The sequence below is a fragment of the Vipera berus genome, assembly GCF_964194415.1.
Source record: "Vipera berus genome assembly, chromosome: Z".
Taxonomy (NCBI): Eukaryota; Metazoa; Chordata; class Lepidosauria; order Squamata; family Viperidae; genus Vipera; species Vipera berus.
The window spans coordinates 2927752-3180680 of NC_138205.1; the positions used below are offsets into that span (position 1 = coordinate 2927752).

Genomic DNA, 252929 nt, shown 5'->3' on the forward strand with positions numbered 1-252929 from the left:
AGCGACCGTTCAAAAGTTTACAACGGCACTGGGGAGTGTGTGAAAGCGACTTTACGCTTTTCACACTTAAGGACCCTTGCAGCATCTCCGGCGGAGGAGGAGGGGGGGGTGTCACGCGATCAAAATTCCGACGCTTGGCAACTGACTCGTATTTACGACGGTCGCCGCATCCCGGGCGAGTCAGGTGGTCCCCTTTTTGCGACCGTCTGACCTACAAAGTCATGGGGGAACGCCGGATTCGCTGAACAACCCTATGACTGGGGAAAAAAAAAGATGATTAAAAACGGGCCAGGCACAGGAACAACCCATTTTATGACCTAACGACTTGTTATTTTGGTCGTATGTCGAGGACTCCCTATAAAATGTCCCTTTTTTCTCCCCCCCCCCCCTTTTTCTTCGGCAGTTTACTTCAGCACCTAGTGAAACTTCACCGAGACGTTTCCCCATCCAGGAACAGCGGCCGGGAGAGGCGCAAGGGGCCAAGTCTTCCAGCGCCAGCTTCCCCTCCATATACCCCCCTCGCCCCTCCCTCCCCTCCCCCGTGTGTGTGTGTGTGAGTGTGCGTTGCGTGTGGGTGTCTTGTAAATAGCCCGATTTGTTATTTATACCTATACATATATACATATATATATACATATATATATATACATAAGATATATATATATTATATTATATTATATTTTGTCTGTTTGTAGATTTCTATCTAGACTTTCTATGTGTCGCAGAATCTCACCCCTCCGGGTTTCGCCCCCCCCCCCGCCGCCCCTTTCTCCGTGTTTTTTCAGCGTCTTTGATTTTTAATGATGAACCTTTGAGGACCAAGACTCGCCTGCCGGATTCTGCCGTCCGTATTCCCCCTTCCCCAATTCGGTGGGCTCCTGACCCCCTTCCCTTTTCCCCCCCCCCCTTCCCAGGAAACTGCCACACCGAGCGTGCCCGACCTTGGATCGTCTCTCCCCATCCCCTTTCCCTCCTCCAGATAATCGGGAATCTGAAAGATCCTTAGTAAGAAGCCGGGTGTAGTTGCGGGTACAAACCCTCCATGGTCCGGGAGAAGTTCTCCCTCTTCGGAGTCGCTTCCCCCCGTTTATTCTCTTCGGCCAGGCTGCTAGTCCTCAGTGTCTTTGCCATCTCTCCTCCCATCTTAACTTTTCTCACACACACACACACACACACACACACACACCACCCGGGCCTGCCTGGCAATCTCTCCTCTTCACCTTTTATTTATTAACTTATTCGACTTATCGTACTGCCATTTTTTTTTGGCGGGTGTGTGCGTGTGTGTGTGTGTCCCGTAAGTGTCTGAGCTCGCCTGGCGTTGGGGAGTTAGCGCCGCCTTTCCCGGGGACGGTCCCGAGTGCGAATCCTCCCGCTCTCTTGCCTCCTCCGAACCACGGTGGATTTTTTACTGCCATTCACATTCTTGTTGTAGAAAAATGCTTCTCTCTCTCTCTCTCTCTCTCTCTCTCTCTCTCTCTCTCTCTCTCTCTCTTTCTCTCGTGTTGTTTTGATTTTGGAACAACCGGCGACACAACGAGCTTGTGATTAACAATTACATTCCATCTCAAAGGAGACGAGAAGACAAGTTCCCGCCCCCCTCCCTTCTTAGGACCTGCGTTTCTTGTGATCACTGCCTCAAAACCTGTAAGGAGTTGCGTGCCTGTGTGTGTGTGTGTGTGTGTGTATGTGTACGTGTGAGTACAATAAGAGCAAACGGAGGAGGAGGAGGAGGAGTTGGTGTGTGTGTGTGTGTGTGTATGTGTGCTCCTGCCTATCTCCTTGCAGAAGAGCTTTTGCTGAACTGAAGAACAACAAAAACAAAAAATCAGCGGATTTGGCCACCGGCGGCGGAGTCGTTCTCACTTATTCTCAGAATTAATTTATATCGCTCGACGCCGACGCCGCCGTTCTCTTTTCTCAACGGGGGTCCTGCTAACCCAAGAGGCAGAAGGCGGTTTAAAGCAGGAGACTGGTGCGAATGGCTGTGGATAAGAGACACTCGACACCCCCCCTTCCTCCTCCTCCTCCTCCTCCTCTTTGTGCACCCCCCCTCCCCACGTTGGCCCTGTCCAAGCCTGGCCACTTTTTCAGCTTTGCAAAAACGTCGTCGTAGTTGTGAATACTTGTGACGAGTGAGCTCCTCCTTGATTACCCCCCCCCCGTGTTGTTTTTTTTTCAGCACAAACTGCCATGTTTCCTGAGCCTGTTTATAACATCGGCTACCTGTGAGGTTGTCTTGTTTTTTTAAAAGTGGGGTTTCCCCCCCCCTTTGGGTACCCCCCTTCCCTCGCCTTCCCTCTCCTCTTCTCCCCCCCCTCTCTTTCCTCCCCAAACAGGAGGAAACAGCTGTTATCTTGCCTGTACGCAAATTGCTCCATTTTGGGGGGTCCAAGGAAACCCCCTTTTTTTTAAGAGGAAGAAGGAAGAGAACCACAGCAGACGTCTGCAAAAACATTGGGGACACGGGGGGGCGGTCCTCGGCAGGAAAAAAATGGATTTTGGGGGAGCGTGGGAAGGGAGGGGGGAGGCTGGGGAAAAAAGGGTCGAAGCGAAAGGTTTGGGACGGTCTCCTGGCTCCAAGTTTGGAGGGACGACGGAGTGAGGAGAACTTGCAACAGTTGAGCGTGGTCTTCGCTTCCATCCTCTCCTTCTCAAGCTGGGGAAGAGGGGGGGGGGGCTGGGGAGAGAAGAGTGTGTGTGTGGGGGGGGAACCCCTCGAGAAATGGAGCCCCAGGGACAGAAAGGACGCATAAGTCTTCCATATATAGTCTAGGAGAAGAGCCGTCGTCGATGGTAGAAGGGACACTGGAGCATCTTCTCAAAGCTCACCTTATTAAAAGGCGAGATTTTGGGGGGTGGGTGGGGGCCAAGCTTTGTTTGTTTGGAGGGGCTCCAATTTGGGGGGGGTGTTGGAAGAGGAAGGGAAGGCGGGTGGAGGGGGGCATAAGTCCCCCCCCCCATTGTGAGTCGATGAACAGTTGGGCAGACTTTTGCAAGGGGTTCCACACAACACACTTGGCGCTGTCCGTTGTGCTGAAATATTTTTAAAAAATGCCTTTTAATCAAAGCGACTTGGCGTGAAAAGGGGCTCCCGAAATCCTCGTAAAAATCGGTGGCTTTCTGCGCACCCCCCCCCCCAAAAAAAAAATTAAGCTGCTTTCAAGACGGGTGGACTTCCAACTTCCAGCCTACAGGTTGACACATCCAGATGGCTGGTGAATACTGGGAATTGGAAGTCCGTCCGTCTTTTTTTAAGTGGCCGAGGTTGAGAAAGAATTGGAATAGAGAAAGGTGTAAGAGATTATTATTATTATTTTATTGTTATTATTATTATTATTGGGGGGGAGGAAAAAAAAGGGGCTGCCCCTCTCCAGCTGGCCAGCAGGTGTCGCTGTGGATGCATGACTTGCCCAAGGAGATGGGAAGAAAAAAAAGAGAATTAAAAGGGAATAAAAACGGATCCCAGCCAAAGCAGACTACGGATGGGAAGGTGGTTTCCTTGAGTAACTGCCCAAGCCAGCCCTGCTCCTCAAAAGAGCAGGGAAAAGGGGAGTCAAATCCAATCTGGGATACGAGCAGGGGTTTGACTATGCTGTGAAAACAAGAAACAAAACCAAGAAATAACTCGTTGGTATTTGGAGAGGGAAAAAAAACATAAAAACCTACAATAAATAAATGTCCTGTGGAGAATGACCCAAGACTTGTCTATTTTTTTTTTCCCCCCTCTTAGGTGGATTTCTTTCGGTGCAAAGAGGGAGGGGGTGTGTGTCTCCCTGGAAATTATAGTATTTCTTTTATCCAATGCTTAATGGCGAGAGCGGTGTGAGTGACCGATCAGGCTGAAAAATGGATTTCTGTGCTTTTTATTTTTTATTTTATTTTTTTGTCTTCTGGAAATACATGATTTTAGGGGAGTTAGGCAATAAAGTTCCTTCCTTTTGCCCCTCTTCTCTTTCTTTCCTTCCTTCCGTCCCTCTTCCCTTCTTTTCCCCCCTCCCTCTCTCCTCTACCTTGATTTTTTTCCCTTCCTTCCTTCCTTCATCCCTTCCCTTCCTCTCCCTTGACCAGTCAAAGAGTTAATTCGATGCAAGAGTTTGTTCTTAAATCGCACAGTGGCTCCCTGCTTGAATTTCCAGAGTGCCACATGGACCCTGTAGTACCCCTCTGTGGGGCGGGGGAGGGGCACCCTGTCACTCTTTTGGGCCTGCAGCATGCTCCCTTTCAGACGAGGCTGCAGCGTCTGTTTTTTATTGCTTCGCCAAAAGCAATCTCAGAAGTGTTCGTGGCACCCCCGCCTCCTGGTTGCAAAACCCCAATTTTAACTTTTTTTCTTTTAATTTTTTTTTTGGGGGGGGGCGTATTTATGGAGAAAAGAAAGACCCGGACCTGCATGAAGGCAGAGGGAACATTTAGCGGGGGAGAGAGAGAGAGAAAAAGGGAGAGAAAGAGAAAAAAGGAGAGGAGAGAAAAAAAAGGGAGAAAAAAGGAGAGGAGGGAGAGAAAGAAAGATGGAGAAAAGGAAAAAGGAGGAGGGGGCAGAAAGAAGAGAAAGAAAAAGAAGAGAGAGAGAGAGCGAAGCGGGGGAAAAAATCCTGAATTTTACGCCTGTCTCTGGATGCTCTTTACTTCCTCTCCAAGGATAAGAATATTTTTATAGAGAGCAATTCGGACTCTTCCCTTACGATCTGTCGGACTGGCTGCCTCAAGGAATTCTGGGAGTTGAAGTCCAGAGGGCCTGTAAAGGGGCCAGAGTTACCCACCCTGGCTGCCTCAAGGAATTCTGGGAGTTGAAGTCCAGAGGGCCTGTAAAGGGGCCAGAGTTACCCACCCTGGCTGCCTCAAGGAATTCTGGGAGTTGAAGTCCAGAGGGCCTGTAAAGGGGCCAGAGTTACCCACCCTGGCTGCCTCAAGGAATTCTGGGAGTTGAAGTCCAGAGGTCCTGTAAAGCAGCCAGAGTTACCCACCCTGGCTGCCTCAAGGAATTCTGGGAGTTGAAGTCCAGAGGTCCTGTAAAGGGGCCAGAGTTACCCACCCTGGCTGCCTCAAGGAATTCTGGGAGTTGAAGTCCAGAGGTCCTGTAAAGGGGCCAGAGTTACCCACCCCGTTAGAGAAAGAATATAAAGATATAATGCAGGGATGATACAAGGGTATCTTCTGCCTGCAGCAGGGGTGGTGGTGGTGGGACTAGACGACCTCTAAGGTCCCTTCCAACCCTGTGATCCTGTGTTAGACCCTTCCCCACCCACCCAGCTCTTTGTGCAAGACCCTCCACCACACACACACACACACACACACGAGGCTCAAAACTCAGCCCAGGTCACGGAGGCCGGGCACCAACTGCAGGAAGCCAAGAGCTGTTTTTCCAGTCGGCTGCAAGGAGAAAGAAGAGCCGGGCCCTGGGGTGGCTTTTTGCTATTAATAAATGCGACTCCTCTAACGACGAGGGGAACAGAGTGTCCTCACCTCCTGACCCAGCTTTTGCTGCAGAGGATTCGGCCCTCGGCTGGCATCTCGGGAGGCGAGGTTGCCGAGTGGCAGGCCTGGAGGGGCCGGCAACCCTCCACCGGGGATGGGCGAGGCCGGGTGGCACTCAAGGTGCCCAGGAAGGAGCTTCAGAAAGGATGGAGACAAACAGACAGGGCGACAGAGAAGAGGACGGAGGGATGGAGGAAGGAATAATAAAGGCTCTGGAGCGCGATTGAATCCCTAAATCAAGGGTTTCTCGAGCTGAGCCGGGTGAATGCAAACCCCACTCTTTCCTAGCGCTGATGGTGCTCCCTAGTTGGGTCATGAAATGTCTGCTGGAATATATCCAAGCTCAGAGAGCACCAAGGACCACACAGTCATTGTTCTCCTCCTCCTCCTCCTCCTCCTCCTCTCCTATTCTGCAAACCTCCATCTCTTCTAGCACTGATGGTGTTCCCTAGTTGGGTCACGAAACGTCTGCAAGAAAACGACCAAGCTCAGAGAACTCCAAGGACCCCACAATCATCATCTTCTTCTTCTTCTTCTTCTTCTTCTTCTTCTTCTTTTTCCTCCTCCTCCTCCTCCTCCTTGCAAACCCCCCTCCCTTCTAGCACTGACGATGTTCCCAAGTTGGGTCATGAAACATCTGCAAGAAAACAAGCTCAGACAGCACCAAGGACCCCACAGTCGTCGTCCTCCTCCTCCAAACCTCCATCTCTTCTAGCACTGATGGTGTTCCCTAGTTGGGTCATGAAACATCTGCAAGAAAATGACCAAGCTCAGAGAACGCCAAGGACCCCACAATCTTCCTCCTCCTCCTCCTTCTCCTCCCTCTTCCCTCTATTCTGCAAAGCCCCCTCTCTTCTAGCACTGATGATGTTACCTAGTTGGGTCATGAAACGTCTTCAAGAAAACCACCCAGCTCAGAGAGCGCCAAGGACCCATCAGTTCTCCTCCTCCTCCTCCTCCTCCTCCTCCTCCTCCTCCTCCTCCTCCTCCTCCTCCTCCTCCCTATCTCCTTTTCCTCCATTCTGCCATCCTCACTCTCTACCAGCCCTGACAACGTTACCTAGTCTGTTAATGAAACGTCTACAAGCAAAGCACCAAGCTTAGAGACACACACACACACACACACCCAGCAACCCCACAATATATCTTTTCTTTCCCCCTGCAGCAATTAGAGGAGTGGATTAAAGATAATAATACCTTGCTTTCGGTTTGACAACATCTGTTCTTGGAATTGATTTCAGTCACGATGAATTGAGAAATTCTTGCGGCTGTAAAAAAAACCAAACACCTAGAAAATGCCAGGGGGGGGGGGAACAGATCAAAATGTGGGGGTTTTTTTTCCTCCCACATATCTTGGGAACATGTATAATCATACATAAGGAGTCCAGCCCTGCTTAGTACATTTCCTGCTCTGCTAAAAAAAATAAATCACAGTTTTCCTAAGTCAGGCTGAGTCCCTGGTGACACATCCATCTTCATGCTATTTTTAACAGCGGTTTTGTTTTGACCTGCTTTGGGGATGTATTCCAGGACTCCCGTTAGAACCGGTAGATTTCCTGGTGGTCTCTTTTCCAGCATCACCCCACCCAGCTTTCAAGACACGATACAAGGTTGCAGCCAGCCCTTCACCCATGACCGCAACTGAGCCCCCAGAAATTCCGTCGCTAAGCGAGGCAGTTCTAAGTGCCCCCGTTTTGCCACCCTTCTCGCCACTGTTGCTAAGTGAATCGCCGCAGTTGATAAGCCGGGAACACGACTGTTAAGTGAATCTGTCTTCCCCCTCAACTTTGCTCGTCTGAAGGTCCCCTAAGGGGATCAGGTGACACACACACACACACACACACACACACACACACGGCCACTGCAAAACCGTCATAAATAGTAGTCAGTTTCCAAGTCTCCAAAGTTTGATCGTAGTGTGCTGCCAAAGGGTCGTTAAGTGTGAAAAACGGCAAGTTACTTTTTTTCAGTGCCCTCGTCACTCTGAAAGGATGCGAAACGAAAGTTTGCAAACCGGACGTCAATGCCACGAACCTCAAATGTTTTTGCTTTTGACAACCAATGGAGATGCGACCATTTTCCTTCATATGTTTTACTCTTTGAGTTAGAGTTAGATGACGCTGGTGGGGAGGAACGTCCACAAGAGTTTAGCTAGACATAGCAACGCTGAACCTAGTGTGAGAACCAAGGTTATTGAAAAAAAGAGATGATAAGAATTGGCGGGCTGGAGAGCTGAGGAGAAGCCCGCCTTTCAAACTAATTGGGGAATGTGATTTAGGACTGTTAATTGGAGGAGGGAATTGTGCTTTGAGACTATGTGCTCAGCGGAGGGGAACTCAGGTTTTGGCGTCGACTGTGTTAGCGCCGATGCTGTGCTCCTCAAATAAAGATTCTTTAAGGTGGTAAACAATGCCTCGAAGTTCTTTTGAAGAGTTTCATCTGTCAGAACTGTGACACCGAGAAAGATCTGTACGGTTCCCTTTCCTTTCTGATCAATAGAACTTGTGGTGGCTAGAGGACGATGGGGGCTGTAGTCCAACCATCTGGTGAGCCGCAAGTGTGGAAAAGAGGAGGAGGGATTTGGAAGTTTTACAGGAGGGTCTCAAGGACCCACCACACACACACACACACACACACACATAAGCATCGGTCCCATCGGTCCTATGCTTTAACCTTCCCTTTTTTTTTTTTTGAGGAAGGGCTGATAGTAACCCCTTTACGGCTAATACTTGACTTACAACAGTTTGTTTAGAGACTGCTGGAAATTACAACAGCCTTGAAAAAAAGTGGCTCGCACCATTTCAGCATCCCTGCGGTCATGTGGTCAAAATTTGGATGCTTGGCAACTGTTTCGTACTTATGACGGGTTCCGCGTCCCTGGGGTCATGTGATTATTGAAGTCAAGGGGAAAGCCAGACTCACTTAACAACCATGTTACCAACAGAACAGTGACTCACTTGTGACTCAGAGCCGTGGCAAGAAAGAATACGATAGGACAGGATGGGAATGGATAGAATGAAATAGAATAGAATAATGAAGAAAGAGATTAGAATAGAGTAAATATAATAGTGAAGAATAGAATGTGGAATGTGGAATATAAAATATAGAATATCAAATACTGAATAGAATATATTGAATAGAGAATACAGAATATAGAATAGAATGTAGAATAGAGTACAGAATAAAATATATCAAATAGAATATAGAATATATAGAGAATACAGAATATAGAATAGAATGTAGAAAAGAGATTACAGAATATAATATATAGAATAGAATAGAGAATAGAATATATAGAATATAATATATAGAGAATATAGAAATAGAATAGAGACTACAGAATATAATATAGAGAATAGAATATAAAATATAATATAGAGAATATAATATAGAGAATAGAGAATATAGAAATAGAATAAAGACTACAGAATATAATATAGACAATAGAATATAGAATATAATATAGAGAATAGAATATAGAGAATAGAGAAATAGAATAGAGAATATAGAATAGAATATATAGAATAGAATATAGAATAGAATATATAGAATAGAATATATAGAATAGAATATAGAATAGACTACAGAATATCATATATAGAATGGGGAATATAATACATAGAACAGAATAGAAAATAGAATATAGAATAGAAACTACAGAATAGAATATATAGAATAGAAACTACAGAATAGAATATATAGAATAGAATACAGAATATAGAATAGAATATTGACTGCAGAATAGAAAATATAGAATACAATAAAATATAGAATAGAATATAGAATATAGAAATGGAACAGAACAGAATTCTTTACTGGCTAAGTGTGACTGGACAGACAAGGACGTTGTCTCCAGTGCAGAAACTGTCAGTGTACATACACACAACAAAGCGATAGGTCGTAGATCATAGATCATAAAAAGGTCATAAGGGGGCCAAACTCACTTAGCAGCTGTTTTGCTTAAGCAACAGAAATTTTGGGCTCCCAAGTGGCCGTACATCAAGGACTCCCCTGTATCCTTATTATTGCACTTAAGGCTTTGCTCGTAAACCGCTTCCTAATGCATTTATTCCTTTTTGCAAACTTTTATTCTGCTGCCATCCATCTCTCTTCTGGGCGGCATCCACAACCATCATTCCTGTGTGGGTCTGCGTGTTTTCGTTCCTGCCTTGCGTGTTTGTACATACAGTAGTAGGCAAAATTGTGGAAACATTTTGGGAAAAGTGTATTTTTGAGGTTTTTTGGAGCCCTACCATAAAATATATATATCAATGGAAAGATAATTTAATCAAGAACGTAACGTGACAAAGTTTGTTCAACGATCTGTACTGTATTCTATGAAAGGTTATAGCCAAATAACCAGAAAAAGGGAGCACAACTTGCTTAGGTTGATCTCAGGTAGCTTTCTTTCATCCGATTGTAGCCAATGAGCGTGAGTGTTTAGAGAGCCAATCGGGTGTCATCTTGGCAATGAGCCAATCAGATCACAGCAGGATCCAGTGATTGATGTCAGGTATTGAAGCTGAGAGGAGGACATTTGTCAGTGTGTTATGTGATCGTTTATCAAGTTGGCTGGGGTTTTTTTTGGTGTTCTTTCATTTAGTGAACTTGTTAAACGTAATAAAATTAAAGTAACAGTGAAAAGAAGGGACGTGGTGGCTCATTGGGTTAGGACGCTGAGCTTGTCGATCAGAAGGTCGGCAGTTTGGCGGGTCGAATCCCGAGTGCCGTGTAGCAGAGCGAGCGCGTTACTCGTCCCAGCTTCTGCCAACCTAGCAGTTCGAAAGCACGTAAAAATGCAAGTAGGAAAATAGGGACCACTCCGGTGGGAAGGTAACAGCGTTCCGTGCGCCTTTGGCGTCGAGTCATGCCGGCCACATGACCACGGAGACGTCCTCGGACAAGCGCTGGCTCTTCGGGTTTGAAACGGAGATGAGCACCGGCCCCTAGAGTCGGAAACGACTAGCACGCATGTGCGGGGGAACCTTTACCTTAACAGTGCAAAAGAGTGGACCGGTCACCCAGAAAGCCATGTAAAATAGTATTATTAAGTGAACGAGGCTACGGTTGTAAAGAAATGAGAAGAAAAATGGGTGAAAACTTAAACCAAAGGCGGCATTTCCACTCCCCACTTTTGCCAGAAAGGGTTTCCGCCATTTTGGCCACTACTGCAGGCAGAATATTAAGCAGGAATTAAAAACGCCGTCCGTTAAAATCCATCCCAAGAGCTCCGATCGCTTCAAAGGCAATATGGGAATTCTTTGCCAATTAGACCGGGACAAGGGGGTTACCAGCTTGTGTCTTCTCAGCAGGAGGAACCTGCCTTCCTGCTCTGGTTTGATGGGAGTTACAAGCTCGTTGCGTCGCTCGTAAACCGGGTTGTCGAGAGGCAGGCATGCGGCTTGAGCCGATGAAGCCCCGAAACCCACCGACGTGGCCAGGCATTAAGGCCTAGGAGCTCAGGGCAACTTCGGAGGGCCTTCGTCTGGGTCGTCAGCGAACCCAGATAGTCCTCGGTTTACAGCGGTTTATTTAGTGAGCGTTCGAAGTTACAGCAGCTCGGGGGTGGGGGAAGGGAGGCTTACGACCGTTCTTTTCGCATTTACGGCCGTTGCAGCCTCTCCCAGGGTGACGTGATCACAACTAAGAGGCTCGGCGACTGATGCGTATTTATGACGGTCGCAGTGTCCCCCGGGGGTCAGGTGATCCCGTTTTTGCGTCCTCCTGACAAACCAAGTCAATGGGGGGGGGAGGGGGGGAAAAAGCCAGATTCATTTAACGGCGGCGTGACTGTCTTAACAACTGCAGCGATTCATTGAACAGGTGTGAGAAGTAAAATCCCTTCTCTTCTTCCTCCTCCTCTCTGTTTCCTTCCGTCTTCCCTTTCCTTCTTCCCTCTTTCCTTTCTTCCTCCCTCTCCCTCTCCCTTCTTCCCTCCCTCCCTTCTGTCTTTCCTTGCTTTCCCTGCTTCCTCCCTCTTTCCTTCCTCCCTCCCTCCACCTTTACCTCTCCTTCCTTCCTTCCTTCCTTCCTTCGTCCCTTGCTCTCCCTTCTTCCTCCCTCCCTCCACCTTTACCTGTCCTTCCTTCCATCTTCCCTTGCTTTCAGTTCTTCCTCTTTCCTTGCTTCCTCCCTATCCGGGCCTTTCCATCTTTCCTTCCTTGCATCTTCCCTCGCTTTCCCTTCTTCCTCCCTCATTTTCCTTCTTTCCCCCTCTACCTCTCCTTCCTTCCTTCTTCCCTCGCTTTCCTTTCTTCCTGTTTTCCTTCCTTCCTCCAACTTTACCTCTCCTTCCTTCCCTTTTTTCTTTCCTTCCTTCCTTCCCCTTCTTCCTCCATTTTCCACCCTCCTTCCCTCCACCTTTACCTTTCCTTTCTTCCTTCCTTCTCCCGCTGTCCTTTCTTCCTTCGTTTTCCTTTCTTCCTTCCCTTTATCCTTTTCCTTCCTCCCTCCCTCCTCCACCCCCAATTGTCCTCCTTCCCTCCTTCCTTCCTTCCCTTTATCCTTTTCCTTCCTTCCTCCCTCCTCCACCCAATTGTCCTCCTTCCTTCTTTCCTTTCTTCCCTTTATCCTTTTCCTTGCTTCCTCCCTCCTCCACCCCCCAATTGTCCTCCTTCCCTCCTTCCCTTTATCCTTTTCCTTCCTTCCTCCCTCCTCCACCCCCCAATTGTCCTCCTTCCTTCTTTCCTTCCCTTTATCCTTTTCCTTCCTTCCTCCCTCCTCCACCCCCCAATTGTCCTCCTTCCTTCCTTCCCTTTATCCTTTTCCTTCCTTCCTCCCTCCTCCACCCCCCAATTGTCCTCCTTCCTTCCTTCCCTCCTTCCTTCCCTTTATCATTTTCCTTCCTTCCTCCCTCCTCCACCCCCAATTGTCCTCCTTCCCTCCTTCCTTCCTTCCCTTTATCCTTTTCCTCCCTCCCTCCCTCCTCCACCCCAATTGTCCTCCTTCCTTCCCTCCTTCCCTTTATCCTTTTCCTCCCTCCCTTCCTCCTCCACCCCAATTGTCCTCCTTCCTTCCTTCCCTCCTTCCTTCCCTTTATCCTTTTCCTCCCTCCCTCCCTCCTCCACCCCAATTGTCCTCCTTCCTTCCCTCCTTCCTTCCCTTTATCCTTTTCCTTCCTTCCTCCCTCCTCCACCCCAATTGTCCTCCTTCCTTCCTTCCCTCCTTCCTTCCCTTTATCCTTTTCCTCCCTCCCTCCTCCACCCCAATTGTCCTCCTTCCTTCCTTCCCTCCTTCCTTCCCTTTATCCTTTTCCTCCCTCCCTCCCTCCTCCACCCCAATTGTCCTCCTTCCTTCCCTCCTTCCTTCCCTTTATCCTTTTCCTCCCTCCCTCCCTCCTCCACACCAATTGTCCTCCTTCCTTCCCTCCTTCCTTCCCTTTATCCTTTTCCTCCCTCCCTCCCTCCTCCACCCCAATTGTCCTCCTTCCTTCCTTCCCTCCTTCCTTCCCTTTATCCTTTTCCTCCCTCCCTCCCTCCTCCACCCCAATTGTCCTCCTTCCTTCCTTCCCTCCTTCCTTCCCTTTATCCTTTTCCTCCCTCCCTCCCTCCTCCACCCCAATTGTCCTCCTTCCTTCCTTCCCTCCTTCCTTCCCTTTATCCTTTTCCTCCCTCCCTCCCTCCTCCACCCCAATTGTCCTCCTTCCTTCCTTCCCTCCTTCCTTCCCTTTATCCTTTTCCTCCCTCCCTCCCTCCTCCACCCCAATTGTCCTCCTTCCTTCCTTCCCTCCTTCCTTCCCTTTATCCTTTTCCTCCCTCCCTCCCTCCTCCACCCCAATTGTCCTCCTTCCTTCCTTCCCTCCTTCCTTCCCTTTATCCTTTTCCTCCCTCCCTCCCTCCTCCACCCCCAATTGTCCTCCTTCTCTCCTTCCTTCCTTCTCCGAAATATATCCCAAACAGCAGACTTTTTGTTTACAATGCAGGAATGTTTCTCAAAGGCACGTGAAGGTTGTAAGGCACACGCGCAGAACCCTGGACAACAAACACACACACACGCGCACACCCCCCTTTAGGAATACCACCTTCTCAGAGCGAGGCTTCGGCTGTCCCTTTTAACCTTTAATTTTATTTCTAGCAGATCCAAAGGGATCCGGGGGTGGGGAGGGGGGCGCCTCCCCATTGGTTGCACGTCGGAAAAGCGCTTTGAATTGTCTGGTTTCTCCAAAACACACAAACACACACACACACACACACAAAAACCCACCCAGCCCCCGCCGGAAAGCATCTGCCGCGTGACTCTCCCCGCACGTGTCCTGCCTCGCTGGGCGGCTGGCTGTCGGCGAGCCAATAGAAAGCCCGCCTGTGCGGGGCCGGCCAATGGGCGCGGGCGGGAGGCGTGGCCGAGGCACGCGGACTCCTGCATGCAGGCGGCGGAGCGGACCCAATAGGAGGAGGAGGAGGAGGAGGAGGAGGAGGAGGAGCGAAAAAAAAAGAGGCGGGGCGCCCCCCTCCGCTCGGCCGACTTCGCCCGCTGCGGCGCCGGCCGGCGAATGAGGCGGCGGCGCTCGGCGCCTATTTATAGCAGGGGGCGGAACGTGGGCGGAGACAGAAGGGGGAACGGAGGGCCGCCATTGGACGGCCGCGTCGGGGGCGTGTCTGTGTCTGTGTCTGTGTCTGTCGCGGCGCCGCACGCGGACCGCTGCATGGACGGGCTGCGGCGCCAGGCTGAAGCGGATCGCGCCGAGGACCGAGCGGAGGGATCGATCGGCCGGGGAGGTGAGCGGGGAGCGGGGAGCGGACAGGGCTGGAGGCAGGGTCTCTGAGCCGGGGGTCCTGTTTTTTTTTTGGGGGGGGGGTTTGGGGGTTCGGAAGCCGACCCTGGTGAGGACAGGGCTGCAAGGGGAAGGGTCGCCGGAAAGGGGCAGGGGCGCCCTTGGAGGGGGAAAGGGGGGGCTTTCGATCGGAGTCACACAGGGGGGAGGGCTGCTATGGGGTGGGGGGCTTGATTGGTAGGGGGGGCAACCTGCAATCAGCCTTGCTGGATCGGGCTGGGGTCTCAACCAGAGCCCACAGCTATCCCCGGGGGTCTCGGGATGGGGGTCTTGGCTGGTGGGGTACCTGCAGTCAGCCTTGCTGGATCGGGCTGGGGTCTCAACCAGAGCCCACAGCTATCCTCGGAGGACTCAGGATGGGGGTCTTGGTTGGTGGGGTACCTGCAATCAGCCTTGCTGGATCGGGCCGAGAGGGTCTCAACCGGGGACCCCCAGCTATCCCCAGGGGACTTGGGATGGGGGCTTAGTTGGTGGGGGTGGCACCTGCAATCAGCCTTGCTGGATCGGGCCGGGGTCTCAACCAGAGCCCACAGCTATCCCCGGGGGTCTCAGGATGGGGGTTTTGGTTGGTGGGGGCGGCACCTGCAATCAGCCTTGCTGGATCGGGCGGAAAGGGTCTCAACCGGGGACCCCCAGCTATCCCCGGGGGGTCTCGGGATGGGGGTCTTGGTTGGTGGGCTACCTGCAATCAGCCTTGCTGGATCGGGCTGGGGTCTCAACCAGAGCCCACAGCTATCCCCGGGGGTCTCGGGATGGGGGTCTTGGTTGGTGGGGTACCTGCAATCAGCCTTGCTGGATCGGGCCGAGAGGGCCTCAACCGGGGACCCCCAGCTATCCCCGGGGGTCTCGGGATGGGGGTCTTGGCTGGTGGGGTACCTGCAATCAGCCTTGCTGGATCGGGCCGAGAGGGTCTCAACCAGGGACCCCCAGCTATCCCCGGGGGACTCGGGATGGGGTCTTAGTTGGTGGGGGTGGCACCTGCAATCAGCCTTGCTGGATCGGGCCGAGAGGGTCTCAACCGGGGACCCCCAGCTATCCCCGGGGGTCTCGGGATGGGGGTCTTGGCTGGTGGGGTACCTGCAATCAGCCTTGCTGGATTGGGCCGAGAGGGTCTCAACCGGGGACCCCCAGCTATCCCTGGGGGTCTCAGGATGGGGGTCTTGGCTGGTGGGGTACCTGCAATCAGCCTTGCTGGATTGGGCCGAGAGGGTCTCAACCGGGGACCCCCAGCTATCCCCGGGGGTCTTGGGATGGGGGTCTTGGCTGGTGGGGTACCTGCAATCAGCCTTGCTGGATCAGGCCGAGAGGGTCTCAACCAGGGACCCCCAGGGGGGGTCTGTGGATGAGGGTGGGGGCTGGTGATGACAGAAGGAGACACTCCCCATGGAAAAAACCTAATGAAAACTGGAAGTGGGGTGGCACAGAGGGAGGGAGAATAGGGTGGAGGGGGAGAGGATGTGGGGAAGGGGCGTTGCTATAGATCCCCTTGTCCGAATTTGAAAAGGATCCTGGAAAATGCCAAAAATGCAAAGCGCTTCTAGGGTGCAATGCATCAAAAAAAAAACAACCTCTAAATTCTGGATCTGGGACAGTTCCTGGTGGATGACCTCTAGGATTCCCAGCAGGTTGGCAAGAGTTGACAACATGGTCCTTAGGGAGCTGCTAGTGGCACCAGTCACCCGTGACGTGGTCTGAAGGGCTGTCAGTTGAAGCTGATGAAGCCAGCTTCCCAGAAGTAATTGTTTGTGTGTGTGTGTGTATGTATGTATGTCAGGGGTCTTCAAACTTGGCCCTTGTATGACTTGTGGACTTCGAGTCCCAGAATTCCTCAGCCAGCGTGAGGGAATTATGACCATTTTATGACTTGTGGACTTCGAGTCCTAGAATTCCTCAGCCAGCGTGAGGGAACCTCAGCCAGCGTGAGGGAATTAGGACCATTTTATGACTTGTGGACTTCAACTCCCAGAATTCCTCAGCCAGCGTGAGGGAATTAGGACCATTTTATGACTTGTGGACTTCAACTCCCAGAATTCCTCAGCCAGCGTGCCTCCCTCAGGAATTCTGGGAGTTGAAATCCACAAGTCATCAGAGGGCCAGGTTTGAAGACCCTTGATAATATATGCTGGTGATAGCAGGTGTTATGGTATATATGATCTACATATTTCTACGATATGAATAGAATAGATCATTTTAAACCCTACCTTTCCATTGGTGGGTTTCATCCCACCAATGGCAACAATTATATCTGCCCTCATTTACATAAATTTCCGTAATTCACCTATTTATTGGTAAAGACATTTGCGTCCTTTATGGCTGACTCTGTGTCTACTTTCTACACAACCTGTGCGGTGCCTGAGTTCCCCTACTTCCTTACTATCTGTTTGATTAGTGCACGTGGTGTGGCACTCACTAGTAAAAGCTTGATTGTGCTTGACAGCAAGCTGGATATTCTTAATTGCACCAACATCTGTCTTGCATGCGCTGATAATCCTATTAGTTTTCGATAGCGGGAGGCAGAAATGTTCTCTATCAATTAACTCAGTGTCCCCGTTGTTTAGTTTAAGTATGATATGGTAGCTGAAACGGGATGGGGGGGGAGGCGGCTCCTGCATGAGCAAGGGGTTGAGCTAGAAGACCTCTAAGGTCCCTTTCCAACTCTGTTCTGATTGATTGATTTCAGCTTGAATGCTTTAATCTGAAAGGTTTTTTTTTGTCTAGCAGAGCTTTTAAATGGCAGCAGGGCTGGACAGCTCTGTTTTCCAACCCCCTGGAATGACCCATGGGCTCAGCAAACTGGGTTAATTCGCTCAGCAAACTGGGTTAATTCGCAGGCAGGAGCCGCGCGTTGCTCAGAGGCCCAAGAGAGAGAGAGTCTGAGAATCATTGCACTGAACAGAGTCAAGGAAATCAGTTAAGGAGATTAAACGGCGACACCTAAATAGGAATCTTCCTATAGGAACATTGTGTCTCCTTTGGTAGCATAGTAATTATAAAGATTAGAGTAATTCTTGAGCTGTCTGTGAAATCTGGAATTGTTTGGGTTGTTGTTGTTGTTGTTAGTTGCGAAGTCGTGTCCGACCCATCGCGACCCTATGGACAACGTTCTTCCAGGCCTTCCTGTCCTCTACCATCTTCTGGAGTCCATCTAAGCTCACGCCTACTGCTTCAGTGACTCCATCCAGCCACCTCCTTCTCTGTCGTCCCCTTCTTCTCTTGCCCTCAACCTTTCCCAGCATTAGGCTCTTCTCCAGTGAGTCCTTCCTTCTCATTAGGTGGCCAAAGTATTTGAGTTTTAGCTTCAGGATCTGGCCTTCTAAAGAGCAGTCAGGGTTGATCTCCTCTAGGACTGACCGGTTTGATCGCCTTGCAGTCCAAGGAACTCGCAGGAGTCTTCTCCAGCACCAGAGTTCAAAGGCTTCAATTCTTTGGCGCTCAGCCTTTCTTATGGTCCAGCTTTCACTGCCATACATTGCAACTGGGAAGACCATAGCCTTGACTATACGCACTTTTGTTGACAGGGTGATGTCTCTGCTTTTTAGTGTGCTGTCTAGATTTGCCATGGCTTTCCTCCCAAGGAGCAAGCGTCTTTTAATTTCTTGGCTACAGTCCCCATCTGCAGTGATCTTGGAGCCCAGGAAAATAAAATCTGTCACTACCTCCATTTCTTCCCCATCTATTTGCCAGGAATTGAGAGGGCCAGATGCCATGATCTTGGTTTTCTTAATGTTTAGTTTCAACCCAAGTTTTGCACTCTCCTTCTTCACTTGCAACAAGAGGCTCTTTAGTTCTTCTTCACTTTCTGCCATTAGAGTGGTATCATCTGCATATCTTAGGTTGTTGATGTTTCTTCCGGCAATCTTAATTCCAACTTTTGATTCATCTAGCCTTGCCTTTCTCATGATGTGCTCTGCATATAAGTTAAATAGGCAAGGCGACAGTATACAGCCTTGCCGGACTCCTTTCCCAATTTGGAACCAATCAGTGGTTCCGTGTCCAGTTCTCACTGTTGCTTCTTGGCCCGCATATAGATTTCTCAAGAGACAAATAAGATGGTCTGGTATGCCCATCTCTTTAAGGACTTGCCAGAGTTTGTTATGATCCACACAATCAAAGGCTTTAGCATAGTCAATGAAGCAGAAGTACGGTAGATGTTTTTCTGGAACTCTCTAGCTTTCTTCATGATCCAGCGTATGTTGGCAATTTGATCTCTGGTTCCTCTGCCTCTTCGAAATCCTGCCTGTACATCTGGTAGTTCTCGATCCACATACTGCTGGAGTCTAGCTTGTAGGATTTTAAGCATAACTTTACTAGCATGAGAAATGAGTGCAATGGTGCGATAGTTTGAACATTCTTTGGCACTGCCTTTCTTTGGAATTGGAATGTAAACTGATCTTTTCCAATCCTGTGGCCACTGTTGAGTTTTCCAAATTTGCTGGCAAATTGAGTGTAGCACTTTTACTGCATCGTCTTTTAAGATTTTGAATAGCTCAGCTGGGATACTGTCACCTCCACTAGCTTTGTTGTTGCTCAGCTTTTCTAAGGCCCACTTCACTTCACATTCTAGGATGTCTGGCTCGAGGTCAGTGACCACCTCATTGTGATTATCAGGGACGTTAAGCTCATTCTTGTATAGTTCTTCTGTGTAATTTTGCCACCTCTTCTTAATCTCTTCTGCCTCTGTTAGGTCCCTGCCATTTTTGTCCTTTATCATGCCCATTTTTGCATGAAACGTTCCTTTCATCTCTCCAATTTTCTTGAAAAGATCTCTGGTCCTCCCTATTCTATTGTTTTCTTCTATTTCTTTGCATTGTTCATTTAAGAAGGCATTCTTATCTCTTCTAGCTATTCTTTGGAATTCTGCATTTAATTGGGAATATCTTTCTTTTTCTCCCTTGCCTTTCGCTTCCCTCCTTTCCTCAGCTATTTGCAAAGCTTCCTCAGACAGCCATTTTGCTTTCTTGCATTTCTTTTTCTTTGGGATGGTTTTGGTTGCTACCTGTTGTACAATGTTGCGAACCTCTGTCCATAGTTCTTCAGGCACTCTGTCTATCAGATCTAATTCCTTAAATCTATTTGTCACCTCTACTGTATATTCAACAGGGATATGATTTAATTCATACCTGACTGGCCTAGCGCTTTTCCCTACTTTCTTTAATTTAAGCCTAAACTTTGCAACAAGAAGCTCATGGTCTGAGCCACAGTCAGCTCCTGGTCTTGTTTTTACTGACTGTATAGAGCTTCTCCATCTTTGGCTGCAGAGCATATAGTCAATCTGATTTCTGTGTTGACCGTCTGGTGATGTCCATGTGTAGAGCCGTCTCTTGGGTTGTTGGAAAAGAGTGTTTGCTATGACCATCGTATTCTCTTGACAAAATTCCATCAGCCTGTGCCCTGCTTCATTTTGTACTCCAAGGCCAAACTTGCCTGTTATTCCGGTTATCTTTTGGCTTCCTACTTTAGCATTCCAATCCCCCATGATGATAAGGACATCATTTTTGGGTGTTAGTTCTATAAGGTGCTGTAGGGCTTCATAGAACCGGTCAATTTCATCCTCTTCAGCACCGGTGGTTGGGGCATAGACTTGGACTACTGTGATATTGAATGGTTTGCCTTGGATTCGAACTGAGATCATTCTGTCATTTTGAGGATTGTATCCCAGTATTGCTTTTCCTATTTTTTATTGACTATGAAGGCTACTCCATTTCTTCTGAGGGATTCTTGCCCGCAGTAGTATACCTGATGGTCATCTGAATTAAATTCACCCATTCCTGTCCATTTTAGTTCGCTGATACCTAAGATGTCAATGTTTAGTCTTGTCATCTCTTGTTTGACCACGTCCAGCTTTCCTTGATTCATGGATCTTACATTCCAGGTTCCTATGGAGAAAAAATCTTTACAGCATCGGACTTTCCTTTCACCACCAGACACATCCACAGCTGAGCGTCCTTTCGGCTTTGGCCCAGTCGCTTCATTCTTTCTGGCGCTACTAGTACTAGCCCTCTGCTCTTCCCCAGTAGCATATTGGACGCCTTCCGACCTGAGGGGCTCATCTTCCAGCGTCATATCGTTTTGCCTTTTGGTACTGTCCATAGGGTTTTCATGGCAAAGATACTGGAGTGGGTTGCCATTTCCTTCTCCAGTGGATCACGTTTTGTCAGAACTCTCTGCTATGACCTTTCCGTCTTGGGTGGCCCTGCACGGCATAGCTCATAGCTTCATTGAATTACGCAAGCCCCTTCTATTCTATTCTATTCTATTCTATTCTATTCTATTCTATTCTATTCTATTCTATTCTATTCTATTCTATTCTATTCTATTCTATTCTATTCTATTCTTTCCATTTCCATTCTATATTTTCTATTCTATTCTATTCTATTCTATTCTATTCTATTCTATTCTATTCTATTCTATTCTATTCTATTCTATTCTATTCTATTCTATTCTATTCTATTCTATTCTACAATCTGTCTATTCTATTCTACAATCTGTCTATTCTATTCTACAATCTGTCTATTCTATATTTACTATATTCTTTTGTATTTTGTTCTATATTTACTATATTCTTTTCTATTCTATTCTATATTTTTCTTTTCTTTTCTTTTCTGTTCTATTCTATTCTGTTCTATTCTATTTCCTTATTTCTATTCTATTTTATTTATTTTATTTTGGGGGGCTATTTTTAATTTTTATTTTAACTTGTATATATTGTATTGTTTTAATCTGCCCTGTAAAACGCCCTGAGTCCCTCGGGAAAAGGGCGGTATATAAATCGAAATCAATCAATCAATCAATATTCTATTCTATTCCACTGAATATTTTATTTTTCTATTCTGTTCTATAATTTATTCTATTCTATTCTCTTTTCCTTTCCTTTCCATTTCTATTCTTTTCCATTTCTGTTTCTATTATTCCTATTTCTATTATTTCTATTAATTCTATTTCTGTTTCTATATTTCTATTTTTATTTCTATTAGATAGGGTTAGATAGGTAGATACAGTAGATAAATAGATAGAGTATAAATTTGACACAAGCAGTCCCCGACTTACGTCAGTTCATTTAGTGACCATTTAAAGTAACTTACGACCGTTTTTCACATTGGCAGCATCCCCCACGGTCGCGTGATTCAAATTCAGATGTTTGGCAACCGATTCACATTTATGACAGTTGCACCGTCCTAGGGGCGTGTGTGTGTGTGTGTCACATGATTTCCACCCCCACACACCCCTTTTGCGACCTTCCGACAGGCAAAGCCAACGGGGGCTGGGGGAGGGGGAAAGCCGAGTTCACTTAACGACCGTGCCACTAACTTGCAGCGATTTACTTAACCGCCATAGCGAGCGAGGTGGTCAAATGGGGGCAGAACTCTGCCCACGTCTCGCTTAGCCCCCGAAATATGGAGCTGAATTGTGGTCGTATTGCGGGAGTGATGGGTGGGGAGGTGGGACTGTCTGTAAATAAAAAATAAATAAATTGGCCAGGGTTCCTATCCTAGACGAAGAGACGGGAAGAGCCATTTTGTCTGAAATGGCATAGGGCAGCGCTTTTATGACTCGTGGACTTCAACTCCCAGAATTCCTGACGCAGCCAGGCTGAGGGGAAAGGGAGAAGTTTCCAAGCTGAGCCATGCTGGCTCAGGAATTCTGGGAGTTGAAGTCCACGAGTCATGAAGGGGCCATAGTTCCCCCATGCTGGCTCAGGAATTCTGGGAGTTGAAGTCCACGAGTCATAAAAGAGCCAAGGTTGCCTACCCCTGGCCTAGGCCCCTTCATGACTTGTGGACTTCAACTCCCAGAATTCCTGAGCCAGCCATCCTGAGGGGAAAGGGAGAGGTTTCCAAGCTGAGCCATGCTGGCTCAGGAATTCTGGGAGTTAAAGTCCATGAGTCGTGAAGGGGCCATAGTTTCCCCCATGCTGGCTCAGGAATTCTGGGAGTTGAAGTCCAGGAGTCATAAAAGAGCCAAGGCTACCTACCCTTGGCCTAGGCCTAGGCCGCTTTACGACTGCTGGACTTCATCTCCCAGAATTCCTGAGCCAGCCATGCTGAGGGGAAAGGGAGAAGTTTCCAAGCTGAGCCATGCTGCCTCAGGAATTCTGGGAGTTGAAGTCCATGAGTCATGAAGGGGCCATAGTTCCCCCATGCTGGCTCAGGAATTCTGGGAGTTGAAGTCCACGAGTCATAAAAGAGCCAAGGTTGCCTACCCCTGGTATACCTTTTCCTGCCTGAGCAGGGAGTTGGACTAGATGACCTCCAAGGTCCCTTCCAGCTTTTTTATTATTATTATTGATCATCGCACAGTCAGCCAGATGTTCAGACTGGATTTGGCATTTTTGTCTACCTGTTGAGTCCTTGCCAAGGACCTGGGAGAGGCTGATGTGGATGTTCGATGGCGTTGCAGATCTCGTCGCAGGATGGAAGCCGTTCCTAGTAAGGCCGCCTTTTGCAATTGACTAATGGCGAATTTGTCAATGCCGATGATGGTGTCCAAGTGGTGCTCCAGTTGTTTTGGGATGGCACCCAAGGGGCCTATGACTATTGGTGCCACCCTTGCTTGCCTTTGCCACAGTCTTTCTATTTCTATTTGTAGGTCTTTGTATTTTGTTATCTTCTCTAGTTCTTGTTGTTGTTGTTGTTGTTATTATTATTATTATCTGCCTCGGAGCCGAGTTGCTTCTTGTCTTTTGCTGGAAAAAAAACCCAGCAGCCCTGGAAATTAGCTTTGGATTCTGCTGCTCTCGGTTGAAAACCGTGATTAGGTAACACCGGGGTGACTCTCCGGCGGTTCTCCGTTTGGCAATTACGTAATAAATGAAATGCAGCTGTTCCACTGCGTGGAGCATTGTGTTCCCGAAATGCTGCGGGCCGGGAGGATTTGAGTCATTGTGTCATCCAACTTTGGTGGGTCTGTCTGTGGCCCGGGGTTTGTGTTTGCCTAAGATTATGGGTTGTGGGGAAAAAAGACTGCACGGAGGGCGGGGAAGTGAGGATGATGGGTTTGTCACATGTACAAAATGAAAGAGAAGCTGGTTTGTTGTTTAGAATTCCTGGTTATTTACTGAACAGATTCTATCTATCTATCATCTATCTATCTATCTATCTATCTATCTATCTATCTATCTATCTATCTATCTATCTATCTATCTATCTATCATCTATTGAATAGAATAAAATAGAAATAGGAAAAGAATCGAGAATAGAATAGAATATAGATGGGAATAGGAATAGAATATAGAATAGAATAGAAATAAAATAGAGAGTAGAATAGAATAGAATAGAATAAGAAATAGAAGAGAATAAGAAATAGAAGAGAAGAGAAAATAGAAAAGAACAGAACAGATCTTGGAGATCTAGTCGATCCCCCTGCTCCAGTCTCTTTTTAAAACTTTCCAGTGTTGGAGCACCCACAACATCTGGAGACAAGCTCTTCCACCGGTTAATTGTTCTCACTGTCAGGAAGTTTCTCCTTAGTTCCAGGTTGCTTTGGAGAATAGCTTGACTCCCTCTTCTTTGGGGCAGCCCCTCAAACACATGTCACCCCTAGTCCTTATTTTTACTAGACTAGACATACCCAATTCCTGCAACCGTTCTCATATGTTTTTATTTTTTTAAATATACATTTTATGTGTATTTTGCAGTCTGTCTGTCTATGTATATCTATCACCTATCTACTTTCTCTCTCTCTCTCTCTCTCTCTCTCTCTCTCTCTCTCTCTCTCTCTCTCCTATCATCCCTTCCTCCCTCCCTCCCTCCCTCCCTCCAAGACTAATAGAGGTGTCTAGAGGGCAACTGAAGCAGGAGGAGGGGGATCACAGACCCTGTGGGAGGGGGATCACAGACCCTGTTGCTGTGATCCACCAACAAAATAGAGCCACAGATTAAGTACTTTAAAACCTACTCAGGCTAATCACATCATTTAGCTAAACCTATTTGCTATCCTCCACCAATCTGCAGTGTAAGCTTTGTTCAGTTTGCCTGGTACTTAACCCTGGTACCGATAGACGAGGTTATAGTTCGGGGTTGAACTAAGGAGTCCTGGGTGGTCTCTGAGCTTTGGGGTTTATTTTCTTGCAGACCTTTCGTGACCCAACTAGGGAACGTTATCAGTGTCAGAAGGCCGTGGGGTTTGCGGAGAGGAGGAGGAGGGAAAGACAGGAGGAGGAAGAGGAGGGCTGTGGGGTCCTTGGTGCCCTCTGAGCTGGCTTGTTTTCTTGCAGACGTTTCATGACCCAACTAGGGAACATCATCAGCACTAAGAAGGGAGTGGGGTTTTTGGAGAGAGGAGGAAGAGGAGGAGGAGGAGAACTGATGGGTCCTTGGTGCTCTCTGAGCTTGCTTCTTTTCTTGAAGACGTTTCATGACCCAACTAGGTAGCGTCATCAGTGCTAGAAGGGAGGAGGAGGAGGAGGAGGAGAACTGTGGGGTCCTTGGTGCCCTTTGAGCTGGCTTGTTTTCTTGAAGACGTTTCATGACCCAACTAGGCAACATCATCAGTGCTAGAAGGGGGTGGGTGGGTTTGCAGAATGGAGAGAGGAAGGAGGAGAGGAGGGGGGAAGAAGAAGGAGGAGGAGGAGAAGAACAAGAAGAGGAGGAGGAGGAGAAGAGGAAGAGGAGAAGAAGAAGAAGGAGAAGAACAAGAAGAAGAGGAGGAGGAGGAGGAGAAGGAGGAGAAGAAGAAGAGAAGGAGAAGAAGAGGAGAAGGAGAAGAAGAGGAGGAGAAGAAGGAGAAGAACAACAAGAAGAGGAGGATTGTGGGGTCCTTGGTGCTCTCTGAGCTTGACTGGTTTTCTTGAAGACGTTTCATGACCCAAGTAGGCAATATCATCAGTGCTGGAAGGGTGTGTGGGAGGAGGAGGAGGAGGAAGAAGATTGTGGGGTCGACATGCATCACTGTGTAGCCACTCTCCTTTGTGACTCTGTTGTTTCCTGGTGTGCTTTTCTGTCTGTCTGTCTATCTGTCTGTCTTTGTGTGTGTGTGTGTGTGTGTGTGTGTGTGTGTGTGTTAGTGTTTCCTTTTCTTCTTTCTGTTTTGGCTCTTGAGTCACATGTTGGTGTGCATGCCAATAGTTTGTTTTGGGGGTTTGGGGTTTTTTTTTGTGTGTGTGTGTGTGTGATCCAAGCAAGAAAGTAAGCGCGGTAACGCATCTCCGAACGGGCTTTTTTGAAAGGAAGAATAGAAAGTATTCCTCGGCTTACGAGCGCAAGCGGGCCCAAGATTTCCGATTGCCGTTGTTAAGCGAGACAGTTCTAGTCCCGCTTTAGGTAGGCAATCCGGCTGGGGGACTCTGGACCCATCCCTATGAGGTGGTGAGTTCTAGTCCCACCCTTAGGCAGGAAAGCCAACGGGGGGGGGCGTCACTCTCAGCCCAACCCGCCTCGCAGGGCTGTTGTTGCAGGGAACACAGGAGGAGGGCGACGTGTCGCACATGTTCGACGCCTCGAGTTCTCTATAAAAACAATAACGGTGGGCTATAAATACATCCATAAATTACATTTCATCACTATTTGGTACCCCAGAGAGCAAGCTGGACACAGCGGAGAGGTTAACAGTGGCCAGTTTTTAATTGCCAGACTCCAACAGAGAGATAAAGCAACAAAGGGGGGGGGAGAGAACCCCCCCCCACAAAATAACCCAAGAGAAGCTTAATTCTTCACGGCCGAGCTCAGCGGGTTGCAAAGTCCATCAGCCCAAGGTGTCTTCTTCAGGAACATTTATAATTAGCCGCGTTAACCGGGCCGGGATTAAGCCTCATTGGCTGCCTTTCAGATGATGGGATGACTAACATGACTAACATGCAAAAAAAATAATAAAAAAATTGAGACTACGGTCTTTTAAATGACATGACTCAGCTGTAAGTAGGCTGCCCGCTTTATTTTTACATCCAGGCAGAGCTGAAGTTGAGGAATAATCGGAACTGAAGGCCGGAGAGGAAGCGGAAACTGCATAATAACAGCATTTTCGGCTGGTGTTTCTCAAACTTTTAAGGCGAGGGGACTTCGACTCCCAGAATTCCCCCCGCCGGCATGGCTGCCGCCGGAATTCTGGGAGTTGAAGTCCCCACATTTTAAGCAGGCTTATTGGGGAATTCTGAAAGTTGAACTCCGCAGGTCTTAAACAGGACTCTTCAAACTTGGCCCTTTGATGACTTGGGGACTTCAACTCCCAGAATTCCTCAGCCAGCCAGCCTGGCTGAGGAATTCTGGGAGTTGAAGTCCACCCATCCTAAAGCATGTTGGCTGGGGAATTGCTCACATTTTAAAGCAGACTAGCTGGGGATTCTGGGAGTTGAAGTCCACATATCTTATAGCAGGCTGCTAGGGAATTCTGGCAGTTGAAGACCACATATCTTAAAGCACACTGGCTGGGGAATTCTGGGAGTTGAAGTCCACCCATCTCAAAGCCTGCCATCTGAGGGATCCCACATATCTTAAAATTCCCGAGGTGTTCTAAAGACATGGATGGGCCTGGGCCTGGATGCAGAGAATAAAATTGTGATTTTAGGTTAAGACACCAAAAATATTGAGCTGAAAAGTCTCTTCAAACCTGGCTGTTGGGATTCCTCCGCAAAGCCACAACTTTTGCTCCAGGCTCATAGGTAGGGACGCCTGCGCTAGAAGTCCCAGCGGTGCCAACGCGGAAGCTGTTTCACCGGATCAGATGTACGGCAACGCCCCCAAAATGCCAGCGGGTACAGTAGGGCAAAAGTGATGTGAATCGTTCTGGGTGTGAACTATTTGGGCCGGGGACAGGACTCCACCGGGCAGCGCCAAATTTCCCAGCATCGTTGCGCTACGTGTCCCCCTCCTGCTCCCAGGCGCTGCCCCAGTTGCACAATGTTCTGTATGAATGTGAATTTGGGCGAGGCGTGCCTGCAAGGACTTGCAGCCTCTTTGTGTGTGTGTGTGTGGGGGTGTGTGTTTGTGTGCAAGGCTTGGGCCAGGTCGGTGTTTCCAGCAGGGGGCAGCACCATTCACAACCCCTCCAAAACAAAATCAAAGAAAAAAAAACCCAAAGCACAACTTTGCTGGAATAAGACAGGGACCTGTTGGTGATGCCTGGTGGTGGTGGACTTTATTTATTTCCAAGGTGCATCTGCTGGGCACGCCTTAAATGGCTCCAAATGCTAAAATGTGGGGGACAGAAGTGAAGGGGACGGAGAGGTGGCTGCTTGTCTCCTGCTCCGTGGACCACGACGCCCATAATCCACAGGGAGCATGGCCAAAGGCTGCTTAAGGATGACGGGAGCAGACCTGAAGATTTCCTAGTTCAGAAATTAGTGTGGTGTTTCTTCATCTGGGTCTCTTTCAGAGATGAGGACTTTAGAATGGAATGGAATAGAGTAGAAAATAGAGAAGAGAATAGAATAACACAAGTTGGAAGGGACCTTGGAGGTCTTCTAGTCCAACCCCCTGCTCAGGAAGGAGACCCTATACCATTTCAGGCAAATGACCTTTAAAGCCCTACATGGCATGGGTCCGGAGTACCTTAGGGAGCACCTGCGGCCGGCATCAACCTCCCTCCGCCCTGTGCGCTCCCACAGAGAGGGCCTCCTCAGGGTGCCACCGGTCAGAGAGTGCCGTCTGGCGGCCCCCAGGGGGAGGTCCTTCTCTGTGGGCGCGCCGGACTTGTGGAACCGTTTACCGGTTGAGCTCCGGATGGCGCCCGACCTTCGCTCCTTCCGACGGGATCTTAAGACCTACTTGTTTGAACAAGCCGGCCTGGCCTGATGGGTTTTGGGTTTTATTACTGCTTTTAATGTATTTTAACTTATTGTTTTAAGGCATTGGGCACTTTGTTTAATCTTTTCTTAATTTTTGTATTTTTGTATTAGTATTTATTGCCCTGTTCACCGCCCTGAGTCCTTCGGGAGAAGGGCGGTATACAAATAAAATAATAATAATAATAATAATAATAATAATAATTATTATTATTATTATTATTATTATTATTATTGTTTTACTTATTTCATTTCATTTCATTATTTCATTAATTTTATTATTTTTTATTATTTTACATTTTATTTTATATTTTATTTTATTTTACATTTTATTTATTTTATTGTATTGTATTTTCATTTCATTTTATTGTATTGTATTGTTTATATTTTATTTTATTAATTTTATTATTTTATTTTATTTTATTTTATTATATTATATCATATTATTATTTTATTTTATTATTTATTATTTTATTTTATTATTTTATTTTATTTTATTTTATTATTATTTTATTTTATTTTATTTTATTTTATTTTATTTTATTTTATTTTATTTTATTTTATTTTAATTTTATTATTTTATTATTTTATTATTTTATTATTTTATTATTTTATTTTATTTTTGCCAGGAATCAAAGCCTCTCTTCTTTTCTGCTAACCTAAGGAAGCCGGCTTGCCTGCCTCCTCTGAGTCAGCCTAAAGTGCTTTTCCACCCTGCTCTCCCCTCCCTTGGGGTGTGGAGGGAGGGCCTGGCAGCCTCTCGAACCCGGCGCCGGCTGAGCCAAATAGGACAAAATGTTCCCCGTCTGACTTTGACGGCCGCCCTGTTCCTCCAGTTGGGAGGCTGCAAGCCGCTCTGCAGGCCGGCAGAGGAGGGAGGCGGAGCTCCCGCCCCCTGGCTCCGCCCCCTGGCTGGTGACAGCTGGCCTTTCCAGCTGCTGCCACTCGGAAGTCTTCTATTATATAAGAGCCCGGGCTGGGCGCCAGTGACCTGGTTACAGGGAGGAATTTGGCCAGCTTGTTGCGGTTACAGTTGGACAAGGGCCAGGTGGCAAAGGGCTGCGAGCGTCGCCTTGCAGACGCTTGCTCTTGGGCATGGAGGCTCAAGGATCGGAGGGTGTGTGTGTGTGTGTGTGCGTGTGTGTGTGTGTGTCTGGGCTGTTTTTAATATTAGCTGGGGGAAGGCCATTCTGGAAGGGAGAGGGTCTTCAGAGGGTCACGGTCGTGGTCAGGAAGGGGATCTGAGAGCCAGTTTAGTCTCCGGAGAAGGCATCAGCTTAGAAACTGGGAGATGTTGGATTAGTTACAGTGGTCCTCAACCTTGGTAACTTTAAGGCTTGTGGACTTCAACTCCCAGAGTTCCTCAGCCAGCGTGAGGGAACGGTGACCCTTTGATGAGTTGTGGACTTCAACGCCCAGAATTCCTCAGCCAGCGTGAGGGAACGGTGACCCTTTGATGAGTTGTGGACTTCAACTCCCAGAATTCCTCAGCCAGCGTGAGGGAACGGTGACCCTTTGATGACTTGTGGACTTCAACCCCCCAGAATTCCTCAGCCAGCGTGAGGGAACGGTGACCCTTTGATGACTTGTGGACTTCAACCCCCAGAATTCTTCAGCTAGCAGCTGAGGAATTCTGGGAGTTGAAGTCCACAAGTCTTAAAGTTGGCAAGGTTGAGGACCTCTGATTAGTAGATCTCTCGTTTTTCAGTCTTCCCCATCACAAGAAGTCCAAGTGACCAGTTACACACACACAAACACACATACACAAATTGCACATACTCTTCCACCCCTAGGTTGAAAAGAACTTCAGATATAACAACAACAACAACAAGGGACCTTGGAGGTCTTTCTAATTTCAAGATTCCTTCCTCAGTTTCCAAATTTCAGAATTTCAGATTGGAAGAGGCAAGAATTTGTTTCCTTTGCAGCAGGAATCTGCCTCTCTTTTTTAAAAATAATAATAATAATAATCAGGCAACCAGGGAAGAATGTTGGAAAATTGGCAGTTAAAAGGAAAACAACCGAGTCATATTTTGCCTGTTCTGTTTATCTCTGGATTCTTGGGAAGCTCTGCCAGTGTTCCTGCCTGATGGGTGGATGAGGGAGCAGCCGGTTTTAGAAATATTTGGGGATATTTTTTTTTTTAAAAAAAACACCTTTTATTCCCCCCTTCTCCCCCCCCCCCCCCGGTCTCTTCTGGCTGTGTTGTAAAGTCATGAAAATTCTCGTTGATGTGGCGAACGAGTGGCTGTGTGCATCCGATCATTTGGGCTCTGCGTTTGGGAACAGATTTGTTAGAACCTAGAGCACAGAATGAAAGGGGCACCTGGAGGTCTTCCAGTCCAACCCCCTGCTCAAGCAGGAGAGGATATAATATAATACAGGTAGCCCTCGGCTCACCAGAGCTGATTCAGTGACTGTTTGAAGTTAACTGCGGCGTGGGAAAAAGCGACCTATGACCGTTTTCCACACTTACGACCGTTGCAGCATCCCCGCGGTCAGGCGATCAAAATTCAGATGCTTGCCAACTGGCATGTATTTACGACGGTCGCAGCGTCCCCCCGGGTCCCTTGATCCCCTTTTGCGACCGCCTTCAAAGCAAAGCCAGTGGAGAAGCTGGACTCGCTGAACAACGGTGTGACTTATTTAACAAGTGCGGTGATTTGCTTAATGGCGGTGTCAAGAAAGGTCGTAAAACGGGACAAAACTCACTTAACGAGTATCTCACTTAGCCACAGAACGTTTGGGCTCAATTGTGGTCGTAAGCCAAGAACTACCTTTTTTGGAAGATGGAACATTGAATAATAGGGTTAGAAGGGACCTTGGAGGTCATCTAGTCCAGGGCTTCTCAACCGGTGGTACAGGTACCACCTGTGGTACGTTGGCACCTGGCAGGTGGTACACGACCATCCTAGAAAAGTGGTAGCGAGGGAGGGGAATGAGCTGAACCGGTGGCAGCACCGCACAAGCCTGAGCGAGAGACAGCTGGAGCTGCAGGGCTGTCGGGGCTCAGCGGAAGCGCCGGGATCAGCGCCAGGATCCAGCTGGAGTTCAGCACCAATCCTGGCACTTCTGAGCCCAGAAGAAGAGCTGATCAGCTGGATGTTGCAGCATCTCCAGGGCCTTGTGATTTACATTCAGATGCTTGGCAACTGATTCATATCTATGACGGTCACAGTGTCCCAGGGTCATGTGAAGTGACCAAAACCTGCTGTAACCACCCAACAGAGGGGGGAAAATAAAAACCAAATGCCCCCCCCACCCCACCCCCGCTGCCAATCCTCAACAGAAATGCTCACAACAATGAACACCTCGGACAGGAGGAAGAGCACCGCTGGGTGGGCAGGCAGGCGTCTTGCTCGGCTGTGGCTTGGGGGGCACTTTTTCCAGTGCCATTGTGACTTCGAACAGTCACTACGTGAACTGTTGTAAGTCGAGGACTACCTGTACTTCATCACTTTTTTCCTTTTTTTTTTTGGTGATCAAGTTTTTGACACCTTGCTAGGCGACTGGTGGTACTCGGCTGTTGCCATGTCCTAAAAGTGGCACAATGGGTGCAAAGGTTGAAAAGCCCTGACTAGTCCAACCCCTACTCAAGCAGAAGACGATATAATAATATAGTATAGCATAGCACAGTATAGTATAATACAATATAATATATAGTATAATCTATACTATACTATATATTATAGTATAGTACATATACTATATATTCTATTATATACTATATAATATATATAGTAATATAATGTAATATAGAATATAATATACGATATACGACAATAGAATATACAATAATGTATGATAATATACTTTAATATACAGTAATATAATATATGATAATATACAATAATATAATATATAATAATATATTATTATTTAGTATAATATACCATAACATATTGTACCATAATATACCATATAATATATAATAATATAATAAATATAATAATATAATAATAATATAATATAATATAATATAATATAATATAATATAATATAATATAATATAATATAATATAATATAATATAATATAATATAATATAATATAATAATATAATATAATAATATAATAAATATAATATAATATAATAAATATAATATAATATAATATAATAATATAATATAATATAATATAATGTATAATATAATATACAATATAATATAATATAATATAATATAATATAATATAATATAATATAATATAATATAATATAATATAATATAATATAATATAATATAATATAATTAATATACAATAATATAATATAATATAATATAATGTAATATAATATAACACAATAATAAAATACAATTAATAAAATACAATTACTATAATTTAATATATATATATTATTGATGAGATGCTCAACATATAAAATTTAATGAAGAAAATGAAATCAGAATAAAGAAGCCAACACATTGTCTGCCGGTTGTCTTATAAGGCACAAGGCTTGGGGGGGGGGGAATACAGAGCAGGCTAAATATTTTCTTCTGCAACTTTGCTTTTTATTTTATTTTTTTTAGAAACGTCCTTTCCAGCCCAACTAGGCAGTTAACTGAGCAGTCCTTCCATCTGGTGATAAGATAAATCACTCTAAGCACTTGCCATAACAACGATGATGCTCCATTTTCCGTCCTTAATTAGCGTCGTTTTCATCTGAAATATAAGGACCACCTGTTGGCCTTCTCTCACAATTAAATTGAAGTTCCTAGAGCCAAGCCGGCTGGGGAATTCTGGCAGTTGAAGTCCGACCATCTTCAAGCTGTCAAGGGGACAAACACTGCTATTGTGCATCCAATGTTGTGGAATAAAAGGATAATGGTCGAACCTTGGAGAATGCCCACAAAACAAAACAAAAAAAATTGGAATTTTGCTCTCAACTGCCCTGTGAACGCCTTATAGCTCAGGGGTCCTCAACCTTGGCAACTGTAAGACTTGTGGACTTCATTTCCCAGAATTCCTCAGCCAGCTATGGTGTGGTGTCACAACAGAGTTGTGAGTCCAAAACTGGGGGGGGGGGACTTTTAATTCCACCCACAGTGTGGATGCTGTTGAGGACAATCTAGCTATCTCCCAGGTTGGTTTCAGGCCCAAAATGAAGGATTTCTTCTCGTTTTGAGGTCAACTCTTGATGGTGGCCACGTCCTCGGATCAGGACCAAGGCGTGGGGTTTGGGGCTGATGGCTTCCTCCGTCTTAACTGATACTCGTGGCCTCTAAATATGCTGGGCTCTAGTCCCATCATCCTCAGCCAGCTTAGACTCTGCTAGGAATGGTTCATCTTGATTCCCCACTCCATGTTTCTGGGCCCAGAAGATCTTCTAGTCTCCGATTTTGGTGACTTTACGACTTGTGGACTTCAACTCCCAGGATTCCTCAGCCAGCTGAGGAATTCTGGGAGTTGAAGTCCACAAGTCGTAAAGTCACCAAGATTGGAGAACCCTGGTATAGCTTGCAAGCTGGCATCAACTCCATTCGCTGAAGCGTTCTGCGACATCTAGAAACTGGTGTTGTGGACCGATCCAGCTTCTCCTTCCCTTGGTTCCTTGGATGCTGGCTCTGATCATCCAGGTTGAAATATATTTCCATCCACGTGCTCAGAGGCTAATCTCTTCTCTTCCCCCCCTTCCCCCCTCCCCCATGCCTGTAACCCATAAGGCTTTTCCGGGTGAACTGGAAATGCTGAATTTTGCTGTCCAGGCTAAAGAAAGATGCCCACTTAGTTCTCTGCCGCCACCCTCCCCCATCGGCTTGCGAAGTGTTTAGGATGGTCCTCGTCTCATATTATTGTCTTTGTAGTCTTCCCATCGGTCGGCACCGATGGTCTCGGAATGAATGGGATGGACAGAGGAATGAATGAATGGACAGGAAGTTGGTGAAATACACGCCGGAGAGGGGCCCCCCACACACAAATATGGGTGGTGCACAAAGGGACCCAAGGCAAGGATTGCGATTGTCGTTGGCTTCAATGGAAGGAAGGACAGGATGGGAGAATTGCTAGGATCCCCCATTGTTCGGATGGATAAAAGAGGTTTCAGGGAAGAAAATGGGGGAAAAAAAGGCGCTTTTGTTAAAAGCCGTGGCTCTGGCCGCCCGCCTTTTGTCTCCTGAGGCTAATTGGCCTGTCTGAATGGCAGCCCGGGGGGGGGGGGATGTGTGTCTACGCAAGGCAATCCCCCAGCCTTTCGGGGTGGACAAAGGAGGCAGGAAAATGACATTGTGCCAAGCCTTTTATCTCCTGTGTGGCAGCTGGAGACCTGCACTGGGTTGCCTTCACATGTCCATGGACAAGACTTTGGATCAAAATGTCAGCTCATATTTCAGAGCGTAAATTTGGAGATGCAGGAGGCCCTAAAAAGGATGAACGGATGAATGGAGGGTGTGTGTGTGTGTGTGTGTGTGTGTGTGTGTGTGTGTGTGTGTGCTGATGTCACGTCCACCGAGTACGTAATAACGGAGTTGGGAGGGACCTGTGAGGTCTTCTAGTCCAACCTTCTCAAGCAAGAGATCCTCTACAGGGAATGGAATGGAATATGGAATAGAATATAGAACATATATTAAGGACAATATGAAATGATGACTGTTAAATGATAAGAAATTAAATATAGATAGATATCAAATACGATTTAAAAGAGCCTTGGTGGAGCAGTGGGCTAATGCCTCCTTAAGTAACACCAGCTGCCTGCAATTAGTGCAGGTTCGCGTCCCACCAGGCTCAAGGTTGACTCAGCCTTCCATCCTTCCGAGGTAGGTAAAATGAGGACCCAGATTGTTGGGGGCAATTAAGCTGACTTTGTAATAATGCCGCTTGGGGTGTGTGTGAAAGCCCTAATAAGCAGGCATATACATAGAATGAAGGCTACTGCTAAGCTTGTAAGCCGCCCTGAGTCTTCGGAGAAGGGCGGGATATAAATGGAATTAAAAAAAAAAGATTTAAAATTATGAAATAGAAATTGCTAATGATGATTAATGAAGAAATGCAGATAGGGGGGACACGAGGAAGTCACCCGAAAATGATTAGTAAGATTAGGAATAACGGAAGCTAAGTATTCTTGTTGTATTTTTGTTGATTGTATTGTTTGTTATGTCTTGTTTTTTTTCTTTTCTTTTATATGTATATATATTTTTTTTGTTTAAATATATGTTTATATAAAAGCAATAAAAATTTATTAAAAAAATAGAATATAGAACAGAACAGAACAGAACATGAATAGAATAGAATAGAATAGAATAGAACAGAACAGAATAAAATACAGAACAGAACAGAATAGAATTAATAAAATACAGAATAGTATTAATAAAATATAGAATAGAATAGAATAATGATAAGAACAGAACAGAATAGAATAATGAATAGAATAGAATATAGAATAGAATAGAATAAATAGAATAGAATATAGAAATAGAGCAGAATGGAATGGAATAGAATGGAATAGAATAGAATAAATAAAATACAGAATAGAATAGAATAATGATAAGAACAGAACAGAATAGAATAATGAATAGAATAGAATAGAATAACAGAGTTGAGAGGGACGTTAGAGATCTTCTAGTCCAACCTTCTCAAGCAGGAGACCCTCTACTACAGCAAGGGGTCTTCAAACCTGGTCCTTTGATGACTTGTGGACTTCAACTCTCAGAATTCCTCAGCGAGGCACGCTGGCTGAGGAATTCTGGGACTTGAAGTCCACAAGTCATCAAAGGGCCGAGTTTGAAGACCCCTGCTCTACAGGTAGTAGAATAGAATAGAATAGAGTAACAGAGTTGGAAGGGACGTTAGAGATCTTCTAGTCCAGCCCCCCCCTGCTCTGGCATGAAACCTTATACCATTTGATTTAATAACTGAGCCCGGAATTTGTGTCCCATAGAGTGGGACACTTGTTAAGTGGGTTTTGCCCCGGTTGGCATGGTTCAGGCAATTGGGCTGGGCCAGACCTGTGCCTTCGGCGGTGCACCACAGGTCGCCTGGTTTCCTGAATTCAGGAGGGGCTGGGCCTCCGATGCACCCTCGGATCCCTCAACAGAGTTCCCCACGGAGGAAAAAAGCCTTTCCAGCTTCCTGGCCACAGTGGCTTTGGAACTGAGCCGCGCCAGTGGGTCCCCTTTTTAAAATAAAATAAAATAAAAATTATTAAATCGATTTTTGCTGCATCCCTCCTTCCTGCAAAATGAATCCGGCTCATCCTGCAATTCCGCCCCCCCCCCCTTTTGTGGTCCTTTTCTTTTTTTCCACCAGTTTAGCTGGCTCTGTTTCCTGTTCTCGGATTGCAGCCCTTTAGTCTGACACTGCAGGGCAATTAAATGACACTAACTAATCAGCCAGTTACGTAATAAGGCCTGTTTCCTGGCTACACTGCCTCTCTCTCTCTCTCTCTCTCTCTCTCTCAGTGTGTGTGTGAGAGTGTGCGACCGAGGCGCCAGTCTGCAAGGCGGTAAAGCAGGTGGGGACACCTTTGGTGTGGCTGGTGTGGAAAGAGTGGTTTTTTTAAATAAACCTTTGTTTTTATATAGCTAGACGGGTGGACGTGAGAAAAAGGCAGGTGAAAACTAAAAACTGGGTCATGCTGACAAAGTGGACCTTTCCCTTACATTTAGTGCCCAGACACGTCCAGAAAAATAAATAAATAAAAATCCTTCAGATCTGGGGAAAAAAAACCCTTGCAGTGTTTGTGGTGCGTTTAATACATATATATGTATGTGTGTATATATATATATATACACACACACACACACACATATATATATATACACGCACACATACATACACACACACACACACACACACACACACACACACATATACATAAAGGTTCCCCCGCACATGTGTGCTAGTCGTTTCCGACTCTAGGGGCCGGTGCTCATCTCCGTTTCATAGCCGAAGAGCCAGCGCTTGTCCGAGGACATCTCCGTGGTCATGTGGCCGGCATGACTAGATGCCAAAGGCACACGGAACGCTGTTACCTTCCCACCGCAGTGGTCCCTATTTTTCTAGTTGCATTTTTACGTGCTTTCGAACTGCTAGGTTGGCAGAAGCTGGGACGAGTAACAGGTGCTCACTCTGTTACGCGGCACTCGGGATTCGACCCGCCAAACTGCCGACCTTCTGATCGACAAGCTCAGCGTCCTAACCCACTGAGCCACCGCGTCCCTTCATACATACATACATACATACATATATATATATATTATATACATATATATATATATATATAGTCTTCTAGTTGGTCACTGAAGGAACAAAATGTAAAGGACTCCTCCACTTTTTAAAAATTTGTTATATATATATATATATATATATATATATATATATATATATATATATATATATATATATATATATATATATATATATATATATATATATATATATATATATATATATATATATATATATATATATATATATTAAGGCCCACTTTTATTACTTTGGAAGTAACCCGAGGTGGTGAGCATACTTAATATTCCTTCCTCCTCCTATTTTACCCACAGCAACAACCCTGTGAGGTAGTTTGGGATGTTAGAGGCCGGCTTCCACACCAAAAGCAGAACTAGAACTCACCGTCTCCTGGTGCCGGGCACAAAGTCACCCATTGGGCTTTCATGCCTAAGGCGGGACTAGAACTCACCGTCTCCTGGTGGTTGGCCCAAAGTCACCCAGCCAGCTTTCATTCTTAAAATGGGACTAGAACTCACTGTCTCCTTGTGCCGGGCAGAAAGTCACCTAGTGGGCTTTCATGCCTAAGGTAGAACCGTCTCCTGGTTCTCTAGGCCAGAATCACTACGAGACCAAAATGGCTCTCCACATCTCTTATAATATTTCTGGTCTATGTTGCTTTCCTATCGGTGATCTTCTCTGCGGGTTTGAAAATCCTGCTCAGTTTGCAAAATTGGAAGGCCTTGAGGGCAAAGCGTTGGAAAGTGGTGTCCCACAGGGATTTCGCCAAATAAACTTTACTGAGCCCTATTTTCCATCTGCCGGCGACAAAAGACACCTAGATTTCTTCCTCCTGCGGATGGGAAACGTACATCCCCCTTGACGCCGGCCTCGTATGCCACCCGAAAGCCTAATTGAATGGCTATTAATTCCCCAACATTCTCAAGTCTCAATATCGTCTAGGCGAGCCGAGGGAATTGCCGTGATGCAACGAAGCACTAAAACAACATCCATCATTAACGAAAACCTGTTTTCAAACAAAGAGCGTAACGTACGAGGACAAAATCCAGAAAGTCCGGGGTGCGGCGAAATGGAAGGTCCTGTCCCATTTCTAAATTTAGAAGGCGGTTTCGCCACTTTTTCGGAAGAAACTGTTCTGTTACGATTGCTTCTCATTTCTGTTTGGATTGCTCTTGGTCCTGATTTTTTTAACCTGCCCTACTTGGCTCAGTTGCCGAGGGAGAAAAACAAGGGCCTTCCCAGATCACAATTGCTGTCCTTGTGTGTGTGTGTGTGGGGGGGGAGGGCGGAATGCGAGAAGAATTGCAAGGAAGAGAAAAAGATTTGGGAAATGCTTTTACCTGAAGCGTTAGTCCTGATTTATAGTGCCTTGGTAAGGCCACACTTGGAATACGGCATCCAGTTTTGGTCACCACGATGTAAAAAAGATGTTGAGACTCTAGAAAGGGTACAGAGAAGAGCAACGAAGAGGATCAGGGGACTGGAGGCCAAAACATAGAAGGAACATTTGCTGGAATTGGGAATGTCTGGCTTAATGAAGAGAAGGACGAGGGGGGGGGGACATGATAGCAGGGTTCCAGTATCTCAGGGGCTGCCCCAAAGAAGAGGCAGTCAAGCTATCCTCCAAAGAAGGCAGGACAAGAAGCAACGGATGGAAACTAATCAAGGAGAGAAGCAACCTGGAATTAAGGAGAAATTTCCTGACAGTGAGAACAATTAATGAGTGGAACAACCTGCCTCCAGAAGCTGGGAATGCTTCAACACTGGGAGTTTTTAAGAAGAGGCTGGGCAGCCATTTGTCTGAAATGGTGTCGGGTTTCTTGCCTGAGCAGGGGGGGGTTAGACTAGATGGCCTCCATGGTCCCTTCCAACTGTGTGATTCTGTTCATTCTGGTAAAGCCAGGATGATCACAGTTAAGCAGCCCCCTTGAGCTAAGCAAGGACTCTCTGGCCAGGGTTGCAACTCCCAAAATGCCCAGCCAAGTGAGAATTATGGGAGTTGTAGTCCTTGCACATCTGAAAGGAGAAAGAAACAAGCCCATGTGCTACTTTGGTGTTGATCTAGGCCAGGTTGACTTACAACAACTGTGTAACTAATTTCACCACTGGAGAGATTCACTTAACAACTATGGCCAAAAGGTTGTACAAGGGGGGGGGCAAAACTCACTTAACAACTGCCTCAACTAGCAAACGGTAATGTTGGGCTCAATTGTGGCCGTAAGTTGAGGACCACCTGTAATCAGCGGAACAGATTGTTCCCAGAAGTTGTGGGTGCTGCATGACTGGAAGCTTTCAAGAAGCGATTGGACAGCCATTTCTCCGGAATAGTAATAATAATAATATAAAGTTGGAAGGGACCTTGGAGGTCATCTAGTCCAACCCCCTGCTCAGGCAGGAAACCCTATACCATTTCAGACAAATGGCTGTCCAGTCTCTTTTTAAAACTTTCCAGTGTTGGAGCATTCACAGCTTCTGGAGGCAGGTTGTTCCACTGGTTAATTGTTCTAACTGTCAGGAAGTTTCTCCTTAGTTCTAGGTTGCTTCTCTCCTTGACTAGTTTCCATCCGTTGCTTCTTGTCCTGCTTTCAGGTGCTTTGGAGAATATCTTGACTCCCTCTTCTTTGGGGCAGCCCCTGAGATACTGGAACGCTGCTGTCATGTCACCCCTCACTCTTCTCTTCATTAAACTAGACATACCCAATTCCAGCAACCGTTCCCTATATGTTTTAGCCTCCAGCCCCCTAATCATTGTTGTTGCTCTTCTCTGTACCCTTTCTAGAGTCTCGACATCTTTTTTACATCGTGGTGACCAAAACTGGATGCAGTATTCCAGGTGTGGCCTTACCAAGGCCTTGTAAAGTGGTATTAGTACTTCACGTGATCTTGACTCTATCCCTCTGTTAATGCAGCCTAGCACTGTGTTGGCTTTTTTGGCAGCTGCAGCACACGGCTGGCTCATATTGAAGTGATTGTCTACTAAGACTCCGAGTATGTGATTCCCCGCTTGAGCAGGGGGGGTTGGACTAGAAGACCTCCAGGATCCCTTCCAACTCTGTGATTCTGTCAATTAAACAGCGGGAAGGCTTGCCTCCAGGAGTTGTGGATGCTCCATTGCTGGAGGAGCTCTTGAGAAGGAATCGGAAGACCTTTTTTTGCCTCAAGTGGTGTAGGATCTCCAACTTGAGCAGGGGGGGGGTTGGACTAGAAGACCTCCAGGGTCCCTTCCAACTCTGTGATTCTGTCAATTAAAGAGCGGGAAGGCTTGCCTCCAGGAGTTGTGGATGCTCCATTGCTGGAGGAGCTCTTGAGAAGGAATCGGAAGACCTTTTTTTGCCTCAAGTGGTGTAGGATCTCCAACTTGAGCAGGGGGGGGTTGGACTAGAAGACCTCCAGGGTCCCTTCCAACTCTGTGATTCTGTCAATTAAAGAGCGGGAAGGCTTGCCTCCAGGAGTTGTGGATGCTCCATTGCTGGAGGAGCTCTTGAGAAGGAATCGGAAGACCTTTTTTTGCCTCAAGTGGTGTAGGATCTCCAACTTGAGCAGGGGGGGGTTGGACTAGAAGACCTCCAGGGTCCCTTCCAACGCCATCTAAAGACATTCTTATTTGAACAAGCCGGCCTGGCCTGATGGGGGATTGGTGGGGTTTTATTGTTATTTTAATATTTGTATTTATTGTTTTTAGTGGGCATATATTTAATTTTTTTTTAACTTTTGTAACTTTGTATTTTTTATTCTTGCCCTGTTCACCGCCCTGAGTCCTTCGGGAGAAGGGCGGTATATAAATAAAAATATTATTATTATTATTATTATTATTATTATTTATCATTCCCGCTCTGGGACGGAGGGCGCCGGTTGGCGTTCCCCCCTCCCTCGGCAGGCTTACAGTTGAGTCCGCCCCCGCCCCGCGCCATTCTGCAGTCGGAACGCCGCCTCCCGATTGGCCCGCGCGGCCAGCCAATGAGCGCGCCGCGGCCCCTCCCGGCGGCAGCGCCGGGCTACACGTGCGCGCGGGGCGTGTGAGCGGGGCCGAGTGACCTGCCCGCCGCTCCGCCTCGCTTCGGGTGATACAATGCACCGCCCGGCCGGAGCCAGAGCCAGTTGAGCCGGCAAGGCGAACGCGCGCTGGTCCTCCTCCGCTCCGCTCGAGAAATCTAGCCGCCCCGCAAGCCAGCCAGCCTGCCCGCCCGCCAGTCCGCCCGCCGCTCTCGACCGCCGGGAAGAATGCCCGTGGTCAGCGAGGGAGCCACCGCCAACTGGTCGCGAGGAGCCAGCGAGCAGTTCGCCCCGGCCCAGGCCTGCGTCGGCTAAGCCTCCAGCCCCCTCCGGCCCAGCCCCGTGAGTAAACCCCCCCCCCCCGCTTTCCGACTGGGCGTGCAATGGAGCCTTCGGGGAGGGGGTGCAAGAAAGCGGGCGTGCAGTGGAGCGCTCGGGGAGGGGGCTTCTGGGGGTTCGAGAAGGGGAGGGGCCGTGCAATGGAGCCTTCGGGGAGGGGGCTTCTTGGGCTTCGAGAAGGGGAGGGGCCGTGCAATGGAGCCTTCGGGGAGGGGGCTTCTTGGGGTTCGAGAAGGGGAGGGGCCGTGCAATGGAGCCTTCGGGGGGGGTGCAAGAAAGCGGGCGTGCAGTGGAGCGCTCGGGGAGGGGGCTTCTTGGGGTTCGAGAAGGGGAGGGGCCGTGCAATGGAGCCTTCGGGGAGGGGGCTTCTTGGGGTTCGAGAAGGGGAGGGGCCGTGCAATGGAGCCTTCGGGGGGGGTGCAAGAAAGCGGGCGTGCAGTGGAGCGTTCGGGGAGGGGGCTTCTGGGGGTTCGAGAAGGGGAGGGGCCGTGCAATGGAGCCTTTGGGGAGGGGGCTTCTTGGGCTTCGAGAAGGGGAGGGGCCGTGCAATGGAGCCTTCGGGGAGGGGGCTTCTTGGGGTTCGAGAAGGGGAGGGGCCGTGCAATGGAGCCTTCGGGGAGGGGGCTTCTTGGGGTTCGAGAAGGGGAGGGGCCGTGCAATGGAGCCTTCGGGGGGGTGTGCAAGAAAGCGGGCGTGCAGTGGAGCGTTCGGGGAGGGGGCTTCTTGGGGTTCGAGAAGGGCAGGGGCCGTGCAATGGAGCGTTCGGGGAGGGGGCTTCTTGGGCTTCGAGAAGGGGAGGGGCCGTGCAATGGAGCCTTCGGGGAGGGGGATTCCGGGTGTGTGTGTGTGCAAGAAAGTGGGCGTGCAGTGGAGCGTTCGGGGAGGGGGCTTCTTGGGGTTCGAGAAGGGCAGGGGCCGTGCAATCGAGCCTTTGGGGAGGGGGATTCCGGGGGTGTGTGTGTGCAAGAAAGTGGGCGTGCAGTGGAGCGTTCGGGGAGGGGGCTTCTTGGGGGTTCGAGGAGGGGCCGTGCAATTAAGCCTTTGGGGCTTGGGGGGGTGTGCAAGAAAGCGGGCGTGCAGTGGAGCGCTCGGGGAGGGGGCTTCTCGGGGTTCGGGAAGTGGAGGGGCCGTGCAATGGAGCCTTTGGGGAGGGGGCTTCGGGGGGGGGGTGCGCAAGGAAGCGGGCGTGCAAGAAGCGGAGGGGGCGTGCAATGGAGCATTCGGGGAAGGGGTTTCCGGGTGTGTCTGTGTGCGTGTGTGTGCAAGGAAGCGGGCGTGCAAGAAGTGGAGGGGGCGTGCAACGGAGCCTTTGGGAAGGGGGCTTCGGGAGGGGGAGAATGCAAGGAAGCGGGCGTGCAACGGAGCCTTTGGGGAAGGGGGGGGCTTCTGGGTGGGTGGGTGTGCAAGGAAGCGGGGGGCGCAGGGAAGTGCGCGTGAAAAGAAGCCGAGGGGCCGTGCAATGGAGCCTTTGGGGAGGGGGCTTCGGGGGGGGAGATGCAAGGAAGCGGGTGTGCAAGAGGCGGAGGGGGCGTGCAATGGAGCATTCGGGGAAGGGGTTTGTGTGTGTGTGTGTGTGCAAGAAAGCGGGCGTGCAGTGGAGCGCTCGGGGAGGGGGCTTCTTGGGGTTCAAGAAATGGAGGGGCCGTGCAACGGAGCCTTTGGGGAGGGGTCTTCGGGGGTGTGTGCAAGGAAGCGGGCGTGCAAGAAGTGGAGGGGGCGTGCAATGGAGCCCTTGGGGACGGGGCGTCCGGGCCTGGCAGGCTTGCAGAGCTCGGGCCCCGCCTAGGAGGCTCCAGAGCGGCGGCGGCGGCCGTGGCTGGCAGCCGGGCTCCGGCAATCACGTGGGCCGGGCTGGGAACAGAATGTTCTCTCGGGCGAGCGCTTTCGTAATCCGGCTGGCTCCGCCGGGCGGGCGGGCAGGGAGGGAGGCAGGCCGGCGCTGCGGAGCACCCGGCTCGGCCATGTGCTGCGGGCGGGGCGGCAGGAGGAGGAGGAGGAGGAGGAAAGGGGGGGGGTCTCTTCTCCCTGTTGCAAGGCGGAGAAAGGGGGCAGCCTGGCTGGAATTCGTGGGGGGGGGCGCTCCTTCCTCGGGGACCGTCTGCTTGGCCTCGAGGAGACCCCCGCCGAGCCCGGAGAAAGGAGGTGCAGGCCGGTCCGCTTGCTTTCCTTTGTCTTTCTTTTAATGGGGGGCGCGGGGGGAGGGGGAGTTGGAAAGGAAAGAGGGTGCGGGGAAAACCCCCCCACCCCCGAGGTGCTGCTTTAAGACAGGCCCTTTGTCCCGGATGGGATGACGAGGGGTGGACTAGAAGGCCTCGCGGGACCCTTTTTTTTTGGCCCCTAGGATGCTATGGAAGGGCAAGCCTGGCGTGGGAAGGGGTGGGGTGGAATGTTTTTTTGGGGGGGTGTCTCTCGATGAGTTCCACCCACCCACCCAGCCATCTAAGGCAGCTTGCCTACCTCTTAAGGTCCTGGTTTTGGGGTTTGGGTTTTTTTTCAACCTGGGCCACTTTGAAGAGAGGGAGGAGGGATTCAACTCCCAGGATTCCCCCCCCCCTGTCAGCTCTGTTTGCCAGGGGGATTCTGGGAGTTGAAGTCCACCCCTCTGAAAAGTTGGCTGGTGCTGAGAAACGGGGTCTCGGGCACTTTCTCTCTCTCTCTCTCTCTCTCTCTCTCTCTCTCTCTCTCTCTTTTCTTTCTTTCTTTCTTTCTTTCTTTCTTTCTTTCTTTCTTTCTTTCTTTCTTTCTTTCTTTCTTTCTTTCTTTCTTTCTTTCTTTCTTTCTCTCTCTCTCTCTCTCTCTCCCCCCCCCCAATAGAGGGGTGGGATTCGCTGTTTGGCACTCCCCCTCTTTGTCAGCGGGGGAAACCCCAAGGTGGTCCGTCTGAACCCCCAAAACCCTCCTTTTGGATCCAGCTCTGTGGCCGAAGATTTTATTTATTTTAACCAACCGCGCACTATGGGGGGGGGGGAACGGCAGTGCCAGCTTGAAAAATCAAACCGTTTACTGTGTTCGGATCCCCCCTCTCTCTCTTTGGGGTGCAAAGTGGAGATTTGATAAGGAGGACATCTTTTATTTGTATTTTTATGCAAGTTGCCGGAGTTGTTGTTGCTGTTAAAACACAAAATGGTTTCTGTACCCAGCTGCGACCTACAGTAAAAAACAAAAAAAAACAAAAGGAAAAGCCATTCTTATTTCCTTTTATAGAATTTCCTGTTCGGGGGTGGGGGGGGGGAGAAAGTACACACTGTGCTAATAAAAGGCTTGTTGTGACATCTTAGCAGCTTGGCTGTGAGTTAACAACGGTCCTCGGAGGCACCACCACCTACACGTATCGCTATGCAGAGAGTACTTTTTTTTTTCCTCTTCCCCCCCCCCTCCTCGAGTCCCCAACGGGGTGGGGTTACGACAGGGCCCATGCTTCCCGGCCGCAAGGCCTTGTGGCGTTTGCTGGGGAGGATGGTGTTCTGGGCGCCCCTGCTGGCAGCTTTGCCGAGGTTTACCGACCGCTTGGCAGCTGTGGGTGGTGTTTCTTTGTGAGTTGGCAGTGTGGTGTTTCGGTTGTGTTATTACACACACACACACACACACACACACACCCCGCTTGTTGTTTGCGGTGCTAATGATTGGTTGGAGGTGCGTCTGTTTCAAACACCGGCTTTTGTTCATCAATGTTCGAAGTCCTTCCAAATTAGAGAGAAGTTTTGAGTCTCTAAACGCACCATTGGGAAATTTAAGACATGTGGACTTCAGCTCCCAGAATTCAGCTGGCTGGGGACTTCTGGGAGTTGAAGTCCACATGTGTCTTAAAATTGGCATTGCTGACAAGTCCCAAAGAAGAAACAACGGTTATATAAACCAGGGATCTTCAAACCTGGCCCTTTTACGACTTTACGGCCATGTGATTCACCTTAATGACCGTGTGATTTACGGCCATGTGATTCACTTAACGTCCATGTGATTTGCTTAAGGGCCACTGTAAACATGATCCTAAAATGATGGGTCCCTTAGCGACCAAAATTTCCATCTCAGTTGTGGTTGTAAGTTGAGAGGACTGCCTAGCAAAATAAACTGAGGAAGTCAGATTCGCTTAAGGACCGTGTGGTTCACTTAAGGACCATGTGGTTCTCTTAAGGACCGTGTGGTTCGCTTAACGACCATGCCGTTTGCTTAACAACCATGTGATCTGCTCAAAAGACCGTGTGCTTCGCTAAATGACCATGTGAAGATTTCGCTTGAGGACCACTGTAAAAACGGTCGTAAAATGGGAGTCCAATCGATCGTACGACGGGGTCACTTAGCGACCAAAATCTCCATCCCAATCATGGTTGTAAGTCGAGGAGCCGGGAAGTCAGATTTTCTTTAACCACCGCACGATGCGCCTAACCAATGTGGTAAAAAATAGTCATAAAACTGGAGTGCGGTCTCGGGATCGCTCAGCCTCACTCAGTGGCTATAATGACTGTCCCAGCCCTGTCATAAGTGGAGTACTTATCCGCCTTAGGCTCGTTTCAAGTTGAGGGCGGAAAAACTGGGTTCGATCAAAACCGGAGCTGTTCCCAACCCACGTCGGCCTGTAAATTTAACTCTGGGAATTACAGCGTGTGTGCCTGGAGGCCGGATCCAGTATCAGCCGGCGCCTGAATCATCGTTTGCTAAAAATCCCTCCCAAGAAGCTAGTTTTACTTTGCTTTAGTTAAGAACTGGAAATTGAAAAATGAAGTCATCGAATGCGCCGGCAACGGAATGAGGGAGGCTCCCTCTCATAAATTCTTTTATAAAAACACAATTTCATCTCAAGAAATCGTTACATTTTCTCAGGCGAGTCAAAATCTTTCTCGCACACCTTGGCGGGCTTTTCTGAATAGGGTGGTTATAAAGATAAATGGTATGGGGTTTCCTGCCTGAGCAGGGGGTTGGACTAGATGACCTCCGAGATCCCTTCCATCATCATCAATAATAATAATAATTAATTATTATATCTATATATATATTTTTTTATAAAAGGGACGCGGTGGCTCAGTGGGTTAGGACGCTGAGCTTGTCGATCAGAAGGTCGGCAGTTTGGCGGGTCGAATCCCGAGTGCCGCGTAACAGAGTGAGCGCCTGTTACTCATCCCAGCTTCTGCCAACCTAGCAGTTCGAAAGCACGTAAAAATGCGAGTAGAAAAATAGGGACCACTCCGGTGGGAAGGTAACAGCGTTCCGTGCGCCTTTGGCGTCTAGTCATGCCGGCCACATGACCACGGAGACGTCCTCGGACAAGCGCTGGCTCTTCGGCTTTGAAACGGAGATGAGCACCGGCCCCTAGAGTTGGAAACGACTAGCATGCGTGTGCGGGGGAACCTTTACCTTTACCTTTATATTTTTTATATTTATATGTATTTATATTTGCTTACTTATCTGTAGTAGGCGACGATTAGTTGAGGATTATGCTCAGGAGCTCCTTTACCTTTTTACTAACTTAGCTGTTTTAAACTTACCTTGACTTACAAGCAGTCCTTGTCGACGATCAAAGATTTCCGTGGCTAAGCGAGGCGGTCGTTAAGCGAGTTTGGCCCCACTTCTACGACCTTTTTTCCCCACCGTTCTTTTGAGTCGTTAAGGGAGTCATACGGCCGTTAAGTTGAACCCTGCTTCCCCCCCCCCCCCCGTTGACTTCGCTTGTCAGGAGGTCGCAAAAGGGGAATGATGTGATTCCGGGAAACTGGCGTCGTCATTAACGTGAGTTGTCTGAATTTAGACCAGGCGGATGCGGCAACGGTCGTAGGAAAAACGATGCTAAGTCTTTTTTTTCTTTTCTTTTTTTCCTCTCCCCCAGTGCTGTCGTAACTTTGGATGGTCATTAAGCGAACGGTAAGCCGAGGACTTCCTGAATTTATATCCAATTGATCAATCAAATTTATTTGCCGCCCATCTTGCGATGGGCTTGTTTCAAACCCCCCCCCCCAGGAGTTGAAGTCCGCCCGTCTTAAAAGTTCCCAAGGTTTTAGCAGCATTGCAAATCAGAGAGGTTCCGACGGGCTCACCTTTGACCTTAGCAACGCGAGGAACCCCATTGGCCGGGGAATTGTGTTGGAGGAAAGGGCACCAAGTGGTGATCTTTCCGCAAAAAGTATTTCCTGGATTCTCGTTCTGTCGTTTCTTCTAACTCTGGATTTTGTTTTGTTTTGTTTTTTGGGTAGGTCTTCGCGGGTGAAATGTTTGCCCCCGAGTAAGACCCATTCGGCCTCCCTACGAAGAAGGAGGTTCACGTTCTGCCGGCGAGCTCTTCTCCGCCTCCTCCCCCCACCCCCTCTGGGATTTATAGCGTTTAGCGCCTGTTGCTTCTCCGAGGCCAGGCCCATGTTCCGCAAGCAGGCATGAGCGCCGGTTGCGAATCCAGCCCGAACAGCGGGGGCGAGAGCAGCAGTGGCAGCTCCGGTGCCCTCCGCAGGACCCGTGCGCCCCGTGCGAGCGACGCCCAGGGCCAGGCCACCGACGACATGGACGTCAACAGCAACGGCTCCAGCGGCAACGAATCGCACGGCGATTCTCACAGCAGCTCACACAGCAGCGGCAACGGGAAGGACTCAGCTCTTTTGGAGACCACCGAGAGCAATAAGAGGTAACGGAGGGAAGCAAGTCCTCGGCTTACGGCCGGATTTTCCGTTGCTACGCGAGACGGTTCTTAAGTGAATCGTCTCGTCCGATTTTGACAGCCTTGGGTTGGTTTTCTTTTTCTGGTTTGCTTTGGTTTTTTTTTGTGTGTGTGTTTTTTGCCATGATGGTTAAGCCAATCCGGGAAGGTTGTTAAGCAAATCGTGCGGTCGTTAAGGGAATCCGGGTTGCCCCGTTGACTTTGCTCAACGGAAGCTGGTTGGGACCACAGGACATCTCGCCACCGTTGTAAATGGTCACCAAGTGCCTGAATTTTGATCACGTGGCTCTGGGGGGATGCTGCCACGGTCATATGTGCGAGGACCGGGCGTTAAGTCCCTTCTGTCAGTGCTGTTGTAAGTTTGAACAGTCACTAAAGGAGGAGTGGTAAGCTGAGGACTCCTGGTAAAGCCTTGATCATTAGAAGGTCACCGGGCTACATCCCCAAATTGGATGCGGCAGGTAGTCCTCTACTTACGACCATTTGTTTAGCAGCTGCTTCAACGTATGACGGCACTGGCAAAGTTGACCTGTCGACAGGCAGTTCTTGCACGTGGCCCGGGGCGAGGGGATCGCCACGGGCGACCTTCCCTTCCTGCATCTGGCAAGCAGTGTCGGTGAAGGACATCTGGATTCACTTAACGACTGTGCGACTCGCTTAGCGACCGTGGCAAAAAAAATCGTGAACTCAGGCACAGTCGTGGGATGACTCATTTAGCCTTACTTAGCAAGGAAAGTTCTGCTCCCAATTGTCATTAAGTCGAGGACCACCTTGGCAGGGGGTCGGGGGTCGGCAATGAATGTCAGGATATCCGCATACAGGATTGCTTTTTTCCCAAGACCTAAACGAGCCCCCCCTCCCCCTTCCCCATCTCTCTCCAGCTCCAACTCGCAGAGCCCGTCTCCTCCCAGCAGCTCCATCGCCTACAGCCTCCTGAGCGGCAGCTCGGAGCAAGACAACCCCTCCACCAGTGGCTGCAGGTAAGCTGGGACGGACAGGTGAGGCCTCCCCATCCCCAGGGGTGCAGGACAGACCTGCGGGAGCACAACACATTTCTTGAGGATGGGCGGCGGGAACGTTTAGCAGGGAGAGAGAGAGAATTCTATTCTGTTCCTGTTCCCATTCCATATTCTATTCTATATTCTGTTCCTATTCTATTTCTCTATTTCTATTTCTATTTCTTATTCTATTCTATCCTGTCCCGTCCCATTCCTGTTCCATATTCTATTCTATTCCATTCCTTATCATTCCATTCCATTCCAATTCCAATTCTTATCCTATATTCTGTTCTGTTCTATATTCTGTGTTCTGTTCTGTTCTATTCTATATTCTGTTCCTATTCTATTCTATATTCTATTTCTATTCTATATTCTATTCTGTTCCTATTCTATTCTATTTCTATTCTATATTCTATATTTTATATTCTATTTCTATTCTATTTTTTTTCTATTCTATATTCTATTCTGTTCTGTATTCTATATTCTATTCTATATCCTGTTCCTATTCTATTCTATTTCTATTCTATATTCCATTCCATTCTATATTTTACATTCTATTTCTATTCTATTCTTCTATTCTATAGTCTGTTCTAGTCTGTTCTATATTCTATTTCTATTCTATATTCTGTTCCTATTCTATTCAATTTTATTTCTATTCTATATTCTATTCTATATTCTATTCTATATTCTATTCCTACTCCTATTTTATATTCTATTCTATTCCATATTTATATTCTATTTATATTCTATTCTGTTCTATATTCTATTTCTATTCTATATTCTATTCAATCCTATTTTATATTCTGTTCTATTCTTACTCTTTTCCTGTGTGTGTGAATCTGCCGGAGGAAAGTGGTGGTGGTGGGGTTTTCAACCATCCCGGGCGAGCCCTTTGCAAAAAAAAAAGGGCTCCGCCACTTTGACCGGCCCCTCGCTCTTCTCCCCCTGCAGCAGTGAGCAGTCGGCCCGGGTGAAGACCCAGAAGGCGCTTATGAAGGCGCTGAAAGAGATGAAGATCCGGCTTCCATTGGAGAAGCACAGCAAGGGGAAGTCGGGCACCCTGGCCACCCTGCAGTACGCCCTCTCCTGCGTCAAACAGGTCCAAGGTGGGTCCTTGGCACGTCGGCCAGGGGGCAGAGGCGCCTTCACCGGCGGCATTTAGACCGAATTGGCCCAGCCTGAACGGTCTTTATTTTTATTTTTCTCCTTGCACGGGGCAGAATGTTCAAATCTCAAGGGATTTTTCAACCTGGGCTGCTTTTAAGACGTCGGGTAGACTTCAGTTCCCAGAATTCCCCAGCCATAGTTCTGGGCGTTGAAGTCCAGTTTAAAGCAATGCAGGCTGGGGAATCCTGGGAGTTGAAGCCCACCCGAAGCACACTGGCTGGAGGATTTGGGGAGCTTCCGACAGTTCCCAAGGATACCGCCAGCAGGCTTTTATAATCAGAAGTCTGCCCAGTTTTAAAGCATCCTGCCCGGGGGATGCTGGGAGTTGAAGTCCACGCAGCTTAAAGCAGGCTGGCTGGGGAATTCTGGGAGTTGAAGTCCACACAGCTTAAAGCAGGCTGGCTGGGGAATTCTGGGAGTTGAAGTCCACGCAGCTTAAAGCAGGCTGGCTGGGGAATTCTGGGAGTTGAAGTCCACGCAGCTTAAAGCAGGCTGGCTGGGGAATTCTGGGAGTTGAAGTCCACGCAGCTTAAAGCAGGCTGGCTGGGGAATTCTGGGAGTTGAAGTCCGCGCAGCTTAAAGCAGGCTGGCTGGGAAATTCTGGGAGTTGAAGTCCGCGCAGCTTAAAGCAGGCTGGCTGGGAAATTCTGGGCGTTGAAGTCCAGCCATCTTCAAGTTGCCCAGGTTGAGACACACTGCTCCGAGTAGCCGCCTCAGCCTTTCCTGAGGGAGCCACAACCTCACATCATGAGGGCCTTGTGTCATGCTGCTGTGTGGGGCTGTGGTGGATGGGTTATTTTCTCCTTGGAAAACGGGAGTTTCAGGCTGGCTGACGGCAGACGCCCTTGGCCCAGCACAAGGCGACGGTCGATGGCGGGACAGGCAGCCCTATAAATAAATAATAATAATAAACCAACATTGTCAGGCTGATCTACTCTTCCTGTTCTTTCCCCGCCGTTTAGCAAGCCAGGATTACTATCAGCAGTGGAGCATTGATGACAGCCAGGCCTGCAGCCTGGATATGTCCACATACACCATTGAGGAGCTGGAGAACATCACGTCCGAATACACCCTCAAAAACCCCGTGAGTGACGCTGCCTTGAGCTTCGTCCTCAGGCACAGGTAGTCCTCGACTTACAACAGCTCACTTAGTGACCACTGGAAAGAGTTTTTCACACTTGACGACCGTCGCGGCACCCCCATGGTCACGCAATCAAAATTCGGACGCTGGGCAACTTGACTCATATTTATGACAGTTGCAGCGTTCCCCCCCCCCCTTTTGCAGCCTTCTGACCAGCAAAGTCAATGGGGGGGGGAGTCGCTTAACAACATGATAATTCGCTTAACGACCGCAGGGGAAAAAATTGCAAAATCAGGAGCCGTTCTTTTAGGGACGCATCCCTTACTGGCGGAGGTTTTGGTCCTAATTCTGCCCATAAGTCGAGGACTCCCTGAGGTAAAACATTGCCTGAAAGGCTTCAGCTGTCCATTCCACCATCTTTGAGGAGAGCTGGTGTGCTGTCACAATAAAGTTGTGAGTCCAAAACTGGGGGGGGGACTTTTAATTCCACCCACAGTGTGGATGCTGTTGAGGACAATCTAGCTATCTCCCAAGTTTGTTGCAGGCCCAAAATGAAGGATTTCTTCTCGTTTTGAGGTCAACTCTTGATGGTGGCCACGTCCTCGGATCAGGACCGAGGCGTGGGGTTTGGGGCTGATGGCTTCCTCCGTCTTAACTGATACTCGTGGCCTCTAAATATGCTGGGCTCCAGTCCCATCATCCTCAGCCAGCTTAGACTCTGCTAGGAACGGTTCATCTTGATTCCCCACTCCATGTTTCTGGGCCCAGAAGAACTTCTAGTCTCCGATCTTGGGGACATTACGACTTGCGGACTTCAACTCCCAGAATTCCTCAGCCAGCTATGCTATGCTGGCTGAGGAATTCTGGGAGTTTGAAGTCCGCAAGTCGTAAAGTCCCCAAGATTGGAGAACCCTTGTTCTAGGGGCGTGTCTCCCATAGCTCAAACCAGGCTGAGGAGTTCTGGGAGTTGTAGTCCACAAGTCGTCAAATGGCCAAACTCAACCCTTCCTGTTGTCTTCTGTTTTGCAAAAAAAACCAACAACCACAGGACACCTTCACGGTTGCCGTGTCCTTCACTACGGGCAAAATCCTCTACATCTCGGACCAGGCGGTCTTCATCCTCCGTTGCAAGAAAGAAGTCTTCAAGGGGGCCAAGTTTGCTGAGTTCCTGGCCCCCCAAGACGTCAGCATCTTCTACGGGTCTACGGCTCCCTACCACCTGCCCTCCTGGAGCGCCTGCTCCTCTGCCAGTAAGTGGGGGGGGGAGGATGGCTGGGGAGCTTGGCGTGGGTGGGTGGGTGGGTTCGGCCTTGGAACCGCTGCTATTGAGAGACAGGCAGGAGGGGCCGGAGACATGATGGACTCGTGAGTCCTCCTTTTTATGGTGTTTAGATCCAAGAGAGTTGGTTCAGTGGTTAAGGTGTCAGGTTTGTGAGGGAAGAAACTGGGAATTCTAGTTCTGCCCTAGCCACCAAATCCGGCTGGGTGACTTTGGGCCCATCACCCAGAGACTCTGTTCTAGTCCTAGGCTTGAATGCCATCTGGGTGAGCTTGCGCCAGTCACCAGGAGATGGTGAGTTCTAGTCCCACCCTAGGCACAAAAGCCACCTGGGTGACTTTGGGCCAATCAAAAGGAGACGGTGAGTTCTAGTCCCGCCTTAGGCATAAATGCCAGCTGGGTGACTTTGGGCCAATCATCAGGAGACGGTGAGTTCTGGTCCCGCCTTAGGCGTAAATGCCAGCTGGGTGACTTTGGGCCAGTCACCAGGAGACGGTGAGTTCTAGTCCCGCCTTAGACATGAAAGCCAGCTGGGTGACTTTGGGCCAATCACCAGGAGACGGTGAGTTCTAGTCCCGCCTTAGGCATAAATGCCAGCTGGGTGACTTTGGGCCCATCACCAGGAGACGGTGAGTTCTAGTCTTGCCTTAGGCATAAATGCCAGCTGGGTGACTTTGGGCCAATCACCAGGAGACAGTGAGTTCTAGTCCTGCCTTAGGTGTGAACGCCAGCTAGCTGAGCTTGGGCGAATCATTCTCTTTCAGCCCAACCCACCTCACAGGGCTGTTGTTGTGCGGAAAACAGGAGGAGGAAGGCATATCCAGTGCTTCCAGTGCCTTGAAGTTCTTCCTAAAAATAACCAAAGCAATATTTTTAAAAGTGTTTTTTTTTTTAAAAAATAAAAATCTAAACCCTTTTGGACTGGACGCTCTTTGCCTTAAAAGCTGCTAGTTGGACGAGACTCGAGGCCCGAGTGAGAGATTCTCAGGGGGGGGGGAAAGTCCATTTTTTTTTTACATTTTGTCAGGCCAAGGCTGTTGACCGCCGGCTGACAATTTTCTTTCTCCCTTTTCTTAAAACTGCAGCTGCCATGGACTACACCCAAGAGAAGTCCCTTTTTTGCCGCATCAGGTGAGTCGGGTCTCCCTTAGGCCCGCGCCCCCCCCGGCAGGATTCGAACTCAGCCCTAGGGCTGAAAAATGCCCCCTCTCCTCCTCCCCGCCCCCCAATCATCTTTCGGATCCAAAGTCCCGGCCTTAAAAAGAGCCTCATTTTACAGTCTGGCTAACAGGACGAGGAGAATAAAAAAAAAGAGTCGGGAAGGGATTCCCAGAATCCCCTGGGGAGGGAGGAAGATGGCGGAAGGGGCTGGACCCTGCCCTCTCTCCCTCTGCCGGTCGTCGTCCTCCTGGTCTCCTTTGGCCTTTGGTCTTATTGCAGGCGTTTGTTTCTCAGCGGAGGCCACGCCGGAGCCTGCGAGATGCGTTACTACCCCTTCCGGCTGACCCCTTACCTGACCAAGGTGCGAGATTCGGACAGCGACCAGGGACAGCCTTGCTGCCTGCTGATCGCAGAGCGCATCCACTCGGGCTACGAAGGTGAGGGCCTAAAGGGATCCCAGGGTGGGGGGGGAGGCAGCAAGTTGGGGTGGGGGGGCAAAGCAGCCGTGCCCACCGCTTGGGCTTCCTGGCAGGGGTGGCGTTAAAGAGGTCCTGTCCCCCCAGGGATGGCGTGGCTGGCTTCTCTCTCGCCTTTCCCGGGGAATCCCGTTTTACTAGTTGGAAGCCCCCCTCCCAAGCCCCCCCTCCTTTCCTGCATGTACCCCAGCAGTCGGGTGGATCTGGGTGGGTCTCGGAGGCCTTGCCCAGTTTTGGAACTCTTTTTTTTTTAATTATTTTTTTTGAAAGTTGGCCGGTTTTCAGATTTTTAATTTGGCTCGTTTTAAACTTTTACGAACGGCTTTCCTGTTGATGTTTCTTTCTTTTTTTTGCCATCTGCCAGCCGCCCAGGGTGGCATAGGAAGGGAAGGAAGGAAGGAAGGAAGGAAGGAAGGAAGGAAGGAAGGATGGAAAAGATAGGAAGGAAGGAAGGAAGGAAGGAAGGAAGGAAGGACGGGCAAAGAGGGATGATGAGAGGGAGGGAGAAGGGAGGGAGGAAAAACAGGATGATAATGAGGGAGGGAGGGAAAGAAGGCAGGTGAAGGGGAGAATGGGGGGAGCGAAGGAAGAGAAGGAAGGTGAAGGAGAATGGGAGGGAGGAAAAGGGAGTGAGCCAAGGAAGGAGGGATGGAAGGAAGGAAGGTGAAAGAGAATGGGAGGGAAGAAAAGATGAAGGAAGGAAAGGGAGTGAGTGAAGGAAGGAGAGGGAGGGGAGGAAGAGAAGGGAGGTGAAGGGGAGAATGGGGGGGGAGGAAAAGAGGAAGGAAGGAAAAGAGTGAGCAAAGGAAGGAGGGATGGAAGGAAGGAAGGAGAAAGAAGGTGGGAGGAAAAGAGGAAGGAAAGGGAGTGAGTGAGTGAAGGAAGGAGAGGGAGGGGAGGAAGGAAGGAAGATGAAGGAGAATGGAAGTGAGGAAAAGGTGGGAAGGAGAAAAGGGGGTGAGCGAGGGAAGGAAAGAGGGCTCTGCCTCGGTGCAGGCAGAGCGTAGAAGAAAGCAAAGCAAAAGGCTCCAGATTTAAAGGAAAGACACGTATTAATCTGTCCTTGCATGCAGAAAACCAGCAGGTCTGGGAGAAAAGGCATAAACCCTCTCCCTGACACGCTGCCTTTTTAACATGCAGGGAGGGAATCTTTTTTTTTTCCTTTAAAAAAAAAGCCATTTCCACATTGCGTAGGATAGACCAAATGCACAATTTTTTTTCCGGGAGCAAAAACTCCCAAAGAGCAAGTGGGGGGGGGGGAGCCTCAAAGGGGAAAAGCTGGTGGGTTTCGCACAGGGGGCTCCTGGAGCGAGTTGCCTTCATTGTGCCTTCAATTTCTCACCTCCAGCCCCCAGGATCCCCCCCGATAAACGGATCTTCACCACCAGGCACACCCCCAGCTGCTTGTTTCAGGACGTGGATGAGCGGTAAGGGGGGGGGCTAGCAGGGGTGGTTGGGGGTCCTTGGGAGGGGCTGCCTGATAGAAAAGGAAGGGGGTGGGTTGGTCAATTACCTTGGGGTGGGTGGGTCCCCCTTTGCTAGTTTTATAGGCGATAGATAATCCTCAGCTTATGACTCATCGCGTACTAGTTTGGTTTAGTGGTTAAGGTAGCAGTTTGGAAACTGGGAGACGGTGAGTTCTAGCCCCGCCTAAGGCATGAAAGCCGACTGGGTGACTTTGGGCCAATCCCCAGGAGACGGTGAGTTCTAGTCCCGCCTTAGGACTGAAAGAGAGCTAGGTGACTTGGGGCCAATCAATAGGAGACGGTGAGTTCTAGTACCGCCGTAGGCACGAAAGCCACCTGGATGACTTTAGGGCAGTCACCAGGAGACGGTGAGTTCTAGTCCCGCCCTAGGCATGAATGCCAGCTGGGTGACTTGGGGCCAATCACAAGGCGATGGTGAGTTCTAGTCCTGCCTTAGGCATGAAAGCCAGCTGGGTGACTTTGGGCCAATCACCAGGAGACAGTGAATTCTAGTCCTGCCTTAGGCGTGAAAGCCAGCTGGGTGACTTTGGGCCAATCACAAGGCGACGGTGAGTTCTAGTCCTGCCTTAGGCATGAAAGCCAGCTGGGTGACTTTGGGCCAATCACCAGGAGACGGTGAATTCTAGTCCTGCCTTAGGCGTGAAAGGCAGCTGGGTGACTTTGGGCCAATCACCAGGAGACGCTGAGTTCTAGTCCTAGCCACCAAATCCGGCTGGGTGACTTTGGGCCCATCACCCAGAGACTCTGTTCTAGTCCTAGGCTTGAATGCCATCTGGGTGAGCTTGCGCCAGTCACCAGGAGATGGTGAGTTCTAGTCCCACCCTAGGCACAAAAGCCACCTGGGTGACTTTGGGCCAATCAAAAGGAGACGGTGAGTTCTAGTCCCGCCTTAGGCATAAATGCCAGCTGGGTGACTTTGGGCCAATCATCAGGAGACAGTGAATTCTAGTCCTGCCTTAGGCGTGAAAGCCAGCTGGGTGACTTTGGGCCAATCACAAGGAGATGGTGAGTTCTAGTCCCGCCTTAGGCGTGAAAGCCGGCTGGGTGACTTTGGGCCAATCACCAGGAGATGGAGTTCTAGTCCCGCCTTAGGCATAAATGCCAGCTGGGTGACTTTGGGCCAATCACCAGGAGACGGTGAGTTCTAGTCCCGCCTTCGGCATGCGAGTCAGCTGGGTGGCTTTGGGCCAATCACAGCAGTCTTGAGGTCTCTGTTCAGCTGCCTCCTGCCTCCATTCAAAGAAGCCTCTTTGGGTCCTCGGATACTGACCAGCCCTCTTGACGGCTGCCTCTTTTCTCATTCTCAGAGCTGCCCCCCTACTTGGCTACCTCCCCCAAGACTTGGTTGGCACCCCTGTCCTTTTCTACCTGCACCCTGAGGACCGGCCCCTTATGCTGGCCATACACAAGAAAAGTAAGTATAGAACAAACAAGCACAGCATGCGAGGTTGTTGAGCATCGCAGCTGGGTTGTTGGTTTTTTTAAAAAAAATCAATTACAAGTTAGTCCTTGACTTAACGACCATTCCTTTAGCAACCGTTCAAAGTTAGAACCACGCTGGGGGAGGAAAATGAATCACAACTGGTCCTCGCATTTATGACTGGTGCTTGCAGTTACAACTGTTGCCGCATCCCCACGTTCCTGGGAGCACTTGGCAACCAGCGTCGATTTAACAACGGTTGCGGCATCCCAGGAGTCATTTTGTCACTTTCATTTGTCATCTGTTCTGCCTGAGCAGGGGGCTGGACTAGAAGACCTTCAAGGTCCCTTCCAGCTCCTATCCTATGCTATGCTATCCTATCCTTTCAATTTCTATTTCTATTTTTTATTCTATTCTATGTTTTATTCTATTCTATTCCTATTCTATTTTTTAATTCCAATTCTATCCTATATTCTATTCCATTCTACTGTATTCTATTATTTTTTATTCTATGTTTTATTCTATTCTATTTCCATTCTCTCCTATTTTCTATTCTATTTCTATTCTATTCTATTCTGTTCCTTATTTCTAATTCTGTTCTGTTCTGTTGTTATTTTTTATTCTAGTCTGTTTTATTCTATTTTTATTCTTATTCTATTCTATTCTATTCTATTTTATTCTATTCTATTCTATTCTATTCTATTCTATTCTATTCTATTCTATTCTATTCTATTCTATTCCTTATTTTATTCTGGTCTGTTCTGTCATTATTTTTTATTTTATTCTATTTTTATTCTAATTCTAATTCTAATTCTATTCTATCCTATTTTCTATTCTACCCTACTCTACCTTCCCAGCATGCTTTGGACAAGCAAAGTCTGCCGGATTCATTTAACGGCCAGGCGATTCGCTTAACCACCGCAGCGCTTTACTTAATAACCCCGGCCAAAAACGCTTTTAAAAACCGGGCGCGAGTCTCTTAAAAACCGCCTCGCTTAGCAATTGGAAAGCCTGGATTCCCGTCGTCGTAAGTCGAGGACTCCCTGCGCCCGCTTGAACTACGGGAAGTTCGGCCTAGCGGTTGCTGCTGCTGCGGTTTGCCCTGACCCCCTTCCCTCTCTCCCCCTCCCCTTTTTCCCCCCAGTCCTGCAACACGCCGGTCAGCCCTTCGACCACTCGCCCATCCGCTTCTGCGCCCGCAACGGCGAGTACGTGACCATCGACACCAGTTGGTCCAGCTTCGTCAACCCCTGGAGTCGCAAAGTCTCTTTCATCATGGGCCGGCACAAAGTCCGGACGTGAGTGCGAAACCTCCGTGAGAGAGCTCCGGACCGGGGTGGGTGGGTGTATCTATCTCGCTCTTTTGTCAGGCTGAACGAAGCCCCCGGCGGAGAGGGAGGACGGGGATCCGCCTCCAGGAGAGGGGGGAGGAGCCTAGCCAGGGCGGGGGATGATTCCCCAACCCCCATCGTCCCGTCCCTGGCTAAGCTCCTCCCACTTTCTTCCTGGTAGGGAGGAGAGGTTAGCTGACTTTCAAGATGGGGCCAGAGAAGGTCCGTTGGCTGACCAGATAACCTTGTTCTGGTGGAAGACGGGGGGGACTACATCTCCCAGGATTCCCCAGCCAGCAACGCTGGCTGGGGAATCCTGGGAGATGTAGTCCCCCTGTCTTCCACCAGCCAAGGTTGAGACACATTGCAACAAGAGGCAGCTGTGGAACTACAGCGAATAGGATTTCAGCCAGGATCCGCTTTGGCTGTGCTGGCTGGGGATTCTGGGAGTTGCAGTCCCAGCCTTTCTGGAAGACGAGGGGAAGGGGGCAAAGGGGAGGGGAGGGTGAGATGGAGAGGAAGGAGGAGAGCGGCTGGCCATAGGCGTCTTCCTCCCGGGAATTGGGTGGGGGGAGTGGGGGGAGTGTAGAAGGAGGGGGAGGATGAGAGGGTCTCCTGACCTCCTCCGCCTTTGCCGACCTCAGGAGCCCCCTGAACGAGGACGTCTTCACGGCGCCCAAAGTGTTGAAGTCCAGGGCTCTGGAGGTGGACATCCAGGAGCTCTCCGAGCAGATCCATCGTCTCCTGTTGCAGGTGAGGCCTTCCCTCCCCTCCGTTTGTCTTCCTCTCCCCTCCCTTCTTTCCATTCCGCCTTCCTCCCTCCTTTCCTTTCCTTTCCTTCCCCTCCCTCCCTCCCTCCCTTCCTTCTCTCCTTCCTCCCTCTCCTTTTCATTCCATCTCCTTTCCCCTCCCTCCCTCCTTCCTTTCCTTTCTTCCTTCTCTCCTTCCTCTCTCACTCCCTGCCTGCCTCCCCTTCCTTCCTTCCTTCCTTCCTTCCTTCCTTCCTTCCTTCCTTCCCATTCCAACTCTTTCCTCCCTCCCTTTCATTTCACCCCTTCCTTCCTTACCTCTTTTCTTTCTTTCCTTCCTTCCTTCCTTCCTTCCTTCCTTCCTTCCTTCCTTCCTTCCTTCCTTCCTTCCTTCCCATTCCATCTCCTCCCTCCCTCCCTTTCCTTTCACCCCTTCCTTCCTTCCTTCCTTCCTTCCAATTCCTCCCTCCCTCCCTTTCCTTTCACTTCTTCCTTCTTTCCTTCCTCCCTCCTTCCTTCCTTCCTTTCTGCCTGCCTCCCCCTCCTTCCTTTTCATTCCATCTCCTTCCCTCCTGCTCCCCTTCCTTCCTCCTCCCTCTCCCCTCCCTCTCCCTTTTTTTCCTTCCTCTCTTTTCCCTCCCTTTTCCCCTCCTTTCCCTCCATCGGCTCTAACCCGGCTCCTGTCTCCCTGCCAGCCTGTGCACAGCAGCGACGCCCTCAGCCTTTGCAGCAACTCGGCCTCCCGCGAGCAGTTGCTCAGCATTGCCTCCTCCAGCGACAGCAACCCCCCAGAGGAGGCCCAGGCTCTCCGGCCGGTAAGTGCGCGCGCGGGGGTGGGGGTGTTCCAGGGCCTCTCGGGGTGGGGGGGTGGTGGTGCTGGGGTTTTCGTCCCGAGCAGCTTGGTCTCGTGGGCTCCAGGTGGCATCGTCCTAACCCCCTCCTCCTCCCCCCCCAGCTGGAGCCCAACGAAAGAGCCCACTTTGGGGATTGAGGGAGGCCTCCTGCCAAAAACTTTGGAGCGATGGAGGGCCACGAGTGGAGGGGAGGCTCTGGGGGAAGGGGCTGTCCTCACTCTGCCTGCCTCTGGATCCCAGATGACCTTCCAGGAGATCTGCAAGGATGTCCACATGGTGAAGAACCAGGGCCAGCAAGTCTTCATTGAGTCTCGGGTCAAGCTGATGCCTGTCAGAGCCTCTCGGCCAGGTAAGAAAAGTGCCCCCCGCCATCCTCTTCCTCCTCCTTGCTCTCCTTTAATTTCTTCTCTTCCTCCTGAATCCCTTCCCCTCCTCCTCCTCCTCCACTTCCAGCCGTTTTCCTCCTCCCCCTCGTTGCACACGCGCAAGCCCGTGAGCCACTGCAGTGCCTTTATGCGGGTTAACTTTTGCCAAACCTCCCAGGGGGTTTTCCTCCTGCGTTTCCTCCACCTGCCTCGCGGTCTGGTCTTCCCCAAGTCAAGGTTGTTCTTCCTCTTCTCCGCCTTGCCTTCCCAGCTCTGGATCCGCCCATCAGTCACGCCGGGCAATCCAATGAGATTTTGAGGGTGAAGGAGAAGAGGGCGGGCAAGCTGGCCACCTCCGAGGACTCTGTGCAGAAGGAGCCTTCCAACTACTCCTATCAGCAGATCAACTGCCTGGACGGCATTATCCGGTAAGGCTTCGGCCAAATGGACAGTGCTCCTAGTTGGGGCGAGAGGATTTGCTGTCGGTCTTTGGAGATCTCCCTGAGATATCGCTTCTTCTGTGCTGGCTCCTTTCTGTCCCCGGCCTAGCTGAGCGCTCGATTTCTGCTCGGCTGCTCATCCTTTGAGAAAAGGGCAGAGGCTTTCGGCAATAAAGCAGTTCAGCTAGAAGATTCCTGCACAGAGGCTTTCGGCAATAAAGCAGTTCTGTTAGAAGATTCCTGCACAGAGGCTTTTGGCAATAAAGCAGTTTAGTTAAAAGATTCCTGTGCATGGGCTTTTAGCGATAAAGCAGTTTAGAAGATTCCTGCGCAGAGGCTTTTGGCAATAAAGCAGTTCTGTTAGAAGATTCCTGCACAGAGGCTTTTGGCAATAAAGCAGTTTAGTGAGAAGATTCCTGTGCATAGGCTTTTAGCAATAAAGCAGGTTAGGTAGAAGATTCCTGTGCACAGGCTTTTAGCGATAAAGCAGTTTAGAAGATTCCTGCGCAGAGGCTTTTGGCAATAAAGCAGTTCAGTTAGAAGATTCCTGCACAGAGACTTTCGGCAATAAAGCAGTTCTGTTAGAAGATTCCTGCACAGAGGCTTTCGACAATAAAGCAGTTCAGTTAGAAGATTCCTGCACAGAGGCTTTCGGCAATAAAGCAGTTCAGTTAGAAGATTCCTGCACAGAGACTTTCAGCACTAAAGCAGTTCAATTAGAAGATTCCTGCGCACAGGCTTGCAGCAATGAAGCAGTTTAATTGGTCCGTCACGTGGGCACCCGTGCCTGATCCTTGGCTGTCCTTTCACATCTCCCCCCTCCTTCCCTCCCTACAGATATTTGAAAAGCTGTAACATCCCCATCCGGGTAAAACGCAAGTGTGGTTCCTCCTCCTACACCACCTCCTCCAATTCGGACGACGACAAGCAGAAAGTGTGCGAACAGGTGGCTGCACAGAGCAAAGGTGGGTTTCCTCCCCTCCTCCCCCCCAAAAAAACCCCCTCCGCTGCTCCCTGTTTCCCCTTCCTCCAGGTGCCGCTTCTGGGCTTCTTCCTGGTCCGTCTCGGGAACCCCGAAACCTCCAGCTCTTCCCTGTTTCTCTCCCCTTCCTTTGTGCCTGGCACGGAGACAGGGTCCCCAGAGCTGCTGCTGCCGCCCTCCTCAGAGGGGGGGTGTCTCCCCATGGTGCTGGAGAGGGGGGGGGAATCCACCCAGATGGGGCTCTTTCCGGCCGTTCCCCGGGCCTGCCTCGCAGGGGTAAACCCGACCAAGATTTTGGCATCTCGGCGGTGTCTCTGCCCTGCGGATCGGCGTGCTCTGGGACCCACCTTGCCCCGAGTTCTAATCTAGCCCATGTCTCTTTGCACGGCGCGTCTCAGAAGCCCTTGGACACCCCCACCCTCCCTTGCCCCGAGTTCTAATCTAGCCCTTGTCTCTTTGCTCGACGCGCCTCAAGAAGCCCTGGGACACCCCACCCTCCCTTGCCTCGAGGTCTAATCTAGCCCATGTCTCTTTGCTTGGCGCGTCTCAGAAGCCCTTGGACACCCCCACCCTCCCTTGCCCCGAGTTCTAATCTAGCCCGTGTCTCTTTGCTCGGCGCATTTCAGAAGCCCTGGGACACCCCCACCACCCTTTGCCCCGAGTTCTAATCCAGCCCGTCTCTTTGCTCGACGCGCCTCAAGAAGCCCTGGGACACCCCCACCCCCTTGCCCCGAGTTCTAATCCAGCCCTTGTCTCTTCGGTTGGTGCGTTTCAGAAAAACTCTGGGACAGCACACACACACACCCTTGGCCCCAAGTTCTAATCCAGCCCCTGTCTCTTTGGACAGATGTGCCCGAGGAGAGGCTGCCGGCCGCAGCCAGACGGCCAGAGAGGGAAGAGCCCGGGACGGCGGCAGCTGCCACCGTGGTGGGTGGCCCTCTGACGCCGCTGGCCTTGCCTAGCAAAGCCGAGAGCGTGGTGTCCGTCACCAGTCAGTGCAGCTTCAGCAGTACCATCGTCCATGTGGGAGACAAGAAGCCCCCGGAGTCGGGTAGGGGACGCACCCACCCAGCTTTTATGGGAACGTCCAGGCCGGGGCAGGTGGGGGGGGGGCGGCACCGAAGGGGGGGGAGGAGGGGGATTCTTGAAGGAAGGAAGACGAGCTGGGAAGGGTCGAGGTGGGAGGCAGGTTGCTGGAGGAAAGGGGGGGTGTCTTCAGTTGGAGAGTTGGGTATTTTGGGGGGCAAAACAGGGCAAAACTCACTTGACTAATGTCTCGCTTAGCGACATCAATTTTGGGCTCCGTTGTGGTCCTACGTCAAGGACTAGCTTTAAGGGTAGTCAACCTTGGCTCTTTGATGGCTGGTGGACATCAACTCCCAGAATTCCTCAGCCAGCATGGGGGAACTATGACCCTTTTATGACTTGTCGACTTCAACTCCCAGAATTCCTCAGCCAGCATGGGGGAACCCTTTTATGACTTGTCGACTTCAACTCCCAGAATTCCTCAGCCAGCATCATGGCAACTGTAAGCTGCCTGGGGAATGCTAACTGGCTGGCTGGGGAACTCTGGGAGTTGAAGTCCACCCATCCTACGGTTGCTACGGCGGAGAGACCGCAACCTAGGTGCAGAGAGCGGAGACCTCCCAGGGAACAAATCCTAGGAACTATGGCCCCCTTGATGACTCGTGGACTTCAACTCCCAGAATTCCTCAGCCAGCCACGGCTCAGCTTGGAAACCTCTCCCTTTCCCCTCAGCCTGGCTGGCTGAGGAATTCTGGGAGTTGAAGTCCACGAGTCATAAAAGAGCCAAGGTTGCCTTACCCCTGGACTAGCTTGATTCCTACCAGGAGCAGCTAATCAAAAACCATACAATTGAGTAAAAAAAAAGAAAGGAAAAAAAGAAAATCAAAAACAAGTAAAATGAATGCTGGAGAGAATTTAAATTCAGCCAGTCATTTGGCCCATCACCATGGTCCCAGTTCTTCATGGGGGTCCTTAACCTGCAAACCCTCCCCCCCCCGCACTCCACCCCTATCATGGGGGTCTCTATTTGGCTTTGGGGACTCATTGCAACTGGATGACTTGTCGGCTGTTTATTTTTATTATTTTGGTGGGCTGTTGGTGAACATCCAGTCGTGGGAGGGGGATGTGGGTTTTGGAAGATCACAATAATTAATAATAATAATAATAATAATAATAATAATAATAATAATAATAATAATAATAATAATAGTAATAATAGTAATAGTAATAATAGTAATAGTAATAATAGTAATAGTAATAATAGTAATAGTAATAATAATAATATCATCACGATGCTGATGCTGATGATGAAGAGAGAGGAGGAGGAGGAGAAATAGTAGTTGGAAGGGACCTAGGAGGTTATCTAGACCAACCCCCTTCTCAGGCGGGAAAAGACACTCGGGCGCTGTCGTAAGTAACTTTGCTTTGAGGGAGGGGGTGTCTGTCATAACTTCAAACGATTGCTAAGTTGTGGCAGACCACCACCCCCCCCCCTCAAAAATCCCTGGTGAGAAAGGTTGCAAAATGGGTCAAAACTCGCGTAAGAACTGTTGCAACAGGAGATTTGGGGCTCACGTTTTTAAGAAGAGACTGGACAGCCATTTGTCTGAAATGGTATATAGGGTTTCCTGCCTGAGCAGGGGGGTTAGACTAGATGACCTCCAAGGTCCCTTCCAACTTCTCCTTTTTTTCCTCCTCCTCCTCTTCTTCATCTTCCTCCTCATCCTCTTTCTATTCCTCTTCCTCCTCCTCCTCTTCCTCTCCTCCTCCTCCTCTTCCTCTCCTCCTCCTCCTTCCTTCTTCTCTTTCTCCTCCTCTTCTCTTCCTCCTTCTCCTCGTTATTGTTATTATTATGGTGTCGTCGTCAATCAAGGACCTGGCTGATTTAAAAGGAAGACCAGCTGTGTAAACACGGAGGATGGAAAGCCGTGGAGAGGCTGACCTCTTTGTTTCCTGTTTGGCTGTTTCCTCCTCCTCCCCTTCCCCCTCTGCAGATATCGTCATGATGGAGGAGACGGCGCCCAGCGTGGCCCCCGACCGCGAGCAGCAGTACCGCAGGGTGGGCCTGACCAAGGAGGTCCTGTCCGTCCACACGCAGAAGGAGGAGCAGGACTTCCTCACCCGCTTCAAGAACCTCAGCCAGCTGCGCGTCTTCAGCTCCCCCGCCAGGCCCAGCTGGCAGGAGCTGCACCGGCCCCGGGTCCAGGAGGAGCGAGGTGACCCTGGAGGAGGGGAGGGCAGACACGGGATGGGAGGAGGGTGGAGCCCCCTCTTCCTCTTTCCGCTCTTCCCCTCCCTGGCTTCCTCCTCCTCCTCCTCCTCCTCCTCCCCTCACAATCCCTTCTAGCACTGGTGATGTTACCTAGTTGGGTCACGAAACATCTGCAAGAAACCCCCCAAGCTCAGAGAGCACCAAGGACCCCACAGTCCTCCTCCTCCTCCTCTTCCTCCTCCTCTTCCCCCTTATTCTTTCCTTCCTCTTCTTCCTCTTCTTCCCTCTGTCCTCTTCTTACTTCCTACTTCCCTCCTCCTTCGTCCTCTTCATCCAACCCCTTATCCCTCCTTCTCTTTTTCCTCTTCCTTCTCCCTCCTGCTTCCTCCTTCCTGCTCTTCCTCCTCCTCCTCATCTTCTTCGTCCCTTTCGCTCCTCCAGGATCCAGAGGCCTGCGCCAGGGACCTCGCGGGCCGAGCGGCCGGGTCCGCGGCCGGAAGTCCAAGGCCAAGCGCATCAGGCAGAACAAATCCTCGGACAACAGCAGCTCTGCCCAGAACTCAGCTGGGTCGCCCCCCCAGCTGCCCTCCCCCCCAGCTGCCCCCTCTTGGCCCCCCTCGGGCCCTTCTCCGCCCACCCTCCCGAACATGTCCTACCCGGCCGTTATGCCCACCTACCCGATCCCTGTCTTTCCCCCTCGCCCCACGGTGCCCCCAGCCGCCGAGCCTTCGCAGACCCCCTTGCCAGCCCCTCAGTTCCCCGCCTCCCTCGTCACCCCCATGGTGGCCCTCGTCCTGCCCAACTACGTCTTCCCCCAGATCAACAGCCCCCTCCCCCAGACGTACTTTCCCGGCGGACCCGTTTTCCCCTTCGCAGCGCCGCAGCCGGGCAGCACCACGCTGGCTCCCGGGCCCAAAGCCGGCCTGCAAGTGCCCTCCCCCTCTTCCACCCCACACTCCATGAGCCAGCCCGAGCGGGCCGAATCCCCGCTCTTCGAGTCGCGCTGCAGCTCCCCGTTGCAGCTGAACCTGCTCCAGATGGAAGAACTCCCCAAGCCGAGTGACCGGCAAGAAGCTAGCATGAGCGGTCAAGCGGGACCAGCCGGCACCTCCGCAGACTGGGCTGGAGTGGCCGGCGGGCAGGGCTTGGTGAATAAGCTCGGCCCTCGGAAAGAAACCTGCATGGTGAGCGGCGCCAGGGCTAAAGTATTCTCGGTCTTTCCGAGCATGTCCCTTTCCTGGGAACAAGTCAGATCTTTGATCCCGGGTGAGGGCGGTCCTCGCTGGCCGCGGGGATGGCCTGTCCTTCCTTCGGCCACCGAGGTGCCTCCAATCCTAGCAGCGAGTCGGTTGCAGGTTCATTCTGTACGATCCAAATCCGGGACGTCACCGTTCTGTTTTTATGATTTTAATTGGCTTGTAGCGTAAAATAGGAAGATACAAAAGCGAATAATAGGGAACAAAAGGGAAAAAGAGAAGTGTGGGAATGGGGGGGGGGAAGGGAAAGAAGAAAAAAGGCGTTGGCTTCTGACTCCCTCTGTTGCAGTAAAATAAGGCTATTACGTTGAACATTGATCTTCAACTTTTTACATTTCTATAGTAGTATGAACTAGCCGTGTCTAATCAATCTAATCAGCAAAAGCCAAAATCAAAAGATCCCTTTTTTTCCCACCTCAAGCCCCAAATCCCTAAGCGGTAGAAACGAAAGTACTTAATATTCTTTTATCTCGTCAAAACAGTCGATTTAGCCGTCTCTGCTCATTCAGTCAGTCTTTGTAGCCATCCGTTTACGGGGGGAATCGCAAACATCCTTCCATTTTCCGTAGAGCAGTCTTGCTGCCTTTAACGATATAAAATCAAAAAGTTCCCCCAAAATTTTTTTCCTCCCTCAAAAGTCTTTTTCCATTAGACCCAGAAAGAAAGTTTCTGGTTTAATCTTCACATTCACGTTAAGGATTTTCTGCATTAAAATATGAACCCTACTCCGATGTTTCTGCGCTTTTATCACATGTCCACCCGAAACGATTAAAGAAAAAGTCATTTCTCCCAATCCGGGACTTACTTAATCTTGTGAGATTCTTAACGGGAAAAGTTTTAGTTTTTGCTCCAATGTGAGCTGGACGAGGAGATCGAGATTGCGAGGAGGGTGGCAAGGAGGGAACAGCGGCCGTGGGAACGGGTGATTCCGGGGTTTGCCGGAAAGGAGCCTGGTCTTGGAGGAGGATGCTTGTTCCTGCTCCTAACCTGGGCCATCTTCCCCTTCCAGGTGGAAGCTCACGATTCTTCCAACAACGACGCTTTGTCCAGCTCCAGTGACCTGCTGGATCTCCTCCTGCAAGAAGATTCTCGTTCGGGCACTGGATCGGCCGCCTCGGGCTCCATGGGCTTGGGATCCAACGGGGAGAGCACCTCTGCCAGCGGGACCAGTAAGTCCTGGAACCGGGTTGCCTGGGAGGATCCGGGCGAGCCTCCGACACTTTGCCGCCAGCCGGGCTCCGTTTTGGAACCAGAAGCCCTGCTCTCAGGAGATTTTCACCAGCAGTTGCTTGCCGGGTGCCTTTTTTTTTCTTCCCACTACGGGGGAGAATTTTTCCTGTATCCAAACCGCTTCGTTTCCCCTCTCTGCAGCAAGCAGCAAGAGTAGCAACACCAGCAAATACTTTGGCAGCGTCGACTCGTCTGAGAACGATTTACGGGCCAAGCAGCGATCCGAGGCGGAGGACAACGAGCACTTCATCAAATACGTCCTCCAGGATCCCATCTGGTTGCTGATGGCGAACACCGACGACAAGGTCATGATGACCTATCAGCTCCCAGCCAGGTGAGCCGTTTCACACGGGTGCTTCTCGGGTTTCTCTCGATCCTCTCGGGATCCAGATTTAGCATTCGCCAAGAGGGAAGAAAACGGGAGCTTCTTTTCTGGGTATTGTTAAGGGGGGAACGTTGGAATTAGAGAGGGGGATTTTTGCTTGCTTTAGTTTGGGTTGAAGTCTGGGGGACCGGGGCCAGGGAGGGGGTCACTTCTGGCTCCTAGGCAAGGAAGTTCTGTGGCATTTCTGACCGTCTTGTCTCCTCCGCAGGGACATGGAGACGGTCCTCCGGGAGGATCGGGAGAAGCTAAAACAGCTGCAGAAGCAACAGCCGAGATTCACGGAAGAGCAGAAGAAGGAGCTGGCGGAAGTGCACAGCTGGGTCCAGAAAGGGCTCTTGCCCAAAGCCATCAACGTCACGGTGAGGCGATGGGCAGCGCCCGGGTGAGGGAGGGGCGGCGGGAGCAACGAGGGGGCACTGGAATAACAGAGTCAAAAGGGACTTTGGAGGTCTTCTAGTCTGGCCCCCTCTGCTCGAGTAGGAGACCTTATACCATTCCACACAAACGGCTGTCCAGTCTCTTCCTGAAAACCTCCAGCGATGCAGCACCCACAGCTTCTGGTGGTAAGAAGTTCCACTGGCTAATGGTGCTCGCTGTTAGGAAGTTTCTCCTTAATTCCAGGTTGCTTCTCTCCTTCATTGGTTTCCATCTGTCGCTTCTTGTCCTGCCTTCAGGCGCTTTGGAGGATAGGTGGAACACCCCCACTTCTTTGGGGCAGCCCCCTCAAAATATTGGAAGATGTTATGTCTCCCCCCCGCCCCTCCAAGTCCTTATTAAATTAGACATATCCAATATCTACAGGGAGACACGGTGGCTCAGTGGGTTAGAATGCTGAGCTTGTCGATCAGAAGGTCGGCAGTTTGGCGGGTCGAATCCTGAGTGCCGCATAACAGAGTGAGCGCCTGTTACTCGTCCCAGCTTCTGCCAACCTAGCAGTTCGAAAGCACGTAAAAATGCAAGTAGAAAAATAGGGACCACTACAGTGGGAAGGTAGCAGCGTTCCGTGCGCCTTTGGCGTCTAGTCATGCCGGCCACATGACCACGGAGACGTCCTCGGACAAGCGCCGGCTCTTCGGCTTTGAAATGGAGATGAGCACTGGCCCCTAGAGTTTGAAACAACTAGGACGCATGTGCGGGGGAACCTTTACCTTAATATCTACAGCCGTTCTTCGTATCTTTTAGCCTCTCTAGGTTATTAAATCAGCTTTGTTGCTCTTCTCTGCACTCTTTCCAGAGTCTCGACGTCTTTTTTATATTGTGGAGAATCACCCCTATTGGGTCGTTTAGCGCACAAGTGTTAATTTACCCTTGTTTACGGTTGTTGTTGACCCTCAGTGGATTTATTGACTTAAAGCAAGGGAACCGCGGTTCTCCCGCTATCTGTCATCGGCTCTCTAGGCACATACAGGGAAACCTCGGCTTACGACCATTGTTAAGGGAGTCCGTAACCACATTTGTTAAGTGCATCCGGCTTCCCCCCTTTAACTTTGCTTGTCAGAAGGTTGCAAAAGGAGATCATGTGATGCTGGGATGCTGCGACCGTCACAAGTACAGGCCAGTTGCCGAGCCTCTGAATTTTGATCACGTGACCGCGGGGATTGTGCAACGGTTGTAAGTGTGAAAGATGACCAGCTATCACTTTTTTCAGTGCCACTAAGTGAATGGTCGCAATTTGAGGACCACCTGTAGAATATCGGCTACCTAACCCCAACCTTAACCCTAAGCCTTAAGCTTAAACCTAACCTTAGCCTTAAACCTAACCTTAAATCTTAAACCTAACCTTAAATCTAACCTTAACCTTAAACCTAACCTTAACCTTAAACCTAACCTTAACCTGAAACCTTAAACCTAACCTTAGGCTTCCGGTTCCGGATCCCGGCATGGCCAGACACACGAGGGGAACGTTCCTCGTGTCGCCTGGATTTCTTCGCTGAGGGACCCCTGTAAAGGGGTCGAAAGTCGCCCTGGAGGGGCGATGAGCGGAGGAGAGGATTCTGAGCGGCGGTAGAAGGGCGGCGGCCCTCCCGTCGGCTTGGAGCAACTCTCCGAACCGACGAAGAAAGGATCGGCCACTCCCATGGCCCATCGTTTCAGCCGTTTCCTTCCGAAGCCAACATTACAACAAAGCACTTAACTGGGTGAGATTTGCCTTCTTCTTTTCCTGACTGTCTACCTTTTCCTGGTAAAAGCTTCCTGAATTTGCTTCCCCTTGCGAGGAGAGAGGGAAGGGATTTTTTTTCCCCCACCCTCCCTAATGGTGGCTTCTGTATACATCGGGAGAGGAAAAAAAGCCTTGAACTAAATAATACTAATTAATTGGACTTACTACCTTTCTATTTTTGGCCCAAAATTCCTATACTCACAGAAATGGACTTATTCTACCTATTTGACTAAAAAAAGGGGACAAAAAAGAAATAAGTAAAAAGACTCAAAATTGATAAAATCTACTCTCTGAAAAGGATTTTAAGTACTCTGGGGACCTCTAGTGGTCATGCCTGATACAGCAAGTTAATATTATTGAGAAACTGACCTTGGCATTAAGATAAAAACATGAAACAGCTGGAGATGAATTTAGCTTAGACCTGTGGAGGTGGACGCTTAACTGACTTTTGTTTGAAAATTTGCCTCCACTAAGGACTATCTATAATTACTACAAAATGGAGACTAATCAGCCACAAACCTCTCTTGATTATAAGCTTATACTTGATACAGTCTATAAAGTCACTGAGATGTCTATCTCCAGGCTGAAAAATTTAGGTGCCAACTCCAGTTCACAAACTGAAACCCAGACTTCAACTAAAGAATTTACAATTCAAAATACAACAAAATTGGAAGAAACCACTTTTGAGGCAGAGGAATTATAAGCAACAACAACAAGGCACTGAAAAAAAATAATATCCAAAATTTGATTCCACTCAAAGAACCTACAATTTTAAAAAAAGTACGAGAAACTATTACTAAGACAGACAACCCAAAAGACCAAGAACAAATTGTGGAAAAACTTAATACTCAACTTTTGACCTTTTCTAAGCCTACAATTCCAGAGGTATACTATGCGCAAGATAGTGATGCCAACATGGAGGACGCCGAAGACCAACAAAGACAGCCTGTGGAAAGCCTACTAGACAGTCAACTAGATATTAGAGCAAATAGAGTGGAATCAACAGGGCAACAATACAATGACTAGAAATGGTTTAAACTTTGTGCATTATTGATGGTTGGACGGCCGCCTCTGGTACAAATAATATGCACGGAGATCTATTTGGCAATCTAAAAGGCTTTTTGGTCTGGAAACCCGATTGGCAAAATAAGAAACCCAGAGTTAGATTTAAAAAAATTGAGTTTCTAGAGAATCATTACAGGCCATTTTGTTAGTAATCAGTGACCTATTAGGATCTGAAATAGAAAATGTTTATGAGATAGAATTAGAATGTGTTTAAGTACTGATTAGGCTTATTTCAAGCATTATAATTTATTTTTATACATTTTATACATTGACATAATGGAAATTTGACTGTTAAAATTTTGGTTATAAGTAGAAGTAGATTGATAAATAAGTTGTCCTATTGGTAACTTGTGATGTATTAAAATGTGAAATAGAGAATGTTGATTAGGTAGAGTCTTAACTATGGTGTGTGTATGTTAGATGTTACAATTTTTGGTGTAATAAAAATAAGGGAAATTTGGGTTGCGAATACCATTTGGGATGTTATTAAAGGTTAAATTTGAATACGATAAGATCAAAATTAGATAAAATTTAATAACAGGACATGGATATATTTTATTGAAATTGGACTGATAAATGTTGTTTTAATTCACCATGCTATTCTTAGAAATTCGTTAGTTTAAACACGCTGCATTGAATGTTAAGGGAAATAGAGAAGGATGCTATGACAATGTAGCCCGAACTATGTATTGAAAACTCTGTTATTCAATTGACGATTACCCAGGTACCATGGTGCTTTCTAAATATATAGCTTTTAAATTGGAAAACCAATAAAACCCTAACCTTAAACCTGTGGTGGCGAACCTACGGCACGGGTGGCACGCAGAGCCTTTTCTTGTGGGCACGCGCGCCGTTGCCTCAGTCCTAGGCCTTCAGCTGGGTTTTATAAAACCTTTTCGCTTTAGGCCGCCGTGTGCAAAAAAAAAAAAAGGTTCGTTCAATCAATCAATGTCAACTTCTCACGGAGAAAAAAAAATCTCGCAAAGTTGGAATTGATTGATTGAACTTTTGAGTCCCACCCAGTCTGCCGTTACCACCACAGCCACGCCCACCCAACGGGCCACGCCCACCCGGTACCCGACGATACATAAGTGGGTTTTAGGTTGCAGTTTGGGCAGTCGGTCTCTAAAAGGTTTGCCATCACTGCCCTAAACCTTAAAACTAAAACCTTCAACCTAACCCTAGCTTTAACCCTAGCCCTAACCCTCAACATTAAACTTAACCCTAAGTCTTGAACCTTAAATCTAAGCCTAGCCATGACCCTAACCTTAGCCCTAGCCCTAGCCCAGGGGTAGGAAACCTCGGCTCTTTTATGACTCGTGGACTTCAACTCCCAGAATTCCTGAGCCAGCCATGCTGGCTCAGGAATTCTGGGAGTTGAAGTCCACGAGTCATAAAAGAGCCGAGGTTGCCTAGCTCTAAATCTTAACCCCCCTAAATCTAACCCTACATCTTAAACGTAACCCTAGTCATAGCCCTGAAGCAGAGGTCCCCAACCTTTCAGGCACCAGGGACCAGTTCCGTGGAGAGAGGTTTTTCCCGTGTGGGTTTGTGTGCTGCCTGCATCCCCCGGATGGGGCTTAGTTTGTGTGGCCCGGTACCGGTCCATGGACCGAGGGTTGGGGACCCCTGCCCTAAACCTTAAAATCTAACCCTGATGTCTAACCCTAGCCCTGACCCACCTAGTCCACCATAAGCTAACCCGCCTCTCGTCTTCCTCCCCCTCCGGGGTGGGGTTTTGTTTCTCTTCCCCTTCAGGCTTGCGTCGAGTGCGAGAGCAATGCTGCCTGCCAGGCCGCCCCCCTCTATGACGTCGAGATCCAGGACATGGACCTGAACGGCATGCTGGAGCCGATGGAAGAGGGCCCCGGGGCCCAGCTCCCTCTGCCTTCCTTGCCGCTGGAAATGGCCATGGAGGAGGAGGAGGCCGGAGAGAGCCGGGACCAGCCGCACCCGTCAGACGCAGAAGCGCAAGGGACCAGCTAAGCCCTGGCAAAGGACTACTACACACCTTTTGAGGTTGCTCGCACGAGGAGGAGAGACGCTGCTGAGCGGCAGGTGTCGGACCCCGAGGCAGCTGGCGGGGCTCTCCACACAGAGGACCCCGTTGTTGCCTTGTTTAACCAGAACCTCCGGACTGGCGGGGTCTCCAGGGATAGCCCCCCTTGCCCTTCGCTGGCACCCTCCTCTGCTTCAACTGGACCAGCCGCTTTGATCCTCGCGGCATTCAGGAGGGTGCGGACCCAGAGGGCCCAGGAAATTGGGAAAGGGGTAGTTTGAGTTTTTATGTATTTATTTTTGACAATTGGTCATTGGTTGTTTACTGGTGTTTTTTTTTTACGGATAACCGCAGCCGAGTCCCAGCAAGGGGCCTGGCTGGCAGCGCTGAACATAGTAATAAATGGTGATGATGACGACGATAATAATAAAAGAGGTGATTTGCAGAGCGAGATGTCGACACGTCCCCTTTTGTCCCCTTTGCCACAACTTTTCTTAGCTCGAGGTCCGAGAAGCTGCCCAGAGATTCCCCGGAAGAGATTTTCTCGGTGGGGTCCTTGGGGGGGGGGTTTCTTGGTTTCCTTGCAGGTGTTTCGTGACCCAACTAGGGGGCGTCATCAGTGCTAGAAGAGAGTGGAGATTTGCTTTCTGTTTATGTGTCAGGGCCAGTGGGACTGTTGTTGTTCTTGGTGGTTCCTTGAGTGGGTGTTCTGTACCAGCCTGCTACCGGCCCTGCAACAAAAGCAGGGACGACCCCTTTACAAACGGCAAGAGGCTGGGATAACGTCTGCCACATTTATTACTACAAAAACAAACAAGACACGAACCAAGATAAAGGAGCTTTGAAACACTATCCGAGCGGTTGCTTTCAGCAAACCAGCCCTCCCCACACATTCCCTTTATAAAGAGTTCAGGGCGTGGCTTCTCTCTCCCTCCTTCCGAGAAGCCCCAATGCCTTCCTCTGTTTACTCCTACTTGACTGCCTCCTGCATCGGGCGTCCTTGAACAGGGCCAGCTGTGGGTCATCTTCATCCACACTGTCAGGCTCACACAGCTGGGTCTCCATGGTGACCAAGTGGGAGGGGCCTGGCTGAGGGCTCTCATCAGCAAGATCTTCAACCCCCTCAGCAAGGTCTTCAACACCCCCCTCCTCCTCTGATTCATCCGACCCAACTGCCGAACCCACAGGCTGACCCTGAATCACAACAGTGGGCTTTTGTGTACTGTGTGATTGCCTGTCTGAATTGGTGGTGACAAACGTATATAAACAGAGAACAACCCCCCCCCAACTTTTCTTCTAGCTCTGATGCTGCTGCCTAGTTGGGTTGTGAAACATCTGCAAGGAAACCACCAAGATCAGAGCACCAAGGACCCCACAGTTCTCCTCCTTCCTCCTAGCACTGATGATGTTCCCTAGTTGGGTCATGAAACGTCTGCAAGGAAACAAACCAGCTCAGAGAGCACGAAGGACCCCTCACTTCAACCTTGAGCTACAAAATATTCTCTGTTGGAGCTTATCTTCACCCAACTAATCAACTTCTCTAATTTATTATTATTTCCCCCCCCCCCTTGAACTCTGCTCCATCTATGACTGCCGTTGACGTGCATCACCCGTTTGCTTCCTGTTGCCAATACTTTTCCTGACTTTTGCCGGCTCTGGCCCCTTTGAGGAAGAGGGATCCATCTTTCTCTTAAAAAACACGTTCCGACCTGGGGACCCAACGGGCCAAAGAGGAATCTTTTTCCTAGGGGAAAGATTCTTCGATTCGTTCCTTGGGATCTGGAGGGAGAGACTTTGGGCCGTGTTTTTTCCCTGCCGTTTTCCTTCTTGCAAATTCCCCTTGCGCTGTTTGGAATCGCACGAGTGGCAAAAGCAGCTTGGGATGAGGCAGGCGTTGATTTTTCGGCGCCTGGTTCTCTTTCGATGGCGCCTGGGATTTCTTCACGGAGAAGCGTTTGGGAAGATGGTTTGGGAGTCGATAAGGGACTGAGAAGGGCAAGCAGATCTTCCTCGGGGTGGTGGTGAAGAAGAAGGGCACCATCGTCGCCCACTTACCCGGAAGAGAAATTATTTTTTTCAAAAGGACAACAACGGAGAGCAAATACTTTTTTTCCCCCTGGCTTTTTCTAAGCAAAAAAAAACGCCCTCCCCCCAAACAAAACGACAAATCTTTTTGTTCCTTTTAAAACAGTGAAGGACAATTAACCAGTGGAACTCCTTGCCTCCAGAAATAGTGGGCGCTCCATCACTGGAGATTTTTAAGAAGAAGCTAGCTAGACAGTCACGCGTCTGGGATGGGATAGGTTCTGCTTAAGCGGGGGGCTGGACTAGAAGACCTCCAAGGTCCCTTCCAGCTTCTATTCTATTCCTATTCTATTTTATTCTATTTTTATGTTATTCTATTTTTATGTTATTCTATTCTCATTCTATTTATTCCATTCCATTCTATTTTTATGTTTATTCTATTCTAATTCTACTCTATTCCATTCCATTCCATTCTATTTTTATGTTATTCTATTCTATTCTAATTCTATTTATTCCATTCTATTTTTATGTTTATTTTATTCTTATTCTTATTTATTCTATTCTTATTCTACTCTATTCTATTCCATTCCATTCTATTTTTGCTATTCTATTCTATTCTATTCTATTCTATTCATGTTATTCTATTCTATTCTATTCATGTTATTCTATTCTATTCTATTCTATTCTATTCATGTTATTCTATTCTATTCTATTCTTATTCTATTCCATATATTCTATTCTATTATTTTTCCAGCTCTATTCTATTCCAACTATTCAAAGCAGTTGGGCAAACTGAGGACTAGCCTCCAAAGTGAAAAAAGGCTTTCATGGAGATCGGTGGGACCCTCCCTTCTGCTTTGGCTGATCAGTGCCAGCAGCTGTGTAGCCCCAGTCAGGTCCTTCCAATGGTCTGGAGGACTTTGTAAGTGACCCACCTCTTCCTCCCCCTTGCAGGCATTCTTGTGTGGTTGTGTTAAAAACTCAGTGGATTCAGACATCATCACCTCTGGCTGTCATTGGGCCAAAATACTGCGCAGCCTGTTGTATGTTGTGATTGTCTTGAGAAGTTTTGTTTGTGTGTTGATTCCAGGAAGAGACCGCTAGAAGTCCAGAAGAAAGAATGGATCTCTGGATCATTTACAGAAGGGTTTCTGGCTGTGTTTGAAAAGATTTTTTCTTCCTTCTGTTTTTTTTTTTTTGTGGTGGAGGGAAGTCATCGACATGTAGGCTTTGCTTAACGGCCATTTCCTTAACGACCGTTTGCAGTGAGGATGGAGGGGCTCAGAAAGGGAGCTTGGCCACAATTTATGATGTTCTTGGCTGTTTTCCAGTAAAAAAACGCCTGTCAGATATGCTGGCGTTGCTTGGCGGCCACGGGACCTGCTTAACGGCCGCGATGACTCACAGCAACCGTTGCAAAACCAAGTCAGTTTACTTGGGGACCTGCTTCATGCCCCCTCCTGCCCGACTTAACGACGGAAATTGTGCGGTCGTAAATGGAGGACGATCTGTAATTTAAGTTTGTCCTGTAATATCCGGGGCAGACCGAGTCTCCAGGAATGATCATAAGATTTCACCTCGAGTTGGTGCATTTTGTCCTTGAAAGCCGGACTCCTCCTGATTTTTGATCGGTTCATTTCATTTTGACTTCTCTCTTGGAGAGCGAGAGAGAAGTGCTTAGAAGTTTTTGTGAAAAGGATTTAGCTAAATCCTTCGGCTAAAAAGGATTTGGACCCTCGCTCTCTTTATCTCTCATAAGCCTCCGTGCCTTTTTTTTTCCGTCCTAATTCTCATTTAGGAAGAGTAAGCAATTTACCCATCAGTTTTGGATTAACATGGGAAATAAATGTAGCTAGTTCTGGTTTTACGGCCACAACAGACCCCAAATTTTCTGTTGTTAAGTGAGACATTTGTTCCGGGAGTTTATGACCTTTCTTGCCGGAGTTAGGTGACTCGCTGCAATTGTTAAGTTACTCACATGGTTGTTAAGTGAATCTGGCATTCCCCATCGACTTTGTGCGTCCGAAGGTCACAAATGGGGATTGATCACGTCACACACACACACACACACACAGAGACCAGAACACTGTGACCGTCATAAATATGAACCTGTTGTAAACGTCTGAATTTTGATCACATGACCATGGGGGATGCTGCAAAGGTGGTAACTGAGAAATATGTTGGAAGTCACATTTTTCAATGCCGTCGTAGCTTTGAACGGTCAATGAACTTTTGTAAGTCAAGGGCTATCTGTAGCAGCCACAGATCTTAATTTTGCATCCGTTGAAAATGTCTCTCTTTTTTTCCCCCGGTCTAGTTGAAGGGGATAAAAAATCTCAATCAGCCATGTTTTGCACAGAGTTGTCACATGGGCAAACGCCACCTCCTATGTTCCTACCTACATTTTCCATTTGTTAAAAATTCCTCCTAGTGTAGATCAGCTTGGATAGGTAAAGGTAAAGGTTCCCCCGCACATGCGTGCTAGTCGTTTCCGACTCTAGGGGCCAGTGCTCATCTCCGTTTCATAGCCGAAGAGCCAGCGCTTGTCCGAGGACGTCTCCGTGGTCATGTGGCCGGCATGACTAGACGCCAAAGGCGCACGGAACGCTGTTACCTTCCCACCGTAGTGGTCCCTATTTTTCTACTTGCATTTTTACGTGCTTTCGAACTGCTAGGTTGGCAGAAGCTGGGACGAATAACAGGCGCTCACTCTGTTACGCGGCACTCGGGATTCGACCCGCCAAACTGCCGACCTTCCGATCGACAAGTTCAGCATCCTAACCCACTGAGCCACCGCGTCAGCTTGGATAGCAGGGTACAAAAGGGTGAGGAGGCAAAACCATGTTTTGCTACGTATCCTGTGTCGGTCAAATTCTTTATTTTTGTATAAAACCTACACGTTCATTCTCTTTCTTTCTCTGCTGCGGAGACCCTGTGTGTGTGTGTGTGTCTGCGAACGTGCAGGGACAGATCCAATTTGTGGTGCAATTTCTGTGAATCTGATTCTGCCACTAAATAAAGGAATTTTTGATTTTTTCTCTCTCTCTCACGGTGTCCCTGGTGTGTTTTTTGGGGGGAAAAGAGGCCGCTGGTTGTTTATTTTATTTATTATTTATTTATTAATTTAATTTATATACCGCCCTTCTCCCGGAGGACTCAGGGCGGTGAACAGGGCAATACATAAAAACTAAATACAAAAATTAAAAACTGTTAAAACGTGATTAAACAATGCCCATAATAAATTAATACAGATTAAAAATTGAAGTTCATTTATAAAAATGAAGGCAGTCAGGGCGCCTAGCAGTTGGATCCAAGAATATTCAATTCTCTGCCAATTCAAGACATCCTAGTCTGCTTCAGGCATCTCCAGAATAACAGAATTGGAAGGGACCTTGGAGGTCTTCTAGTCCAACCCCCCTACTCAATTCCTTGACTTACTATAAGTGAGCAGATGTCAGTTGCTGAGCAAGACAGTTCTTAAGTGAATCTTGCCCCATTTTATCACCTTTTTTTTGCCACGATTGTTAAGTGAATCGGAGGATGAAAACCCAGAAAACTAGAATGGTGCTCAATACCTAATCTCAGTTAAAAACAACCAAGTTAATCTGTGGGAATGCTAGAGAAGTGATGGTTAGGGGGCCCTGAGCACATCCCATTTTGCATCCTATTGCAGGAGTCTGAATAATTTGCCGCCGGTATTATGCCGACTGATGCCACGAATCTGAAGACCCGCCTTTCAAAACCGTGTTTAGCAGGCAAAAATGGAGGGAAGGACGGGGGGTGCAAACTACCTTAAAATGGTGGGGAAAAAATTGAGCAGGAAAGATGAATCCCTTTAGGGATTAGAAGAAGGGATAATGAGGGAGAAATCCTAAGGCAAATGACTTTAGGAAGTTAATAAACACATGTATCCCTCAATTTACGGGCCACAAATTTCTACCGCAAAGCCAGACATTTGAATTTCGCCTTGTTTTACGATCCTTTTGTCACAGTTGTTGAGCCATTCAGTTAGTAACACAATTGGGAAGTAAATCTGGCTTCCCATTTACGCCGTTGTCAGGAGGTCGCAAAAGGGATCAGATGACCCCGGGTGATTGCAGCCGTCATAAGTATGAGTCAGTTGCCAAGTCGTCTGAATTTTGATCGTATGACCGTGGGGATGCTGCAACGGTCGTAAGTGTGAAAAAAGAGACGTAACTTGCTTTTTTCAATGCCATCATAACTTTGAACAGTCACTAAACAAATCGTAAGTCTAGAACGACCTGCTTTGGGCGATCTGTTGCAAGAAATGCAGAGCGAACGAAGGGACCTCAGCTGTGTATAAAAGTCTGCTTGGATGGAGTAGATGTGATCTTCAAAATGGAAAAGGGAGGACTTTAAAGAAAAAAAGCAATGCATAAAAGCTCTCCTGGCTGTGGCAGTAAGATCTAGTGAGTAGAGCAAAGGGTTTCTTTTGAAATTATATGTCTTTCATAATTTCCTTTTTTTCCTTTGCCCTCTACATGACACTTTTTTAGTCCAGGAGGATGTCACCCAAGCTTTGAAGTAACTTTAGGTGTGTTGATTATTACACAGATATAATTGAGGTTTTGTATCTAGGTTACCCAGTTCCAGAAAAAAAAAGTATAAAGCAAATTGCTTAAAAAAACCAAACCACCTCCCCTATTTTTTTCCCCACTCTTCACTGGTCCCGGCCCTATTTAATTACAACCCAATTCCCCAACTTTTTTTTTTTGCGGGTTTGTCCTTTGCAAGCCCCCACATAAAATGCAGACTGTTCGATGTGTTACTTGGCCGGATTAAAGAAGCCATCGCGGTGCAAATCATCAGCCGAGATCCTTGCCTGGCGGGCGGGTCGAGTTACAGACCCTCCCGGGTGCCGTTTCCAAGGTCTTACACGAGGGTTTCCGAAGAGAGCCCTTCGGCATCTCCAAAGAAAGGCGCAAGTTGACACGTGTCAAGGCAGAAGAAGCCGGGAGATGCTATGCTCCCCGCTTTCTCCCCGCAATTTCTATGCTGCTCCAGCCAAGGGAAGCCGGGACCCCGAAAGGAGACATCCAGCCCGCTCGATCCCCCCGGGAAAGGAAGGGATCGGCCGGAGGGATTTTTATTAATTGACTGTTTTATGCACTTTCAGAAACACAAAATCGCCACCATCAGGAGCGGAGTCGGACCCAACAAAGCGCCGGGCTGGCAACGGACCAATCAGCGCTCAGCTCCTCGCCTATAAATACCAGCGCACCGCCGCACCGCCGGGCATTTGAAAGGTCCTCGTCGGAAGAAGCGGAAGCCTCGCTCGAGAGTATGGCAGAAGTCGCGCCAGCTGCGCCCGTGGCGGCGGTTCCGGCTTCGAAGGCGGCGGCGAAGAGAGCGGCAGGCGCCGCGAAGGTGCAGCAGCGGAAGCCGGGCGGCCCCAGCGTGACGGAGCTGCTGATGCAGGCGGTGGCGGCGTCCAAGGAGCGCGGCGGCATCTCGTTGGCCGCGCTGAAGAAGTCGCTGGCGGCCTCGGGCTACGACGTGGAGAAGAACAACAGCCGCATCAAGCTGGGCCTGAAGAACTTGGTCACCAAGGGGACGCTGCTGCAGACCAAGGGCACCGGCGCCTCGGGCTCCTTCAAGCTCAACAAGAAGCAGGCCGACCCCAAGGAGAAGGCGGCGGCGGCGGCGGCCCGCAAGAAGAAACAGCAGCCGCCGGCCAGGAAGCCCGCCAAGAAGGCGAGGAAGGCACCGGGAGCCGCCGGGCCGAAGAAAGCCGCTAAGAAGCCGGTCAAGAAAGCGCCCAAGGGCGTCAAGAAGCCCAAAGCGGCGGCGGCAGCTAAAGCGAAAAAGGCGGCCAAAAGCCCCGCCAAAGCCAGGGCGGCGAAGCCCAAAGCGAAACCCAAGACCCCCAAAGCGAAAGTGGCCAAGCCCAAGAAAGCCGCGGCGAAGAAGTGAGCTGGCTCCGCTGCGAGTCTCTCCTTGCTCGCAAAAGCAAAAACAACAACAACCCCAAAGGCTCTTTTAAGAGCCACCCACAAAAATGTTTAAAAGGTGCTGCTTTACACTAAAACAAAAAGCAATTAAGGTGACTCCCTCGCAGGGCTGTTGTTTGGAAGGGGGGGGGAGGAGGAAAGGGGCGCGCCGCCGTTTTAATCTGTCAAAAGGTGATCCTAACAGGAGCGGCTTGTAATTTTCGGGCAAAGCAAAAAAAAAATATGTATTTTTTTTGCAAAAATGTTTTGCTAAATTTTAAGGGTGGGAAACCAGGAAATGAGTTATTAAAAAAATAAAGGGATTTAAGAGGGAGGGAGGGTCAAGCATTTTATAGCACTAAAACGATTCGTCAAAGTGAATCAAATGGCAGTTGAAAAAAAAATGTTTTATTGATTTAAGAACAGTCCAGAAGTGGCCAATTTGGGCCACATTCCTCCTTCCAGCTGGGTTTTATCTTAGAACTTGCAAGTGAGTGAGGCCTATCCGGTTCCTTAGTTGCTGAAAAGGCAACTTTTTCGTGTGTTTTTTTAAATTTGGGTAAAAGGAAAACGTGGCTTCATTTTCAGAAAAGAGGCAGGGATGCCATGCTAACAGCGAAGTCTAAAAAAAATCCCAGTAATAACACACCTAATGCTCAACCCAGTGGGCAAAAAGATTTTTAATAGATTTGGGGAAAACATCCTATTTTTAAATTTATATTTTATTGGTAGCTAGGCTGGCTGATGAATTCTGGGAGCTGGAAGTCCACAAGTCCTTAAAAGTTGTCAAGGTTGCAGACCCCTGCCATATTTTAATTATATGGGATTTTAATTATGTTTTTAATTTTTTAAGTCTTAATTTTTAATTTATTTTAATTTTCATTTATTGTACAGAGGCCTTTAATTTTATCTTAACTTCTGTATTTATTGTACTTTATTGTTAGCCGCCCCGAGTCCTTCGGGAGATAGGGCGGCATGAGTCCCAATAATAAATATTACAGACCACCAAAATCTTATTTTAGTTCAACCAAGGTCAAATTATAGCTTCCATTCCTAATCTTAAAGGGGATAAAGGCAGCAGATGCCAATGCTAAATGAATAATTTAAATTACTGGCAATCTGCCCCCAATTCAGTCTCTCCGAGGTTTTCCAGGTCTAAATCGGAAATAAAGCCAGCGTGATCAGCGCTTTCCGTAGAGTAATTTGGTGGCTCTTAAAAGAGCCTTTGGGTTTCTGAAAGCGGAGCGGCGTTCCACGTGGCGCGCTTTTTTTACGCCCGCTCCCCGCGGATGCGGCGGGCCAGCTGGATGTCCTTGGGCATGATGGTGACGCGCTTGGCGTGGATGGCGCACAGGTTGGTGTCCTCGAAGAGCCCCACCAGGTAGGCCTCGCTCGCCTCCTGCAGCGCCATCACGGCCGAGCTCTGGAAGCGCAGGTCGGTCTTGAAGTCCTGCGCGATCTCGCGCACCAGACGCTGGAAAGGCAGCTTGCGGATCAGCAGCTCCGTCGACTTCTGGTAGCGGCGGATCTCCCGCAGGGCCACGGTGCCGGGACGGTAGCGGTGAGGCTTCTTCACGCCGCCGGTGGCCGGAGCGCTCTTCCGCGCCGCCTTGGTGGCCAGCTGCTTGCGGGGCGCCTTCCCGCCGGTGGACTTGCGAGCGGTCTGCTTGGTTCGAGCCATCTCGATGAGCTGCAGCGGGAATTGCAAACTGCGCTGCCGCTGGTCAGGGTATTTATAGGCGCTTGACAGAGCCTGATTGGCTGAAGCCTAGGAAACAACCGTTTGTGACGTTTGAATTTCGAGGGCTGAGCTGCAATTGGCTGAGTGAGCGGTCAGGTTAGATGCAGTCATTTCAAACGAGCTCCGTTTGATTGGGCAATAGCGACCTGCCCTGGGCCTGACTAACTCAACTGCGCGCTAAAGTAGCGAAGTTTTCTTTCTGGTCGGACATCCTTCTTTATAAGCTATCTCTCGCGAAGCCTCGAAGTCATTGTTTTGCTGGTTTTTGAAGATGTCTGGTCGCGGTAAAGGCGGAAAAGGCTTGGGCAAGGGGGGAGCGAAAAGGCACCGGAAGGTGCTCCGTGATAACATCCAAGGCATTACGAAGCCGGCTATCCGCCGCTTGGCTCGCCGTGGAGGCGTAAAGCGAATTTCTGGCTTGATCTACGAAGAGACCCGTGGAGTATTAAAGGTCTTCCTGGAAAACGTGATCCGAGATGCTGTGACTTACACAGAGCACGCCAAAAGGAAGACCGTGACGGCCATGGACGTGGTGTACGCGCTGAAGCGCCAAGGTCGCACCTTGTACGGCTTTGGGGGCTAATTCCAGACAAAAAGAAAAATAACGGCCCTTTTAAGGGCCACCCACAATTCCAGAAAAAGAGTTGTAGCATATATAAATAGCTGAGATAATTCTACAATGAAAATAAGCGGAGATGTGTATCTGTAAATACTACTCGGTGTAATGGCTATCTATGTAAGTAAGCTAAAACCTTTTTCCTCCCTCGGATCCTTTTTCTAAACTTAAGAGACTTGCCTGGAATTGTTAGGCTTTAGTTATTAAGATTTTATAGGGAAATATAGAGATTCTTGTAGGAAAAAAAAGGCCAGTTGCAGTTTGGAAAAGCACCTTCGGAATTTTGAACCTGGCAATCAGCCTCTTTAGGGTTTTTTACTTAGATGATTACCATCTTGGCCATTTACAATTAAAAACCTTAAAAGACATTGCATTTTGCAGTTAAATTAAAATTAACCAAGAGGCGAGTCACGTGATAGCAACAGGATATTTAGTAGATGCTTGTGCATTTATTAAGATATTTAATAAATGCTTGTGCATTAAGACATTACATTTTCAATTAAAAAAAATAAAATTAACCAAGAGTTTGAGTCACTTGATAGCGATAGGATATTTATTTATTAAATGCTTGTGCATATTTATTCCTAGTGTGTACTCTGTGAAAGTCCTTGGAATACACTTCCAGGTTTTAAAACCAGCCCAGTCAGCATAAAAAGAGTAATATGATTCAATAAATGTATGGAATGTTACCTAGAAACAAAAGTGTTTCCTATTATTTGAGCCTCACACGTGATCGTAGAATCCCCTAATTGGAAGGGACTTTGGAGGTCTTCTATCTGGTCCAACCCCTTAATACTTCTTGGGCGTGGAAGCCCCTTTGCCCAAGATGAAAATGTCTCAATATTCAGGAACCAATTTATCAGCCCTCTGCCAAAAGTGGGGGTATTTTTGAGTGTCAGCAGTGCTGACTTTTCAGCATCTTGTTAAACCGAAATCGGGAGTCTTCCAACTTAATCGTTTGATGACTTGTGCGACTTCCAAGTCCCAGAATTCTGGAGCGACTTTTACAAAAGTCGTCAAAGGGCCAAGCTGGAAAACCCCTGGCCTAAAATGAACTGCTTTGGCGATTAGATCGCTAAGGGACTAAGACTTGGGGGTGGGGGGGGGGAAGAGAAATCAGCTTTTTTTACGAGTCTGTGGGTGGCTCTTAAAAGAGCCTTTGCTTTTTTATCTGTAACGTGGAATTACTTCGCCTTGGCTTTGTGGCTCTCGGTCTTCTTGGGCAGCAGGACGGCCTGGATGTTGGGCAAGACGCCGCCCTGGGCGATGGTGACCCGGCCCAGCAACTTGTTCAGCTCCTCGTCGTTGCGGATGGCCAGCTGCAAGTGGCGCGGGATGATGCGCGTCTTCTTGTTGTCCCGCGCAGCGTTGCCCGCCAGCTCCAGGATCTCGGCCGTCAGGTACTCCAGCACGGCGGCCAGGTAGACCGGAGCTCCGGCGCCCACCCGCTCGGCGTAGTTGCCCTTCCGAAGCAGCCGATGCACGCGGCCCACCGGGAACTGAAGCCCGGCTCGGGAGGAGCGAGTCTTAGCCTTCGCTCTGGCTTTGCCGCCCTGCTTGCCGCGTCCGGACATAGTTAATCAGCTCGTCTCGCTGGAAACCACCGAATGAAACGCTGCGCCGCAACCCGCCTATTTATTTACCCCTCGGGTTTCTAGCGGCGTCCTTGGATTGGGTGGCTCTCGCGCTCTAGGTTGGGTTGTCCAATAAGAACATCGTCCTTTCAGCCAATTGGAACACGGCTTTCGCGGACTCTGGCGCGCGGTATGTTTTCACGTCCTCCAATCGTAAGCCTCCTTTGAGCGCCCCCCCCCGTCCCCCTCCCCCGGGTCTTGTCTGCTGATTTTTTGAGGCTAATTTTGGTGTTTTTTTCTGGTCCAGATCAATAACGATCGTCTTAAACTTAAAAGTAATCTTTTTTTTATTAAAGAGTTTTACAAAAACAAAATTTTACAATATATCCCCAAATCCCCCCCACCCCAAACTCGCCCACTTCCCCCCCCCCACTTCCCAGAGCTAAATACAGGATTATAGTTATAATATTATTCTAAATAAAAATTATGCATAATATACAATTAACCAAATTCATAATGTGCTTTAACTCCCCTTTAACATAACTACATACAAAGTACCAATAACAATATCCCTCTAAAATCTACTCATAAGCTAAATGGAACTTTTTAGTCCCATATTTGTTCTGAATATAATCTATCCATCTCCTCCAAACTGAAATATATCTTTCTTGTGAATGATCCTTCAAATAAGCAGAAATCTTAGACATTTCTGCAAGATTCGAAACTTTAAGCACCCATTCTTCTATAGTAGGCAAACTATCCTTCTTCCAATATTGTCCCACCAGTAACCGTGCTGCTGTTATCATATTCAACATCAAATTAGTTTCTTTAACATCACAATCTACAACAATACCCAATAAAAACAATTGCGGAGAAAACTTTATCTTTCTCTTAAAAATCTTTTGAATGTTCCACCAAATTTTAATCCAAAAAGCTTTTATAACTTAAAAGTAATCTCTTGAAGTTCAGCCAGTTGAGCAAATAGGTTTCCTGGCTGGTGCTGCAAGGCGTGAGGATGCTTCATTTGATAACGGGGCTTCGCTTCATGTAGTTTTAATTTTAATTGGTGGTTTTAGTTTAACGGTATTTCATTGAAGGTCAAATTAGCCTGAGTTTAAATTGTTCTGAAAGTACTTTTAAATGGAGTTACGCCAGTGGGCAGACAGGAAAGCGTTGCCTATACATTATGGGCTGTTCCATAAAAACTCATCCTTGCAAGCTGTAACAATATCCCGTGAATATCTTTTTCGGTCAGGGTGTGGGAAGAATCCAGAGAAAGAAATATTTTGGGAAATATTAAAAAGGCAGAATATTATATTTCCTCAAAGAATCTTAAAGGCAGAAACCAACTAACCACCCCCCACCCCTCAGTCTCTCTGCCCCAAACAAACCTGGTCTGCAGAAATGCAGATGTGATCATCTTGTCAGAAAGATTGGAGCCAGGAAGCTGATGGGATTAGAAAGATAAAGATCCCTAGAATAAACAATCCCTCACAACAAAAATAATCCAACACTCAGCCACAGCCCCAGGGAAGCAGGATATGACCTTTGGCACATAATAGGATTAACCCACCACCATCAGAAAACCAGAAAGGCACACTCAGACTCTCAAAGTCCATGCCACAGGTACAACTTCAAACAAAAGCCCAAGGAGGTATAAAAACCCACCACTCCCTGCTACATGTGGTCACTTTTTCCCCCAGAGCCACCTTGCTTGAGCAGGGGGCTGGACTAGAAGACCTCCAAGGTCCCTTCCAGCTCAATTCTATTCTGAATTCTGTCTGGCACTCCTCTTCAATAAACTGCAACCTTCTTTCTAAAGCAGTCTCCATTTTGTTTATTCCCAGCTTGGACTGGACCCTGATGAAGATTTTTCCTTCAAGAAATGGCTGTCACAGTAGAAGCTGTTTGCGATTTTTCATTGCCGTGGGGTTGTTAGTAAAGCCTTATTTTTCAGCCTCAGCAACTTCAAGGACATGTGGACTTCAGCTCCCAGACTTCCCCAGCCATCAATTTTGGGGAGTAACTCATAAATTTGCCACTTGTGGAACGTTATCTAGTTTGGGAAGAAAAACCAGGTCCATTTCCAAGCTGGAAATAAAATGGAGGCTGCTTTTGAAAGAAGGTTCCTGTTTATTGACGAGCAGAACCAGGAACAGCATCTGCTTCTGGACAGCTGACCAACTGCTGAACATGGATTTTTAAATACCGTTTTCACAGCATTTCACAATCTAGAGGCTTGCTTGGTGCGTTTTGTTATTTGATTGGTTTTACTTGTTTTGCAAAAGCTCTGTGATGGGTCTTAATTATCGCCTTCCTTGTCAAACAAATGTAATTAATTTTATCCCCTTATCTTTAGTCTGACTATTACTTCCACTGAACTCTCTTTGTGAATCCACAGGGCTGGTTCAATGTTTCTGCTTTTTGCAATAGCCAGGGTTTTCCTGAGTGAAACGTGGCTTCTGTAATTTCTTTTTCTGAGCTTTATTCTTCTGATTTTGGGGTGGGGGGGCATAGTAAAAAGCATTTTTGGTGTGTGTGCGTTCTTACCGCACTAGGATCAATGTTTTCTCTTGTTCTATTCTCACATGTAATCATCTTTTATTACATGATCACTTGCTCTCTGATATACAGTATAGTTAACAGAATAACAGAGCTGGAAGGGTCCTTGGAGGTCTTCTAGTCCAACCCCTCCCCCCCGCCGCTCAAGTCCTTGACTTAAAACCATAATTCAGCTCGTTTCTGTCGCTAAATGAGACAGTTCTTAAGCGAACCTTGCCCCATTTTACGACCTTTTTGCCACAGTTGTTAAGTGAATCACTGCAGTTGTAAGTTAGTAACATGATTGTTTAAGCGGATCTGGCTTCCCCACCTATCAACATGTTTTCTGCTTTGATGGGATGGGATCAAGAGCAGTACCATAGGATCAACACTAATGTCAACTGGGAACAGCTACATTTTTTTAGCCTATCTAGTTTGCCTCTTTCCCCCTCCAGATCGCTTTCTTGGTTTTCATCCATTACCATAACCAGCTAGTAAAAGGGCAATGCTTTTCTGAAGAGCGCAAGGAAGAACAAGATATCGCAAAGGTGGTGTTGTTTTTTTAAGATGTCATCGTACTTGCGAGGCCCCCCAAAGGTGCTTTCTCCAAAGGCAATTAGAGTTTGTTCTTCCTTGAAGACATTTCGCTTCTCAGTCAAGAGGTTTCATCAGCTCTGGCTGGTGAGGAGGGAAGGATTTATATTCCTTTGCAGTCACCTGGTCATTAGTACTCCCTCTGAGAATCGTTGAGGCCACTCGGAGGTTTATCTGTGCCCTCAGGGTCACCTGAATCAGAGTGGAAATGGGTGTGGAGCCTTCTTGGAACTGCCGCAAGACCCATGTTGCAAATAGGAGATAGGTGGTGTCAGATTGTTGGGGGCAATAAGCTGACTTTGTAATAATGCCGCTTGGGGGGGCCGAAAGCCCTAAGAAGCAGGCATATACATAGAATGAAGGCTATTGCTAAGCACATTGATTTGTGCTTCTTAGATTGTAAGCCGCCCTGAGTCTTCAGAGAAGGGTGGGATATAAATGGGATTAAATAAATAAATAAATAAATATCCCTTCCCCCCCCCTCGTGTTGAGAGAGGGCTGTTCGATTTTAAAAAAGACGGCCTCTTTGAGACACCCGTGGCCTGGATGACTGAGAATCTCCATAAATTTACTTGGGAGGGTATGCAAAATTTGATGATATACTGTAAATCAATACCCAAAGAATACACTTTTCATCTTCCCTCTGAAAAAAATATCTAATATAACTTCTCACCTGGAAGGGATATATATATTTATTAATTTAAACTTGTTAGAGCCACCCAATTCCAGGGATTCTGGGCATGTATAAAACCAAAAAAATTAAAACCAGACCGACTGCTTGGATTAAAGCATTCTTAAAAGCATCTCAAATCCCAGCACAGGGCCGTCCAAAATACTGAGGCCTGAACCAGATTTCAAGACCGTTCTGAAATGCCCATATCTTATTTTATTTCTGCATTTCCCTAGCAACTGTTCGAAAAAGTAAGTCAACATCTGGGTTTAGGATTTTCCATGCACATAATAATAAAAAAAAAGGATGGACGTGCAGTAGAAGCCACAAAGCTACTGAAGCCTCAGCAGGATGGGGAGCATTTTTGTTGTTGTTAGCTGCGAAGTCGTGTCCGACCCATCGCGACCCTATGGACAACATTCCTCCAGGCCTTCCTGTCCTCTACCATCTTCTGGAGTCCATTTAAGCTCACGCCTACTGCTTCAGTGACTCCATCCAGCCACCTCATTCTCTGTCGTCCCCTTCTTCTCTTGCCCTCAACCTTTCCCAGCATTAGGCTCTTCTCCAGTGAGTCCTTCCTTCTCATTAGGTGGCCAAAGTATTTGAGTTTTAACTTCAGGATCTGGCCTTCTAAAGAGCAGTCAGGGTTGATCTCCTCTAGGACTGACCGGTTTGATCGCCTTGCAGTCCAAGGGACTCGCAGGAGTCTTCTCCAGCACCAATGGGGAGCATAGAAGCTTAATAAATATTTTACTGCCACCAACTGGCCATCCAGATTTCTGCAGTTTAGAGCTGATAAACCCAGACTGCAAAGTCCAGTTCCCATTACTTCCAGGGTGAGTTTCTTTGAGGAAACCTGCAACTAAATCCCCATTTCCGCTTGCAGATTGTTCCTGCTGGACCCACAGGAAATGACCGTCAGAATTACGCAGTGGAACCTGCGACCTAATCACTTAAGAAGCAGTTAAGGACCAAGATGCATAAAAGCTTCTTTGCTGGCATTAGTTTCTCAAGCCAGTACCAAGGGCTGCGTGAACGCTTATCGGGAAAGACTATTAGGTCCGTGAAAATCCCAGAGGTGTTTTTTTTTTCACGAGGCAACTGGACTTTTGTTGTTTTTCTTTGAAGACGTTTCGCTTCTTGGAGGAGAAGCAAAACATCTTCAAAGAAAAACAACAAAAGTCCAGTTGCCCCGTGAAAAAAAAAAGTTTGGATGCTACTTATTTTCATATTTGCTGGACCTGTAGAAATATAAAAGCTTTTTGGATTAAAATTTGGTGGAACATTCAAAAGATTTTTAGGAGAAAGATAGTTTACTCCACAATTATTTTTATTGGGTGTTATCACAGATTGTGATACTAAAGAAATTAATTTGATGTTGAATTTGATAACAGCTGCGAGGTTATTGGTAGGGCAATATTGGAAGAAGGACTGTCTGCCTACTATAGAGGAGTGGACGCTTAAAAGTGCCAAATTTAGCAGAAATGGCTAAGATTTCTGCTTACTTGAAGGATTATTCACAAGAAAGATACATTTCGGTCTGGAGAAGATGGATAGATTATATTCAGAAAAAATATGGGACTAAAAAGTTCCATTTAGCTTATGAGTAAATTTTAGATTGTTATAATTTAATATTTTAGAGAGTTTGTAATTATGTTATAGGCAGGTTAAAGTGTATTATGTATTTGGTTATTTATATAGTTGATTAATGTTAGTTAGATTATGATTATTATATATTTGTAACCCTGTAACCAGCTTTGGGAAGTGGGGGAGGGGGTTTGGGGATGGGATAATATTGTAACTTTTATAAAACTTTTCAATAAATAAGAAGCTTCCTCAGCTCTGACTAGAGGGTGGGGGAATGGAAGGATTTATACTTGCCTCGTGAGGAGGAGGGTGGAAAAAAAAGCATCTTTGGAATAATGATGACCTGGATGACTGAGAATCTCCATAGAGAAAAATCAATGAAAACTTTTCCTTCTGGTGCCTTCCAATGTGGTAGCCATTTACAGCGGTCTTCCAGCTTGGCCCTTTGATGACTTGTGGACTTCAACTCCCAGAATTCCTCAGTCAGGCACGCTGGCTGAGGAATTCTGGTAGTTGAAGTCCACAAGTCATAATAGAGCCAATTTTGAAGACCCCTGGTCTGGATTTAAGCCCGCAGTTGCATCAAAATGGCTGACTGAGGAATTCTGGGAGTTGAAGTCCCCAAGTCATAAAGGGGTCAGTTCCCTCACGCCCACTTAGGAATTCTGGGACTTGAAGCCCACAAATTATCCAAGGGCCAAGGCTGAAGACCCCTGCGTTAGCACCTTTTCACTTTTTACCAGTTTTTGAGTTTTTCTTCTGACACCCACCGCAGGATACATTAAAAATATTCCAGGCGTTAGGAAAGGCAACAAGCTCTTTCGTGACTTTGTAAGCGGCTCTGAAAAGAGCCTTGGAGGGGCGTCCAGGTGCTCCAGCCGAGCTGGACTTGGGAAGTCTCGGCTTCAAGTCTTCTTGGGCAGCAGGACGGCCTGGATGTTGGGCAAGACGCCGCCCTGGGCGATGGTGACCCGGCCCAGCAACTTGTTCAGCTCCTCGTCGTTGCGGATGGCCAGCTGCAAGTGGCGCGGGATGATGCGCGTCTTCTTGTTGTCCCGCGCAGCGTTGCCCGCCAGCTCCAGGATCTCGGCCGTCAGGTACTCCAGCACGGCGGCCAGGTAGACCGGAGCTCCGGCGCCCACCCGCTCGGCGTAGTTGCCCTTCCGAAACAGCCGATACACGCGGCCCACCGGGAACTGCAGCCCGGCCCGGTAGGAGCGAGTCTTGGCCTTCGCTCTGACTTTGCTGCCCTGCTTGCCCCGTCCGGACATGGTAGCTCTAACGGAGAATAACCCAAAGGCTGGAGTCAAAAGCGAAGTGGGAAACTACCCCGGCGTCCTCCTGCTTTTATATTCGCCGCCAGCTCCTGGGAGGTTGGAAGTGATTGGGCGAGAAGGAAGCCGGTCCTCCAATGAGACATCGGATGTGTCTCCTTAGCCAATCAGAGAGGGGCTGCTGAAAGTAGCCAATAGGAAAGGCGGCGAGAAGAACGCTAAGGAAACGGTGAAGCTCTTTCTTTTTTTCTTTCCCTTCCCATTTATTCATTCATTCATTCATTTATTTCCCTTCCTCTTTATTTATTTCCCTTCCTTCCTCCCTCCCTCCCTCCCTCCCTGCCTCTTTCTTTCTTTCTTTCTTTCTTTCTTTCTTTCTTTCTTTCTTTCTTTCTTTCTTTCTTTCTTTCTTTCTTTCTTCCCTTTCCTTTCCTTCCTTCCTTCCTTCCTTCCTTCCTTCCTTCCTTCCTTCCTTCCTTCCTTCCTTCCTTCCTTCCTTCCTTCCTTCCTTCCTTTCTTTCCCTTCCCTTCCCTTCCCTTCCCTTCCCTTCCCTTCCCTTCCCTTCCCCTTCCTTCCTTCCTTCCTTCCTTCCTTCCTTCCTTCCTTTCCCTTCCCTTCCCTTCCCTTCCCTTCCCTTCCCTTCCCTTCCCTTCCCTTCCCTTCCCTTCCCCTTCCTTCCTTCCTTCCTTCCTTCCTTTCTTTCTTTCTTTCTTTCTTTCTTTCTTTCTTTCTTTCTTTCTTTCTTTCTTTCTTTCTTTCTTTCTTTCTTTCTTTCTTTCTTTCTTTCTTTCTTTCTCTTCCCTTCCCTTCCCTTCCCTTCCTCTTTCTTTCTTTCTTTCTTTCTTTCTTTCTTTCTTTCTTTCTTTCTTTCTCAAGAGGGGGTGGGCTTTGACTTTGGGAAAATGGTAAACCGAGAGTCTAGCTGAATGATGCAATGATTGATTTCTTGCAAAAATGAGCCATACGCCGCCCCCCCCCCAAAAAAAAAAATTTACAGCGTTCGAAATTTCTGCCCCTTGATTTCATTTTCAGTCTGGCTGAGCAATTGATACACGAAATCCTTGCATGTCAATTTAATAAGCACTAATAAAGAGTTACATTTCAGGATGACTGCATTATTTGCAGGCACATCACAGGACAGGTTAATAATAATATTATTATTATTATTATTATTATTATTATTATTATTATTATTATTAATAATAATAATAATAATAATAATAATAATAATAATAATAATAATAATAATAATAATAATAATAATAATATAATGGTGATGATGATGATGTTGGAAGGGACCTTGGAGGTCATCTAGTCCAACCCCCTGCTCAGACAATTAATGGTCAAGTACAATTGGCACCAGAATTTCCACTGCTAAAGCAAGGCAGCTGTTAGGTGAGAAAATGGCTGATTTTGCGATATTTTCTTTGTTGTCATGGTGCTTAAGCTAACTGCTGCTGATCTTATGTGCATCATGGGGTCATTAAGCTTCACCCATTGCTTGTCAGAAAGTGGGAAGGTTGCAAATGGCGATCACGTGTTGTAAATACTGGTTGCCACAAACCTGAATTTTGATTTGGTGACCGTGGGGGTGGGGTGGGGGTGGGGAATGCTGTGAGAGTTGTAATTGCAAGGACCAGGTGATATAGGGTATAGGGTCTCCTGCCTGAGCAAGGGGTTGGACTAGATGACCTCTAAGGTCCCTTCCAACATTATTACTACTGTTGTTGCCGCTGCTACTATTATTGTTTTTATTTGGTTTTCCGGGCACAATTGCAGTCATAAGTTGAGGACTAACTTGCAGTTGGCTTTCAAGCAGGCAGCAAGAAAGTCTATAGGAAGTGTCGCAATAACTTCTCTCAACGGCGCATTGGTGGTTCAGTGGTAGAATTCTCGCCTGCCACGCGGGAGGCCCGGGTTCGATTCCCGGCCAATGCAACATGTTTTTTTTTTTGCATTTTGATTCGTCGGCTACTCAGTTTGTCCCCGCAGGGTTGAAGGAGCGGCAACGTCGGACTACAACTCCCATCGTGTCAGCCGGAGCGGCCGGTGCCCCTGACGGGAGACGCGTGGCAGGAAAGCAGGGAAAGAGCTAGCTTCCCAGGCTCCGCTCCAAGCAGGGAGGCATAAAAAGGGAAGGAAAGCCGGCTTCAGTTCCGCGACTGCGCACGCGCCCCGGCGCTTCCGGTGTGGGCGCGGCCGCGCATGCTCCGTCCTCCCCCTCCTCGGCGGAGGCAGCCCGCAGCCGCCATGGAAGCGGGGAAAATGGCGTCGCCCAAGAGCGCCCCGAAGGACGCCCAGGTGGGGCCGGGGAGAAGCCGGGGGGAGCCGGGGGGGGGAAAGCAGCGCCGCCCCTCTCCGCCTCTGCCTCCTCGGCGCTGGCGATGGGCTTTGTAGTCCGCTCAGGGGTGGGTGGTTCGCGGGGGTCTCTCTGCTGCGTCTCCCCCTGCTTGGGAAGGCGGTCTCGGCGGTGGGAAAAGGAGAGAGGAAGTCCAGTTCGTTTCCTGATTTACTCTGCCTCCTTCCTCCCTCCCTTCCTTCCTTTACCTTCCTTCCTTCCTTTCTTTACCTCCCTCTCTTTACCTCCCTTCCTCCTTCCTTCCTTCCTTCTTTGCTTCCTTCCTTCCTTCACATTCCTTCCTTCCTTCCTTCCCTCCCTCTCTTTACCTCCCTTCCTTCTCCTCCCTTCCTTCTTCTTTGCTTCCTTCCTTCACATTCCTTCCTTCCTTCCCTCCCTCCCTCTCTTTACCTCCCTTCCTTCTCCTCCCTTCCTTCCTTCCTTCTCCTTCCTTCCTTCTTCTTTGCTTCCTTCCTTCCTTCACATTCCTTCCTTCCTTGCTCTTTGCTTCCTTCCTTCCTAACTCCCTTCCTCTATCCCTTCCTTCACATTCCTTCCTTCCTTCCTTCCTTTACCTTCCTTCCTTCCCTCCCTCTCTCTCTTTACCTCCCTTCCTCCTTCCTTCCTTCTCCTTCCTTCCTTCTTCTTTGCTTCCTTCCTTCCTTCACATTCCTTCCTTCCTTGCTCTTTGCTTCCTTCCTTCCTTCCTTCTTCCTTCTTTGCTTGCTTCCTTCCTTCACATTCCTTCCTTCCTTCCTTCCTTTACATTCCTTGCTTCCTTCCTCTTAGCTTGCTTGCTTCCTTCTCCTTCCTTCTTCTTTGCTTCCTTCCTTCCTTCACATTCCTTCCTTCCTTCCTCTTTGCTTGATTCCTTCCTAACTCCCTTCCTCTATCCCTTCCTACCTTCTTTCTTCCTTCCTTCTTCTTTGCTTCCTTCCTTCCTTCCCATTCCTTCCTTCCCTCCCTCACTCTCTTTACCTCCCTTCCTCCTTCCTTCCTTCCTTCTCCCTTCTTCTTTGCTTCCTTCACATTCCTTCCTTCCTTGCTCTTTGCTTGCTTGCTTCCTTCCTTCCTTCTTCCTTCTTTGCTTTCTTCCTTCCTTCACATTCCTTCCTTCCTTCCTTCCTTTACATTCCTTCCTTCCTTCCTCTTTGCTTGCTTCCTTCCTTCCTTCTCCTTCCTTCTCCTTTGCTTCCTTCACATTCCTTCCTTCCTTCCTCTTTGCTTGCTTGCTTGCTTCCTTCCTTTTCCTTCCTTCCTTCTTCCTCCCACCCTTTACCTCCCTTCCTTCCTTCCTTCCTTCCTTCCTTCCTTCCTTCCTTCCTTCCTTCCTTCCTTCCTTCCTTCCCATTCCTTCCTTCCTTTCATCCTTTACATTCTTTCTCTCCCTCCCATCCATCTCCCTTATTTTCTTCTACCTCCTTCTTTCTTCCCTTACTTTCCTCCCTCCCTCCCTCCCTCCTTTCCTTCTATTCTCTTCCTTCTTTCCTTCTACATCCTTCCGTCTTCCCTCCCTCCCTCCACTGGCTGCTGGGTTGTCCTCTCCTCCCTCTTCCTAAGGGGCTGCTGCTCACCCCTTTGCACCCTCTGACTTGCAACCCGAGGGAGGCAGGTTTCAGGTGCACAGGATGGTTGCCAGTCCGAGGATGGGCTTTAAAGAAACACCTTTTAAGCTTTCAAGCCCTCGGGGGCCTGATTCAGACCAGGTGCCCCTTGGAAGATCTGCCCTCTCCCTTTTCCTGACCGATTGTCCAAGGTGGCTCAAGCAGAGCCGGCTTCTTTCAAGCACTCCAGCCACGAGCAATGTACCAAAACTGGACAAATGGAAAAGGAGGGTCAGAGATCTAAAGTATTTGGCGGCAGGAAGAAGAAAGGAGTAGAGAAGAAAATCGAGAGAGAAGCTTTCGAACTCGGTTTAGTCTTCAGAAGGGACGCGGTGTGGCTCAGTGGGTTAGGACGCTGAGCTTTTTGATCAGAAGGTCGGCAGTTTGGCGGGTTGAATCCCGAGTGCCGCGTAACAGAGCGAGCGCCTGTTATGCGTCCCAGCTTCTGCCAACCTAGCAGTTCGAAAGCACGTAAAAATGCAAGTAGAAAAATAGGGACCACTCCGGTGGGAAGGTAACAGCGTTCCGTGCGCCTTTGGCGTGTAGTCATGCCGGCCACATGACCACGGAGACGTCCTCGGACAAGCGCTGGCTCTTCGGCTTTGAAACGGAGATGAGCACCGGCCCCTAGAGTCGGAAACGACTAGCACGCATGTGCGGGGGAACCTTTACCTTTTCAGAGGCCAAGAAACGTTAGGAAAAGGAACTGGTCAAAAGTCTGTTTGCGTCGCCGTTGTTGCTGTGCAGTGCCTGACTACTTCGTTCTGTTGCGCAGGTGATGGCCCAGATCCTAAAAGATACGGGAATTTCCGAGTATGAACCGCGGGTTATAAATCAGATGTTGGAATTCGCATACAGTAAGTGACCCCGGGGTCGCCTCTGCGTGTTCGTACACCGCCCTGGTTGGTCACTCTTTCCCGTGGAGGCAGAACCCACAATAACGGATTCCCTTTCAAAAACATCGGAGCGGAGTCTGTCTCCTTGAGCAGCTTGAGCTTAGATGCCCTAAATAATCCCAAATAAACCAGGGTGCCCGGACTTTCTACCACAAAATAAAAAGAGGCGGTAGGAGTGCCGGGGAGACCAACATTTCAATGCTATTATAGCCTTTCTAGAGAAGCGGCCTCTGCGAAAACCTTTCCTTGTGGGACACGATGAGTTTTCCAGAAGGGGCCTGATCTGTTTCTCAGTGCCGTTGTAACATTGAACAGTCACTAAACAAATGGCTGCCGAGGACTGTATCCTCCTTGTGTTCCTTTGGCATTGTTTATTTTATTCTGTTATTTTACTTCTGTTCCGTTTACACTGCTTTTGTTCATTTTTTCCTTTCCTTTCCTTCCTTCCTTCCTTCCTTCCTTCCTTCCTTCCTTCCTTCCTTCCTTCCTTCCTTCCTTCCTTCTTTCTTTCTTTCTTTCTTTCTTTCTTTCTTTCTTTCTTTCTTTCTTTCTTTCTTTCTTTCTTTCTTTCTTTCTTTCTCTCTCTCTCTCTTTCTTTCTTTCTTTCTTTCTTTGTTTCTTTCTTTCCCTCCCTCTTTCTTTCTTTCTTTCTTTCTTTCTTTCTTTCCCTCCCTCTTTCTTTCTTTCTTTCTTTCTTTCTTTTTCTTTCTTTCTTTCTTTCCCTCCTTCCCTCTCTCTTTCTTTCTTTCTTTCTTTCTTTCTTTCTTTCTTTCTTTCTTTCTTTCTTTCTTTCCCTCCTTCCCTCTTTCTTTCTTTCTTTCTTTCTTTCTTTCTTTCTTTCTTTCTTTCTTTCTTTCTTTCTTTCTTTCCCTCCCTCCCTCTTTCTTTCTTTCTTTCTTTCTTTCATTCTTTCTTTCTCTTTCTTTCTTTCTTTCTTTCTTTCTTTCTTTCCCTCCCTCCCTCCCTCCCTCCCTCCCTCCCTCCTCCTTCTTTCTTTCTTTCTTTCTTTCTTTCTTTCTTTCTTTCTTCTTTCTTTCTTTCTTTCTTTCTTTCCCTCCTTCCCTCCCTCCCTTTCTTTCTTTCCCTCCCTCCCTCCCTCCCTCCCTCTCTTTCTTTCTTTTTCTTTCTTTCTTTCTTTCTTTCTTTCTTTCTTTCTTTCTTTCTTTCTTTCTTTCTTTCTTTCTTTTTCTTTCTCTTTCTTTTCCCTCCCTCCCTCCTTTCCTTTCTCTTTCTTTCTTTCTTTCTTTCTTTCTTTCTTTCTTTCTTTCTTTCTTTCTTTCTTTCTTTCTTTCTTTCTTCCTCCCTTCCTCCCTCTCTTTTTCTTTCTTTCTTTCTTTCTTTCTTTCTTTCTTTCTTTCTTTCTTTCTTTCTTTCTTTCTTTCTTTCTTTCTTTCTTTCTTTCTTTCTTCCTAACCTTCCTCCCTTCCTCCCTCTCTTATTCTTTCTTTCTTCTTTCTTTCTTTCTTTCTTTCTTTCTTTCTTTCTTTCTTTCTTTCTTTCTTTCTTTCTTTCTTTCTTTCTTTCTTTCTTTCTTTCTTTCTTTCTTTCTTTCTTTCTTTCTTTCTTTCTTTCCTAGAGCAGCCCTACAAATGCCACTGAAATTATAGTGACTCGATTTATGGGAATCCTTAACTGTTTGTATGGGACGTGGTGGCTCAGTGGGTTAGGACGCTGAGCTTGTCGATCAGAAGGTCGGCAGTTTGGCGGGTCGAATCCCGAGTGCCACGTAACAGAGTGAGCGCCTGTTACTCGTCCCAGCTTCTGCCAACCTAGCAGTTCGAAAGCACGTAAAAATGCAAGTAGAAAAATAGGGACCACTACGGTGGGAAGGTAACAGCGTTCCGTGCGCCTTTGGCGTGTAGTCATGCCGGCCACATGACCACGGAGATGTCCTCGGACAAGCGCTGGCTCTTCGGCTTTGAAACGGAGATGAGCACCGGCCCCTAGAGTCGGAAACGACTAGCACACATGTGCGGGGGAACCTTTACCTTTACCTTTTTAACTGTTTGTGATAGTGGCGAATCTCTGCCGTCTCCCTTTTTCATCTGCTTTTTTTTGTTTCCCGGAAAAAGGATACGTGACGACAATCCTGGAAGACGCGAAAATTTATTCCAGCCATGCCAAAAAGTCAAGCGTCGATGCGGATGACGTGAGGTTGGCCATCCAGTGCCGGACAGACCAGTCCTTCACTTCTCCACCGCCCAGAGACGTATGCTTTTGAAATCTTTTTCATTCCACTCTTGCCTTAGGCTGGGGACATGGAATTACTGTTTTGGGGAAGGCGTGTCTATGGAGATTCTCAGTCATCCAGGTCATAGTTATGGCAAAGGTGCCTTTTTTCACGAGGCAACTGGAATTTCTCGTTTTTCTTTGAAGACGTTTTGCTTCTCAGCCAAGAAACGTCTTCAGCTCTGACTGGATGGTGGGGAACGGAAGGATTTATACTCCTTGCAGACAGCTGGTCATTTGCCTTCTTTTGGAGAGCCGTTGAGGCCACTTGGAGGTTTATCTGTGACCTCAGGATCACCTGAGTGGTGCAAACGGGTGTGGAGCCTTCTTTGAACTGCTGAAAGGACCATGTTGTAGACTGGAGATGGATGGTGCCGTGTCCTTCCCCCTCTGTTGAGGGAGAACTGTTCAGTTTTGACCTAGACAGCCTCTTTGACCCCTCTTTCAAACCAGCGGTCCTCTCTGTCAACAAAGTCCACATTTTGGACAGAAGAGGACAACACAGCCCATTCAGTAGTTCCAAGAAGGCTCCACACCTGTTTGTACCACTCAGGTGACCCTGAGGACAGGAAAAAAAAACACCTCCAAGTGGCCTCAACAGTCCTCTAAAAGAATGAAAATGACCAGCTGTCTGCAAGGAGTATAAATCCTTCCATTCCCCACCATCCAAGTCAGAACCTGAGGAAGCTTCTGGGATGAGAAGCGGAACCTCTTCAGAGAAAAACAACGAAAGTCCAGTTGCCTCCTGAAAAAAAAGCATCTTTGGGATTTTGGGAAGGAGGGAACTGCAAGCAGAGCTTCCGAGAAAGCCTCAGAAGGACCTTGGCCCCATGAACCCGGCACCCTACAGGCAGTCCTCAGTTTATGACCAGAATAGAGCCTGCCCCATGCAGTCATAAGTCGGGATTGTCATAAAGTGGACCACCAACCTGATCTTTAGGATCCTTTTTTTTTTTTGGCGGCGGTCTTTAAGCGAATTGATAGTTGTTAAGCAACACCCTTGTTTCCTGTAGGGCATTTTTGCCAAAAACTGGAAGTAACCTTTGTTGTTTGTTTCTTTTTGGAAAGAAAAATGCCATAAGTCACAATTGTGTGGCTGTGGGACACTGGAAACGCCATAAATGTGAGCCAGAGTCACTGATCACCCAAAATGTGGTTATGTGACCACGAGGCCCCGTCAACCCTCAGAACTTTGGAACCGGGTCATAAGTACCTTTTGGGGGAACCTGTTGTAATCTTGAACGGTCAGTTAAGCGGCTGGTGTTAAATTGAGGACTACGCGTAAATACTTTTTTAGTGGTAGACTGGCTGTGGAGAAGCAACTAGGCCAGGGGTCTTCAAACTTGGCCCTTTGATGACTTCTGGACTTCAACTCCCAGAATTCCTCAGCCAGCGTGCCTGGCTGAGGAATTCTGGGAGTTGAAGTTCACAAGCAGGGGTCTTCAAACTTGGCCCTTTGATGACTTGTGGACTTCAACTCCCAGAATTCTTTGGCCAGAGTGCCTGACTGAGGAATTCTGGGAGTTGAAGTCCACAAGTCATCAAAGGGCCAAGTTTGAAGACCCCTGAACTAGGCAGAAGCAGACAAGCTAGCTTGGGATGGATCCCAGATCCCAGGCTGTAATTGGATAGGAAAGGGACGTACTGCTTCCAAAGGGAACGTTGGGAATTGGATCCTAATTTTCAGTGAAAAGTCCTAGTAGTAGCTAGTAGATCACAAATTAAATATGAGCCAGCCGTGTGTGGCGGCATCAGCCAAAAAGGCCAACGCAGTCCTAGACTCCATCAACAGAGGGATAGAGTCAAGATCACGTGAAGTGTTAATACCACTTTACAATGCCTTGGTAAGGCCACACCTGGAATACTGCATCCAGTTTTGGTCACCACGATATAAAAAAAGACGTTGAGACTCTAGAAAGTGCAGAGAAGAGCAACCAAGATGATTAGGGGGCTGGAGGCTAAAACATATCGGGAACGGTTGCTGGAATTGGGGATGTGTAGTTTAATGAAGAGAAGGGTGAGGGGTGACATGATAGTGTTCCAGTATCTCAGGGGCTGCCCCAAAGAAGAGGGAGTCAAGCTATTCTCCAAAGCACCTGAAAGCAGGACAAGAAGCAACGGATGGAAACTAGTCAAGGAGAGAAGCAACCTGGAACTAAGGAGAAACTTCCTGACAGTTAGAACAATTAACCAGTGGAACAACCTGCCTCCAGAGGTGGTGAATGCTCCAACACTGGAGGTTTTTAAGAAGAGACTGGACAGCCATTTGCCTGAAATGGTATAGGGTTTCCTGCCTGAGCAGGGGGTTGGACTAGATGACCTCCAAGGTCCCTTCCAACTTTATATTATTATTATTATTATTATTATTATTATTATTATTATTATTATTATTATTATTATTATTATTATTATTATACATAGGGAATGGTTGCTGGAATTGGGTAGGTCCAGTTTAATGAAGAGAAGGGTAAGGGGTGACATGATAGCAGTCTTCCAGTATCTCAGGGGCTGCCCCAAAGAAGAGGGAGTCAAGCTATCCTCCAGAGTACCTGAAGGCAGGACAAGAAGCAACGGATAGAAACTCATCAAGAAGAGAAGCAACTTATTGATCATTTTCTGACAGTGACGACAATCAATCAATGGAAGGGCTTGCCTGCAGAAGCTGTGGTTGCTCCAAAGCTGGAGGCCTTTAAGAAGAGACTGGACAGCCATTTGTCTGAAATGGTCTAGGCCGGGGTTTCCTGTCTGAGCAGGGGGTTGGACTAGATGACCTCCCAGGTCCCTTCCAACCTTATTGTTCTCTGTCTCTGTGTCCCACAGTTTTTGCTGGACATTGCAAGGCAGAAAAACCAAACCCCGTTGCCTTTGATTAAACCCTACTCGGGACCAAGATTGCCTCCAGACCGATACTGCCTGACGGCTCCAAATTATAGGCTGAAGTCTTTGCAGAAAAAGGTAAGGGCATTTACTAAAATGGACCCTTTTTGTGTGGCTGGCAGAAATCCAGATTTACCTCATGAACGGCGTTTCCTTCTGTGGGGTGGAAAATGTCCTTAAAAAGCTAGCGTTTAGAATCATGGCCCGTCCCCCTGTTTATAGCTTCTTGGTTTAATCATTTAGGCCAGCATTCTGGCTGGGGGAATTCTGGGAGTTGAAGTCCGCGCATCTTAAAAAGTGGCCGCGCTTGAAAAAGAAAACGACGACACAGATTTAAACCAACTTCCCAGAGAAGCTTTTTACACAATTCGTATTCTTGAGAGGGAATTTTCCCAGCCTGGCGGGCTCCACGTCGGATGGACTTCAATTCCCATCATCCTCCAGACTGGGAAAATGGACATGAGTCTGGCGGGGCCCTGCTTAAGGAAAGCTGCGTTAGCGTTTTCTTCAGATCCTGACCCGAAGTCCCTTGAGCTCGGAAGGGATGTGTGAATGTCGAGTGGGGAGATCTTAATTACTGTTGGGATTAACCATTAATTAAGTGGTGAATGCTCCAACACTGGAAGTTTTTAAGAAGAGCCTGGACAGCCATTTGTCTGAAATGGTCTAGGCGGGTTTCCTGTCTGAGCAGGGGGTTGGACTAGATGACCTCCAAGGTCCCTTCCAACTTTATTATTGTTGTTGTTTTGTTGTTTTGTTTTGTTATTCTAATAATTCTCATTCTAATTCTAACAACAACAACAATAATATAACCTGCCGGTTTGCCTTTTGTGCTCTATATTCTTCATCCCGGATTCGCAGGGTGAACCCATAGAAAATAGGGGTGCAGAATGAGGCCTCTGGCCAGGAGGACAGGCTAGCCCGGCCTTATGCTGCACAGCCTCTCTCTGCTTTTCCTTCTTTTGTGGTCGAAGCTTCTCAAAATATACAGTTTCCCCAAAAGTAAGGCCTATACCAACAACAAGCCCTAGCTTGATTTTTGGGGGGTGGGCCTAATATAAGCCCTACCCCAAAAATAAGCCCTAGTTTTGGGGTGAGGTGCACACCCAAAATTCAAGCTAGGGCGGGAGCAGGGGTGTGGAGATGCGGCCAGACCTCTCCTCGCTGGCCCACTTCTGAGGCCTCTTCTGCAGCCAGGCCTGCATTTCTCAGTCACGCGGCTTTTCGGAAGGCCTCTGCTGTCAAAAACTGAGCTATCGGTTCAATCCCTAGCTCGGTACTCGGCTGCTTAGGCCTTCTGGAAAGGCCTGACTGCAAGACGCAGACCTGAATACAGCTGCAGAACTTTGGTTCCAGAAAAAGTGGACCGGTTGGGTGGAGCTGTCACTGCCGGAGGTGAGCTAAGGCCTACCCTGAAAATAGGACCTGTTGCCTCTTTTGGAGGCAAAAAAAAAAGAAGACCCGGTCTTATTTTCGGGGAAACATGGTAGGTAGTCCTTGACTTACGACCGCAGTTGAGCACAATTGAGGAAGAAACACCAAAACAGGGGAAACAAAGGGGTCAGCCCATCCTCAGCTTTCCATCCTCCTGCAAAAACAAGCCTCAATATTTATGCCTTGCCTTCCTTTTAAATAAGCTGGTCCTCGTCTTACGACCACAATGGAGCCCAACTTTTTTTTTGTCGCCAAGCGAGACGTTCAGTGAATTTTGCCCCATTTTGCGACCTTCCCCGCCACCTCCCTTGTTAAGTGAATCCCTGAAGTTGTGAAGTTAAAGGGGGATCGATCACGTCACACACACACACACACACACACACACACACACACACACACACACACACATCGGGATGCTGCGATTGTCATAACTATGAGTCATTTTGCCCAAGAGTCTGAACTGTTGTAATTCGATATTTTGCAATTTTGACCAATTCTTGGTTCTGATTTTCCCCCCCAGGTCTCGTCGTCTGCTGGGAGGATCACCGTGCCCCGGCTGAGTGTTGGCGCCGTCAGCAGCCGACCTAGCACACCCACCTTAGGTAAGTCGCCCCTCCATTTTTTTGAGGGGGGGAGAAGGGGGGGCCGTCTGCTCCTGGCTTTCCGGGTGTTCCTTTTCTCCACTCCTTTTCCCTTCCTCAGAGCCCGTCTTTTTATATGTGGCTATTCCATGGTGCTTCAGCAGGTGGCAGCAACACCTTGCCAAGCTTGGCTGATCTAGCCGGCTTGGATCTTTTAATCCCGGGATGGGAGACCACCAGGAGTTTTACAAAACAAATATACACACAGACAAGAAAAAAAACCAACAACCCACTTTGGAAGAAGGAAGAGCAGAAAACTCTTGTGGTGTCTTGCTTGCCTCTTGTGCCTGTCGAGCGTCCAGCTTCCGCCTGTTCTTCTCTTCGTCTGGTTTACTCTCCTGCTCGAGCGGGGGGCTGGACTAGAAGCCCTCCAAGGTCCCTTCCAGCTCTATTCTGATTGATTGATTGGTATGATACAGGGTGTCCTACTCGAGCGGGGGGTTGGACTAGAGGACCTCTAAGGTCCCTTCCAGCTCTATTCTGATTGATTGATTGGTATGATACAGGGTGTCCTACTCGAGCGGGGGGTTGGACTAGAGGACCTCTAAGGTCCCTTCCAGCTCTATTCTGATTGATTGATTGGTATGATACAGGGTGTCCTACTCGAGCGGGGGGGGGGGGGGGTTGGACTAGAAGACCTCCAAGGTCCCTTTCAGCTCTATTCTGATTGATTGATTGATTGGTATGGTATGGTAGGCCCATTTCAGACAAATGGCTATCCAGTCTCTTCTTAAAAACTTCCAGCGTTGGAGCAATTCAGCGCTTCTGGAGGCAGGTTGAAATTGAAATTGAAATTGAAAAAAAAAAGTAAATCGACCTAATAAAGAATATATACAATTAACCCACCGAAGTTTACTAAATAGATAAAACCAGCAGGTGAGCAAGCAAGCTGATTGGGTTGGTGGGGAGGGGCTTGGCTGGGGAGGCTGGATTTTTCTCAGCCTTATGGAGCCTGGAGTCCTGTGTTTGCCAGCGGTGGGGTGGGTGGGTGGGTGTCTTCTTGGCTCTCCTTTGCTGCCGTTCCGGTCTGACCTGCCCCCCCCCCTCGTATGGTTGTTTTTTTCCCCATTTGCAGGACCCTCTTCGGCACAGGCGGTGTCCGTTTCGGCCAAGGTCGGGGCTCCCGTCTCGCTAACCGGACAGAGGTTTACCGTCCAGATCCCCACCTCTCAAACATCTGTAAAATCAGGTGAGGAGGGGGTTTGAGTGTTATTTTGAGGAGGGGGGCTGGGAGAAGAAGGGAGAAGGCGGTGGGGTGGACAACCCCCCCCCCCGTGACCCTGTCCTGAGCTTGAAATGGTTCTCTCACTTCTGCCTTCCTTTGGTTCTCCTCGAGAGATAACATAGGAAACACCTTAAGGGTATTTTTTATTTTATTTTATTTATTTATTTTATTTATTTTACTTTTTTATTTTTTATTTTATTTTTTATTTTATTTTTATTTTATTATTTTATATTATTTTGTTTTATTTATTTTATTTATTTATTTTTATTTTATTTTATTTATTTTATTTACTATTTTATATTATTTTATTTTTATTTTATTTTATTTTATTATTTTATATTATTTTATTTTATTTTTATTTATTTTTTATTTTATTTATTTTATTTATTTTACTTTTATTATTTTATTTTTTATTTTATTTTATTTTATATTATTTTGTTTTATTTATTTATTTTTTATTTTATTTTATTTTATTTTATGATTTTATTTTATTTTATTTTTATTTTATTATTTTATTTTAATTTTATATTTTATTTTATTTAAAAAAATATTTTATTTTATATTATTTTGTTTTATTTTATTTTATTATTTTATTTTTATTTTTATTTTATGATTTTATTTTATTTCAATTTTTTTCTTCTCTTCTCTTCTCTTCTCTTCTCTTCTCTTCTCTTCTCTTCTCTTCTCTTCTTTTTTTTCTTTTGTTCTCTTCCTTTTCTTTTCACGTATTTTATTAGTTTTTCTATCCTTACAATTCATTTGTGCTTATTGAACAACGTGTTGTTATTATTATTATTTTTTGCTTAGTCCTAGGGCGTTTCCATTTTCTTATGGAGTCCTTTAATAGTAATTTTGATCTGAATCAACCTGGAGCCCATTATAAGAGGGATGGAGATTTTTTTTTTTGTTTGTTTGCATTACTTTATCCGGGAAAGAAAATGGGTGGAGACATTCTGGGAGAAGCACAGGAACCTCGTAATCCTGGATCTACTCTACGAAAAAAAGAAAGGAGTTCACATCAGCTCTGCTCAGACCGAACCAAAACATAAAAGCTGTCTTTTAAATCCAGGCTCTCATCCCGTCAGCTTGAAGAGGGCTGGACTTCAACGCCCAGAATTCCCCAGCCATCACGGCTGTCCAGCCTTCTTCAAGCCGTCAAGGTTGAGAAAAGCAGTTTTCGTATCTTGTACAATCCCAGAAAAAGCGGTTTAGCTCTGTCTGCCATGGTCCACGTGGGGTGTGTTACTTAAGAGTGTACAGGTGGTCCTCAACACACAACTGCAGCACGGCCTCCCATTAGGGTTACATGTCATCGATCAATCGGAATAGAGTTGGAAGGGAGCGTGGAGGTCTTCTAGTCCTCATGGTTGTAAAATAAATTGGTTCGCACACCCCATCCAATATTACCTTTTTTTTTTTTTGCGGTCGATCTTAAGCAAACTTGGCGGTTGTAAAGCGGTTGCTGTGGTCATTAAGGGAGCCAGTGGTTTGCTCTGGGCGTGGTTTTGCCGAAAACGGGAAATTGGTGCTAGTTTACAGCAAAACCATCGTAAAATGAGGTCATGTGGTCCCCTCGACAGTGCAAATGGCTGTTTAAATCCATCCGTCTTGCCAAGGGCCCAAATTTGGAACAAGTGAATGTGGAAAGGGCCCAGCCGTCGAATCCGGGTTATAAGCCACTCGGTGAGCAGAAGTCGAGGATCTGGGTCCTCGTTTTACCGACCTGGGAAGGAAAGGCAGGAAGGAAACGAACGAACGATAAGGGAGGAAGGAACGGCAGTAGCAATAGACTTATATACCACTTCACAATGCCTTGCAGCCCTCTCTAAGTGGTTTACAGAATCAGCCTCTTGCCTCCAACAATCTGGGTCCTCATTTTACCGACCTGGGAAGGAAGGAAGGAAGGAAGGAAGGAAGGAAGGAAGGAAGGAAGGAAGGAAGGAAGGAAAGTAGCAATAGACATATATACCACTTCACAATGCCTTGCAGCCCTCTCTAAGTGGTTTACAGAATCAGCCTCTTGCTTCCAACAATCTGGGTCCTCATTTTAGGAAGGAAGGAAGGAAGGAAGGTAGCAATAGACTTATATACCACTTCACAATGCCTTGCAGCCCTAAGTGGTTTAGAGAATCAGTCTCTTGCTTCCAACAATCTGGGTCCTCATTTTACCGACCTGGGAAGGAAGGGAGGGAGGGAGGAAGGAAGGAAGGGCAGTAGCAATAGACTTATGTACCACTTATATACCACTTATATACCAGTAGCAATAGACTTATATACCACTTCACAATGCCTTTCAGCCCTCTCTAAGTGGATTACAGAATCAGCCTCTTGCTTCCAACAATCTGGGTCCTCATTTTACGAAGGAAGGAAGGAAGGAAGGAAGGAAGGAAGGAAGGAAGGAAGGGCAGTAGCAATAGACTTATATACCACTTCACAATGCCTTGCAGCCCTCTAAGTGGTTTACAGAATCAGCCTCTTGCCCCCAACAATCTGGGTCCTCGTTTTACCGACCTGGGAAGGACTGAAGGCACAGTCAACTATATATATAGAAAACCTCCATCTCGTGTTTTGTGTGCGTGTGCTTGATCCTCGCTTTCCCTCTCTCTCTCTCCCCAGTCGCCCCCACCACCCCCACCGTCCAGAACGTCCTGATCAACCCTTCGCTGATCGGCTCCAAGAACATCCTCATCACCACCAACATGGTCTCCTCCCAGAGCGCCGTGGGCGAGACGCCCAACGTCTTGAAGCGCAAGCACGAGGAAGAGGAGGATTACGACGCCTTATGAGCTCCCGTGGGGGGGACCAGCTTTCGCCCCCATACTCAGCCCTTTTTTGTCCTTTCAAAATCTTGTGCCAAACCAGGCCTGGCCAACAGAGATGCACTTTCAACCTGGGACACACCCCAAATTTAAAAAGGTCCACCTTGGCGTTGTTGGGTCCTTTGGCCGTCCTTTCCCTCAAAAATTACGCTCCAGGGACCCTCAGGTGTTTGCAGGCAGGAGAGGTGTGTGTGTGTGTGTGTTGTGGGGTGGGGTGGGGGCTCTCCAAGGAGGAGGAACTGAAGCCCCCCCCCATCCCCCTTGTAAAAAAGACAGTGCTGTGCTGTGGTTTTAGCCAGGAAGATAAAACTGCATTTATCTGTCTTCCATCTTGCTTGGAAGGGGAGGAAATTTGACTACAGAGCTGCTGGGTTCAGGCAAAATCGCGTTTCGTTTTTTGTCGTTTGAAGTCCCCCCCCCCCATGTGGCGGAAAGCCCCCTCCACTATCTCCTGTGCGTTTGTGTGTTAAGTCATCCATCATTTCTGGCTGAGACCAGACTGACAAAGGAGAGGAAGTCGTGTCCCCCCCCTCGTTTGGTGCTTTGTTTTCTGAAAAGGACAGAACATTTGGCGTTGCATCCCCCCCCCCCCCCCCCGAAGAGGACAAGGCCTTACTGTTGCTTGCAAGGATTGTCAACTTAGGCCTGGCTGCAAAACATGTGTCCCCCCCCCCTTTCCCCGTTCTTTTGTAGGTCACTGCTGCGAACAGCACAATTTCTATTTCTTTGAGAGCTCTGTTCTAAATTAAACATTTCCCCCCCCCCCCGAGGAATAATGCAACGGAGATGTTTGGGTTTTTTTCCTCCCCCCCCCAGAAGAGCTGGGACTGATTTGGTGTTTTTTTGTGTGTGTGTGTGTGGGCTTAAGGCTGGAAGGATTTGCTTCTCTGTGTGTGTGTGTGTGTGTTGTGCAATCTTGGTTAGACCCTCAGTGGGGCCAGTGCAAAGCCGCCGCCCCCCCCCCAAAATAATCCACCCACCCAATGGCATTTGGCTGTGCCCTAGAGAGCAGCGGTCTCCAACTTTTCCAGCTGGGTGGATCCCCGGAGGAGGTGGCGGGATGGGGATGGTTTTCCATGCGTGCACACTGCTTTCACAAATGCAGCTTTGTGCACAAACACACACACACACAACTTCCACAGCCTGGCTCTGGGCCAAGATGTCACTTATGCAGGGGTCTTCCAACCTGGCCCTTTGATGACTTGTGGACTTCAACTCCCAGAATTCCCCAGCCAGTATACTCATTGTGGCCCCTGCTTACTCTTATAATCCCTTCCTCTCCAATCTCGCCCGCTTTAAGGGAATAGGAGAAACAAACAAAAAAAAACAGGTATGGCTGGCTGGGGAATTCTGGGACATGAAGTCCACAAGTCTTAAGAGTTGCCTTAAGGGACCACCCAAGAGCCCAGCCAGGTCAGTGTGGACACCCCCCCCCACACACACACACTCGATCAATGGGGACCCTGAGACAATCGCCGGCCCGGAGAGCAGTTAGCGGGGTTCTCCATTGGGAGAGGCTGTTTTGAGTTTTGATTCCTTGCTTTTGCAGAGCCACTTCGTTCGTGTGTTTGTGTGTGTGTGTGTGTGTGTGTGTGTGTGTGTGTGTGTGTGTGTCTTTCTGTCTCGATTCTCTTGTCTGCTTCGAGGAAGCCCTCCCCCCTCCAAAAGCCTTAACTTTGCCTGGAGCTGGTGGAAGCCAGTCAAAGAAGCCGCCCCTTCTGGGTTGCAAGCCTTTATTTATTAATCTATACACCTGAAAAGGGAATATTTACACGTTAAAAGTGGGAAGGGGGGTGGCCGGGCTGCTCACTTCTCGTTCCCCTCCGCCAGCCCCTCTTTGATCGGGGTGCAGCCGGAGAAGAGCCGACTGGTGTTGCTCAGAAGCCGCTTCCGATGCCTCTTCAGAGTGGGCAGCGGGGCTATGGCGCCCTCCGAGGGTCCCGGGGGCGGGAAGGAGGACGGGGCGCCGTTCTGGGGGGCTGCCAAAGATTCGGGCTTTAGGGTGTCTTCCTGGGCCTGGTGGGAGGGGGGGAGAGGGAAGTAAAGGGAGAGGAAGGGAGGGAAGGAAGAAAGGAGAGGGAGGGGAAGAGGGAAGGAAAGGGAGGGAGGGGGAGGAGAGGGAAAGGGGGGAAGAAGGGAGGGGGAGAGGGAAGAAAGAGGTAGAGGGGGAAGAGGGAAGGAAAGGGAGGGAGGGGAAGGGAAGGAAGGAGAGAGAAAGGGAGAGGGAAGTAAAGGAGGGAAGGAGAGTGAAAGGGAGGGAGGGAAGAAAGGGAAGGAGGGGAAGGAAGGAGTGAAAGGGAGGGGGGAGAGGGAAGTAAAAGGGGAGGGAGGGAAGAAAGGAGAGGGAGGGGAAGACGGAGGGAGGGAAGGGATGGGGAGAGGGAAGGAGAGGGGGAAAGTGAAGGAAAGGAAGGAGGGAGGGGAATGGGGAGGAGAGGGAGGGAGAGGTCAAAGGGAGAAAAGGAGGGAGCGAGAAAGAAAAAGACAACGTGAGCTGACGCAAGTCAAGGGAGAATTGCAGATCAACGGATTCACTTAAGGACCAACCGATTCGCTCAACGACTACAGCCACTCGCTTTTACCACACTGTGATGAAAAAAGAAGCTTGTAAAATCGCCCGTGACACTCTTCAACCACCGTCTTCCCGGGCAGCTCAAAACCTGCGTCTTAAGTCGAGGATTGGCTGCTCAGCTTACCGGCACCCATCGATGCATCCCATTCCGCTCGCACGTCAACGTTCCTCCCGCCCCCCCCCTCCTTCCTACAGGGAGTCCTCACGGCTTACGACCCCCGTCGAGCCCCAGTTTCCCACCGCTAAGCCAGACGGACGCTAAGGGCCCATTTTTGCCAGCTTCCTTGTGCCAACGCCGTTAAGCGAATCACTCCAGCTGTTTAAGCTAGTCGCAAGGCTGTTAAGCGAGTCCGGATTCCCCCATAGACTTTCGCTTGTGAGAAGGTCGCCAATCGCACGATTCCCCCCCCCCCTGCAACCGTCGTAAGTACACGCCAGTTGCCAAGCCTCTGGGTTTTGACCGTGTGACCCCCGGGGACGTTGCGTCGGTTGTTTGAAGTGTAAACAACGGTCCCGAGTCCCTTTTTTCCAATGCCGTTGTAACTTCGGTCACTAAACGAAACATCGTAAGGCAAGGACTGCCTTTTTTTAAAAAAATAAAAATAAAAGATCCCCAATTGGCTTGCTAAACAACGGCCTCTCTTTGCTTCCCCCCAAGCCACAGCCCCCTCGCCCCCCCCCCGTGAAAGCTCAGAGCCCCCTCCCCAATTCATTTACCCCACCCCGACAGCCTCTTTGTACCGTTGCTGGTGTGACGGGAGGCGCAAAGAAGGTGTCCCCGCAGGTCACCTGGGTGGGGTCCTCCAGGGTGAAGGTCGTTTCCCGGAGGTCTCCTATCGCCTCGTCGCTCAGCAGCCCCTCCTAACAGGGAGGAAAAGGCAGGCGGGCATCAGTCAGGTCAAGCTCACCCTCCACAGAGGGGCAGCCTGGAGACCCAGCCGGTCCGTTTCTCCCGGCTCTGAGCAACTTGCCCAACACAAACGGGGAGTCACCGGGCACTTTTAAGGCAGTTTCTCCCGGCCAATTGACTTCCAGATGTGTCGGAGGAGAAGCTCCATCGTTCCCAGCTGCTACAGCCTGTGGCCGGAGAATGGGACGTGCGATCCGACACGTCTGGAGGATCAATAGAGGGAAAGATTTGTACCTCAGGGGTGAAGTGTGTGTGTGTGTGTGTCTGTCTGTTGGTGTGTGTGTGTGTGTGTCTGTGCCTGGTGCTCTCCTGACCCAACTAGGGAATGTCATCAGTGGGGGGGGGGGGAGCTTGCAGAATGGAGGGAGGAGAGAAGAGGGAGAAGGAGGACTGTGGGGTCCTTGGTGCTCTCTAAGCTGGGTTGTTTTCTTGCAGACCTTTTGTGACCCAACTAGGGAACATCATCAATGCTAGAAGGGGGTGGGTGGGTTTGCAGAATGGAGAGAGGAAGGAGGAGAGGAGGGGGGAAGAAGAAGGAGGAGAAGAAGAGGAAGAGGAGAAGAAGAAGAAGAGGAGGAGAAGAAGAAGAGGAAGAGGAGAAGAAGAAGAAGAAGAAGAGGAGGAGGAGAAGAAGAAGAGGAGAAGAAGAAGAGGAGAAGAAGAAGAGGAGAAGAAGAAGAGGAGGAGAAGAAGAAGAAGAGGAGGAGAAGAAGAAGGAGAAGAAGAAGAGGAGGAGAAGGAGGAGAAGGAGAAGAAGAGGAGGAGAAGAAGAAGGAGGAGAAGGACTGTGGGGTCCTTGGTGCTCTCTCAGCTGGGTTGTTTTCTTGCAGACGTTTCGTGACCCAACTAGGGAACATCATCAATGCTAGAAGGGGGTGGGTGGGTTTGCAGAATGGAGAGAGGAAGGAGGAGAGGAGGGGGGAAGAAGGAGGAGGAGAAGAAGAAGAAGAGGAAGAGGAGAAGAAGAAGAAGAAGAAGAAGAAGAGGAGGAGAAGAAGAAGAAGAGGAAGAGGAGAAGAAGAAGAAGAAGAAGAGGAGGAGGAGAAGAAGAAGAGGAGAAGAAGAAGAGGAGGAGAAGAAGAAGGAGAAGAAGAAGAGGAGGAGAAGGAGGAGAAGGAGAAGAAGAGGAGAAGAAGAAGGAGGAGAAGGACTGTGGGGTCCTTGGTGCTCTCTCAGCTGGGTTGTTTTCTTGCAGACGTTTCGTGACCCAACTAGGGAACATCATCAATGCTAGAAGGGGGTGGGTGGGTTTGCAGAATGGAGAGAGGAAGGAGGAGAGGAGGGGGGAAGAGGAAGAGGAAGAGGAGGAGGAGGAAGTAGAAAACAACAAGAAGAAGAACAAGAAGAAGAGGAGGAGGAGGACAACGACTGTGGGGTCCTTAGTGGTCTCTGAGCTTGACTGGTTTTCTTGCAGACGTTTCGTGACCCAACTAGGGAACATCATCAGTGCTAGAAGAGGGAGGAGGATTGTGGGGGGTCCCTGGTGGGGTCCCAGAGCTTGGCTTCTTTTCTGGCAGACGTTTCATCCCCCAACTGGGTTACTTCATCTGTGTGCTAGAAGTGAGGTTGGGCCGTGGAACGTCTGCAAGAAAACCAACCAGCTCAGAGAGCAGCAGGGACCCCTGGCCGCCGGAGGAGGGCAGACCGAGGAAAGCCAAGCCACGATATCGGCCTGGACCCCCGGCAGCCCTTTATTTAGCCAGGGCCGCTGGAAGGATTGAAAAGATTTTTTCTCAACGTTCAAACGTGCAGATCGGGAGTCCGCAAGAGAAGAGCGCGCAAATGCTGCCAGCGCAGGAAGGCTGACTCACACGTACATTTTTTTTTAATGCCCCCCTCCCCCAAATTCAGGACCCGTTTTCTTCTCGCGTCAGAGAAAAAATTAAAATCCCTTCAGGGAAGCAAGGCTTCCTCTCCTTACCCCCCCCCCCCCAAAAAAAACCCCCACCACTTTTTAATCTACCAACCGAATGAACCTGGTTGGATCAGCTGCAACGCTGTGGATTTGGTGGGGATTTATTATTATTTTTAAATTTGTAAACTGCTTACTGAGACCGTGAGCTGGACGGCGCACAAATTTGATAACTAAATAATCAATAACCTTACAACTGGCGGAAAATCAACCCTTTGCCTGTCCTGTAAGGATCACTTCCTGGCATGGACCAATCAATGCAGCTCGTTTTTTTTTCCTTAAAGCCTTTTTTTTCCACCCATGCAAAATTAATTAACTGATCCATCAATTCTGCTTACTGAGACCGCGATAAATTTGATAACTAAATAATGAATAACTTTACAACTGGCGGAGAGGCTGTCCTGTAAGGATCACTTCCTTGCATGGACCAATCAACGCAGCGCCCGTTTTTTTTCTTAAAGCCTTTTTTTTGGGGGGGGGGCAGGGGGATCCATGCAAAATTAATTAACTGATCCATCAATTCTGCTCTTTTGAAATCTCCTTTCAGCAAGTGGATCGCCGGAATTCTTTAAAGTTTTTTTAAGAAGAGACCGGACAGACACTTTTCTGGAATGGCAACTGGAGTCTCTTTGTTTTTCCTTGAAGACGTTTCCCTTCTCATCCAGGAAGCTTCTTCGGTTCTGACAGCTGGAAGAGGAATAGAATAGAATAGAGAAAATATGGAATGGAATAGAATAGAATAGCGAAAATATGGAAAGGAATTGAATAGAATAGAGAAAATATGGAATGGAATTGAATAGAATAGAGAAAATATGGAAAGGAATTGAATAGAATAGAGAAAATATGGAATGGAATTGAATAGAATAGAGAAAATATGGAATGGAATAGAATAGAATAGAGAAAATATGGAATGGAATAGAATAGAATAGCGAAAATATGGAAAGGAATAGAATAGAATAGCGAAAATATGGAAAGGAATAGAATAGAATAGAGAAAATATGGAAAGGAATTGAATAGAATAGAGAAAATATGGAATGGAATTGAATAGAATAGCGAAAATATGGAATGGAATTGAATAGAATAGAGAAAATATGGAATGGAATTGAATAGAATAGAGAAAATATGGAATGGAATTGAATAGAATAGAGAAAATATGGAATGGAATAGAATAGAATAGAGAAAATATGGAATGGAATAGAATAGAATAGCGAAAATATGGAATGGAATTGAATAGAATAGAGAAAATATGGAATGGAATTGAATAGAATAGAGAAAATATGGAATGGAATTGAATAGAATAGAGAAAATATGGAATGGAATAGAATAGAATAGAGAAAATATGGAAAGGAATTGAATAGAATAGAGAAAATATGGAATGGAATTGAATAGAATAGAGAAAATATGGAATGGAATAGAATAGAATAGAGAAAATATGGAATGGAATTGAATAGAATAGAGAAAATATGGAATGGAATAGAATAGAATAGCGAAAATATGGAAAGGAATAGAATAGAATAGAGAAAATATGGAATGGAATTGAATAGAATAGAGAAAATATGGAATGGAATAGAATAGAATAGCGAAAATATGGAAAGGAATAGAATAGAATAGCGAAAATATGGAATGGAATAGAATAGAATAGCGAAAATATGGAATGGAATTGAATAGAATAGAGAAAATATGGAATGGAATTGAATAGAATAGAGAAAATATGGAAAGGAATTGAATAGAATAGAGAAAATATGGAAAGGAATTGAATAGAATAGAGAAAATATGGAATGGAATTGAATAGAATAGAGAAAATATGGAATGGAATTGAATAGAATAGAGAAAATATGGAAAGGAATTGAATAGAATAGAGAAAATATGGAATGGAATTGAATAGAATAGAGAAAATATGGAATGGAATTGAATAGAATAGAGAAAATATGGAATGGAATTGAATAGAATAGAGAAAATATGGAAAGGAATTGAATAGAATAGAGAAAATATGGAATGGAATAGAATAGAATAGAGAAAATATGGAATGGAATAGAATAGAATAGCGAAAATATGGAAAGGAATAGAATAGAATAGCGAAAATATGGAAAGGAATAGAATAGAATAGAGAAAATATGGAAAGGAATTGAATAGAATAGAGAAAATATGGAATGGAATTGAATAGAATAGCGAAAATATGGAATGGAATTGAATAGAATAGAGAAAATATGGAATGGAATTGAATAGAATAGAGAAAATATGGAATGGAATAGAATAGAATAGAGAAAATATGGAATGGAATAGAATAGAATAGAGAAAATATGGAAAGGAATTGAATAGAATAGAGAAAATATGGAATGGAATTGAATAGAATAGAGAAAATATGGAATGGAATAGAATAGAATAGAGAAAATATGGAATGGAATTGAATAGAATAGAGAAAATATGGAATGGAATAGAATAGAATAGCGAAAATATGGAAAGGAATAGAATAGAATAGCGAAAATATGGAATGGAATAGAATAGAATAGCGAAAATATGGAATGGAATTGAATAGAATAGAGAAAATATGGAATGGAATTGAATAGAATAGAGAAAATATGGAAAGGAATTGAATAGAATAGAGAAAATATGGAATGGAATTGAATAGAATAGAGAAAATATGGAATGGAATTGAATAGAATAGAGAAAATATGGAATGGAATTGAATAGAATAGAGAAAATATGGAAAGGAATTGAATAGAATAGAGAAAATATGGAATGGAATTGAATAGAATAGAGAAAATATGGAATGGAATTGAATAGAATAGAGAAAATATGGAATGGAATTGAATAGAATAGAGAAAATATGGAAAGGAATTGAATAGAATAGAGAAAATATGGAATGGAATAGAATAGAATAGAGAAAATATGGAATGGAATAGAATAGAATAGCGAAAATATGGAATGGAATTGAATAGAATAGAGAAAATATGGAATGGAATTGAATAGAATAGAGAAAATATGGAATGGAATTGAATAGAATAGAGAAAATATGGAATGGAATAGAATAGAATAGAGAAAATATGGAAAGGAATTGAATAGAATAGAGAAAATATGGAATGGAATTGAATAGAATAGAGAAAATATGGAATGGAATAGAATAGAATAGAGAAAATATGGAATGGAATTGAATAGAATAGAGAAAATATGGAATGGAATAGAATAGAATAGCGAAAATATGGAAAGGAATAGAATAGAATAGAGAAAATATGGAAAGGAATAGAATAGAATAGAGAAAATATGGAATGGAATAGAATAGAATAGAGAAAATATGGAATGGAATTGAATAGAATAGAGAAAATATGGAAAGGAATTGAATAGAATAGAGAAAATATGGAAAGGAATTGAATAGAATAGAGAAAATATGGAATGGAATTGAATAGAATAGAGAAAATATGGAATGGAATAGAATAGAATAGAGAAAATATGGAATGGAATAGAATAGAATAGCGAAAATATGGAAAGGAATAGAATAGAATAGCGAAAATATGGAAAGGAATAGAATAGAATAGAGAAAATATGGAAAGGAATTGAATAGAATAGAGAAAATATGGAATGGAATTGAATAGAATAGCGAAAATATGGAATGGAATTGAATAGAATAGAGAAAATATGGAATGGAATTGAATAGAATAGAGAAAATATGGAATGGAATTGAATAGAATAGAGAAAATATGGAATGGAATAGAATAGAATAGAGAAAATATGGAATGGAATAGAATAGAATAGCGAAAATATGGAATGGAATTGAATAGAATAGAGAAAATATGGAATGGAATTGAATAGAATAGAGAAAATATGGAATGGAATTGAATAGAATAGAGAAAATATGGAATGGAATAGAATAGAATAGCGAAAATATGGAAAGGAATAGAATAGAATAGCGAAAATATGGAATGGAATAGAATAGAATAGCGAAAATATGGAATGGAATTGAATAGAATAGAGAAAATATGGAATGGAATTGAATAGAATAGAGAAAATATGGAAAGGAATTGAATAGAATAGAGAAAATATGGAATGGAATTGAATAGAATAGAGAAAATATGGAATGGAATTGAATAGAATAGAGAAAATATGGAATGGAATTGAATAGAATAGAGAAAATATGGAAAGGAATTGAATAGAATAGAGAAAATATGGAATGGAATTGAATAGAATAGAGAAAATATGGAATGGAATTGAATAGAATAGAGAAAATATGGAATGGAATTGAATAGAATAGAGAAAATATGGAAAGGAATTGAATAGAATAGAGAAAATATGGAATGGAATAGAATAGAATAGAGAAAATATGGAATGGAATAGAATAGAATAGCGAAAATATGGAATGGAATTGAATAGAATAGAGAAAATATGGAATGGAATTGAATAGAATAGAGAAAATATGGAATGGAATTGAATAGAATAGAGAAAATATGGAATGGAATAGAATAGAATAGAGAAAATATGGAAAGGAATTGAATAGAATAGAGAAAATATGGAATGGAATAGAATAGAATAGAGAAAATATGGAATGGAATTGAATAGAATAGAGAAAATATGGAATGGAATAGAATAGAATAGCGAAAATATGGAAAGGAATAGAATAGAATAGAGAAAATATGGAAAGGAATAGAATAGAATAGAGAAAATATGGAATGGAATAGAATAGAATAGAGAAAATATGGAATGGAATTGAATAGAATAGAGAAAATATGGAAAGGAATTGAATAGAATAGAGAAAATATGGAAAGGAATTGAATAGAATAGAGAAAATATGGAATGGAATTGAATAGAATAGAGAAAATATGGAATGGAATAGAATAGAATAGAGAAAATATGGAATGGAATAGAATAGAATAGCGAAAATATGGAAAGGAATAGAATAGAATAGCGAAAATATGGAAAGGAATAGAATAGAATAGAGAAAATATGGAAAGGAATTGAATAGAATAGAGAAAATATGGAATGGAATTGAATAGAATAGCGAAAATATGGAATGGAATTGAATAGAATAGAGAAAATATGGAATGGAATTGAATAGAATAGAGAAAATATGGAATGGAATTGAATAGAATAGAGAAAATATGGAATGGAATAGAATAGAATAGAGAAAATATGGAATGGAATAGAATAGAATAGCGAAAATATGGAATGGAATTGAATAGAATAGAGAAAATATGGAATGGAATTGAATAGAATAGAGAAAATATGGAATGGAATTGAATAGAATAGAGAAAATATGGAATGGAATAGAATAGAATAGAGAAAATATGGAAAGGAATTGAATAGAATAGAGAAAATATGGAATGGAATTGAATAGAATAGAGAAAATATGGAATGGAATAGAATAGAATAGAGAAAATATGGAATGGAATTGAATAGAATAGAGAAAATATGGAATGGAATAGAATAGAATAGCGAAAATATGGAAAGGAATAGAATAGAATAGAGAAAATATGGAAAGGAATTGAATAGAATAGAGAAAATATGGAATGGAATAGAATAGAATAGAGAAAATATGGAATAGAATTGAATAGAATAGAGAAAATATGGAATGGAATAGAATAGAATAGCGAAAATATGGAATGGAATTGAATAGAATAGAGAAAATATGGAAAGGAATTGAATAGAATAGAGAAAATATGGAATGGAATAGAATAGAGAAAATATGGAATAGAATTGAATAGAATAGAGAAAATATGGAATGGAATAGAATAGAATAGAGAAAATATGGAATGGAATTGAATAGAATAGAGAAAATATGGAATGGAATAGAATAGAATAGCGAAAATATGGAAAGGAATAGAATAGAATAGAGAAAATATGGAATGGAATTGAATAGAATAGAGAAAATATGGAATGGAATAGAATAGAATAGCGAAAATATGCAAAGGAATAGAATAGAATAGCGAAAATATGGAATGGAATAGAATAGAATAGCGAAAATATGGAATGGAATTGAATAGAATAGAGAAAATATGGAATGGAATTGAATAGAATAGAGAAAATATGGAAAGGAATTGAATAGAATAGAGAAAATATGGAATGGAATTGAATAGAATAGAGAAAATATGGAATGGAATTGAATAGAATAGAGAAAATATGGAATGGAATTGAATAGAATAGAGAAAATATGGAAAGGAATTGAATAGAATAGAGAAAATATGGAATGGAATTGAATAGAATAGAGAAAAAATGGAATGGAATTGAATAGAATAGAGAAAATATGGAATGGAATAGAATAGAATAGAGAAAATATGGAATGGAATAGAATAGAATAGCGAAAATATGGAAAGGAATAGAATAGAATAGCGAAAATATGGAAAGGAATAGAATAGAATAGAGAAAATATGGAAAGGAATTGAATAGAATAGAGAAAATATGGAATGGAATTGAATAGAATAGCGAAAATATGGAATGGAATTGAATAGAATAGAGAAAATATGGAATGGAATTGAATAGAATAGAGAAAATATGGAATGGAATTGAATAGAATAGAGAAAATATGGAATGGAATAGAATAGAATAGAGAAAATATGGAATGGAATTGAATAGAATAGAGAAAATATGGAATGGAATAGAATAGAATAGCGAAAATATGGAATGGAATTGAATAGAATAGAGAAAATATGGAAAGGAATTGAATAGAATAGAGAAAATATGGAATGGAATAGAATAGAATAGAGAAAATATGGAATGGAATTGAATAGAATAGAGAAAATATGGAATGGAATAGAATAGAATAGCGAAAATATGGAATGGAATTGAATAGAATAGAGAAAATATGGAAAGGAATTGAATAGAATAGAGAAAATATGGAATGGAATTGAATAGAATAGAGAAAATATGGAATGGAATAGAATAGAATAGAGAAAATATGGAATGGAATTGAATAGAATAGAGAAAATATGGAATGGAATAGAATAGAATAGAATAGAGAAAATATGGAATGGAATAGAATAGAATAGAGAAAATATGGAATGGAATAGAATAGAATAGAGAAAATATGGAATGGAATTGAATAGAATAGAGAAAATATGGAATGGAATTGAATAGAATAGAGAAAATATGGAATGGAATAGAATAGAATAGAGAAAATATGGAATGGAATTGAATAGAATAGAGAAAATATGGAATGGAATTGAATAGAATAGAGAAAATATGGAAAGGAATAGAATAGAATAGAGAAAATATGGAATGGAATAGAATAGAATAGCGAAAATATGGAAAGGAATAGAATAGAATAGCGAAAATATGGAATGGAATTGAATAGAATAGAGAAAATATGGAACGGAATAGAATAGAATAGCGAAAATATGGAAAGGAATAGAATAGAATAGAGAAAATATGGAAAGGAATTGAATAGAATAGAGAAAATATGGAATGGAATAGAATAGAATAGAGAAAATATGGAAAGGAATTGAATAGAATAGAGAAAATATGGAATGGAATAGAATAGAATAGAGAAAATATGGAATAGAATTGAATAGAATAGAGAAAATATGGAATGGAATAGAATAGAATAGCGAAAATATGGAATGGAATTGAATAGAATAGAGAAAATATGGAAAGGAATTGAATAGAATAGAGAAAATATGGAATGGAATAGAATAGAATAGAGAAAATATGGAATAGAATTGAATAGAATAGAGAAAATATGGAATGGAATAGAATAGAATAGCGAAAATATGGAAAGGAATAGAATAGAATAGAGAAAATATGGAAAGGAATTGAATAGAATAGAGAAAATATGGAATGGAATAGAATAGAATAGAGAAAATATGGAATAGAATTGAATAGAATAGAGAAAATATGGAATGGAATAGAATAGAATAGCGAAAATATGGAATGGAATTGAATAGAATAGAGAAAATATGGAAAGGAATTGAATAGAATAGAGAAAATATGGAATGGAATTGAATAGAATAGAGAAAATATGGAATGGAATTGAATAGAATAGAGAAAATATGGAATGGAATTGAATAGAATAGAGAAAATATGGAATGGAATAGAATAGAATAGAGAAAATATGGAATGGAATAGAATAGAATAGCGAAAATATGGAATGGAATTGAATAGAATAGAGAAAATATGGAATGGAATTGAATAGAATAGAGAAAATATGGAATGGAATTGAATAGAATAGAGAAAATATGGAATGGAATAGAATAGAATAGCGAAAATATGGAAAGGAATAGAATAGAATAGCGAAAATATGGAATGGAATAGAATAGAATAGCGAAAATATGGAATGGAATTGAATAGAATAGAGAAAATATGGAATGGAATTGAATAGAATAGAGAAAATATGGAAAGGAATTGAATAGAATAGAGAAAATATGGAATGGAATTGAATAGAATAGAGAAAATATGGAATGGAATTGAATAGAATAGAGAAAATATGGAATGGAATTGAATAGAATAGAGAAAATATGGAAAGGAATTGAATAGAATAGAGAAAATATGGAATGGAATTGAATAGAATAGAGAAAATATGGAATGGAATTGAATAGAATAGAGAAAATATGGAATGGAATTGAATAGAATAGAGAAAATATGGAAAGGAATTGAATAGAATAGAGAAAATATGGAATGGAATAGAATAGAATAGAGAAAATATGGAATGGAATAGAATAGAATAGCGAAAATATGGAATGGAATTGAATAGAATAGAGAAAATATGGAATGGAATTGAATAGAATAGAGAAAATATGGAATGGAATTGAATAGAATAGAGAAAATATGGAATGGAATAGAATAGAATAGAGAAAATATGGAAAGGAATTGAATAGAATAGAGAAAATATGGAATGGAATAGAATAGAATAGAGAAAATATGGAATGGAATTGAATAGAATAGAGAAAATATGGAATGGAATAGAATAGAATAGCGAAAATATGGAAAGGAATAGAATAGAATAGAGAAAATATGGAAAGGAATAGAATAGAATAGAGAAAATATGGAATGGAATAGAATAGAATAGAGAAAATATGGAATGGAATTGAATAGAATAGAGAAAATATGGAAAGGAATTGAATAGAATAGAGAAAATATGGAAAGGAATTGAATAGAATAGAGAAAATATGGAATGGAATTGAATAGAATAGAGAAAATATGGAATGGAATAGAATAGAATAGAGAAAATATGGAATGGAATAGAATAGAATAGCGAAAATATGGAAAGGAATAGAATAGAATAGCGAAAATATGGAAAGGAATAGAATAGAATAGAGAAAATATGGAAAGGAATTGAATAGAATAGAGAAAATATGGAATGGAATTGAATAGAATAGCGAAAATATGGAATGGAATTGAATAGAATAGAGAAAATATGGAATGGAATTGAATAGAATAGAGAAAATATGGAATGGAATTGAATAGAATAGAGAAAATATGGAATGGAATAGAATAGAATAGAGAAAATATGGAATGGAATAGAATAGAATAGCGAAAATATGGAATGGAATTGAATAGAATAGAGAAAATATGGAATGGAATTGAATAGAATAGAGAAAATATGGAATGGAATTGAATAGAATAGAGAAAATATGGAATGGAATAGAATAGAATAGAGAAAATATGGAAAGGAATTGAATAGAATAGAGAAAATATGGAATGGAATTGAATAGAATAGAGAAAATATGGAATGGAATAGAATAGAATAGAGAAAATATGGAATGGAATTGAATAGAATAGAGAAAATATGGAATGGAATAGAATAGAATAGCGAAAATATGGAAAGGAATAGAATAGAATAGAGAAAATATGGAAAGGAATTGAATAGAATAGAGAAAATATGGAATGGAATAGAATAGAATAGAGAAAATATGGAATAGAATTGAATAGAATAGAGAAAATATGGAATGGAATAGAATAGAATAGCGAAAATATGGAATGGAATTGAATAGAATAGAGAAAATATGGAAAGGAATTGAATAGAATAGAGAAAATATGGAATGGAATAGAATAGAGAAAATATGGAATAGAATTGAATAGAATAGAGAAAATATGGAATGGAATAGAATAGAATAGAGAAAATATGGAATGGAATTGAATAGAATAGAGAAAATATGGAATGGAATAGAATAGAATAGCGAAAATATGGAAAGGAATAGAATAGAATAGAGAAAATATGGAATGGAATTGAATAGAATAGAGAAAATATGGAATGGAATAGAATAGAATAGCGAAAATATGCAAAGGAATAGAATAGAATAGCGAAAATATGGAATGGAATAGAATAGAATAGCGAAAATATGGAATGGAATTGAATAGAATAGAGAAAATATGGAATGGAATTGAATAGAATAGAGAAAATATGGAAAGGAATTGAATAGAATAGAGAAAATATGGAATGGAATTGAATAGAATAGAGAAAATATGGAATGGAATTGAATAGAATAGAGAAAATATGGAATGGAATTGAATAGAATAGAGAAAATATGGAAAGGAATTGAATAGAATAGAGAAAATATGGAATGGAATTGAATAGAATAGAGAAAAAATGGAATGGAATTGAATAGAATAGAGAAAATATGGAATGGAATAGAATAGAATAGAGAAAATATGGAATGGAATAGAATAGAATAGCGAAAATATGGAAAGGAATAGAATAGAATAGCGAAAATATGGAAAGGAATAGAATAGAATAGAGAAAATATGGAAAGGAATTGAATAGAATAGAGAAAATATGGAATGGAATTGAATAGAATAGCGAAAATATGGAATGGAATTGAATAGAATAGAGAAAATATGGAATGGAATTGAATAGAATAGAGAAAATATGGAATGGAATTGAATAGAATAGAGAAAATATGGAATGGAATAGAATAGAATAGAGAAAATATGGAATGGAATTGAATAGAATAGAGAAAATATGGAATGGAATAGAATAGAATAGCGAAAATATGGAATGGAATTGAATAGAATAGAGAAAATATGGAAAGGAATTGAATAGAATAGAGAAAATATGGAATGGAATAGAATAGAATAGAGAAAATATGGAATGGAATTGAATAGAATAGAGAAAATATGGAATGGAATAGAATAGAATAGCGAAAATATGGAATGGAATTGAATAGAATAGAGAAAATATGGAAAGGAATTGAATAGAATAGAGAAAATATGGAATGGAATTGAATAGAATAGAGAAAATATGGAATGGAATAGAATAGAATAGAGAAAATATGGAATGGAATTGAATAGAATAGAGAAAATATGGAATGGAATAGAATAGAATAGAATAGAGAAAATATGGAATGGAATAGAATAGAATAGAGAAAATATGGAATGGAATAGAATAGAATAGAGAAAATATGGAATGGAATTGAATAGAATAGAGAAAATATGGAATGGAATTGAATAGAATAGAGAAAATATGGAATGGAATAGAATAGAATAGAGAAAATATGGAATGGAATTGAATAGAATAGAGAAAATATGGAATGGAATTGAATAGAATAGAGAAAATATGGAAAGGAATAGAATAGAATAGAGAAAATATGGAATGGAATAGAATAGAATAGCGAAAATATGGAAAGGAATAGAATAGAATAGCGAAAATATGGAATGGAATTGAATAGAATAGAGAAAATATGGAACGGAATAGAATAGAATAGCGAAAATATGGAAAGGAATAGAATAGAATAGAGAAAATATGGAAAGGAATTGAATAGAATAGAGAAAATATGGAATGGAATAGAATAGAATAGAGAAAATATGGAAAGGAATTGAATAGAATAGAGAAAATATGGAATGGAATAGAATAGAGAAAATATGGAATAGAATTGAATAGAATAGAGAAAATATGGAATGGAATAGAATAGAATAGCGAAAATATGGAATGGAATTGAATAGAATAGAGAAAATATGGAAAGGAATTGAATAGAATAGAGAAAATATGGAATGGAATAGAATAGAATAGAGAAAATATGGAATAGAATTGAATAGAATAGAGAAAATATGGAATGGAATAGAATAGAATAGCGAAAATATGGAAAGGAATAGAATAGAATAGAGAAAATATGGAAAGGAATTGAATAGAATAGAGAAAATATGGAATGGAATAGAATAGAATAGAGAAAATATGGAATAGAATTGAATAGAATAGAGAAAATATGGAATGGAATAGAATAGAATAGCGAAAATATGGAATGGAATTGAATAGAATAGAGAAAATATGGAAAGGAATTGAATAGAATAGAGAAAATATGGAATGGAATTGAATAGAGAAAATATGGAATGGAATAGAATAGAATAGAGAAAATATGGAATGGAATTGAATAGAATAGAGAAAATATGGAATGGAATAGAATAGAATAGAATAGAATAGAATAGAATAGAATAGAATAGAATAGAATAGAATAGAATAGAATAGAATAGAATAGAATAGTGAAAATATGGAATGGAATAGAATAGGATGGGATGGAATAGAATAGGAATAGAGCTGGAAGGGACCTTGGAGGTCTTCTAGTCCAGCCCCCTGCTCAAAGCAGGAGAACCTATCCTATCTCAGACAAGTGACTGTCCAGTCTCTTCTTAAAAATCTCCAGTGATGCAGCGCCCACGACTTCTGAAGGCAAAGCTGTTAACTGTCCTCACTGTCAGGAAGTTTCTCCTCAATTCCATGTTGCTTCTCTCTTTGGTCAGTTTCCAACCGTCGTTTCTCGTCCTGCCCTCTGGTGCTTTGGAGAATAGCGTGACCCCCCCTCCTCTTCTTTTGGGGCAGCCCCTCAAATACCGGAACGCTGCTACCGTGTCTCCCCTATTTCTTCTTTTCTCTAGACTGGCCAAACCCAAGTCCCGCGGCCCTTCTTCGTATGCTTTGGTCTCCAGGCCTTGGATCACCTTTGTTCCTCTTCTCTGAATTTTTTCCCCCCCAAACTCTCAAGAAGGAGAACAAGGCTTCCCCACTGGGTGGCACTCACCAAGAACCCATTTTCCCGGTTCCGACATTTTTCTCCCTCACAACGACAGTCCTCCGAGCAGGCCAGTTTGTTTTTCCGGCAACCGCACTGCTTGTTCCCGCAGAGACCTCGGCAGGTGCACTAGAGGAGATTCCCCCCCACCAGGAGAAAAGTCAGGGGGAGAGAGGGCGAGACACACACCCCACCAGGAAAGAGACGGTGAGAAGGAAAGCACCAACGCCAAGACCCAACAGGGAGGGTGAGGTCTGGGACCCAGGCAAGCCGCTTCCCCCCACCCACCCACCCCCCAGGCCAGAAGAAGAGCAGGTGGGCTGAGAAGACAGCGAAGGAGGGGGCAGGTTAGGGTGGTGGCAAAGGAGCTGGCTGGGAAACCAGGAGACGGCGAGTTCTAGTCCTGCCTTAGGCGTGAAAAATTGGCTGGGTGACTTTGGGGCCAATCACCAGGAGACTGTGAGTTTTAGTCCTCCCTTACGCATGAAAACCTGGCTGGGGCAGCCAATCAGTAGGAGACTGTAAGTTCTAGTTCTATCTTGGGCATGAAAAACCAGCTGGGTGACTTTGGGCCAATCACCAGGAGACTGTGAGTTCTAGTCCTGCCTTAGGCATGAAAAACCAGCTGGGTGACTTTGGGCCAATCACCAGGAGACTGTGAGTTCTAGTCCTGCCTTAGGCATGAAAAAGCAGCTGGGTGATTTTGGGGCGGCCAGTCAGTAGAAGACTGTAAGTTCTAGTTCCATCTTGGGCATGAAAAACCAGCTGGGTGATTTTGAGCCAATCACCAGGAGACGGTGAGTTCTAGTCCTGCCTTAGGCATGAAAAAGCAGCTGGGTGATTTTGGGCCAGCCAATCACTAGGAAACCGGAAGTTCTAGTTCCATCTTAGGCATGAAAGTCAGCTGGGTGATTTGGGACCAATCACCAGGAGACGGTGAGTTCTAGTCCTGCTTTAGGCATGAAAAACCAGCTGGGTGACTTTGGGCCAATCACCAAGAGACTGTGAGTTCTACTCCTGCCTTAGGCATGAAAAAGTAGCTAGGTGATTTTGGGGCAGCCAATCAGTAAAGGTAAAGGTAAATTCTAGTTCCATCTTGGGCATGAAAGCCAGCTGGGTGACTTTGGGCCAATCACCAGGAGACGGTGAATTCTAGTCCCGCCTTAGGCATGAAAAAGCAGCTGGGTGATTTTGGGGCAGCCAATCACTAGGAAACCGGAAGTTCTAGTTCCATCTTAGGCATGAAAGTCAGCTGGGTGATTTGGGACCAATCACTAGGAGACGGTGAGTTCTAGTCCTGCTTCAGACATAAAAGGCGACTTGGTGACGTTAAGCCTGTGCCTCTTTCTCAGCCCAGCTTACCTTACAGTTGTGGAGAAAATGATAGGAGGGAGTATTAGGTGTATTGAGTTATATATAGAAAAAAGGGCAGAATAAAAATCTAAAGAAAAAACAGAGAAACCCAGATCTTAATGTTAGGAAGGAAGGAAGGAAGGAAGGAAGGAAGGAAGGAAGGAAGGAAGGAAGGAAGGAAGGAAGGAAGGAAGGAAGAAGGAAGGAAAGATCCCAGGACCTGGTGATCACAGAATTCCAGCCTCCGGGAATTCTTGCTAGCAATTGCAGTTTAGCATCTGGCCAATCATCTCGCTCCTGCCTGGCAATATGGAGGCCTTCGGATCCCTCCCGTGAGCGCGCGCACACCATTTGTCCATTTGAAATAATTTATTTTATACTCATTTCATACTCCTATGATTCAGATCTGGAACCGAAGGGGCTTAGACCAGGGGTCTTCCAACTTGGCTCTTTGATGACTTGTGGACTTCAACTCCCAGAATTCCTCAGCCAGCGTGAGGGAACTATGACCTGGCTGAGGAATTCTGGGAGTTGAAGTCCGCAAGTCATCCAAGGGCCAAGTTCGAAGACCCCCAGCTTAGACCAACCTGGCTGGCCCGCCTTTCAGTAGGGAAAGAAAGGAACTCGACTCAGCGGCTGACAGATAAGACAGAAAAAGCGAGCCTCCATATTCAAGAGCAGTCTCCTGGAGAATTGAGGACAGTGACATGAAGGATGATTTCTCCCTGTTACGTACCCCTAAAATGCTCTTCCTGAGGCCTCGGGCAATTTTGGCTGGCACCCACTCGTCCTCCGCTTCTTCTCCCGACTCAGAGGATTCAGAGAAGGGGTCTTCGAGACTCATTTCGGATTTTGGTTTCGCGGTGGTCATCCGGCGAGGCTTCAGCTGAAGGAGGAGGGAAGAAAGTTGTTACACCGAAGGAAGGGCAAAGATTACTTCAGAAGGTTAGTTTAGGCCAGGGGTAGGCAAGCTTGGCCCTTTTATGACTCGTGGACTTCAACTCCCAGAATTCCTGAGCCAGCATGAGGGAAACTTTGGCCCCTTCGTGACTCGTGGACTTCAACTCCCAGAATTCCTGAGCCAGCATGGGGGAACTATGGCTTCCTTGATGACTTGTGGATTTCAACTCCCAGAATTCCTGAGCCAGCCATGGCTCAGCTTGGAAACCTCTCCTTCTCCTCAGCCTGGCTGGCTCAGGAATTCTGGGAGTTGAAGTCCACGAGTCACAAAAAAGCCGAGGTTGCTTAGCCCTGGTTGAAGCAAACTATGGGCAGCCTTGAAGCACAGAGCTACAGACTAAGATGGTGTTTCTCAATCTCTGCGACTTTAAGAGGGGTGGACTTCAACTCCCAGAATTCCTCAGCCAGCCATCCTAGCTGGGGAATTCTGGAGTTGATGCCCACCTATCTTAAAGCATACTGGCTGGGGAATTCTGGGAATTGAAGTGTATCCATTTTAAAGCAGCCTGGCTAAGGAATTCCGGCAGCGGAAGTCCACCTATCTTAAAAGCATGCTGGCTAGGGAATTCTGGGAGTTGAAGCCCACACATTTTAAAGCATGCGGGATGGGGAATTCTGGGAAAAGTCCACCCATCATAAAATGCTGGGTGGGGAATTCTGGGAGTTGAAGTCCAGCCATCATAAAGCATGCTGGCTGGGGAATTCTGGGACTTGAAGTCCAGCCATCATAAAGCATGCTGGCTGGGGAATTCTGGGACTTGAAGTCCAGCCATCGTAAAGCATGCTGGCTGGGGAATTCTGGGAGTTGAAGTCCAGCCATCGTAAAGCAGGCTGGCTGGGGAATTCTTGTGAGGAGATGGACGGCAAATACATTGAATAAATAATAACAACAACATGGTCTTAAAAGACCTCCAGATTTTTTAGGCAACACGGTCGCTCCTACGTCCGATCGTTACGCGGCTGCTGTTTTAGCAGTAACCGGGACAGTGGAAATATGATAAACTTCCCTATTTCTAAGGAACTGGCCAGTCCTCGGAAGACACACACACACACACAAACACACACGCACACGAGAACACCCACCTTGGGAGGGACGTAATCAAAAGGAGATTCCGGACTATCTCTGAGGCCGGGATTCACCTGGTAGATCTTCCGCCCGCTGGCAGCCTGGAGAATGGTCAGCTTCTGCGGGAGGAAAGAGAGAGGCTGGGTGGTTTTTGCCCGGATAAAGACGTGGCTACCTGTCCGTGCAGGTGAGGCGCTTCTTTGGACTCACCTGTTTGAGCGTCTCCAGCTCTTCGCAGAGCTGCTGGTTCTTCTCAAACACCTCTTGCATTTTTCCCAGCTCCTCGTCCTGCCGGCCGCCGAAGGGGGGAGAAGCACGAGGGACAGAGAGAAAGAAAAGGCCGGCGTATTCGTTTAGCGACCGTTTCGCTTCACAACGGCGGGAGCAACCTCGTGGCCCCCCCCCCGCCACTGACACTCAAGCCTTTGGGCCAGTAGCCCGCAGGGGCGGTCCTCAACTCAGAAGGGTTCGTTTAGCGACCGGTCAAAGTCCCAACAGTGGCGGTGGGGAAAAAGGGACACCTTTTCACACTTAACGACCGTTTTTTTTTCCAGCATCGCCCGCGCTCACGTGGTCAAAACTCAACGAGGCTTGGCAACTGGCACGGACTTAGGACGGTGGCAGTGTCGTTTCCCCCCCAAAAAAAGGATTTCCCCTTTGGACACCTTCCGGCAAGCCAAAGCAAGGGGGGGGGAGAGAAGCCGGATTCACTTAAGAACCGTGTGGCTCGCTTAACGACGGCAGGGATTCCCTTAACAACTGTGGTAAGAAAGGTGGTAAAATGGGGCAAAAAAATCAGGGAACCCGTCTGCCTTAGGAATGGGAATCTGGGGCCCCGTTGTAGCCCTAAGTCCTCTCCGTAAACTAAACCAGAGCCCTCCAAGGTTGGTTCTTTCTTCTTTCCTTTTCCCTTCCTTCATCTTCTCCCAATTCATTTCCTTCCTTCCTTCCCTTCCCTTCCCCCCTCTTCCCTTTCTTCCTCTTTCTTGTCTTCTTTCCTTCTTCTCCCAATTCATTTCCTTCTTTTTCCTTCCTTCCCTTCCCCCCTCTTCCCTTTCCTTTTTCCTCCCTGCCTCCCTCCCTCTTTCCTTCCTTCCCTCTTTCCTTCCTTCTTCTTTTCCTTCCTCCTCCCAATTCATTTCCTTCCTTTTTCCTTCCCTTCCACTTTCCATTCTTCCTTTTTCCTCCCTGCCTCCCTTTCTCCATCCCTCCCTATTCCCTCCCTTCCTTCTCCCAATTCATTTCCTTCCTTCCTTCCCTTCCACCCTCTTCCCTTTCCTTTTCCCTCCCTGCCTCCCTCCCTATTTCCTTCCTTCTTCTTTTCCTTCCTTCTCCCAATTCATTTCCTTCCTTTTTCCTTCCTTCCCTTCCACTTTCCATTCTTCCTTTTTCCTCCCTGCCTCCCTTTCTCCATCCCTCCCTATTTCCTTCCTTCCTTCTCCCAATTCATTTCCTTCCTTCCCTTCCACCCTCTTCCCTTTCCTTTTTCCTCCCTGCCTCCCTCCCTATTTCCTTCCTTCCCTTTCCTTCTTTTCCTTCCTTCCTTCTCCCAATTCATTTCCTTCCTTCCCTTCCACTCTTTCCATTCTTCCTTTTTCCTCCCTGCCTCCCTTTCTCCATCCCTATTTCCTTCCTTCCTTCCTTCCTTCCTTCCTTCCTTCCTTCCTTCCTTCCTTCCTTCTCCTTTCTCCTTCCCTCCCTCCCACCGACAAGGAATCCTTTACGCCCTGAAACCTCGGCAGCGACTCTCTGGATCTTACCTCTTATCCTGAAACGCTATCAAGCCCCCCCTCCCCCGCCCGATTTAAGGCCATCGCAGCCCCCCCTCCCCCCCCCCCCGCTCACCTGGAATCTGAGGCGCTCGAGAAGCTGCTGTTCCCGTTCGGAAATGGAGGTTTCCAGCCTTTTCTCAGCTTCTTCCTTTTGCTGGACTTGGCTGAGCAGGTAGAGAATCTGCCCAAGGGAAAGAGGGTGGCAGCGTTTGGCAAGAGAAGGCGAAGCCCAGCAGGAAGTGGAGCTCCCATAATCCACAGCTTCAATGGGCTTTCTCCCTCGTCTTAAGAGAATTCAAGCCAGCTTCGGAGTCCCCTGCTTGTGGACTTCAACTCCCAGAATTCCTCAGCCGGGCACGGCCGGCTGAGGAATTCTGGGCGTTGAAGTCCTCAAGTCATAAATGGGCCATGTTTGAAGACCCCTGCTTGTGGACTTCAACTCCCAGAATTCCTCAGCCAGGCATGGCCGGCTGAGGAATTCTGGGAGTTGAAGTCCTCAAGTCATAAAGGGGTCATAGTTCCCTCACGCTGGCTGAGGATTTCTGGGAGTTGAAGTCCACAAGTCATCAAAGGGCCAAGTTGGAAGACTGCTGCTCATATTAGTCCTCAACGTACGACCGCAATTGAGCCCCAAAGTTAGGTGTCGCGTTAAAAAGTGAATCCCCCCCTCTGTTTTACGACTTTTCTGGCCACACGTGTAAACTGCCATCGTTAAATGAGTAGCCCGGTGGTTAAGTGAACCTGGTTTCCGCCGTCGGCTTTGCTTATCAGAAGGTCGGGGGGGGGGGGGGGGAAGGGGGAGGATTGCACGGGGAGGGTACTGCGACTGTCATAAATAGGGGCCCATTGCCAAGTGTCCAAATTTCGATCACCTGACCGTGAGGAGGCTGCGACACGGTCGTTAAGCGTGAAGAACGGGTCCTAAGTCGCTTCCACCCACCCACCCCCATGCTGTTGTAACATGAACTGTGTCAAGTCGCGGATGGCCTGCGCCAACTTAGCGACGGCAGTGATTCACTTAGCAACGGTGGCAAGAAAGGTCACAAAACGGGACAAAGCTGGCTGAAACCGTCCTGCTTAGCAACGGAAATTGGCGGGTCAATTGTGCTCAGAAGTCAAGGACGACCTGACGATTCCTGTTCTTCGAAAACAAGGTCCAGCACTTTCAGGGGGGGGGTGTGTGTCACTGCGTTACCTATTGCGACATTTCTGCAAACAGTGTGTGTGTGTGTGTGTGTGTGTGTGTGTCCCAAAGGTGCTTTTTTTCAGGAGGCAACAAGACTTTTTTGTTTTTTTCTTTGAAGAGGTTTCGCTTCTCATCCCAGAAGCTTCCTCAGGTTCTGACTGCATGGTGGAGAATGGAAGGATTTATACTCCTTTGCAGACAGCTGCTCCTTTGCCTTCTTTTAGAGAGCAGTTGAGGCCACTTGGAGGTTTAGCTGTGTCCTCAGGGTCCACATTTTGGACAGAGAGGACCGCTGGTTTGGAAGAGGGGTCAAAGAGGCCATCTAGGTCAAAACTGAACAGCCCTCCCTCAACAGAGGGGGAAGGACACGGCGCCATCCATCTCCAGTCTACAACACGGCCCTTTCAGCAGTTCCAAGAAGGCTCCACACCCATTTGCACCACTCAGGTGACCCTGAGCATACAGGTAAACCTCCAAGTGGCCTCAACGGCTCTCCGAAAGAATGCAAATGACCAGGTGTCTGCAAGGAGTACAAATCCTTCCATTCCCCACCATTTAGCCAGAACTGAAGAAGCTTCCTGGGTGAGAAGTGAAACATCTTCAAAGAACAAAGGAAGAAGTCCAGTTGCCTCCTGAAAAGGGGGGGGGGGAAGCATGTTTTGGACAATCTGGATGACGGAGAATCCCAATCCTCTTTTTGTCCGGGCCGCACCTTCTCCTGGTACTCCTCCTCCACCTGGACCAGGCGTCTCTCCAGCTCGCCCTCTGCCTCGGCAGCCCCCTTACGCTCTTCCAGAAGCATCTTGTGCACGTCGGCGCAGGAGGTTTTGTTCTGCTGGAGCCGGCTCTCCAACTTCCCGTTTTCGACTTTGGAGGACACCAGCTTTTTTGGGGGAGCAAGGAAATTCAACAGAAGGGGAGGACATTAGGAGAGTTTCTGGCCACACACCCACACCCAACACACCTCTTGACCAGTAGAGGACCAGCGAAGCTTTGGACCTCCTCTTGAAGGTACCAACCAGCCACGTCCTGGGGCCAGGCGGGTTGGCGGGGCCCTTTCTGGAGTGGCTCCTGGCTTCTCTGCGGCCCCCAAAACTTACTTCCCCAATCAGGTATTTGATGGCGCACTTGGCTTCGGATATGGTAGCAATGTTTTCCCAGCGCTGTTTGGCCCGGTCGCCGCTCTCGGCGTCCAGCAACTTCTGCTGCAGATCGGCAATCTGGGCGCTCCTGTGGAATGGGGTAAAAGGGTTGGTGGGCATGAGCAACAGCACTTAAGACTTAGAGACCACGTCACCCTGTACCACGGTTTACGGAGTCAGCCTCTTGCCCCCAACAATCTGGGTCTTCGTTTTACCGACCACGGAAGGACGGAAGGCTGAGTCAACCTCGAGCCGGTCAGGATCGAACTGTTGGCAGTCGGCAGTTTGCCTGTAATACTGCATTCTAACCACAAGGAAGGAAGGAAAGAAAGGAAAGGAGAGGGCAATGGAAATGAGGAAGGAAGGAAGGAAAGGAGGAAGAAAGGATGGAGGGAGGGAGGGAGGGAAGGAAGGAAGGAAAGGAGGGAGGAAGAAAGGATGGAGGGAGGGAGGGAAGGAAGGAAGGTAAGAAAGGAAAGGAAAGGAAAGAGAGAGCAATGGAAATGAGGAAGGGAGGAGGGCAATGGAAAAAAGGGAGGGAGGGAGGAAGGAAGGAGCAATGGAAAGGGAGGAAGGAAAGGAAAGGAAAGGAAGAGCAGTAGCAATAGACGTATATACCACACCATAATGCTTTGCAGCCTGGCTGAGGAATTCTGGGAGTTGAAGTCCACAAGTCATCAAAGGGCCAGGTTTGAAGACCCCGGCCCTCAGCCATTACAGACATATGCCTGTCCAATCTCTTCTTGAAAGCCTCCAGTGATGGAGCACCCACCACTTCTGGAGGCAAGGCGTTCCACTGGTGGATGGTTGCTGCTAGCCTGTCCTGCTTTGCGCCTACGGAGGTGGTCCAGCTGTCGTTCGTAACGCTTGCGTCTCTTCCATATTTGGATTTTTGGTCATCTAAGGCAGGGTTTGCCAACCTTGGCCCCTTTTAAGACTTCCAACTTTTGGACTTCAACCTCCCAGAAAACCTGCTGGGGAATCCTGGGAATTGAAGTCCGCAGGTTTTAAAGGGGCCGAGGTTGACAATCCCCCGACTGAAGAAGCCGGCTTCTCGGGGTTTCTCTTACCTGAGTTCTATTTCGGTCTCCAGGCTCTCGATCTGCTTGCTGATGGAATGGTTGATTTCCATGGATTTGTAGGAAAACGTGCGTCGCTGGGGGAGGGGGGGGAACGAGAAGGATCGTCAAGCGCCAGAAGGAACCCCCCAAAAGGCTGATTTGGGTGGGGCGAAATTCCTTTAAAGCCAGTAAATGGGAGGGGAATCACCTCCCAGGCCGCTTCCAAAGGCCTGGATTGAGAGGGAAGGACCCCCCCCCGCCCTTCCCCCCCCCACCGGGCTCCTGTATTGCTCACCCTGTATTTGGACGGGAGGACCTCTCCGGCCTCGTGCTTCTCTTTCAGCAGCGCAATCTCCTTGGCCAACGTCCGGCGGTCGTCCAGAAGATCGTTCAGATGATGGCGGGCTTCTTCTATGCTCACCAGGACCTCCACTTCATTCATCAGCCAGTTCTGGGACGGAAGGAGAGGATTTTGGCGCCCCAGGGTCGATGGGAATCTGGGCCACCCTTCCCATCATCCACTACCCGCATGGACCCCAGCTGCTGGGAATCCGAGGGGATCTAAGGAGCCAGAAGGCCATTCCTGGAGCCTCACCTTCACCCGGGCAGCGACTGCTTCCAGTCCCCGGCTCTGAAGGGCCTTTCGCTTCGTCCCGGCTTCGTGCTGCTTCTGGAGGGCATCCTTCAAGCGCTTGTTAGCCGCGGCAGCCTGGGAAGGATGGCAGAGGTCAGAAGCTTGGAAGGAGGCGGAGCCTTGCAGGGCAGTCCTCGACTTACAACGGTTGGCAGCCAGTCGAGTGACGAGGAACAAGTGAGTTGGAACGAACCGCACCGCCGCCTGGTTTGCTAGCGGCAGAGCCCCAGGTGGAAGAGGGGGGGGGCAAGGACAGCCGAGAAGGTCGTAGGAAGCTCGCTTCCCACCATACAGGACATGGCTTACAAGCGCTTATAGCTCGGAGCATTGTTAGAGACTCCACACACCCTCACCTCATGGTCTGTTTCTGTTGCTCCCCTCTAGAAGGAGGTTTCAAAGTATTTATAGAACAACTAGATTCTGTAACAGCTTTGTTCCTTATGCCAAACTAGACTGTGATGTTTCTCCGTGTCATGTATGTTTACATTATGTGGGTAAATGCATAATTGTATTTTTTTTGAGAGCTGAATGCAACAGTTTCATTTTAATGTATGCTGATTAATGTACATTTAAAATGACAATATTTTCTATTCTACTATTACTATTCTATTGCATACTATTCTATTCTATTATTCAATTCTATTGTTCGATAATTCTACTCTATTCCATTAATTCTATTCTACTCCATTAATTCTATTCTATTCTATTATTCTATTCTATTCCTTATTTCTATTCTATTCCTTATTTCTATTCTATTCTATTCTATTCTATTCTATTAATTCTATTCTGTTCTATTATTCTATTCTATTCTATTCCTTATTTACATTCTATTTTATTCCTTATTTCTATTCTATTCCTTATTTCCTTTCTTTTTTCTATTCTATTATTGTTCTGTTCTGCTCTACTCCTATTCAAACAGGAACTGCCTTCTGCACCTTATCCAAGAACAGGCAGGTCAGAGAAAAGGCAGGAGCAGAGGTCAGCCAGATGACTCCTGAGGAGGCAACCTCGCCCTTCTTGATGGGCTGCACTGGAAGCTGGCTATTTAGCACACTAGACAGATGGAGGCGATGCTGGGAACAACGTGGTTCATTTCCTAGCTGTGTGTTTTCTGGCCGCTGCAATTCCTGCCTCGCTTTGGAATTGACACCGTGCCCTGACTTGGATCGTGCCTTGTGAACGCTGGTCTTTTCTCGCCTCGTCAACCCTCTTGTATTGTGAATTTCTTTTTGCCTGGTGGACTTAGAGTGGGAAACTTTCAAGTGTCATCTGGACTCACTGCGACTTTTTGACAAGCAAAGTCAAAAAGTAAGCCAGATTCCCCGTAAAAACTGGGTCATGGTTTAACAACTGCAGCGATTCATCAGCAACTGTGGCAAAAAAACACCCCAAACCGTAAAAAGGGGCAAAAACTCACTGAAGACCTGTCTCACTTAGCTACAAAAATTTGGGTGTCCATTGTGGTCGTAGGTTGAGGACCACCTGTAAGGCCAGGAGTCAAGAGGCCGCCTTTGATTTACGACGGTAATGAAGCCTGCACATTACGATCGTGACGCACACCACTCACTTGGCCAAACTTTCTTGGGGGGGGGGTAATGACGCAAGTGTTGCAGTCATTAAGTGAACACCTCAGTCATTAAGCGAACCCACTGTTTGCTATGGAATGTTTTGGCAAACCCCTCCCCGCCAGACAGGTAGTTCTCGACTTCTGACCACAATGGAGCCCCAAATTTTTGCTGCTACGTTAAGACATTGGCTGAGTGAATTTTGCTGTTTTTACGACCTACCTTGCTATAGTTGCTAAGTGAATCACTGCTGGTGTTAAGTTAGTAACACCGTTGTTAAGTGAATCCGGCTGCCCCAAACAGAAGGTCGCAAAAGATGATCACGTGACCCCCGGGGACGCTGCGACCGTCGTCAACACGAGTCAGTGTGCCAAGCGTGCCAATTTTGATCCCGTGATCCTGGGGAACGGTCGTTAAGTGTGAAAAAACGGTCGTAGGTCGCTTTTTTCGCTTACCGCTGTAACTTGGAATGGTCACTAAATGAAACGTTGTAAGCCGAGGGCTACCTGCATTAGATGTTATTTTAAGGGGAAACACGAGGGTGGGGTGGGGGGCTTCTGAAAGAGGAAAAAGAGACAGTGTCGGCGGTCCCTCACTTCTTCGGCTTTGCGTCGGAGGACGGCGGCCTGTTTTTGGAAGTCCTGCTCCAACTTGACCAGTTCATACTGCCGCTTGCGATCCTGAGGAAGGAAACAAGATTAGATTAGATTAGACTGTCGCCCTGCCTATTTAACTTCCCCCATCGACTTTGCTTGCGAGGGACCCTGCAGCCGTCGTAAAGACATGCCAGTTGCCAAACGTCCAAATTTTAATGACGTCACCAGGGGGATGCTGCAACGGTCGTAAGTGTGAAAAAACGTCATAAGTCACTTTTCTCAGGGCCGTTGCAACTCCGAACGGCCACTAAACAAACGGCTGTAAGAAGCGAACTATTTGTAATGTGCTTTGAATAGTGTAGGTACTCACTGACAGTGCAAACCAAAATCACCCAGCAATGCCTTGTATTTAGAAGAGAATGGAATAGAATAGAATAGAATAGAATAGAATAGAATAGAATAGAATAGAATAGAATAGAATAGAATAGAATAGAATAGAATAGAATAGAATAGAATAGAATAGAATAGAATAGAATAATAGAATAATAAAATAAGGAATGGAATGGAATAGAATAATAAAATAAGGAATGGAATGAGATGGAATGGAATAGAATAGAATATAGTGAATGGAATGGAATGGAATAGAATAGAATAATAAAATAAGGAATGGAATGGAATAGAATAGAATAATAAAATAAGGAAATGTGATGGAATGGAATTGGATGGGATCGAATGGAATAGAATAGAATGGAAACGGAGTTTGGGATCTGTACCAGGCCAGCTGATTTTAAGCTGCTTCCGTGTGGGAATGAATGTCCAAGCGTCCAGCTCACCTGGGCCTTCAGCTGGATGACCTCCTTGTCCTTCTGCTGCTTCCACTGCCGGAATTTCTCGGCATCTTCTTTCATCTGCCGAATCAGCTGAATGCGTTGGTTTTTCATGGACTAACAAGTTGAGAAAATGGATTTTTTTAGGAGAAAATGGTAGATAAAAGTTTGTTGGTAAAACAAACTTTTGTATCACAGAATTCCAGCCTTGTTTGTATCCTAATTTACAGTCTAAATGTTGGAGGTGTGGTAGTTTAGAAGCTACCTATTTTCACATGTGGTGGACGTGTAGAAATATAAAAGCTTTTTGGATTAAAATTTGGTGGAACATTCAAAAGATTTTTAAGAGAAAGATAAAGTTTTCCCCGCAATTGTTTTTATTGGGCATTGTTGTAGATTGTGATGTTAAAGAAACTAACTTGATGTTGAACATGATAACGGCAGCACGGTTACTGGTGGGACAATATTGGAAGAAAGATAGTTTGCCCACTGTAGAAGAATGGGTGTTTAAAGTTTCGAATCTTGCAGAAATGTCTAAGATTTCTGCTTATCTGAAGGCTCATTCACAGGAAAGATATATTTCAGTTTGGAGGAGATGGATAAATTATATTCAAAACAAATATGGGACTAAAAAGTATCATTTAGCTTATGAGTAGATTTTAGTGGGATATTGTTATTGGTACTTTGTATGTATCTATGTTAAAAGAGAGTTAAAGCGCATTATGAATTTGGTTAATTGTATATTATGCATAATTTTTATTTAGATTATGATTATTGTAACTATAATCCTGTATTTAGCTCTGGGAAGTGGGGGGGGGGGAAGTGGGTGGGTTTGGGGTGGGAGGGATTTGGGGATATATTGTAAAATTTTGTTTTTGTAAAACTCTTTAATAAAAAAAAAGTTTGTTGGTAAAAAAAATGCCTCACGTTTGTACCCACAGGCTTTGGGGGATGGATTGTGTCACTAGCCACCTTCATTTTCCATAATTAAAGGAGCAGGCTTCCAAATTCCAGTTGTGTCATAGACACGCAAATACGTGTCCTGTACACATCTAGGTATTTGTTTTCCTTTTTTAATATCCCAAGGTGTACACTCAGCTGGGTGACTTTGGGCCAATCACCAAGTGACAGTGAGTTCTAGTTCTGCCGTAGGCATGAAAGCCACCTGGGTGACTTTGGGCCAATCACCAGGTACCTGAGTTCTGCCTTGGGCATAAAAACCAGCTGGATGACTTTGGGCCAATCAGCAGGAGAGTGACTTCTAGTATCACCTTAGGCATGAAAGCCACTTGGGCAATTTGGGGACAATCCCCAGGTGCCTGTGAGTTCTAGTCCTGCCTTAGACACGTATGCCGGCTGGGTGACTTTGGGCCAATCCCCAGGTGCCTGTGAGTTCTAGTCCTGCCTTAGGCATGAAAGCCAGCTGAATGACTTAGGGCCAATCCCCAGGTGCCTGTGAGTTCTAGTCCTGCCTTGGGCATAAAAACCAGCTGGGTGACTTTGGGCCAATCAGCAGGAGAGTGACTTCTAGTATCACCTTAGGCATGAAAGCCACTTGGGCAATGTGGGGACAATCCCCAGGTGCCTGTGAGTTCTAGTCCTGCCTTAGGCATGAAAACCGGCTGCGTGACTGTGGGCCAGACCCTCCCTCCGTCTCTCTCTCTCAGCGTAATCCACCTCACAGGGGCTGCTGTTGTGGGGAAAATTGGAGGAAACAAACCACCCAATAAATAAATAAATACTGTTTACCTGGATTTCTCGGTGGAGCTTGGAGACGGTCTGCTCGCTGGACTCTTTCATCTTCAGCAACTTTGACTGTTCTTTCAGCTTCTTCTTTAGCTCGCTCATCTCCCCTTCCAGCTCCTGGAGACGTTTCCGGCGACGTTCGCTCAGCCTGAATGGAGATCGGAGCCAGAGGGTCCGAAGTCCGGCACCACCCGCCCCCCCTCCCCCAACTCAGAGACCCTTCCCCTAAGGCAGGGGTAGGCCACCTTGGCTCTTTTATGACTCGTGGACTTCAACTCCCAGGATTCCTGAGCCAGCCACGCTGAGGAGAAATGGAGAAGTTTCCATAATGAGCCAGGCCGGCTCAGGAATTCTGGGAGTTGACGTCCATGAGTCATAAAAGAGCCAAGGTTGCCTACCCCTGCCCTAAGGGTTTATTACGCCCCGTGCTCCTCACTTGGCTTGGGTGACGTCCTTCTTGTTGATCTGCAAGGCGAGGACCAGGTCCTCCTTCTCCTTCTGCAGCTTGGCCACCTCTTCTTCCAGGTTCTTGATGTTGATCTTGTCAAAAGGGAAAAAAAAAGAAGTCAAGTTGGCGTCTTTGTTTGTATGTGTGTGTTGGGGACGGGGGTTAGGTTTTCAAGTCCAACTGCCCAGATGTCACAAAGGGCCACTTGCTCTGGCCAGGCCCTAACCCTAACCCTCCATCAACTCTTCTTGCCGGTTGGCAGGACGTTCCATGCGATTCTTGTAAGCCAAGTGTCTTCAAAACTTTGGCCCCTTGATGACTTGTGGACTTCAGCTCCCAGAATGCCTCAGACTCGTACACCTCTTCACAGGGCTTTCACAACCCTCTCTGAGAGGTTTACGGAGTCAAGCCTATTGGCCCCCCGACCATCTGGCTCCTCCTTTTTACCGACCTCGGAAGGACGGAAAGCCGAGTCAACCTTGAGCCGGTCAGGGTCGAACTGCTGGCAGTGGGCAGAGTCAGCCCGCAGTACCGCACTCTAACCACTGCGCCACCACAGCTCGTATGAATGAATGAATGAATGAATGAATGAATGAATGAATGAATAAATCAAGCTAGGCCTGGCAGTTATCCCACTGAAAATAATTTGCGATCTGATGCTTTGGCCCCGCCGGGCTTGAGGCTGCAGCCCTTACCTGGGACTGGCACTGGATGGGCTCCAGCTGGCGGTCACTCTGGGACAGCTTCCGAGCCAAGGCCTCCTTGAGGGCCAGCGCTTGGTTCAGCTCTAGCAGCTCCTTGGACATCTGAGCTTGCTGGAGGGCGTGCTGAGCGGCGTAGTCGTCCGAAGGCCGAGGCGCCTCTAGGTGTACCGAGGATGTCTGGAGAAGAGAGAAGATGGTGTGTGTGTGTGTGTGTGTGTGTGTGTGGGTGGAGAGAGAGAGAGAGAGAGAGAGAGAGAGAGAGAGAGAGAGAGAGAGAGAGAGAGAGAGAGAGAGAGAGAACATTAACACTGTTATGCAGCTGTTTCTCAATCGTGGCCACTTTTAAGACGGGCGGACTTCAACTCCCAGAATTCTCCAAACCCGGAGGGGAGAGGCGTTTCCATGACAGCCAGAAGTGTTTTATCACCTGTTTCAAGGCCCTTGATACTGCAAATGGCCATTAAAACATCTGGAGGTTAAGTGGACCACAGTAGGGGGGAGAGAGGAGGGGGGGGAAAGGGATGGTTTTGTGGGTGTGTGTGTAAACATGCCCACACATGAACTCCTGTTACTCGCACGAGTGGGATGGCGAACCCCAGCAAAGCTCACATGAGTGGGGCTATGCGCACCCACCCACCCCACACACACAAACGTGCCACAGCCCACAGGTTGGGGACCCCTGAAGTAGAGGGCCAGGTGTACTTACAGAGTCAGACTGCTGTTCCGTGATGTCCATGTCAGCAACAGCAGGATTTTCCTTTTGTAGAAAACCCAAAAAAACAATTTTAGGAGGGAGGGACGGAGGGGAAAGAGAGGGAGAGAGGGAGGGAGGGAGGGGGAGAGAAAGGGAGGGAAAGAAAGGGAGAGAGGGAAAGGGGGAGAGAAAGGGAGAAACGGGAAAGAGTAAGAGAGAGAAAGAGAAAGAAGAGAGAGAAAGAGAGTGAGTTATTGTGTGTGAGAGAAAGGGAGAGAGAAAGATAGAAAGGGAGAGAAAGATTGAGAGTTGAGTGTGTGTGTGTGAGAGAAAAGGTGAGAAAGGAGAGAAAGGGAGAGAAAGAGAGTAAGAGTGAGTGTGTGAGAGAGAAAGGGAGAAAGAAAGGGAGAGAAAGATTGAGAGTTGAGTGTGTGTGTGAAAGAGAAAAGGTGAGAAAGGAGAGAAAGGGAGAGAGAGAAAGGGAGAGAAAGAGAGTAAGAGTGAGTGTGTGTGAGACAGAAAGGGAGAGAGAGAGAGAGAGAGAGGGAGGGAGAGAAAGAGAAAAAAAAACAATGGATGTGTTTTTACAGTAACCACAAATATTACATCAGGAGTAGGTAGATTGCCATATATATTTTTTTTGTGGACTTCCTTACAATACTGGAATTCTGGATCATCTAACGAAGACCGAGAAGGGGCAGGACTGACAAGTGAGCAGAAGACGTACGTTTTTCCCTGTCACCACTGTGAGAATTGAAGGGTGGACTGGACCAGATTTTGGCCCACAGAACAGCCCCCTTCAACCCCCCGTTGATAGGGCTCGCAACTTGGGCGTCCTCCTGGATTCGCGGCTCAATTTTGAAGATCACATAGGAGCCGTGACCAGGGGGGCTTTTGCCCAGGTTCGCCTGGTGCGCCAGTTGCGACCCTACCTGGACCGAGATGCCGCCGGGACCTGAAGACCTGGCTCTTCGAGCTCTCTGGCCCAGGCTGAGAATTTTTTTTTAATTTTTAATTTTAACTGGGTTTTTATTTTTCTCAGGGTCTCATTTAATCTTTTTTAATTTGTTTTTAACTTTTGTATTGATTTTCTTTTAAATATCCTGTAAACCGCCCTGAGTCCTTCGGGAAAGGGTGGTATATAAATCTAAATAAATAAATAAATAAATAAATAAATAAATAAATAAATAAATAAACAAACCTTCCCCTTTAGACCCCACGCTCGCAAACGTGGCTCAACATAAAACAAGCGGGTTACTTTGCAAGCCGGGCCTCCCTAGAAAGCCTTTTGGGAAATGCTGCCGCCCCGGGGGCCGCTGACGGCCGGGGTCCCCTTCAAAGCCTCACCAGCAGCTGAGCAATGGCGTGCTGTAACTGGAGAAATAGCTCCAAGGCCTCTTTCAGCGCTTCGTCCTCCAGCGATGTCAGCAGCTTCTGCAGGTCGAGTTTTAACCTGAAATTTCAAGGGGAACCTTTGGAGGCTTTTTCCAGACTGCAGATTTGGTTGGCTGGAGGCCTGTAAGACCCAGAATTCCCCAGCCAGGATGCTTTAAGATGGGTGGACTTCAAGTCCCAGAATTCCCCAGCCAGCCTGCTTTAAGATGGGTGGATTTCCACTCCCAGAATGCCCCAGCCAGCCATGCTTTAAGACGAGTGGACTTCAAGTCCCAGAATTCCCCAGCCAGCATGCTTTAAGGCGGGTGGACTTCAAGTCCCAGAATTCCCCAGCCAGCATGCTTTAAGACAGGTGGACTTCAAGTCCCAGAATTCCCCAGCCAGCATGCTTTAAGATGGGTGGATTTCCAACTCCCAGGATTCCCCATGAGTAGATTTCGACACCAGCATGGGAATTTTAAGATGACGTCCACCCATCTTAAAATTCCCAAGTCCTCCTTGACTTACGACCACAATGGAGAGCTTAAGCTCCGGGGCTAAGCAGAGCGGTGCTTAAGTGAGCCACACCCATTTTTTTTTTATTTTTTGCCCCACGCTTGTTAAATGAATCACCACGGCCGTTAAGTGAACCACGTGGTAGATCCTGGCGCTTTCCCCACTGACTTTGTCAGAAAGTCACAAAAAAGGGAATCACGCCACCCAGGGGGACGCCGCAACCCTCGTCAATAACATGCCGGTTGCCAGAATTTCGACCAGGCGGCCCTGGAGATGCTGAGACGGTTGCAAGGATGAGGGCCAGTCCTAGGTCACTTTTTTTCAGCGCCACTTTAACTTTGGTCGCTAAACAAGGACTACCTGCATATATATCTCCCTTTCTGCATTTCTGACCTGGCTGATCCGTTGCTCTGGATCTCATTTAAGACCCTGGGCAATTTTAAGAAGAGACTGGACAGCCGTTTCTCAGAAATGGTATAGTGCCTCCTGCTTGAGCAGGGGGTTGGACTAGATGACCTCCACGGTCCCTTGCGACTGTGTTTTTTTCCCCCTTCCTTCCTTCTTCCCTCCCTTCTCCAAGTTTTTAAGAAGAGACTGGACTGCCACTGGTCTGAAATGGTCTAGGAATTCTTGCCTGAGCCAGGGGTTGGACTAGATGATCTCCAAGGTCCCTTCCAACTCTTGTTACTCTATTCTATTCATACCTCAAGCCACCTCTAAGAAGGACAGCGAAGGAGCTACTCACGCTGGATGTTCTCGGAGCTCTTCCAGCTTCAGGCTGATCTTTTCATTTTGCTGCTCTGTCTGCAGAAATGGGGGGAAAAGGCTTCTCTTTAGGAGAATCTCTAGGCCCGGGGTCTTCAAGCTCGGCCCTTTGATGACTTGTGGACTTCAACCCCCAGAATTCCTCAGCCAACGTGAGGGAACCATGACCCTTTGATGACTTGTGGACTTCAACTCCCAGAATTCCTCAGCCAGGCACGCTGGCTGAGGAATTCTGGGAGTTGAAGTCCACAAGTCATCAAAGGGCCGAGTCTGAAGACCCCTGATCTACCCCGTCTCTCAAAAACATATTCCGATTAGAGGAAAGGAAGGCTTAAGTCCCCCAAACACCAGGATGGTGCTACATTTTTTCCCCCCACCAAAGAAGAATGCGTTCCCTCTTTTTTTGGGTGGTGGTGGGGAAAGTGTGTGCGTCTGTGTGGGTCCTTTAGCAGGAAATTTATCTGCCCGATCGCTTCTGGCAGCTGTGATCTTACCACTATGATCCTCTCCAACATCTGAGCTATCTGACCGGCAGCTTCGCTCAAACCACGGCTGAGTTTTTCGTTCTCTTCCAGGAGCGTGTGGTTTTTCTCCATCAGGGACGGGAGGTTTTCTGCGGGCTCCCCTCTGTCGGTGGGGAAAAGGGAAGCGTCAGATCTATCCCAGTGGGCCAGGAAAAAGTCTGGGAGTTGAAGTCCACAAGTCATGGAAGGGCCAAGTTTGAAGAAGGGACAAGTTTGAAGACCCCTGCCTTAAGAAGAGGAGGAGGAGGAGGAGGAGGGGGAGGGGGGGGAAGAGGACTGTGGGGTCCTTAGTGCTCTCTGAGCTGGGTTCCCAACTAGGGAACGTCATCAGTGCTAAAAGGGACGAGGAGGAGGAGGAGGAGGAGGAGAACTAATGGACCCTTGGTGCGCTCTGAGCTGGGTGGTTTTCTTGCAGACATTTCATGACCCAGCTAGGGAACGTCATCAGTGAAAGAAGGGAGGAGGAGGAGGAGGAGGAGGAGGACTGTGGGGTCCTTGGTGCTCTCTCAGCTGGGTGGTTTTCTTGTAGACGTTTCATGACCCAACTAAGGAACGTCATCAGTGCTAAAAGGGAGGAGGAGGAGGAGGAGGAGGAGAACTAATGGATCCTTGGTGCTCTCTGAGCTGGGTGCTTTTCTTGCAGACGTTTCATGACCCAACTAGAGAACATCATCAGTGCCACATGGGGTTGGGGTTTGAGGAGCGGAGGAGGAGGAGGAGGAGGAGGAGGAGGAGGAAGGAGGAGGAAGACAACTGTGGGGTCCTTGGTGCTGTCTGAGCTTGCTTGCTCTCTTGCAGACATTTCAGGACCCAACTAGGGAACATCATCAATGCTAGAAGGGAGGTGGGGGGGGGGGGTTTGTGAAGATGATGATGATGATGAGGAGGAGGACTGTGGGGGTCCTTGGTGCTCTCCGAGCTTGGCGGTTTCCTTGCAGACCTTTCAGGAGCCAAGTGTGTAACATCATCAGTGCTAAAAACCTGCTCCTTTTATTACATCTTACCTGAAAGCAAACTCAGCTCAAGAGAGCATCAAGGACCCCACAATCAAGTTTAAGAAGAGAAACAGAAAGGTGAGGACTTCCTTGGGGGTGGGGGATGGGGCAGAGAAACATCTTCAGGTCTTACTGAAGTGAGACAGGCAGCGTTCCCCCGTGGGCTTGAAGCAGCAGCACTTGCAATTCTTGCACCTGGGGACCAAAACGGAGACCGAGGGTCTGAATTTTAGCATCCTGACGAGCCTCGCAAAATTTGTCACCCTCAGGAGCTGCTCGCGCTCCGCAGGGAGGCTGACCAGTCTCCTCGCCGCTTTTAAGGCCCGCCTGGCGCGCCGGGAGCTGACGGGCCAGGCTGCCAGGCCTTACCTGCAGCCTCAACCGGCTGATCTCGGCCGCTTGAGGGTCAATGTTGACGATCGGCTTGTTCTTTATCTTTCGGGCCCGGTCAGCGTAGCGGAGGGTGTTCAACGTCTCTTCGAGGTTAGAATCAGCCGGGCTGACGCAGGCGATCATCAGCGTGTGGCTATTGCCCCCCAAGGAATCTTTTTAAAAAAACAAAAAAAACCTAGCCTCGGTGGAGTTGTTGAGACGAGGGGCAGCGAGTAGCCCGGGGTGTGTGTGTGTGTCTCCTCCGCTCGCTCCGCAGAGCAGCCGAGACCGTCGTCGTTCTCACCTTGCAGAAGGCGGGTTAACTTGGAGTCGCGGTACGGGACGAACGAGCCTTTCTTGGTGTCGTCCCCCAGAGCGCTGATGACGTTCCCCAGGCAAAGCAGGCCTTTGTTGATGTTAATTCCTGCAAGACGGCGAGGAAGGGGGAAAAAAAACAACGGGTCCTCTTGACACCACCTTTCTGGGTCTCCGTGGAGATTCTCAGCCCTCCATCCCAAAAAAGGTGCTTCCCCCCCCCCAGGAATAAATAAAATAATAAATAAATAAATAAATAAATAAACCTTTATTGTCAAAGTACAACATGTGCACATTGAGATTAGCTGAGCCTCCCCCCGTGCTCTCTCCCCCCAACACACAGTGACAACAAACCCTCCATCCTACCACACCATGTGAACCAACAACACCACACACCGGCCTCCCAAGTCAATCCTGCATAAGATTATGTCCCGTTTAAAAGCCTAACAGCCCACGGATAAAAGCTATTTTTCAGCCTGTTGCTACGGCTGGCTATATTCCTGTATCTCCTACCGGATGGTAGGAGAGTAAAGAGATACCGTCCAGGGTGTGAGTCGTCCCTGAGAATCTTCCTCACTCTTCCAAGGCAACGAGCCCTGGCGAGGTCATCCAGTGGTGTCAGGGGACAGCCCACAATGTCTTGTGCTGTGCTCACCACCCTCTGTAATACTTTCCTATCCGCGGCTGTCAGACCAGCATACCAAACCACAATACCGTACGAGAGGACGCTCTCTATAGTAGACCGGTAAAAGAGGGTCATTAGCCGTTGTTCTACCCTGTTCTTCCGCAAGACCCTAAGAAAGTGAAGCCTCTGTTGGGCCTTTCTAGCCACCTGAGTTGTGTTAACTTTCCAGGTCAGATCTTCGCAGAGGTAGTCTCCCAGAAATTTAAAGGAGGAAACTCTCTCTACACAGTTCTCCCCGATGTAAAGTGGGGCAGGTTCCTCCTTTTTTCTCTGGAAGTCTAACACCATCTCTTTCGTCTTGCCGATGTTTAGGTGCAAGTTGTTGTTACTACACCATATGGATAGTTTTTGTACCTCCGCCCTATATGCTGTCTCATCCCCACCTGTAATAAGACCCACCACAGTTGTATCATCTGCAAACTTGATTATCGCAGTGGATGGGTCAGATGATACACAATCATCTGACTGGGCTTCCTTTGTTTTTCCTTCGAAGACGTTTCGCTTCCCATCCCAGAAGCTTCTGCGGCTCCGACTGGATGGTGGGGAACGGGGACTCCTTTGCAGTCATCTGGTCATTTGCCTTCTTTTAGAAGATTGTTGAGGCCACTTTGGAGGTTTGATCTGTCTCCTCAGGGTCTCCTGAGTGGTGCAAATGGGTGTGGAGCCTTCTTGGCTGCAGGATGTTTGCTGCCCTGGGTGACTATAGGGTTTCCTGCCTGAGCAGGGGGTTGGACTAGATGACCTCCAAGGTGCCTTCCAACTCTTGTTATTCTGATCTGATCCGTCACGGTTGAAGACCGGCGCAGGCTGTTGGGGATGAGTACAACTGCACCACTCAGGTGAGCCTTAGGACACAGGTAACCCTCCAAGTGGCCTCAACGGATCTCCGAAAGAAGGCAAATGACCAGCTGTCTGCAAGGAGTATAAATCCTTCCATTCCCCCACCATTCAGTCAGAACTGAAGAAAGCTTCTGGGATGAGAAGGGAAACCTCTTCAGAGGAAAACAACATGGAAGTCCAGTTGCCTCCTGAAAAAGCACCTTAGGGACAACTGAGGACACAAGACAAAACTCCAAGTGGCCTCAACGACCCTCTAAAAGAAGGCAAACAACCAGCTGTCTGCGAGGAGTATAAATCCTTCCATTTCCCCCACCATTCAGTCAGAACCGAAGAAAGCTTCTGGGATGAGAAGCGAAACCTCTTCGGAGGAAAACAACATGGAAGTCCAGTTGCCTCCTGAAAAAAACAAAAAAAAAGCACCTTTGGGACAATTTTTCGGACTGATCCTTTTGTCCCTTCGAGAAAAAAGAGCAACGGAGAGGTCAAGATTCACCCTCCTTCTGCAAGATACAGGCAGTCCTTGAAGGATGAGGGTGATTTGAGCCTGGAAGAGGTGACGGTTGTAAAGTGGGACACTGTGTGTCCGGACCCGTTTTGTGTTTTTTTTTACCTTTTTTTTTTTTGCGGCGATCATAACTACCGCATTCGTTAAGCAAACCCCATGGTCCGTTACGACAGAGGTCCCCAACCTTTCGGGTACCAGGGACCACCGGTTCCGTGGAGAGAGGTCTTTCCGCAGACCGGAGGGTGTGTGGTTTTGTGTGCTGACTGTATTCGATGGGTGGGGCTTTGCTTATCTGTGTGGAGCGGTTGCTGGTGTGCTGCAGCCTGGTACTGGTCCACAGACTGGGGGTTGGGGACCCCTGTCCTAAACCTTAAACCTGACCCTAGTCCTAAACCCTAACCCTTAAACCTAACCCTAACCTTTAACCTAACCCTTAAATCTAACCCTAGTGTCAGGACCCACCCCAAACCACGTCTTAGGAAGACAAAATTCTTGGGAGTCAAATCTATTCCAAAAAGAATCTTTACTATGACATGCTTGGTTGTAGGAAACGAGACAGGACTTAATATTATTCCACGAAGTAAACCCTTATAAAGAGTTCCCGGTTTAACACCCCCCCCTTAACTCCATTTGGTCAGTCCCCCATCCTTTATCTCGTATCATCCCTCTCGTGGGGAAAAAGGAACTTAGGACCCTTCATGTTTATTGCTCTCTTCCGTGACACAAGCCAGATGCTAGCCCCCCCCCCTTTTGTTTCCCCAGTTCAAAAGGCTTCTCCTTTCCTTTGAAATGCCTAATACCGGTTCAATACACATCTATCCTCTTCTCTTCGGGAGATGGCAGAATCCATGGGATAATGTTTGAAACATTCCATTTATGAATATGATATCAATGGATTCTGACACCTAGCCCTAAAGCAGAGGTCCTCAACCTTTCGGACACCAGGGACCAGTTCCATGGAGAGAGGTTTTTCCCGTGAAGATCACGCAAAGTATTAGTACCACTTTATAAAGCAAAGTTTTACATTCAGGCAGGAAAAATCGAAGGCGCAGGTACAGACTGGGCGAGACCAGGCTCAGAAACAACAACGGTGAGAGGGACATTGACCCTGGCTGCAGCCGTGGGTGGCAGCAGCCAAAAAAAGCCAACACAGTCCTGGGCTGCATAAACAGAGGCACAGAGTCAAGATCATGGGAACTATTAGCATCGCTTTATAAAGCCCTAGTGAGGCCACACCTGGAACACTGCAGCCAATTTTGGTCACCACATCACAAAAAAGATGTTGGGAGTTTGGAAAAAAAATTCAGAGAAGAGCAACTGAGAAGATCCAAGGCCTGGAGACTAAAACATACGAAGAACGGCTGCAGGACTTGGGTTTGGCTTGTCTAAAGAAAAGAAGAAATAGGGGAGACATGATAGCAGTCTTCCGGTATCTGAGGGGCTGCCACAAGGCAGAAGGGGCCAGGTTGTTCACCAAAGCACCAGAGGGAAGGACAAGAAGCAACGGATGGAAACTCATCAAGGAGAGAAGCAACCTGGAATTAAGGAGAAACTTCCTGACAGTGAGGACAATCAACCAGTGAAATAGCTTACCCCCAGAAATTGTGGGCGCTCCATCACTGGAGGTTTTTAAGAAGAGGCTAGACAATCACCTGTCTGAGATGGGATAGGTTCTCCTGCTTGAGCATGGGGCTGAATTAGAAGATCTCCAAGGTCCCTTCCAAATTCTATTCTATTCTATTCTATTCTAATTTCTATTCTATTCCATATTTTCTATTCTATTCTATTCTATTCTATTCTATTCTGTTCTGTTCTGTTCTGTTCTGTTCTATTCTATTCTATTCTATTCTATTCTATTCTATTCTATTCTATTCTATTCTATTCTATTCTATTCTATTCTATTCTATTTATTCCATTCCATTCCATTTTTATGTTACTCTACTCTACTCTATTCTATTCTACTCTACTCTATTCTATTGAAGTTGGCCTTAATCTGGTAATTTTCCCCTTTTACCTTCTCTCAGCCGATCTCCTTCGGCTTTCGTCTTCTTCTGCCTCTCCGAACCAGCCAGGTCAACCAGATGCAGTTTCGAAAGAAAGCCAACGTTCCTAAACCGGGGGAAAAATTCAGTTAGCTCAGAAGGCAACCGATGGCAAAAGGCTGGGAATTAAGGAAGAGCTTTAACATGGAATGTTTACTTTAAAACCCTAACTGGATCTCCTGGGGCCCAACTGAACTAAATTAATTAAAACAAGGGGGAGGGGGTTTCCTCTCCCTTAATCTCTCTCGTGCTGCTGGAGCAACTCTTCATTTATTGAGATTTGTTTTTCTCCCTCCTTTATCATACTTAGAAATAATTCAAGGTGGCAAACGTACAGTCTTTTCTCGTGAACTCAACCCGGTGAGTTGAGTAGAGACACCCAAAGTCACCCAACCGCCTTGCATGCTTAAGGCAGGACTAGAACTCCCAGTCTCCTGGTGATTGGCCCCAAGTCACCTGGCCGGCTTTCATGCCTAAGGCGGGACTATAACTCCCAGTCTCCTGGTGATTGACCCAAAGTCACCCGGCTGGCTTTCATGCCTAAGGTAGAACTATAACTCCCAGTCTCCTGGTGATTGACCCAAAGTCACCCGGCTGGCTTTCATGCCTAAGGTAGAACTATAACTCCCAGTCTCCTGGTGATTGACCCAAAGTCACCCGGCTGGTTTTCATGCCTAAGGCAGGACTAGAACTCCCAGTCTCCTGGTGATTGACCCAAAGTCACCCGGCTGGCTTTCATGCCTAAGGCAGGACTAGAACTCCCAGTCTCCTGGTGATTGACCCAAAGTCACCCGGCTGGCTTTCATGCCTAAGGTAGAACTATAACTCCCAGTCTCCTGGTGATTGACCCAAAGTCACCCGGCTGGTTTTCATGCCTAAGGTAGAACTATAACTCCCGGTCTCCTGGTGATTGACCCAAAGTCACCCGGCTGGTTTTCATGCCTAAGGCGGGACTATAACTCCCAGTCTCCTGGTGATTGACCCAAAGTCACCCGGCTGGTTTTCATGCCTAAGGCGGGACTATAACTCCTAGTCTCCTGGTGATTGACCCAAAGTCACCCGGCTGGCTTTCATGCCTAAGGCGGAACTATAACTCCCAGTCTCCTGGTGATTGTCCCAAAGTCAACCGGCTGGTTTTTATGTGTAAGGCAGAACTATAATTCACCGTCTCCTGATTTCTAGCCGGGTGCCTTCACCACTAGACCAAACTTATTTAAAAAAAAAACTGGAAACCCCATAAAAAGGTTTGCCTATCCAGACCCTCTTCTTACTCATCAGCTTTGCTTTTCTGCTCCACCGACACGGTGAAGATGGCGTGGGAGCGGGACGACTGCGTATTCATTGCTGTGGCTGCGACCGTCCTGGAATTGTTGCCTTGTTCCAGGCAGAGGACGGTCTCTTGGGCGCTGGACACCACGTGCTCCGTCAGGCCCACGATCTGCGTTGAAGCAAGAGGAAGAGGAAAAAAGAATACTCAGACCCCCCCCCCCCCGAGGCTGCCATCCCTACATCTTCAGAAACCACCGGGCTGAATTTGGGCCCAAGTTGTAAAAGGTGATTTGATCCTCTTTCGGTAGACCTGCTCCAGGCTCCGGCCGTCGAGTGTCACGAGACCGTGATTCCACACTTTGCAATCATTTAGAAATAGAATCATGAGGCTGAAAAGGGACGCCGGAGGTCTTCTAGTCCAGCCCCTTGCTGAAGGCAGACAACCTTATACCAGGGGTCTTCAAGCTTGGCCCTTTGATGACTTGTGGACTTCAACTCCCAGAATTTGAGTTTCAAGACCCCTGCTTGTGGACTTCAACTCCCAGAATTCCTCAGCCGGGCATGCCGGCTGAGGAATTCTGGGAGTTGTAGTCCACGAGTCATCAAAGGGCCGAGTTTGAAGACCCCTGCCTTATACCATCCCAGACAAATGATTATCCAATCTTTTCTTGGGAATCTCCAGTGATGGAGCACCCCCGACCTCTGGAGGCAAGTTGTTCCACGGATTAATTGCTCTCCCTGTCAGGAATGTTCCCCTCTTAAAATTAGTGGAGTATTAAGAAAGAATTTTACCCTAATGCCTCCCTTGGGGTCCTCGCGAATGCTGATCTGAGCAGTCCGTTCCTTGCCTGTTGCCAGCAGGTCCAAGATATCTTCATTATAAATCTGAAGGCAATAGAAGAGAGTCAAGCTGAATAGAGCAGGCAATAAATCAGGGGTGGGGAACTATGGCCCCTTCTGTGGACTTCACAACTCCCAGAATTCCTGGGCCAGCCATGCTTCAATGACCCGTGGACTTCAACTCCCAGAATTCCTGAGCCAGCCATGCTTCAATGACCCGTGGACTTCAACTCCCAGAATTCCTGAACTCCAGAATTCTGGGACTTGAAGTCCACAGATCGTAAAAGGGCCATAGTTCCCCACCCCTGCAATAAATGAAGGCTTTGGCCTTGCCTTACATTAGCTAACTGCAGAATCTGTTTTCAACTGAACGCAGTTTGTGGAACTGTTTTAGCTTGGAAACATAAGCTGAATGTTGAGCGAACAGTTTAGATAGCTGGCTACCTGCTTAAAATAATCACCTTTTAAACGTTCAGGAAAATGTCTGTAAATTGTTTTTTTTAATATATTTATTTACTGGAAACTGTTGACTGGTGTTTTGTTGGCCAATGGACAGTGCTGGTCATTTATCAGCCAGCTTTCCTTGCTACCTCATCAGCAAATTGTGAGAGTATATTCCCCTTATACTTCCAGAGAATTTTTTTGGCTTACCCTTACTTGATTTAATTATAAGTTGTTAGTTGGCTTCGGTTTATCCTTTTATTGTACTATAAAGCGATTGTCAAATTAAAGCAGTAAACAACGCCCCAGTCAAGGAACCACCAGCTCAGACAAACAAGCTAACAGGAAACTGCAGCCTAATCAGGGTTAGAACACTAACACTGACAGGGCAAGCCGCTGGTATACCAAGAGAGAGCCAACCCCACTCCCTTCTAGCACTGATGACGTTACTTAGTCAGGTCATGAAATGTCTGCAAAAAAACCCATCCAGCTGAGACAGCATCAAGGACCTCACCGTCCTTTCTCCCCTTCTGCTTCTCCTGCACTCCCCAAACCCTACTCTTTTCTAGCACTGATGATGTTCCCTAGTTGGGTCACGAGATGTCTGCAAGAAAACAGCCAAGCTCTGGGAGCACCAGGGACTCCACAGTTCAACCCTGAGCGACAAATATTCTCTTCTGTCGGTAAACTGATTCGTTGCTCAGGAACCCACACAGAGAGGCAATCAACCAGATTCGTCTTGACTGTTCCGATGCCCAACACCTTCAAAGACCATCAGGGGGGGTCCTAATAATTACAGCCCTCTTTGGACTTCCACAAAAAAACAACCCCCAAATAAGCTGATCGGTGGCACGGCATCCTTTGGCTCCGAATGTAAACTTACCTCCAAATAGGAGACTTTCAAGGCAAAGTGCCACTCCGCTTTTTGCTTCAGTTCTTTGAAAAGCAGCATGATGACCCGGGGAATGGCTCCAACCGCGGGGTCGTTCTCTTGATCAACGGTGTAAGCCCCGCCCATGGAGTAGGTTTTCCCGGAGCCCGTCTGCCCGTAGGCTAAAACCGTGGCGTTGTAGCCTGGGGGAGTGAGAAGCGCAAAACCGAATTACAGACTCAACGGCGTGGCCCTTAAAGCGGCTCCTTAGGGCAGGAACAAGGAAGGGCGTCTTAGTTCTTGCAGCACACCTGATATACACACACACACACACACACACAAAAATGACCTGCTCTGCATATTTTCCCAACCTTGTACGGCTTTTTTCTGGTTGCTTTTATGCCCTGGCTGGTGTTGGCTTTGAGGGTGTCCAGCCACCCCAGTTTTTGGGTGGCCTGGCTTCCTTCCACCATTAAGCGTTCTGAGCCTAACTCCTTCCCCCCCCCCCCCGGTATCGCGATCAGCTTAGAACAGACATGTCAAACACAAGGCCCGGGGCCTGGATCCGGCCCGCGAAGTGGTTTCATGCGGCCCACGAAGCCATCCTGAAAACAGTTAGGGAACGGCCCCCACTGCCTTGGCCCTGGCCCAGAGACCCTCCTTCTGCCAGAGACCCCCAGATCTGTCCCACTCCTGCCCAGGCCCCCATAGGCACCCTTGATGCCAATGATGTAGAGCTGGCCACGCCCACCCAGTAGGCCATACGCACTCTAACCACGCCCACCCAATAGGCCACGCCCACCCAGGCCCCTTGAGGGCAACCGCAATGCTGATGTGGCCCTCAATGAAATTGAGTTTGACACCCCTGGCGTAGAGACTAGCAAATTCCTGATGTCTATGGAGATTCTCAGTCATCCAGGTCATGGATGTCCCAACGCTGCTTTTTCCGCGAGGCAACTGGACTAAGACGTTTCGCTTCCCATCCCAGGAGCTTCTTCAGCTCAGACTGGGGGAAAGGAAGGATTTATACTCCTTGCAGACCGCTGGTCGTTTGCCATCTTTCGGAGAGCCCTTTGAGGCCACTTGGAGGTTTCCCTGTGTCCTCGGGGTCACCCGAGCGGTGCAGCTGTAGTCATCCCCAACGGCCTGTGCGCCCGTCTTCAACTGTGAAGGGACCCAGGGCAGAAAACATCCCGCAGCCAAAAAGGGCTCCACACCCATTTGCACCACTCGGCTGCCATTTCGATCACGTGACTGTGGGAACGCTACAAGGGTTGGAAGCGCCGAGTACCGGCTGCAAGTCACTTTTCCAGGGCCACTGTAACTTTCAATGGTCTCTAAATGCACGGTTGTTAAGCAGTAGTGGTGGGACTGAACAACCGGTTCTCTTATTGGATGGAGGCCTCCTCCAGGCCTAGAACCGACCTCCAGAAGTGGCATCCACACACTTCTGGCAGGCCGTTCTAGGCCTGAGAGGCCGCCTCCAGGTCTCCGAGGCCTAGAACGGACTTCCAGAAGTGGCATCTATGCAGTTCTGGAGGGCTGTTCTAGGCCTGAGAGGCCTCCAAGGCCTAGAACGGACTTCCAGAAGTGGCATCCATGCATTTCTGGTGAGCCGTTCTAAGCCTGGGAGGTCTCCTCCAGGCCTAGAATGGCCTTCTGGAAGTGGCATCCACGCACATCTGGTGGGCTGTTCTAGGCCTGAGAGGCTACCTCCAGGCCTACGAGGCCTAGAACGGACTTCCGGAAGTGGCATCCACACACATCTGGTGGGCTGTTCTAGGCCTGAGAGGCCTCCAAGGCCTAGAACGGACTTCCGGAAGTGGCATCCATGCATTTCTGGCGAGCCGTTCTAAGCCTGGGAGGTCTCCTCCAGGCCTCCGAGGCCTAGAACGGACTTCCGGAAGTGGCATCCACGGACATCTGGCGGGCTGTTCTAGGCCTGAGAGGCCTCCAAGGCCTAGAACGGACTTCCGGAAGTGGCATCCATGCATTTCTGGCGAGCCGTTCTAAGCCTGGGAGGTGTCCTCCAGGCCTCCAAGGCCTAGACTGGTCTTCTGGAAGCAGTGTGCATTCAAGCCAATTCTCTGAACTCAGCAAAATTTAGCTACCTGTTCTGCTGAACAGTTGTGAACCGGCTGAATCCCATCGCTGGTTTTAAGCAAAGGACTATCTGCACATGCTTTTTGGAAACGTGAAAGTCGAAGCGTGCCTCGGGGATTGCCTTTTACCGAAATGTCCTCTGAGTGCCCAGCTTTAGAGGCTCTTACCAGAGAAAATACCCCTTACAAGAGGGGCGATGGAGGTATTGAATACCTCCTCCTGCTCAGTCGATGGGTCAAAGACATAGTCGTAGGTAAAGGATTTGTCCTTGCCTAAAATCACCTGCAGAAAAAGGAGCAGAAAGAGAAGAACAGTAACTATACAATCCTGTCATATCACCTTGGGCGGGGGGGGGAGGGGGGCATTTTGATCTAATCCAGCCTTGCCCAATCTCAGCTGCTTTTAAGAGGTGAGGACTTCAACTCCCAGAATTCCGCAGTCCGCTTGGGAGCGGAAGCCCAGCCATCTTAAAGCAGGCTGGGTGGAGAGCCTCGCTCTCTTTCTGGCTGGCTCCAGGCAGTTCTCGACGTACGACCACAACCGAGCCCCAAATCTGTCGCTAAGCAAGACAGATGCTCGGTGAGCTTTGCCCCCGTCTTGCGGCCCTCCTTCTCGCCACAGTGGTTAAGCGACTCGTTCAGCCATTAAGCGGAATCTGGCTTTCCCCCTTTTTGCTCGGCGGCGGGTTGCAAAAGAGGATCAGCTGATCCTGGGACCCCGCCACCGTCATAAATACGGGTCACTTGCCAAGCCTGCAAGTTTCGTTCACTTGACCACGGGGACGGTCACAAGGGTGAAAAACCGTCTTAAGCCATTTTCTTCACTTGCCGCAGTTAACTCTGAAGGGTTACTAAACAAATGGACGTAAGTTCAAGGACTGCCTATAGCAGGACGTTTCCAGAAGAGCTATACAATTTCAGAAGTCAAAGTGAGATTCAAGGTGCTGGTGATGACCTATAAAGCCCTAAATGGCATGGGCCCGGATTATCTGAGGGAGCACCTGCTGCCAGCGTCAATTTCCCATCGTCCTGTGCACTCCCACAGGGAGGGTCTTCTCAGGGTACCGCCGGTCAAGGATTGCCGGCGGGCGATCCCCAGGGGGAGGGCGTTCTCTGTGGGCGCGCCTGCCCTATGGAATCAACTGCCAACGGAATTCCGGACTGCCCCCGACCTTCGTTCGTTTCGCCGGGACCTAAAAACCTGGCTCTTTGAGCTATCTGGTCTGGACTGAGGGGTTTTAATGTTTTTAATTTGTGATTTTAATTTTTTGGGGCTAGACTTAATTTAATTTAATTTTTTTATTTTAATCCCATTGATATCCCGCCCTTCTCCGAAGACTCAGGGCGGCTTACAATGTAAAGCACAAATCAATGTGCTTAGCAAAATTTTAATTTTAGATTGTATTGTTTTTAAATTTTGCCTTGTAAACCGCCCTGAGTCCTTCGGGAGTAGGGCGGTATATAAACCAAATAAATAAATAAATAAATAAATAAATAAATAAATAAATAAATAATAAAGTGCAAGAGCCCCCGCCAGCTGCAAATCTTTCCTCACCTGTGGCTCTCCAGGGACAAAAGACAAACACATCTGGCAACCCTCAGAGGTCTCTCTGGGAACGAGCGGGCGGCATCTGAGTGCCACCTTCACCGGGATCACCCGGTCGTCCTCTTTAGGCATTTTCTAATTCTTATCTTCCTGAAAGAAATCACAAATGTTGAGACACATAAAAACAAACGTAGCCTTCCCCCCCCCCCAGCAAGCAGCAATTTCCAAACATCAGCATCCACCTATAGGTTGGTGACGATCAATTGTGTAGTAAGGAGGGGGGGCGGAAATATGTTTTTTTTCGGTATCGGGACCTGTTCGTTATTTTAAAAAGTAAATTCTAGTACAAAGGCAACATGGTTCAAAAGCTCTTCCGAGCCTTTCATTAAGCTGCTCCCATCGATGTTCGGAAAATACGACGGAAATTTTAAACTCCGAGGCTACAACCCAACATTCTCGTTGGAGTTAATGGGCCTTGTCAATGAATAAACCAGCCGTTCCCAAAGTAAGGGCTACAGCCCTCACTGAAGATCACGGTGATGGATCTCCCGCGATTCAGGCAAGCTCCACATGGACCAGACACCAGAGACAAGACATCCCTCAGCTGAGACTCGCATCGAAAACAGCAGCCTAAACTGACTTAACTATCGGCAGGCTGATAACCGAATATTGCTAATACTACATAGACGTTGTCGTGGCAACTGGACTTCGAACAGGATTTGAAAGGTTTTGCTTCCTCAGTCTTGAGCTGCACGAAACGGTTTGCACCAACAAGGAAAAAAAAGCCCATTTGTAATGAGTCAATTGCCAGACAATTTACCTGGAGGACTGAGAATTTTCCTTGACCCATTGCTAATGCCAGGAATTTATAATTAATCTATCAAAGAGGAACCTTTGAACTGAACTCAACTCCTTGTGATTTGAGAAGACACGGTCAGATGGATTTCTTGGCAAAATTACAGAGCTTGCTTGATTTTTGCCTTGGAGGATGTTAGAAAATTTCCCGGTTTAATCGACCCCTTTGAATTTCTTCATGGGGCCCCACCCAAATGCTAACTAAATATGGTCCCATTTAGCTTCTTGAAATCAGCCAAGCTCCACCAAGTGCACAGCTATAACTGTCTGTCGGTTGCAGACCTACGCCCGGACAAGAGTTTTCCTTAGTGGAAAACTCCTGTAAATCAAATCAGTGTTATGCCTTAGAGCAGGGGTCCCCAACCCCACCCCAGTCCGCGGCATGCCAGCAACCGGTCCGCACAAACAAGCAAAGCCCCATCTGCGAAATTCAGGCAGCACACCGGAAAAACCTCTCTCCACGGAACCGGTCCCTGGTGCCCAAAAGATTGGGCATAGATCAGGGGTAGGCAACCTTGGCTCTTATGACTCGTGGACTTCAACTCCCAGGATTCCTGAGCCAACCTTGGCTCTTCTTATCACTCGTGGATTTTTAATTTATTTTAATTTTAATTTATTGTACAGGGGCCTTTAATTTTAATTCTATCTTAACTTCTGTATTTATTGTATGTTATTGTTGTTAGCCGCCCTGAGTCCTTCGGGAGATAGGGCGGCATATAAGTCCCAATAATAAATAAATAAATAAATAAATAAATAAATAAATAAACTTCAACTCCCAGGATTCCTGAGCCAGAATTCTGGAATTTGAAGTCCACCAGTCATAAGAAGAGCCAAGGTTGCCTATCCCTGGCATAGAGGAAAAGGGCCCCAAGCGAAAACTCACTCCGGAGGGACAGTTGCAAGAAGCAAAACAATAATTGGTTTAAATTCACAAACCGCATATCGTTCCCTGCGATTTCTAACCAACTCTGAATCTGGCTGGCTGTCAAAGCAGGACCCTTTCAGCCCAAGCCAGATCTCCCAAGCCTTTTCCAATTTTAGGGAGAGAAAAGGCTGGTTTCGGGGATGGGAGAGAAATGACCCGTTTCCTCCCCCCACCCCCGCCAAATGGGATCATCGCTTCTATTCTCCCCAAATTGGAAAAAAAATAAAATAAAACAACCCGGGAAAGTGAGTGGAAACAGCCCCGAAGCAGCAGGGGAGGAGGAGAGACTATCCCGGGAATCCCTTGGAAGAGAAGCCGGACGACGGGAAAGCAAAGGCGGCTCCGCGCCCAGGAGCTCCCGCGGGGCTGTTCTCCGGGCACGGCAAGGCAAAGGGCCGATCTCAAAAGCCCCGCTTGGCAGGGAGAGAGACACCCTCCTCCTCCTCCCCCTCCAGGCTGGCCTACCTCGCAGGGTTGTTGTTCGGTGTGGGGAAAAAAAAAACCCCAAGACCCCCGCCGCCCCCCCCCAAAAGAAGGCGGATGGAGCGATGGGAGCCCCCCAGGGGAGGCGGCTCTTCTTCCCTCCGGCGGGTTTCCGAAGCCTCCGGGCGCGTCTCCCTTTCTCTCGCCCGCCGACCGTTGCTCGCCGATGGCCGGTCCTCCTTCGGGTCCGCCCACCCCACGTTTAAACGTGGCGCCAACCCCGGGTGGGCGGGGCCCGTGTGCCGTGACGTCAGGACGACGACGACGACGACGACGCCGCCAGAGGCGCATGCGCCGTAAGGCCGGGTTGGTGTGTGTATATTTCTGTTCGTGCGTGCGTACGTGTGTGTGTGTGTCTGTGTTGTCACAGGCAGTGTAAGTGTGGCGTTTTGGGGCCGAAAGGGGCTTCCGAAAAGTATTGCGGGGTGGGGGTGGTTCTCGGTGGGTGGCCATTTCTGCGCCCTGAGGGAAAACGGCGGCGCCCGCCATTTTGCCGACTCCTTCTTGGGCGTTGCTCTACCCCCCTACCCACCCTCAGAACTCTATGGTATAAGTCCGGGCGTAGGGAAGCCCGTGTCCAAGCCTCCGCTGAAACCCCGCCTACTTCAGCTACGTCACGTGGGCGGGATGAGGCTTGGCTTTTTACCATTGAAAAAGACGCTTCGTCCGCCGCGCCCTCTCTTACGTCACCCGCCGCCGGGCAGCGTTGCCTTAGCAATCTCCTCAGGAGGCGGAGGGGCCCGCCCTCGCGCTTCCAACCAATCCGAGGGCCGTCTCTACCTTCGGGCAAGAACGCCCGGCCCCAATAGCAGAAGGAGACGCCTTTCCCTCCCTCTGATTGGCTCGGCGGCTGAGGAAGGGCCCGTTTGGATTGGCGGAAGGAGAAGAGGGGGCGGGCCCTCCCGGATTCCCTCAGACCAGCTGCTGAGGCTGCCGGCGGGGAGAGGCCGCTGAGCTGAGGCCGGAGGAGGGCGAGGCCGGTTGGCGGCGGGCGTCGGTCCGGTCCCGTCCCTGGAAGGCAGGCCCAATAGAGCTGGCGCTTTCCGCGGAAGGCGAGCGACGGTGGTGGCCTGCGGAACTCCCGGAGACTTGAGGCTGAGCCAGGTCGGGCCTAGGAAGACTCAGGGCTGCGGGCGGGGGGTGGAAGAGACTCTCCAGGAGGGCTTCCTTTCTGGAGAGGGAGATGAGGGGAGAGGCTTGCCAGGCCTTTGCGGCTGGAAGGGCTGCCCTCCTCGCTCTCTTCTGGAGTTCCTTCCTTGTCCTCGTTTTACGACTGCAAGGGCTTTAGGGACAAGGCGGCTGTCGTTCCCTTTTACGTGCATAGACAAATAAAAGTTGCAATATTACGATTTGTGTGTGTGTGTGTGTGTGTGTGTGTATAGTATAACTATTGAATTTCAATAATTTTTATTGAAATATATATATATATATACACACACACATATATCATATATCATATATATACACACATATATATCTCATATAGGGACGCGGTGGCTCAGTGGGTTAGGACGCTGAGCTTGTCGATCAGAAGGTCGGCAGTTTGGCGGGTCGAATCCCGAGTGCCGCGTAGCAGAGTGAGCGCCTGTTACGCATCCCAGCTTCTGCCAACCCAGCAGTTCGAAAGCACGTAAAAATGCGAGTAGAAAAATAGGGACCACTCCGGTGGGAAGGTAACAGCGTTCCGTGCGCCTTTGGCGTCTAGTCATGCCGGCCACATGACCATGGAGACGTCCTCGGACAAGCGCTGGCTCTTCGGCTTTGAAACGGAGATGAGCACCGGCCCTGAGAGTCGGAAACGACTAGCACGCGTGTGTGGGGAAAACTTTTCCTTACCTTTATATCTTATATATACATATACACACACACACACACACACACACACACACACACATATATATATATACAACATATATATCATATACATACATATGCATACATACATATATAAATATATATATACATATATAAATCATAGTATAGAATACAAATGAAAAGAAAGAACAGGGTCAAGGAAAAAAAAGGGGAAAGAGTTGTGGAGTAACAGGAAAAAAAAGAGAAAAGCATTCTAACTCTCTTCAGCCTGAAATAACCATAATAAAATGCCACTTCAACTTTTTTACTTTTACGTGCTTACCATTTCTGTAACAACAAACCTATCCGATCTAATTAAATCCCAGTGTCAGAATTTCATGCTTGTTTTCTTCTTGAGCACAAGGTCCAGAAGTGGTTTCTAAGCAGAAGCAAAACCAGATAAGATGCATTTGTTCTCTGGTGTAAACAGAGCAGCTACTGTCTATCTCGGTTGGTGGGGAAGCATTAATTAAGGGGGAACTGGAGGGTGAAAACCTGACTGCTCTCTCATGCTAGGAACCGTCTGGACTGTGCCAACATGGATATGGGAGGCGGCAGCCGGATCCCCTACGATGATTACCCCGTGGTCTTTCTCCCTCCTTATGAGAACCCTCCAACCTGGATCCCCCCTAACGAGGTGTGTAGCTGTAGATCCCCGTCTGACTTCTGATAGCCTTTGGGAGATCTCGCTTGGATTTGATGGCGGGGGTTTTTTTGCAGCAAATCTCCCAATTCTGATGCTTTTCTCCTGATAGAGCCAGGGAGCGGGGCACGCTAGAAAGATTTTACGTTTCCAGGAATGGAATCCACAATGCTATTGCTTGGCGTGTCCTTTTGGTTTTCCCCTAGAGGATTTACCATTCGGATTACAACAACGAGTTAACCCAGTTCCTGCCTCGAACCATCATCCTGAAAAAGCCTTCGGGGGCTCAGGTGAGACTTGACTCCTTCCCAAAGTGGGGAGCTCTCTGGCTGCCTTTCCCAAGCTGGCACTCTCCTAACGACTCACATCATCCCCAGCCGTAAGTGACAGGGATTGTAGCACTGCGGGGGCAAAGAAAGCCCTTTGGCTTTTCATGGACAGTTCCCTCTACAAAAATGTTGATCTTCCTCAGGAGGGATGGAATATATTCTGCAGAGTTACTGGGTGAGTTGCTCGGTTGACCAGAAAAAGCTGTCAAGTTTTGCTAAACTTGGAGGCTGGAAGTTGACGCTCCTTCACAAGAGAGCTCAAAGAAGTTAGAAAGAAAGCAGCAAGCAGATTTGGCTGGGTGAATCCGGGCAGGTGGGATTAAAACAGGCTTAAAATCACTGCACTCTTTCTGCTGCAGCTGGTCCTCAGCTTCTGACCGTAATGGAGGCCAGAATGCTGGACATTAAGTAGATCATCATGTGACCACGACTGATTTTGTGAACTTTTTCGGTGGCCGTGAAAGTGCCAGCTGTAAAATGAAATGACACAGTTGTGAAGTAAACCCGTTGTCCACAGTGGGCGGTGTTTTTTTGCTGGAAACCAGAAATAAACCCTGGTTTACATCAAAAAAAAGAAAAATGTGGACATACGACCGTGGGATCAGTTGTAAGGTAAGTAGTGGGCTGGATTCCAGCCTTTGAAATCCTGCTGTATTGTATCTGTGAGGAGGGCAGAATTGGTAACGACAGATGCAAAAAAAGAAAAAGAAAAAAGTGGGTTTACTTCTGAAAAACCCCTCCAGAGATTTGTCACGCTCCTCCTGGCTGCAAAACCTGCGGGTCCCCAAGCTTCCTTGCTGAGAAATGGGTTCAAATGCAGCCTGTTGAGCAACAAAAAATTCACAGCACTTGAAAGAAGCCATTACATTTGCTGCCAACTGTCTCCATTCTTTTTCCTTCCTAGCTGGGCTTTAACATCCGAGGAGGGAAAGCGTCTCAGTTGGGTATTTTCATCTCCAAGGTAGATATATATATATATTTATATACACACATATATATTTTTTGTCTCGCTCTGGTTCCTAGCTGAGGGTCCTTCCTCCTTAAGAAAGACGTGAATTGGGATTTTCAGTCCTATGTTGGTTGCAGACTCTGTGGCTTCTCTAGCCCACCAAGGGCCTCTATAATAGTCATAGTCCCATTTCTGTTTTAAGAACTGCAGTGCAGAAGTAGACAGGTAGATCCATTCTTCTAAGATGGGTAGGCAACCTCAGCTCTTTTATGACTCATGGACTTCAACTCCCAGAATTCCTGAGCCAGCTGGCTCAGGAATTCTGGGAGTTGAAGTCCATGAGTCATAAAAGAGCCGAGGTTGCCTACCCCTGTTCTAGGATAACACCTGTCAGGTTTTGTTTTTTCCCCCTGTACATTTACACAGAAGAAAATACCGCTCGGTTTTGTGCAGCTTCCTTCAAAAAAAAAAAAAAATTTTGAGTTGCGCCATAAGATGTCAATTCATCAGAATCCGAAACGGAATACATTGGAATATATGTAACATCTTTAGCATCTCCCCAGGTCTTTTAGGTCTTAAAATAAAGAGGCAAGATATCATTTGGACTTTTTCAGTCCCCTTTCCGTTATTTTGCCTGAATCCAAATCATTTTCCCCCCCCCCCCGCTACGATTCCATCTCCCTGGGCGTTCTTTTATTGATCGTATGGCGTGTTCACATCAAATTTTGATAAAAATGCGAGAGATAAAAATACGAAATATGGAATCTAAAAATATGAGAAAAACTAAAATAATGAGAAAAGTAGGTCTAGATAACGTTCCTGAGCAAAGGGAACAATGCAACGGGCTGGCCTCTTCCCCCCCCCCCCTCTCCTTGGGCATCCCACTCCCCCAGATTCTGAACCGGGAAATCTTATTATCCAGTCGGACGTTGTCCCAAGTTGAGAAAAAAGGCTGCTTGGCAATTCTCTACCTTGTGGCTGACCTCTCATTTCTCCTGGGCCAGGTGATCCCAGATTCTGATGCGCATCGTGCCGGGCTGCAGGAAGGAGATCAGGTCCTGGCTGTGAATGATGTGGACTTCCAAGACATTGAGCACAGCAAGGTGAGGGCAGGGGGGGGGGGGCTTTCCCCCTGGCTGTTTGAACGAGGAGGTGGTCCTTTGGGTCTTCAGCCCCCAAGAGGTCCCAGACGCTCTCTCAGCCCAGCCTACCCCTGAAGGTACAGTAACGGTAGAAAGTGGGAAACGGGAGACGGAAGGAGGAGAATTAGGGAGTTAATTGCTTTGCATTATATATAAAAATAATAAAGGCCGGGTGTCTATTTTGTCTATCTCTGTCCATCCGTCCGTTTATACGTCTGTCTCTTCTCTGTCTGTCTATATATCTATCTATCTATCTACCTATATCTACCTATCCATCCATCCATCCTCTCTGTCTGTCTATCTATCTTATCTATCCATCCTGTCTGTCTGTCCATCTGTCTGTCTGCCTGTATCTATCTATATCTATCCATCCATCCATCCATCCATCCTGTCTGTCTATCTCTATCTCTATCTATCCATCCATCCATCCTGTCTGTCTGTGTCTGTCTGTCTGTCTATCTATCTTATCTATCCATCCTGTCTGTCCATCTGTCTGCCTGTCTATCTATATCTATATCTATCCATCCATCCATCCATTGAGTCTGTCTGTCTGTCTGTCTATCTCTATATCTATCCATCCATCCATCCTGTCTGTGTCTGTCTGTCCGTCCATCCATCCATCCATCCATCCAGTTTGTCTATCTATCTGTCTGTCTATCTATCTATCTATCTATCTATCTATCTATCTATCTATCTATCTATCTATATCTATCCATCCATCCATCCATCCATCCTGTCTGTCTGTGTCTGTCTGTGTCTGTCTGTCTGTCTGTCTTATCTATCCATCCTGTCTGTCCATCTGTCTGTCTGTCTGCCTGTCTATCTGTCTATATCTATCCATCCATCCAGTCAGTCAGTCAGTCTGTCTGTCTGTCTGTCTGTCTCTCTCTCTCTCTCTCTCTCTCTCTCTCTATCTATCTATCTCTATCTCTATCTCTATCTCTATCTCCATCCATTACATCCATCCATTCATTCTGTCTGTCTATCGATCTATCGATCTATCTGGCTGTCTATATCCCTCCTTCCCTCCCTCCCCCCTCTCTCTCCCCCTCCCCCTATCCCTCTCCCCTCCCCCCCACTCTCTCTCTCCCCCTCCACCCACTTATCTACCTGATAGGGAAGGCCGATCTTGCTGAAATGCATGTTCCTTGCTGAAGTGCAGTCACTAAACGTCCGAACGGGAGGTTCTTTTGCTCTCCTTAAAGGGCCCCCCAGTTCCATCAAGGAAACAGAATGTCTACAACATGACAGCCCTATTTATTTCTTTAGTTTCTATCCTGCTTGTATTATTTTTATAAACAGCTCTAGGTGACGAATCTAAAGCCCCTTCCTTCTCCTATTTCCCATCCACCCCCAGCAAGAACCCTGTGAGGTGGGCTGGGGTGGAGATTTGCCCCGAGACACTCAGCTGGTTCTCGTGGCTAAAGGTCAAACTTAAACTCACGATTTCTGGGTGTTCTAGCCTGGTGCTTATTTATTTATTTATTTATTTATTATTTATTATTTAAACTTGTATACCGCCCTATTCCCGTAGGACTCAGGGCGGTTTACAGGGAAAAATTAAAAATACATAACATACAAAGTTAAAATCGATTAAAACTAAGATTAAATTAAGTCCCTGAATTTAAACTAAAACCCCATTAATAAATAATTAAAACCCCTCAGTCTGGGCCAGACAGCTCAAAAAACCAAGTTTTCAAGTCCCTGCGAAATGAGCGAAGGTCGGGGGCGGTCCTAAGCTCCGTGGGAAGTTGGTTCCAAAGGGCCGGCGCGCCCAAGCACAAGACCAATATATTTGCTGCTGTTAAAAAGATTCGGCATTTCTTTCCCCCCCCCCCCCGCCACCCATCCCTCCCTTCTCTCTTTCCCAGGCTGTAGAGATCTTGAAAACCGCTCGGGAAATCATTATGAGGGTCCGTTTCTTCCCTTACAGTAAGTACAACTGCTGGCCTTGGGTGGGGGGTGGGGGGTAAAAATGCCCCACTTTTCAGTGAAAATGTCCTGTGTGGCTCACAGTCTCACCACACTCGTAGGTGTGAAGCGTTCCCCCCCCCTTTTTTTTTTTTTTTACAAGCAGGGGAACCGAGGCTTCTTCACGAGGCCTCTTCAAAACTTAAGATGAAATCTGTCCGCTTTTTATATCTCCGAGAAGGTCTGCAGGGCTGGCATCTTTATAAAAAAAATATTCTAGGGAAATTGCCAGAACAGACTCTGTGCCAGGCCCAGCAATAGGGGAATGGCAGTTCTGCACCCAATGCCAGTTGCCGGTCCCAATTGCCCAAAAAAATAAATAAATAAAAAATGGTTTTGTCTTCGTTCCCCATCCCGTGGAGTTCAGACTGACTTCTGCGCAGGGTGTTGGGTTTTTCATTCTGACTCAAATGGGCTCTCTCTCTCTCCGAGAATCTGGCCTTCATTTCTCTTTTTCTCTCCCTCCCAGATTACCACAGGCAGAAGGAGAGAACGGTTCACTAGAACGTTCCCTCCCGGCGGTCACCTTGCCAGCCTCCGGCCGATTCCGATTTTCAACTTCATTTTTGTCATTCCGTTCTTTTATTCTATTTTTTTTTAAAGTCCCTCTGAAGACACCCCCCCCCCCAAATAGGGGGCTGTTTTGGGGGAAGGAGGAGCCAGAAAAGAGTTCCTTGCGTTGTGGAATTTCTTCCAAGGAAGACAAAAAGCTCATTTTTATTTTTTATTATTTTCATTTTGCTCCATCCTGCGGACCAAAAAGATCGGGCCTCTCGGACTGACTTCAACCCGTCCCTGATCCAGAAGGAGAGGTGGATGGTTAATGGTGCCGCGTTGATGTGGAACTGCAAGCTTTCCCCCATACACACACACCTTTTTTTTGGGGGGGGGGTTTCCTCCAGAATTGGAGCACCCATCTGCTCCATCTAGATTTGCTTCCAAACTCTCTTGGATAATGGAGGGCTCCAGGCGCGCACAGCCTGAACCTCTGTTGGTTGCTTTGAAAAGGGCGATTCCGGTTTCCTTTCTTCAAAGCACGACTCCTCCTGCGTCTCCACCGCTCTACTTGCTCTTCCACGATTAGTTTTTGGAGAAGACAATTACAAGGTGCTTCTGTCCTTTTTTAATGAAGGTGTTAATGGAAGGGAGGGGCAGATCCCTCCCTTACCTCTGAGATGGAGAACAGCCCGCTTTCTTCCCAGTTTTGGCCTTTGATCCATCCAGATGAGGACAGCCAGAAAGACCCACAGAAGAAGTGGATTTCTGGACTGGAAACTTTGCCATTTCAGCCTTATAAAGAAGGAACAGATATTTTTTTTAAAAAAAAAATCCTCTTAAACTCCCCACTTTTCTGACTACTTCAAAAGCCGCCTTGCCATGTTGCCTTCTCTTCCTCCTCGGGTTTGATTTTTTTTTTTTGCAATCGGATCCCCGGTTTGGATAAGTCTCCATCTTTAATAAAAATGTTCCTGTCATAAAAATGTTCGTATATTATTCCACTGAGGTAGCTTGCCTTCCAAAGAAGGCCACACCCCGTTTCTACATGTCAGACCCGTTTCTTTGGCCGTTGCTGCGTCCTCGGCCTACGACCACACTTGAGCCCCAAATTCCTGTCGCTAAGCAAGACAGCCGCGAAGGGAATTTTGCCCCCCCCCCATTTCACAACCTTGCTTGCCACGGTTGTTCGGTAAAATTTCGATTGTTAAGTTACTAACATGCTTGTCAAGCGAATAGGGCTTCCCCCCGTTGACTCTGCTTGTCGGAGGGTCGCCAAAGGGGATCACGTGACCCCCCCCCCAGGGACACTGCGACCGTCGTAACTTATGAGTCAGTTGCCAAGCGTCTGAATTTTAATCGGGTGCTGCAACGGTCATTAAGAGTGAAAAACCGCCATAAGGCGCTTTTTTGAGTGCCGCATTTACTAGAACAGTGACTACACAAGCTTGTTATAAGTCGAGGACTTAACAACGGTTTATTTAGATAGAATATTTGCAAGCTTGGGGTTGAAATGAAGGGCCCTTAGTGCTCTCTGAGCTTGGTGTTCTTGCAGACATTGCATTACCAAACTAGGTAACATCCTCAGCGCCTGATCAGTCAGAGGTTACCTAGTTGGGTAATGAAACATCTGCAGGAAAAACCCCGCAAGCTCAGAGAACGCCACGTTGCTTAGTAGGGATAGCCTGCTTAAGAGAAAAAAAAATCTTTTTTTCAACGTTGCAGAATAAAAATACAGGCTACAGAGAAATAAAACCTGTTCAGCTGGTGACGAAGACTTTTCCTGGGGATGTTGAATAATGCTTCCGAGGTGTTCCACGGTGCACAGCGGGAAGAAAATCAGACGGTCCCCTTAAAATTGGTTTTGGATGGAAGGGGGTGGCGTGATTCTTTGAAAGCAGTATAAGTGTCAAGCAGCCGTTCATGAGCTGCTGCTTTTGAAATATTTATCAAGGACGAGACGGCTTCTTTTCAAGTTTCTAGCCAGGCAAAGCGTCTCTGCCTTCAGCTCCAGATACCTCTTTTGCGTGAAATACTCCATCATAGAAAAAAAAAAAGATTTTCTTCCTCCTGCACTGAAGTTTCTCATTGGTTTTGGTTTTTTTTTAAATAGACCACTCAGGTTGAAAAGGTTTTAACGAGAGCGGCTTGATGTTAGAAGTTTAGGATAGGATAGAATTAGAATAGGATAGGACAGGACAACGGAATGGAACGGAACAGAACAGAATAGAAATTAGGATAGGATAGAATTAAAATAGAAATAAATAGAAATATAGAATATAATGAATAGGATAGGATAGAATTAGAATAGAAATCAGAATAGAATAGAATGAAGGATAGGATAGGATAGAATTAGAATAGAAATAAATAGAAATATAGAATATAATGAAGAATAGGATAGGATAGAATTAGAATAGAAATCAGAATAGAATAGAATAGAATAGAATGAAGGATAGGATAGGATAGAATTAGAATAGAAATAGAAATATAGAATATAATGAAGAATAGGATAGGATAGAATTAGAATAGAAATTAGAATAGAATAGAATGAAGGATAGGATAGGATAGAATTAGAATAGAAATAAGAATACAAATAGAATAGAATGGAATAGAATAGAATAGAAGAATAGAATAGAATAGAATCCATTCTATCCTATGCTATTCTTCTAAAATGTGCTGCTTTGGAAATGACTAGAAGTCGGGTTCAGAAGAATCACACCTTCCTAAATAGCCAGGTCTGGCTGAATTCAGACAACACAATTCTGGCATCAACCCAGTTCTTTATTTGTCCCACAATAGACGCCAACCCAAAGTAACCTAACTGGTTGGATCTGCACACCGAGCTAAGCCCCAGGAAATCCCAACAAGCCAAATGGGAATTAAACCCAGTGAGGCCAGGAGATGGCTAGACAAGAAATGTGTGCGTCTTAAATGACAAAAAAAAGGAAAATATTCTCTCTTTTAGGCTAACTACAGGCAGTCCTCGATTTACGACCACAACAGTGTCCAAAATTCAGGCTGCCGAGTCACGCATTTGTCAAAGTGACTTTTGCTTCCTTTTGCGAGTTTTCTCGCTGCATCCGTTGAGGGAATCGCCGCCGTCGCTCAAATTAGTAACACGGTTGTGCGAAGTGAATCCGGTTTCTCCATCGACTTTGCTTGTCCAGAAGGTCGGGAAAAGCGATCACGTCACACACACACACACACACACACACACACACACACACACACGGGAGACACTGTGGCCGTCGTAAACGTGAGTCAGTTGCCAGGCATCCGAATGTAAATCATGTGACCGTGGGGAGGCCGCCCCAAGCATAAGTGTGAAAAATGGTCCTAAGTCCCTTTTTCCCCTCTGTTGTCGTAACTTTGAACAGTCACTTGGTTTAAGGAATAGAATAGAGCTGGAAGGGACCTTAGAGGTCTTCTAATCCAGCCCCCCCCCCCCCGCTTAAGCAGGAGAACCAACACCAGGGGTCTACAAACCTGGCCCTTTGATGACTTGTGGACTTCAACTCCCAGAATTCCTTAGCCAGCATGAGGGAACTATGACCCTTTGATGACTTGTGGACCAACTCCCAGAATTCCTCAGCCAGCATGAGGGAACTATGACCCTTTGATGACTTGTGGACCAACTCCCAGAATTCCTCAGCCAGCATGAGGGAACTATGACCCTTTGATGACTTGTGGACCAACTCCCAGAATTCCTCAGCCAGCATGAGGGAACGGTGACCCTTTGTTGACTTGTGGACTTCAACTCCCAGAATTCCTCAGCCAGCGTGAGGGAACTATGGCCCTTTAATGACTTCTAGACTTCAACTCCCAGAATTCCTCAGCCAGCGTGAGGGAACTGTGACCCTTTGATGACTTGTGGACTTCAACTCCCAGAATTCCTCAGCCAGCGTGAGGGAACGGTGACCCTTTGATGACTTGGGGACTTCAACTCCCAGAATTCCTCAGCCAGCGTGAGGGAACGGTGACCCTTTGATGACTTGTGGACTTCAACTCCCAGAATTCCTCAGCCAGCGTGAGGGAACTATGGCCCTTTGATGACTTCTAGACTTCAACTCCCAGAATTCCTCAGCCAGCGTGAGGGAACTATGGCCCTTTGATGACTTCTGGACTTCAACTCCCAGAATTCCTCAGCCAGCGTGAGGGAACTATGGCCCTTTGATGACTTCTGGACTTCAACTCCCAGACTTCCTCAGCCAGCGTGCCTGGCTGAGGAATTCTGGGAGTTGAAGTCCACAAGTCATCCAAGGGCCAGGTTTGAAGACCCCTTGACCTACTACGCCATCTCAGATCTAAGCAAACTGTTGTTAAGTCCAGGACTCTCTTGTACATCCACCTATGTTAAAAAAAAAATAAAATCAGCCCTTTCACGTTAACCAGCAGTCCCTTCTCACCATTGCACCATTCCAGCTGTTTTTTTCCCCCAACCCTAAATTCCTCTCTCTCTCTCTCTCTCTTTTTCCAGCAGCAAAGGAAATTGGAGTGAGATCTCCAGGTGGCCTCCTCTCCCAACCGTTAATCAGCTCCCCTGAGGCTCAGCCGGTTTCCTTTGGGGCCGGGATCAAGCCCCCCCAAGGGCGATGTACAACTCTGGGCCAGGTGCGCGTGGCTGTCTCCCTCGCCTGCTTCTTTCTTTGCCCGCGTTCCAGGAAACGTGAGAAAGGAAGGCGGGTGTTTGTGTGTGTGTGTGGGGGGGGGGGGAAACAGGTCCCGACCGGCGGACAAGAGAAGCGGAGGAGACAGCGGAAGCGTCGCCGGTTCCATGGTGTAATGGTTAGCACTCTGGACTTTGAATCCAGCGATCCGAGTTCAAATCTCGGTGGAACCTCCTTTTTTGTTATTTATTTATTTATTTACTTATATATACGTATATATTTTAGGGAAGGCTCTATTTTGCACGAAGACACGAGAAAGGGTGTTTTTTTCCCCCCAGCAAGCATTGGAGCATTGCAAGCTCACTTTCAAGGCAGCTTTTCTCGAGTTTGGGCACTTGGAAGAGGGATGGGCTTCAATTCCCAGAATTCCCTAGCTCGCTTTGCTGTTTGTTTGTTTTTTGTTTTGTTTTTTTAAACTGGATTTATTTATTTTTTGGCTGGTGAATTCTGGGAATTAAAAATTCAACTGCCCCCCCCCCCCAGTTTGAGAAAGTCTCCACTTGCAGGCAGGCTGGGAGCTCGGGAATAGCCAGGATGATTGGGCGGATGCAAGCAAAGAAGCTGCCGGAATAACTAGAATAATATGGAAAAATTTGGGGAGCAAAAAAGCAAAAAGCAAAAGACTTTAGGCTTACAGTAGCGGAGCGGAGAACAAACTTTTCACGGGCGCATTGGTGGTTCAGTGGTAGAATTCTCGCCTGCCACGCGGGAGGCCCGGGTTCGATTCCCGGCCAATGCAATGAGGTTTTTTGTTTTTTTAAATTCAGTCTGAAAAGATATTTTCCCAAATAAGTTTTTTTTTAAAAAACCTTTTAGGATCTGTCAACCTCTATTTATTCCCTCCACATCCCAAGATTGGAAATGTGCTTCTTTATGACATTAAAAAGTGCTTTTGTTCCTTTTAATGGTTTCTAAGGGCTGAAATGGCTCAGCGGGAAGGTCGGCAACCTGAAAAAGGAAAAGAGCCACTGGGAACCGGTTCCATCACACATAAAAAAAAGTGGGAGCCGCGTGCGTGCGTCCATCTATGCGCATGCGCAAAAAATGTTTTGCGCATGCGCAAAACGGGTTTTTCTTGCACATGCGCGGACGCGCGCGGTTGCCATTTTTTTTTATGTGTGATGGAACCGGTTCCCGGTTGCGCGACGGCGACGGCCCGTTTGCAGAGCTACCGCCTTCGGCAGCCTGCAAACGTGCCGCGGCAGCTTTCCCAAAGAGCGGCGCCGCTGCCCGTTCGCACGGAGGTGCGCGCGCACCTCTTCAAAGGTTTGGGGAGGTGCGCGCGCACCTCCACCCATTCGGAGAGGTGCGCGCGCATCTCTCCAAACGGGCGGTGCCACTCTCCATTTGGAGAGGTGCGCGCGCACCACTGCCCGTTCGAAGAGGTGCGCGCGCACCGGGCAGCTCGGAGCCGCAGGAGACGGCTCAAAGAGCCGCATGCGGCTCCGGAGCCGCGGGTTGCCGACCCGTGAGCTAGACCTTTTGCACGCATGCGCAGATGGACAGCTCCGAATGCTTTCAAGCTACCTAAAAAAAGGCTTGGTCAAGTACAGGGGTCAGCAACCTGAAACAGTGAAAGAGCCACTCAGAACCGGTTCCCTCACAAAAGGAAAAACTGGGAGCCGCAAAAAAATGTGTGCACATGCACATACATGCGCGCATGCGCAGAACAGGGTTTGACTAAAGAGTGGAGCCAAGGCGAGATATGCACCTACCCTGCATATTTGAATTGATTGAACTTTTTTAGTCCCACTTTTTTTTTTTGGACTGCACATGGCAGAGGACTGGGAGCCGCAGGAGATGGCTGAAAGAGCCACATGCGGGTCCGGAGCCACGGGTTGCAGACCTGTGGTCAAGTAGAAGAAATGTAGGATTCTTTGGAATGTTTTACTTTTTACTTATTTTACTGGTTCGGTTTCTGCTTCCCCGGTTCTATTTTAAGGCGGATCAGCGAAGATGGCGGATTTTTCAGAGGGGACAGAGAAGGGCGAATAAAGGCCGAAGTTTAAGAAATTAATATGCAAAAGAGCAAGGCCGTTCTTGCTTTTTGGCTTTAAAACTAAGCTCTGAGTAATACTGGGTGGTGGTGGGGGAATTATCGGGAGAAAAAGAGTCATAGGGACTAGAAACCACACGCACCATTTTTATTTTAATGCAGATTTAAACCACCTAAGCCAGGGGTTCCCAAGCTTAGCAACTTTTAAGACCTGTGGACTTCAAATCCCAGAATTCCCCAGCCAGCAGCATACTCATTGTGGCCCCGCTTACTCTTTTATAATCCCTTCCTCTCCAATCTCTCCTCTTTAAAGGGATAGGAGGGGAAAAAAACAGGCATGGCTGGCTGGGGAATTTTGGGAGTTGAAGTCCACAAGTCTTAAAGTTGCCAAGGTTGGGGACCTCTGACCTAAGGTAAATGGGAGTGGTTTTTTTTTTACACGTGTATACCTGGGCAGGAGAATATCACACGATTAGACAAGCATGCGACGAGGTGGCCGAGTGGTTAAGGCGATGGACTGCTAATCCATTGTGCTCTGCACGCGTGGGTTCGAATCCCACCCTCGTCGGCCTTGGGCAAGTGGAACCGTTCCGTTAAATTTTGCTTTGGGTGGAAGTTGGGAAGACTGCGAGGCTTCAATACACGCGTGATCCGATCGATGGCTTCGGACAGATACTTACAGAAGTTGCGCGTTACTTTTTCAAGTTGAATAGGTACGGTAAGTAACGCACCCGAGTTTTATTCTGCAAAAGCCTATAAAGTCCTATTAATTCGTTTTTTAATTGTTGTATTGTTTTTTTTATTGTTGTAAGCCGCCCTGAGTTCTTTGGGAGATAGGGCGGCATATAAGTCCCAAAAATAAATAAATAATAAATAAATAAATTAAGCGTACAAATAAAAGACTTACTAAGCGCGGGGAAAAGTAAAAAGTAAAAGTTAAAAAAAAGTAAAAAAAAAAGATTGCTGGCAGCGGTGGGATTCGAACCCACGCCCCCGAAGAGACTGGAGCCTTAATCCAGCGCCTTAGACCGCTCGGCCACGCTACCTTCCGCTCACAACTCCTTCAGCCCCTAAAAGAAAGGAAGAGGGACAAGTCTTCACACCGGTCCGCAAGCGCTCCGCTCTTTTTCCAGAGACCGTTTGGGTGGCTCTTAAAAGAGCCGTTGGGTTGAAGCTAAGCCGCCGGGCCGAGCCTTTCACTTTTTTAAAGGGGCGGGCTTGGCCTTCGTGGCGACTTTAACTTTAGGCTTAGCTTTTGCCTTCGCCTTCAGAGACTTGGCGGGGCTTTTCGGCTTTATTTTGAGCTTTTTGGCCGCCACCGAGGCGGGCTTTTTGACCGGCTTCTTGGCCGCTTTTTTCGGCCCGGCGGCTCCCGGTGCCTTCTTCGCCTTCTTGGCGGGCTTCCTGGCCGGCGGCTGCTGTTTCTTCTTGCGGGCCGCCGCCGCCGCCGCCTTCTCCTTGGGGTCGGCCTGCTTCTTGTTGAGCTTGAAGGAGCCCGAGGCGCCGGTGCCCTTGGTCTGCAGCAGCGTCCCCTTGGTGACCAGGTTCTTCAGGCCCAGCTTGATGCGGCTGTTGTTCTTCTCCACGTCGTAGCCCGAGGCCGCCAGCGACTTCTTCAGCGCGGCCAACGAGATGCCGCCGCGCTCCTTGGACGCCGCCACCGCCTGCATCAGCAGCTCCGTCACGCTGGGGCGGCCGCCCGGCTTCCGCCGCTGCACCTTCGCGGTGCTCGCCGCTCTCTGCGCCGGAGCTTTGGCGGCCGCAGCCGGCGCGACTTCAGCCATCGCTAAGCAGGAGCTTCTCCGCCGCCGTCGAACTCGGAACTGGCGGGTCCCGAGCGCGGCGCCTGGTATTTATAGCAGAGGTCGCGCTCTGATTGGTCCGTTTTGGAAGCGGCTTGGCCCTTCGCCACGCCCCCTTTTCAAGAGTTTGGCGAGTTTTGTGCTTTTCAAACACGCGTTGAATTCAGACTGTCCGAAGCGGTTGTCGCGGATCTTTCTGGTTTCTGGTAGGATCGATGGCTCTTTTCAAGCGTCCGGATCTTCAGATACGGTTGTCTGAAAGGGGCGCATCTCGGAGGAGAGGAAAGGAAGATTTCTGCCTGGTAGAAGTAACACACGTGAAGAAGATCTGGATCACTCCTGGGGTCGAGTCTACTAATAAAACAGGATTTTGCTGCCTTTGAAACAGACCTTTAGACTTAAGTTAAACTTCCTTAACATTTATCAAGATTGGAGTCCTGCGGGTAGTCCTCGACTTACAACGGTCCATTTACTGACTGTTTGAAATGACACCTGGAAAAAGTGACTTTTTCACACAACCGTTGCAGCAGCACCTGCTCCCCCCCATGGTCACGGGATCAAAACTCTCTCACGTGATCCCCGTGTATGGCTTTCTGACAAGCAAAGTTAATGGGCAAGTGGGAGTCACTTAACGAACGTGTTACAAACTTAACAACTGGTGATTCACTTAACAACCGTGGCAAGGAAGGTTGTAGAATGGAGCCAAATTCATTTGACAACTCTTTGCTTAGCAACAGAATTTTTTTGCTCGATTGTGGTCCTAACTCCAGGATTACCTGTAGTTCAAAGCCAGTCCCAAAATGGCAATTGTAGGCTGAAAGAATGAGTTAGTATTTGCTACAGGTTAGTTAGTCCTTGACTTATGATTATAATCGGGATGAGAGTTTCCGTTTGCTAAGGAAGCTGGTTGTTTAATGAGTCAGGCCTGATTTTTATGACCTTTTTTTTTGCCATGGTTGTTAAGCAAGTCGATGCAGGGGTTATGTGAGTCACACAGTCGTTAAACGAAGCCGGCATCCCACAATCACTTTGCTGCTTATTAAACCACTTTCAAAGGCAGGGGTCTTCAAACTTGGCAACTTGAGGGCTGGCTGAGGAATTCTGGGAGTTGAAGTCCGCAAGTTTTAAAGTTGCCAAGTTTGAAGAGCCCTGTTCTAAGGACACAAATGGTGATCACATCGTCTTGGGGTACTGCAACCATTGTAAATACTATGCCAAGTGAGAAGCACCTGAACTTTGGTCACGGGGATTCTGTGATGGTCGTAAATGCGAGGATTAGTTGTAAGTTAGTTTTTCAGTGCCGTTGAAAATGTTTGTAGCTTGGGGTTAAAATGAGGGGTCCTTGGTGCTCTCTGAGCTTGGCTGTTTTCTTGCAGACTTTTTATGACCCAACTAGGTAACATCATCAGTGCTAGCAGGCCTTTTTTTTGTCATAGAACGCTCAGAATGGAGTTCCGGCATCTTTTTTGGATGGAACCTTGTAGGGTAGGCAAGGCGGGTTGTATGACATGTGTGAGTTCCGGCACCTTTTTCTTTTACAAAAAAGCACTGAGTGCTAGTAAGGAGTGCTGTTTGCTGTCAGTTTACATATTCTGGTGTCTTGCTGCCTCCTCCTCCTCCTCCTCCACAAATCCCACTCCCTTCCAGCCTGATAATGTTACCTAGTTGGGTCATGAAATGCCTGCAAGAAAACCATCAAACCCAGAGAGCACCAAGGACCCCACAATTGTTGTTGCTGTTCCTCCTCCTCCTCCTCCTCCTCCTCCTCCTCCTCCTCCTCCTCCTCTTCTTCTTCTTCTCCTCCTCCTCCTCCTCTTCTTCTCCTCCTCCTCTTCCTCCTCCTCCTTCTCCTCTTCTTCCTCTCCACAAATCACACTCCCTTCCAGCCTGCTGATGTTACCTAGTTGGGTCATGAAATGCCTGCAAGAAAACCATCAAACCCAGAGAGCACCAAGGACCCCACAGTAGTAGTAGTAGTAGTAGTAGTAGTAGTTGTTGTTGTTGTTGTTGTTCTTCTTCTTCTTCTTCTTCTTCTTCTTCTTCTTCTTCTTCTTCTTCTTCTTCTTCTTCTTCTTCTTCTTCTTCTTCTTCTTCTTCTTCTTCTTCTTCTTCTTCTTCTTCTTCTTCTTCTCCTCCTCCTCCTCCTCCTCCTCCTCCTCCTCCTCCTCCTCCTCCTCCTCCACAAATCCCACTCCCTTCCAGCCTGCTGATGTTACCTAGTTGGGTCATGAAACGTCTTCAAGAAAACCATCAAACCCAGAGAGCACCAAGGACCCCACAGTAGTAGTAGTAGTAGTAGTAGTAGTAGTTGTTGTTGTTGTTCTTCTTCTTCTTCTTCTTCTTCTTCTTCTTCTTCTTCTTCTTCTTCTTCTTCTTCTTCTTCTTCTTCTTCTTCTTCTTCTTCTTCTTCTTCTTCTTCTTCTTCTTCTTCTTCTTCTTCTTCTTCTTCTTCTTCTTCTTCTTCTTCTTCTTCTTCTTCTTCTTCTTCTTCTTCTTCTTCTTCTTCTTCTTCTTCTTCTTCTCCTCCTCCTCCTCCTCCACAAATCCCACTCCCTTCCAGCCTGCTGATGTTACCTAGTTGGGTCATGAAACGTCTTCAAGAAAACCATCAAACCCAGAGAGCACCAAGGACCCCACAGTTGTTGTTGTTGTTGTTGTTGTTGTTGTTGTTGTTGTTGTTGTTGTTGTTCTTCTTCTTCTTCTTCTTCTTCTTCTTCTTCTTCTTCTTCTTCTTCTTCTTCTTCTTCTTCTCCTTCTCCTTCTCCTTCTCCTTCTCCTTCTCCTTCTCCTTCTCCTTCTCCTTCTCCTTCTCCTTCTCCACAAATCCCACTCCCTTCCAGCCTGCTGATGTTACCTAGTTGGGTCATGAAGGAAACTCAATATTTGGATGGGAAATGCAGGGTTGGAAGCTTGGATGGGGAAACGGAGAAGAAGACTGCAAAAAGGGCTTCCCTGCTGTTGCTCAAAATGTCTCTAGAAGAGATTTGAATGAGGACGACGATAGTGAAAAATTCTACTCATTGGTTTCCTCTTCCGGTGTCTTGAAAGGGGGCAGGAGAAGCACCTTTAAAAGCCTCCTCCTCGTTAGTATAGTGGTAAGTATCCCCGCCTGTCACGCGGGAGACCGGGGTTCGATTCCCCGACGGGGAGATGGCGAGTGTGTTTTTTTTTAATAATAAAAGCAAATAAATTGGAAAGTTAATGAAGCGGCTTTCGAGGCTACCCGGAGAAAAACGAATCGTGTGTGTGCGCGCGCCCGTTTGCTTTTTCTTTTTTTCCGGGGATGTTTCTTAGATATCCAAGATGTGAAAACAAATCAGGTTCCTGAAGGATTTACTCTTAATGTATTTCTTGCTTTGATTGTATAAGTAGTTAGTATACTACAACATTGGTAGAGGACAGGAAGGCCTGGAGGAATGTTGTCCATAGGGTCGCGATGGGTCGGACACGACTTCGCAGCTAACAACAATACTACAACATAACTATACTATCTACTAGTGCTCTCTATATTATATAGTATACTGTACTATGTTAGTGTATATACTGCAACATGGAATGTAGTCAGATAGGTAGGTAGGTAGGTAGGTAGATAGATAGATAGATAGATAGATAGATAGATAGATAGATAGATAGATAGATAGATAGATAGATAGATAGATAGAGATAGATAGATAGAGATAGAAAGAAAGATATAGAAATAGATATATATATAGAGAGAGAGATAGAGATAGATAGATAGATAGATATAGATAGATAGATAGATAGAGAGTTAGAGAGTTAGATGATAGATGATAGAAAAATATAATTAGATGATAGGATAGATAGATAGATAGATAGATAGATAGATAGATAGATAGATAGATAGATAGATAGATAGATAGATGATAGAAAAATATAATTAGATGATAGAATAGATGATAGATAGATAGATAAATGATAGATGATAGAAAAATATAATTAGATGATAGAATAGATAGATAGATAGATAGATATAGAAATAGATAGATACACACACAGACAGACAGATATAGATAGATAGATAGATAGATAGATAGATAGATAGATAGATAGATAGATAGAGAGTTAGATAGAGAGTTAGATGATAGATGATAGAAAAATATAATTAGATGATAGAATAGATGATATAGATATAGATAGACAGACAGATACAATTAGATGATTGATAAACATAGAATTAGATGATAGATAGATGATAATGATAGATACAATTAGATTGATAGATATATAGTAGATAGAATTAGATGATAGATGATAGAAAAATATAATTTGATTATAGAATAGATAGAAGATATAGATAGATACAATTAGATGATTAATAGACAGATATAGAAAGATGATAGATAATGATAGATAGATGATAAATAGCCTTTATTGTCAACACATTTAAAAATGAAATTTAGTTGCTTGTTCTCAAAGTGTACACATACACAACACACAGACATACTATATACAACGTATGTATAGACCTACACCCTTACATATAAGTAACAAATAAATACTGTATTATCTAATATATATATATATATATATATATATATATATATATATATATATATATATATATATATATATATATATATATATATATATATATATATATATATATATATATATATATATATATATATATATATATATATATATATATATATATATATATATATATATATATATATATATATATATATATATATATATATATATATATATATATTATTAATGAGATTTATATCCCGCCCTATCTCCCGAAGGACTCAGGGCGGCTAACAACAAAACATATAATAAGTACAGAAATTAAGATAAAAATAAAATTAAAATCATCTGTGCAATAAATTAAAATTAAAAATAAATTAAAAATTGTAAATATAATTAAAATGCCTGTCAGTCCAGGTCAGCCAGGTGGAAAAGTAGTGTTTTGAGGACTTGGCGAAAGGACTGGAGATTTTGGGCCATCCGAAGCTTAGGGGGGAGCTGATTCCATAGGACTGGTGCTCCCACAGAGAAGGCCCTCCCCCTGGGGGTCGCCAGCCAACATTGCCTAGCAATGTAGTATGCTACATACTAGCTATATAATATAGTTATAGCGTGGTATACTAAATAGAATAGAATAGAATAGAATAGAATAGAATAGAATAGAATAGAATAGAATAATAAAATACAGAATAGAATAGAATTACAGAATAGAACAGAATATTGGAATGGAATGAAAAAGAACAGAACAAAACAGAACAGAACAGAACAGAACAGACAACAGTTGGAAGGGACCTTGGAAGTCTTCTATTCCAGCTCCCTCCCCCCCGCCCTGCTCAATTTATAGTTATATTAGTATATAGATTATATTAGTATATTAGTACCCTGGCAAAAGAACAAGCTGATGATTTAAAGGGCCGAAAGGACTGTAGTCTCAAGGCAGCGCTTTACCCTCAGGCCTTTTTCTTTTTTTAAAAAAACAACAACAACACCCCAACATTGCTTAGCTTTAACGCTGGTCTACAATCTGACGTATGTGCGAAACCCCATCGTGTCAATGTACTCCGTTTAATGGCCCTTCGTTCCGAAGTAGGGCAGAAGGCTGCCCAAATTCCCTTCCTCTGGCCGCTTAAAACAAGCGGGGACACTGGCTGTCGAGCCAAGGGCGCGAGGAATGCTTTAAACAAAATCATTTTTTTTCCTCACGAGAAAATTTTTCACTTTTAGGAAACGCTTCATACAGACCTCCTCAACACAGATTTGAACAGATAGTTAGAACTGCAGGGGGGCTACCAGCCTGCCTTCCGCTGAGGACCTGTATACTGCACGGGCCAGAAAGAGGGTTGTGAAAATATCTACAGACCCCCTCACCTCCTGGATGTAAACTACTGGTATTTCAACTTCTTCCCTCAAGACAACGCTACAAGGCCTTGAGTACCACAACCACTCACTAGACCAAGGGTAGGCAACCTCGGCTCTTTTATGACTCATGGACTTCAACTCCCAGAATTCCTGAGTCAGCTATGCTATGCTGACTCAGGAATTCTGGGAGTTGAACTCCATGAGTCATAAAAGAGCCGAGGTTGCCTACCCCTGCACTAGACACAAGGACAGTTTTTTTCCCCCCACGCCGTCACTCTGCTTAACAACTAATTCCAACAACCCTGTCAAAATGCTAGTAAAGCTGTATTACTTGGATACTCCTCATCTTTCCTATTACCTATCCTTATCTTATGACTTGCTGTAAATATATCGTGGGTGGGTTGTTTGTTTGTTGTTTGGTTTGGTACCCTAGTATGATTTATGTTGTTTGCTGAGCTAGTACTCTATGACTATCACTAAGTGTTGCACCTTGTGATTGATGATGAAGTGTTGTATTTCACGATTTAGGATGAATGTAACAACAACTTGCACCTAAACATCGGCAAGAGGAAAGAGATGGTGTTAGACTTCCGGAGAAAAAAGGAGGAACCTGCCCCACTTTACATCGGGGAGGACTGTGTAGAGAGAGTTTCCTCCTTTAAATTTCTGGGAGTCTACCTCTGCAAAGATCTGACCTGGAAAGTTAACACAACCCAGGTGGCTAGAAAGGCCCAACAGAGGCTTCACTTTCTTAGGGTCTTGCGGAAGAACAGGGTAGAACAACGACTAATGACCCTCTTTTACCGGTCTACTATAGAGAGCGTCCTCTCGTACGGTATTGTGGTTTGGTATGCTGGTCTGACAGCCGCGGACAGGAAAGTATTACAGAGGGTAGTGAGCACAGCACAAGACACTGTGGGCTGTCCCCTGACACCACTGGATGACCTCGCCAGGGCTCGTTGCCTTGGAAGAGTGAGGAAGATTCTCAGGGATGACTCACACCCTGGACGGTATCTCTTTACTCTCCTACCATCGGGTAGGAGATATAGGAGTATAGCCAGCCGTACCAACAGGCTGAAAAACAGCTTTTATCCGTGGGCTGTTAGGCTTTTAAATGGGATATAATCTCTGTGAACCTATGCAGAATTGACTTGGGAGGCCGTTGTGTGGTGTAGTTGGTTCTCATGGTGTGGTGGGATGGAGGGTTTGTTGTCACTGTGTGTTGGGGGGAGAGAGCACAAGGGGGAGGCTCAGCTAATCTCAATGTACACATGTTGTACTTGGACAACAAAGGTTTATTATTATTGTCATGTTGTATATGATCACGATTACCACTATTACTTGTATGTGCACTGGGATCTTATGCACCGAAAGCAAATTCCTTGTGTGTGTCCAGCCACCCTTGGCCAATAAAGAATTCTATTGTACCAAAGCGTTGTGATTCCCTTGAAGCTCTTAGCTTTTACTGAGGATGGGAACCTTGATTTATTGTGGCTAATTGGGCAATTAATTAAAAGACTTAATTGCGGCATATTTGTAATAATGCCGCTTGGGGGGTGTATGCATATACATAGAATGAAGGCTACTGCTAAGCTTGTAAGCCGCCCTGAGTCTTCGGAGAAGGGCGGGATATAAATGGAATTAAAAAAATATATATTTGTCCTTCACCGCGGAGAAATGAACACAACCATCATAAACAATAGGATAATAGGTAATGAGAAGAATCAATAAGAATAAACAAACCAAGTGGCGTCTCTGCAAATCGCCTCCAAGCCCTGCGGGGCGCGGAAAATTTAAAACTTAAGACGCGATTGGCTAAAAGCGACAACCAATCAAAACCAAGGAAGCAATGTATAAATAGCGCGCCACTCGCGGCTGCTCCTCAGTCCTTCGCTTTGCGGCGACTGAGGTGGCGTCTTCCTCTTCTGTCTCTGCGCCGAGATGGCTCGTACTAAGCAGACCGCTCGCAAGTCCACCGGCGGGAAGGCGCCCCGCAAGCAGCTGGCCACCAAGGCGGCGCGGAAGAGCGCTCCGGCCACCGGCGGCGTGAAGAAGCCTCACCGCTACCGTCCCGGCACCGTGGCCCTGCGGGAGATCCGCCGCTACCAGAAGTCGACGGAGCTGCTGATCCGCAAGCTGCCCTTCCAGCGGCTGGTGCGCGAGATCGCGCAGGACTTCAAGACCGACCTGCGCTTCCAGAGCTCGGCCGTGATGGCGCTGCAGGAGGCGAGCGAGGCCTACCTGGTGGGGCTCTTCGAGGACACCAACCTGTGCGCCATCCACGCCAAGCGCGTCACCATCATGCCCAAGGACATCCAGCTGGCCCGCCGCATCCGCGGGGAGCGGGCGTAAAAAAAAAAACTGAACAGGCTTGCTTTTCGCTTTGAAAAACGGCTCTTTTAAGAGCCATCAAAATAGTCCCAAAAAGTGCTGGAAACTAATAAGTGAGACGTCGCTTTTGTGTTACTACTTCAGAAGTTCAGGAAGCCATTTTAATGGGGTGGGGAAGTCCTAATCGGCGTAGATTTCTGGAAAATTAGGATTATTTGTTCTCATTGTGGTTTAGAGCCTTGGTGGCGCAGTGGGCTAATGCCTCCTTAAGTTATTGCAGGTTCGAGTCCCACCAGGCTCAAGGTTGACAGCCTTCCATCCTTCCCAGGTAAAATGAGGACCCAGATTGTTGGGGGCAATTAAGCTGACTTTGTAATAATGCCGCTTGGGGGTGTGTGTGAAAGCCCTAGTAAGCAGGCAGATACATAGAATGAAGGCTACTGCTAAGCTTGTAAGCCGCCCTGAGTCTTCGGAGAAGGGCGGGATATAAATGGAATTAAAATTAAAGTTGCACCAAAATCAAAGGACCGGCATCACAGTGAATTTAATAAATACACTTTGTGCTCGTTACTACTTCAAAAATTCAGGAAACCATTTTAATGTGGGAGTGGGGAAAAGTTCTTAAAATATATACATTTTTTGACACCTCCCGCTTCTCGTGAGATTTAACTCCACTGTGGACTTCAACACTCCCCAAGATCGCGCTTACTGTGTTCATAAATTTTACTTTTCTTTCCTTGACCAGCTAGAAGTCCTTCAGGAGCTACTTTTTTTTTTTGCTCAACTGTTTTAATAAAAGCTTAACTTATTGCAAGCTGCCTAAAATTGCTCTTGGGCTCAAAGATGGAGAGCGCCATCAATACCTCGGATTAAAAAAAAACCGCCCTTAAAGCGACCTCGCACTTTTCCAGGAACAGGTGAGCGGCTCTTAAAAGAGCCTTTGGGGTTGCGGGTAGTCTTCCCTGCGGTCCACGCCAAGCTGCCCCCCTACTTGGAGCTGGTGTACTTGGTGACGGCCTTGGTGCCCTCGGAGACGGCGTGCTTGGCCAGCTCGCCCGGCAGCAGGAGGCGCACGGCCGTCTGGATCTCGCGGGAGGTGATGGTGGAGCGCTTGTTGTAGTGGGCCAGGCGGGAGGCCTCGGCCGCGATGCGCTCGAAGATGTCGTTGACGAAGGAGTTCATGATGCTCATGGCCTTGGAGGAGATGCCGGTGTCCGGGTGGACCTGCTTCAGCACCTTGTAGACGTAGATGGAGTAGCTCTCCTTGCGGCTCTTCCGACGCTTCTTGTCGCCCTTCTTCTGCGTCTTGGTGATGGCCTTTTTGGAGCCCTTCTTGGGCACCGGCGCGGACTTCGCGGGCTCGGGCATTTTGAGATGTACTCTAACCAGCTGGGATTCCGCACTAACGGCTGCGAGTCCTGTTAAGCCAGTATTTATAAGCGCTTTTATGCAAATGAAGACACGGCTTTGTCTTCTTGACTATTGGCTGTGGGAGGAATGGGCCGCGCGAGGGTTTTTTTTTCCCCAGAAGGCTGGAGTTCTATTGGCCAAGAAACAGACATCTCTATTCGCTGGGCTAAGAGAGTCGCCCTTCCATTGGTTAGTGGGAATTTAAAATGGCTAGCCAATGAATGCTGCCAGTTTCAAATCCAGCAAACAGGATTAATAGAAAAAACGCAGCCGCTAGGTGAAATCGCCAGAAATAGGAGCTAGAATTTTTTTTGTCAGCCAATGGCAAATTAATAACAATAAAGTTGGAAGGGACCTTGGAGGTCATCTAGTCCAACCCCCTGCTCAGGCAGGAAACCCTATACCATTTCAAGCAAACGGCTGTCCAGTCTCTTCTTAAAAACCTCCAGTGTTGGAGCATTGACAGCTTCTGGAGGCAGGTGGTTTCCCTGATTAATTGTTGTAAACTGACATGAAATTTCTGACAGAAAGTTAGAAAGACAGTTAGAAAGAGAATTTATGGTTGAAGTTATCTCAAAGTTGCTTTTTCAAAAGGCAACTGAACTGGTTTTTATTCCCCTGAGAGAAAAGAAAAGAATTAGTCCAGGTGCCTTTTTGAAAAAGGACCTTTCAGACAACTATTTATTTATTTATTTTATTACATTTATATACCGCCCTTTCCCGAAGGACTCAGGGCGGTTTACAGGGTAATTAAAAACCAAAAATACAAAAGTTAAAAACCAAGTTTAAAAAAGATTAAATTTATCCCTGTATAAATAAAACCCCAGTTAAAATAAGATTAATCCTCAGCCTGGGCCGGAGAGCTGAAAGAGCCAGGTCTTCAGGCCCCGGCGGAATGAACGGAGGTCGGGGGCAGTCCTCAGCTCCACTGGCAGCTGGTTCCAAAGGGCAGGCGCCCCCACTGAGAAGGCCCTATCCATGGGTGTTACCTGCCGGCAATCTCTTACCGGTGGCACCCTGAGAAGACCCTCCCTGTGGGAGCGCACTGGACGAAGGGAACTTGATGCCGGCAGCAGGTGTTCCCTCAGATATCCCGGACCCAAGCCATGTAGGGCTTTATAGGTCATCACCAGCAACTATGACCTGGATGACTGAGAATCTCCATCGGCGTGTTTGAGGCTAAGCTATGTTTATCCTATTTTAAAGTGTTGATTCAGTCACCTTTTTTCTTTGTCCGTTGTTTTGCTGAATTTCCTTCGACTTGATCCTTACCTATTCATAGATAAATGGATAAATGGATTACCCTCAAGGTCATCTAGCAGCACATAGGAAGTGTGCCTTCTCCTTGGCTTCCTCCTGAGGTCAAGCATGCCTCATCCTCCCTGCTGTCTCCAGAAGCATAAGGGTAGGATGAGGCTGGACCACAGCAGGAAAGGGAGAACAAACAGAATTCATTTAAGCAACGTAAAGGTGCTTAAAGCTTTGGCCAGAAGAATTGGGAACAAGAAAGCGACATCTGTAGCCTTGGATGCCGAAATGTCAAAACGCATTGAGGGCAGGGGGAGTTATCTGGGTGTTTAGTTACTCAGAGAGTTTCACAGTCAAGAAATCAACAGGCACATAATTATCAGCAACGTGTACACACAAAGAGACAGACCAAAAAGCCAACAAGGAATCAAAAATACCAAAACACCAGCTCAATCAACATCCAGATGAGCAGAGATTTAACACCAGCCTTAACACTAGACCAGGGCTAGGCCACCTTGGCTCTTTTATGACTCATGGACCTCAACTCCCAGAATTCCTGAGCCAGTCTATGCTTCAGAAAAACTCAGCTATGCTGGCTCAGGAATTCTGGGAGTTGCCTACCCCCTGCACTAGACCAACAGTCAAGCAGTGAACAATAGCTGGATCAAGGAACAACCATCTCAGAAAAACAAACAACAAACAGTAAACAGCAGCCCAATCAAGAACACTCCCATCAACACTGACAAGGCAGGTCACTCCACTCTCGCATTTACGATGTTAGATGTTACCGAGTTGGGTCATGAAACATCTGCGAGAAAAAAAATCAAGTTCTGAGAATACCAAGGACCCCCCAGGCCGCCTCCTCCTCCTCCTCATCATCATCATCTCCCTTCCAGCACTGATGATGTTCCCTAGTTGGGTCATGAAATGTCTGCAAGAAAACAAGCCAGCTCAGAGATCACCAAGGACCCCACAGTCATCGTCCTCTTCCTCCTCCTCCTCCTCCCAGAACCCCCTCCCTACTAGCACTGATGATGGGTCATGAAATCTTTGCAAGAAAACTACGCAACTCAGAGAGCACCAAGGACCCCTCAGTTCTCTTTCTTTCTTTCTTTCTTTCTTTCTTTCTTTCTTTCTTTCTTTCTTTCTTTCTTTCTTTCTTTCTTTCTTTCTTTCTTTCTTTCTTTCTTTCTTCCTTCCTTCCTTCCTTCCTTCCTTCCTTCCTTCCTTCCTTCCTTCCTTCCTTCCTTTCAAGCTCCCTTCGTCCTGTGCGCTCCCACAGGGTCTTCTCAGGGTGCTGCCGGTCAAAGAATGCCGGCAGATGACACCCAGGGGGAGGGCCTTCTCTGTGGGGGCGCCTGCCCTCTGGAACCAGCTGCCTGTGGAGCTTAGGACTGCCCCCGACCTTCTATCATTCCGCCGAGACCTGAAGACCTGGCTCTTCGAGCTTTCCGGCTCAGGCTGAGTTTTAATTGGGGTTTTAACTGGAGTTTTACATGTTGCAGGGACTTAGTTTAATCTTTTTAAATTGGTCTTAATTTTTGTATCAATGTTTTATATACCCTGTAAACCGCCCTGAGTCCTTCGGGAAAGGGCGGTATATAAATTTAATAAAATTCAAAATTCAAAATTCAAATTCAAATTCTTTCTTTCTTTCTTTCTTTCTTTCTTTCTTTCTTTCTTTCTTTCTTTCTTTCTTTCTTTCTTTCGTTCTTTCTTCCTCTTCCTCCTGCCCCCTTCTAGTGCTGATGATGTTATTTAGTTGGGTCATGAAAGGTCTGCAGGAAAGCAACCAAGCTCAGAGACCACAAAGGACCCCACAATTAAGAAATTCTTTTCTGCTGGATGAAGCCACTCTAAAGACACCTCAAGGGCACCTCAAGCAATCGGGCTGCAGCTCTTGGAAAAAAGAAGTCAGGAAAAATTCTCAAGAGGTCCACCTTATTGCAAAGGCCTTAGATCTCTCTCCTTAGGTCTGCTAAACCAGGACCAGCATTTTCTTGAGAAGCAGACACGGATGGGATGGATTATGTTGTGATTTTTTTTTAAAAAAAAGAAAAAAACCCCGTAAGCTGCCTTTCGTTAAGTTGGGTGGCTATTTAATCTTTTTCAAATTAATAAATATTCCTAGAAGATTCCTCCGTGAGGAATCAAAATTCAACTCCAAGGGTGGTTGGAAAGCAAAACAAGTTTTTATTTATTTATTTATTTTTGGGACTTATATGCCGCCCTATCTCCCGAAGGACTCAGGGCGGCTAACAACAATAAAAAACAACAATACAAAAATTTTAAAAAGAATTAAATAACAGCCCCAGCTTTTGCAAAAGCTGGTGGAACTCTCGGTGATGGCAAATCCCAGAGTACCACACCTGAATCAAGTTTTGCATAGGTTTTTATACCCTGTTCTTCCCCCCCCCCCCCCATCACACCACATCCTTCCAAAGTGAGCCCAGTTGACAGGCCCAATGCTTTTCAAGCACCTAGCAATCATTACAATTACCAGACCCTCCAATTAGTAGATCAAAAGGGCCCCTTTTGTTCCTTATCTTCACTCCCTTTCCTATGGCATGATTTGTAACATCCTGCTCACCCGGGGTATCTAGCCTTATCTACAAGGCGAATTGACCCCCACGCCCTGCCTCCAAAAGAATTCCCACTCTTTAGTTTCCACCAGGCTGACCTGGACTGACAGGCATTTTAATTAATTATATTTACAATTTTTAATTTATTTTTAGTTTTTAATTTTAATTTATTGCACAGATGATTTTAATTTTATTTTTATCTTAATTTCTGTACTTATTATATGTTTTGTTGTTAGCCGCCCTGAGTCCTTCGGGAGATAGGGCTGGATATAAATCCCATCAATAAATAAATAAAATAAATAAAAGCAAGAGTGCCTTATTGGTCCAGGTGGACTAGCACACATTGTCCTGCATTTAGCAAAATTTGCCTTTTTTAATTAATTTCCCCCCCCCTGCCGCCCGGGATCAAAAGCAAAACGTCTGGAGATGCCGGGGATCGAACCCGGGGCCTCATACATGCAAAGCATGCGCTCTACCACTGAGCTACATCCCCTCCCCGTCGCAAGCCTGTCGAATAGACGTAGAAGAGGCGCTCGTTCCCGACGACCCAGAAAACAAAGCGGGAAATTAAAATCGTCTCTTGAATTTACCCACAAAACGGGGCTGGAGGGGCCTTGGAAGCCTCCTAAGTCCAACCCCCTGCTCACGTAGACCATATATATATATATATATATATATAAGCATAACCGCTAAGTTTTATTGGCCATTTGAAACATTTCATTGGCTCCCTTTTTGGAAATTCGCGGGGAAGCTCTTGATCAACCCACGCGCGGAAACTGGACGTATCCTTTCTAAATGCAAGGCCCTAACACAGGAGTCTTCAAACTTGTCCCTTTTACGACTTGTGGACTTCAACTCCCAGAATTCCTCAGCCAGCTTTGCTGGCTGAGTAATTCTGGGAGTTGAAGTCCACAAGTCGTAAAAGGGACAAGTTTTGGAAGACCCCTGGTTAACATCTCGCTCCCGAGTCTTGCGCCTTTGCAACGGACGCAGCTCTTTTCCGGAAATGTTGAGCGGCCCTGAAAAGGGCCTTTTCCGCATTCTCTCTTCCCGCTCGTGCCCAGATCCGATCTCCACGCTAGCCGCCGAAGCCGTAGAGAGTCCGGCCTTGGCGCTTCAGGGCGTAGACCACATCCATAGCCGTGACCGTCTTCCTCTTGGCGTGCTCGGTGTAAGTCACCGCGTCGCGGATCACGTTCTCCAGGAAGACTTTCAGGACGCCCCGCGTTTCCTCGTAGATGAGCCCCGAAATCCGCTTCACGCCCCCGCGCCGGGCCAGTCGGCGAATGGCGGGCTTCGTAATGCCTTGGATGTTATCCCGGAGGACTTTCCTGTGTCTCTTGGCGCCTCCTTTGCCTAAGCCTTTCCCGCCTTTGCCTCGCCCGGACATTCTTCCCGTTGACAGAAAACAGCCGATGTGGCGAAGCCGGGCGGGAAAAGGGCAGATATACCAGAGAATCGGACCAGAGGGAAAACTAAGCAGACACCTCTTCCCGCCTTTTCTACGGCGCCCGTAAAAATCTCCTCACGACAATTGAAATGCGGCTTAAAAAGAAGTGAAGGGCGTGGCCGTTCGAGTATTAAAAGAGAACTCGATCCTTTTCTAATCAGCGTAGATTTCTGGAAAATTAGGATTATTTGTTCTCATTGGGGTTTATAAACCGTAGCTGGCTGAGAAGTTGCACCAAAATCAAAGGACCGGCGTCACAGTGAATTAATAAATAGAAAGCATTTGCAATTTATATTATATCCTTTATTAAGGCCACTGAAAATTTCCTAAGGGACAAAGAATGGAATATTCGCTCAGTTCTTAGGTCAGTTCTTGGCCAGTGCAAAAGCAATTTGCCACTAATTTCTGAGATGTTTTTACAGTGTTGCCTGAAAGCCTGCATCTCCTAGTGGTCTCCTATCCCTCTACTAAGCAAGTCTGATTTCCTTAGCTGTTCAAGCTCATATTATTGCCTCATAACTCAAGTGTCCCAAATTTGGAATGGAACTGAATTTGAGAGACACTTTTACATTTGCAAAGGGGTTTGTTTTGCCTACCTGGAAATACAAACTAGCAAAGCAAAAAGCATTTATTAAGGGGAAATCAAGACTTTTTATAAAACAAATGACACATTTGTGCATGCAATATGTCAGAAAGCAAATGATTAATAAGACATTGATTACATGTCAGTTTTGGACAAATAGAAAACATGGGTTTTAGATAGCATTCCACAAGGGGCAAATTTATGGGTTATGTTACACTTCCCCAGGCAGGTTTGAATCTTTCTTAAAACTTGCAAGGATATTCAAAGACTTTCAGAATAGGCTCTATAGTTTGGTGCTGAAAAAGAGAAGAATGAAGGCTATTGCTAAGCACATTGGTTTGTGCTTAAATTGTAAGCCGCCCTGAGTCTTTGGAGAAGGGCGGGATATAAATGGGATTAAAATAAATAAATAAAATACTAAAAGTAATGGCCTTGACAAAAAAAGTACATGTTTTTCTCCAGTTAGAAATGAGGCTTCGGCTCCCACATTAAAATGCAACTTTTCACTTTTTAAAATGTCAGTAACCAAGCATAAAATTCCAAACAATATAGTATGACAAAACATCACAAAAAAGTCTGAATTTACACAACCGTCTTAGCAAGGTGACACAGTGGTTACCCCACTCATGACTTTTGCGTATTCGTTCAAAAAAGCTACACTTGTTTCTAATGCTTTTATATTTGTTTTTATACTATATTAAAAACATATTAAGTCACCCAGAGTTGCCTTGGATATTACAATAGGCGGCATATAAATTTAATAGTTTTCCCCCTGTGTATTTGAAGGCCAGATGCTCATTGTGGGATTAAAAAAAAGTAAATTCTACTGCTATCACAGCTCATATTGCCATAGAGTGTATTACATTAAAAACTGTTTTTTTAAATTATATTTATTTAATTTAATTTAATTTAATTTAATAATATTTATATACCGCCCTTCTCCCTGAGGACTCAGGGCGGTTCACAGGGCAGAATAAAATACCAAATACAAACATTAAAAAGAGATTAAATGATTGCCCAAGTTAAAACAATAGGAATACAATTCTAAAAACCCCAAGATAAAATTAAGACACCAAAAATAAAACAACCCCAACCAATCCCCATCAGGCTAGGCCGGCTTGTACAAACAAAAACGTCTTGAGATCGCGACGAAAGGAGCGAAGATCGGGCGCCATCCGGAGCTCTACCGGTAGCTGATTCCACAGCTCCGGAGCGCCCACAGAGAAGGATCTCCCCCTGGAAGATCCTGTACCTCACAGGAAAAAGAGGCTTTAACTGGATTCAAGTCTTCTGCAAACACTGCTAAATATACAGCTTGTCCTTTTCATGTAATATACTCAAAAATGGTTCAAAAACAGATAAAATCCACAAGTGCAATCAATGGAAGAATGGATGGGAAAGCAGATGGGAGCTAGCAAATGGCCAAATTGACTGTTTTAAATTTTTTTATTTATGTATGTATGCATGTATGTGACTTATATGCCGCCCTATCTCCCGAAGGACTCAGGGTGGCTAACAATAAAAGCAACAATACAAAAGTTAAAAGAAATTAAATAAACAGCCCCAAAATAAATTAACAATTAAAAATTAAATAGAGGGGTATATAATTATATATAGCTTTGTTTCTACTCCAAGACTTTGTACTCCAAGAGGAAAAACAATGAAATGCTGATTTGGGGATTTACTGGTTGTTATAGAAATGGCTAGTATATACCAAGCATATAAAAGTAAAAAAGTTGAGGCTATTTTATTTTACTGCACTGAAAAAGTTGGAAGTGAATTTTTCCCTCTCCTCTTTTCCTTCCCATTCACGTGCATTCATTTTCACAATAAAATTCCCAGTTCAAGATAAGCGATTCAAAAATGGAGGCCTTGGAAAACAATCCAACTCACAATGCTCGTTTTTTTAAAACGAACAGCCAGTAACATGTTTGGAAAAAAAATAACAAAATTAAATACAGGTTCATAAATTTTACTTCTTTCCTTTACCAACTAGAAATCCTTCAGGAGCTACTTTTTTGCTCAACTGTTTTAATAAAAGCTTAAAACTTATTGCAAGCTGCCTAAAATTGCTCTTGGGCTCAAAGATGGAGTGCGCCATCAATAACTCGGATAAAAAAAAACCGCCCTTAAAGCGACCTCGCCCTTTTCCAGGAACAGGTGAGCGGCTCTTAAAAGAGCCTTTGGGGTTGCGGGTAGTCTTCCCTGCGGTCCACGCCAAGCTGGCCCCCTACTTGGAGCTGGTGTACTTGGTGACGGCCTTGGTGCCCTCGGAGACGGCGTGCTTGGCCAGCTCGCCCGGCAGCAGGAGGCGCACGGCCGTCTGGATCTCGCGGGAGGTGATGGTGGAGCGCTTGTTGTAGTGAGCCAGGCGGGAGGCCTCGGCCGCGATGCGCTCGAAGATGTCGTTGACGAAGGAGTTCATGATGCTCATGGCCTTGGAGGAGATGCCGGTGTCGGGATGGACCTGCTTCAGCACCTTGTAGACGTAGATGGAGTAGCTCTCCTTGCGGCTCTTCCTACGCTTCTTGTCGCCCTTCTTCTGCGTCTTGGTGATGGCCTTTTTGGAGCCCTTTTTGGGCACCGGCGCGGACTTCGCGGGGTCTGGCATTTTCGCTCTTTCTCCTACGCCAACAGAGAACGAACTGACGAGCTCCGTCGTCCCGCTGCCTTTTATAGCAGCCGTATGCTGATGAGGGGGCTCCAAGCGTCAAGCTGCCGTTGGTCCGTACAATTTGGGCGGGAAAGTGGAGCGCCAATCAGAAAGGTCGAGGCGTTCGTTCGCTTATGATTGGATAAGGAAAGGCGGCCGGTTGGGTTTGAACCGTGCCTGGAGTTGTTTTCTGATTGGTTCGGTGAGGCTCCTCTCCCATTGGTCTGTTTTGAAGCCGAAATTGCTCGACGCGAAGGGAATCGTTTTGGCTTTAAAAGCAAATAAAATCAATAAATTGGATTAGTAACATAACCGAAATAAGGGGAATTGGGAGCCTTATTAATAGTTTCAGAGAAATTTTGGCCGGTTTGCACCCGGCCGCCTTTCCTCAGCGGTGTCTATCGAGCCCAATGGGTTGGGGGCGGTGGGGGGGGTCGTCTGAGGAAGGTTCAAAGGCAAAATTAGGTGAAGGACAAACCTGGAGAAATTACCTGGAATGACAAGATTATTAACAAAGAATTATCTAATTATGAGTTGTCCTTAAAACAGGAAAAAGTCTCTTCCAGGTTGCACCTAGTGACAAAACACTATAAAAAGCAAACTCTGACAAACCTTATCAAATGTGTTACGGAGTCCAGTTCAGTGACTTAAGACCCTCACCAAACTTTGTGTCAGAATTTTATAATCTGGGGTCCACCACCTGTCACAAGGAGAGACCACATAGTTTATGTAGTAAGAAAAGCAATGCAAGCCACATTTCAGCATACAGGACTAGTATTTTTAAAAAGGAAATGACTTGAAATACACTTCTCGCGCAAACTACATTTTAAATGATGTTGCCTTCCATTTCAAGAGCTTTTATGATGCTTTAATCTCACCAAAATCAGTTGCAAATGTTAGTGATTTCTTTCTGTTGATTTAGATGAATAAAATAAAATAAATAAATAAAATAAATAAATAAAATGAGACTGCTGTGAGTCATTTGAATTTAGCTCCATTCCATTATGTTTTAATTAAACTCCATTTTAATTGCTCAGCAATCAACCATGTACATTGACCATTCTTGGATCGAGACTTGTCAGTTGAAATGTCTCCATAGCTTTGAGCTACAGATTATCTGGTTTTGGAGGCTGAGATGGTTTGAAAATCAAATCCTTTGGCCACCTCATGAGAGGGAAGGACTCACTGGAGAAGAGCCTAATGCTGGGAAAGATTGAGGGCAAGAGAAGAAGGGGACAACAGAGAAGGAGGTGGCTGGATGGAGTCCCTGAAGCAGGATGCGTGACCCTAAATGGACTCCAGAAGATGGTAGAGGACAGGAAGGCCTGGAGGAACGTTGTCCATGGGGTCACGATAGTTGGACACAACCTCGCAACTAACAACAACCTATCAACTCAGAAGTATCTTCGTTTGGGTTTTGCATTCAAGAAAATAAAAATTGTCCTAGGATGTATCTTCTGTCAGGATTGTCCCCAGAATTGCTCCCAAGGCATTTCAGAAGAAGATGGACACCATACTGTATCTCTGGGATGAAAAGCAAGAGGAGAGTGAGTAAAGATGTTGTGGACACTCAGTCAATGGACGTTGAGGAACCTGATAGAAATAAAGGTTTTATTTTCTCCCTGGAGGGAAAGTTTGCAAACCTCCGCTGGTGAGCGGGCGTAAAAAACAAAACGGAACAGGCTTGCTTTTCGCTTTGAAAAACGGCTCTTTTAAGAGCCATCAAAATAGTCCCAAAAAGTGCTGGAAACTAATAAGTGAGACGTCACTTTTGTGTTACTACTTCAGAAGTTCAGGAAACCATTTTAATGGGGTGGGGAAGTCCTAATCAGCGTAGATTTCTGGAAAATTAGGATTATTTGTTCTCATTGTGGTTTAGAGCCTTGGTGGAGCAGTGGGCTAATGCCTCCTTAAGTAACACCAGCTGCCTGCAATTATTGCAGGTTCGAGTCCCACCAGGCTCAAGGTTGACTCAGCCTTCCATCTTTCCGAGGTAGGTAAAATGAGGACCCAGACTGTTGGGGGCAATAAGCTGACTTTGTAATAATGCCACTTTGGGGGGGAAAGCCCTAATAATAAGCAGGCATATACATAGAATGAAGGCTATTGCTAAGCACATTGGTTTGTGCTTAAATTGTAAGCCGCCCTGAGTCTTCGGAGAAGGGCGGGATATAAATGGGATTAAAATAAATAAAAATAAATAAATGTAAATTACTGAATGTAAATTACAAAACCCTGAAGTCTGTATGAGGTCTCTGAAGTCAAAGGAAGCATTTCTTATTCTTGTGGAGGGAAATAACCAGTCATTTGGTTCCATTCTTCAAAGGGTGAGCAAGTTGTGGTTGAACATTCTCTGTTTTTGTAAATAGCTGCACACATAAAGGCTGACCACATCTGAAGCTTTGTCGTGCGAAAACTGGAACCCGGCTGTTTTCTAGAAGCCCGAAGAGTGTGACAGAACAAAGGAAGTGGAAAGTTAGCGTAATATCAGCCTTAAAGCTCATTTTTATGGTTTTTCAGAAGAAAACGTGAGCTTAATCATACTTTCTTTTTCACTAGCTTTGCTTCATGATAAGGTAGCTTGTCTGTGAAAAGCTTTTGAGGAGATGAGTTTGCAGTTTGTTTTCGTAATCTGATTTTGTCTCAGGCCCTTCCAGACATTTAGATTATGAATCTTGAAAGTATTTCCCAAAATAGGAGTTAGATCTAGTGATTTCTTGGTAGGTTTCGCTTGATTAATTTCAACTGCTTTCAAACTGAATCAGAGGTTGGCAAAATTAGCCCTACGGCTCAACCGCAGAAAAGCAAAAGGGAGGTGTTTTTTTGTTTTTTGTTTTGTTTTTGAATTGTTGGTTTAAAGATGTGGCTGTGAACTCTAACTTTACTTAAATAAATCATAGGAATATCCTGGAGCTCTTGATAGTTGGCTGGCATTATCCAAGACTTGAGGCTGTGCCAACCATAATGATAAAATTCAGCAGTTTCTCTTGACCTTGGCCACTTCAAGCCACGTGGACTTCGACTCCCAGAATTCCCCAGCCAGCTACCAATTCTGGAAGTGGACGTCCACGCAAATTAAACTTGCTGTGGTTGACAAACTCGAGTTTAAGGATTTATACTTTCTTTCCCTGTGATCCAAGTCATTTCCTTCCTTCTTTCTTCCTAGGCTCAATCCACAAAGTGTTGAGGAGGACTCAACACCTACTGTACCTCAAAATTGCTTTTTCCTCCAAAAAACAGAATAATTTTGTTTTGAATATTTGTTTCACGGGAAATATATGGAATTTTGAGGACTCATCAAAGAGATTTCTTTTTTTGTAATATATTTTATTGAATTTTTTTTTTAAAAAAAAAACCATAAATCACTTAATGGTGAACAGTGTGTTGTCTGGGTTACATTTGTAAAAGAATCATTAACAATTTCTATAATCTGTATTCCATATGTTAATTTTAGTTGATTTCCTCTTTCCCCAAAATATCCTCTTTTGCAAACATTGAATTAATACAGTTCTTATTGTTTTGATAAATAACAATTGAATATATAATTTTTTCCAATAATTCTAAAAATAATAATCATATCAGTATAATATTTCTTTTCTATTCAGTCATTCTGGTTGCCTTATCATAGATCCTGTTACAATTCTTATTTTAGTTTATTTCTCCCACCAAATTCTAGATATTCTTACTGGTGAAGATTTTCTCAAAAATTAATTACATTTACATTTACAAATTTAACTCTATTTTTTCCCTTATAAGCCATCTCAAACTTTTACATTTCTTATGAAATAGATAAAACAATGAAAAAGAAAGAAAGGAGAGCAAGAGTAAAGAAACATAAGAAATAACATACTACTTAAAATATATATCCCTCCTAGGCAAATATATATTTATTTCCTCAATTTCTTATTCTTTTTAACCATAACTAAGAATATATTTAATCTTTAATCTTTAAACATTCCATTCAATACATCTAGTCATCTAGTCCTTTAACTCTTATTCAAAACACATTTTTATCCATTAAAATTTTCTTAAATTCAGTCACATTTAAATAATAATAATAATAATAATAATAATAATAATAATAATAATAATAATAATAATAATAATAATAATAATAATAAGAAGAAGAAGAAGAAGAAGAAGAAGAAGAAGAAGAAGAAGAAGAAGTAGTTGGAAGGGACCTTGGAGATCATCTAGTCCAACCCCCTGCTCAGGCAGGAAACCCTATACCATTTCAGACAAATGGCTGGCCAGTCTCTTCTTAAAAACTTCCAGTGTTGGAGCATTCACCACTTCTAGAGACAGGTTGTTCCACTGGTTAATTGTTCTCATTGTCAGGAAGTTTCTCCTTAGTTCTAGGTTGCTTCTCTCCTTGACTAGTTTCCATCCATTGCTTCTTGTCCTGCCTTCAGGCGCTTTGGAAAATAGCTTGACTGCCTCTTCTTCGGGGCAGCCCCTGAGATATTGGAAGGCTGCTATCATGTCCCCCCTCGTCCTTCTCTTCAATAAACTAGACATGCCCAATTCAGCAACCGTTCCTTATATGTTTTAGCCTCCAGTCCCCCAATCATCTTTGTTGCTCTTCTTTGTACCCTTTCTAGAGTCTCGACATCTTTTTTACATCGTGGTGACCAAAACTGGATGCAGTATTCCAGGTGTGGCCTTAATAAGGCATTGTAAAGTGGTATCTAAAACATTTCCTTTATTTAAGTCATTTCAACTTTTTTATATTACTCATATCGAGAAAAAGAACACAAAAGAGAAAAAAGCATACTATATTATTTAGAGAATTCATCCCTCTTAGAATAGCATATATATTCCAATTTTTTTCTATTTCTTTAGCCATATTCAAACAAATGTTTCTTTTTTAAATATTCTCTCTGATAAATCCCATCATCTATTTTCTTGGTTTCCACCTTATTCTTTTTCCTTTGCCCAGTATCTTTCTTAATCGATGTATTTTGCTGAATCAAAAGGTTTTTCTGTATGTTCGTAAATGTTGCTGTAGATATAAAAAGTAAATCAGTATCTTTGTTAGGGGCATTTGCCCACTCATTTTTATTGGAAATCTTTTTCCTTCTTTTTCTCTCTGCTTCTCTTGTCGCTTTTTGTCTCTCCATTCCAGTGTTTTCTCTGGCATCTTTGTAGTATGTTTTATCCAGTCTTTTTTCTTGTCCTCAAGTTTGTTTTGTAGTGTTGAAATAGTAAGTTGTCTTTTCCAAATCTAGTATTTCTTGTAAATTTTTTTCCACTTGGATTCAATCATACTCCTTGGTTTTGTAGAATTCCATCTTTAATTCTCTATCCTTGAATTTATGTTCAGTCATCTGTTTTGTCTGTTCCTTCTCTGTTGTGTTTTCCTGAGGGGGGGGTTGGTATAAAATTGAATTGGAGATGCGTTGATTTATATTTTCAAAGTTATTCTGAATTTCTTTGTGATTTGAGATCATTGTTATTTGAATTAGTTGTAACATATCATATATCTCCTTTTGAAAAATATTCATTTTTTTCTTGATAAGTATTTCCTATAAATCTCTGATTTTCCATGATGACCAAAAGTCCAGATTCCATCCCCCCTCTGGAAATAGGTTTGGAGTCAGTTGAATAAATACTTACAGTCCTGAGAGTTCAAAAAAGTTCTTTTTTTTTTTGTTCCCTCAGGTTTGTAAATCAAAGAGATACCTGACTCTTGTAGGGTATGTTACCTTAGAAAAACTGAGGAACGAAGCTGAAGGAACTACGATCTGTGAGGGGAAGCTGAGGGGGAAAGCTGTGGAATGGCGGACGGTTGGGACGGTTCGCTTCGGTGGTGAAGAGCTGAGTGGAAGCGCGTCGAAGAAGGCGGCTGTAGGCGGAACCCTGTTTGAAGCTGATCCACCATGCCATTAGTAACAAGAAATATTGAGCCAAGGAACCTGTGCCACCAGACATTGCCCAGTGTTCGGAATGAGCTGGAATGTGCGACCAACATCACCCTGGCAAATGTCATTTGACAGCTGGGCAGTTTGAGTAAGTTTGCAGATGACATATTAGGAGAGCTATTTACGCAAGCAGCCACATTTGGCTTTCGAGTCAGCTCTTTAGTTGAGAGAGTTGATCGCCTTCAGGTGAAAGTTACTCAGTTGGATCCCAAGGAGGAAGAAGTGTCATTGCAAGGTATTAACACCAGGAAAGCCTTTAAGAGCTCCATGACTCAGGACCAAAAGCTCTTTGAGAGAGAGTCTGCCCCTCTGCCTGTCCTTGAAACATACAGAACTTGTAATAAACCACCCCCTCTTAACATACTATCTTCATACAGGGATGATGGCAAGGAAGCACTTAAATTCTACACAAATCCGTCATATTTCTTTGATCTTTGGAAGGAGCAAATGCTGCAGGATACCAAGGATATTATGAAAGAGAGACGGAAGCATAGGAAAGAAAAGAAGGATAATCCTAATAGAGGAAATGTAAATCCTCGGAAGATAAAAAGCCGAAAAGAAGAATGGGGAAAAATGAAAATGGGTCAAGAGTTTGTCGATACAAGGGAAAAACATGGGCCAGGAGGGTACAACCCTAACATGGTGTATCAGAATGGTAGCATTGGCTCCAATGAGAGTGTTGATGCTACCTACTATCCACCTCCTCCTCAGCCAGAATCAGCTTCACTGTCACCTCCTCCAATGTTCGATGATAGTCTTCCGCCACCACCAGCAGAATTTAGTTATCCACCTAGCCAGAGTGTCTCTGGAGGGCTGAAGAAATCCATCCTCGTCAGCCCCAGCCATCCTTCACCAGATCCTCCTATTAGTTCACCTCTGGGAACCAGACCTGGCTTTGCCCCACCTCCTGCTCCACCACCACCACCACCGATGGAGGGAGTTCCTCCACCACCTCCACTTGCCAGCTTTCCAGCTCCTGGCATTCCTCCTCCTCCATCCCCACCCTCCTTTCCTCCTCACCCAGATTTTGCTGCCCCTCCACCCCCTCCACCTCCAGCAGCAGAATATGCCCTTGTGCCATCTCCCCTGCTACCACAGCCCACAAGTGGGGTGCCACCCCCTCCCCCTCCTCCTGGCCCACCTCCTTTATCTTTTGGTGGCATGGGTCTTCCAGAGGCTTCTATTCAACAACCCAATTTGGTGCCCTCCAAGCCAAAATCCTCATTGCCTGCTGTTAGTGAAGCTAGGAGTGACTTACTTTCTGCTATTCGTCAAGGATTCCAGCTCCGTAAAGTTGAAGAACAACGTGAACAAGAGAAGCGAGACGTTGGAGGCAATGATGTGGCAACCATTCTCTCTCGCCGCATTGCAGTAGAATACAGCGATTCAGAGGATGATTCATCAGAGTTTGATGAAGACTAGTGGTCTGATTAAGCCCCTGCACGTCCCCAGAATGGGGATGGAGGCCGAGAAGATGGAGAGAAAACGGCCATCGCTTCCCAAAATGCCAAACTTTTTTTTTTGCTTTCCTCTTTTCATCCAATAACCAAAGATCGATCTTCCCGACTTCCAAATAACTAACTGCCTTCCCTCCCAGTTGATGGGACTTATACATCCTTCCAAGAAAGAAGGAAAATGAACCCTAGATTTCCAGATTCTCAGACACCACCCATCTCCCTACGAAGCCCTCTTTTGCATACGATGAGTCAAAACAACAATTCTCAGAAACAGGGCTTGATGCTGCATGATGCAAACCACCGGAAAGTATCAACAAGGGGAAAGTTAACTGTCTCAGCAAGCCCAACAGTCTGACCCCTCTCTTGCTTCAAAAGGTACGTAGACCAGTCCTTCCTTGGGCCATCAGAGGCTCAATAGACTGGCCTGCTTTTTGCCTCAAAGAGCTTGGTAGACCGGTCCCTCCTTGGCTCATAGAGCGACACTGGGTAATGAGTTACTTTTCATAGTAACACACAATAGAACCCTTGGCACTCAGCGGAAGGAGAGAAACCAGAGAGGCCCAGAATACTGGAGAGAAGATCAAACAATGAGAGGTAGCCTTTTGCACACATTCCTTGGCCTCATCACTGAAGAACTAAATGCAACATACCACCTCTTGAGCGTCACTCTACAATCCTCAAGGTTGACTCAGCCTTCCATCCTTCCGAGGTAGGTAAAATGAGGACCCAGATTGTTGGGGGCAATTAAGCTGACTTTGTAATAATGCCGCTTGGGGTGTGTGTGAAAGCCCTAATAATAAGCAGGCATATACATAGAATGAAGGCTACTGCTAAGCTTGTAAGCCGCCCTGAGTCTTCGGAGAAGGGCGGGATATAAATGGAATAAAAATAAAAATAAAATAAATAAACATCTCAGCTTAGTCTGTTCTCAGCTGAGGAACCATCACATTTAGAAGCACCTGAGAGCCCAGCTGAGGGAAATAGCTGTTATTCAGCTATAATCTTTCTGACCCACTTCCTTTTGGTTACTTTCTGTTATAGGGGACTAAAAAGTTAAGATGGTATCTACAAGCAGGCACAACCAAGCTCTGTACTAATGTTTCGCAACCACGGAAACTTTAAGATGTGTGAACCTCAATTCCCAGACTTCCACAAAGCCTCTGTCCTTCGACCTTTTAATAATCTTGCTGCAATTAACAAAAAAGTCAATTGCGTGACTTTTTTTCTAGTTGCTAGAATTTCAACAGAAAAAAGAAGAAGAATGCAATAAAATTATCCAGAGGAGAGCAGATTTAAAGACTTCTTCAAAGAGCTTCAAGAAGATTCCTCCATGTTCTTGAGAGACATAAAACAGCGGGCACTTCTTGTAAAGACCAAACAATAAAAGTAGAACATACTGTCCATCTTTCCCCTGGGAGAGTCTACAAAAATTGTCACGTTGTTTATCAGTCTTTTCTGGTAATATACCTAATAAAAATAATTTGGGATTACACGCTACATGTTCTCCTAATATATTTTCTAGCCAAGCATGTATTTTTCTCCAATAAGCTTTTACTTTATCACATGTCCACCAAATATGGTAATATGTACCTATATTATGTTTACATTTCCAACATTTACCTGATACATTCTTAAACATTTTTGCTAATCTGGCTGGAGGTAAATGCCATCTATAAAACATTTTATACAGATTTGGTTCTAGATATCATAAATGCAGCAAGAATAAGCTATGTGCAATGCTGGAAAAATGAACAAGTACCATCAGAAGAAGAGCTAATAAAGAAGATATTGGAATGCGCAGAGATGGACAGACTAACTATGAGACTAAAAGACGAAGAAGAATCAGAATATTATGAAAGCTGGAATTTTATTTTATAAATGGTTGGAAAAAAGAACCAAAGAGTGAAATTTGTATATGTATTAATGAATCATGAACTCAGTTCGCACGTTGTTTGGAAAATTAACATATGTGTGTAAAGAATAAAAATAAAATCTATAAAAAAAATTGTCACGTTGACTGTCCCAAGAGGCCTGCAGATCACTGGATCCAAATTGCATCAAGCTGAGCACCTTGAATTGGGGTAATCAGGCTGGGGGATCCCACACTGTTTATGTAATGTATTGGGCCTTGTTTTACTGAGTGTACCACGTGGGGTTTGAATGCTGGAAGGTTGCTTCAGCAGGGATCTGGCTAACAGCTCCCAGCTCCTCAGACAACCAGTCTGCAGTGCTGCCATTGGCTGCCTCTAGGGCGGCAATAGGTTGCTTCAAACCTATTGGCCGCCACCTAGAGGCCAGGGTATAAATAGCTGCATTCGCAGCCCTGTTTCCCAGTTCAGTTCCTGCAAACAAATAATGTTCCTGCCTGAACTCACTTGCTTCGTTTCTTCACTCAAGCAACGAACCCAGTACACAACAGTTTATACTGCAGAAATAGTTTGTAAAAGTTGCATTCAACCACAACGTGTTTACCTTGTGGAGAATCGACCTCTATGACTAATTTTTTCCCTCATAACATGAGCAAAAGTTTCCTTTGTCTTCAGATACCTCAAAGAGACCGCAAAGCTTTGTGGGGGGGGTTTCTCTTATATTCAGATCGCTAGACATACTGGACAATCAACTGTATTTAACAATTGTACTTGTTAAATTGCTCCCCATTTCACCTTAACCACTAAACCAAATTGACTCTCTTATTCTCTCTTAAATAGATTCTCGATCTATTTTGCGGGGTCATTTAAATGGGACGGGAGGACCGAGCAAGGAATGCTATGCAGGCATTTTTTTTCCCCTAGCAAATTTGTCTTCGTCACACTCGGCTAGATTAACCGCACATTTATACTTTGAACAATGCACTTCTCTAAAACTGGCTAAGTCCTAAACGCCTTTTGCAAAAAATGACGACCTAAGAAAAGTTGCCTATAAAAGTCATGCATTGTTGCATTTTGATGCAGTCAGCATATTCTATGTTTTCTTGCTGTTTGTGGAAAGCGAAGGTCGCTGTAGAGCACCCCACTTTCTTCCTCTGGTGGGAGGTGGTCCTCCATCCCTGGCCCGGGTGAAGATAGAGTGGAGGAGATCCGAAAGACGCTGTAGATGATCTCTGGTTCCTGGGGAAAGAAGATGGTGTTCGCTGATTAAATGTGTCTGTGCGGTCCCTGGTGCTCTCTGAGCTTGGATGTTTTCCTTGTAGATGTTTCATGACACAACTAGGTAACATCATCAGTGCTAGAAATGCAAACCCTGCTTCTTTCTAGCAGTTGTGAAGTAACCTAGTTGAGTCATGAAACATCTGCAAGAAGATAACCAAGGACCACACAACCACCATCCTCCTCCTCCTCCTCCTCCTCTCTTCTAGAACTCATAATGTTCCATAGTTGGGTCTACAAGAAAACCACCAAGCTCAGAGAGCACCAAGGACCCTTCAGTCCTCCTCCTCCTCGTCCTCGTCCTCCTCCTCCCTTCTAGCACTGATGATGTTACCTAGCTGGATAATGAAACATCTGCAAGGAAACCACCAAGTTCAGAGAGCACCAAGGACCCCTCAGTCCTCCTCCTCCTCCTCCTCCTCTTCCTCCTCCTCCTCCTCCACCTTCTCCTTCTCTCTACAAACCCCACTCCTTTCTAGCACATGATGTTTACCTAGCTGGATCATGAAACATCAAAGAGAAAAGAAAAGAGCCAAACTCGGAGAGCACTGAGGACCCCACAGTTCGACCCTGAATTATTAAATTTGTTTGTATCCCAGGAACTCATTGAGAGCAAGGCATTTTTCCACCATTTTAGAGCATCCTTAAAAAAAGAAATGAATTTGACTTTTTCCAGGACAATCTCAAGGCTTATTTAAATAAAGATTCGGAGTTACTAAATCTCATAAAAGCTTGGAACGCAGCCAGAGAAGTCAAGAAACCTAGAAGAACTGTTCACACAAGCCAAAACCTTTTCTACTAATACCCCAGGATCTAAGAGAGCAACAGCAACAGGACTTAAGACTTATATACTGCTTCACAGACGGTCCTCTCTAAGTAATTTACAGGGTCGGCCTCTTGTCCCCCCAACAATCTGGGTCCTGAGCTCGGAAGGATGGGAGGGCTGAGTCAACCTTGAGCCAGTTAGGATCGAACTACTGACAGTGGGCACAATTTGCCTGCAATACTCCATTCTAACCACTGGGAGGAAGGGAAGGAGGAAGGGAGGGAGGGAAGAAGAGCAGTAGCAATAGGACGTAGACGTATATAGTGCCCCACAGTGCCCTCTCTAAGCAGCTTACAGAGTCACACACACCCCAACAATCTGGGTCCTCATTTTAACAACCTCAGAAGGATGGAAAACTGAGTCCACCTTGAGCCGGTCAGGATCGAACTCCTGGCAGTCGGCAGAGTCAGCCTGCAATGCTGCCTTCTAGCCACTGCGCCACCCCGGCTCATTAAAAAAAACAAAGCAGGGAAGTCTTCAGTAAGACAGATTCTAGCTGAATTTGAAGGCGAGAGTTAACGTTGTGCTGCCTACGAAGACCGCATTGCCTCAATCGAGGCCTTATAAAGACTGTTCTCACCACTCGTATTTTTGCACAAGGAATGGCTGAGATCAAAAGGCGGACACCGCCAGAATCTAGCAGCGGTTCCGTGAACCTGGTTGAAGATTCCACTTCTTCCCAGCGTGGACTGAATTAAAGCAGGTATGAATCTCACAAACGCTACCTTGACAGGGGCTGCAGCTGCTTGACCAGGCAGCATCCCACGGTCCCCTTTTTCTTCTTCGTCTTCCTTGCCTTTCACTCCTTTCCGAGGATGGTAATTACCAAGGCAGCAATAGAAAGAGAGAGTAAGAAGAGAGAGATGAAGGGCTGAGGCTTCATCCCCTATTTCCTGCCCCACCATTGCAAACCCAGCACCCGTGGAAAACAAGGTTTCCATCCACAAGGACAGTCACAACCTTGTGACAGACCCTTGGCAACTGACTCATATTTAGGACGGTCACAGTGTCCCGGGTTCACGTGATCCCCTTTGGCGACCTTCTGACCGGCAAAGTCGAGGGGGAAGCCAGATTCATTTAACAACCTTTTTACTAATTTAATGGCTGCGGTGGTCCACTTAACAACTGCGGCAAGGAAGGTCATCAAATGAGGCAAATCTAATTTAATAACTGTCTCACTTAGTAACAGAAATTTTGGGCTGCATTGTGGTGATAAGTCAAGAACTCTCTGTAGATAGAGAAATAGATAGATAGATAGATAGATAGATAGATAGATAGATAGATAGATAGATAGATAGATAGATAGATAGATAGATAGATAGATAGATAGATATAGATAGATAGTTGATATAAATTGATGATAGATATAGATAGATAGATGATAGATAGATGATAGATGATGATAGATAGATGATAGATATAGATAGATATATAGATATCTATACATCATGAGAAAGGCAGGGCTAGATGAATCAAAAGTTGGAATTAATATTGCCGGAAGAAACATCAACAACCTAAGATATGCAGATGATACCACTCTAATGGCAGAAAGTGAAGAGGAACTAAAGAGCCTCTTGTTGCGAGTGAAGAAGGAGAGTGCAAAACTTGGGTTGAAACTAAACATTAAGAAAACCAAGATCATGGCATCTGGCCCTCTCAATTCCTGGCAAATAGATGGGGAAGAAATGGAGGTAGTGACAGATTTTATTTTCCTGGGCTCCAAGATCACTGCAGATGGGGACTGTAGCCAAGAAATTAAAAGACGCTTGCTCCTTGGGAGGAAAGCCATGGCAAATCTAGACAGCACACTAAAAAGCAGAGACATCACCCTGTCAACAAAAGTGCGTATAGTCAAGGCTATGGTCTTCCCAGTTGCAATGTATGGCTGTGAAAGTTGGACCATAAAAAAGTCTGAGCGCCAAAGAATTGAAGCCTTTGAACTATGGTGCTGGAGAAGACTCCTGCGAGTCCCTTGGACTGCAAGGCGATCAAACCGGTCAGTCCTAGAGGAGATCAACCCTGACTGCTCTTTAGAAGGCCAGATCCTGAAGCTAAAACTCAAATACTTTGGCCACCTAATGAGAAGGAAGGACTCACTGGAGAAGAGCCTAATGCTGGGAAAGATTGAGGGCAATAGAAGAAGGGGACGACAGAGAATGAGGTGGCTGGATGGAGTCACTGAAGCAGTAGGCATGAGCTTAAATGGACTCCAGAAGATGGTAGAGGACAGGAAGGCCTGGAGGAACATTGTCCATAGGGTCGCGATGGGTCGGACACGACTTCGCAACTAACAACAACAAATAGATATAGATAGATGATAGATAGATTAGATAGATAGAAGATATAGTTAGGTAATAGATAGATGATAGATGATAGATATAGATAGATATATAGATATAGATAGATGATAGATTAGATAGATAGATAGATAGATAGATAGATAGATAGATAGATAGATAGATAGATAGATAGATGATAGATAGATAATCTTTATTGTCATTTTTACTGTGGGCACAATGACACCCATTACAAATAAAATTTAGTTGCTTTCTCTCAAAGTGTACACATTTATTTATTTTTATTTTATTTATTTTAATTCCATTTATATCCCGCCCTTCTCCAAAGACTCAGGGCGGCTTACAAGCTTAGCAGTAGCCTTCATTCTATGTATATGCCTGCTTATTAGGGCTTTCACACACACCCCAAGCGGCATTATTACAAAGTCAGCTTAATTGCCCCCAACAATCTGGGTCCTCATTTTACCTACCTCGGAAGGATGGAAGGCTGAGTCAACCTTGAGCCTGGTGGGATGCGAACCTGCACTAATTGCAGGCAGCTGGTGTTACTTAAGGAGGCATTAGCCCACTGCTCCATTAGCCCACTGCTTACACATACATAACACACGTTTAAACATACTATATACAACATATGTATAGACCTTACATCTAAGTAACATTTAATCACTGTTCATCTTTAATACACAATGGGAGGAGGAAGCTTGAGAGTTCACAAGGTTAATCCTTGGTTAAGACTTAAGTCACATGTGCCCGGATTATTTCACTTACTGTTCTTCTTCTTCCAGCAATAAAAGGCAACTGGAAACAGCAGGATTATCAAAGGAATCGCTATCCAGGCATTCCTCCACACAAGATCTGGATCTTTGGTCCAAACTGGTTCAACCAGTGAAGAAAAAGGATGATTTAGTATTTCTTGAAAGAACGTCTTAGCCTGCTCTGTTCTTCAAGGTTTAGATCCTATTAAACCTGCAACTGAAATAGATACTGTCTCGTGTCAAGCTCACTTCTGGATGTTGCTTGAACTTCTCAGTGGAGTTTACTCAGGAATCCCGTGGAATCTCTCTGCCCTTTTCCCAGATCCTGCCTAGTTTATTTTTTATTTTTTTATTTTATTTTAATCCCATTTATATCCTGCCCTTCTCCGAAGACTCAGGGCGGCTTACAATTTAAAGCACAAATCAATGTGCTTAGCAATAGTTTAACCTTGGTGGTGGGATTTGCTGGTGGTCTCACATCCAAGAATTCACCACATCCAACCTTCCCCCAACTGTCTCACCTGGGACGTTCATCCCCTGGCTCCAAGAAGACATGAGCCATCGGTTGCTTCTCTTTTCTGCATAACGGCAAGCAAATTCCCCACTGCGGGTGGAATGGTCACTCAGGATTCTCAAGGAGCCACTTTGAAGGAGATCTACAGGTTCTCTGGAGCCCTTCTGAAGACATTCCTGGCTGGAGGTGATCTCCACCCCATCCTTGGAGAAATGGAACTTCTTCACCCTGATGCCTCCTTCAGCCGAGCAAAGGAGGGTCACACATTCACCTTCCTTCACGGTCTGGGACAAAGGATCCAATTTTAGCGACGGGGGAGGAGGGGTATCTGCAAGAAAGATTCACAACAGTAAGGAGACCACCAAGATAGTGATGAAGCCATGAAGAGTTCTTGCTTCCTTCCTCCTTAAACCAGAAGCCAAGTCATGGTCCAGCATCTGTAAAAAGAGTTTGGCTGATGAAAATGGTCTTAGGTCACCCAATTTATACTAAGCATGCGGAGAAGTTTATTTTCTGGATCAGAGGAGAAAATTTGTGCCTAGGGCTAGGCTTGGAGTGAAAATAATAACAAGCTTTTCAGAAGGGATGAATCAGTCTTGGATCAAGAAATAAAACTTCCTTCTTCCCTTTCTTGATGGACATCAGATCCTTTCTCTGCCAGAACCCGCAATACTCAGCTTTCTACTGCTTTACATATACTTTGCAATATGCTACTTTGGTAAGGCCACACTTGGAAACCTGCATCCAATTTTGGTCCCCACGGTAGAGAAAAGATGTTAAGACTCTAGAAAGAGTGCAGAGAAGAGCAACAAAGATGATTAGGAGACCTCTAAGATCCCTTCCAGCTCTGTTATTTTGTTAATTTATTCTTGTTCTTGGGCGATCGGTTAGTGATGGCACATTTATCGTAGATTTTCAGTTCGGAAACCTGAGCATTGGGACAATGAATTCTCGCAATAAGAGAACTCTCTTACCAACAACCAAGATCTCCTTGGAATTACTAGATGGAGAATAGGACCATCTTGTTCCAGTGGGGGATCTTGACCCGCAACTGCAAATAAGCTTCTTGGTTTCATTCAGATGTGCAACGTTGATATTCCATGTATTTTCTAGATGAACTTTTTCCAGGATGGAAGAACCTGATTCATTTTTACAACGGAAAACGAAAACGTGTGGCTCATATCTGTCTGGAACGGAACATATGAAGGTCATCGACTCTCCTGGAGCAAAGATGCTGTACGGAGGAGACAAGGAGAGTCTCGGAGTTGCCGGAGATGAATCTGTCCATGGATCTGCAAAGGAGACATTTAGACCTTTTTTCATCCTCTCCTGGAATCAAATTTGATCTCTTTCAAAATTCAAGCAGAGTCATTTTTGGTCAAACCAGCTGAAGACTTCTTGGAAATAGGGATAGTCCTTGACTTACCGCTGTTTGGTCAATGACCGCTCAAAGTTACCACAGCATTGAAAAAAGTGACTTATGACCGTTTTTCATACTTATTACTGTTGCAACATCCCCATGGTCACATGATCAAAATCCAGCCGGCTATCATGCCTACGGCGGAACTAGAACTCACCGTCTCCTGGTGATTGGCCCAAAGTCACCCAGATGGTTTTCATGCCTAAGGCAGGACTAGAACTCACCGTCTCCTGATGACTGGCCCAAAGTCACCCAGCCGGCTTTCATTCCTAAGGAGGAACTAGAACTCACCATCTTCTGGTGATTGGCCGAAGGTCACCCAACCAGCTTTTGTGCCTAAGGTGGGACTAGAATCACCAATTGGCTAAAAGTCACTCAGCCAGTTTCCATGGCTAAGACAGGACTAGAACTCACCGTCTCCTGGTGTTTGGCCCAAAGTCACCCAGCCGGCTTTCATGCCTAAGGTGGGACTAGAACTCACCGTCTCCTGGTGATTGGCCCAAAGTCACCCAGCCGGCTTTCATGCCTAAGGTGGGACTAGAACTCACCATCTCCTGGTGATTGGCCCAAAGTCACCCAGCCGGTTTTCATGCCTAAGGCAGAACTAGAACTCACCGTCTCCTGGTGATTGGCCCAAAGTCATTCAGCTGGCTTTCATGGCTAAGGCAGGACTAGAACTCACGGTCTCCTGGTGATTGACCCAAACTCACTCAGCCAGTTTTCATCGCTAAGACAGGACTAGAACTCATTTTCTCCCACTTTCCAGCTTGATACCTTAACCACTAGGCCAGACTGGGTCTCTGGCAATGGGACTTTGCCCACATCAAAGGTAACAGAAGATCAACAAATGAGGGGATGAGATTCCCTTCTGCATTTATGTTTTTCTTTGGGCATTATAGTATTTTGTGTCAGGCACAAAAGACCAGTCCACAGGTGAATGTCCAATTAAGTTGATTTATTGCTAAAAGCCTGGGTATAGGAATCTTGTCAGCTAGATAAGGATTAGATAAGGGTCAAAAGCACTCAAGGGAGATTGGGCTTAGTTTGCTTGTGGCTACGTGCGGTTTCTAGGCTGATAACCTTTTTAACTCCCCCTCCAGATTCTGCCATTCCTTCTTCTCCTACTCTCTCTCTCCTTCACAAGAAGGAACAATCACAGTCTACCTTTGTGTGGCCACAAAGAAACTCTGCACAATTATCGGTCTTACCTGCTCCCAGGTTCACCCACAAAAGAACTGAAAGAGAAAAGAAAGAAATGAAATGAAAGTGGATTCAACAGAACACAGAAACACACACACACACACACACACCCTCAAGATCTCTGTGCAAAACTGGCAGTTTCCATTTCCGTAATGGGGCTTCCCAGAATGTAGATGAGACAAGCCGAAGAAAAGAAAGAAAAGCAAAATGGAGGACTGAAGAGGACGTCCTTACACCGTGAGACCTTGAAAACGGGTCTAAAAACCAGTACATTTTGAGGGAAAGGAAGATTGATTTTACATTTCATATAAACGGGACCCTTTTTAAAAGAAACATCCTGACTTCAGGATGGAGATTAAAAAATATCTTGATGACCCATAGATTAAAAGAGCCTTGGTGGAGCAGTGGGCTAATGCCTCCTTAAGTAACACCAGCTGCCTGCAATTAGTGCAGGTTCGAGTCCCACCAGGCTCAAGGTTGACTCAGCCTTCCATCCTTCCCAGGTAGGTAAAATGAGGACCCAGATTGTTGGGGGCAATTAAGCTGACTTTGTAATAACGCCGCTTGGGGTGTGTGTGTGAAAGCCCTAATAAGCAGGCATATACATAGAATGAAGGCTATTGCTAAGCTTGTAAGCCGCCCTGAGTCTTCGGAGAAGGGCGGGATATAAATGGAATTAAAATAAAAATAAAAATAATAAATTCAGATAAATTAAAGTGGTCACTTTGAGCCAAAGGTGCTTTTTTTTCAGGAGGCAACTGGACTTTCTTGTTTTTCTCTGAAGACGTTTCGCTTCTCATCCAAGAATGGTGAGAGAGTATGAACGGATTTTCAGAAAATATTGGAGACTGCAGGAACCATTTGGGCTTCCGTTTCATGACCCAAACTAGGTAACACCATCAGTGCATCAGGACTAGCGCTGATAATTTTACCTTGTTTCGGTAATGAAACGTCTGCAAGAAAACCACCAAGCTCAGAGTGCACCGAGGATCCCTCGTTTCAATCCTGAGCTGCAAATATTCTCCTTTATAGATAGAATTCAGCTTGATACAACAGGAGGCTGTTAGTGGTAAAAGGAAACCAGGCCAGTGAAGACACAATGGCTGGGCACCATCCAAGCTGACCAGCCAGAGCGTAGAACAACTCAAAGGAGCAGTGCAAGATCGGAAGAGGTGGAGAGACCTGGTCAACAGAAGCACATAGAGTCGGACACGACCAAGGGCGTACCTCATGAACATCATTGTAACAGAAAGCGACAGAAGATTGTCATCAAGATGAATTTGCTTACTTGCAAATGGGCTGCACTTAACAATACATTCCTAGGTGACGTTTTGCGACTTCTACCTAGGAGGAGATTGATCTAAACAATAACTCTGAAGGAAGAAGGAAGTGCTGAATTTTTTGAGAAAGTTGAAGAAGAAGAAGGAGAAGGAAGAAGAGGAAGAGGAAGAGGTGGAGGAGAAGAGGAAAGGATGTAGTGTGATTTTGGGCAAAGGAAAAGAAGAATAACTAGATTTAGAAGCGAGGGAGGAAGGAGGTCCCAAACCTGTTATCCAAGTGATGGTCTCCATCTTCAGGATTGCTGGGAAGGAGGTGTTGTTGGTCTCCGTCGATCTCTTCCTCCTTCCCCAGAGAGATGAAGAGCTGCAACCTCTCCTGAGTCAGTCCTTCAACTCAACGGCCAAGGGAGAAACTGCGTCATCCCCACCGAGGACATCACACCCACGCCCTCCCAGCCCAGGACGCAGCTCGGCTCCCCGGCCTCCTTCACCACACCAAAGCCTTTCTCTCTGCAGCAGAGACCTGCCCCCATCCTCCTGAGCTCTCTTGTACCCAAAAAAGAATGAAAAATAAAATCAAATAAATAAAATCAAATAAAAATAGCCATCCGGTGAGGTGGAGGTGTGAAAGCCAAGAAGCCATGTTGTTCTGCTCTTTTGCAAGGTCGAACATCCCACCCCACCCCTTTGTGTGTCTGACCTGATCAGCTGCATTGCTCATCCTAAGCCACCCATTTCCGCAGTGGAGCCACAGACAGACAGAATAAAGCAAATGATAATCGATTAATTAGAAAAAAAATTAGTTCTGATATATAGTTCCCCTAAAACACTTCTGAAAATCTTTTCTTGTGTCTAAAACACCAGAATGACTATCTATTTTTTTCAATTTATAACATTTTATTCAATTATCAAATAAAATGCAAAAATACAAAAACAAATAGCAGGACACAGTGGGGAGGGAAAAGGAAAGTATGGGGGAGAAGGGAAAAAGAAGAAAAAAGGCATTGACTTCGGATTTCCTCTATTCCAGTAGAAGGAAGCTGTAACATCAACACTTCACTTTTTACTTTTGCAAATTGGTGTAAACTAGCCACTTCTATAGCAACAAATCAATCTAATCAATAAAACCCAAAATCAAAGTTTCATTTTTATTTTCTCCGCCTCGAGCACAAAGTCCAGAAGCGGTCTCCATGTGGAAACAAAAGTACTTATGTTTTTTTCTTCAATCAAAAGGGTCAATTTAGCCAAGTCTGCCAACCCCATCAGCTCAGAGTCATTATCCTAATTGCGATGTGTTTGAAGGGCCCCTCAAACTATCATCTCATTTCAATAAACAGTTAAAATTTGCTCCTACAATCCATGTTGTATATCTCCAAGAACTTAGGAATTGGAGGACAAAAAATATCCAAGGGGAGTAATTCTAAAGCAAATAGTCTCTAAAAATGGGTAATTTAATTTGAGTGATGTGGTGTTCCCAATATTTTCTTGATTAACTCTGCAAATCTGCTCTTGAATTACAATTTGGAGTTTACAATGATATGTAATCTGCATTGTGATTGGTTGCTATGGGTGTGGAGAGGGAGTTTCCCTTTTTTCCCGCCTTTTTCTTCGGTAAGCCCTCATGTGCTCTGGGATTTACCTCAGGATGGTCCAGTTTAGACTGACTCTCTAGTTTGATATATATATTTGGACAGCGGCTGCGCAGTTCTCTGACAGACTCATAATATAAGATGATGTCCAAGATTTTGTCCTATTTGGTGTGTTTTTGTTTCTGCCATAAATTGAAGCTGATTTGCATCCCATCATCTCTTCAAGGGTGATGCCCATATCTCAGCCTAATAAGAGACTTGACCAAAAAAGACACATTTTGCTGCAATCAGAGATGTTCTTTCTGCCTTCCTTTGGGCTGAAACACAATGTCACTGTACAATATCCCCTCTTCTTCCCACTGTGTAGGACAGTTCTTCCTTGTTGTTGGTCCAGGAGTGAAGGAGTCCCGGATGCAGCTGTAGGTGACCTCAGAGTGCTGGGGAAGGTGAGGGAATGAGAAGACATTGTTCAATTTGCCTGCAGGCGAGGAACCCATTGAAAACATGGGATTTCATCATTTCACAGTATTTTTAGAAATAATTAACCTTGACCCATCTGTTACGGCCTAGAAAGATTGCCAGCCCATCAAGGAAAAGAAAGATTGGCTTTCGGCATCAGACGTGACCCATTCTGAGGTGATCCTGAGAAACCTACAGGGACGATCCCCTAAAAATATGCATCCAGTACTTGATTAAAGGAACCTTAGTTTAATGGCTTTTAAGATACTTAGTTTTTGAAATATTTCTTTCTGTTTGTGTGAACTTCAAGGCCATTCAATTTCTTGGCCAGCACATGATTTCTGAAACTGAAGGCCACAAAGAGAATTATTCTACTTCCCCATTTTTAAAAGAAATATCAAGTAGCTCAAAAACTCCTAAATTCTGTTCTTGAAACCAAGCAGGGCAAGAAACCTAGAGCAGCAGATCTTCAGAGAGATCAAGACAAATGGATTTAAGAAAAGTACATTCTGCCTGAATGGAAGAATTAAAGTTCAGAAGCTCTAAATCCTATTTGATTCCACCAGCTACCTTGACAGGTGTGGGTGTAGCTGCCATTGCTGCTGGAGGCTCCATCACCGCAAGATCATTTCCTTCCTCCTCTTTTTTTGGAAGCTGAGATTGTTCCTGGGATTGTGATGCTTCCATGGCAGGAATAAAAATGAAAAAGAAGATGGAATTACTTCTTTCTATCATCCTCGTGTATTTCGTTCCCATCCCTCTCACATCCAGGCCTGACTCTCCTTTCCTGCCACCCCGTAGGATCTCTCTGTCAACCACAAGGAGCAATCTCTGGCTCCAGGAAAGAATCCATTGAACCCCAATCAGGTCACTTACTGCTCTTTTTCTTCCAGCAATAAAAGGCAAACGGAACCAGCAGGATTACAGTAAGCGTCGCCATCCAGGAATATCTCCAAATAGGATCTGAATCCTGGACCCAAACTGGTTGGAGTAACAAACAAGAAGGATGATTTAGTATTTCTTGCAGAACATCTTAACCTGCCCTGCTCTTCAAAATTTAGATTATATTAATTTGACAAATGAAACATACCCCTTTTTTATTAAGCTTGGTTCCAGATTTTACATGGACTTCTCTGTGGAGCTATTTAACAATCCCACAGAAGACATTTGCCTTTTTCCAGGTCTTTCTTTGTTCTTCCTAGTCTAGCTAGCCTATCATGGTGGTCTCAAGATTTAACCACATCCAACCTTCCCCTAACTGGCTCACCTGTCACGTTTATCCCCCGGCTCCAAGAAGACACGAGCCATCGGTTGCTTCTCTTTTCTTCATAACTGCAAGCAAATTCTCCTCTGTGGTTGAACGACGCATGCAGGATTCCCAAAGAGGCCCTTTGAACACGATCTGTGGGTTTACTGGAGGGTTCCAGAAGACCTTCTTCCCTGGAGGTGATCTCCATCCCATCCTTGTAGAAATGGAAGATCTTCTCTGCATTGCCTCCTTCCACTGAGCAGAGGAAGACCAAAGGGTCACCTTCCTTCACCTTCTGGGACAACGGATCCACCTCCAGCAGCGGGGAAGGAAGCTGATCTGCAAGAAAGGTTCACCAGGAACATATTAGTGTCTCCATGAAAGCAGGGGAGTTCCCGGAGATCATCCATAGGATCTCCTTGAATCTAAGGTACCATTTCTATGAGAAAAAGCAGTGAAATTTCAGAGAACGGAGACTAAGATGGGAAATAAGGAAGGGGAATGCTGTATTTTGGGGTGAAAATAATGCACAAACTGCCCCATTTCACCCAAGAGAGACTGGATCAAGCAATCATGACCTTTGTCTACCCATCAGCCAAATCTTCAAATTAAAGAAAAGCAAGATGCAGCACAGAACATTAAATATAAAAATAGGTAGGTATGTAGCACGTAAGACTGAAAAAGAATTTGTTCTTTCTGTAACTGTTCTCACCATGTCATCACAATCAAAACATTCGCTCTGCAAGTTATTTTCCCCATTGAAAGAAAGTCCTCCTGACCATTTTCTTAGAGGAGGCGTTATTTATTTAACGGTGGGTCTGCTCGTTTGGTTCACTTGATTAATTTTTGAAAGGTTTATTGTGCATTTTCATAGGTTGAGTAATCTATCTGCCTTTGATGTGAATAATTCTGGGCAATGAGTGTCCATCTTACCAACAACTGAGAAGTCCAGCTGGTTACTGTCAGGAGAATAAGGCGATCTCCAAGATCTTTCCCAAATCTTGCATTTACATATAACCTTTATTTGGTCAGACGTCAGATTTTCAGTCGTCACATTGAAGGTATTGTGAGCGAGACTTTGATCTTGAATTGTTACATTGGATTGATCTTTACAGTAGAAAAAGAACCTATGGGATCCCTCAGGATTCCGTGACGTGACTCCCTCAGGGAGGGAGCATTTCAAGGGAACCTCTTCTCCTTTAATAATGATGGTGTGTGGAAGAGGTGAGGACAGCCTGGGGGCTGGTAGAGATGAATCTGTCTGTGAACCTGAGGAAAGAAAGAGAAGACATTGAGACTTTACTTCTGCTGTCCTCCTGGAACTAAATCTCTAGACCAGAACAGCCACCCCCATTCCTAGAATCGGTCCTATCCACAGTCTGCTCTGAGAATCCTTCACCCACTGCTATTTTCACGGCCCAGTGGCCAGCAAGCTACGGACCAGTAGTGGGCTGCAGCCCACAGGTTGGGGACCTCTGTTGTAGACACTTCTCCATTTTATATTGGGAGAAGAAGAACCTGACCTGGACATTCTTTAGAAGGGTCAATCTTAGATTCACCAGGACATAAAAAGAAGGATTTTCATGCTTATCTTGTAAGAACAGCTATTCTTCAGTTTGGCACGTTGGGAGAAAAAGTTACCAACCAAACATTAGAGGATCTTTGTCTTGCTTCTTCCGGGACACCCAGGGATGTGTCTCCATGAAGGAAGGCATCTCCTCAGGGTGGATCACGGCCTCCTGAAGAAGCAGGAAGGACTGGATCCGCCCACTGCACTGAGCCCGGCGGAAAAGAACAGCAGAGCAGCCACACCCACAGAGGTGGACCTTTCTCCTTCTGAATCTCTCTTTGGGCTTTCGGCTTCATTTGCCCTTCTCCCTCCTTCAGAGACTGCAACAATCACACTCCGCATTTATGTGAAGACAAGCAAAGTCTGCCTGAGAGTCTCTTCTCTTACCTGCTGCCAGGAGGGTCCATGAAAGGACTGAAAGAGAGAAAGAGGGAAGGTGGAGTTAAGAGAAGGAGAGATGATCGCAGACTGTGCAAGACTTTCACCCCAGCATCCTCAACTGTTATGGATGGAATTAACAGCTGATTTGGGGACCTTCCGGGCCCCATGAGGGTTTTCTCTCCAAAGTTCAGCTGTTCTGATGTCCCCAGTTCCCTCTTATTTGAGAGGAGCAGGAAGGACAAAACGGGAGACTCCTTATACTCAACACACTTCCCTGCGACCCACAGAATGACCCCTTTCTTTGCTCATCTGTTGCTCACACTAGCTATCTCTTTTGTGGACCATGAAGTTGCAATTTAGGGTCGTCTTCTGGGTGTTTTTGATGGGGGGGGAAGAGAGGCTGCTCTGCATTCCCGCAAACCCCCTTTAGTTGAGTTGACTCTGAATCCTGAGAACTAGGGACAGAGGACATGGGGAGAGGCAGGGAAGTGCCCCATTGCTCAAATGATTCCTCACCAAGGAAGAAGGAAGCTTAGGCTTCTCGAGAAGGATTAGAAGAAGTAAAGGAGTTGGGAGTGTGGGAAGTAAGCCCAGCTCCCAGAGAAAGAAATATTAAAAAGGCAGAATATTATATTTCCCCAAAAGATTTTAAAGGCAGAAACCAACTATTCCCCCACCCACCCCACAGTCTCTCTGCCCCAAACAGAAACCAGGTCTGTAGAAATACGGATGTGATCATCTTGTCAGAAAGTTTGGAGCCAGGACGCTGATGGGATTAGAAAGACAAATATCCCTAGAATCAACAATCTCTCACACCAAAAATATCCAACACTCATCAGCCACAGCCACAGGGAAGCAGGATATGACATTTGGGACACAATAGGTTTAGCCCACCACCATCAGAATACCAGGAAGGCACACTCAGATTCAGGTCAAAGTTCAAGCCACAGGAAAAACTCCAAACAAAAGCCCAAGGAGGCATAAAATCCCACCACTCCCTGCTACATATGGTTACTTTTTTTCCCCAGAGCCATCTTTCTATTTGTGTCTCTTCTTCAATAAACTGAACAGGAGCAAAGCAATCATCTCTTGGGTGCAGGAGAGGAGAAGAGTCAGATTGAGGGAAGTAGAAGAAGGAGGTCCCAAACCTGTTATCCAAGTGATGGCCTCCATCTTCACTTCAGGATTCCTGAGAAAGAGATGTTGTTGGTCTCCGTCGCTCTCTTCTTCCTTCCCCAGAGAGATGAAGAGCTGCAACTTCTCTTGAGTCAGTCCTTCAACTCAACGACCAAGGGAGGAACTGCGTCATCCCCACCGAGGACATCACACCCACGCCCTCCCAGCCCAGGACGCAGCTCGGCTCCCCGGCCTCCTTCACCACACCAAAGCCTTTCTCTCTGCAGCAGAGACCTGCCCCCATCCTCCTGAGCTCTCTTGTACCCAAAGAGAATGAAAAATAAAATGAAATAAATAAAATGAAATAAAAATAGGCATCTGGTGAGGTGGAGGTGTGAAAGCCAAGAAGCCATGTTGTTCTGCTCTTTTGCAAGGTCGAACATCCCACCTCACCCCTTTGTGTGTCTGACCTGATCAGCTGCATTGCTCATCCTAAGCCACCCATTTCCGCAGTGGAGCCACACACAGACAGAAAAAAGCAAATGATAATCGATTAATTAGAAAAAAAATAGTTCTGATACATAGTTCCCCTAAAACACTTCTGAAAATCTTTTCTTGTGTCTAAAACACCAGAATGATTATCTAATAGTTTTTGCAATTTATAATTTATAACATTTTATCAAGTAAAATACAAAAATACAAAAACAAACAGTGGGGAGGGAAAGTATGGGGGAGAAGGGAAAAAGAAAATAAAAGGCATTGACTTCGGATTTCTTCATTTGCAGAAGAAGGAAGCTGTAACATCAAAGCTCCACTTTTTACTTTTGCAAATTGGTGTAAACTAGCCACTTCTATAGCAACAAATCAATCTAATCAGTAAAAGCCAAAATCAAAGTTTCATTTTTATTTTCTCCACCTCGAGCACAAAGTCCAGAAGCGGTCTCCATGTGGAAACAAAAGTATTTATTTCCTTTTCTTTAATCAAAAGGGTCAATTTAGCCAACTCTGCCAACCCCATCAGCTCAGAATGATTGTCCTAATTGTGATCTGTTTGAAGGACCCCCAAACTATCATCTCATTTCAATAAACAGTTATAAATTGCTCCTACAATCCATGTTATATATCTTCAAGAACTTAGGAATTGGAGGACAAAAAATATCCAAGGCGAGTAAATCAAAAGCAAATAGTCTTTAAAAATGAATCATTTAATTTGAGTGATGTGGTGTTCCCAAAACTTTCTTCATTAACTCTGCAAATCTGCTCTTGAATTACAATTTGGAGTTTACAATGACATGTAATCTGCATTGTGATTGGTTGCTATGGGCGTGGAGAGGGAGTTTCCCTTTTTTCCCGCCTTTTTCTTCGGTGAGCCCTCATGTGCTCTGTTATTTACCTCACGATACTCCAGTTTAGACTGACCCTCTAGTTTGATATATATATACTGTATTTGGACAATGGCTGTGCAGTTCTCTGACAGACTCATAATATAAGATGATGTCCAGGACTTTGCCCTATTTGGTGTATTTTTGTTTCTGCCATAAATTGAAGCTGATCTGTATCCCATCATCTCTTCAAGGGTGATGCCCATATCTAACCCTAATAAGAGACGTAACCAAGAAAGACACATTTTGCTGCAATCAGGGATGATTTTGCTGCCTTCCTTTAGGTTGAAACACAATGTCACTATACAATATCCCCTCTTCTTCCCGTTGTGTAGGACAGTTCTTCCTTGTTGTTGGTCCAGGAGGAGACGGAATGAAGGAGTCCCGGATGCAGCTGTAGGTGACCTCAGAATGCTGGGGAAGGTGAGGGAATGAGAAGACATTGTTCAATCTGCCTGCAGGCGAGGAACCCATTGAGAACATGGGATTTCTCCATCATTTCACAGCATTTTTATAAAGAAATAATCTTGACCCATCTGTTACGGCTTTTAAGATAATTAGTTTTTGAAATATTTATTTCGGTTTGTGTGGGCTTCAAGGCCATTCAATTTCTTGGCCAACACATGATTTCTGAAACTGAAGGCCACAAAGAGAATTATTCTACTTCCCCATTTTTAAAAGAAATATCTAGTAGTTCAAAAACTCCTAAGTTCTGTTTTTGAAACCAAGCAGGCCAAGAAACCTAGAGGAGGAGATCTTCAGAGAGATCAAGACAAATGGATTTATGGAAAGTACATTCTGCCTGAATGGAAGAAGCTCTAAATCCTATTTGCTTCATTCCTGTTTCCTCATGACGGTTGGGTGACTCCAGAGGACACCATCAACAGTGGGGATAAAACTTGGTTTCACTCTCCAATGGAAACTGACCTTCCCTGCAGACACTGATTAAAGTCACCCATGAATCCCACCAGCTACCTTGACAGGTGTGGGTGTAGCTGCTGTTGCTGCTGGAGGCTCCATCACCGCAAGATCATTTCCTTCCTCCTCCTTTTTTGGAAGCTGAGATTGTTCCTGGGATGGTGATGCTTCCAAGGCAGGAATAAAAATTAAAAAGAAGATGGAATTGCTTCTTTCTATCATCCTCGTGTATTTCGTTCCCATCCCTCTCACATCCACGCCTGACTCTCCTTTCCTGCCACCCCGTAGGATCTCTCTGTCAACCACAAGGAGCAATCTCTGGCTCCAGGTAAGGATCCCTTGAACCCTAATCAGGTCACTTACTGCACTTTTTCTTCCAGCAATAAAAGGCAAACGGAACCAGCAGGATTACAGTAAGCGTCGCCATCCAGGAATATCTCCAAATAGGATCTGAATCCTGGGCCCGAACTAGTTGGAGTAACAAACAAGAAGGATGATTTAGTGTTTCTTGCAGAACATCTTAACCTGCCCTGCTCTTCAAACTTTAGATTATATTAAATTGACAAATGAAACATACCCCTTTTTTATCAAGCTTTGTTCCCGATTTTTCATGGACTTCTCTGTGGAGCTAGTTAACAATCCCACAAAAGCCATTTGCCTTTCTCCAGGTTTTTCTTTGTTCTTCCTAGTGTAGCCTATCATGGTGGCCTCAAGATTTAACCACATCCAGCCTTCCCCTAACTGGCTCACCTGTCACATTTATCCCCTGGCTCCAAGAAGACACGAGCCATCGGTTACTTCTCTTTTCTTCATAACTGCAAGCAAATTCCCCTCTGTGGTTGAACAACGCATGTAGGATTTTCAAAGAGGCCCTTTGAACACGATCTGTGGGTTCACTGGAGGGTTCCAGAAGACCTTCTTCCCTGGAGGTGATCTCCATCCCATCCTTGTAGAAATGGAAGATCTTCTCTGCATTGCCTCCTTCCACTGAGCAGAGGAAGACCAAAGGGTCACCTTCCTTCACCTTCTGGGACAACGGATCCACCTTCAGCAGCGGGGAAGGAAGCTGATCTGCAAGAAAGGTTCACCAGGAACATATTAGTGTCTCCATGAAAGCAGGGGAGTTCCCGGAGATCATCCATAGGATCTCCTTGAATCTAAGGTACCATTTCTATGAGAAAAATGAGTGACATTTCAGAGAACGGAGATTAAGATGGGAAATAAGGAAGGGGAATGCTGTATTTTGGGGTGAAAATAATACATAAACTGCCCCTTTTCACCCAGGAGAAACTGGATCAAGCAATCATGACCTTTGTCTACCCATCAGCCAAACCTTCAAATTAAAGAAAAGCAAGATGCAGCACAGAACATACAATATAAAAATAGGTATGTAGCACGTAAGACTGAAAAAGAATTTGTTCTTTCTGTAACTGTTCTCACCATGCTGTCGCAATCAAAACATTCCATCTGGGAGATATTTTCCCCATTGAAAGAAAGCCCTCCTGACCATTTTCTTAGAGGAGGCGTTATTTATTTAATCGTGGGTCTGCTCATTTGGTTCACTGGATTAATGTTTGAAAGGTTTATTGTGCATTTTCATAGGTTGAGTATCAGAACTGCCTTTGATGTGAATATTTTCAGGCAATCAGTATCCATCTTACCAACAACTGAGAAGACCAGCTGGTTACTTTCAGGAGCAGCGGACCATCCCCCAGATGATTCTTTGATCTTGCATTTACATATAATTATTTGGTCAGAGTTCAGATTTTCAGTTCTGACATTGAAGGTACTATGATTGAGATATTCATATACAATTATTGACTTGGATTGATTTCTACAGTAGAAAGAGAACCTATGGGATCCCTCAGGATTCCATGATGTGACTCCCTCAGGGAGGGAGCAGTTCAAGGGAACCTCTTCTCCTTTAACAATGATGGTGTGTGGAAGAGGTGAGGACAGCCTGGGGGCTGGTAGAGATGAATCTTTCTGTGAACCTGAGGAAAGAAAGAGAAGACATTGAGACTTTACTTCTGCTCTCCTCCTGGAACCAAATCTGCTGTGACAATCCTTGACCCACTGCTACTTCTTGCAAGGACAGGAGTGGGACAAAAAGGGACCACCGCTGCAAATGAAAGGTTCTTCTACTCTTCATGGCTTGGATGAAGGACCTTCCAAGATTTCAACCTCTTCCTGATCTTTTAGGACTGTCTTCCTTTCTGCTCTCCTTGCTTTGCAGATCACAGGTCCCCATCCTTTCCGGGTTGGCGGCCCGGAGGGAAAGGGAGGAGCAAGCAAATTGGCGTATGCATGCGCAAAAGGTGCTGCTAGTGCCTGCACGCATGTGCAAATGGGGCCTCTAGCACCTGTGTAACTGCTAGCACAATTAGGGGGAGTGTGCCTGCACATGTGCACACACCAGCCAGCTATTCTTACAGCCCAGTGGCCAGCAGGCTACGGACCAGTAGTGGGCTGCAGCCCACAGATTGGGGACCCCTGTTATAGACACTTCTCCATTTTATATTGGGAGAAGAAGAACTTGACCTGGACATTCTTTAGAAGGGTCAATCTTAGATTCACCAGGACATAAAGAGAAGGATTTTCATGCTTATCTTGTAAGAACAGCTATTAATTCTTCAGTTTGGCACCTCGGGAGAAAAGGTTACCAACCAAACGTTAGAGGATCTTTGTCTTGGTTCTTCAGGGACACCCAGGGATGTGTCTCCATGAAGGAAAGCATCTCCTCAGGGTGGATCACGGCCTCCTGAAGAAGCAGGAAGGACTGGATCCGCCCATTGCACTGAGCCCGGCGGAAAAGAACAGCAGAGCAGCCACACCCACAGAGGTGGACCTTTCTCCTTCTGAATCTCTCTTTGGGCTTTCGGCTTCATTTGCCCTTCTCCCTCCTTCAGAGACTGCAACAATCACAGTCCGCATTTATGTGAAGACAAGCAAAGTCTGCCTGAGAGTCTCTTCTCTTACCTGCTGCCAGGAGGGTCCATGAAAGGACTGAAAGAGAGAAAGAGGGAAGGTGGAGTTAAGAGAAGGAGAGATGATCGCAGACTGTGCAAGACTTTCACCCCAGCATCCCCAACTGTTATGGCTGGAATTAGGAGCAGATTTGGGGACCTTCTGTGCCCCATGAGGGTTTTCTCTCCAAAGTTCAGCTGTTCTGATGTCCCCAGTTCCCAGTTAATTGAGAGGAGCAGGAAGGACAAAACGGGAGGCTCCTTATACTCAACACCCTTCCCTGCGACCGTCAGAATGACCACTTTCTTTGCTCATCCGTTGCTCACACTAACTATCTCTTTTGTGGACCGTGAAGTTGCAATTTGGGGTCCTCTTCTGGGTGTTTCTGATGGGGAGAAGAGAGGCTGCTTTGCATTCCTGCAAACCCCCTTTAGCTAAGGTGACTCTGAATCACGAGAACTAGGGACAGAGGACATGGGGAGGAGAGGCAGGGAAGTGCCCCATTGCTCAAATGATTGCTCACCAGGGAAGAAGGAAGTAAAGGAGTTGAGAGTGTGGGAAGTAAGCCCCCCTCCCAGAGAAAGAAATATTAAAAAGGCAGAATATTATATTTCCCCAAAGGATTTTAAAGGAAGAAACCAACTATTCCCCCACCCACCCCGGAGTCTCTCTGCGCCAAACAGAAACCAGGTCTGTAGAAATACAGATGTGATCATCTTGTCAGAAAGATTGGAGCCAGGAAGCTGATGGGATTAGAAAGACAAAGATCCCTAGAATCAACAATCTCTCACACCAAAATAATCCAACACTCATCAGCCACAGCCACAGGGAAGCAATAGGATTAACCCACCACCATCCGAATACCAGAAAGGCACACTCAGACGCAGGTCAAAGTTCATGCCACAGGAAAAACTCCAAACAAAAGCCCAAGAAGGTATAAAAACCCACCACTCCCTGCTAGATGTGGTCACTTTTTTTCCCAGAGCCATCTTTCTAGCTGTGTCTCTTCTTCAATAAACAATTATCTGTTGGGTGCAGGAGAGGAGAAGAGTCAGATTGAGGGAAGTAGAAGAAGGAGGTCCCAAACCCGTTATCCAAGTGATGGCCTCCATCTTCACTTCAGGATTCCTGGGAAGGAGATGTTATTGGTCTCCGTCGCTCTCTTCCTCCTTCCCCAGAGAGATGAAGAGCTGCAACCTCTCCTGAGTCAGTCCTTCAACTCAACGGCCAAGGGACGAACTGCGTCATCCCCACCGAGGACATCACACCCACGCCCTCCCAGCCCAGGATGCAGCTCGGCTCCCCGGCCGCCTTCACCACACCAAAGCCTTTCTCTCTGCAGCAGAGACCTGCCCCCATCCTCCTGAGCTCTCTTGTACCCAAAGAGAATGAAAAATAAAATGAAATAAATAAAATGAAATAAAAATAGCCATCCGGTGAGGTGGAGGTGTGAAAGCCAAGAAGCCATGTTGTTCTGCTCTTTTGCAAGGTCGAACACCCCACCCCGCTCTGTGTGTCTGACCTGATCAGCTGCATTGCTCATCCTAAGCCACCCATTTCCGCAGTGGAGCCACAGACAGACAGAATAAAGCAAATGATAATCGATTAAGTAGAAAAAAAATAGTTCTCATACGTAGCAGTTACCTTCAAACACTTCTGAAAATCATTGCTTGTGTCTAAAACACCAGAATGATTATCTTAATTGTTTTTGCAATTTATAACATTGTATTCTATTATAAAGTAAAATGCAAAAATACAAAAACAAAGAGCAGGACACAGTGGGGAGGGACAAGGGAAAGGAAAGTGAGGGGGAGAAGGGAAAAGTAAAAGAATAGGCATTGACTTCGGATTTCCTGTATTGCAGAAGAAGGAAGCTGTAACATCAAAGCTCCACTTCTTTTTTGACCTCTGTTAAGGGTTTTCTGTATGGAATACAATCCAGGTTTCCTATGGAAGACCTCAATAGCCAAGATCCAGACAAAGCTCAATAGTAGTAATTGTGAGAGGGAGTCCTAGTGGACAATCCCTTAAATATGAGCCAGCCATGTGCTGCAGCTGCCAAAAAAGCCAACACAGTGCTAGGCTGCATTAAAAGAGGGATAGAATAAAGATCAAGTGAAGTGTTATTACCGCTTTACAAGGCCTTGGTAAGGCCACACCTGGAATACAGCATCCAGTTTTGGTCACCACGATGTAAAAAAGATGTCGAGACTCTAGAAAGAGTACAGAGAAGAGCAACAAAGATGATTGGGGGACTGGAGGCTAAAACATATAGGGAATGGTTGCTGGAATTGGGGATGTCTAGTTTAATGAAGAGAAGGACTAGGGGCGACATGATAGCAGTGTTCCAATATCTCAGGGGCTGCCCCAAAGAAGAGGGAGTCAAGCTATTCTCCAAAGCACCTGAAAGCAGGACAAGAAGCAACGGATGGAAACTAGTCAAGGAGAGAAGCAACCTAGAACTAAGGAGAAACTTCCTGACAGTTAGAACAATTAACCAGTGGAACAACCTGACTCCAGAAGCTGTGAATGCACCAACACTGGAAATTTTTAAGAAGAGACTGGACAGCCATTTGCCTGAAATGGTATAGGGTTTCCTGCCTGAGCAGGGGGTTGGACTAGATGACCTCCAAAGTCCCTTCCAACATCATCATCATCATCATCATCATCATCATCATCATCATCATCATCATCATCATTATTATTATTATTATTATTATTATTATTATTATTATTATTATTATTATTATTATTATTATTCAAACAGCCCAGATCCATTGGTCCAAACTCCCACCCTAAAAAAAAATCTTTCCCCAGTAGTACCAATTCTGAAGAAGACAAAACCAAAATGTACATTATGAAGAAAAGATGACGTAATGGAAATCTTCCCACTACAACCCACCACAAAAAAAGAATGCCATAAAAGGTAAGCTTTATTGAATACACATCTCGGAACTGAAAAAGTAAAACCAGCTCTGATTTTCCCACGCGAAAAACTGCCTAGTGAAACAATAGCTTCCCTTTCCCCCCACCCCCTGGGTGTCCACACTCTCAAATCATATAACTTCATTTTGTTGTAGGAACAGTCCACTTCTAGAGTTCAGCTATCTACGATTGCCATCCCATGAAGGAAAAGGATTGTCCTTCAGCATCAGACGTGACCAATTCTGGTTTCCTATCTCAGATTCCTGAAGGTAATGGGATGCTCCTGAGAAACCTACAAGGACAATCCCTTAAAACTTTGCCTCCAACACTTGATTAGAGGAATTTTTAATGGCTTCTAAGACAGTTTTCTTAAATGTCTTTCATTTGGTATATTTGTATGGGCATCAAGGGCAATTACTGCATGTATCTTGGGCAATACATGTTTTGCTATACCGGAGACCAGAAAGTATTTTTCTCCAGTTTTAAAAAATATCTAGAGGTAATACAATGCCTAAATTTTATGGTTGAAACCAAATAAGGAAAGAATCAAAGAAGCCGATTCTTTAACTTATTCAAGTTCAGAGAGATCAAGACAAACTGACTTGTGGAAAGTAAATCTGGCTTGAACTGAAGGGCTAGAGTTCAACTAGCATGAGAACAGCCTGGTTCAAGCACTCTAAAGCCCATCTGCATCACTCTTGTCTCCGCACAATGACAGTTGCGGGCAGTGCTTTTTTTGTAAAAGAAAAAGGTGCCGGAACTCACACATGTCATACAACCCGCCTTGCCTACCCTACAAGGTTCCATCCAAAAAAGGTGCCGTAACTCCGTTTTGAGCGTTCTATGAGGAGAAAAAAAAGCCCTGGTTGCGGGACTCCCTGCAGACACTGATTTAAGTAACTCCTGAATCCCACCAGCTACCTTGACAGGCAGCTACCTTGTATCTGCTATTGGTGCTTGAGGCTCCATCACTGCAAGATCATTTTTTCCCCTCTTTCTTTTCTGGAAATTGAGATTGTTCCTGGCATGGGGATGCTTCTGAGACAGCAATAAAAATAAGGATAAAACTACTTCTTTCCACCATCCTCATGTATTATCTTCCCAGACCTCTCATATTCAAGCCTGCTTCTCCTTTCCTGCTCTGTAAAGGTTCACTAAGTCAACATCTCCAACCCAAAGGAGCCACCTCTGACTCCAGGTAAGTGAACCCTTGAACCCAACCGTTTCACTGACTGTTCTTTTTCTTCCCTGATAAAAGGCAAATGGAACCGGCAGGATTGTAATAAGAATTACCATCCAGGAATATCTCCACCCAAGATCTGAATCTTTGGTCCAAACTGGTTCAACTAAGAAAGAAGAAGGTTGATTTCGTGTTTCTTGGCAGAACATCTCAGCTTGCCCTGTTCTTCAAAGTTAGGATCCCATTAACTCTAAAATTGAAACTGCCATCTCTAGCATCACTTAACATTCCGGATTTTTCATGGACTCCCTTTGGAGATTACTCAGGGATCTTATTGAATCTCTCTGCCTTTTCCCAAGACTATCTTTGTCCTTCCCAGTCCAGCCTGCAGTGGTGGGATTTGCTGGTGGTCTCACATGTAAGAATGAATCCAACTCAACCTTCCCCCCAAATGGCTCTCCTGTGACCTTCACGCCCGACTCCAAGAAGACAGGATCCATCGGTTGCTTCTCTCTTCCTCAGAGCTGGAAGCAAATTCCCCACTGTGGAGGAATGTGGCGTGTAGGATTCTCAGGGACCCATTCTGAGGAGGATCTGTGGGTTCACTGGAAACTTTCAGAACACCTTCAGGGCAGGAGGTGATCTCCAGCCCATCCTTGTAGAAATGGAACTTCTTCTCTGTGCATTCCCACAGAGAGGGCCTCCTCAGGGTGCCACCGGTCAGAGAATGTCGTCTGGTGGCCCCCAGGGGGAGGTCCTTCTCTGTGGGCGCCCCGGAGCTATGGAATCGGTTGCTGGTTGAGCTCCGGATGGCGCCCGACCTTCGCTCCTTCCGGCGCGATCTGAAGACTTATTTGTTCGAACAAGCCGGCCTGGCCTGATGGGGGATGGGTTGGGATTTTATTGTTGTTGTAAATATATTTATCTATTGTTTTAGCTTGGGCATTTTGTTTAATTCTTTTTTTAACTTTTGTATCTTTGTACTTTTATATGTTTGCCTTGTTCACCGCCCTGAGTCCTTCGGGAGAAGGGCGGTATACAAATAAAATTATTATTATTATTATTATTATTATTATTATTATTATTATTATTATTATTATTATTATTATTATTATTATTATTATTATTATTATTATTATTATTCTCTGCGTTGCCTCCTTCCACGGAGCAGAAGAAGACCAGGTGGTCACCTTCCTTCACAGTGTGAAGATATTCATATATTATTGTTAAAAATAAAAAAAAATCATCCTTGCAGTAGAAAAATAAACTTTCTGCCCGAGATCCCTCAGGGAGGGAGCATATCAAGCGAATCTCTGCTCCTTTGATGATGATGTTGTGTGGAAGAGATGAGGAGAGTATGGGGGCTGGTAGCCACGAATCTGTCTGTGAACCCAAGGAAAGAAGAGAAGAAAGAAAGAAAGAAAGAAAGAAAGAAAGAAAGAAAGAAAGAAAGAAAGAAAGAAAGAAAGAAAGAAAGAAAGAAAGAAAGAAAGAAAGGAGGGAGGGAGGGAGGGAGGGAGGGAGGGAGGGAGGGAGGGAAGGAAGGAAGGAAGGAAGGAAGGAAGGAAGGAAGGAAGGAAGGAAGGAAGGAAGGCCATTGAGTCTTTCCTTCTGATCACCTCCTAGAATTATATCTCTACATCAGAACATCAACCCAGATTCCTAATATGACTCCCATCCATGAACTGCTATAGGAACCCTTGTTCCCACTGCTTCTCCTTGTGAAGACAGGTGATGAAGAAGAGCAGCAACATCTACCCTTGACTTAGTCCTCTAAATGGCAACAGCCAGAAGAAGACCTCTTTGAACTTCACCATGGACACACCCAGCCCCCGACTAGGACATGGCTCTGCTGCTTGGTCTTTATTCCCTCAAAGACATCTGCACCCAAATCCTCATTTCAATACCCGAGAGTACATTTTGGGAACACCACATCGCTCAAATTAAATGACTCATTTTGAAAGACTATTTGCTTTTGATTTACCCGCCCTGGATATTTTTTGTCCTCCAATTCCTAAGTTCTTGGAGATATGTAACATGGATTGTAGGAAAAATTTTAACTGTTTGTTGAAATGAGATGATACCTTGGGTGCCCTTCAAACACATCGCAATTAGGCTATTCATTCTGAGCTGATGGAATTGGCACAGTTGGCTAAATTGACACTTTTGGTTGAAGAAAAGAACATAAATACTTTTGTTTCCACATGGGGATCGCTTCTAGACTTTGTGCTTGAGATGGAGAAAATAAAAATGAAACTTTGATTTGGGGATTTACTGATTAGATTGATTTGTTGTTATAGAAGTGGCTAGTTTACAGCACTTTGGAAAAGTAAAAAATGAAGCTTCATTTTTAATGCTTCCTTCTACTGGAATAGAGGAAATCCGAAGTCAATGCCTTTTTTTTTCTATTTTTCCCTTCTCCCCCTCACTTTCCTTTCCCTTGTCCCTCCCCACTGTGTCCTGCTATTTGTTTTTGTATGCTTGTATTTTACTCCATAATCTAATAAAATGTTGTAAATTGAAAAAACAATTAGGATAATCATTCTGGTATTTTAGACACAAGCAACGATTTTCAGACTTTTTTAAGGGAACTGCTACGTATCAGAACTAATTTTTTTCTAATTAATCGATTATCATTTGCTTTATTCTGTCTGTCTGTGGCTCCACTGCGGAAATGGGTGGCTTAGGATGAGCAATGCAGCTGATCAGGTCAGACACACAAAGGGGTGGGGTGGGGTGTTCGACCTTGCAAAAGAGCAGAACAACATGGCTTCTTGGCTTTCACACCTCCACCTCACCGGATGGCTATTTTTATTTCATTTTATTTATTTTATTTTATTTTTCATTCTCTTTGGGTACAAGAGAGCTCAGGAGGATGGGGGCAGGTCTCTTCTGCAGAGAGAGAGGCTTTGGTGTGGTGAAGGAGGCCGGGGAGCTGAGCTGCGTCCTGGGCTGAGAGACGTGGGTGTGATGTCCTCGGTGGGGATGACGCAGTTCCTCCCTTGGCCGTTGAGTTGAAGGACTGACTCAAGAGAAGTTGCAGCTCTTCATCTCTCTGGGGAAGGAGGAAGAGAGCGACGGAGACCAACAACACCTCCTTCCCAGCAATCCTGAAGATGGAGACCATCACTTGGATAACAGGTTTGGGACCTCCTTCTTCTACTTCCCTCAACCTGACTCTTCTCCTCTCCTGCACCCAAGAGATAATTGTTTATTGAAGAAGAGACACAGCTAGAAAGATGGCTCTGGGAAAAAAAGTGACCACATCTAGTAGGGAGTGGTGGGTTTTTATACCTTCTTGGGCTTTTGTTTGGAGTTTTTCCTGTGGCATGAACTTTGACCTGCGTCTGAGTGTGCCTTTCTGGTATTCGGATGGTGGTGGGTTAATCCTATTGTGTCCCAAAGTTCATGTCCTGCTTGCCTGGGGCTGTGGCTGATGAGTGTTGGATTATTTTGGTGTGAGAGATTCTTAATTCTAGCGATCTTTGTCTCTCTACTCCCATCAGTTTCCTGGCTCCAAACTTTCTGACAAGATTATCACATCTGTATTTCTGCCAACCTGGTTTCTGTTTGGGGTAGAGAGACTCGGGGGGGTGTGTGGTTGGTTTCTTCCTTTAAAATTGTTTGGGGAAATATAATATTCTACCTTTTTAATATTTCCCAAAATATTTCTTTCTCTGGGAGGGGGGCTTACTTCCCACACTCCCAACTCCTTTACTTTTTCTAAGCCTTCTCAAGAAATCTGAGCTTTCTTCTTTCTTGGTGAGGAATCATTTGAGCCATGGGGCACTTCCCTGCCTCTCCTACCCATGTCCTCTGCCCCCAGTTCTCAGGATTCAGAGTCACCTCAGCTAAAGTGGGTTTGCGGGAATGCAGAGCAGCCTCTCTTCCCCCATCAGAAACACCCAGAAGAGGACCCCAAATTGCAACTTCATGGTCCACAAAAGAGATAGCTAGTGTGAGCAACAGATGAGGAAAGAAAGGGGTCATTCTGTGGGTTGTAGGGAAGGGTGTTGAGTATAAGGAGCCTCCCGTTTTGTCCTTCCTGCTCCTCTCAAATAAAAGGGAACTGGGGAGATCAGAACAGCTGAACTTTGGAGAGAAAACCCTCATGGGGCACAGAAGGTCCCCAAATCTGCTCCTAATTCCAGCCATAACAGTTGGGGATGCTGGGGTGAAAGTCTTGCACAGTCTGCGATCATCTCTCCTTCTCTTAACTCCACCTTCCCTCTTTCTCTCTTTCAGTCCTTTCATGGACCCTCCTGGCAGCAGGTAAGAGAAGAGACTCTCAGCAGACTTTGCTTTTCTTCACATAAATGCGGACTGTGATTGTTGCAGTCTCTGAAGGAGGGAGAAGGGCAAATGAAGCCGAAAGCCCAAAGAGAGATTCAGAAGGAGAAAGGTCCACCTCTGTGGGTGTGGCTGCTCTGCTGTTCTTTTCCGCTGGGCTCAGTGCAATGGGCGGATCCAGTCCTTCCTGCTTCTTCAGGAGGCCGTGATCCACCCTGAGGAGCTGCCTTCCTTCATGGAGACACATCCCTGGGTGTTCCTGCAGAACCAAAGCAAAGATCCTCTAACCGTTTGGTTTTTAACCTTTTCTCCCGAGGTGCAAAACTCAATAATAGTCATTCTTAGAAGATAAGCATGAAAATCCTTCTGTTTATGTTCTGATGAAGAATGTCCATGTCATGTTCTTCTTCTCCCAATATAAAAAGGAGAAGTGTCTACAAAAGGGGTCCCCAACCTGTAGGCCACAACCCACTAATGGTCCGTAGCCTGCTGGCCACTGGGCTGTGAGAATAGCAGTGGGTCAAGGATTCTCAGAGCAGACTGTGGATGGGAGACATTCTGGGAATCGGGGTGGATGTTCTGGTCTAGAGACTCGTTTCCAGGAGGAGAGCAGAAGTAAAGTCTCAGTGTCTTCTCTTTCTTTCCTCAGGTTCACAGACAGATTCATCTCTACCAGCCCCCAGGCTGTCCTCACCTCTTCCAGACACCGTCATTGTGAAAGGAGAAGCGGTTCCCTTGAACTGCTCCCTTCCTGAGGGAGTCACGTCATGGAATCCTGAGGGATCCCATAGGTTCCTTTTCTACTGTAGAAATCAATCCAAGTCAACAATTGTATATGAATATCTCAATAATAGTACCTTCAATGTCTGCACTGAAAATCTGAACTCTGACCAAATAATTATATGTCAATGCAAGATCAAGGAATCATCTGGGGGATGGAAATCTGCTCCTGAAAGTAACCAGCTGGTCTTCTCAGTCATTGGTAAGATGGATACTCATTGCCCGGAAATATTCACATCAAAGGCAGTTCTAATACTCAGCCTATTAAAATGCACAATAAACCTTTCAAAAATTAATCCAGTGAACCAAATGAGCAGACCCACGATTAAATAAATAATGCCTCCTCTAAGAAAATGGTCAGGAGGACTTTCTTTCAATGGGGAAAATATCTCCCAAATTCTTTTTCAGTCTTACGTGCTACATACCTACCTATTTTTATATTTTATGTTCTGTGCTGCATTGGCTTATCTTTAATTTGAGGGTTTGGCTGATGGGTAGACAAAGGTCATGATTGCTTGATCCAGTCTCTCTTGGGTGAAAAGGGGCAGTTTATGTATTATTTTCACCCCAAACTACAGCATTCCCCTTCCTTATTTCCCACCTTAATCTCCATTCTCTGAAATGTCACTGCTTTGTCTCATAAAAATGGTACCTTAGATTCAAGGAGATACTATGGATGATCTCGGGGAACTCCCCTGCTTTAATGGAGACATTAATATGTTCCTGGTGAACCTTTCTTGCAGATCAGCTTCCTTCCCCGCTGCTGAAGGTGGACCCGTTGTCCCAGAAGGTGAAGGAAGGTGACCCTTTGGTCTTCCTCTGCTCCGTGGAAGGAGGCAATGCAGAGAAGATCTTCCATTTCTACAAGGATGGGATGGAGATCACCTCCAGGGAAGAAGGTCTTCTGGAACCCTCCAGTGAACCCACAGATCCTGTTCAAAGGGCCTCTTTGAGAATCCTACATGCGTCGTTCAACCACAGAGGAGAATTTGCTTGCGGTTATGAAGAAAAGAGAAGCAACCAGTGGTTCATGTCTTCTTGGAGCCAGGGGATAAACGTGACAGGTGAGCCAGTTAGGGGAAGGTTGGATGTGGTTAAATCTTGAGACCACCATGATAGGCTAGACTAGGGAGGCAAAAGAAAGATCTATAGATAGGCAAATGGCTTTTGTGGCATTGTTAACTAGCTCCACAGAGAAGTCCATGAAAAACCGTGCTTGATAAAAAAGGGGTATGTTTCATTTGTCAATTTAATATTATCTAAACTTTGAATAGCAGGGCAGGTTAAGATGTTCTGCAAGAAATACTAAATCATCCTTCTTGTTTGTTACTCAAACCAGTTTGGGCCCAAGATTTCGATCCTATTTGGCGATATTCCCGGATGGCGATTCCTTTGATAATCCTGCTGGTTCCATTTGCCTTTTATTGCTGGAAGAAGAAAAGCAGTTAGTGAGGCCAAGTTCGTTCAAGAGCTCCCTTATCTGGAGTCAGAAGAGGCTCCTGGTGGTTGGAGTTACTGACTGAGACATCTGGAAAAGGTTCCAGGATGGACACTATGTAAGTAAGGTGGAAAGAATCCATTTCATCCTTATTTATATTTTTATTGCTGTCTCGGAAGAATCTCCACTGCAGGACTGCCCTCGACTTCAATGGGAAGAAGAGGGGATATTGAACCGTGGCATTGTGTTTCACACCAAGAGGAGGCAGCAAAATCATCCCTTACAGCAAAACATATCTCTCTTGGTGCAATCTCTTAGTAGGCCTAGACAACATGGACATCACCCTTGGAGAAACAAAGAGGTGTATCTCAGCTTATGGCAGAAGAAAAAGCCTACCAAAAAGTGGGGGAATCTTCGACATCAACCTATTCTACGACTCTTAGTCATTATGTCTAGAATTGATCCTGTTGGGAAGATTTCTCTTACAGAGTTGAAGAACTCTTTCTACCATAATGTACTTTTTTGGTTCTGCCTTCTTCAGAATTGGCACTTCAACACATTAGGGAAAAGTAAATTTTTTTTAGGGTGGGGGTCTGGTCCAATGGATCCTGTTTAACTGGTTTGTCTTGATCTTCTCCGTTGAGGACTTCCGGATCTAGTCTTGACCACGGTTTTTTTCCACAAAATCTTTAATAAAAGCCAAAGAAAGACATCTTGATGTGGAGAGAGAGAGAGAGAGAGAGAGAGAGAGAGAGAGAGAGAGAGAGAGAGAGAGAGTCCCCTGATGCATTGAAGAATTTCCATGAGGACTAGCTTAGAAGTCATTTTCCACACTGAAATATCTCTGGAATCTGCCAGCTCATAGGAGACCCTTTGTTTAGATTCCCTCAGTGTGAAGAGAAGACCCAGGACCCTTTCCATTTGTTGGGTGTTTCTGTCCATATTTGTTTGAAGCCACAGAAAAAAGTGTTGGTCCTTTGGAACATTTTTCTTTAAATACTAGCTGAGTCTCCTAGCTCTCCTCTCTGCCACATTTTTACAGGGATTTGAGACTTCCTTTTTCTTAGGTCCACCATTATTATTTTTGATCTCCTTCGGTGTTTTGATGAACGGATGGTGCACGGAGGTTCCAATTCTGGGATCTTCAGTAAAGTATAATAATGTCAAAGAAAAGTCAAAATAAAAGACCCCAAATAGATGCTCTTTGTGATTTTTTTTTTACAATATTTCTAAGGCACCAGAATCACAAAAGCTTCCAGGCCGTGCACAAGAAGGAGCACCTGTCAATACAATCCAGCAACATAAAATAAAGTAATGCAAATAAATCAGCAAAGCATCTCTGATGGGACTTAGAAGAAAAAGAGTTGCTGAAATTACACGAATTTAATAATGGATTCAATCCCTTCTTTATATAATTGTGAATTTGGGGGTACAATTCAAGAGCAAAATCATAGATTAAATCAAATAATGCTTTTGGGAATTGCCACATTCATTTTACCCCAAATATGAAGCCAAAATAAACTTTGTAGCTGCAAAGTCGCGTGGTCGCACAGAGAGACGGACACTTGAGCTGGGTAGTACTTCTTTATTTGGATCAGGAATGAAGCTGGGGCAAAGGGGTTTACCTGTCGTTTCTTATACCTGCCCAGGTGAATGGTGACCAATAGATTTGAACCTGGGCTTCCCGCCAGTGCAGGTGGCCAATAGGTTTAAACCCTGGCTTCCCGCCAGAGCTGACCATGCCTGGGCTGTCAATGACTCACTCTGTTCAGGCTTTCCCGCCTAAGCAGTTATAGCCTGGAGCTGTCCAGCCCCCTGCTGTGCTGGCATTTCCTGTGTATGCTTAGCAGCATACACTACACCCCTTCCCCCATAGTGAGGACTTCCCTCTGTCATACCATCTCCATACTATATACACTTATTTACACTGTACATATTTACATACACATGGTTACAACTGATACAACTTGATTGTTCTGCCACCCCCCTACGAACGCACATAATCTGCGAGGTAGCTTGGCGCCTTGTGTGGCCTGCTTGACCTTCTTGGTACTAGTTCTCCAGGTGGTGTGGTGATATGACTATGTTCTCCTTCTCGTTGCTCCTGTTGTGGAAGGTTGTTGTGTGTCTGTGTGTGTGATTTGCTGAGTTCTGGTGACTGCCTGGTTTCTCTGTCAGTCTCCTGCCTGGGCAGAGGTTGCCACTGGGCCCCTCCAGCCACCCTCCTAGGTGAATGTGTTCGTGTTGACTCTTGTGTTGGCTCTTCCTCCTCAGCCCCCAGTGTGTCCTCCACCACCCTTTCAGGAGCCCTTTTCCTCAGCTGGTCCAGGTGCCTCTTCCAAAGGAGTCCCCCCTCCACCCTTACTCTGTAGGACAGGGGTCCTGTTTGTTCTAATATTTCCCCTGGCACCCATGGATGACCTGTAGTGCTGTAGTTCCTAGCCCAGATGAGGTCTCCTGAGTTGAAACGTGTTTTGATGTTGGGAGTCCCGGTGTCTGCGGCTACCCTGTCTGGGTGGAGCCTGTCTAATGTTGTTATGAGGCGTCTCCCCCATCTGAGTTCCGCTGGACTTTTGCCTGTGGCAGTGCAAGGTGTTGCATGTTGGTGAAGGAGGAATGTGGCTAGTCTTTGCTTCCAATTTCCCTGCACTATGCGCTTGAGAGCATCTTTTGTTGTCCTCACGAATCGTTCTGCCAATCCGTTACTGGCAAGGTGGAAGGGAGCCGAGGTGGTGTGTCTAATCCCCAAGGTCCTCAGGAACACCTGGAAATCCGAGGAAGTAAATTGTGTTCCATTATCTGACACGATTACATCAGGCAACCCATGTGTGGCAAACATCCCCCTCAATGCTTGAATGGTTCCTGCTGAGGTCATATTGCTTACAGGCACCACCTCTAGCCATTTGGAATGACTGTCTACAGCTACCAGAACTGTGTGACCTTGGAAGGGGCCAGCATAGTCTATATGCACCCTGGACCAGGGTGAGTGTGTTTCCTCCCACTTGTGGACTGGTGCATGTGGTTGTTCTGGCCGTGTCCTCTGGCATGTGTAACACCCCGCTACCCGTGCTTCTATCTCCTTGTCCAACCCTGGCCACCACAGGTAGCTCCTTGCCAGGGCCTTCATTCTTACTATCCCTGGATGTCCTTCGTGTAATGATTGGAGAGCTTTTTCCCTGAGCCTTGTGGGAATTATGACTCTATTTCCCCACAAGAGGCATCCTTTGTGCATGGACAATTCATGCCTTCTGGAAAAGTAAGCAGTGAACTCTTGCCCTGGCGATTTGTCTTGCCACCCACTGCTCACCCAAGATTGTACCCTGCTCAGAACCTTGTCCTTGGGGGTCTCTGTGGCTATGTCCCTTGCGTTGAGGGGGCATTCTGGCAGTTCCTGAATTGCCAGTATTTGAGCAGCCGGTGCTGGATCCGGCTCACTGTCCATCAGGGGAAGTCTGCTGAGGCCATCAGCGTGCCCCATCTCCTTCCCTGGCCTGTGTATCAGTTTGCAAGAATATGCAGAGAGAAATATTGACCACCTTAACATTCTAGGTGACAAAATCTGTGGAGTTTGCTTCTCTGTTGTGAATAATCCTAATAGTGGTTTATGGTCTGTGAAGATTAAGAATTCCCTACCATAAAGGTAATCATGAAATTTCTTTACTCCAGCAACCACTGCCAGTGCCTCTTTGTCTATCTGGGCGTAATTCCGCTCTGCAGCTGACAGGGTCCTGGAATAATAGGCGATGGGAGCCTGTGTTCCATCTTCCCTTAGATGGCTGAGCACTGCTCCAATCCCATAAGGGGATGCATCGCACGCAAGACAGATTGGCTGGTCCTCCCTGAAATGGGTGACTGTGGCATTGCTTGCTAACATGTTCTTTAGTGTTTGAAACGCTTTGGCATGTTTGTCAGTCCAGTTCCAGGGTGCTTGCTTGTCAAGCAGCCTGTGTAGGGTTTCTGCAATTGTGGCTTTGTGTGGCAGGAATGCGTGGTAGAAATTGAGGAGCCCCAAGAATGCTTGCAATTCAGGTTTGTTTTTTGGAGTAGGGGCTTCGATTGCCCTAACCTTGGATGCATTATTCCCGGTTCTCATTTCTGTCTATTGAAAATAGTTCTTGACTATCGTCTCTAGGGTATTCTTTTATGCTTCTAACCATGGGATCCTATGTTTCTTCTTGAAGGCATCTCGAGCCCCTTAACTTAACCCAGCCCCTTCCACCTGCCCAACTATCTTGCCATCTTGTTGTTCCAAAGGTGTTTTGACAGCAGGCAACTGGACTGTCTTCATCATGGTTCAGTCCAAGCCGGGAATAAACAACATGGCGACTGCTTTAGAAAGAATGTTGCAGTTTATTGAAGAGAAGAGCCAGACAGAAATATGGCTATGGAAGAAAAGAAGAGCGAGCACATGTAGGGAATGGGTTTTTATACCCTCTGGGGCTCTTGAGGTTGTTTCCTGTTCCTGTTTGAGGCTTTGTATTTCCTGTTTCATGTACTTTGACCTGAGTGTGCCCCTTTGGCATCGGTGGGTTAATGCTATTATGACCTGTCTTAGAGTTTGGGTGGGGTATGTAGATTTTTAGGTGCCTTTGTCTTTTTAATCTTCTAGCTGGAGGCCCCCAACCTTCCTGAATGGATTATGACATCTGCATTTCTACAGAGCTGGTTTCTGCTTGGGGGAGGGAGACTTGGGGCTATTAAAAAAAATTGGGCACACTTTTCTGCCTCTTTTAAGATCCTTTGAGGAAATATATTTTTCTGCCCTTTTAATATTTCCTTCTCTGGGGGTGGGGCTGACTTCCCACAGGACTTTCTTGTTTTTCTTTGAAGACGTTTCGCTTATCATCCAAGAAGCTTCTCCAGCTCTGACTGGATGGCGGAGAATGGAAAGATGGGATGAGAAGCGAAACGTCTTCAAAGGAAAACAAGAAAGTCCAGTTGCCTCCTCAAAAAAAAAGGCACCTTTGGGACAACGGTGACCTGGATGACGCAGACTCTCCATGGACATTTAGCCCTGCACTTCGGGATGAGCACCCTTCGAAGGGTGCGGGAGGACGAACGGATTTCCGGAAAACATTGTGGATTACAGGGACCATTTGTGCTTCAGTTTGGGATGCAGACAACACAGACTCACCCCCAACAGCCTGCGCCTGAAGGGACCCAGGGCAGAAAACATCCTGCAGCCAAAAAGGCTCCACACCCATTTGCACCACTCAGGTGACCCTGAGGACACGGATAAGCCTCCAGGTGGCCTCAACGACCCTCTAAAAGAAGGCAAAGGACCAGCTGTCTGCAAGGAGTATAAATCCTTCCATTCCCCACCATCCAGTCAGAGCTGAAGAAGCTTCTTGGATGAAAAGCGAAACGTCTTCAAATGAAGGAAGGAAGTCCAGTTGCCTCCTGAAAAAAAGGCACCTTTGGGACAACCGTGACCTGGATGGCTGAGAATCTCCATAAATATTTGGGTTGGGAAGAGTTAGCGGTAAAAAAGAAATCAGGCCACCAAAAAACACAGTGGCTGCACACGATCAAAACCGACACCAGCCACAGCACAGAAGTTCTCAAAGAAGCCGTGCAAGATGGAAGATGTGGACAGACCTGGCGCACACAATTGCCAAGAGCCGGATGGGACTGAATGGATAACAACAACGCCATGGATTGGCGGGATTGGGGAATGAAGGCGTAGGAGCTTCCGGTTTGGAGGTGGAAGATTTTTCGAGCTGGTGGAGAATGTTTGATCCTGAGAACGAAAGCAACTGTGTTTTGCTCTCCGTTTTTGTCCGTTCTATTATTTTTGGCTCTTCTTAAGCGCTGTGGCTGCAGAAAAGTTTTGACAATGGCACGTCTAGGGCCGGGGGCGGCGAGATGTCCTTGTGAGATTGCAGAAAAGGTGTGCTGTGGTCAAGAAGGCCGCAGAGCTGAGCAGTGAGCTGGGTTGGTCTCGCTGGGCCTGCAAAGTGAGGAGGAGGCTAGTGGAGAGGTGATGACGCACTTTCCTTTCCTGCTGTTTGCTGAGAGGAGGTGGTGTTTGCAGGAGCAGGTTGTCATCCTCGGCTCAGAAAGCAGAGCGGTGGGGGTGCTGAGAAGATCCCATCTCCACAAATGGACCATCGTGTGGAGTGTGGAGGCCACCACTTGGAGGATGGCTTGAAGGTTTCTCTCTTCTCTTGGTCCTCTTCAGCTCCTCTTGTTCCCATCATAAATTTTGTGGGTCTCTTTTTGTTTCTTCCAACGTCTCTCCCGATCCTCCTGTGTGAATCAACCACCCAAGGTAAAATTAATTTCTTTGCTTCTACATTTTCCGTTTTCTGTTGCAAAATGGGAGGAAGGATCTGGAAATGAAGATTTCTCTCCCAAGAAATAGTGGGGAATAACTCCTCACTCTTATGCTTGGGAATGTGTGGCTAATATTGCAATAGATAAAGGAGCTATCGAAGTGGTATGAGCCGAAAACTCTTCCGATTGTCCTTTTTCTCATTTGTGAAAAGGGATCCTATGTCTTTTCTCTGAAAATCCCTGTCCAGGAATCAGATTTATAAACATTGGCTCGTTTTAAAGTGGCAAAGAAGTGAAAAGACTCAAAAGAGAAATTTTCTTGATGAAAAGGATGAATAATGAGATGGAATGTCTTAGGAACGTTTTTCTCAAAGGCGCTCTTTTGCTTTTCTCACTTCCTTTCCTGAAATCTGAGAAATTTTAAATGTTCTTCAAATATTGGAAGATGCTGTCGTATCTCCCCTAGTCCTTCTCTTTGTTAGACTAGACATCCTTAGTTCCCTCAATTGTTCATCCTCATCCTACGGTTTAGCCGCCAGTCTCCTAATCATCTTTGTTGCTCTACTCTGCACTCTTTTTGGAGTCTCAACATCTCTTTTTTTTTTTAATCATGGTGACCAAAACTGGACTCAGTATTCCAAGTGTGGCCTCACCAGGGCATTATAAAGTGATGCAATCACTTCTTGTGATCTTGAAACTATCCCTCTGTTGACGCAGCCTAGAACTCCTTTGTATTTTTGGGCAGCTACAGCACAATGTTGGTTCATACTTAAGTGATTGTCTACCAGGACACCTACAGTAGATGTATCCCATTGTTACTGCTGTTGTGCTGGGTACTACCTGTTCTATATTTATCTATCTTTTCTCATCACTGAACTGCATCATGTTGAACAGGGCCCAACACTCACGTCAGTCAACGTGCTAAATATGAATATTTTGCCTCTGGAGCTTCACCTGGCCATTCTTGACCACAGATTCAGCAAACTGCCATGTTTCTTTTCCTTTGGTCCAGTAATGGGTCCACTTTGCAAACTTCTTAAGTGCAGTGACAAAGCCACAAACGCCAACTTAGACTAGCATTTCCTGTGACTGCAGCGTTTGTGGTCGGCTTCTTGAAGGGCATGTGACGTGTCAAGGGAGAAGTTAACCAAGGCCTGATTGCAAAAATGACTCCATCGAACAAAAGCGTCGTTGATTCACATGGACCAGCTCTAGCTAAGGGTAATTCACGGCTCTGTTGCAAAATGGCTTTAATAAATCAATTAATGGGCCATGCCAGAGTTGTGAATCTGCAGACAGGAAAAAGGATCTCTCGTATGCTGAATTTATGTAGGGAGTTCCAGTTCATCGTAAATGTGATAAATGTCTACCTGAGACCCTTCAGATGTTATGGAATCCCAGCTATGAACCTTATCCAAAATGGCCATTGCTAATGGATGATGGGAACTGTAGTCCAGGAATACATGCAGAAAGCCACATTGGATCTACCACCTAGCTCTCAACAGCTATCCATTGAATTGTCTGGATTTCCATTAAGGATTTGTTGATTGTAGTTGGTAGAGATGTTGAGAGTAATGGTCCACTCTCTGGTCATCAGATGCACATGTAAGCCTCGACTTAATGACCATAAGGGAGCCTGCTGTCAGAACTTTGAATCTGAGTTGTAAGTTGCTTTTTTGAGGTCTGTCATAACTCCGAACGTTTACTAAGCAATTGGCCGTTGGTCAAGCACTACCTGTAAAGACTTTTATTTGAGAATTGAGAATTTGGTTGTTTCTACTTCTAGCCCAGGGTTTGTCTTGGATTCTTGCAAGACAATTCTGCTTAATAGCTTGCAGGGATTTTTATGGGATTCTTTCCAAATTTCCTTTCTTTCTCAGATTTTCAGAGGACTACTTGGAATCAGCCCCCAGCAGCTCCTACCTTGTCCTGGTTACCTCCTTACCAAAATCTCCTCAAGGGAGAACAGATAGAGTTAAAATGTTCCCCCCCAAGAGGACAGAATGGAGAATATTACTTTTTCTATCGCATCAGTGAAAAGGGTGAAGAGACAAAATATGACAGACAGATCGGAAATACTCTGCTGATTCAGACATTTCGAATGGCTCCAAAGGCAAAGCTTTCTTGTTCTTACATGGGAAAAAACAGGGAAGGAAGTTCTCTGTCGCGAAAGAGTAATGTGGCTGAATTCACTATCATCGGTAAGGAACTTTCTTCTAATTGATAAAGTGTTTATACATTGGGGTTTTCTCCACCTTGACAACTTTAAGATGTGTGGACTTCAACTCCCAGAGTTCCATATGCTAGTTGAGGAATTCTGGGAGTCAGTCCACAAATCTTCATGTTTGTCAAGGTTGAGAAATACTGTTCTGTTCACGTGGTTAGAAAGATGCCTAAGAGATTCCTATGACAAAAAACAGTACTTTCAAGAACCTGTGTTCCTTAATGCATTAAATAAAAAAAATATTTATTTTATTGTTGTCAAAACAAGAGACAGAGAAAGTTGTTCAAGCAGACCAATTTCTTTTACGCCGGAAAGCTGAAGGAAATGGGATGTTGCACACCTTCACCGTGTTGGAGCAGGGGGATTTTGGTGCTGCCTTGCCGTGATTCTGTCTCCTTAGAATATCTCTGGAGAGTGAAGGAATATTAGTGAGATTTCAGGGATATTTCTGCCCCACTATTCAGGCTGTCAAGCTGCCCAGTCTAGATTTCTTCAACCTTCCGATTCCAAGGAGTATTTTCTGAGGAAAGAGAAGAGGCCATCAGTTCCATTCTGCATGAAGGGAAATCCAACCAAGAACTTTAGTGCAGTCAGATGTGTTGATGTGTGCCAGTCAAGATAATCCTGGGACGGCCTGAAGGACATTTGATATTCACTTCTTTTTCCTCTCTGGATCTATCTAGATCGTCCATCAGCTCCCAGCCTTTCTGCAGTCCCTCCAGAACCTCTGTATCTGGTTGGGGAGAACATTTCTCTCAGGTGCTCAGCTCCCAACAACACTGTTCAAAGCCGGAGACAATACCAAATAAGGAAAAATGAGAATGAGACCTCTATAAAGGGTCTGGATTGGCCTGAAGACAACTCCCTGGTCCTCACAGCCAAGAGGGAAGATTCTGGATTATATACATGCCGGTACCAAGAATGGAAATATGGGAGAACCATCTCTTCAGCATGGAGTCATCCTGTCTCAATAGTGGTGAGAGGTGCGCATTTTCCCCCCTTCATTTTGAAAATGTGGATTCCTGTAACCGGGGCTTTATTTATTTAGAGCCTGTATATGAAAGTAATTCCCCGATGAAGTCCCAGAAAGTCTCCATGTTGTGTAGTGGGTTCTGTAGAGCAGGAAGGACGCCAGGCCGATGAGTACAACATAACAGCTCTTTATTGGTGGAAGTGACTGTACTGGGGAATGGGGGCTACCTGCACTCTTCATAACCAATCGGATTGAACCTCTGTTTCCCGCCGAAAGTGCTTCCCACCAAAACAGTTACAGTTCAACGCCTCCTGGTGGTGACTCTTATACAAGTGCTTAAAGGTAAAGGTTGCCCCGCACATGCGTGCTAGTTGTTTCCGACTCTAGGGGCCGGTGCTCATCTCCGAGGACGTCTCTGTGGTCATGTGGCCGGCCGGCATGACTAGACACCAAAGGCGCACGGAACGCTGTTACCTTCCCACCGTAGTGGTCCCTATTTTTCTACTTGCATTTTTACGTGCTTTCGAACTGTTGGTGTGAGATGGTCTCACGAGGCTGATGGTTCGTTAAGGTGCTTCCAAGTAAAAGGCAGCATGCAGGGATGCAATCATTCAAAGCTTTATTTAACGATAAAGTAAATAGAAAGAGTTCCCTGGCATGGAGGCATCCATGCCTGGATTGAGCTCATGGATCAGCAAGCAAGCAAGCAGAAGAGAGAACAAAGAGAGCAGAGAGAGCAGCCCCTGAGCAGAGGTTTTTATGGGGGTCCTCAGTCCCTCCCTTACCAATTAACTCTCACCAATGGGGATGCAGGGGCCAGGGACCCCTGACCCACCAGTGGTTTGCTCCCATCTGATGACCTTTTTGGGGAACTGACATGGCTGGCACAAAAACATCTAACAGTTGGGTTGGCAGAAGCTGGGACGAGTAACAGGCGCTCACTCTGTTACGCAGCACTCGGGATTCAACCCGCCAAACTGCCGACCTTCTGATCGACAAGCTCAGCATCCTAACCCACTGAGCCACCGCGTCCCTATACAAGTGCTTAGGTGTTCCTAAAAAGCCTAATACATAACACTCCACCCTAGAGACAGTGGAATCCAAGCACCACCAAGCTAATTCCCACTTTTCTCTTCTCCAGATCCTCTGCCTTTCATTTGCAGCATTGGTCCCTTTTTGTCCCACTCCTGTCCTTGCAAGAGGAAGCAGTGGGTGAAGGATTCTCACAGCAGATTGTGGATGGGAGCCTTTCTGGGAATCGGGGTGGATGTTCTGGTCTAGAGATTTGGTTCCAGGAGGAGACCAGAAGGAAAGTCTCAATGTCTTCTCTTTCTTTCTTCAGCTTCACAGACAGATTCATCTCTATCAGCCCCCAGGCTGTCCTCGCCTCTTCCACACACCGTCATTGTGAAAGGAGAAGGGGTTTCCTTGAAGTGCTCCCTCCCTGAGGGAGTCGCGTCACGGAATCCTGAGGGATCCCATAGATTCCTTTTCCACTGTAAAGATCAATCCAAGTCAATAATTGTAGATCAACATCTCAATGATAGTACCTTCAATGTCAGAACTGAAAATCTGAACTCTGACCAAATAATTATATGTAAATGCAAGATCAGGGAATCATCTGGGGGATGGAAATCTGCTCCTGAAAGTAACCAGCTGGTCTTCTCAGTTGTTGGTAAGATGGATACTCATTGCCCGGAAATATTCACATCAAAGGCAGTTCTAATACTCAACCTATGAAAATGCACAATAAACCTTTCAAAAATTAATCCAGTGAACCAAAGGAGCAGACCCACCCTTAAATAAATAATGCCTCCTCTAAGAAAATGGTCAGGAGGACTTTCTTTCAATGGGGAAAATATCTCCCAAATTCTTTTTCAGTCTTACGTGCTACATACTTACCTATTTTTGTATTTTATGTTCTGTGCTACATTGGCTTATCTTTAATTTGAGGATTTGGCTGATGGGTAGACAAAGGTCATGATTGCTTGATCCAGTCTCTCTTGGGTGAAAAGGGGCAGTTTATGTATTATTTTCATCCCAAACTACAGCATTCCCCTTCCTTATTTCCCATCTTAATTTCCTTTCTCTGAAATATCACTCCTTTGTCTCATAGAAATGGTACCTTAGATTCAAGGAGATCCTATGGATGATCTCCGGGAACTCCCCTGCTTTAATGTAGACATTAATATGTTCCTGGTGAACCTTTCTTGCAGATCAGCTTCCTTCCCCGCTGCTGGAGGTGGATCCGTTGTCCCAGAAGGTGAAGGAAGGTGACCCTTTGGTCTTCCTCTGCTCAGTGGAAGGAGGCAATGCAGAGAAGGTCTTCCATTTCTACAAGGATGGGATGGAGATCACCTCCAGGGAAGAAGGTCTTCTGGAACCCTCCAGTGAACCCACAGATCCTGTTCAAAGGGCCTCTTTGAGAATCCTACATGCGTCGTTCAACCACAGAGGAGAATTTGCTTGCAGTTATGAAGAAAAGAGAAGCAACCGGTCGTTCATGTCATCTTGGAGCCAGGGGATAAACGTGACAGGTGAGCCAGTTAGGGGAAGGTTGGATGTGGTTAAATCTTGAGACCACCATGATAGGCTAGACTAGGGAGGCAAAAGAAAGATCTATAGAAAGGCAAATGGCTTTTGTGGCATTGTTAACTAGCTCCACAGAGAAGTCCATGAAAAATCTTGCTTGATAAAAAAGGGGTATGTTTCATTTGTCAATTTAATATTATCTAAACTTTGAATAGCAGGGCAGGTTAAGATGTTCTGCAAGAAATACTAAATCATCCTTCTTGTTTGTTACTCAAACCAGTTTGGGCCCAAGATTTCGATCCTATTTGGCGATATTCCCGGATGGCGATTCCTTTGATAATCCTGCTGGTTCCATTTGCCTTTTATTGCTGGAAGAAGAAAAGCAGTAAGTGAGGCCAAGTTCGTTCAAGAGTTCCCTTATCTGGAGTCAGAAGAGGCTCCTGGTGGTTGGAGTTACTGACTGAGACATCTGGAAAAGGTTCCAGGATGGACACTATGTAAGTAAGGTGGAAAGAATCCGTTTCATCCTTATTTATATTTTTATTGCTGTCTTGGAAGAATCTCCACTGCAGGACCGCCCTCGACTTCAATGGGAAGAAGAGGGGATATTGAACCGTGGCATTGTGTTTCACACCAAGAGGAGGCATCAAAATCATCCCTGATTACAGCAAAACGTATCTCTCTTGGTGCAATCTCTTAGTAGGCCTAGACAACATGGACATCACCCTTGGAGAAACGAAGAGGTGTATCTCAGCTTATGGCGGAAGAAAAAGCCTACCAAAAAGTGGGGGAATCTTCGACATCAACCTATTCTACGACTCTTAGTCATTATGTCTAGAATTGATCCTGTTGGGAAGATTTCTCTTACAGAGTTGAAGAACTCTTTCTACCGTAATGTACTTTTTTGGTTCTGCCTTCTTCAGAATTGGCACTTCAACACATTAGGGAAAAGTAATTTTTTTTTAGGGTGGGGGTCTGGTCCAATGGATCCTGTTTAACTGGTTTGTCTTGATCTTCTCTGTTGAGGACTTCCGGATCTAGTCTTGACCATGTTCTTTTCCACAAAATCTTTAATAGAAGCCAAAGAAAGACATCTTGATGTGGAGAGAGAGAGAGAGAGAGAGAGAGAGAGAGAGAGAGAGAGAGAGAGAGAGAGAAACATACAGTCACCTGATGCATTGAAGAATTTCCATGAGGACTAGCTTAGAAGTCATTTTCCACACTGAAACATCTCTGGAATCTGCCAGCTCATAGGAGACCCTTTGTTTGGATTCCCTCAGTGTGAAGAGATGACCCAGGACCCTTTCCATTTGTTGGGTGTTTCTGTCCATATTTGTTTGAAGCCACAGAAAAAAGTCTTTGGAACATTTTTCTTTAAATACTAGCTGAGTCTCCTAGCTCTCCTCTCTGCCACATTTTTACAGGGATTTGAGACTTCCTTTTTCTTAGGTCCACCATTATTATTTTTGATCTCCTTTGGTGTTTTGATGAACGGATGGTGCACGGAGGTTCCAATTCTGGGATCTTCAGTAAAGTATAATAATGTCAAAGAAAAGTCAAAATAAAAGACCCCAAATAGATGCTCTTTGTGATTTATTTTTTTTACAATATTTCTAAGGCACCAGAATCACAAAAGCTTCCAGGCCGTGCACAAGAAGGAGCACCTGTCAATACAATCCAGCAACATAAAATAAAGTAATGCAAATAAATCAGCAAAGCATCTCTGATGGGACTTAGAAGAAAAAGAGTTGCTGAAATTACACGAATTTAATAATGGATTCAATCCCTTCTTTATATAATTGTGAATTTGGGGGTACAATTCAAGAGCAAAATCATAGATTAAATCGAATAATGCTTTTGGGAATTGCCACATTCATTTTACCCCAAATATGAAGCCAAAATAAACTTTGTAGCTGCAAAGTCGCGTGGTCGCACAGAGAGACGGACACTTGAGCTGGGTAGTACTTCTTTATTTGGATCAGGAATGAAGCTGGGGCAAAGGGGTTTACCTGTCGTTTCTTATACCTGCCCAGGTGAATGGTGACCAATAGATTTGAACCTGGGCTTCCCGCCAGTGCAGGTGGCCAATAGGTTTAAACCCTGGCTTCCCGCCAGAGCTGACCATGCCTGGGCTGTCAATGACTTGCTCTATTCAGGCTTTCCCGCCTAAGCAGTTATAGCCTGGAGCTGTCCAGCCCCCTGCTGTGCTGGCATTTCCTGTGTATGCTTAGCAGCATACACTACACCCCTTCCCCCATAGTGAGGACTTCCCTCTGTCATACCATCTCCATACTATATACACTTATTTACACTGTACATATTTACATACACATGGTTACAACTGATACAACTTGATTGTTCTGCCACCCCCCTACGAACGCACATAATCTGCGAGGTAGCTTGGCGCCTTGTGTGGCCTGCTTGACCTTCTTGGTACTAGTTCTCCAGGTGGTGTGGTGATATGACTATGTTCTCCTTCTCGTTGCTCCTGTTGTGGAAGGTTGTTGTGTGTCTGTGTGTGTGATTTGCTGAGTTCTGGTGACTGCCTGGTTTCTCTGTCAGTCTCCTGCCTGGGCAGAGGTTGCCACTGGGCCCCTCCAGCCACCCTCCTAGGTGAATGTGTTCGTGTTGACTCTTGTGTTGGCTCTTCCTCCTCAGCCCCCAGTGTGTCCTCCACCACCCTTTCAGGAGCCCTTTTCCTCAGCTGGTCCAGGTGCCTCTTCCAAAGGAGCCCCCCCTCCACCCTTACTCTGTAGGACAGGGGTCCTGTTTGTTCTAATATTTCCCCTGGCACCCATGGATGACCCGTGCTGTAGTTCCTAGCCCAGATGAGGTCTCCTGAGTTGAAACGTGTTTTGATGTTGGGAGTCCCGGTGTCTGCGGCTACCCTGTCTGGGTGGAGCCTGTCTAATGTTGTTATGAGGCGTCTCCCCCATCTGAATTCCGCTGGACTTTTGCCTGTGGCAGTGCAAGGTATTGCATGTTGGTGAAGGAGGAATGTGGCTAGTCTTTGCTTCCAATTTCCCTGCACTATGCGCTTGAGAGCATCTTTTGTTGTCCTCACGAATCGTTCTGCCAATCCGTTACTGGCAAGGTGGAAGGGAGCCGAGGTGGTGTGTCTAATCCCCAAGGTCCTCAGGAACACCTGGAAATCCGAGGAAGTAAATTGTGTTCCATTATCTGACACGATTACATCAGGCAACCCATGTGTGGCAAACATCCCCCTCAATGCTTGAATGGTTCCTGCTGAGGTCATATTGCTTACAGGCACCACCTCTAGCCATTTGGAATGACTGTCTACAGCTACCAGAACTGTGTGACCTTGGAAGGGGCCAGCATAGTCTATATGCACCCTGGACCAGGGTGAGTGTGTTTCCTCCCACTTGTGGACTGGTGCATGTGGTTGTTCTGGCCGTGTCCTCTGGCATGTGTAACACCCCGCTACCCGTGCTTCTATCTCCTTGTCCAACCCTGGCCACCACAGGTAGCTCCTTGCCAGGGCCTTCATTCTTACTATCCCTGGATGTCCTTCGTGTAATGATTGGAGAACTTTTTCCCTGAGCCTTGTGGGAATTATGACTCTATTTCCCCACAAGAGGCATCCTTTGTGCATGGACAATTCATGCCTTCTGGAAAAGTAAGCAGTGAACTCTTGCCCTGGCGATTTGTCTTGCCACCCACTGCTCACCCAAGATTGTACCCTGCTCAGAACCTTGTCCTTGGGGGTCTCTGTGGCTATGTCCCTTGCGTTGAGGGGGCATTCTGGCAGTTCCTGAATTGCCAGTATTTGAGCAGCCAGTGCTGGATCCGGCTCACTGTCCATCAGGGGAAGTCTGCTGAGGCCATCAGCGTGCCCCATCTCCTTCCCTGGCATGTGTATCAGTTTGCAAGAATATGCAGAGAGAAATATTGACCACCTTAACATTCTAGGTGACAAAATCTGTGGAGTTTGCTTCTCTGTTGTGAATAATCCTAATAGTGGTTTATGGTCTGTGAAGATTAAGAATTCCCTACCATAAAGGTAATCATGAAATTTCTTTACTCCAGCAACCACTGTCATTGCCTCTTTGTCTATCTGGGCGTAATTCCGCTCTGCAGCTGACAGGGTCCTGGAATAATAGGCGATGGGAGCCTGTGTTCCATCTTCCCTTAGATGGCTGAGCACTGCTCCAATCCCATAAGGGGATGCATCACACGCAAGACAGATTGGCTGGTCCTCCCTGAAATGGGTAACTGTGGCATTGCTTGCTAACATGTTCTTTAGTGTTTGAAACGCTTTGGCATGTTTGTCAGTCCAGTTCCAGGGTGCTTGCTTGTCAAGCAGCCTGTGTAGGGGTTCTGCAATTGTGGCTTTGTGTGGCAGGAATGCGTGGTAGAAATTGAGGAGCCCCAAGAATGCTTGCAATTCAGGTTTGTTTTTTGGAGTAGGGGCTTCGATTGCCCTAACCTTGGATGCATTATTCCCGGTTCTCATTTCTGTCTATTGAAAATAGTTCTTGACTTATCGTCTCTAGGGTATTCTTTTATGCTTCTAAACATGGGCTCCTATGTTTCTTCTTGAAGGCATCTCGAGCCCCTTAACTTAACCCAGCCCCTTCCACCTGCCCAACTATCTTGCCATCTTGTTGTTCCAAAGGTGTTTTGACAGCAGGCAACTGGACTGTCTTCATCATGGTTCAGTCCAAGCCGGGAATAAACAACATGGCGACTGCTTTAGAAAGAATGTTGCAGTTTATTGAAGAGAAGAGCCAGACAGAAATATGGCTATGGAAGAAAAGAAGAGCGAGCACATGTAGGGAATGGGTTTTTATACCCTCTGGGGCTCTTGAGGTTGTTTCCTGTTCCTGTTTGAGGCTTTGTATTTCCCCTTCATGGATTACTGCCTTGTCGTGGCGAAGGGGCTTGCGTAATTCAATGAAGCTATGAGCTATGCCGTGCAGGGCCACCCAAGACGGACAGGTCATAGCCGAGAGTTCTGACAAAACGTGATCCACTGGAGAAGGAAATGGCAACCCACTCCAGTATCTTTGCCATGAAAACCCTATGGACAGTACCAAAAGGCAAAACGATATGACGCTGGGAGATGAGCCCCTCAGGTCGGAAGGCGTCCAATATGCTACTGGGGAAGAGCAGAGGGCTAGTACTAGTAGCGCCAGAAAGAATGAAGCAACTGGGCCAAAGCCGAAAGGACGCTCAGCTGCGGATGTGTCTGGTGGTGAAAGGAAAGTCCGATGCTGTAAAGATTTTTTCTCCATAGGAACCTGGAATGTAAGATCCATGAATCAAGGAAAGCTGGACGTGGTCAAACAAGAGATGACAAGACTGAACATCGACATCTTAGGTATCAGCGAACTAAAATGGACAGGAATGGGTGAATTTAATTCAGATGACCATCAGGTATACTACTGCGGGCAAGAATCCCTCAGAAGAAATGGAGTAGCCTTCATAGTCAATAAAAGAGTAGGAAAAGCAATACTGGGATACAACCCTCAAAATGACAGAATGATCTCAGTTCGAATCCAAGGCAAACCATTCAATATCACAGTAGTCCAAGTCTATGCCCCAACCACCAGTGCTGAAGAGGATGAAATTGACCGGTTCTATGAAGCCCTACAGCACCTTATAGAACTAACACCAAAAAATGATGTCCTTATCATCATGGGGGATTGGAATGCTAAAGTAGGAAGCCAAAAGATAAC

General features: G+C 46.1%; 16 protein-coding genes, 1 long non-coding RNA gene and 1 pseudogene across 22 annotated transcripts in view; 10 read left to right on the forward strand and 8 right to left on the reverse strand.

The window, feature by feature from the left end:
- The window catches only part of LOC308677380 (vesicle-associated membrane protein 2), a 19022-nt gene extending 16500 nt beyond the window's left edge, over nucleotides 1-2522 (forward strand). The window contains exon 5 of the mRNA XM_081343683.1: nucleotides 404-2522. Within this exon, the coding sequence (XP_081199809.1) occupies nucleotides 404-420 (17 nt within the window). The 3' untranslated portion in view covers nucleotides 421-2522. The remainder of the gene's footprint in view (nucleotides 1-403) is intronic.
- Nucleotides 2523-40522: 38000 nt separating this feature from the next.
- Nucleotides 40523-73685, forward strand: LOC308678167 (period circadian protein homolog 1-like). Of its 4 annotated transcripts, XR_014028612.1 has the most exons (25): nucleotides 40523-41476; nucleotides 47292-47326; nucleotides 47656-48077; nucleotides 48992-49090; nucleotides 50060-50214; nucleotides 51238-51359; nucleotides 52405-52606; nucleotides 53721-53766; nucleotides 54091-54233; nucleotides 55621-55699; nucleotides 57067-57173; nucleotides 58324-58477; nucleotides 59155-59263; nucleotides 59955-60074; nucleotides 60354-60462; nucleotides 60750-60906; nucleotides 61756-61883; nucleotides 62748-62951; nucleotides 64921-65142; nucleotides 65580-66322; nucleotides 67404-67563; nucleotides 67766-67958; nucleotides 68218-68368; nucleotides 69868-70147; nucleotides 72994-73224. XR_014028612.1 is itself a non-coding variant. In XM_081345120.1 (24 exons), the coding sequence occupies exons 3-24, from the start codon at nucleotides 47833-47835 to the stop codon at nucleotides 73219-73221; spliced, it is 3876 nt and encodes a 1291-aa protein (XP_081201246.1). In that variant the 5' UTR covers nucleotides 41210-41476; nucleotides 47292-47326; nucleotides 47656-47832; the 3' UTR covers nucleotides 73222-73685. The 4 variants fall into 4 exon arrangements, 3 of the variants coding, with proteins under 3 accessions (XP_081201248.1, XP_081201246.1, XP_081201247.1); XM_081345120.1 differs by lacking the exon at nucleotides 69868-70147 and having other exon boundaries at nucleotides 41210-41476; nucleotides 72994-73685; XM_081345121.1 differs by lacking the exons at nucleotides 40523-41476; nucleotides 69868-70147 and adding an exon at nucleotides 43549-43615 and having other exon boundaries at nucleotides 72994-73685.
- A 2270-nt stretch (nucleotides 73686-75955) lies between these two features.
- LOC308677891 lies at nucleotides 75956-78305 on the forward strand. The gene is made up of 2 exons (XR_014028566.1): nucleotides 75956-77709; nucleotides 78071-78305. It is a non-coding gene; the product is annotated as an uncharacterized lncRNA (long non-coding RNA).
- A 2096-nt stretch (nucleotides 78306-80401) lies between these two features.
- Nucleotides 80402-81266, forward strand: LOC308678279 (histone H1.01-like). Its single transcript, XM_081345382.1, has one exon. The coding sequence runs from the start codon at nucleotides 80564-80566 to the stop codon at nucleotides 81191-81193; it is 630 nt and encodes a 209-aa protein (XP_081201508.1). The 5' UTR covers nucleotides 80402-80563; the 3' UTR covers nucleotides 81194-81266.
- A 613-nt stretch (nucleotides 81267-81879) lies between these two features.
- LOC308678314 (histone H3.2) lies at nucleotides 81880-82891 on the reverse strand (the record flags this gene model as incomplete). Its single annotated transcript, XM_081345424.1, has 1 exon — nucleotides 81880-82891. One exon carries the CDS (start codon nucleotides 82889-82891, stop codon nucleotides 82481-82483), a length of 411 nt encoding a protein of 136 aa, XP_081201550.1. The 3' UTR covers nucleotides 81880-82480.
- A 331-nt stretch (nucleotides 82892-83222) lies between these two features.
- On the forward strand, nucleotides 83223-83581 carry LOC308676894 (histone H4; the record flags this gene model as incomplete). Its single annotated transcript, XM_081342954.1, has 1 exon — nucleotides 83223-83581. One exon carries the CDS (start codon nucleotides 83223-83225, stop codon nucleotides 83532-83534), a length of 312 nt encoding a protein of 103 aa, XP_081199080.1. The 3' UTR covers nucleotides 83535-83581.
- A 1170-nt stretch (nucleotides 83582-84751) lies between these two features.
- On the reverse strand, nucleotides 84752-85149 carry LOC308678475 (histone H2A-IV-like; the record flags this gene model as incomplete). The annotated part of the gene is made up of 1 exon (XM_081345685.1): nucleotides 84752-85149. Exon 1 carries the CDS (start codon nucleotides 85139-85141, stop codon nucleotides 84752-84754), a length of 390 nt encoding a protein of 129 aa, XP_081201811.1. The 5' UTR covers nucleotides 85142-85149.
- A 6289-nt stretch (nucleotides 85150-91438) lies between these two features.
- Nucleotides 91439-91804, reverse strand: LOC308677108 (histone H2A.J; the record flags this gene model as incomplete). Its single annotated transcript, XM_081343273.1, has 1 exon — nucleotides 91439-91804. The coding sequence occupies one exon, from the start codon at nucleotides 91802-91804 to the stop codon at nucleotides 91439-91441; it is 366 nt and encodes a 121-aa protein (XP_081199399.1).
- A 2254-nt stretch (nucleotides 91805-94058) lies between these two features.
- On the forward strand, nucleotides 94059-108638 carry LOC308676895 (transcription initiation factor TFIID subunit 9-like; the record flags this gene model as incomplete). Its single annotated transcript, XM_081342955.1, has 7 exons — nucleotides 94059-94109; nucleotides 96526-96607; nucleotides 98719-98855; nucleotides 101696-101830; nucleotides 103707-103788; nucleotides 104903-105016; nucleotides 107669-108638. The coding sequence occupies 7 exons, from the start codon at nucleotides 94059-94061 to the stop codon at nucleotides 107836-107838; spliced, it is 771 nt and encodes a 256-aa protein (XP_081199081.1). The 3' UTR covers nucleotides 107839-108638.
- A 915-nt stretch (nucleotides 108639-109553) lies between these two features.
- On the reverse strand, nucleotides 109554-158164 carry LOC308677720 (chromosome-associated kinesin KIF4-like). The gene is made up of 30 exons (XM_081344365.1): nucleotides 157954-158164; nucleotides 156567-156681; nucleotides 154309-154499; nucleotides 152937-153029; nucleotides 152147-152313; nucleotides 150848-150942; nucleotides 146793-146912; nucleotides 146486-146661; nucleotides 146250-146311; nucleotides 145092-145224; nucleotides 144578-144636; nucleotides 143290-143395; nucleotides 141955-142005; nucleotides 141240-141425; nucleotides 140533-140636; nucleotides 140100-140244; nucleotides 138357-138467; nucleotides 137524-137607; nucleotides 135324-135437; nucleotides 135024-135179; nucleotides 134738-134823; nucleotides 133626-133755; nucleotides 133238-133408; nucleotides 131413-131520; nucleotides 129778-129855; nucleotides 129585-129686; nucleotides 128278-128427; nucleotides 126198-126317; nucleotides 111185-111304; nucleotides 109554-109887 (listed from the first exon to the last, which is right to left on the reverse strand). The coding sequence occupies exons 1-30, from the start codon at nucleotides 158074-158076 to the stop codon at nucleotides 109678-109680; spliced, it is 3666 nt and encodes a 1221-aa protein (XP_081200491.1). The 5' UTR covers nucleotides 158077-158164; the 3' UTR covers nucleotides 109554-109677.
- LOC308677139 (uncharacterized protein) lies at nucleotides 111479-113721 on the forward strand (the record flags this gene model as incomplete). The annotated part of the gene is made up of 3 exons (XM_081343303.1): nucleotides 111479-111540; nucleotides 111789-112145; nucleotides 112303-113721. 3 exons carry the CDS (start codon nucleotides 111479-111481, stop codon nucleotides 113072-113074), a joined length of 1191 nt encoding a protein of 396 aa, XP_081199429.1. The 3' UTR covers nucleotides 113075-113721.
- A 2990-nt stretch (nucleotides 158165-161154) lies between the features above and the next one.
- Nucleotides 161155-168570, forward strand: LOC308677311 (PDZ domain-containing protein 11-like). 2 transcript variants are annotated; one of them, XM_081343579.1, is made up of 7 exons: nucleotides 161155-161311; nucleotides 162578-162698; nucleotides 162911-162994; nucleotides 163938-163994; nucleotides 164987-165085; nucleotides 166996-167056; nucleotides 167565-168570. In XM_081343579.1, exons 2-7 carry the CDS (start codon nucleotides 162600-162602, stop codon nucleotides 167597-167599), a joined length of 435 nt encoding a protein of 144 aa, XP_081199705.1. In that variant the 5' UTR covers nucleotides 161155-161311; nucleotides 162578-162599; the 3' UTR covers nucleotides 167600-168570. The 2 variants fall into 2 exon arrangements, with proteins under 2 accessions (XP_081199705.1, XP_081199706.1); XM_081343580.1 differs by lacking the exon at nucleotides 163938-163994.
- A 6879-nt stretch (nucleotides 168571-175449) lies between these two features.
- On the reverse strand, nucleotides 175450-176037 carry LOC308678315 (histone H1.5-like; the record flags this gene model as incomplete). The annotated part of the gene is made up of 1 exon (XM_081345425.1): nucleotides 175450-176037. One exon carries the CDS (start codon nucleotides 176035-176037, stop codon nucleotides 175450-175452), a length of 588 nt encoding a protein of 195 aa, XP_081201551.1.
- Nucleotides 176038-183849: 7812 nt separating this feature from the next.
- LOC308676953 (histone H3.2) lies at nucleotides 183850-184422 on the forward strand (the record flags this gene model as incomplete). The annotated part of the gene is made up of 1 exon (XM_081343028.1): nucleotides 183850-184422. One exon carries the CDS (start codon nucleotides 183850-183852, stop codon nucleotides 184258-184260), a length of 411 nt encoding a protein of 136 aa, XP_081199154.1. The 3' UTR covers nucleotides 184261-184422.
- A 524-nt stretch (nucleotides 184423-184946) lies between these two features.
- On the reverse strand, nucleotides 184947-185619 carry LOC308677061 (histone H2B 5-like). Its single transcript, XM_081343223.1, has one exon. The coding sequence runs from the start codon at nucleotides 185605-185607 to the stop codon at nucleotides 185227-185229; it is 381 nt and encodes a 126-aa protein (XP_081199349.1). The 5' UTR covers nucleotides 185608-185619; the 3' UTR covers nucleotides 184947-185226.
- A 4824-nt stretch (nucleotides 185620-190443) lies between these two features.
- On the reverse strand, nucleotides 190444-190869 carry LOC308677770 (histone H4; the record flags this gene model as incomplete). Its single annotated transcript, XM_081344467.1, has 1 exon — nucleotides 190444-190869. One exon carries the CDS (start codon nucleotides 190867-190869, stop codon nucleotides 190558-190560), a length of 312 nt encoding a protein of 103 aa, XP_081200593.1. The 3' UTR covers nucleotides 190444-190557.
- Nucleotides 190870-193194: 2325 nt separating this feature from the next.
- Nucleotides 193195-194140, reverse strand: LOC308678280 (histone H2B 5-like). Its single transcript, XM_081345383.1, has one exon. The coding sequence runs from the start codon at nucleotides 194121-194123 to the stop codon at nucleotides 193743-193745; it is 381 nt and encodes a 126-aa protein (XP_081201509.1). The 5' UTR covers nucleotides 194124-194140; the 3' UTR covers nucleotides 193195-193742.
- Nucleotides 194141-199969: 5829 nt separating this feature from the next.
- On the forward strand, nucleotides 199970-202550 carry LOC308676954 (actin-binding protein WASF2-like; annotated as a pseudogene). Its single transcript has one exon. The product of its transcript is annotated as an actin-binding protein WASF2-like (transcript).
- Nucleotides 202551-252929: the final 50379 nt, after the last annotated feature.

Excerpts from the sequence above, each read along its gene's own strand:
- LOC308678167 (XM_081345120.1), top strand. The coding sequence starts at position 47,833 with ATGAGCGCCGGTTGCGAATCCAGCCCGAACAGCGGGGGCGAGAGCAGC. Across the intron at positions 48,078-48,991 it reads ACCACCGAGAGCAATAAGAG|CTCCAACTCGCAGAGCCCGT; the intron begins GTAACGGAGGGA and ends ATCTCTCTCCAG. Across the intron at positions 50,215-51,237 it reads CTGCGTCAAACAGGTCCAAG|CAAGCCAGGATTACTATCAG; the intron begins GTGGGTCCTTGG and ends CCCGCCGTTTAG.
- LOC308678279 (XM_081345382.1), top strand. The coding sequence starts at position 80,564 with ATGGCAGAAGTCGCGCCAGCTGCGCCCGTGGCGGCGGTTCCGGCTTCG.
- LOC308677720 (XM_081344365.1), bottom strand. The coding sequence starts at position 158,076 with ATGCCTAAAGAGGACGACCGGGTGATCCCGGTGAAGGTGGCACTCAGA. Across the intron at positions 144,637-145,091 it reads TGTTGGAGAGGATCATAGTG|ACAGAGCAGCAAAATGAAAA; the intron begins GTAAGATCACAG and ends CCATTTCTGCAG. Across the intron at positions 140,637-141,239 it reads CCATCCAGTGCCAGTCCCAG|ATCAACATCAAGAACCTGGA; the intron begins GTAAGGGCTGCA and ends CCTTTTGACAAG.
- LOC308677311 (XM_081343579.1), top strand. The coding sequence starts at position 162,600 with ATGGATATGGGAGGCGGCAGCCGGATCCCCTACGATGATTACCCCGTG. Across the intron at positions 162,699-162,910 it reads CCTGGATCCCCCCTAACGAG|AGGATTTACCATTCGGATTA; the intron begins GTGTGTAGCTGT and ends GTTTTCCCCTAG. Across the intron at positions 167,057-167,564 it reads GGTCCGTTTCTTCCCTTACA|ATTACCACAGGCAGAAGGAG; the intron begins GTAAGTACAACT and ends TCTCCCTCCCAG.
- LOC308677061 (XM_081343223.1), bottom strand. The coding sequence starts at position 185,607 with ATGCCCGAGCCCGCGAAGTCCGCGCCGGTGCCCAAGAAGGGCTCCAAA.
- LOC308678280 (XM_081345383.1), bottom strand. The coding sequence starts at position 194,123 with ATGCCAGACCCCGCGAAGTCCGCGCCGGTGCCCAAAAAGGGCTCCAAA.